Consider the following 259,012-nt stretch of genomic DNA (forward strand, 5'->3'; position numbering starts at 1 on the left):
GGCCAGTTGGTGTCAGGGCTGAATGTCATCTCAGGCTGAGCCCACCCCTCCTTCAGTGGGGGGGGGGGGGGGGGATTGGAACCTGGAAGCCACGGAAGTTAAAAACCAAAGGAAGGCCAGGAACCAAACAGAGCTGGGAACAGTGGGCAGGGCAAATTACCACGGGGCCAAGGAGGTGATGCAGCGGCTGCAAGAGTGGACCAGCGCTCAGACACGCCTGAGATGGGCAGTGGGGTGGCAGAAGTGTCCTAGCTGGCTCTGCCCTACTCCTGGCCCCCAAAAGGGCTCAGTGGGCTGTGCCCTTGGCACCAGTGGCCAACTGGCTGGCTTCACACTGGGAAGCCTGCTACTCAGAAACCTGCTGGCAGACTTAGGGCCCCAGCCCTCTGGAATGCAGCCGACGACGGGGCAGACTCAGGATGCCTGAACAAACGCCCGCTTGGTCCAGAACCCGCCACACTCAGGCTCGGCGCCAGGGCCCCTGAGACAGAGCTGTGGCCATCGCTGGAATTCCAAGGCCTTTAATAGGCAGCTGCTCCTCCCCTCACTCCGCCCACGTCTTCATGCCCCACCCCATGCCTGCTCCGCCCCAGCTCCCTTCCCAGTGTCAAGGCCCTTGCTCCTCCCTGGGCCTCACCTTCCACTGGGCTGTCCCAGGCGCCCCGAGTGTCCCCGGCCTCCTAGGTGGGAGCCGGCGGGGGAGCGGCCAGCGCCCCCGCCGCCGCGGCCCCCAGCATCAGCATGGCCAGGGCCTTGGGCCCGGTGGTGTGGATCTTCTCGTGCCGGTGCAGGTTGGAGCGCCGGCTGAAGCTCTTGCCGCACAGCGGGCAGGAGTAGGGCCGCACGCCGCGGTGCGTGCGCTGGTGGGCGGTGAGGTGCGAGCTGTGGCTGAAGCTCTTGCCGCAGTCGAGGCAGTGGTAGGGCTTCTCGCCCGTGTGCGTGCGGTTGTGCGCGATGAGGTTGGAGCGCTGGCTGAAGCACTTGCCACACTCGGGGCACGGGTAGGGCTTGACCCCGGTGTGGGTGCGCTGGTGGGTGACCAGCGCCGAGCTCTGCGTGAAGCACTTGCTGCAGATGGGGCACTTGTGCGGCTTGGCGCCCGTGTGGGTGCCCTGGTGGGTGACCAGGTCCGAGCGGCGCGTGAAGCGCTTGGCGCAGCGGTCGCACACGTAGGGCTTCTCGCCGGTGTGGATGCGCTGGTGCTGGATGAGGGTCGAGTGGTGGCTGAAGCTCTTCCAGCACGACGGGCAGGTGTAGGGCTTCTCGCCCGTGTGGATGATCTGGTGCTGGATGAGGTGCGAGCTGCGGCCGAAGCGCTTGCCGCAGTCCGTGCAGGCGTAGGGCTTCTCGCCGGTGTGCGTGCGCCGGTGCGTCACCAGGTGCGAGAGCCAGCTGAAGGCCTTGCCGCACTGCTCGCACTTGTAGGTCTTCCGGGCCGCGTCGCCGTCGGGGCCCAGGCCCTCCTCGCCGCTCTCGGGGGCGCCCTTCTCCTCCTCGCTGGGTTTCTCAGGGGCGCGGCCCTCCTGGGGCTTCGGGCCACGAGGGTCGGGCGGGACTGGCTTTGGCTGCGTCTCCTCCGGAGACCCCGTTTCCACTCGGACGGGCTCTGCGCCCTGGCCGCTGGCTGCTTGCTGCCTGCAGTGCAGGGCGTCCCCTGGAGCCCCCAGCCGGCTTCCGAAGGGCTTCGCATCCCCAGGGGCTGCCACCAAGGGGAATGGCGCCTCCTTCCCCGCCTCCAGCGATTCTGAAGGAAGAAAGGGTATCCAGCAGGACTGGAGGGGCCCCGGCGCGGGGTGGGGGCGCAGGGCTAAAAGAGGTCAGGACCCGGGGGGAAACCCTGGAACCAAGAGCCACCCTCCCTCTACAGAGAAGGGGTCTGGCCCCACCACAGGTAGGGCCAGGGATCTGCACCCACAGAACAAGGGGCACCCCGCCCCCGGAGCCCTCACCTGCGCATGCGCCTCGCTTCTCCTTCGCCTCTCCCGCGGGCCGGCCCGAACTCAAGGCCTCACCCTTCCCCGGCACGTGAGCGGCCCAGAAAGGCCTGCCGAAGGGAAAGCCTGTACAAGAGAGGCGGCGCTCAGACCGGCACTTCCAGGGCTGCCCGCAGGCAGACAGAAGGGTAAAAGCAGGTTGGCCCCAGGGGCCTGGGCCAAAGTAGAGTGGGCTGAGAAATCCCTCTGGGTCTGGGGTCTGTCCCTGGTCAGGGTCACCGCCCACTCCTGCTTGTGTCGCCCTGAACAGGCACCACGGCTAAGGGGGCAGGGGAGCTGGGCCAGGTGAGTGGGTGATAACCCTTCCAGCACCACTGCCCCCAGGTGGTAGCCCAGCAAGGGCAGGAACAGGGCAAGCAGGCAGAGCAGCCAAGTGGAAGGCCTGGACCAAGAGGCTGAAGGCACCCACTGAAAACTTCCTGGCAGGAAGGCCCATTTGCAGGTGGGGGCGGGGAAGAGTAGTGGTGAGGAGTCTGGGAACAGTGTTCAAGTCAGGAGAGGGCACGGAGGGGCGTGGCCTCTGGAGCCCACGGGAGCAGACGTCTGCCTTGGGCCAGCAGGGTGGCTTGGGGCACCCTGAGCCTGAACGTGGGTGCCAGGTCCCCGATCCCCCAGGACTGCCTGGACTTGCTCTGAGCCCTGAGGACCGTGAGCAACAGTGCTGAGCAAACCTAAGTCAGGGGTGAGTAGGGGCTGGGGCCACCACGGAGGTGCCGGGTGGAAGTGCCAAGCCCCTGAGCTCGGTGTGGACTCACAGGTGTGCAACAGCCAGATGCTGCCTGAATGCTGAATGAATGAATGAACACTGAGTCTTCCTAAAATTCTGACCAGAAAATGAGTCTGAAATGAACTCAGAAGCCGGCACTGTGGCTTAGTAGGTTAAGCCTCTGCCTCCAGCACCAGCATCCCATATGGGTGCTGGCTCAAGTCCCAGCTGCTCCACGTCCAGCTCCCTGCCTGGGAAAGCAGCAGCGGACAGCCCAAGTGCTTGGGCCCCTGCACCCACATGGGAGACCCAAAGGAAGCTTCCTGGCTCCTGGCTTCTGATCAGCCCAGCTCCAGCTGCCACAGCCACTTGGGGAGTGAACCAGCAGATGGACGACCTCTCTCTCTCTGCCTAACTCTGCTCTCAAATAAATCTTTTTTTTTTTTTTTTTTTTTTGACAGGCAGAGTGGATAGTGAGAGAGAGAGACAGAGAGAAAGGTCTTCCTTTTGCTGTTGGTTCACCCTCCAATGGCCGCCGCGGCCGGCGCACCGCGCTGATCCGATGGCAGGAGCCAGGTGCTTCTCCTGGTCTCCCATGGGGTGCAGGGCCCAAGCACTTGGGCCATCCTCCACTGCGCTCCCTGGCCACAGCAGAGAGCTGGCCTGGAAGAGGGGCAACCGGAACAAAATCCGGCGCCCCGACTGGGACTAGAACCCGGTGTGCCAGTGCCGCAAGGCGGAGGATTAGCCTAGTGAGCCGCGGCGCCGGCCAAATAAATAAATCTTTAAAAAAAAAAAATCCCTGGGACTGAAACACTTCCCTCAGAGAAACCCAGGGAGACATGGCCCCCAAGGACAGCACCCAGGCCTAGAGCCCAGCTTTCCGCTCACCACCCTGGAGAGGGGCTCCGAGCAGGAACACGCAGCATGGACGCTAGGCACCAGGAGAGGGCGAGCAGATACACACGGTCCGGGTCAGCGCTGTGCAACGTGGGAGCCACGTGTGGCTACTGCAGCACAAGCCGGAGCTGACAACTCTGAAAACTCAGCTGCTCTGGCCACATCTCAGGAGCTCCACAGGCTCGTGGCTCCCCTGCCCGCACAGATGCAGAACACAACTGTCCCCCTCACTGTAGAAGGTTCTGGAGAGCAGTGCAGGAGATGGGCAAGGAGGGGAGACACACCAGGCACAGGGCGGCCTCCCCATCGCAGGGCCCCAGGCGAGCCCTCACCCAGGGCCAGCCCGTTCCTCTTCGGCAGCACGTCCCTGTAGAAGTCCTGCTGTGTGTGGTCCAGCCGACCCCACTCCTCCCGGGACAGGTACAGAGCCACGTCCTCAAAGGTCACCGGCATCTGAAACACGAAGCGGCCATTCTCCAGGACACACTGTGCACGCGGTGGAGGGGCGCAGTGGTGCCCACACCTGCAGCGAGGCCCCCGGCCCCAACCCTGCCCCCTGGCTCTGCTGCTGGGGCGGGGGAGCCATCAGGCACAGCTGGCCTTCGGGGCTGGGAGTGGAGGACAAGAACAAAGTGGAACTTCAGGGACCACAGCCAAGCGCAGGCTCCCACACAGCTCCAGCCTCAGCTCAGACCCCCGAGGACGAGTCACAGCCAGAGGCTCTCACGGACTCTCCACCTGCGCATTTCCACGGGGCTTGCCGGGCCTGACGGTGGGCCCTGAGCCAGGACAAGGGCAGCCCGCTGGCCTTTCCAGCATGGACTCCAGCTCCAGGTGGGGAGGGGGCAGGGACCTGGCTTCAGGAATGCGGCTGGTGCTGCAGGAAGGACTGAGCACCACCTGGGGGCCGAGGTTAGGGCCCTGCCTGGTCCCCAGGGCAGGTGGGAGACAACGGGGCACTCACCTGGGACCAGGCCGTGAGAAGCGCTGCGGCCATCTGCCGGTCTCTGGTCCTCCCCTCGCGGGAAAGCACGGGGATCCGGGAGGAGGGCAGGGCTGCGGGAGGAGGGCGTCCTCAGAGCGGCTCCCTTGTCCTGCTGGGCCTTGCCCATACCCCCCTACCCTACCCCCCCGCCTCAAACTCCACTCTGACCCCACCCAAGAAGAGGCCAAAACCTGTGAGACCGCTGAGGGGCCTGAGAGTCAGGTGGGCAGACGTGGGGCCTCGGCTCAGCCTGCCCAGCCCCCAGCTCCTCCCCCTCCCCCAGGTAGGCACCTTCAACCCCACCTGGGCTCAGCCACAGCCGCCTCCCTGGGAGCACCTTCTCTGGAGCGCCTCCTACCTGCACCAGGCAGGAAGCACGCTTTCTCCCGAGAGCCAGGGCCCAGCGACGGCCAGCCCTGCACGCTCTCCTGCGGTGCCTCCTCTGGACGCGGCTCTTCCGGCTCCGTCTTAACGCATGCTGACCCCTGAGCAGCTCCCAGAGGCACCGTCTCCTCTGGCCCAGACTGCATTTCTCGACTTGGCTCCTAGGAATGAGAGCCCACATCAGCACCCAGATGGGGAGAGTGGGGGAAAGACCTAGAGCTGCGCACCTGAGGGCCCGCGGGAGCAGACACCTGGCTGGTAGGACGCACACCCAAAGGCAAGGTCGCGCCAGCAGCGGCCAGACCGCCACGGGCCAGTGGCAAGGTGCCCCCAGCAGGTGGCTCGCCTCACCTGCAGCCTCACACAGACCCCGCAGCACGGCCTGCTATTCTTTTTAAAAACTTTTTAAACAATATTTTTATTTTTTAAATATTTTTATTTTAAACTATTTTTTAAAGTTTTTTTTTAAAATATTTACTTTAAAGGCAGGCAGGGTTACAGAAACAGAGGCAGAGAGAGAGAGAGAGAGAGAGATCCATCTGCTGGTTCACTCCCCAAATGGCTGCAAGGTCCTGAAGTCACCCCACTCCTGAAGTCACCCTGGACTTAGGGTGGGCCCTAAATCCTGGTTTGTGTCCTTACACGAATAGGACACGGGGCAGGGTGGCACAGAGAGTTAAGCGGCAGCTTAGGACACTGCGTCCCGTGCTGGAGCGCCTGGTTCGAGCCTCAGCTACTTTGCACGTCCAATCCAGCTCCTTGCTAATGTGCTAGGGAAGCAGCGGAGGATGGGCCAAGCGCTTGGGCCCCTGCACCCACGTGGGAGACCCAGATGGAGTTCATGGCTTCCAGCTTCAGCCTGGCCCGCCCTGGCTGTTGTGGGCACTTGGGGAGTGAGCCAGGTGAGCAGATGGAAGACACTGCTTTCTCTCTCTGTCCCTCTCTCTCTCTCTCTGTCATGCTGCCTTTCAAATAATTAAATAAATCTTAAAAAGAGAAACTAGGACAGGGCGTAGAGCAGAGGCAGAGGCAGAGATGCAGTGGCACTCACACCAAGGAATGCCAGGAGCCCCCGGAAGCTGGAGGAGCAGAAAGGACCCTCCCCCGGGCCTGCGAGGGCAGTGTGGCCGTGCTGGCACCTTGGTTCTGCACCTGCGGCCTCCAGGCCTGAGAGGATGGACCCGGCTGCGCTAACTTGTTACAGCAGCCGCAGGAAACACCCAGGCCCAGACATCAGACTGCAGCCCCTTACGGAGCTGGCCCGGCTCCCGCAGGAAGCCAGCACCCACGCCCCTCCCCGTCTGCGTCTGGGGCTCAAAGGGAAAACCCTCAGGCCAGCTGTCAGAGTTGCACACTTAATGAGTGAGAACCAGCTGCTTGGGAGGCTCTGGGTAAACACAGGGCAACACTGGTAATTACGACCCTACCTGTGCGTCCTGACAGAACCAGACAGAACCAGCGTCAGCAGAGAAGGCCGACGGGCATTTCATGCACGCCTAAGAAGTCATTGTGTGATGACCTGGCGTGGAAGCGGCAGGACTGACCCTGACAGGGACTTTATACGCACTGCTGGTGATGCCAGCCGAGCGGGTGCGGGCTCTGGCCCTGTGGTGCTCCTGCAGTAACAACCTGTTACGGACAGGCTGCCGAGTCGCCCCCAGACTCCCGGACCCAGGGTTTCCTTGCAGCCCCCCAGCAGGCTGTGACCCACAGATGTTTCAGATGACACACCTGCCTGCAGCTAACTCGGACTCCTGCCTCCAGGACTGGACACCTGGGGACCCTGCAGGTGGTAATTACACACACACCAGTCCAGGAAGGACGGGCGACGTGGCCCCAGGCAGAAGGGAGTTAGCCGCAGGCCCTGTGCTGTCCTGTGTGCCCACTGACTGAACTTAACAGGCAGATCCCAGCCCCGCTACTTCCCATCCTGCCACCTCCGCAGTGACCCCCAACCCCAAGGAGTCTGCCCCTTCCCAGGGCCACGCCCTGCCCTGAATCTCCTCCATGGCGTGCCTCCCTCCCCGGGGCCCCCATCCATACCTCCCGGGCTCGCTCCCGGTCCTCAGCAGCCCGGCTGCCTCCGCCCTCCACAGACATTTCTGATTTCAGAGGCTAGAAGATCCGCCGAGTGTTTTCTCCCTTGTGTCTGCCCAGCCCCCTCCAGCTTGTGGCCAGGAGCCTGGAAGAGAGGAAGAAAGTCAGCCACCGCCGAGGGGCCCTGAAATCCCACGCCGGACCCGAGGCTGAGGTCCCACTGAGGCACAGGCTCCCATACCCAGCCTGAGGGCCCTGCTTTCTCCAAGGTCTTTGCGTCCATCTGTGGGAAGAACGCTGTGTTGTAGGATTCTCTCTGCCTCTGAACCAAGAACCCCATGTCTCAGTGCAGCCGGCAGGCAAAGACGGCACTGAATCGGAATCTGTAATTCCTGTCTTCGGGAGCAGACTTCTGCGGGAGACGCTCCCCAGCTGGGCGGGGGGCACCTGTCACAGGCACAGGAATTGGGGCCTGCCGTCCCCAGCCCCAGACACACAACCTATGCTCTCACGCGTGGGGCCCATAGATCAACCTGCCCTCGTCCAGCGACCCCCTCCCCCAGGGGCGTCCATCCCGCTGGCGGGCAGGCGGCAGTGTCCTGCCCAGTCCTAGCTCACGCCCTTCCCTCCTGCCCATCCGAAGCCTTCCTCCTTTGACCCTGTCCCCTCCTGCAAGCTGGCCACCCATGCCGATCTCAAGATCCAAGTGCCCTCCCCAGCACACCCTTCTCACCGGAGCGGAGGTGGAGGGGGCACCTCGGGCAGCGGGGCCCCCTCCCCTGGGAAGGGAGTCTCAGCCTGCACCGGCGGCTGGAGCAGCCGGGTGGAGACTGGGATTAGGGACAACAGGAAGTCCTCCCAGATCCCAGTCCCCGTATAGCTGCAGCCCTCCAGGGTTCCTGGCTTCGAAGGTTCCGGGTCTGGGGTCCCTAGTGCGGGCTGCACCTGCTCTTGGAGAGCTGACGCCTGGATCCGGAATGCCGGTTCCTGGGCACAGCAGAGCAGGGGCTCCGAAACAGAAAAACGAGAAAATGCATTCTGTGGGAAGCTTGTGTGATTTCACGTTTCCAGGAGCACTGTGGTCAGCCTCCCAGGAGAAGGCGCTCTGCTGGGCGCAGTGGGCAGGGGCAGGGTTTTTGAAGGTCGTTAGGCATTGCCGTGGGGAACCTGGATTCATCGGAGGGCCCTGCCAAGACGTGGGTCCCCTGAAGACTGACAGAGCTCTCTCTCCCTAAGGGCGGACTGAGGAAACAGAAGCCTGGGAACCTCCCCTCCCCATAGCCCACCCTGCCGCCCACCCCTCTGAAAGAGGAGGGACAGGGATCTGCCCGGGCTCCCCACGGGGCCTCAGATCCTTTGAGTCCCCTTCTCGGATTCTGTTCCCTTCAGACCCTGGGAACTGAGGCCCAACAAGGGGCAGGGGGTGCTCTGAGAAGAGCCATCGCCCCTGAGTGTGAGGAAGGGGGAGTCCTGAGGAGGCAGAGAACGCTGCCACGCCCACTGCTCTGGAAGCTGCCCAGCAGGACCGGCACCTGGCCCCAGGACCAGCTCACCCCGTGCTGTGTGGCCTTCACGGGTCTAATTTTTTTTTTTAAATAAACAGTCTCAAACATTCAAAATTTAGGGGAAAGTTCATAAAATCCGTGTGGTTTTTGTGTGGTTTTTGTGTGGACACGCGCCCTCCCCACTCAGGGCCTGCTGCCCAGGAGGCTACGGCCCCTGCTGGGCTCCTGCGGCATTTGCTTGTGCCTTAGTTCTGCTCGCTTCCTCCGACAATGTGAGGACAGGAAAGTGGCCGTGGGGGCTGACTCTGGTTGGGAGTTCCAGGCATTTTGATCTTCGGGGTGAAGAGGAAGGACGTTCACAAACACAGCAGAAGTCGATCCAGAGAGAGCTGCAAACCGAAACTGAGCGAGGGCCGCCCAGGAGAGCGGCAACTCCGGCACTCAGTCCGCCGTGCAGAACGCAGCCCAGGCGCAGGGCAGGGAAAGGCCCAGGAGCTCACGGAGGCCCCGGCAGTGGCTGTGTCCTGACTGCAGGGACACTGGGGGCGTCCGGAGGTGTGGGTCGCACTGCGGAGCCCCCGAAGCCTGAGCATCCACTTAACTGCCAGAGAACGTTTCCTGAGCCAGAAACCCCTCCCCGCTGGCTCTAGGATCCGCAGAGGTCAGAGCCGGGGTTGCCACAGCTGCTGAGACAGCGCCTGCCCAGGCGAGGCCATGTGGAAAGCAGACGCCCAGAGCTTCCAGCCGGAACAAGGGTTTGTCAGTGGTCAGACACCCAGGTCCCCTACCAGAGTGCCCAGTTCCAAGCCCGGCTCCCTCCCCATGCCCCCACCCCAGGGGAGTGAACCACCGGGTGACAGCTGGATGACAGGTCTCTCTACCTCCCAGATAAAAGTGAACAAACAACTTCAGTGCCCCCAGCCACCAGAGTACCATAAATGACCCGCTGCTGGGACGGGGGTGAGGGCAAAGAGACACCAGGCCCTCGAGAAGCCGCAGCCGGGGCCCAGCACCGCTAGACACGAATTTCTTCCAAGTGAAGGCAACAGGTGAAATCTGCAGAGCGCCGACGACCAACGAACTCCACGCAGGACCAGAGCACACCCCTGCCGGCCGCACCCCACCCAGGGCCCCCTGCCCACCCACCTACCTCAGGCGCCCGTCACAAGAACGCCCCCGGGCCGGGGCGCCCGGCCGAGCCGCGGGCGTGGGAGCCGCGGGCGTGGCAGCCGCCGCACCGCTGCGCCTCGGGGGTGCAGTAAGGAGTGGACGCCACCTTCAGCGAACGCAGCATCGTCCGCGCTCAGAGCACCCCGAAAACTGGCAGAAAGAATCCTCTGAGGGAAGCAACTAAAATAATAATAATAATAATAATAATAATAATTAAGGCAGGGCAGGGGCGCGGCTTCGGACGGAGGGAGACGGCGAAGGGAGAAATGAGGACAGACAGCAGACGAAACAGCCAACACTGCGAAAGCGGGAGACAGGAAACCTGCACGCGGTGAGGTGGGTGGGGACTCCGGGAATTAAAACAAAATCCACAGAGCGAAACAGGACTCCCAGGGCCGCCGGGCCCAAGCGGCCGCGGCCGCTCACCGGAAGACACGGAGGCGACCCCGCCGCCCGCTCCCCCGAAGCCCACGCGGCAGCAGGCGGCCGCGTTCCGCGCCGCGGCAGCCCCGGGGCCACCGCACCGCCCCGCAGCCCACGGACCTCCACGCCGGAGCACGTCGCCCCGGTAACGACGCGGCTCCGCCCGGTCCCGCCCACGCGCCCTCAGGAGACGCCGCTAATTGGCTGACTGTCCAGAGGCTCCGCCCCCACGTGCCACCGCCTTGACCGGAGCTTTCCAGACAGCGCCCCCGTGCGGCCGCCCCCAAAGCCGGAGAGGCTCCGGCACACCTCGGCCGGTGTCGCCGCCTTTACGGTCCGGCTGCGGGGGTAACTTCCGGTTGTCCGAGCTCTCGCGTGGCGGCTACCTGGCTCGCCTGGGGAGCGGGCCGCGGGGGCGGTGAGGACGATGGGGCGAGGGGACCCCACTCCTGGAGCCGGTTTCCACCCGTGGGGTCTCTGAGGCTGCCGGGGAGCGCCGGGGCCGCCTCCATGCCTGGGACATTCGCGGGAGAAGTGCATGAATAAAGCGCCATTGCCGGGCCGGCGTCCACCTCACACTCACCCGTAATGCGTGCGTGTTGTTTTATTTTGCTTCAAAACCGGGAGCCGACCTTCCTCTCCCGTGTATGTGTGACAGACATCTGTCAGAGACCGTTCAGTAATTACAGTTGCAGAGAAAAGTAGCAACAATCAAACGTGCAGTGTTGCCTTGCGTTTAACTTGGACCCGGCTTTTAAAACATTTATTTTCATTTTATTTGAAAGGTGGAGACAGAGAGATCTTGGTGCCCTGGATAACTCCCAAATGCCCGCCTTAGCCAGGGCTGAGCCAGGCAGAACCCAGGAGCCGGTTCAATCCCAGCCCCCCTGGTGGGTGTTGGGGACCCAAGTCCCTGAGGGGGTGCGTTAGCAGCAGGCTGGAGCTCTGACGGGGGATGTGGGTGTCTGAAGTGGGGGCCCCCGGCGAGCAGGGGCAGCATCCACGGTGACAGTGAGATGGGCGGCTCCCTGAGAGTGTGTGAGGCCCCGGCCCTTCCCCTCACACCCTTCCTCCCGTAACCCATAGCCCCAGTCCAGTGGGGAGTACAGCATCAGGCCCCCCCAATGGGACCGGGACTCCCTATCACTATGCAGGGCACCAGAGACACGGGGAGCGGGGGACGTGACAGTGAAGGTAACGTGAGCATGACTGAGCGGCTGAGCATCAAACAGAAAGAACACCGGGGCACCGAGGGTTTCCACGATCCATGAACTAAAGTCACTCACAGTACACATGAGGGGGCTTTAAAACTTTTTCTCGGGGCTGGCGCTGTGGTGTAGCGGGTAAAGCCACCGCTTGCAGTGCCAGCATCCCATGTGGGTGCTGGTTCGAGTCCTGGCTGCTCCACTTCCGATCCAGCTCTCTGCTGTGGCCTGGGAAAGCAGGAGAAGATGGCCCAAGTCCTTGGGCCCCTGCACCCGCGTGGGAGACCCAGAAGCTCCTGGCTCCTGGCTTCGGATTGGTGCAGCTCTGCTCATGGCGGCCATTTGGGGAGTGAACCACTGGATGGAAGACTCTCTCTCTCTCTCTCTCTCTCTCTCTCTCTCCTCTCTCCATGTAACTCTTTCAAGTAAATAAATAAATCTTTAAAAAAAGAAAAAAAAGCTTTTTCTAAGAGAAATGCAAGATCAAAAAGCTTTTACGGCCACTGCCTCTGAGCCTCAGCGTCTGTCCTTAATGGGGAAGATCGTTTAACGAGTGCGTTACCCACGCACTCCAGTGTCTCTCACACATCCAGTCACCCAGGGCTCCTGCCTGGGTCACACAGCTGGGTGTGGCGGAGGGCAGGGTCATTCCTTTGGTCAGTACTGCGTTGCGCTGACTTTTCAGGGACCTTTCTGGAACTGGAGCGTGAGAAGATCAGGAGAAAGCAGTCACAATTACTTTTGTTTCACCACCTGGAGGCTGGTAGACACGGATTGTTTAGAAATGAAAGCACGGCCAGCACCGCGGCTCATGGATCACTAGGCTAATCCTCCACCTGCAGCGCCAGCACCCCAGGTTCTAGTCCCAGTCGGGGTGCCAGATTCTGTCCCGGTTGCCCCTCTTCCAGGCCAGCTCTCTGCTGTGGCCAGGGAGTGCAGTGGAGGATTGCCCAAGTGCTTGGGCCCTGCACCCACATGGGAGACCAGGAGGAAGCACCTGGCTCCTGGCTTCAGATCAGCATAGCGCACCGGCTGTAGCAGCCATTTGGGGGTGAACCAATAGAAAACGAAGACCTTTCTCTCTGTCTCTCTCGCTGTTTAACTCTGCCTGTCAAAAAAGAAGAAGAAGAAAAAGAAGAAGAAGAGGAAGAGGAGGAGGAGGAGGAGGAGGAAGAAGAAGAGGAAGAGGAAGAAGAAGAAGAGGAAGAAGAAGAAGAGGAAGAAGAAGAAGAGGAAGAAGAAGAAGAAGAAGAAGAAGAAGAAGAAATGAAAACTGTAACTAAGCAGTTACAGTTAGTTAGCTGTAACTAAGCAGTTACAGTCCCGGGAAAAGCCACTCCAGGGAGGAACAGATTCTGCACTCTGCAGAGGGACCTGGCACAGGCAGCCACTGAGGACGGGGCAGCTGGCGTGCCCATGGCGGGGAGCAGAGGCAGGAGACGAGCTGACAAGACGGGAAGAGGACCACAGGAGCCCCGATGGCTGGACTTGATTCTAAGAGCAGCGGGCTGTGGGCGTGGTCCGGCCTGTGCAGTGGGAAGTGGAGCAGGACGGTGGGTATTGGTCATTACTTCCTCCATAGCAAACTGCCCCAAATCTCAACCCATTGAGGCTTACACTCTCTCTCACCGTGGGTCAAGAACTGAGGGCCCTGTGGTTAGAGATTCAGCTCTGGCTAAAGGGAAGTGGCCCAGGGACGGAGCTCTCTGCTGGAATCTAGAAAATGCAGATATCTCAAGGTCACCACAACCCCTCAAGCACCAGCAGGAATATCAACAGAGCTCCCAGACAGCATCCACCACCAGGAATATCAACAGAGCTCCGAGACAGAATCAGAGAGCAGGGGACGCCCCCTCCTCAGAGGGCAAATGGCCCTGGAAGACTAGCCGTGGCAGCCGTGGGCTCAAGGTCCCTTCTCCAGGCGCTTCAAGGTCCCTTCTCCAGGCGCTGCCCTGCCATCAAGGGTCAATCTTTGCAGCTAGAATGTGGCTCTGAGTGCTCGCCCTCAACTGACCCCAGTCCTCCGGTGGGCCTCGGCTGGCTTCTGGGCCATTATGATCATCTGGGGAGTAAACCAGTAGATGGAAGGTTTCTCTGTGTAACTCTGGCTTTCAAAATAAAGAAATCTTTTTTAAAAAAATGAAAAAAAGAAGAGGGACCCAGGATGGGACCCACCGTCTCTTTTCAGAAATAACACCTGTCACTGCTACTGCACAAACCTCCAGTTCCACATACCCTTGAGGGGAGCGGATGGCGCGGGGCAGGGGTGAGGGTGGGGAGGCAGAACTGCTCAGCCTGCTCAGGAAGCGGAAGACAGTGTCCAGAACACAGCCTGCAAAGGCAAAGGGGGGAGGATGCGATGGAGGTAGGCCGGCGCCAGGTGGGCTGCACCAGGACCAGCTGTGGGATCCTAAGTGCAGTGGGAAACCACGGAAGAGCTTTGAGCAGAACGAAAGGACTTGCTGATTTGCAGAGGTCACAGGACAGCAGCAACAGCAAGGCTGAGACTGCAACCGAATTGTGGGAGCCGAGGCTGGCTCCTGCCAACCAGACACCCGGGACGTCTGCAGAGCAGGAGACTGGCTGGGCGCAAGGCTGGCTCACCTTGCATTCCTGCAAAATCCTCAGCTTCCGTCCCGAGGCTGGCCCTCAGTGCAGGATGCTGGAGCTTCAGAAGCACGTGTGATTCCTCCTGCAAGACCCCGGCCGCCCAGAGAGGGATGAGAACAGCGCCAGCCCGGGGCACAGCGATGCCCGCATCCCAACAGCACCAGCCCGGGGCACAGCGATGCCCGCATCCCAACAGTGCCAGCCCGGGGCACAGCGATGCCTGCATCCTAACGGTGCCAGCCCGGGGCACGGCAATGCCCGCATCCCAACAGCGCCAGCCCGGGGCACAGCGATGCCCGCATCCCAACAGCGCCAGCCCGGGGCACAGCGATGCCTGCATCCTAACAGTGCCAGCCCGGGGCACGGCAATGCCCACATCCCAACAGCGCCAGCCCGGGGCACAGCGATGCCCGCATCCCAACAGTGCCAGCCCAGGGCACAGCGATGCCTGCATCCTAACAGTGCCAGCCCGGGGCACGGCGATGCCCGCATCCCAACAGTGCCAGCCCGGGGCACGGCGATGCCCGCATCCCAACAGTGCCAGCCCGGGGCACGGCGATGCCCGCATCCCAACAGTGCCAGCCCGGGGCACGGCGATGCCCGCATCCCAACAGTGCCAGCCCGGGGCACGGCGATGCCCGCATCCCAACAGTGCCAGCCCGGGGCACGGCGATGCCCGCATCCCAACAGCGCCAGCCCGGGGCACGGCAATGCCCATATCCCAGCCTGAGCGCCACTTCCTGTCCTGCTGCTCTGCTTCTGACCCAGCTCCCAGCTGCACCTGCGAAACAGCAGGAGAAGGCCCAAGTCCGTGGGCCCCTGCACCCACATGGGAGACCCAAATGGAGTTCCTGGCTCCTGGCCCAACCCTGACAGGCTTGGCCATTTGGGGAGTGAATCAGTGAATGGAAGATTCTGTCATTCTGCCTTTCAAATAAAAATAATAAATATTTTGTAAAAAAAAGATTCAGGGTCTGGTACTGTGGTGTATCAGGTAAAGCCTCTACCTGTAGTGCTGGCATCCTATATGGGCACTGGTTCGAGTCCCAGCTGCTCCACTTCCAATCCAGCTCTCTGCTGTGGCCTGGGAAAGCAGGAGAAGATGGCCCAAGTCCCTGGGCCCCTGCACCCGCATGGGAGACCTGGAAGAAGATTCTGGCTCCTGGTTTCAGATCGGCCCAGCTCCAGAGGATGGAAGACGTCTCTCTCTCCTGTCTGTAATTTTGCCTTTCAAATATATAAATATTTTTTAAAATTCAAAAAAAGAATGCAGAAAAAAAGTTCCTAGTGCTATTTAGTGACAGGCATCTAAAGGACAATAGAACTATTTATTTATTTATTTGAGAGACAGAGATCCCACTGTCTCACCACTTAATGTCCACAAGGGCCTTCCGAGTTAGGAGCCAGGAACTCCATCCAGGTCTCCCCTGGGGGTGGCATCCCCACTCTCTCCCGGGAAGCTGGAGGCAGAGCAGGAGCCAGGGGTGGAAGCCAGGCGCTGCCATACCGGGGTGCGGGCATCCCAACTGCGGAACCCCCAGACCAAATGCTTCCAACAGTAACGTGTTCCAGGACTCAGAGGAGGATTTCTGCCCTGGCCCTGAAGGACTCGGAATGGAAGAATCTGTGGAAACTGAAAATACAGGCAGAGTGGACAGTGAGAGAGAGAGACAGAGAGAAAGGTCTTCCTTTGCCGTTGGTTCATCCTCCAATGGCCACCGCGGCCGGCGCACTGCTGCTGGCGCATCACGCTGATCCGAAGCCAGGAGCCAGGTACTTATCCTGGTCTCCCATGGGGTGCAGGGCCCAAGCACTTGGGCCATCCTCCACTGCACTCCCTGGCCACAGCAGAGAGCTGGCCTGGAAGAGGGGCAACCGGGACAGAATCCGGCGCCCCGACCGGGACTAGAACCCGGGGTGCCGGTGCCACAAGGCGGAGGATTAGCCTAGTGAGCCGCGGCGCAGGCGCGACCCCAGGCTTTAACACTTTTCAGTGGTAGAACAAATGAAAAATGTTAAGTTGGTTTTTTGTTTTGTTTTGTTTTTTCTTTCAAGGTATTAAACTAGAACTGTCGAAGTGTGTATTTTCAAGAGAGCTTAGGTGGCATGGAGACGGCCACCCCCTCCCCCCATAACGCTCCAACCCCGCGGAGCGACCCCCGCTCGCCCGCCCGGTTCCTCCCGGACGTGTCAGCCAGCTGGGGGCAGCACCGGCCCGCTCCCCGGCCAGACACGCAGCCCAGGGGCAGGGCTCCCGGCCGCACGCCCCACCCGCCTTCCTCCCGCCCGGCCGCTCCTCCTGGGGCTCGGTGCAGCCGCTGTCCGCGCTCCCAGGAAAGGCCACGCGCGGGGCCGGAGAGCGTCGAGCCCGCGGTGGCAGCGGGCCTCGGGCCGTCCCGCCTCTCAGCTGCGGAGCCGCCAGGCCAGGGGCAGCACGACCACCTGGTCGGACCCTTACCCAGAGGCCACGTCACCTGGTTGGCCCGCATCACGTCCCGCACAGGGCCCGCGGCTCGCCGCCCCAGCTCCCGAGGGCTTAGGGACATGGCCACGCCCTCGAAGGCCACCGGCGTGGGGCCGCGGCTCCATTTCTGAGGGAGGGCAGGGGTCCGAACCAGGCCTGGGTGCAGCAGTGCGCATGTGCGGGGCCAGACTGGGGCAGGGTCCGCGGGAGCCAGGGGCGCGCGGGCCCAGCCCCATCCCACCCCTGCACAGACTCCTGCGCCCTCCCCTCTCACGGACACGCAGAGGGGCAGCCGGGCCCCTTCCCCACGGTGGTCGGCTCCGCGGAACACGCGGGGCGGGGCCGGGCGAGGGCCCCTACGACCCGCGGGCGCCCTTCGCGCTTCTCCAGCCCGCGCCTCCGGGCCACGCCCCGTCTGTAGGACCCACCCCCTGGGGGCGGGGCTCGCTGGGGGCGGGGCCCAGTGCCCGAAGCTGCCGTCTGGGCGCGTGCAGCAAACCCTGGACAGGCCGGGGCCGCGGTTCCTCTTCCAGTTTGTCCGTCCCGGCCGTGTCGGGCGCTGGGCCGGGAGCGCATGATGCAGGGAGGAGCAAGGGAACAGACCTCTGTCCCCAGATAGCGCTATTAAAATGGAGGAATGGGGTAGACCCAGGTGCGCTTACGTGCTCTAAGACGTTGGCCTCGCGGGCCGAGGCCGGCCAGTCCCGGTTCCCCAGGACAGGTGTGGCGGGCAGGGGCGTGCCCGGAGCTCTGGACTGGGTGGGGCTCCAGGTTGCAGCTGAGGACTCGAACCAAGAGGGGACATTAGTGCAGAGGGCAGAACTTGACTCTACATTTCATTTATTGATTTGGATGGAAGGAAGGCAGAACGACAGAAAGGGATCGAGATCTCCCACACCCCCACAAACATGCTGCAACAGGAGCAGCCGGGAGCTGCACTCCATCTGCACCTCTGTACGCGGCAGGGACCCACATGCTGTCCCCGGGTGTGCATCAGCAGCATGATGAACGGGAAGTGGAGGTGGGACTGCATCCTCGGCACTCGGACATGGGATGCGGGTGCCCCCGCGGTTGGTATGGTCAGGTCCCCTCCCAGGATCGAGCTGGGACCGAAGCCACTTCCTAGGATTCTTGGAAGGACTTCGGGTGCCGACGTCGTGGAGACCTGTCTTGCCACGGCCATCTTCCCGTTCCAGGCTCTGCACCGCTGTGCCCTGGAATGTCGGCCCCTGTGGGCAGGGCCTGCTTCCCCACCTTTAGCTCAGCACCTGACACAGGGCACGGCGGTCCCCTCCTGGGGAGGGGGCTAGTTCTAGCTCTAGACCCACAGGCAACACTGGGATTGGGATCCAGAACGGTCCCTTTGTTTCTCTCTGGCCCCACCCTCCCCGAGGCTGGGCAGTTAAGGGTTAACTCTAGGACGCCCTTCACCTGAATGGGACGGGGCAGGGAACTTCCTGTCCCACTTTCTCTGAGCCCTTCCCCAGGCTGCTGAGCTTGGCTCTGGCCCGGGAATCCTCGAGAACCCCTCAACACCTCTGCCTCCGCAGTGCGGGCCCTGGAGTGGTGAGTTGGAGGGCGGCCTGGCTCACAACAGCTAGGAGAGAGAAGGGAGGGGGCTTGAGGCCTTGGTGGTGGGCTGGGCGTTGGAAGAGTCTCGGGAGGCTGTGCGGGGTTGTGCTGGGAGGCCTGGTGCCAGCCAGCTCGCGGGACTCTGGCGTTGCCGGCATCAGGAGCGTCCCTGTGACTCTGGAGAAGGAGCCAGGCTCCACGTGCACCCAGGTAGACAGACCGGCCTCGTCCACCCCGTCCAGCGCCAGGAGGGGAGCCTGACCAACAGAGACGGGCCAATCTGGCACCTGCACCGGACGCAAGGAGAGAGAGGCATCCGCCTTTTGCCCCTTCCCCAACTTTGGCTAGGAGGGTCTCAGGGCAGCCCCTCCATCCCCCATCCCCCCCCCCCCATCCCCCGGCTGGTCCAGCCCTTGCCTCTGGGTTTCTCTGGGCTCGAAGTTAAGCTGGTCAAGTGTGGGATTGCGGCTGGCGTCTCCCCCGCCCCCAGCCATCCCACCCCCCGTGGAGGTGCATGTTAATAGGGCTTTTGTGCTGGCGGCCTGGGGGGAGGGACAGGCTCTCTGAGGCCGACCGCCCGAGTTCCACCTCATTAAAACCTTTTGGTGAGGCCTCACCTGGGGATTCCAGCCCCCGCTTGTGGCTAGGACTGAGAACTGGAATTTGGAATCCTCTTCTGGTTCCTGCTGTGGCGTTCTGGCAAAGGCCGGGGATGTCACCGACAGCAGCAGCCATTTGCACAGTGGTCCAGAATCACTTTCCTCCTTCAGCAAATGTTGGCTCCACCCAACCTTGATGAAGGCACCCATCACCTCTGAGCTTGGTCTTTGCACTTGAAAATAAAGCGATTACACTTCAGCACCCAGGCTGTTGCAAGACCATCAGGCCCCATTACAGTGCCTGGGCCGGTAAGCACCGGGTCCCTGCCATCCGCAAGGATGAGTGAGGGAGTCTGCTTTGCACTTAATACTAAAAGCTCAGACTTCTGCCTCAGACATTGCTGCCTGCATGCCTCCGTTCTTGCAACCTGGAGGCGGCCATTGCCATTTTGCAACATCTGCCTAACAAGCACTCAAGTGCTTGGTGAACAAGTGCTGAGCTAGACACAGTTCCCACCAGCAGGCCAGCGGAGGAAACCGGTCCAGGGTCCCTGCAAGTGCTCCCTGGTGGGAGAGGGAGTTGCTGTGCTGTGGGATCCAGGAGGGAGGCGCCGGAGACCAGATGCCAAACTGTGGGAAAGGCCCTGGTTGGACTTGGCTGTGCAGGGGGATGGGGACGGGGAAGGGGAGGGTGAGAGGCTGGAGAGACCAGGAAGCAGCTGTGGGCGGAAGGGAGGGCTGGGCAGGCAGGCAGCAGCTACACCTGAGTCAGGGTCGCCACATCACTCTGGGTTTTCTCCGCTAGTTACCCCCACCGGAGAAGAAAGGTGGCGCCTTCTCCTTTATAAAGGGCCCCACAAACTGTCCCGAGAGCGGGTTACCCTCTGGGGCCGGTGGCTGTGCCTTTCAGCATCGGAGCCACCGGCTGTAAAATGGCACAGATGCACCGACGCCGGGGCCTAGTCGCTGCTGTGGCCTCTGGCGGCACCGCCCGTGGGACCCGGCGTAACCAGCACGTAGAGGCGGTGGATATCCGGTGTGCCTGCGTGGTGAGGAGGGGTGGGCCAGGCCTTCCTCGACTCCTCTGCCTGGGAGGCCCGGGGTGGGGGTGGGGAGTGGTGTGAGCGACTGTTCCGAGGAGCCCCGCCCTGGGGATGAGTCTGCTGTGGGTGGGACTGAGCTTGGGGGCGTTCCCTGGGTGCCTCCGGCCGAGCCGACCGGGAGTTAGCGCCACCGTCGTGGGCCGGGAGGAGCCCTCCTGCAGAGCCGGCGCCCCCTGGTGGCCTTATTGGAGGCCCTCGACTCCCTTTATCGCTGGTCAGACTCTTGGAATGGGGAGCCCCCTCCCCGCCTGCCGCCCAGGGGTGACGGACTACACCAAGGAAAATCCAAATTGGAAACTACAGCAGGAAAGAAAGGGAAATGAGGCCCTCACGTGGCCACCCTCCCCCAGTCCCCTTGTCCGTCTTAGGGATTCGTTCCAGTTGTTCGTGCCAGAGAGCGTCTAGCTGGAACTTATTCCTGGCAATGCCCTGTAAACTGGGCACTGGCTCTGCACACCAGATCGGGTGGAGTTGGTCTTGATGGCCAGGGGCCACCTTGCACGTCTGTGTGCTCCCCAGGTGACTTCAGGGGAGGGAGGACAGGTCCCTCCCCTCTCAGGGATGCAGGCTCCAACCACTGGGCTAGGGGGACAGGAGGCTGTGGGAGCTGCAGGAGGGCCGAGCACACAGAACTCTCCGGGTTTGCTGCCCTTGGTGCTCAAGCTGACACCTGGTCTGTCCAGCCCGTGCGTGGACAGGCGCTGCCTCTGCCCCCTGGGTGCTCTTAGCACTGATGACACAGGCGGGGGCCGATGGCCCTGCAGCGGGATCTCACCCAGGGTCTTCAGCTCCACAGGCGTGGGGACCTGGCAGTAGGACCGGCCACAGGGAAGTCCGCCGCGGTGAAGGATGCTCGCAGAGCCAGTTCCAGCCGCCCAGGAGCAGGAGCAGCTGGGCGCCGTCAAGCTGGAGGAGGAAGAGGAGGTCGGGCAGGAGGATCCCCGGCGGACAGAGGCCAGGCCCCGGCCCGAGGTGGCCCACCAGCTGTTCAGATGCTTCCAGTACCAGGAGGACATGGGGCCGCGGGCGTCCCTGGGCCGGCTGCGGGAGCTGTGCCGCCACTGGCTGCGGCCAGCTCTGCACACCAAGAAGCAGATCCTGGAGCTGCTGGTGCTGGAGCAGTTCCTGAGCGTGCTGCCCCCGCACCTGCTGCACCGCCTGCAGGGCCAGCAGCTCCGCGACGGCGAGGAGGTGGTGCTGCTGCTGGAGGGCATCCCTGGGGAGGCCAGCCACGCGGGGCCTCTGGTAAGGGGCGTGGGGGCTCGGGGACGGCCCTGTGGCCCTGGGAGGGGCGTGGGAGCTCGGGGACGGCCCTGTGGCCCTGGGAGGGGCGTGGGAGCTCGGGGGACGGCCCTGTGGCCCTGGGAGGGGCGTGGGAGCTCGGGGACGGCCCTGTGGCCCTGGGAGGGGCGTGGGGGCTCGGGGACGGCCCTGTGGCCCTGGGAGGGGCGTGGGGGCTCGGGGACGGCCCTGTGGCCCTGGGAGGGACGGAGCTCGGGGACGGCCCTGTGGCCCTGGGAGGGACGGGAGCTCAGGGGACGGCCCTGTGGCCCTGGGAGGGACGGAGCTCGGGGACGGCCCTGTGGCCCTGGGAGGGGCGTGGGAGCTCGGGGACGGCCCTGTGGCCCTGGGAGGGGCGTGGGAGCTCGGGGACGGCCCTGTGGCCCTGGGAGGGACGGGAGCTCGGGGACGGCCCTGTGGCCCTGGGAGGGGCTCTCCACACCCCGCTTCCCCCGGCCTGCCAGTGCCTCCCCAGCCTCCTGACTCCTTCCCTGGGTGCCTCTCCCATCTCCTGTCCCACCCGGGGCAGCCCCCGAGGCCCTGTCTCACACCTAACACCCTGTGTTTCCAACAGGATTTCAGTTTCAGTGCTGGCAAAAATTGTCCCCGCGCAGACATCCCCTCGGGTGAACAGGGGGACCTCTCCCAGGCCCCCGGCCACAGCCCCAAAAAGGAAGTGCCCTCCGAAGAGCCCGCAGCCCTCGCTCCACCCAGTGAGCCGGCTCTGGCCCCGCCAGGGCCCACCAAGCCTTCCGACCTGGGAGAGTGGAGCCGGGTCACAAGTTCAAGGCAGCCATCCAGCCCGGCTCCCCAGTGGACACTCCAGGTCTCGCCCGACAGCTGTGAGGAGCCGGAGCTTGGCGAAGCCAGGGATCTGATGTGTGCGGGTGAGGCGGCTGGGGGTGGGGTGGGGCAGCAGCCCCCAGGTGTGGGGTGGGGGAGGAGCCAGTGATGTTTGTGCCAGGCTAAGAGCGTCTCCTTCCTTCCCCTCCGCTTCCAGAGCCCCAGGGCCCCGCACTGTGGTCGGAGCAGAATTCCCGGGATCAGGAGCTGGCAGCCGTGCTGGTGAGCAGGCCTCACCCCAGGGGCTTGAAAGCCTCGAACTTCCTCTGCCTCTGCAGTTTCGGCAGATGCCGGTTTTCCTCGCTCACCCAGCGTCTCGCTCTTGTTATAGGAGTCCTTGACCTTTGAGGATGTCCAGGAGAAAAAGACTGGACCTGCACACCCTCTGGGTAAGGGACCCCTCCTCGGGGGCAGGCCACCCATGGCTCTTCCTTACCTAAAGCTCAACCCACCTCACTGAATGGCCTCCCCCCATGCTGATGGTGTCTGAACTGTGTGAGAGGGAGGTCTTCCATCCTCAGGTTCACTCCCCAAATGGCTGTAAGGGCCGGGGCTGTGCCAGGCCAAAGCCAAGAACCTGGAAAACCATCTGCGTCTCCTCCATGGGTGGCAGGGGCCCAAGCACATGGACCACCCTCCGCTGCTTTCCCAGGCTCATCAGCAGGGAGCTGGATGGGAAGTGGAACAGCCGGGGCTCAAACTGACACCGGTGTGAGATGCTGGCCTCGAAGGCCCCTTTTGGGCTCTTTGATGGGCTGTCTTGAAGGCCCATTTGTCCAGTTGTAATCATCAACCTTTGACTGAACCCGTAAAATAGGTGGTGAAGGGAGGGCCAGCCCACGGATGTGGGTGATGGGGGGGACACTTTGCACGGTGCTGCAAGTGAATTTCACACTTTACAGTGGTTGTCGTGATAGATTCTGTATTTGGCTGAAATTAAGAAAAAATAAAACAGGCAGCTGAGGAAGGCATGCTCGCCGGAGCCCCGCCCCCAGCTCCACGGTCCCAAGCTTCTTTCAAACTTCCAGGGCTCAGATCCTGGCCCTTCCCTAGAGGCCTTGGAAGAGGCCTGGCCATCCCTGTCTTGCTTCTGTCCTAGGATTCGGAGGCACAACCACGGACAAGGATGAGTTTAAAAAGGAAGAACCCAGCGGGGCGGCCTGGCCCCCTGCCACCGAAGCAGATTCCAAGGCCCCAGAGCCGCCCGCACAGTCGCCGGGGCCAGGCCCGGAGGCGAGCTGCACGGGTGCAGGGGGCTCCCCTTCCAGCAGTGGCGAAGTTTTAGAGGCTACTGCGCCGGGGGCCGCCGCCTCCTCCGATGAACAGCTGCAGTTCCTATGCACCGAGTGCGGGGTAAGCTTCCGGCAGCTGTCCCGGCTGAAGGCGCACCAGCTCCGCTCTCACCCGCAGGCGCGCTCCTACGTGTGCCTGTGCTGCGGCAAGAGCTTTGGCCGAAGCTCCATCCTCAAGCTGCACATGCGCACTCACACGGACGAGCGGCCGCACGCCTGCCACCTCTGCACCCACCGCTTCCGCCAGAGCTCGCACCTGACCAAACACCTGCTAACGCACTCCTCCGAGCCCGCCTTCCTGTGTGCCGAGTGTGGCCAGGGCTTCCAGCGTCGCAGCAGCCTGGTGCAGCACCTGCTGGCGCACACCCAGGACCAGAAGCCCGCGTGCGCCCCGGAGGCCAAGACAGAGGTGCCGGAGCTGACCGTCATCCTGTGCACCCACTGTGGCCAGAGCTTCCAGCACCGCTCCAGCCTCAAGCGCCACCTGCGCATCCACGCCAGGGGCAAAGACCACCGGTGCTCCGAACCCTCTAGCAGCCCCAGCCCGAAAACCAAGAGCAGGCCCTACGTGTGCGGGGACTGCGGCAAAGCCTTCCGGCGCAGTGAGCACCTGGTGACCCACCGGCGCCTGCACACAGGGGAGCGGCCCTTCTCGTGTGAGGCCTGCGGCCGCAGCTTCACACAGAGCTCCCAGCTGGTCAGCCACCAGCGTGTGCACACCGGTGAGAAGCCCCACACTTGCGCGCAGTGCGGCAAAAGCTTCGTGCGGCGGGCCGGGCTCGCCCGCCACCTGCTGACGCACGGCGGCCTGCGGCCCCACCACTGCGCTCAGTGTGGCAAGAGCTTCATGCAGACGCAGGACCTGGCCCGCCACCTGCGCAGCCACACGGGCGAGAAGCCCTGCCGCTGCAGCCAGTGTGGCGAGGGCTTCAGCCAGAGCGCGCACCTAGCGCGCCACCAGCGCATCCACACCGGGGAGAAGCCGCATGCCTGCGACACGTGCGGCCACCGCTTCCGCAACAGCTCCAACCTGGCCCGCCACCGGCGCAGCCACACCGGGGAGCGGCCCTACAGCTGCCCAACGTGTGGCCGCAGCTTCCGGCGCAACGCCCATTTGCAGCGGCACCTGGCCACGCACGCGGGGTCGGGCCACGAGGCTGAGGCCCCCCAGGAGTGCCCGGAGTGTGGCAAGACCTTCAGCCGCAGCTGCAACCTGCTGCGCCACCTGCTCGTGCACACCGGCGCCAGGCCCTACCCCTGCTCCCAGTGTGGCCGCAGCTTCAGCCGCAACTCGCACCTGCTGCGCCACCTGCGGACCCACACCCGGGAGACGCTGTACTAGCCTCGCCACACGCACCCCTGCCTGGGAGACCCTGTACTAGCCTCGCCACACGCGCCCCTGCCTGCGGCACCGCCCCTGCCACGCACGCCTCTCTCTGGCTTCACGTTGGGCCTCTGTTTCTGTGACACCTCATGCCCCCACTAAAAAGGCCTTTAGAAAACAGTACCCCTGTTTCCTCCTAAAGCCACCACAAGGCCATGGCGAAGTCTTTCTCGTGTCCCCATCCCAGCCCTTCTCCAATGGGCTCCGTGGGAGCTGGGTGGGGAGGGGGCCAGCTGACCCCGGGCAGTTGCAGGGAGGCCCAAGGAATCTCACTCTGCAATTTTTTCTTGCCCAGTCTAACCCCTGAACCTGAGCAGTCTGATCCGGTAGCGGCCAGCCTTCCATGGGTCTTTACATTTAAATTAATTAAAGGCAAATGAGAGGCTGGCGCTGCGGCTCACTAGGCTAATCCTCTGCCTTGCGGCGCTGGCACACCGGGTTCTAGTCCCGGTCGGGCGCCGGATTCTGTCCCGGTTGCCCCTCTTCCAGGCCAGCTCTCTGCTGTGGCCAGGGAGTGCAGTGGAGGATGGCCCGAGTACTTGGGCCCTGCACCCCATGGGAGACCAGGATAAGTACCTGGCTCCTGCCATCGGATCAGTGTGGTGCGGCAGCCATTGGAGGGTGAACCAACGGCAAAGGAAGACCTTTCTCTCTGTCTCTCACTGTCCACTCTGCCTGTCAAAAACATAAAAAAAATAAAATAAAAAAAAGGCAAATGAGAAGTAAAATCCTGGATGGTAGATTATTGTGGAAAACCTCTTGTTCTGGAACCTTGCTAACTTTTCAAACTGAAGGAACATGAGCTGCCTGCAGCTCACGTCGGGCTGGGCTGACAGAACCTCCTCAGCCCTCGCTGGCTCCTGCACAGGCCCTGCCTCTGGGTGCCCGTAAATCAGGTGGTTTCCATGAAGCCACAAGAGAGTCAAAGCCCAGAGGCACCCACCCTTCCTGTTTGTGAGGTCTGATGGTTTTCAAGAAAAACAGCTCCATGTCTCGGTTATGTCCACACCTTCCTAACTCTTCCTTGAAAGGAACTGGACTTAGCCAAGGGAGAACTGATCCAGACTCCAGGAGGAAATCAAATGAACCTTGGACACGGCCATCAGAAACGTCCCAGGCCTGGGGAAGGTCCGGCTCTTTTGGGGTTGAGGGGAGGATCGGGCTTCACCGAGAGCCACTAGATGTCAGCAGCAGGGTCATCTCAGCCAGGACCGTGGGGGAGGGGATTTCAGAGGAAGAACCTGTCCAGTAAGGGACTGAGGAGTGAGGGCCCCCTTTCCTGGACACCTGCTGTGGGCTGGGTTATTGGGGGGGAGCGAGGCAGGAAGTGCACCTGAGGGGCAGTTTCCAAATTAAGGAGATGGCACCCCCGGCAGCCGGAGCAGCAGGTGGCTGGGTGAGCAGCTGGACAACATTTGTCCGGAAGAAAAGATGTACAATGTGTTTGGCCGGGCAGGAAGAGTAAGAGGCTGTTTACCGCGGAACGGTTGCTGAGGTTGGTGGGCAGGGGCTGATTTCCTTCTTTCTTTCTAGATTTATTTGAAAGAGTAACAGACAGGAATCTTCCATCTGCTGGTTCACTTCCCCAGTGACCACAGCAGCAAGGGCCAGGCCAGGCTGAAGCCAGGAACCCCATCCAGGTCTCCCATGTAGGTGACAGGTTCCCAAGTACTTGGGCCATCTTCACATTAGCAGGGAGCTGGACCAGAAGCGGGGCACACAGGAGCTGCTTGATACGGGATGCCGGCACTGCAGAGAGCAGCTGAACCCACTGAGCCACAGCATCAGCCCCCAGTCACTTCATTTTTCAAAATAAATCCTTTAGCTCTGGCTAATGGATGGAAATGCCTTGAAGGAGGCCAAGCCGGAGAGAGCAGCTAGGAGGCCATGAACTTGTCCAGGCTCCCAGTGAAGGAGCCTTCAATATGGCACGGGGTGAGCCGTGCGGTGGGAGAAGCCCTGTGGCAGGCAAAGGGGTGAGGGGAAGTGGAGGTTTGACATGGGGTCACTTGGGAAGTACAGGGGAGGGCTGTGACAAAATAGTGGCAGAGAGAAGTTCCCAGGTCATGGCCAAAGATAGGAAAACGCTGGGTCAGGACCTGCAGCTGGGCAGCACCTGGAGCTGAGGCCTCAGGCCAGAGGGAGGCCAGAGGGAGGCCAGAGGGATGTCTAGAAGGTGGGAGTGAAAGGTGGAGGCCTAAGGTCCGGCAGGGCTGTGCCCTTGGTTATTTCCCCAACCCCCCAGGAGTGGCTGGGCTGATGTCAGGTCCATTGTCCACCCGTTCCCCTGTTGGGATCCCAGCGTGGCCCCCATGGGGACAGTTCTAAAGCTCCAGAGTTCATTGCTGTTTTCCAAGAGTGTCAGAGGAAGTGGGTTCTGACCCACAAAGACAGTCAACACCCTCCCAGTGCTCCCCGGCCAATGCAGCCCAGCACTTGTCCCAGACGTGGGCCACCCTGCAGGTGCTTCCTCACCAGCCCCCGCCCATTTCCTCCTAGAACCCCAGGACTGATCAGGTCAGCCCTCCCATCCCATTGTCTCAGCAGCTGCTGGTCACTGGCTGAACGGGAAGAAGCTGATCTCTGTGTGTCCACCTGGCGGGGGGTGGGGGTTGGGGGGAAGGGGGAGCGTCTTCTAGGGCTCCTGAACTTGGCCTCAGAGACAGTGATAATATTCACTTCCTCTTGCTCCTCACTCTGCAATCTCTGTAGGCAGGGTCAGTCTCAGGCCCAGAGATTTGCCCTTGCCCTGTCCCTCCACTGCCTCCATCCTGGTCCAAAAGGCCCAATCCAGCCACGTGATCTTGGGGGGAGACAAGCCAGAAATGCTGTGGGGGGGTTGTTGTGACATGGTGGTAAAGCTGTCTCTTGTGAGGCCGGCATCGCATACTGGTGCCAGTTTGTGTCTCTCTGCTGCACTTCCAATGCAGCTCCCTGTGTTGGTCTGAGAAAAGCAGCAGAAGGTGGCCCAAGTGTTGGATCCCTGCCACCCATGTGGGAAACCCAGAGGGGGTTCTAGACGCCTGGGTCAGGCCTGGCCCAGCCCTGGCTGTCAGGTGCCTGGAGCCCAGGAAAGGGCAGCCAGTGGGCACCTGTGGTGCGCCGGGCACTGTGAGAACAATGCGCCAGGCTGCAGTTCTGGAGTCCGAGTTCATGGTGACCGGTGTCCCCAGTACAGAGGTCGGGTGGAGCCCTGGCCCCACTGTTTCTGGTTGGGACCATGTCGCCCAGGCCCAGTCCTGTTGTGCCTAACAGAGAGAGCTCCAGGCAGGCCGTGGGTTTCTTTCCAGCATCTTTTATTAAGGCAGTAGAGCGAGAGTAGCCGGTCAGCTCTGCAGGTCAGGCAGGAAGGGGCTGGGGGCGGGAGGTAATGATGGGCCCAGGGTGCGCAGGAAGGCGTAGACACTTCAAAGACTTTAAGAAGCGGGGAGCGCAGGGCTTTGAGCTCCCTAGACCCCAAGGGGCAGCCCAAGCCACTTCATCAGGGAGCAGCGGAAACGCTTCAGTGTGCGCCACACGAGCTCGACGGCGCTGCGCAAGGCCTGCACCCCGGCGGCCACCAGCTCCTGCAGCCAGGCCAACGCACGCTGCCAGCGCTGCTGCAGCCGGCCCAGCATTGCCCGGAACCACCGCCGCAGCGTTTCCCAGAAGCTCTGCCTGGACTGCTCGCCGCCTAACCGCTCGTATCTCTGCCCAGAGCCCGACGGCCTCTTGACCCGAGATCGCAACTCCAGTTGCATGTCAGAAGACAAAGGAATGGTCTCCTGTGGGGGACCAGTGCTGCTCAGGGTGCGGTTGGTGGGGGGTGCAGGCCCAGACCCCAAACCCGCCCCCCCCCGGCTGCTGCCTGGAATGGAGGGAGTCTGGGAGACAGAAGCCCGCAGAAACAAGCAGGCTCTCCCCAAGCCCTCGCCTTCAGCTGCCCTCTGTGGCAGAGACCATGAGGGCTGCAAGAGGAGGGGTCTTCACATCCATGGAGGGTGCCATGAAAAGATCAGCTTTTCATAGGCCCCCCAAAATTGAAGTCCAGGCATGGTTTTTGCATGAATGCATTTTCCATGAACTTTTTGAAGACCCCTCGTATGTGCTTGTCCATTGACGGCTCTGACCCCAGCTCCAGGCCCCCGTGGGCTCTAGCAGGCTCATTGTGTGCACATGGGGGGAGTCAGGGGTGGGTGCCAGCCAGGCAGCCACCTCCTGAGCCCACTAGCCCATCCCTGGGGAGCTATGCACACAGGGGACGGGGAGGTAGGGGCAGTAGTGAGGGCTGTGACAGGTGCCCCAACTCACCAGGTTGTTACGAAAGTGGCTCTCTACGTTGTCCAACAAGACCTCGTTGATGCTGTCCTGGGGAGACAGAGTGTGGGCAACACAGACACTCCTCCTACTGGGCCCCAGGGTGCTGCCCGCACATCCGGGTGAGCCCAGACCCCACAGCCTGGAGACCAGGACTACACCATAGGGAACAACAAAGCCAAAATTACCTCCAGTGACTCCAGACTGGACTCGTCCAGCTGTGGGGTGGGGGTGGGAGGAAATCACATGGTTCAAACCCGCAGCCTCTGTCACTCCACTCTTCTCCCGGAGCCCAGCCTGTTCTCAGCTCCACGCCCACCCTGGGAACCTACTCTGCCAGCAGTATGATGTGGCACGAAGACAGCCCTGAGTTCCCTCTGCGTCTCCCACCTGTGCCTCACCTGCCACAGGTGTGAACTGAGAAGCTAGTGGGCTGTAGTTTCTGTCCAAGGTAAGGGATGAGCAAGCCTGACGTAGCACCTTCATCATCATCACCATCCTCATCCTCACCCCCCACCCAATGTGGAGAGCCTGGGGGTGGGGACATGTGAGCATCGACCCACCTGTTCACCTCTTAAATGTTGGCCTTGGGCAACAGAAATGAATCTGTCCAGGTCCTTGTGCTGTAAAGAGGCACAGAGTTGGCCTGGATCCCAGGTGGGCAGGAGCCTCCTCAGGATGCCCACTCAGGCCCCCTGCCTATCGCCTTACCATCTTGTACGAGGCTGTGTCAATGTCATCACAGGGTAACTGTGGAAAGGAGAGAACACTCAGGCCTCGTGTGGCCTCAAGTCACACACACACCCCCGACACACAGGCATGGACACTGTGCCTGCTCAGCACGGCAGCCCACACCTCCGGGGCCCGGTGAGAGGCGGCCAAGGGTGGATTTGCTGGGCTGGGCTGGGGAAGGGCAGCACGGCCACTCCTCTCCGACACTGCCAGTGTCAGGCAGGGCCTTGTGGCATTCAGCTGCCCCTCAGACCTCTGACCCCGCCTTCCTCACCCCCCCAGGCTCTGGGCTGGCCCCACAGAGGCAGGGAGGACCCCACAGAGCACCATGGAGGACCTGGCCAGCCTCCCATTTGCAGGGGGAGAGTGGGGCACCCAGGTCTACTGGCCTGGGCCGTTCTTGGGCTGCCGCAGCCAGGCCAGCCCTCAAAGGGTCTTTGTCCAGTCCAGGGCTGTGCTACCCCACCCCAGGCCTGGCATCCCCCCTCATCCTTGTCTCCAGCTCCCCACACCCACAGAAGGTATAAGCCCTCCTGTGACAGACACCCACGCCCTGCCCTGCCCGGCGGGTGCCGCTCACGGCTCACAGAGCTGTTCCCACAGCCCCTCCCGGAAGGGAGTCTGTCCCGCAGCCACTTCCTGCTGAGCGATGTGCAGAGCAACGTGAAGCTGACAGCAAGCCCCATCAGCAAGAGCAGAGAGCCCAGCACTCAGCCCCCAGCACTGGGGCGAGCAGGGCACAGCCAGGGAGAGGCACCCTGTGGGGAGCTGGCTGGGGCCCAGCCACCACCTGCTGCACTCACCTGGGAGTAGCCCATGGCGCTTGGATGTCCAGGAGCCCAGCCCGCTGGAGAGGAGCTGGCGAGAAGAAAGGGTCTCAGAGAGGCAGTGCCGAGGCCTTGGGGACCCCTGACTCCCACCCCAGCTGTACTCCCCAGGGACACTCACCCGCTCATCCCTGTCCTCTTGGTACTAAGGCCAGCAGGGGACTGCCTGGGAGGACAGAGCAGAGGAGGCTCAAGAGCTGAGGAGGAGGGAGGAGCTGGCCCTGGGCGGAGCCTCCCTTAGCACGGCGGGGTGGGGGTGGGGGAGGGGAGCACACGGGGTGGGGGGCAGGGAGAAAAGAAAGAGAAAGAATGAGGAAAGGAAAGTGGGGTGGGGTGGCCGGCACTGTGAACAGCGGGTGAAGCCGCTGCCTGAGGTCCTGCAGCTCCTCTGAGCCCCATTCCCGTCCCTGCTGCTCCATTTCAGATCCAGCTCCCTGCTGTTGCTCCTGGAAGAGTAGAAGCTGGCCCAAGTACTTGGAGCCCCACTACCCAATGGGAGACCTCGATGGAGTCCCAGGCTCCCGGCTTCCCCTGGCCCAACCTGACCATTGCGCCCATTTGGGGAGTGAACCAGAGAATGACAGATTTGTGTGTGTGTATGTCGTGTGTGTGTGTGTGTGTGTGTGTGTAACTGCATTTTAAATAAATAAAACAAATCTTTAAAGGGACAGAGAGAGAGAGAGAGAGAAGAGAATGGAACAGAGTTAGAGAGACAGAGACATAAACTTGAGGTGCCTGAGTTGGGGGGGTCTCCCCCTGATCTCTGGACCTCTGGCCTTGACCCTGTGCTGAGCCAGCTCGAGAGGCAGGTGGGGTGCTGGTGGGGAAGGCCAGACTGAGCCCAGCAGGCGGGAATTCCCAGCGTGCAGGGGAGTGACGGGGTCTGCGGGGAAGGGTTGGCACTCTGCTGGGAGCTGCACGTTAAGTTCAGAGTTCTGACAAGACTGTGGCAGCCACTAAGCCTGAGGCCCTGGAGAGGGCAGGGGGTCTGCTGGGGGAGCCCAAGGCAGACACTGACTGGGTTCTCCTGACCCCTCCCAGTGCCAAGGGCGCTTGAGGGGAGTCTGGGTCCCCACCCTGAGGGCCTGCCGCATTCAGCCTGTCTCACCTCCCTCCTGAAACCACAGCCCCTCCCCGGCGGAGCACTGCCATCACGGAGGCTTCCCAGGGCCACCAGCTGGAAATGCCTTCTCTCCTGGGGGGCAGGAGCCCAGCCACCTCGTCTCCTGCCAGCATCCGGCCTCCCCACACTGGCCGTCTCCTCCGTGTGTCTGGGTCCGTTTTTTAAGTTACTTTTTTAATTAAAAATTATATATTTATTTCAAAGGCAGAGTTACACAGAAGGAGAGACAGAGAGCTCTTCTACCTGCTGGTTCACTCCCTAAAGGACTGCAACAGGCTGGGCTGGGCCAGGCCGAAGCCAGGAGCCTGGAACTTCATCCGGGCCTCCCATGCAGGTGCAGGGGCCCAAGCACTTGGGCTGCTTTCCCAGGCAATTAGAGGGAGCTGGATTGGAAGTGGAGCAGCCAGAACTTGAATTAGTGCTCATGTGGGATCATGTGGGATGCCAGCACTGTACTTGGTGGTTTAACCCCTGCACTACAACCTACAACACCAGCTCCAAAAGCCGCTTCTTTTCTTTCTTTCTTTTTTTTTCTTTTTCTTTTTCTTTTTTTTTTTTTTTTTTTTTTGAGACAGACAGAGACAGAGTGTTCTCACTGTTTGGTTCACTTCCAAAATGCTCAAAATGTCCAGTGCTGGGCCAGGCTGAAGCCAAAAGCTAGGAACTCGGGGCTGGTGCTGTGGCATAGCGGGTAAAGCTCTCGCCTGCAGTGCCAGCATCCCGTATGAGCCCTGGTTCTGATCCAGCTCTCTGCTGTGACCTGGGAAAGCATTGGAAGATGGCTCAAGTGCTTGGGCCCCTGTCCCTGCGTGGAAGACCCAAAAGAAGCTCCTGGGCTTCAGATCAGCACAGCTCCAGACGTTGTGGTCAATGGATAATGAAACAGTGTACGGAGGACTTCTCTCTCTCTCTCTCTCTCTCTCTCTCTCTCTCTCCTCTCCTTCTTCTTCTCTCTGTGTAACTCTGACTTTTAAATTAATTAATTAATTAATTAATTAAAATTAAAAAAAAAAAAAAGAGAGCTAGAACTGAATCCAGGCCTCCTCTGTGGATGGCAGGGACTCAATCATTTTAAGCTATCGCCTGCGGCCTCCCAGGGTCTGCTTTAGTGGAAAGCTGGAATTAAGAGCCAGAGGCGGGCCTTGAACCCTGGCCCTGGGATATAGGACAGGGTGTAAATCACTGGGCCAAACACCTGCTTCTCCCCCACTGTTGGATTAGGGCCCACACTAAAGACTTCCTTGTGCCTTGACAACCTATCTCCAAAGAAGGCCATGTTATGACATGCTGGGAAGGGGAGGGCTCTAACACACACATGTGGGGGGACACATGCACCCCGTGACACCCTATTCTTCTTTTTAAAAGATTTATTTATTTATTATTTTAAAGGCAGAGTTAGAGAGAGAGAGTTAGAGAGAGAGAGGTCTTCCATCCACTGGTTCACTCCCCAAATGGCTGCAATGGCCGGAGCTGAGCCAATCCCGAGCCAGGAGCCCCTTCCAGTCTCCTGCACGTGGGTGCAGGGGCCCAAGCACGTGGGCCGTCCTCTGCTGCTTTTCCCAGGCGCATTAGCAGGGAGCTGGATCAGAAGAGGAGCAGCCAGGACTGGAACCAGCTTTACCTGCTACGCCACAGCATCGGCCTCATCGTGGTCTTTCTTAGCCGTCCCTGTTCTGAGGTCTTAGAACGGGGCCTCCCCTGGGTCAGGGGTTGCAGACTCTCTGTGTCCAGGAGCCCGGGACCCTGAGCGTGCTGAGCTGGGACGGAGGAGCCACCAGCAGCCTCTCGAGCCTGGAGCTGCCAGGGAAGCCAACAGAGGGCTCTGGGGGGACTCAGGGGGACAGGGCTCCTGGAGGTGGAAAGGGCAGCAAGCAGAGGGACGCGCCCTTCCCAGGAGGATGCGGGCGGCTGCCGACAGTGTAGGTGCTCGGCAGCGGGGGCCAGGGTCTAACCAGGGGGTCCCCAGAAAAACCACTGCTCTTGGGAGTGGTGAGGTCAGTTGCCAGCAGCTCCTTTTTTAATTTTTATTTTTAAAAATTTATTGGAGCCGGCGCCGCTGCTCACTAGGCTAATCCTCCACCTAGCGGCGCCGGCACACTGGGTTCTAGTCCCGGTTGGGGCGCCGGATTCTGTCCCGGTTGCCCCTCTTCTAGACCAGCTCTCTGCTGTGGCCAGGGAGTGCAGTGGAGGATGGCCCAGGTGCTTGGGCCCTGCACCCCATGGGAGACCAGGAAAAAAAGCACCTGGCTCCTGGCTCCTGCCATTGGATCAGCGCGGTGCGCCGGCCGCAGCGCGCCGGCCGCGGCGGCCATTGGAGGGTGAACCAACGGCAAAGGAAGACCTTTCTCTCTGTCTCTCTCTCACTGTCCACTCTGCCTGTCAAAAAAAAAAAATTATTGGAAAGGCGGAGCAACACACAGATAGAGGAAGAGAGCAAGAGGGAGAGAGGCCTCCCCTCTGCTGGTTCACTCCCCAGATGGCCACAAGGGCCAGGGCTGGGCCGGGCCGAACCCAGGAGCCTGGAACTCCATCCAGGTCTCCCACATGGGTGCAGGGGCCCAAGCACCTGGGTCATCCTCTGCTGCTTTCCCAGGCCATTAACAGGGGGCCGGATCAGAAGTAACACAGCCAGGACTCCACTCAGCACCCATGCAGGATGCCGGCCTCTCAGGCAGCAGCGTAACTGCTGCGCCACAGCGCCAGCCCCCAGTAAGACCTCCTTAAGGGATTCAGCCATGACTGACACTTCCCTAGAGAAAGTCTCACTTGGCTTGGGCAGATGCCAGCTGTCACCCTCCGGTCACTCAGGAGCCCATTCGGATGTCCGATACCTCTCCCCTTCCACACCCAGGAAGTCCAGAACCTGAGTTCCAGAGTGCGAGAGAAGGGAGCTGCCCCGGCCTCAGCCGACACTGGGCACCCCCCAGCACTGGGCCCTCTCCAGGAGTTCCTCTGGGTGTTGTCCCGTGTTTCTGTGGCTTTATTGAGCTAGAATTCACATCGCAAAGCAGCCCACCCATTGAAGCGTACAACACAGTGCAAAGTTTGCTATCACTTCAGGAAGAAGTCCTGCCCCCAACACCCCCCATCCTCCTGGACACGTCATAGAAATGGAGTCACAGCGCATGTGGTCTCTGTGCCTGGCGTGGCCGCGCAGCCTTCCCTGTCCTGGCTAAATACAGTGGGCTGGGCCACGTGGTTTCCCGATGACGGTCACTGGGGTTGAAGCCACCTGGCGTTGCCCACGAGCAGATCTGCTGTGAACCCCTCCCCGGGAGCCACGGTGGGATCCTGGGCCACAGGCACTGTGGGTTTGGGCCTTGGAGCAGGTGCCTGCTGCGTTCCAGGGTCCCAGCCGCGCACTCTCCCCGCCCCCTCCAGCCCCAGTCCACTGTTGTAAAGGGTAGCCAGCCACTGGCTTATTTACAAATCCGTTCAGGTGCTCTTTGACCCCTTGTGCGTGTGTGCACAAGGAAGACGAACACGGAAACGGGCCCTGTCGTTGTTACGTTGCAAGAGGTTTTTATACACCCTGGGTGCAGGCCCCTTATCAGACGCCTGATTGCAATGAATTCCTTGGAGTCCTTGGGAGGATACAGGTTTCAGCTTTGACTGCGGCTGCGCCTGCCCTCACAGTGTCTCCCCAAAGCCCCTTCCCGGCAGCAGGCTCAGCAGTCCCTGCAACTCTGGAAAGCACCCGTTGCACAATCGGCAGCCTTCGCTGCCCCCCCCCCCCCCCCGCTCTCAGCTTCCTCATCCCAAGGGCCTGGATCCACCTTCTGCACAGCAGGGCCATCACTGCTGACCCTGCCGTGTCTTCTCAGCCAGGGCTGCACGTCTCTGGGGGACAGCTGTCCCGTCCTCCAACTTGGAAAGGCACTGAACAGAGGTCCACGAGGTTTCCTGGCACTGAGACCGTCAGGTCACCACTGGTCCTGACCCCTAGCTCTCACGCTCATATTGGCCCATTTGGTCATGAAAAGCTGGGGGCAGGTTTCCCCCTGGCCGTTGGGATGGCTGCCCACAGCCTCAGGGTCTGGGGGCCAGCCTGGAGGAGGCCCCCACGGGGCGGCCCCACCCATGGGGGCGGGCAGCTCTCAGACCATGGTCCTGTAGCTGGTCCCTAACAGGCCAAGGCAGAGACCTGATGGCGGAGGGCTAGCTCCGGCTCCCCAACCCCCTCCCCACAGCATGCGACAATGCGGACCCAGGCCCCCCCACAATGTGGACTCGGAGGATGGTATCCCCGTTTTGAAGTTCTCCATGCTCTTCGGACTCGGAAGATTCCAGAAGCACAGTTCCAGAGGCCATGGCCGAGGCTATGGATCTGTGGGTGTGGGAGTGAACAAGCTGGCCCAGGTTCCACTCACCCTCACCCTGAACTAGGGCCACCCTATTGCCAAGGGGGCAGTGACCCGGTTAAGAAAGGGCGCAGCCCCCACCTTCCCACCCACCCAGCCCGTTCTGCTGGAGGGAACTGGCACCGCCCCAGTGTGCAGCTGGGAGACCTTCGGATGAGAGGGGCTTCACTGGGCAGTGGGGTCACTTCTGGACCAGGGTGATCCAGGCTGTGTGACCAGGATAGAGGGGAGTGGAAACGGGATCGCTAGGCTGCTGACATCACCCAGGTGGTGTCCGTAGGTCCCTGGGGAGGGGTTTCCGGGCTGGAGCTGGGTCCCCAACACATGGCGGTGACTGGGACATCAGGAGAGCAGAAAGGGGTAGGGAGCCGCAGGTGGACAAGGCCTGTCCCCCAGACACGTACAGGCACTCCAGGTCAGGCCGGCTGTTCCGGATGGGGCAAGGGTGGAGGGGAGGGTCCCGCGGGGGCAGCATCCCCTTCCAGTGACCCTCGAGGGGGCGGGCAGAACACATCCGGGCCTCCAGCAGCCCAGCAGCCTTCTGTCCCTGGCTGCCTCGTCCAGTTGGATCCCCCCGAGGCTGGGCCAGGTCCGCACCGCCCCCTGGCGGCCGCTTGGAGCGGGAGCGGAGCGGGGTCGCTGCGCGCGGGCGCCCCCTGGCGGCGCGCCTCGGAGGCGGCTGTGGAGCGCCGTGGTCCCGGGAGGCCGAGCCCAGCGCCAGGGCGGTCAGGTCTCAGGTGGCGCCGCCCTCTGCGGAGAATCCCCCGGCTCGTCCTCGCGGGAGCCATCGTCCCTGGCAACAGGAAGGGGCCGGGCTGCGCCTCCCAAACCCCTACCACGTCCGGCCCCTTTCCAGGTAGGGAGTGCCCAGCTTAGGACGACCCCCCGCAGCGGGAGGCGAGGCCCCCTGCCAGCAGGGGCAGAAGGGACAGCAGGAAGGGCGTGGGCGGCCGGCCCGCCGCCTGGTTGAGCTCGCATTGGCAATCGCAGGCTCCGGACCTGGGGGTCGCTTTAGGGGGCTTGGGGGCGTGAGGGCCCGAGGTGGAGGCGGGGCAGTCCAGCCACTCTGGCCCCATGGGCTGAGGGGAGTCCGGCTCGGTCTTGACGCTGCCTTTGGGAAAGCGCCAGTATTGGGTGCCCTTGAAGAAGTAGGTGTCGCCTGCGGGGGGCGGGGGACGCGTCAGAGGCTGCGTCCCGGCTGCCCGCGGGCGCCCCGCGACCCCACCCCCGGGCCAGCCCCGGTACCTGCGTTGCTGACGGTGACGTCGTCAGGCGCTAGCGGCGCCCCCTCCCAGAGGCTCAGGTCGCGGGGGTAGCCGGGGTCGGCGCGCCGGGCCTCCTCGTCGAAGCGCCAGTAGCTCCGGCCCCGGACCAGGTAGGTCTTGCCGTTGGCCGGCCACGAGAACACGGCGTCCACCTCCAGCCCCGGCGGCAGCCCCAGCTCGGTGAGCGGCCGCGCCGGGCCGTCCAGCTGTCGGTCCCGGAACTCCCAGAACTGCGGGCCTGGAGGGCGCGGCCGGGTGTGAGTGACCCGCGCGGGCCCCGGCCGGCCGGCCCCGCCGCGCAGCCCCACTCACCGCTGAACAGGAGGATGCGGCCGTCGCGGTGCCGCGCGTAGGCGGCCTGGACCACCGTCACCTGGGCGGGCAGCCCCTCCCAGAAACGGTGCAGCCGCGCGGGCCGGGGCGACACCAGCTGCCCCGAAGGCTGCAGGCGCCAGAACCAGGGGCCTGTGTGGAGGGCGCAGGAGACGGGCAGAGACTTCTGGAAACCACGCGGCGAGCCTCGGGGGACCACCGTGCCCCCCCCCCCTTCTAGCGCTCAGGGTCCCACTTCCCAGAAACGTCCCCACCTAGCCCAGACGAGTGCCCCTGAGTGGGTAGAAAGCCAGACAGGGGAGGCCGAGGGCCATCCCAGGTCACGCACCCTTGAAGAAGAAGGTTTCGCCGCGGATGTTGGCAATAGCGTCGAAGTGGCCCTCACACCGGTCTGGGATGGGCCACGTAGGGCTAGGGAGGAAGGGACAGGTGAGCTCCTCCCACCCTAAATGAGGGCTCCACCGGGGAGCTGGCCAGCCGAGGCGGGGCCCTGGGACTCACCTGTCTGGGAGCGGGGTCGGGGGCAGAGGGGGAGGAGCCAGGGGTCTCCGAGTGGGCGTGCCCTGTGGGGTTTGGGGCACTTTCCCTGTGGGGAGAGAGGCAGGTGTGGGTCACCCAGCCCTGGGGCACAGGCCACAGGGGCCGCCTCCAGGCACCGTACCATACAGCTGCTGCAGGCCTTCGATGTCATCCTGGGACAGGCGGTACTTGTCGGGGTCGCCCACGGGGCCCTGGTAGAAGGGCCTCATGATGGAGTTGGGGGCGGAGGAGTGCCCCAGTCCCAGGGCGTGGCCGAACTCGTGGACAGCCACGGCGAACAGGTCTGTCCCTTCGCCATCTGGGGAGTGGGGAGAATGGGGCTGAAGGAGAGGCCACCCCCCCACCACCCCACCCCCCCACCCCCACTGGCTCACTCCTGGACCATTCAGCCCTGTTGGATGGTGCTAGGCTACAGGGCTGCAGAGGCCATGGGGGTTGGGCCACCTTTCGCTGATATGTGGAAGGCTTGGTCCCTACACTGGAGGCGAGCCCAAGGGGCCCTCCACGGGGGTCTCTCCAGGAAGCCCTGGCCCAGGAAACCCCCTCCTCCCCGCTCATCTCCCCCAACCCTGTCAGCACCCTACCTGCTAGGAGCCTAGGCTGATGGTGGCTTCAGCTCCCCACGCCTCCCCCCTGCCCCTCTCCCTGCTCCTTCACCCCCCCTCCCACTCCGTGCCCGCTCCAGCAGGCACTCTCAGGCCGCAGCCCACTGGCCCAGGGCCCGCCTCCTCCCAGCCTCTCCTGTGGGATCCAGCGCAAGAGCCAGGACACAGCCCCTTCTCGCTCCCCTGCTGGCCGAATCCCAGCTCCTCATCGATCCGCCGGCTGCCAGCCCTGCCAGCCGGCTCCTGCTGCAGGAGAGGCAGGCGGATGGGCTGGGGCCAGGTGACCCCACCCCAGGCGCTGCTCTGCTTCCCAGGAATCTCCTTAGGGCTGGCGACACTGGACACAGGTCTGCCCGACCTGAACTGGAAATCGAGTTTTCCTGCAGCCCAATAGGGAGCGTGAGAGCCTGAGGGTGAGACATCTGGGTGCATCCAGCGAGGACCAAAGCCCTGGCCTCCCGCCCATCCACAGAGCAGGGAACCGAGGCACAAGGGCAGGTGCCAGCCGCCCCGCCCTCCTGCAGCGGCCGGGGGTGGGTGTGGTCAGCCTGCACCGTGTCGGCGTGCACCGCTGGCTCTGTTGTTGCTCTCCTTTCTTTCTGAGAAACTGGAGGAAACTTGGTGTCTAAACCAGGTCTGGTTCTTCCCTCACCTTCCTTCCTCGCCTCGCCTCTGCTCCGGCTGCCCAGGGCTTCCGGGTCCTGCACCCCTGCTGCACACTTGTCACGCTATGCAGCTGGGGGAAATTGCACAACTGTGCAGCCCAGCCCAGCGGGACGCCCCGGGTGGTCACCAGGGCCCACCCCCAGCCCTGCTCGCAGCCTCCCCTCCAGACCCACAGCCCCTTGAGCTGCCGTGGGGCCCCGCCCCCTCCTCTGGGATGACAAAAGTGTTTCCTATTTCATCAGGACCGGCGGTGTAACCTACAACTTCCGGTCACCCAGGGCAGCCGGCTTGGTCTTCACACCTCCTGCCCCTGCCCTGCCCTGCCCTGCCCTGCCCTGCCCTGCCCTGCCCTGCCCTGGTGAGGATTCTGCCTCGCTCACCCCCTCCAGGACAAGCACAGCATCTCCCCCGTCCCTCCAGCCACCACTTCTTGGCTTCTGCACTGGACTTCCACATTCTCCACTGCCCTTCTGGAACCTTCCTGCCCCCCCACCCCCCACGGCCTGCTGCCAGTCAGCTCCAGCACGGAACCCAGGCCTGAGCCAAGAGCTATGGGCGAATTACTCCTAGCACCCACACACCTCACTGTCTATATTACCTCACTATCTATCCACATCACCTGTCTGTCTATACCACCTGTCTACCCCAGCTCACCGTCTACACCACCTCACAGTCTACACCACCTATCTACACCAGTTCACTGTCTACACCACCTTACTATCTATCTACATCACCTGTCTACACCACTTGTCAACCCCAGCTCACCATCTACACCACCTCACTACTACACCACCTCACAGTCTACACCACCTGTCCACTCCACTCACTGTCTACACCACCTTACTATCTGTTACAGCACCTTGTTATCTATACCAGCTGGCTGTCTATACCAGTTTACTGTCTACACCATCACATTGTCTGTCTACACTGCCTCACTGTGTGGATGCCATCTGTGCATTGCCCAAAGCCTCAGCAGGGCCCATGCACCGTCCCTGCTGCCCCCCAACCCTGCCTCTCCTCCCCACTCCAGCTCCCTGAGCAGCCCCCAGCTGGGAGCTGGGCCTCGTCCGGGCAGGACCACACCCCAGGCATCGCCTCTGCAGAGCCCTGGATGGGCACTCGTCCAGCCAGACCACATCCTGGCTCAGCTTCTCCTGCTTCCCTCCGCCCCATCCCCCCAGCATGCGCCCGGGGATGGCTCATGCATGAGTCCCCCTCGGGAGCTCCACTTCTGGGGAGCCTGTTCTGACGGAAGAGTGCCAGGCCCTGCATGCAGTGGGCAGAGCACCGCGAGCCGGCACCCAGACTGCACTCGGCGCCGCCCCCCACCAGCCAGACCCCAACCTGTGCCTGCCCTGACAATTCAGGTCCCTCCCCGCCCCATCACCCCCAACATCTTCGTGCTGGACCCCACAGCCACTCCCCGCATCCTGCCTCTGCCTCCCCAGGGATCTTTCTCCCATGAACCCACTGCCTTCAGAACCGCATCGTCCAGGTGCTCCCACTCCATCCCCAGACTGTGGGATGTGGGAGCTGCCCTCCTCGCGATCCGCCCACGTCACAGCCCTTCCTCCCTTCCGTGGCTCCTCCCGGCCCTGCTGGTGAGGCTGGTGCTGACTTCCTGCGTCTCCCCCAGCGCGTACACCGGGGGGTAGGACCAGGGGGCCTGGCCTTGTGGTATTTTGTGCTCCCAGTTGGGTGGGGGGGGCACCCTTCCAGGAAGCAGCCCCTCCCGTGAGCACCTGTGGCTCAGGGTTTCCGTGCTGTGTCTCTGTGCGGCTGTGTCACCGTGTGTGGTGTAACTCTTCTGACTCAGCTGCTGTGCAGAGCCCTGTTGGTGCCCCGGCCTCAGCCCCAGCTGGGAGCTGGGCCCCTGGCCGGCCTCCGCGGAGGTGGACTGTGGGCACCACTTTGGCCGGGTCATCGTGCCCGGCTCTTTGGTCAGACCAGAGCCCAGGCATTGCGACGAATGCTGTGTAGATGAACTGCCTGACACGTGCCAGGGGCTGGCCCCACGGGACAGTGGCCGCCATGCGGGAGACCCAGATGGAGTTCCTGGCTCCTGGCTTGGGCCTGGCCTAGTCCCAGCTGCTACAGGCATTTGGGGAGGAAACTGGCAGATGGGAGATGTCTCTGTCTACCTCTGTCTCTGTCTTTCAAATAGATTTTTAAAAATGAAAAAATTTCAGAAAAAATTTGTAAAGATATATGTCACACAAGTCTCTCTCTCTGTCTCTCTCTCTCTCTCTCTCTCTCACATACACACACACACACACATTCTGTAGCTGCGGTTTCCCTGGAGACCCTGAGCAATCCAGCTGCCATTACTCAGTGAAGGTAACCCCAACTCTTAGGGCTCCACACACCTGGGGAGAGGACCTCTCCAAAGACCGTTACCTTTCGACCCGAAAGTCCAGGTCTCCTCATCATCGAAGTGGGTGTCCCCGGAGATGGGGTGCTCCCCGGGGAAGAAGGCGTGGGCCAGGGTGCCCCCCAGCCCGTCGAAGGGGTAGCTGTCCTGGTGGTAGGCCCGGGCGAAGTCGATGTGGATGTCGGGTTCCTGGTGCCGGGCATCCACCTCGTGAAAGGTGAGGCCGGACTCGGCGCCCCACACGGCCAGTGCGTAGCTCAGGAGGGTCCGCACCGTCTCCTGGCTCAGCCGGGAGCTCCGGGGGAAGGAACGCACCCTGGAGGGAGAGGGGGGCAACAGGTCGGCCGCGGAGGGGAAGGGCCGCCGTGCAGACCCCAAGGAGGGCGGGCTCCAGCACCCACCTCCACGTCAGGGTCCGCTTCGGCCACACGCTGCCACTCAGGGCATAGCGGCGGCGGCGCCGGACCAGCCCGGCCGCCCCCAGCACGTCGGGCAGCGAGCAGCGGGGCTTGCGCATGGTGGCGAGGGTCTGCCGATCTGTGGGAGACAGACGGGGCGGGGGGGGGGTGCGTCAGCCGCAGGGCGGGGCTTGCGCTTGGCGGCCAGCTACTGCGGGTCTGCACAGTGCGAGGGGCATGGGCGGCAGGGTGCTCTGGCCCGGTTGTGGCGTCAGCAAACCGAGACCCCGCAGCCCGGAGTGGAAGCCAGGTCACACCAGACTCTCAGCGCTGCCCTTCCAGGCGGGGTCACCCAGCTCCAGCCAGGTGGTCCTCCTTCCCTGAGCGCCCGCGGCTGGTGCAGTGAGGACCCCTCCGTGTGAGGCTGAACGCCTGCGGGGGACCGCCCACACCCCACAGGGCCGTCCTCTGCGCTCCTGGCGGCCACACGGGGCCCAGACCTCAGCCCTTGCACAGAGGTGGCCCAGGGTTGAGAACCCGCTTGTGGGTGGCGCACGAGTGAGGGCACCACAGTAGAGTCCCGTGAGCCAGCCCAGCTCCCACAAGCCCCCTCTGCCTTTCCCATTTAACTGCAGAGGTACCCTGCAGATCTACCCCCCAGACACCTGCAATCCAACAGCCTCTGGCCACATCCATCCCCATTGCCGGCCATCACCCCCTGTCCATGTGCTACAGCCGCCTGCCCTCCGTTCTCTGTTCTCCGTTAGCAACCACAGGAAAGGAGTAGAACTGCAAACCCAACGGGGTCGCCTTCCGCCTTCACACCCTCCCGGCCGCTCACTGCCCCTGGACTCAAACCCAGCACCTTCCCCGGGCAGCTGGGCAGGCCCTGGCTGGGGGTGCTCTGGCCCCACAGCTCCCAGGGCTGGCGCCTCTTCGTGGGAAATTATGTTTAAATCCTTGACCTCTCCCCAGTCTCACTCCAGAACGGCCGCTCCCTGGGGCAGGGGCCTTGTCTCCCACCACACTGGTGGAGCCTGAGACCACTCAGCCTGTGACAGATTCTCCATCACTCTGGGTTTGGGCTGCCTGTGCTCAGGTGCACGCTGGCTGGCTGGATGCAGAGGCAGGGCCTGGGGCTGCACGGGCAGGGCGGGGTCCACCTACCCATGAGGCCGGTCTCAGGCAGCCCAGCGAACCTCTGCATGACCTTGACCGCATCACGAAGCTTCTCCAGGCTCTGCAGCTGGGCCTGCACTGGGTCAGGTGGCGGCAGGTAGCCATAGCGGGTCAGCCAGTCCTAGGCCGCCACGGAGCACAGGTGAGTCTCCGGGGTGGGGGTGGGGGGGTAAAAGGGATGGGTCCCTCCCTTGCCACCTCCATCCTGAAGAACCGCCCCTCCCCGGACCCCCAGCCCAACAGAGGCCCCCCTGCTCCTCTGCCCAAGTGCCCCACCCTCCAGCTCCTTTCCAGACCCTAAATCTGGGCCCCAAACCCTCGGACAGATCCAGGAATCCAGGTCCCCGCACCCCAATCCCAGTCACCCTTGGACTACTGGAAGCCACCCTCACCGTGCCTCCTCAGGGCTCAAGTGTCCGGCCCAAGCTTCCCTCGCCCAAACCTCCCTGCGGATCCCAGGGGCCCGCGAACTCCCGCGCTCACCACGCCCAGGCTCACGTCCTGCGCCGAGGTCTCAGCGCGCGCTGGCGGCGGCAGCGGCGGGAGCAGCAGGGCCAGGAGCCAGAACCGGGGCGGGAGCTCCCGCAGCCGCATGGCGCGCTCCAGCCGTGGGCAGCCCTGGGGTTCAGAGGGGTGCTGGCCCCGGCCGCTCTGGGGACCTGCAGGAGGACGTCAGGGACCAGGAGAGGGTCTCGGGGACCCCGTGCCGGGTAGAAGGGGCGGGCAGGAGCCTCGGGGTCCTCCCAGGGGTCCAGAGAGGCAGGGTAGGGGGCTGGGGGCGTACAGCAGTGTCGGCAGAAGATCCGGCGGGTCTGGGGTCGGGAGCGGGTCCGAGGGTGGGTGGATAACGGGCCTGTTGCGGCGGCCTCTCGGGTCCTGGGCTGGTCCTGCGCCGTGGGCCAGTGCTGCTACCGGCGCGAGTGGAGGGCCGGGCGGGGCGGGCGCACCCCGATACGAGAGGAGGGCGTGGCGGGGAAGTGGCCCAATCCTCCGCCGTGGAGCCGGGAGGTGCGAGCAGTGGGCTAGCCGTCCACTCCCCAGAGACCCTCTTCTGCGCGCTTCTAAGAGGAGCGGTCAGCCGAGCGCTGGGGTGGGGGCGGCGGCGCCCTCGAGTTTCTCTTCCCAGATCCCAGCTCGTCAGAGCGGGGCTCGCTTCTGCTTTCCCCGAATCGTGCAGCCCGTGCCTCCCCGCCCCCTCGCGCCGCCCTTGCCCGCGACCCCGCGCGGCAGGCAGTCCGAGCGCGGGGGGATTTCCGGGCAGCAGGAGGCCGGGAAGGAAGCGTCTCTTTCCCGTGGGGTCCCGGGCCGTCCCCCGCCGGCTCGGCCCCGGCCCGGCTGTGCGGCCCGAGCCCATCCCCCGGCCCTAGAGTGGCGGGCATCTCCAGATGCAGACGCACGCGCCACCCCGGGGACCGCGCATCCTGTCCCGAAAACTCCACCGAGGAACCCCAGCCCCGCAGAGCCATACGCTTCCCGCCCCGAGAGCCGAGGCTGGGAGGCCGGGCAGGTGCAGAAAGACCGGGAAGGCGGCTGGGGGGCGCTTCCTAGCAAGCGCTCGGGTAAAGAGGGAGTGGCGAGGCTGCAGCCGCTGGAGCCTCTGGGATGGCAACAGCGAGGGGATCCTGTTTCAGACAAAACAGGGAGCAGGACGTGCCGGCTGCAGCTGCAGGCCAACACACTGCCACCCTGGGCTCAGCAACACCGCCGTCCCTGCAGATCGCGGGTTCCAGTCCCAGCAGCTCCACTTCCGGTCCAGCCTCCTGCCAACGCTCTTGGGCCCCTGACACCCACGGGGGAGACCCGGATGGAGCTGCTGGTCACGCCTGGCTGTTGCCACTATTTAGAGTGGAGTGGGCCACGGAAGAGCTCTCTTCCCGCTCTCTGCCTTTCAAGTAAATAAAATCAAATCTTAAGAAAACATTGTCATCCTGTATTTGTCTGCCCCAGCTACTGTAACAAAATACCACCCACTGGGGGCTTAAAAGGCCATTTATCCTCTGGAAGCTGGAAGTCCAAGGTCCAGCGGTGAGGAGGGGCCCCTACTGCCTCCTCTCCGGGTTGTCCCTCTGCACACACAGCTGTCAGGACGCTGACCACTGGGCCGCCCGCAATGCCTCATTCCAGCACCCCCACCTCTTCATAGGCCTACCTCCAGACGCTGGGGGACCAGGGGCTCCGGCTCCAACAGGTGAATGTTGAGGGGCCGCAGTTCAGCCTGTGGTTAGGCCAACGTTGTGGTGCCGCAGATGAAGCTGCTTCCTGCGACTCTGACATCCCCTGATAGAGCAGAGGTTGGAGTCCTGGCTGCTGCACTTCCAATCCAGCTCCCTGCTAATGCACCTGGGAAAGCAGCGCAGGATGGCCCAGGTGCTCATGTGGGAGACCCAGAAGAAACTCCTGGCTCCTGGCTTTGGCCTGGACCAGCAGGCAGAGCAGATGGGACTCTAACTGGCACCACAAATAGCAGCCTAATAGGCTGTACCACGGTGCTGGCCCCTCAGAAACATTTTAGAAAACAAATGATGGGGCTGGCATTGTGGCATAAGGGGTGAAGCCACTGCTTGTAATCCCCTACAGGCACCAGCTGGAGCCCCAGGCATTCCACTTCCAGTGCAGCTTCATGCTAATGTCCCCCTCTCCCTCACTCTTCCTGGGAAAGCAGCAGAAGATGGCCCAAGCGCTTGGGCCCCTGCACCCACAGGATACCAGGATGAGGCTCCTGACTTCAGCCTAGACCAGCCCCAGCCATTGTGGCCATTTGGGAGAGTGAACCAGCAGATGGAAGACTGCTCTGTCTCCCTGTAACTTTGACTTTCAAATAAATAAATAAATAAATCTTGAGGGAGGGGTCAGTGCTGTGGTGTAGTAGGTAAAGCAGCTGCCTGCAGTGCCAGCATCCTATATAGGCGCCAGTTCGAGTCCTGGCTGCCCCTCTTCTGATCCAGCTCTCTGCTATGGGCTGGGAAAGCAGCAGAAGATACCCCAAGCCCTTGGGCCCCTGCACCTGCGTGGGAGACCTGGAGGAAGCTCCTGGCTCCTGGCTTTGGATCAGTGCAGCTCCAGCCGTTGTGGCCAATTGGGGAGTGAACCAGCAGATGGAAGAAGATAAATAAATAAAATCTTTAAAAAAATTTTTTTTTTACTTGAAAGAATTACAGAGATAGTTAGACAGAGAGAGAGGTCCTCCATCCGCTGGTTCACTCCCCAGATGGCTGCAATGGCTGGAGCTCAGCTGATCCAAAGCCAGAAGCCAGGAGCTTCCTCTAGGTCTCCCACACAGGCGCAGGGGCCCAAGCACTTGGGCCATTCTCCACTACCCTCCCAGGTCACAGCAGAGAGCTAGATTGGAAGAGAAGCAGCCGGGACCAGAACTAGCATCCACATAGGATGCCAGCGCCTCAGGCCAGGGCTTTAACCCACTGTGCCACAGCCCTGGCCCCTTAAAAAAAATCTTGAGAGAGAAAGAGAGACTAAAGAAAAGTGGCGGGGCTGGCACTGTGGCACAGCAGGTAAGGCCGCCGCCTGCAATGCCAGCATCCCACATGGGTGCTGGTTCGAGTCCCGGCTGCTCCACTTCTGATCCAGCTCTCTGGTGTGGCCTGGGAAAACAGCAAAAGATGGCCCAAGTGCTTGAGAGACCTGGAAGAAGCTCCTGGCTCTTGTCATCAGATCGATGCAGCTCTGGCCATTGCAGCCAACTGGGGAGTGAACCAGCTGTCGAGATGCTGCTGGAGACGCGTGCACCCACACAGGAGGACCGAGGGTTGCGTCCCTGCCGCTCTGCTCTGGCCTCAGCTTCCGGCTACTGTGCACGCTGGGAGGCGGCAGGGACCTGACTACCAGCACCTGCTGGCTGGCTTCCTCCTGGTCCAGCCTTGATGGTGGGGAGCTCTCCCACCTCTCCCCGTCTCCCTCACTCTGCCTTTCAGATAAGTGATTGAAAGGGCAGCACCCGGAGCCGGCTGGCCCCTTACAGTGAAGACGCCGCCCCGGAGTGTCAGGGTCCGGTTTCTGGCTCTGGCTCCTGACTCCAGCCTGGGAAACAAAGATGATGGCTCCATTTTATCAGTGCTGATTGTGTCAGAGGTCATCACGGCTCCTGGCCGAGTAGGAGGTGGACAACAATGTGTGCAGGCATGAGAAAGCGCAGGTGTACTGACAGGTGCCTAACTGGAGGACACTCCAGCACTGCCGCCGCGGGTTTCTTTGGCTTGGAAAGTTTCGAGTCTGCTGAGTCCACTAACGAAGCATATGGCTGCATCTCGGAAGCATGGTGCTGCCAAAGCAGCCAGACCTGGGAGGGCCCTGGGGGGCAGCGGATTAAGCCATGGCTTGGGTCGCCCGATCACACCACATCAGGGCGCCGCTTGGCATTCCGACTTCTCCGCTTCTCATCTGGCTTGCTGCACACATCCTGGGAAGGCAGCGGCAGACAGCCCAGGTACCTGGGCCTCTGCACCCACGTGGGAGACCCGGAAGAAGCTCCTGGCTCCTGGCTTAGGCCTGGCTGAGCCCAGGTTATGGGGGGCATTGGAGAGTGAAGCAGCGGATGGGAGCTCTCCCTCTCTGTATCTCTGCTCTGTGTGTCGCATTGCATTTCAAATAAATTTATTAATTAATTAATAAAACCTTTTTTAAAAAGAAAGAATGTGGAGGCAGATGGCCCGGGGCCATCACTAGAGGCCGGGAGAGACGCGGGAGGGGAGCCACCACGGCAGCACCCTGGTTTTGGGCTTGGGCCTGCAGACCCAGCGGATGACACAGAGCCTTTGTTTAAGGCACCCAATGTGGAGGTGGGGTTGTTGCTTCAGCTCCGGGAAACCAATATCTATCTCAACAAAATCAATTTTTAAAATTAAAAAAAATTTTTTTGACAGGCAGAGTTAGACAGTGAGAGCAAGAAACAGAGAGAAAGGTCTTCCTTCTGTTGGTTCACCCCCCAAATGGCTGCTACGGCCGGCGTGCTGTGGCTGCTGCACTGTGCTGAACCGAAGCCAGGAGCCAGGTGCTTCTTCCTGGTCTCCCATGTGGGTGCAGGGCCCAAGCACTTGGGCCATCCTCCACTGCACTCCCGGGCCACAACAGAGAGCTGGACTGGAAGAGGAGCAACCGGGACAAAATCTGGTGCCCCAACCAGGACTAGAACCTGGGGTGCCGGCGCCACAGGCAGAGGATTAGCCTAGTGAGCCATGGCACTGGCCTAAATTTTTTTTTTAATTTTAAAAAATTTAAAACTTTTGGGCAAAACTTGGACACTAAGGTTAAATAAAACAAGCAAGTTACAGAACAATGCAGTCAGGGGGGAAATATTTTATATACAGCTTTTTAGTGCGGCACACAATACTACTTATTGTTCACAGACTTCCCGTGTGTTGTAAAAGCCTGCGCACCCTGGTCCAGAACCAGCCGTTCTCGTTGGGCTGCTCTGTGGGCGGGGCAGGGCGGGCAGAGGGCTCTGCTGGCCAGGCTTCTCCAGGGCGGAGACCCTCCCCACCGCCCCCAGCCAAGCCGGGAACATGGGGGGCTGAGGCCACACCTGGCCTGTCTGGTGGCTCTGTCTGAAGCTTCTGCCTGGTTACCTGATGTCACCCAGCTTCCCCAGGGCTGCTCTGGGGCCCCTCTGAGCCTCCTGCCTGCCCGGCATCCTCCTGACCTGCAGGGGGCATTGCAGCACGAAGAGTGGAAGGGTTGGGAGGCTCTGGCTGCTGGGTCCAGAGGAGGCTGGGGCTGGGGGCCAGACGAGCTGGGGAGAGGGGTCTGCCACATAGCCACACACTCGTGCCCTCGTCTGTGGGTGGTGCAGCACATAGGGCTGACATACAGTGCAAGGTGCAGGGCACTTGCCGCTGGTGGCGCTGTGGGGGGGCAGTCGGGACCAGGTGCCGAGGGTGGCTGAGGGAATCAGCACTGGCACAGGCACACATCTGTGCCACAGGGCCAGCCTGGGATTTGGACTGGAGCCCTGTGGTGCCAGCAACGTGAGCCTATGGTTTGATGGGTTCACCTCCGGTTTGTAGGTGCAGCTGCTCCGGAGGCCCGGGCGGATGGTGGAGCCTCCTGGGAGGAGGGGCTTGTCCACTTCCTGCCCCTGGGAAGGGGCCCAGGGAAGGAGTGCTGAGCGTGGTGTGGGTGCCAGCGGGATTGGGGGTCTCTGGCATGAGGGGGGGATGCTGAGCTTTCATTTCCCAGGGGTCGGGGGGCAGCAGGAGGGGGCCTGAGATGTCTTCACCCCTCCAAAGTCCGCGGCTGCTCCCACGGCTGCGGTGGCCCTGCTCTGCCAGGCAGCGCTGAGAGGAGTCCTGGCCCCTCGTGCTGCCTGCTGGCAGGAAAGCTTGGCCCAGCCCCTAACAGGCCCTGCCGGGGGCCACTGCACTGTTTCCCAAGGACTCCTAGCTCCATCCTTCTACAGGGCTGGAATAACCAGGCCCCCCGCCTCCCATAGCTCCGGAGAGGCAGAGGTGCGGGGACCCAGCTAGAGCGGCCAGAGAAAGCTCCTCGTGCAGGCCCCCCCCCCCGCCCTGTCCTCGAAGTCCCAGCACCCGCTGCTCCCAGAGAGCCGCGTGAGGACTGGACTGGGCGGCACTGCCCCAGCCCCGCCTGGGCCCTGCTTTCCAGACCAGGGACCCCACCCCGGGGCCCAGGGGACTCAGGAAGCCTGCAGAGAGCATGCGGAGAGCCAGGCCCAGGCGGCACTGGGGCTGTCTCCACAGCATCGGTCCCACAGCCACTCCAGTCAGCCCGAGGGCCCCGTGGCAAGCTCGGTGGCTACACCGCACCTCTGCAGCTGTCACTCACTTTCTGTCCTTGGGACCCTGGAGCACCCGTTGCCTCGTGGGAGGAGATCGCACTTCCTGCTTCACTGGGATGTCATAAAGGCAAACAGTAAAACACTACGTCGAGGGGCTGGCACTGTAGCAAAGCGGATGTCAGCCTGCAGTGCTGACATCCCACATGGGTGCCGGTTCGAGTCCCGGCTGCTCCACCTCCGATCCAGCTCTCTACTATGGCCTGGGAAAGCAGCAGCAGATGACCCAAGTCCTTGGGGCCCTGTGCCAATGTGGGAGACCCGGAAGCAGCTCCTGGCTCCTGTTCCTAGTTCCTGGCTCCTGGCTTCGTATCGACCCAGCTCCGGCTGTTGTGGTCACCCAGGGAGTGAACCAGCTGATGGAAGACCTGTCTCTCCTCTGTAACTCTGCCTTTCAAATGAAAAAAAAATAAATATTTATAAAAATGTTTAAAAATTGACTATTAAAAAAATCACCTCGCTGAGCACAGCGGTTTGTAATCAATCCTCGTTAGTAACTCCCTGTCCCGCGGCGCGGGTTGTGAGGGGAAAGGAGCTGACTTGTATGCTTCGCTCAGAGTCTGCGCACAGCAGGTGCTCACGAAAGTTGCCGGGGTGGCCACTTCCCAGGGAGAATGGGCTGGCACCTCCGACCCTCTCGGCCCCCGCCTGGTCATTCCGACCACAAGGGGGCGCCCCGGCACCTCCCGCGGCCCCGCCCCCTCACCTGTGCCGGCCTCGCACCTGGCGCCGCCTCCGGAAGAGGGGACCTGGCACCGCGGGGACCTCGGAGGGAACCCAGCGGCGGCAGGTGAGAGCTTGGGGGTGCCGTGGGCGGGGCCCTCCAGGCTCTGGGCGGGAGTGGACCCAGGAGTCGGAAGGGAATATGGGAGCCCTGGGGCGGTCGGGCCGGACTCCTGGGGCTGCGTGGGGCCGGCAGGTAAGGCGGCGTCGGCTTCGGAACCCTTGGGCTGCGTGGGGCTCGGGGCGCCGACCCCTGGTGGTAGGAGCCCGGCGGCGAGAACGGGAGGGGACGGCCGGGCCCGCGACTCCGCGGCAGGGGCGGGGCCCCGGGGGCCTTGTCAGGGAGGATTAAGGGTCTGACTCGGACCCTGGGCTGGGCGACGCCAGCGTCCTGCGGGCCGGGCCGGGAACGGAGCCGAAGACAGGTGTGTGCGCGGGGGCGGGGGCCGGGGCCCCCTCCGGGGAGCTCAGTCGGCAGGCCTGCGCGCCCAGCCCTCGCTCCGAAGCCCCTGAATCCCAGGCCCGGGGCGGCCCTCGGGGAGCGCAGGGCTCCCATCCCCAGGGCGGGTCGGGAAGTAAACAGAACACTGGAGCGGCGGCCCCAGCGCGCGGGCCGGCACAACCTGTTACCTCGCCCGGCCTGGGCCTGGAGCCGAGGCCAGGGAAACTGGGGGCCTGGGGGCCTGGGTGGGCATCCGGGAGGGGTGAGCGCTGAGAGTGAGAACTTCCCAGAGTGAAAGGGTGGAGTCCAAACACCTGGGTCCTGGGGAAAGAGGGGGCAGCGGTGAGGAGCGGGGGACCTGCGCTCCCGGAGGCCCGGAGCTGGATTCCTGGGGGCAAAGGGGTCCCGGGCCCAGGTTCCCAAGGGTTGTGTCTTGAGAGGGGCAGTGGCTCAGTCCCCACCAACCCATCGCTTGGGAATCTTCTCCCAGATGGTGAGGGCGGGGAGTGGAACCGTTGGGTGGTGGGGAGAGGGGAGGCAGGGATGTCGGCCCCAGGAGGGGGTTTCCTTAGGCTCCCTGCCTCAGTTTACCCTGGAGACACTAACGGAGTCATTGGCAAAACATAGATCATTAACCCTTGGTGGCCCAGGGAGGCCAGGTGTTGGCCAGCAGGGGGCAGGAGGCAGCGCCCGCTCTTCACAGATGTTGCAGGGGCCATGAGCTCCCCAGATGGGCCGAGCTTCCCTTCGGGCCTGCTCTCCGGGGGCGCCTCCCCCAGCGGCGACGAGGGCTTCTTCCCCTTCGTGCTGGAGCGGCGGGACTCATTCCTGGGAGGGGGCCCAGCGCCAGAGGGGCCCGAGGACCTGGCCCTGCAGCTGCAGCAGAAGGAGAAGGACCTGCTGCTGGCCGCCGAGCTCGGCAAGATGCTCCTGGAACGCAACGAGGAGCTGCGGCGCCAGCTGGAGGCCCTGAGCGCGCAGCAGGCGGAGCGGGAGGAGGTGAGGGCCGGGCTGGGCCAGGCCGGGCGGGGGCCGGGCAGGGGCGGGACGCCCGCCCAGGGGGCTCTGGGCTAGCCCCGCCCTCACGGTGTGGCATAATCCCAGCCGCTGCCCCTACCCGGACCTGGGCTAAGCGCTCTCTACATCATCTGGGTACACTCTTGCCCTGCCTTGTGAGGCGGGAGCATCCGCCCAGGCCCTGTTGTCAGCTACACTCGCATTGGGGTGCCCCTCTGGCCCCCACATCCCCCTGTTCCTGTGTCGTCAGCCCCGAGCTGGCCTGGGCGGCCGCGCCTGCCGGGCACTAGTATGTCACAGTGGGCTCGGTGTCACCCTTCCCTGCTGGCCCCACGCTGGCCTCCCCTCAGGGCCGGAGACCGTGCATCCCGCTGGCCGTGTGCTTGCTCCCTTACGTCAGCAAGCCCTGCTGACTCTTCTGAACCAGGCTCAAATCCACGTCCCCGTAGCCCCCTGACCCGTGTCTCCTCAGGTGTCCCCCGCTTCCTCTCTAGCCTCCTGGAGCCCCTCCTGCCAGGGGCACCCGGATCTTCAGACACTGCAGACGGGGCCTGTCGGTCCTCACTCAGTCTCCCCTCACACAGCTCAGATGAACTCCGGCTTGTTCCCTCGGGGTCTTTGCACCTGCTGGTTCTTTCTGGTCCACTCTCGCCCCGCAGGAGTCAGCTGGAACATGGCCCCCTCCTTGGGGAGCCCCACCTGCACCCTGCGCCTCACTCATTGTCACTTCCCTGGGTTTCAGAGTTCCCATCCCCTGGCTCTCTCCCCACATGCCTGCCGTGGCCAGGGCTGGGACAGGGCCAGTGCCAAGCCAGGAGCCCAGAACTCAGTCCTGGTCTCCCACGCAAGCGGCAGAGGCCCGGGTACTTGAGTCATCGCCTGCTGCCTCCCAGAGCCTGCATTGGCAGGGGAACTAGATCAGAATCGGAGCTGAGAATCAAACGCCGGCACCCTGATGTGGGATGTGGGCATCTCAACCTTGTCTTCACTGCCAAGGTCAGACACCCTGCCCTGGGTTTGTCTGGAGCGCTTACTGTCCTTCCAAGCAAGCGTCCACGCGCCCAGGACCCCCTAGACTGCAGGTAGAGCACTCGGCCTCACTTACTGTTGAGAGCCGTGCCCCAGCGCAGGCGGGGCAGAAGATGCTGGACGCATGCCAGGGGCTGGGAGACATTGGGGGACTTGTCCATTCCCCTGTCAGCGACGGCAGGGCACTGGCCGGCACGGTGGGACCCTGAACCTGCCGGCTTATCCGGGGCTGTGCTGTCCTGTCCTGACAGGACTTGGTTAAAAGTCTGGCTGCCTGAGCCGTTTAACCCCTCTGAGTCTGTTTCCTGGACTGTAACATGAGAGGGAGGATCTCCCCCTAGTGGAGGAACCGAGACGATGCAGGTGGAGCACGTGCACGGGCGTGTCTGCTCCTAACTGGAGCCGCCGTGGCTGCACCTGCGTGGGCCGAGGCCCTTCTTCCTTTGAGGGCCTGGAGAGAGTGGGGCAAGAGGATGCCCTCCCCCTCGACTTGCCTGCTTCCCCAAGCTGGGCATCTGGGTGTGCCAGGCGCGTCGTCCCCGCTGGTCCGACAGGTTTTGGGGGAGGGCAGCAGAGGCGTGGGGCCAGGGTGAGGCTGCCCAGGGTTAATTAGAGGGAGCTGGGCTGGAGAAGCTGGGGAGAGGGGCTGGAGAGAGGCTGGGCCTGCTGAGCCTGGATCACCGCAGGAGTGGGAGGCCATGGGCCGGGGCTTCAATTCTGCCAGACTCAGGCGCCAAAAACGGCGCCTGCGACCTCGGGTCCAGAAATCCAGGCTGCAGCCGGAGGTGAGTGGGTGGCGGTCAGCCCCTCCCGCCTGGCCCAGGGCCTTCTCCGCCCTGCTCCCTCTGAGTCTCGGGGTTCACACTCTGTCCACTTCCTCCCTCTCTCCCCTCTCCTGCTTCAGTGCCTGTCTGTGAGGGACCCCGGGCGCCACTCTCTCTCCCTCTCCCTGTCTCTGACCCTCTGCCCGGCTCCCACAGCGGCTCCAGCAGGAGAACCATGAGCTGCGCCGGGGCCTGGCAGCCCGGGGTGCCGAGTGGGAGGCCAGAGCTGTGGAGCTGGAGGGGGACGTGGAGGCCCTGCGAGCCCAGCTGGGAGAGCAGCGCTCCGAGCAGCAGGACAGCGGGCGCGAGCGGGCGCGCGCTCTGAGCGAACTCAGCGAGCAGAACCTCCGGCTCAGCCAGCAGCTGGCCCAGGTGGGACGGCCCTGACCCCAGGCCCTTGGGAGAGATGAGGGCCAATGCCTGGGCGCCCTGACCCCAGGCCCTTGGGAGAGATGAGGGCCAACGCCTGGGTGCCCTGACCCCAGACCCTTGGGAGAGGTGAGGGCCAACGCCTGGGCGCCCTGACCCCAGGCCCTTGGGAGAGATGAGGGCCAACGCCTGGGCGCCCTGACCCCAGGCCCTTGGGAGAGATGAGGGCCAACGCCTGGGTGCCCTGACCCCAGACCCTTGGGAGAGGTGAGGGCCAACACCTGGGCGCCCTGACCCCAGGCCCTTGGGAGAGATGAGGGCCAATGCCTGGGCGCCCTGCTGCGGGGAGGGTTAGGCTGGGCTTCGCGTGAAGGCTGGGGCCGGCTGGGGACACCACTGCCACCCCTGCCCCAGGCCTCCCAGACTGAACAAGAGCTTCAGAGGGAGCTGGACAGCCTTCGAGGGCAGTGCCAGTCTCAGGCTCTGGCAGGGGCAGAGCTGAGGACTCGACTGGAGAGCTTGCAGGGGGAGGTGAGTGCCTGCTGGGGCTGGGGGCGGGGCAGGGGGCCTGGCTGAGCCAGCAACCCCGGGCGGGCCGGGTGCCATCGGGGCTGGCTCCCGGCCCGCACCTGCAGCTGTGAGCTCTTTCCAGAACCAGATGCTGCACAGCCGCAGGCAGGACCTGGAGGCCCAGATCCGGGGCCTCCGCGAGGAGGTGGAGAAGGGCCAGGGCAGGCTGCAGACCACCCACGAGGAGCTGCTGCTCCTGCGGAGAGAGAGGCGGGAGCACAGCTTGGAGGTGAGCGAGGGCGGCCTCTGGGCTTTCTGGGAGATGAGGCCAGAACTGGATCACTGGGGACCCGAGGGCCGTGCTGCAGGAGCGTGGGCAATGGTCTGAGGGCCGGGGGAGCCGTGGAAGGCTGCTGGGTAGGGGAGTGCATGCTTGGAATGCACCAGTGTGGCCGCTGGGGGACCATGGCCAGAGCTCAGACCAGAAACAACCCTGGGGAGACCGCGGGGAAAAGGGAGGGAGAGCGGGAACATGGCCGGATTCCTGGAGTTGCTCTCGGGGGTTAGAAGGCCTGGCCCTAGAGCCCTTCCTACCAGTGTGGGAAGCCCCTGCGTGAGATGGGACGTAATGGTACACGCCCCGCAGGGCAGAAGGCGGGAGGCCCCGAGGGGATCCCGAAGTGCTGGGTGAAAGCAGACAGTGAAGGGGTTGGGAGGCAAGCGGGGAGGGGCCGGGACGGCTGGGAGCTGGCTGACCAGACGGGGCGGGGCTGCGGGGCGAGCGAGGCCCAGCCGCGCCCTGCTGTCTGCGCGAGGAGATTGGTGTTCGCTGAGGGCAAGTGCGATGCGGGGGCGGCGCGCGGCGGGATGCGGGCGTCCTGCACGTGGGGCTCACCGCCTGCGCTTTGGCGCCCGCCACTCTGCAGCTGGAGCGGGCGCGCTCCGAGGCCGGGGAGGCGCTGAGCGCTCTGCGCAGGCTGCAGCGGCGCGTCTCGGAGCTGGAAGAGGAGTCGCGCCTCCAGGCCGCCGACGCCTCGTGCGCCTCGCTGCAGTCGGAGCTCGCCTGCACCCTCGAGACGGGCCAGGCCCAGGCCCCGGACGCCAGCGCGGGCCGAGACACCCAGGTGAGCCGGGGACGCAGGGGAGGGCACAGGCCCCGCCCCTACTGTCCTCACACCTGGCCAGCCACAGAGCCCTTCGGGCCCACCTTCAGCCCCATTCCTTTGTTCCACAGACCAGTGTGCTCCCGGAGACCCAAGAGGTGTCCAGCCTCCAGCCTGCCTCCCACGAGGAGAGCCTGGAGCCTCCCAAGAAGCGAGCAGCCCGCAGCCCCGCCGAGATCCTGGAGGAGAGCGAGGCGGAAGTGGCCAGGCTGCAGGACGAGGTGGGGAAGGGGGCGCCTAGGCGGCAGCAGCTCCTCGTCTCCACCTTCCGGCCTTTGCCTGCTAATCCCTAGACTTAGCTTCACCTCAGCAAACTTGAGGTCATGCTTCGAGAGCCAGTCTGGTGTCCCCTCCTCCGGGAAGCCTGCCTAGACAGCACCCCACCCCTGCGGGCTTACACCTCCCGGCCCCGACCAGAGCGGCCTGGGGTGCTCGGAGGGGGATCGCGGGGCCCCTGGGAGGCCCACGGCTCACCGGCCTCGCTGCCCGGCCCCTGCCCGCAGGTCACGCTGCAGCGGGAAGAGCTCCAGGCCCTGCGAGAGGAGCTGCAAAGGCAGAGGGAGCTGCAGGCACAGGACAACCCCGAGGCGGCCCTGAGCGGCGCCCTCGCCGACCGGGAGGAGGCCGTGAGCAAGTGAGTGCCCGCACCCACCAAGGCCGGGGGGCCGTGGCCCTGCCCACTCCTATCCAGGGGCCCCCTCCTGCCGGGCCCTGGCGCCCTCGGACCCGAGCTCTGCCCCGCGCGCCCGCAGGACCCGGGAGCTGTCCCTGGAGCTGAGCCGCGTCTCGCTCGAGCGAGACTCCCTGTCCCGGGAGTTGCTGCGCACCATCCGCCAGAAGGTGGCGCTGACGCAGGAGCTGGAGGCCTGGCAGGTGCGCGGGGGCCGGGGCCGGGGCGGGGCTGCGCGCTGGGGCGGGGCCTGGGCGGGGCCGCGCGCTGACCCGCCCCTCGGGCCGGCCGCCCCGCAGGACGACATGCAGGTGGTGATCGGGCAGCAGCTGCGCTCCCAGCGCCAGAAGGAACTGGACGCGGCCGCGGCGGCGCCCCCGCCACGCCGCGCCGCGCCGCGCTTCTCGCTGCGGGACGGCTTCCTCACCAACCTCTTCCGAAGGACCTGACGGCCGGGGCCCCCTTTCCTCCAACGGCAATGAACCGGGGGGGCCCAGGTGGCCGCCTCGCGCAGGAGCTGGGCTGGGGCTCTTGGGGAGCAGCTTTGGGGCCGGGGCCGGGCCCGGGAGGTGGCAGCAGCGGGTGGGGCAGAGCCGTCTATTTTTGGAATCTACAGAGGTCTATCTTTTCTAAGCTTCTAAGCTCCAAGATCCCTGCCCGGGCATGCCCCCCCCCTCGGGTACTTATGTTTTCAGCATCCCACAGAGTAATATATAAAAAACAAACTTTATTGTGAAAAAACAGAACAAGGTACAGGCTGCTGGGCGGGGGTGCAGGTGTCCGGCCGTCAAAAGGACAGGGAGAAGGCCCGGTAGCCCAAGTTGGTGAAGACGTCCACCCGGCAGCTGTTGCCGGCCGCAGTCAGAACCTGGCAGCAAGACGGGCATGACTGGCCTGCTCCGGCCCCGGGGCCTCCTAGGGCGCCTTGCCCCCCCAGCACCTGGGGGACCCACCTTGCACTCGGGGGCCGCTGGCTGCTGGTTCAAGCTGAGGCTGAGCAGCCCTGGGGAAGAGCCAGGCACTTGGGCCTTGAGCTCCCCGCTCAGCTGCCACTGGTTGACGCAGCGGCCCTGGCCTGCGGACAGAATCTGGGGGGCGGACGGGGAGAGAACTCAGGGGCCGCGGCTGCAGGGGGGGCCGGTGAGGGAGGCAGACGTGAGATGGGGGCCTCACCAGGTCCTGGTAGAAAGTCACGTGCTTCTGTGGTGCCCGCACGGGGAAGACGGTAGTGGGCGTGGAGGACCGCAGGTGCCACAGGGTGAGGGCTGGGCCCCCTCCGCACACCTGGGCAGGAAGACAGCAGCCCCAGCCACTCAGCAGACAGCCTGGAGCCTCCACCCCCCGCCCCCACACCCCCACGGCCTGAACCCCGCCCAGCTCACCATCCAGTCTGAGTCCGTGGCCAAGCATCCGATCCAGCGCCCATTGTGGGGCCTCGCACACTCCTGGGAGAGAGGAGGGGGAGACCTGAAGGTGCTGGGAGCCAGGAAGGGGGAGGGGAGGAGGCTGTGGCCCCGCCCTCACCTCATGCTTGTACACCTCCACCGTCTGCACCTCCTTGGCCGTGCGCAGGTCTGTGGGGAGGGAGCCATGAGGGGGGCGAGGGGCCAAAGGGCTCCCCCTCATCCGCCCCCCACCCGCCCAGCCACCGCCGTACCCCAAAGCCGCACAGCCCCATCCTCGCCGCCGGACAGCACCTCGGGGCTCCGCTCCCGCAGCGCCAGGCAGTGGACGTAGTCCGTGTGGCCCCGCAGGGCCCGCTGCAGGGAGAGCCGCAGGCTCAGGCCCGGACCCCGGGGTGCCCACCCCCCACGCTGGGACCCACCCGGATGCCAGGCCACGGCTCACGGTGAAGCTCCCGGTCTCCAGGTCCATGGTGTGCAGCTGACAGTCCCCTCCGGCCAGGATGAGGGCATTCTCCTGCAGAGAGGCAGGGGGCGCTGGGAGTGGCTGCGAAGCAGGGGCGGGGGGAGGGGGGCGCAGAGAAGCAGCAGAGCTCGTGCCAGGACAGAGGGCTCAGACCTTGGGCACCAGCAGCAGCGCGTTGATCTCCGGCACTTCCAGGCTGGTCCTGGGGGGGTGGGGGGAGGCAGGGTCAGTACCTGCACACCACCTCCCTGCCCCCACCCCCGCGGCCCTGGCTCACCTGTACGGGGGTTGACGGCGCCACAGCTCCTTGCAGCCCTGCACAGGGGGAACACTGGTGACCCCAAGGCCTCCTCGTCCCAGCCCCTCCTCCCGCTCCACACCCCTACCTTCTTGAGGATCTCTGCCCAGAGCCAGGCCTTCACCTCCCCATCCCCCGCACTGAGCAGCTGGCGATCGGTGGAGACCATGCTGTAGACGGGCCCCTCATGAGCTAGGGGGAGATGCAGAGCCTGAGCGGGCCCACCCGCACCCTCCCCCACCAGGGTCCCCTGGGCCGGATCCCACAGGCAGACCCACCTTGGAAGGTCAGCACCGGCTTCTTACTTTCTTCTTTGGCTTCTGAGCTCAAGGCGGCCGACAAGCTGGAAGCGGAGCGGGAGGGGGCGCTCAGGGGGCCGGAAGCAGAGGGCTGCGGTGCCCCCCGGGGGCAGGGGCAAGCTGAGTGCCAGGGCCTAGGCGCCGGGGGTACCTGAAGATGGCGATCTGGCCGTAGTTGTTGCCGGCCGCCAGGAACTTCCCACAGGGGGAGATGCTCTGGGAGAAGACGGTCATGTGCAGCCGCTGCAGGGCCTGGAACACCTCCATCTAGGGGGAGCGGCCGGATGAGACCCGCTTCCCTGCCCCCGCCCCCGAGTTCTCGGCCCTCTGGGGCGGCGGCCTCCAAGCAGGTACCTGCCCAGGCAGTCCCAGGGGGGCTGCAAGAGGACGGAGAGGGAGCCCCGGGCGAGCATCACGCCCCGCCCGCAAGCCTCCCCGTCAGGTGGAGCTCACGGGGCGCTGACACGGAGACGAGCTACTGCACGCAGGGCGCTGGGCACACGCGGACAGCACTTAAAAGGCGGCTCTTCCATCCCGTCCTCAGTCCCAGCCACTCCTCTGGATGTCATGTCAGCCCCACGGGGCACTCCTGGGCTCCTTTCCCGCCCTCAGCTACAGTCCGACTCCCACGCACAGCCACGCAACACAGGGCTCACGGCAGGCCCCTTTGCCGGCCCCGTCCGAGCCCGGCGTGGACTACAGAACCCCAGAAGGCAGCGCGCTCCGCGTCCGGCTCACCTGACCCAGAGGCACCGCGAGCGGCACAGCCCGCTCCATCGCCGGAACTACAAGACCCAGAGTGCCGTGCGCGCGACGCGGCCTCCCGGTTCCGGACGTGCGCGCGGGCCTCCCCTCTCTGAGCTGCCGCGCCGCCTCACCACTACCAGCCGGCCCGGCGCGAAGGCGGTCACCGCGAACCTGCCCGAACCCAGCAACAGAGGCTAGCGCCGCGGAGCCCCCCGATACCGAAGAGCGGTGCCCACGGCAGTCCGGTTACGCCCGGCCCCCTCCCCCACCCCGCGGAACCAGCCCTCCCTCCCGCCGCGTGCCGCCGCGTCTTTCGCGCCTGCGCAGAAGGCCGCCGCGGCGCGCTCCTAAAGCCACACCCCTCGCTTTAGGCCACGCCTTCGGAGACCCCGCCCCTTGCCGCCCGGCTCCCACCCCTCTGCCCGCACGACCCCGGACCCTAATGATCCTGCAAAAGCCGCTGGAGCGGGGCCCCCTGAGCCGGGCCTTGCGCGACCCCCGGGCCGTCTCGGGCACGAGTCGCGGCCTGGACGCCAGGTGAGTGCGGGGGCCCTGGGGTGGGCGTCAGCGTCGCAGGAGCTTGGGCCGGGGGCCCGGGGCTGGTGTTGCGGGAGGCCTGGGAGCAGGGTGGACCGGCGGCTCCTGGGCTGGAGCTCAGGGTCGGGACTTGGGCGGTGGGCCGCTGGTGGCCGAGGGGTCCGCTCCTGGCGAGTGCGCACTTGCTCGGGACCGGGCCACGGGGACGGGGTGCGCCTGGCCCTGCTGTTCTCTCAGCTCCGCTCTCCGCGCACAAGCGGCCAGCGGCGAGACCCACAAGGTCTCCGTCATCTGCGGCCCGCATCCGCCCGCCTTCCTCCCCATCTCCCCAGGGAGCCCGTGCGCAAGCACTCCCCGTCGGAGGAGAGCATGGCCACCCACTTCTCTCGGCTCAGCCTGCACAACGACCACCCCTACTGCAGCCCCCCCGGGGTCTCCCCCCCACCCAGGTAGGCAGGATCGCTCAAGGTCCTCGGGCCGCTCCGGGCCCTGCCTCATCGTGCTATTTTTAGCGTCCAGCCACTCTCCTCCGAGCGTGCCGTTTCCGGGTCTTGGCTCCCGAGCAGTGCCCTGGGGGCCTGGGCAGGGAGCGGGCCCCAAGTCCTCACTGAGGCTTCTTCTTCCAGCCGCCCTAGCTCGGAGGTGCTACTCTGGCGCTACCCGGGGAGCCTGATCCCCGAGGCGCTGCGGCTGCTGAGGCTGGGGGACCCCCCGACGCCCTCCCACCCTGCGACCCCAGCCGGCGACGGGATGGAGCTCTGAGTGCCCGCCTCCCCAGCTGCACCGCGGAGGGGCCAGACGCCTGCCCGGCCTTCTTGCCTCCGGACCTCGCAGCCCCACGGGGGCAGGAGCGTGGGAAGGGAGACTGTGTCCCCGGGGAGCAGAATAAAGATGCCGCGCAGGCGAAGGCTTCGTCCGGCCCCGGCTGCCGCTCAGGGCTTCCCTGGAAAACCGTGGGGGCCGGCCAGGTCCCGGCATTGAGAATGCGTGAGTCAGAGCCCCGCCCCCGCCCCCGCGCCACTGACTCACTCCCTCCCTCCAGCCCGCGGAGTCAAGCTGGGACCACGCCGCTCTCAAACCATTTAAAGTTAAAGATTTCTTTTATTAATAAATTCTCCCTCCCCTGAAAACTTTCTCCCCAAAATAAATATTCCCTCCCCCTTTGGGGGTTGGGGAGGTCTGAGTCTTAGGGCCAGCCCCGGTGGAGGGCCAGCCCCCTAGTGTTACCAGCAGGTTCCCTCGCCCCCAGGCTGGGACCCCCGCGGAAGAGTTTGAGGACACGGGCGTGGGTGGAGCCTAGCGGTGTGTCTGGCCCTCTTGTGCAAAACTGCAATTTCGTAGTGTCATGCGTTTAGGGTGAGCCACCAGGAGGCTGCTCCGCTGTCCGGGAGCCAGAGACGGGGCAACCAGACACCTTGGAAGCCTCTGAACCCCGGGCCGGGCTCCGAGGTGATTCACTCGGCCCCCCCTTGTGGCTGGAGGAGCCTGGCTCTGGAAGGAACGAATGAATGAATGGCGAGTGGGTGTGGCCCGGGCTGGCAGGGAGCACTCAGTCACTGGATCAGGGCCGCTCCGGGACAGCCCTCTCCGCCGGTCTCCTCTATGGGGGCTGCAAGATAAGAAGCGGCGTCGTGACTGGCCGGCGCGCCGCGGAGGGGGTGTTGGGGGCCGGGCCGGGCCTGGGCGCACTTACTGGTGAATTTCTCTCTCCTGCGGCACCGTCTCCAGACCAAGAAGGCAGAAAGCAGCCCCAGCACGAGGACCAGGCTCAGGGCGCCCCCCAGGATGGGCCAGAGCAGCCGGAAGGGGGCGGGAGGGGCCGCGGCGCCTGGAGACAGAGTCGCCCCTATCAGGACCAGCCCTGGCCCCACCCACCCACCAGAGCCCCTTCCCCACACCCGCCGTCCTCGGTTCCCCAGGTCCTCTGACAGCCCACCCCCCTACCTGGGGTCCACCCGCCGCGCCCGGCCCCTCACTCACAGCCCAGGCAGAAGTCGCTGTGTGGTCGCGCCGGGCACGACGCGCAGTCCATGCATTTGTCCAGGTCCGCGCTCCACGAGCTGCCTCGAGAGCAGGGGGCGGTGCCTGGGGAGGGGGCCGCGGGTCAGAGGCTGGGGGTGGGGCGCGGCTATTCTGGGGGCTGAGGTCAGGGTCAGCCAGCTCGAGTAACGCGAGTCATTGGCGCCTCCCCCCCCCCCCGCATTCCTCACAGGTGACCGCACGGCCGGCCGACCGGGCGGCGGCAACGCAGGAGGGGGCCGTACCCGCGACGCTGGGGGGGGGTGCGTTAGGTCCCCACACCACCACCATCCCCCCCTCCGCCTCGAGCGAGTGACTCACTCCTGGGCACCGGGCCGACCCCGGTCCCTCCCCCCCGCATATCTGGGCACTGAAGTCACCGGATGGAAGGGGGCACCCCACATGGTATAGAGGGCACAGACCCCCGTGTCTCCTGACACTCCCCCCGCGCTCGGAACCCTGGTCACCGCGGCTGGGCAGACCCCCGCACTGCCGAGGCTGGGGCGTGCCCCGCACCACACCAAACATTCACCCTCAAAAGAACGTTCTCTCCACGTCTAGTCCCGACTTTGGGGGCAGGACCCCACCCTCACCCTTACCCCCACCCCCACCCGGACAGGCCGAGCAGCTGCGGCCGGCGACCTGGGGTGAAGTTCGGAGACGGACGCGACCTCCGCTCTCAGGGCGCGCGGCGTCCGAAAACCATCTGACCTCACATCCCAGTTGTGCCAGACCCTGCGGACACCCCCGACCCCGCGTACCTGGCGCCCGCTCCCCCGACGCGGCGCGCAGCGGCGCCAGCCCGAGCCCCAGCACGAGGAGCCGCAGCCACGGGAGCAGCGAGTGCCGAGCCATGGTGCGCGTCCCGCGGCCGCCGCCGTCTGCGCCCGCCGCCCGCCGGCGGGGACCCAGGCCGCCGCCCGCCCCCGCCTTCCGGGGCGGGCCCGCGCCTCCGCCCGCCCCGCGGCCCGCCCCGAGGCGCCCCGCCCGCCCGGCCCGCTACTTTCGCTCATTCGCTCGACAAACGCCGCTCAGCGTTCTCGGCCCCGAGCCCCGGGCGTTCGAGTCCGAAGAGTGGCCCGGGGAAAGGCCACGGCTCAGCAGCTCCGCAGCTGCCGCAAAGACCCGAGAGGCAGCGTGAGGACGGCGTAATCATGCGCCCCTCAAGTTGTGCCCTGGGCACGGGTAACACGCTGAGGCGCCAGCGCCCCGTGTCCCCTCCGCAGAGTAGGAAAGCGGGTGGACGCCGAGGTCAGGGCGCAAGCGGTGGCGGAGCCGAGCCTCGAGCCCCGCGGGGCTCCGCGCCCCGCTCCGGCACCTGCAGCCCCTGTGAGCCCAGGCGGGCGCAGCAGTCCGCGTGTGGAGCGCCCCCCTCTGCCGAGGCCGCCGGGGTCGGGGTCTCTGCCCCTCCCCGGGGAGGTGGGCCAGTGACGTCACTACCCCTTTAAGACCCCCGCCTCCGCCCTATCTGCGCACTCGGCCTAGGAATCTCGCTGGCTCCTGTTGCAGGTGAGCCTAGAGGTGTGCGTGCCGAGGGGCAGAGGTCGCCTTTCGAGGCCGCGTGCTGGGGTTGGGGCGGCGTAGGTGAGGGTGCGCGGGCAGAGCCTGGGCTGCGCTCCTGGCGGCGCCCACCTGGGTCGGCGAGTCCCGGGGCGGGGGAGCTGCACTCGAGCCGCCACGGCCACCGAGTCCTGCGGCGGCTCCCGAGGGGTTAAACGCCCCTCCCCCTCCCCTGAGACAAAGGCACCGAAACCTCGGGCGCCCCTCCCCCACCTGCCTTGCCTCTCTAGGGCGGGGCTCCCCTCCCCCTCACCTGCTGGATACGACCCTGCTGCCCGCGCCGCCATTAACCCTCTCCCGGGTGCGCGGCTCGCAGCCTGGGGTGGGCCAGTGGCCGGGGGCGCCGTCGGACAGAAAAGAGCCTGCAGTGGGTGGAGGGCAGGGGCCGAGGGCAGGAGCGCGCTCAGAGAGGGCGACCCGGGCCCTAAGGCAGCGTGCTGGCTTGCCCGGCCGCTCACTGTGGAGGTCGTGAGCTGGACCTCCTGGAGAAGCGAGTGGAGACCCTGTCACCCCCCACCGTGTACCGGAAGGACTTTGGGTAATGGGGAGCCACTGCAGAACCCCGGGAGCACTAAGCCTCTGGCCGGCTCCAGCACCAAGGGGAATGTGAGGGGGCAGAGTTGCAGGCCAGGTTGGTGCAGGGGGAATGGCCTGGCGTGGCGTTTTGGTCTAGAGTACATGAGAAAATGCCGCACCGTGGAAGGTGTGCTCCCTGAGCCCTGCGGGAGGCAGAGGGAGAGTTAGCAGGTGGCCTTGGGGGAGGGACTGCTTCCTCCTGCCCCTCCCGGGCCGGCCGGCAGCCACCTGCTGGAAAGAGCCTGGGCGGCCCCCACCAAGCCGCGCTGGGAGACGGCTTTCTGGGACCTAAGAGTTTTAAAAGCAGGCTAGTGTCTGCCTGGAAACAGGTTGGGGTGAGGCCGGAAAGCTCCATGTTTTGTGTTGAAACTGACAACTTTTGACCCTGAAACTCAGGAATTGTGCTGTCTTCAAATCAAGCTTTGAGCCGGCGCCGTGGCTCAATAGGCTAATCCTCCACCTTGCGGCACCGGCACACCGGGTTCTAGTCCCGGTCGGGGCGCTGGATTCTGTCCCGGTTGCCCCTCTTCCAGGCCAGCTCTCTGCTATGGCCAGGGAGTGCAGTGGAGGATGGCCCAGGTGCTTGGGCCCTGCACCCCATGGGAGACCAGGAAAAGCACCTGGATCCTGGATCCTGGCTCCTGCCATCGGATCAGCGCGGTGCGCCGGCTGCAGCGGCGACCATTGGAGGGTGAACCAACGGCAAAGGAAGACCTTTCTCTCTGTCTCTCTCACTGTCCACTCTGCCTGTCAAAAAAAAAAAAAAAAATCAAGCTTTGGCTGCTTGATTTGCCTGTACTCAGGAGCCGTGCACCTGCCCTCCCCACTCAACACAGCCCAGACAGGGTGAGAAAGCGGGGCCCTGGAGTCTCTTGCCCACCCTCCAGTTGCTGGGTGGCTGGAGTGCATGCCCTTGGCGTCCTGTGTGGCCTGGGCCCCGGGCTGCTGCTCTCCAACGTTTCTCTGCTTCTCTGCCCGGGCAGTGCAGCTGCTTCGCCTCGCCATGGCCTCCGTCGGTCTGCAGATCCTGGGGATCGTCCTGACACTGCTGGGCTGGGTGAATGCCCTGGTGTCCTGCGCCCTGCCCATGTGGAAGGTGACCGCCTTCATCGGCAACAGCATCGTGGTGGCCCAGGTGGTGTGGGAGGGGCTGTGGATGTCCTGTGTGGTGCAGAGCACCGGCCAGATGCAGTGCAAGGTGTACGACTCGCTGCTGGCGCTGCCCCAGGACCTGCAGGCCGCCCGCGCCCTCTGCGTCGTCGCCCTCCTGCTGGCCCTGCTGGGTTTGCTGGTCTACCTTGCTGGGGCCAAGTGCACCACGTGTGTGGAGGACAAGGACTCCAAGGCCCGCCTGGTGCTCACCTCCGGGATCACCTTTATCATTTCGGGGATCCTGACCCTGATCCCCGTCTGCTGGACGGCCCACACCATCATCCAGGACTTCTACAACCCGCTGGTGGCCGAGGCGCAGAAGAGAGAGCTGGGGGCCTCGCTCTACCTGGGCTGGGCAGCCTCGGGCCTTTTGTTGCTGGGTGGGGGGCTGCTGTGCTGCACCTGCCCCTCTGGGGGGTCCCGGGGCTCCAGCCATTACATGGCCCGCTACTCAGCGTCTGGCCCGAATGCTGCCTCCCGAGGGCCCTCTGAGTACCCCACGAAGAATTACGTCTGACGGGCAGGGGAGTGAGGGCCCTGAGCCCGAGTAGTCCGCCCACGCTGTCGGACAGCTCTAGAGTCCCGCCTTTTTGTTTTCACGGTTCACTCTTTTCTTTGCAGGGGGGAGGGGGGTGTCTTTAACATCTGCCTGGTAACGAGCCCCCAGGAGCATGGCTCAGGCTCCCATCAGGGCCTTTCTCGCTTCTGGATCCTTCTGTACCCTGGACAGCCACACCTTGGAAGCCAACCTGGAGCTGTGGGACCAGTGTGAAAGCCGCTGCTGTTCTGGCTTTGTGACAAGGTGGCCTGGCCCAGAAATTCCTGCTGCCGTTGGGGCTGCGCCGCCGTGGACCAGCAGGGACGGCAGCACCCCCATGCCTCCCCGGGGCTCTGCTGTCACCCTGGAAGAAGAGCAGGGAATGTTACCAGAGGACTGTCCACCTCTACGTCTTACCCCGGCTCCTCCATCCTCACACGTCCCCTCCTGGAGTCGGGACCGGGCAGAGCTCTGGACACACACACCCCGCTCACCTCCAGCCTGCACGTTTCCCCCACACCCCGTCTCTCACACAAGTGTGGCTGAATAAAGGCAGTCTGGTTCGTTCATATGCCTTTGTCGCTGAGTGCCTGGCTGGGCCAGGGAGGAGGTGTGTACACGTCACACACCATGCTTTGCCCCATGCTTCTCGGCTCAGGTGCCATGGCCGGAGTCCCCATCTGGGCAGGACCCAACCTGGCAGCCACCAGGGAAGGCCACCAGATGTCCCTGCCCGGCTGGGGTACACAGATCAGAGGAAGGCCAGTTGCAAATGCTTTAAGATTGATTTATTGGAAAGGCAGTGTCACAGAGAGACCCACTCCCCAAATACCCACCACGACCAGGGCTGGGTCAGGCCAAAGCCAGGAGCCTGGAACAACATCCAGGTCTCCCAGGGACCCAAGTACTTGGCCACCACCTGCTGTCTCCCGGGGTGCACCTTGGCAGGAAGTTGGATCAGGAGAGCAGGGGCAGGGACTTAAACCCAAGGAACTCCCAAATGGGACGCAGCAGCTGAACCCACTGTGCCAGAAAGGCCACCACCTGCAAATGCTTTCGTGGTGGTGGAGGGTGAGGTGTGTGCAGGGCTTCCCTGGGGAGGAGGAGGGAGGCTGGGCCTTGCCTGCAGGTGGTGGCCAGGCCAGAATGGACAGGTGCAGGGCAAGGAGGACACAGTCTGCTCCTTGTTTTAGAATCCAAGGGGCCTGGGCAGGGGAGGGCCAGCCTGTGTCCTGGACAGCAGGAGGAAGTGGTTACTGCGAGAGCCAGTGCTGGGCCAGGGTACCCAGCAGAATGAAGAGTGGGTCTCCCACCACTGGGGAGGGCCCACTGGAGGCAGAGTCCAGCTTGAGCTTCTGGGAGTTGGGAGCGTGTGGCCAACGGTGGTGGCAGGCAAGGTATGGATCAGGGATGCGGTCAGCCTCCGCCTCACACGTAGTCCCTCTTGTCCAGCCCCGAAGCACCCGAGCGGGACGGAATGGAGTAGCCCAGCCGAGGGCCACGGGGCCGCTCCAGCTGGGGCGGGGGGCAGGTGCAGCAGAGGAGCCCCCCACCCAGCATAAGCAGAGCCGCCGCTGCCCAGCCCAGGTAGAGGGAGGCCCCCAGCTCTCGTTTGAGGGCCTCGGCCACCAGCGGGTTGTAGAAGTCCTGGATGACGGCGTGAGCTGTCCAGCAGACGGGGATGAGCACCAGGATGCCCGCCAGGAGGAGGATGACCCCCGCCGTGAGCACGATGCGGGCCTTGGCACCCTCATCCTCCACGCACGTGGTGCACTGGGCACCGGTGATGGCCACCAGCAGGCCGAGCAGGGCCAGCAGGAGGGCGACGACGCAGAGGGCGCGGGCGGCCTGCAGGTCCTGGGGCAGCGCCAGCAGCGAGTCGTACACCTTGCACTGCATCTGGCCAGTGCTCTGCACCACACAGGACATCCACAGCCCTTCCCACACCACCTGGGCCACCACGATGCTGTTGCCGATGAAGGCGGTCACTTTCCAGAGCGGCAGGGCGCAGGACACCAGGGTCCCCAGCCAGCCCAGTACGGCCAGGGTCATGCCCAAGAGCTCCAGGCCAGCGGACGCCATCCACCCCTCAGTTACGTGTCCTCGGCCCTCGGCGGCCTCCTTGGCTCAGAGTGGGTCGGAGGGGCAGGGTGGGAGCCTCAGGACCCAGCAGGAAGCGGGACCCCGCTGGCGCCTTCAGGTCAGGAGCTCACTCCCATCTGCAGCCTGTCAGGAAGGCGCTTCTCCCGGGGGGGTGTGACCCTCGCTGGACACAAGCCGGTCTCACCGTCCTGCTCAGCAGTGTGGTTTGCGTCCCCACCGGGGGCTGTTGTCCATCCGGTGCCCAGCAGCCAGGTCCAGGCCGAGCTTTCGGGGATGGGAAGAGCCGTTCTTTCTTGCCAGGCGCCGGTTCTTATGTGGTGGCGCAGGCTCTGCGGGTGCCACCGGGGACTCTGCCGACTCCCACTGCAGGCGGGGTTTTAAGGCTCAGGCAGGGGAGGAGCCCGGTGAGGCTGGGAGGCCGCCAGTCGGGAAACCTGAGCCACTGGGAGGCGGGGGCTGGAGTGCGTGGGCAGGGAGTGTGATGGGGGTGGGGGAGACCGTGACCCCGAGGGGACAGTGGAGGAAGAACTCCCCTGCCTGTGGGAACCCAGGGGCCAAGGAATTGGAAAGACCCAGGAGAAGCTGAGGAACAAGGACTCGGTGGCAGGGGGCAAAAAGGTGGTGAGCTCGGAACAGAGGAGTGGGCACAGGTTCTGCCCTCCTCCCTGACCTCCCGCCCCTGCCACGTTGCTCCCCGCTGCCTGGTTTCGTGATGCAAATGTGCCCCAGTATCGCACACCCCCGCCCCAGGCCCCCACGCTGGGAACTCCGGAATCCGATCCATCTCCAGTCTCAGCCCAGTGCCCTCGAAGCTCCCAGGGGAGGGCCCGGCCCACACAGTTCCCCTAGCAACAGGTGCCTGGCGCCCAGCTCAGGTGGCATCACCCTGACGACGGCCTAGAAACCCGCCCCCTCCCCCTACTCAGGTGTGCCCTCCCTACCTCCGCTGCTGACACTGGGGGGCTGAGTGCAGTGGCTGACAGTCTGCACAGACCGGGAGAGAAAGAGCCCATTGTGGAGGGGGGAGGGGCACCCTGGGGTCTGCAGGATGAGGCAGCAGGGGAGGGAGGCTACACCGCCCCCCCCCCCACGCAGGGTGCAGCTCAGACCCAGCTCCCGCTAGCTGCTCTGGCCTCCCCAGCCAAGACACCACCCAGAGGAGGTGGGCCCCCTGCCTTCCAGGCCACAGACAGCCCTCTCATGGAGGGTGGCCGGGAGTCACACAGACCAGATCAAACTTCAGTTCCTGATCCTAGTGGGGATAGATCACAGATGATCAAGGTCTCTAACTTCCTTGGGTCAAAAACCCACTTGGGACAGGCCAGCATTGTGGCACAGCAGGTTAAACTGCAGCTTTTGAAACTGGAATCCCATAATCAGAGTTCTGGTTTGAGCCCCAGGTATTTTCTTTCTTTCTTTCTTTTTTTTTTTTTTAAAGATGTATTCTATTTGAAAGCCAGAGTTGAGAGAGAGAGAGAATCTTCCCACCTCTAGTTTACTTCCCAAATGGCCGCAATGGCTGGCATTGGGCCAGGCAGAAGCCAGGAGCCTGGAACTCCATCTAGGTCTCCCACATGGGTGCAGGGGTCCAAGTACTGGGGCCATCTTCTACTGCCTTCCCAGGTGCATTAGCAGGGAGCTTGATTGGAAGTGGAGCAGCTGGGACTTGAACCAGTGTTTTACATAGGATTGCAGATGGCGGCTCAACCCGTTGAGGCACAGTGCCGGCCCCCCAGCTACTTCACTTCTGGTCCAGCTCCCTGCTAGTGTTCCTGGCAAGGCAGTGAACGGTGGCTTCTGCTACCCAAGTGGGAGACACGGGTAGAGCTCCTGGCTCCTGGCTCCAGCCTGACCCAGCCCTGGCTGAGGCAGGCACTGGGGGATCTTCCAGCAGATGGAAGATCTCTGTCTCTCCCTCTCTCTCTGTGCTGCCTTTCAAATGAATGAGTGTGTGTGTGTATATATATATGTATAATATATATTATATATATATATTTAAAGGGCCATTTGAGAAACTTCAGAAGCCACGCCCACAAATGCGTGTGCCTCGTTCCAGGTGGTCTGTGAACCCCCTCGAGCGAGCGCCTCCTGGAGCCAAGAGCTCCTGAGGGCCGGGCAAGGCCTCCTGAAGGGCTCTAAGTTCAGGGGCCTGGGATGCGAACGGTGGCTCTGGGCGCAGGCTGTAGCGGGTTTTGGAAGATTTCTGCTTTCATCAGATTTTCCAAGAGGTCTGAGACCCTAAAAAGCTTGAGGGCACCCCCACACACAGCAGAGAGACAGAGGCCAGCACCAGTCATCTGGTGGGCAAGGGAGCCTCAAGTTAGGGTCCCCCCCCAGCGCTTCCTGGCAGGAAGGGGCTCCTCCCATAGCAGAGGCTGAATGGAGGCCCCACAGAGGTGGGAGGGTGGTGGTGGGTCGTCAGTCCGGTGAGGGCAGGGGAGGCTTGGGGGCGGACCAGTCCAGCTGGCCCAGCCCCTGGGGGCTTGGATTTCACAGGGCGGGTGGGGGATATGGCCAACCAGAAGGGCAAATAGAAGCTCCCCCAGGAATCCGGCTGCACAGGTTTGGGCAGCTCAGGTCTCTGGGAGGGCCCACCGACCCCACCACACTCAGCAGCCCCAGGAAAAGCCCTCATCCCACCTGGGGCCTTGGGTGAGCCACGCAGCCCAGTGTGTCCGTGGCACTCGCAGCTTGCGTGTTGAGGACAGCGGGTCAGCCCGCTGCCTGGACCCTCAGCACGAAGGGGAGGGGGTCACACATCGGGGCCTGCGGCATCCCCAGCTGGACTTCCAGGGCCATCAGCTTGCAAACCGCGAGTTCTACAGTGGCCCTGCACCCCTGCACTCAGGCAAGGCGGGAGAGGCCACACTGCCGTCCAGTAGCTGGGCACCTCACCCCGTGATCCAGCCCTCACGGTGGCCCAGGCCACTCAGCTGCCGCCCACCCCGAGTCCACACTCCTGTTGTCTGAGACCAGACGAGAAAGCCCTTCCCAAGGCCCGGGGAGTCAGAGCACCAGGGGAGGTGCTGCCGGGGTGAGGGGTGGGGGGCGGGAGTGTCCTGGGATCCTCAGCCTTCCGGTGTGAGGCCCCTGCTCCCACTGCATTGAGCTGGATCCTGGGAACTGAAGGGTTAAAGCTGGGGCCTGATTTGGGGGGAGGGATCGTGAAGCCTCCGGAACTCCATTGATATGGAGGTGACACCCCTTGGCGCCATTACCATCTCAATGGCACTTAAACCTGCTGCCGGGCGTCCCCACTCAGCACTCTCCCTAGGAGGAAGTCTTGGGGGTAGGGGTCCTCCCAACTGGGATGCCCAGGGGAGGCTGGGGCCTCGCCCTCCACCAGCCCCTCGTGGGGTGACGCCACCGGACATGGTCCCTTTCCCTGGGGAGGACCGAGGCAGCAGAGCCTGGGGCTCAGCTTTGGGAGGATGGAAGGGGGTTAACCTGCTCCTCTAGGAAGGGAGATGGGAGGGGGCTGGCCTGGTGCTCCGAGAACCCCCAGGGCAGCTCACCCAGTGCCCTGCGGGAGCCCGAGGGCCTGTCCCGCAGGTGGAGAAGCCCCAGGGGCGGGCGGCACCTGGAGGTCTGTATCGCCGCAGCTGGTTCACTGCCTGGGTTCCCAGACCAGGGGGCCACACTTGGGCCTGGGGGAGGGACTTGACCACCTCCAACCACAGGAAAGAGGGCGAGCCTGAGGCCACCCCAGAGCCCGAATGTAAGGCTGGCTCCACAGCAGGTTAAGCAAGGCTCCAGCTGCCTCTGCCCAGCAGGCTGGGTGGGGGGAGACACTCTTGCACAGCCTGGCTGGGTGGGGGGAGACACTCTTGCACAGCCACCCCCTCCTTACTCTAAGCTCTGCCGGGTTCCCCAAGAGAACTGAGTCCGAATCTGATCAGAAGGGAAGTTCCCCCTCACTGCATCCGGGTCCTAGGCGCAGCAGGCAGCAGGCTGGATCCCCAGGGAGTCCCCACCGCCGCCTGAGCCTTGGGTGCCTCCTGCTGTGAAGACCGGAGGGCCTGCCCACCTCCAGGGTGGCCACTGGCCCTCTTCTGGGTGAGGGCCACACACACCTGAGGTTGCTGTAGGCGTGACCTAGGACAGGAGGATTCCGTTGAGTTTCATTCGCAGACCCGGACAGACGCCGTTCCTTGGGGAACACTTTATTGTCAGCCAGCACCGGTTGGGCTGCCAAGCTTTGGGGATGGGCCCACGGCTAGGGCTTCTGAGAGCACAGCCCTGGAGCTTGCTGGCCACTCCTGGCTTCTTAGTTGAGTGTGGACACAGCGCAGAGGCGGGCAGGGAGCGGCAGGCCCATCTGAGCGGGAGGGAAAGACCACATTCCGTCTCTTGCCAGCCCGGGGGGTGTGTTATCAGGGTCATACTGCCTGCCTGTGCAAGGACACAGGTCTGGGAAGACAGCTGGGGAGGTGGGCCAGCCCCAGAGACACTGCCTGGATGGACCGGATGCTGGCCCCCGAAAGACACAACCAAGCTGTAAGGTCAGGACCCCAGGAATGTAGCCTTATCTCATTAGAGTCTTTGCAGACACAAAGATCTCACGATAAGATCTATCCTGGACTTAGGGTGGGGCCTACACCCAGTGACAGGTGTGCTTATAGGAGAAAAACAGGCAGATGAGAGACAGAGAAGTTCGAGTGATGATGAGGCCACAAGCCAAGGCAGGCCTGGAGCCACCAGAGGTGGGGCAGGGAGAGAAGAACTTGCCCCTGGTCTCTGGGGAAAGCAAGGCCCTGCCCCTGGAGCCTCCTGGCCCCTGGAGCCGTGAGACATTTTTGCTGTCTTAGGCCACCCCGTTCGTCATCCGCTACCACAGTCCCAGGAAACCAACCCTGGCCCTTTTGCCGGTGGCTGGCAGGCTCTCAGAGGTCCCACAAGGTCACGGTTAGCTGCCCGGGGCCACTCCTGAGCTGCTGCAGAAGAGCCCATTGAGACAGGACGCCCGCCAGGTCACCTGAGCCCAGGCCACCTAAGAAACAAAGAACTCTATGAGTGATGTTCACGGCACAGAAACCGGACGGGGCAGGGTGGGGGCAGGGGGAGGGACAAGGGCAGGAGTTTCCGCTCAGGACTGTGTGGGAATCTTGTCAGCTGGGGACGCCCCCGCCACCCCCACCCCCCAGTATCGACTGTCCAGGCCCAGCACTGACTGCCCGACATCCCCACTGCTCTCCCCGGGGGCCTAGCCCGCAGGACACAGGTGTCCGTGTCAGCTGAAAGTCTGAACTAAGATAAGACTTGGAAGATGGGGGCAGGCGTCCCGCCCAGCGGTCAAGCGGTCAGCGGTCATCTTCAGGCTTGCTGCTTTCGCCCCCACACCTGACGCTTTGTCTCCCTTTCCCAGACAGGCGCGGAACCACGCCTCCTGAGCCCGCGCGCGGACAGATCCACTCACCGGTCCGCTGCCCCGCCTGGGCCGCGCGATCAGCAGGGTGGCGACAGGAAGAAGGGCGGCGGGGGCGGCGGCGACGGCGGCAGGGGAGGGGGGAAGGCGGGCAGCGACCAGGGGTCGCGGGGCACGGGCGGAGCCAGCAGGTTGAACGGCGAGGGCCGCGCTGGCAGCGGCGGCAGCGGCTGCGGGGGCAACTCGCCGACCAGGGGCGGGCGGCCGCGGGCGCCCACGGGCCCCGGGGTGGCGGCGACGGCGGCCTCGGGCAGCGGCGGCAGCGGCAGGTGCGCGGGCGGCGGCGCGGGCGCGGGCAGGCGCGGGAGGTCCTGCAGGGCCAGCGCGGCGGCGGGCGGCGCGGGCGCGCAGGCTTCAGGCGGCAGCTCCGGCAGCGTCAGGTGGGGGCCGGGGCCCCAGGGCGCCAGCGGCTCCGGCCGCAGCGGCAGCGCAGGCAGCGGCGGCAGCTCGGCCAGGGCGAGCGCCGAGGGCGGTGGCGGTGCGGGACTCAGGCCCGGCGGAAGGCCGGGCAGCGGTGGATGCGGTAGCGACGGCGTGGGCGGCGGGGTCAACCGCAGCGACGGGCGAGCCCGGCCCAGCCGCGAGTGGGCGCGGGCGAGCCGCGGGTGCGAGCGGGAGCGGGGCAGCCGCACCGCCAGCTTGGCCGTCGCTGCCGCCCCGGGGCCCGGCGCGCGCAGTCCGCCACCGCCGCCGAGTGCCCCCAGGGGCAGCCACGCACCGCCCTCCGAGCGGCCCAGCCAATAGGAGGCGCCCGCCGCCGCGCGCCAGCCAATCAGAGGTCAGTGCGCTTGCTGCCTGAGCTTCTCTCCCGCCCGCCGGCACGAGCTACCCTGGGCGGCCACTCAGCCGTCAGCGTTCACTGTCAAAGGCTTCTTCCCGCCCTCGCCCGGTCCCAGCCAATCACCGTGTCCCGCGGGGCCACGCCACGCCCCCTCCCTGAGCCAGCGCCGCGCGCGCAGGGGGCGCCCCCGCGTGGCCGGAGAGTCCGTGGTGCCGCTCTGTCAGCGCCGCCGCGACCTGGCTCTGTCTGTCGCTTTATCCCTGGTGACTCCGAGAGCTGCCCCCGAAGGGCGGGTTAAGGTCCAGGCAGAGGTCCGTTCAGGGGTCTTAGAGGAAAGCGGATATCGCGATTCAGAAGCAGGGTTTGGTGGCACCGTCTACACAGCATTCCTAAGAACCGACGGTAAACGCCGGGTGCGTGAGAATCAGGTAGCTCAGGAAGAAGGGAGAAGATAGCCGATTTGTGCAAAGTCGGGACAGTTCGAACAACCCCAGAGCGACGTTTCTAGGGGCAAAGGGCTGCGCCCCAGTCCTGGCCGAGAGATTCTGCCCGGAGGCCCTAAGCTGTTCCCCAGTAGAGGGAGACCGTGGGATGTGGCTTATTCCACGCACAAGACCACGTCAGCATTTAAGGAGAACCACGAGTTCCGTGGAAGAGCAAGGGAAATCCGGCTGGAATTCCAAGAATGCCCAAACGTTGGCCTACTGGGGGCCTTGCCGTGCTGTACGGAGGGTTTGTCCACCCCTGAACCCGGTGAGCTGCATCAGGCCATCAGGTGAGCTGCGTGTTGTGCAGCGGGGTACGCCCTGACATCCCAGACCCGAGCCCCGCTTTGTCCTGGCTCCTCTGCTGCCACGTCAGCTTCCTGCTGCTGTGCGTGGGGAAGGCAGCAGAGTATGGCCCTAGAGCTCGGACCCTGCCACCCACATGGGCCACCCACACATGCAGGCTTTTGAAGATGGAAGATCTGTTCTCTCCCTCTCTTTCACTCTGCGTTTCAAATTATAAATCTTTAAACAGGAAACAAAACAAAAACTTGCCAGGCTGCAAGAAGACAAGGCTTTGGAAACCGTCAGCTCAGATCCTAGGGGCTCCGGGAGACCAGCCCAGGGCCGGCCAGACTCAGAGCTCAGAACTGCGGGTCTTCCATTCTGCAGCCTGCCTGGGACAGGGGCTTGCTTCCTGAAGTCAAGCGGCGACCAGGAGAGGAGAGAGGAAGCTCCCAGCCGCCCTAGGACACAGGATTAGCAACCGACTTTTTTTTTTTTTTTTTTTTTTTTAAGGTTTGCTTATTTATTTGAAAGTCAGAGTTAGAGAGTGAGTTCTTCCATCCACTGGTTCACTCCCCAAGTGTCCACAATGGCCAGAGCTGAGTCAGCTTGAAAGCCAGGACCTGGGACTGGCACTGTGGTGCAGCAGGTTAAAGCCCTGGCCTTCAGTGCAGGCATCCCACATGGGCACTGGTTTGAGTCTCGGCTGCTCCACTTCCGATCCAGCTCTCTGCTATGGCCTAGGAAAGCAGTGGAAGATGGCCAAGTCTTTGGGCCCCTGCACCCAAGTGGGAGACCCAGAAGAAGCTCCTGGCTTTGGATCAGCACAGCTCTGGCTGTTGCGGCCATCTGGGGAGTGAATAGCAGATGGAAGACCTCTCTTTCTGTCTCTACCTCTTTCTGTAACTCTATCTTTCAAAAAAAAAAAAAAAAAGCCAAGACCCAGAAGCTTCATCCAGGCCTCCCACGTGGGAGGCAGGGCTCCAAGCACCTGGGCCGTCTTCTGCTGCTTTCCCCCAGGCCATTAGCACTGAGCTGGATCAGAAGTGGAGCAGCTGGGACAGGAACCAGCGACCATACTGATGCGAGCGTTGGCGGTGGTGGCTTCACCCACTGCGCCGCAAGTGGCTCTTAAAAGTGTCTGTAAGAGCTCTCACGTGTGGTGTAGTGAAGTCCAATTCATTCGTCTCCAAGATCAGGAGGATGTCGGTTGTGGGCTTTGTGCCCTTGCCCCGTCAGAGGACCGGGAGAACCAAGTGTGTTCCGTTTGTGATTGTTTAAGATGTCTGGGGGAATTCAATCAGGTTTGTAAGTCATTCTAAGGATTTAGGGGAAAGTTGAGCTATGAGGTCCATAATCTGACTGAGTGTTAATCAGAGAATGGGGGGCAGGTATTACGGTACAGTGGATGAAGCCCCTTCTTGGGTTGCCTGCGTCCTGTATCAGTGCCTAGGATGGAGCCCCCACCTCGACTTCCGATCCAGCTTCCTGCTAGAGCACCCCAGGGAGGCAGCAGGTGATGGCTCTCGTGCTGGGGTCCCTGCCACCCACACGGGAGACCCAGGGGAGCTCCTGGCTTCCACCCAGGCCGGCACTAGGTGTTGGGGGCATTTGGGAAGTGAACCAGAGAATGGAAGATATCACCCCCCCCGCCCCCATCTACCTTTTGAATAATAAAAAAATAAAAAGAAGGTAGGGCAGGCCTAGCAGAAAGGACTCCTGGGTCCCAATCCCAGCTCTTTCTCCTGGCTCCAGCTTGCTGTCAATGCAGCAGTGACGGCTAAGGCTGGTGACTTCCTGCCACCCCTGTGGAGACCTGGGCTGAGTGCCAGGCTCCTGGCTTCGGCCTGGGTTGGTCCTGGTCATTGCAGGCACTGGGGGAGTGAACCAGTGCATGGAACACTCTGTCTCTGCCTCATAATTAATTAAAAAAGAGTTTAAGTAAAAATGAGATTAATGTCCTGGCCGGTGCCACGGCTCACTAGGCTAATCCTCTGCCTGCAGCGCCGGCACCCTGGGTTCTAGTCCCAGTTGCTCCTCTTCCAGTCCAGCTCTCTGCTGTGGCCCGGGAAGGCAGTGGAGGATGGCCCAGGTCCTTGGGCCCTGCACCCGCATGGGAAACCAGGAGAGGCATCTGGCTCCTGGCTTCGGATCAGCACAGCGAACTGGCCGTGGCGGCCATTTGGGGGGGTGAACCAACGGAAGGAAGACCTTTCTCTCTCTCTCTCTCACTAACTTTGAAAAATAAAAATAAAAATAAAAAAACGAGATTAATATCCAAATTCTCAGCCAATTTAATGGCACCTGGAAAACCATAGTAAAGGCTTAAGGAGGAAGAGGTTTTTTGTCTAACAACCTTAATAAGCTGATTACCAATCAAAACACAAGTAATGAAGTGCTCCCGGCACAGGGCCTCTGACTCGGGCATGGCTCCCGCCCTGCTAGGGCGCTGCGGGGTCTGTTTAGTCCTGAGGGTCTCTGCCATCAGGAGCTTGGTTCCTGGCACACACCGCATCGGCACTTGTTGAATGAGTGAGTGAGAGGTTCTGGGTGGTGACTGCGGCCCACACTGCCCCCCACCCCGTCAGGGTGACACACAGAGACAGACAGGGAAACACATCGCCTTTATTGATACTTCTCGCCGGGGGAGCCCCAGGCCCGGCTCTGGACTCCCTGGGCCTCTGGCCAGCTGTGACACGGAGACTGGAGGTCAGGGGCCTGGGGAGAAGGAGGGCAAGGACTGGGGAGAGGCAGGGCCCCCGCGCAGATCCCGCTGCCCTGCCCTGCACCTCTTCCTCCTCTTGCCTTGGAGGTTGCTCAGCGGTCCCCTGCAGGTAACCGGGAGCCTGTTGTCCCTCCCCAGGGCTGGGGGCACCCCCTAGTGCAGCGGGAGGAGAGACAGCTGATGGCCCCGCCGGTAGCAGGTGCTGGGCCCCCTCCTCCCTCTCACCTCCATAATCGCTTCCTCACTGGCCACGGCTGCCTGTCTTCATGTCAGGGGCCCCTAGGCACAGGCAGACAAAACAGGGTCACTGGGGGACTAATGCCCCCCTAGCCCCCCGCCCTGGCACGGGAGACTGCCACTCACCCAGCGGCCCAGGGCCCAGCTCCGGCTTCAGCTGCCCGTAGAGCCCTGGGAAGCGTATAGGACTGAGCAGCCCTGGCTGCCGTACATACGGGCCCTCCCCTCCCCTCCCCATCTGGGTCCCTCAGCCCAAGGGCCGCCCCTGCAGTACCGGGCCGGCTCCTGAGCCCTGCGTAGGCATATCCTGGCTTCAGGCGGCTGCTCTTCCAGGGCTGGGCGGCAGGCCAGGGAGAGTCGAGAAGGGCTCCGGCCTCAGCTGCTGGAGAAGAGCTGCGGTGGGTACTCCGGCCCGGAGCAGGACGCCAGAGTGCCCGCCCACTCTGCCTGCCCCTTGGCCCTCCCGGTGTCCATTTCTCACCCTCTCCTCCAGGGGCTACTGCTGCCACTTCGGAGTACACAGGGGCCTCCTCGCCGTACCCTAGGAGAGACCCCCGTCACTTCTGCCCAGGCCCCTGTCCCTTCCCTCACCAGCTGCGGCTCGGACTCACCGTTCCCAAAGCCGTCGGTGTCCGGGAACCCTGGAGGAGGAAAGGACATGAGGGGCAGCTCCCCGCACCCGCGGCCCAGCGCTCTGTCCCCACCCCAGCCCCCAGGCACCTGGCTGCGGCCGGGCCTCGGGGAAGAGTCCAGCTCCCAGAATGCCATTCCTGTAACCAAAACCTGCAGGACAGAGATTGGAGGGGACGGGGATGAGGAGGGCGGGTGGCACGGGGACGCCAGGTGACCAGCTCCCGGACACAGAACTCAGCGGTCACCTCCAGACGGCCTGGCACTGCGTCCAGCTGTCTCCCCTCACCGCCCCGCGGTGCGGCCCCTGGAAGCCTTCCTCCACCGCTCTTCCCTTCCCACCTGGCTTCAGTCCAGCGCTCTGCCCTCACCTGAGACCACCACACCCGCTTCCACTACCGTGCAGCCCAGAGCACAGTCAGGACGTGCGGGGGGGGGGGGGGGGCGGGCAGGAGGGAGCGGCAGGAACTGAGGAGGGCTCTGCCTCCAGGGAGGGCTGGGGGACAGTGGGGGGGGGGCGGGGGGCTCACCGACTGTCTGCAGCTTGAGGCCACCACCAAAGCCTGGGGGAGGGGAGGAAACCGTAGGTCAGAGCCAGGGTCGGGAACAGAGTCTGCTCTGCTGCCCCCTTCCTGGAGAAGGGCGGGGTGGGGGGGGTGGAACAGAGGAGGGGGGAGAGGAAGGGAGTGCGGGGAGGGGAGGGACCGCAGCCGAGGGCCTGCTCACCCAGTTCTGTTCTTGGTCTGTAACCGTAACCACGAACAGGTTGGTATCCTGGGAGGAAGGTGGGGGTGAGGGAGGGCTCCCTGGGGCTAAGGGTGGCCTAAGGGACTCCCTACCCACAACCAGGAGGGAGCTCAGGAGACTGCAAGAGAGACCATGGGTAGACTCCGGGAGGGACTTCCTGGCCTTAGGGAACCGGAACAGCTGAGGCAGCAGCGGGGGCGGGGCACGGTGTGTGGGGGAATAAGGGTAATGGTGGAGCGACCCTCATGGGCCATGGCACAGGGGCTGTCCTGCTGGGCTGTGGGGCTTGGGGAAGGACAGACTCACACCTGCTTTGTGAGCCTTCGGTCCCCACTGGATGGCCTGGGTGGGTGCTGGGGAGGCAGAGCAGGGACTCAGGGCCTCTCCTCAGGACAGGCCCCTGCCCTTCCCGAGCGTGGAGCATGTGGGGACTATGCTGACCTGGGAACTCGCCATTCTGTGCGGGGGATGGGGGCTGGGGCTTCAGGCGCCAGCCTCCTGCTTGATCCGCAGGGACCCCTGGCGTGGGAGGCCTGCAGGGACCTAAGGGTGCAGGGGTGAGTCTGCAGCCCCTCAGCCCACGGTGACTCCAAGCTGGAGAAGGCCCAGCTCCCAAGGGCTGGGGGAAGGTGCCCCCACAGCATGGGGCCCCTGCTCGCCCACCACCCGCCCCTCCACCTCACAGCCATCGCTCCTTCCTGCGGGCCTGTGCCTGGCCGTGGCCTCACCTGGCTGAGCCAGCAGCCCGTTGCCATTGCGGTGCCCTGGAGAGGAAAGCACAGGTGAGAGCCGTGGTGCGTGGGGGAGGGGGGTGTTCCGGAAGGGCAGGCAGGAGGAGGGGCAGGGCAGCCGGGCTCTCACTTGCCTGCCTTTGGAGGTTTCACGCTTGCTCCCAGGCCTGGGGAGAGACAGAGGCCAGTTCAGCCTGGCCTGCCCAGGAGAGAAGGCCCTACTCCCCAGGCTGAGCCCTTGCTGCACTCACCTGGTGGGAGCCCCAGCCCATTCCCGGGCAGCAGGTGTCCTGGGAGGGAGAGCAGGCTGTGAGGCCAGGGGCGGGAGGGGACATCAGGCGCAGGAAGAGGGACCCAGATGGACTCACCTGGCTTTGGAGGTTTCCTGGCCCCGCCCAGGCCTGGGAGAGACAGACAGTGGCTGAGGGGCAGCAGGGCCACCCTGCCCCTCCTCAGGACTGCTCCGCTGCCCGGACCCCCTTCGCCTCTCCCCATCTTCCCAGAATCCCTGGCATGCCCCTGCTCCCTCACCTGGCTGGGCTCCCTCTCCTGGGAAGGCTCCAACTCCCAGTCCATTTGGGTACCCTGGGGAGGGGGGAAGGCTGGGTTGGGAGGGGGAGGGGGAGGGGCAGCAGGCGGTTTCTGGGGTGGAAAGAAAGGGCAGACCTGGCTTGGGAGGTTTTCCGCCTTCTCCGATGCCTGCAGAGAGACCGGGAGCAGGTGATGGCCCATGCTTCTCCTGACCCTGGCTTCTGGCCACCCCCACCCACCTCACTGGCCCCCCCTGGCCCACAGCCAGTGAACACCACAGAGCCGTGGGGGAGGGGTGGGTCAGGGGAGGTGGGAAGCTGGGTTCCCTTGCCCCTCCCTCTGCCTCATGCCACTCCCACTCAAGTGCCAGCCTGACCCTCTCTGAGTCTGACAGGAGCCCAGGAACCCGGAGAGGACCTCAGGCAGGGGGGTCAGGGACCCACCATCCCCCCAGCACCCCTCCCTGCTGTGCCCCCAGTTTTTCCCACCCCTAAAGTACCTGCTCCATAGCCGTTCTGAGCTGGGGGACCTGTAGGGGGGCAGGGGTGAGCAGTGGGGGAGGATGAGCAGGGGTTGGGACCCTGGCTGAGGTGAGGGGAATGCCTTTGGTCCCTGCTTCAGGGCCAAGCCAGGAACCAGGGTTCTGGGGACCCACCCTCAGCCTGCCTCACATAGGCCTTGGAGGGAGACAGGGAGAGGGCACCCCACCCCACACCACACCCCCTCACCTGGCTGGGTCCCCGCCTGACTCCAGACCCTGGAGGCTCTGACCAGGTAGGGTATAAATGAGGGGAGGGAGCTCAGGTTTTGGGGGACCGAGGGGCAGGCTGGGGGGGCTCACCTGTCTTCTGGGCCTTCAGGCCCCCTCCATAGCCTGGCAGAGAGGCAGAGAGCGGGTGAGGAAGCTGGTGGGGTTCCAAGGAGCCCCAGCCCTGCCCTTCCCTGGCCCGTGCCGTTTTGAGAGGATGACTGGAGCAATTGGAGTCCCTGAGGGCTCTCCTTCCCTGCCACGCAGCTGTGGTCCCTCTCCTGAGGCTGCCAGGACTGGTTAATGCCCTGGGTGTAAGGGCAGCAGGGGCAGAGCCAGGAGGGCCACGGGCCAGGGCGGGGAGGGTGTGTGGTGCCTGGCTTCACTCCTGCACCTGGGGAGATGGGGCGTGGCCGGCATGGGCTCCAGCCAGCCCTCCGACCCCAGCCTCTGTGCTCTGCCCCCACCCCCACAACCCCGCAGGACCCAGGCCCAGCGGCACTCACCTGGCTGGGCTCCCTGTCCATTCCCGTAGCCTGTGGGAATGAAGCTGTTAGGCTGGTGTGGAGGAGGCAGCACCCAGGCGCGGGGCGGATAGGGGGTGCTGTGGGCGCTCCACTCACCTGGCTGCGTGGTTTCATGGCCCCACCCAGACTCTGACCCCTGGGCGGCCCCACCCATCCGCCCCAGCAGCCACTAGCCCTCCTGGCCCTGCCCCTGGAAAAACCCCAGCTCCTAGGCCAAATCCTGGAGAGGCAGGAGAGGTGGGCGTGTGCGCTGCTTGTAGCTTTAGGGCTACCCAGCCAGAGTGAGAACAGATGGGACTTACCTGGCTTCTGAGGTTTCCTGCCCCCTCCAAAGCCTAGGGGCGATACAGGGAGCAGGTGAGCGACTCACAGGGCCCCCAGCCCAGGGTCCCCCTCCCCTCCCTGACCCTGCTCCTACCTGCTCCAAATCCGCCCTGGGCCAGGCCTGTACAGAGAGCAAGAAGTTAGTCGGGGCTGGGACCCTGCTGGGGTGCAGGTGAAGCCCACCTTCTTGGAAATCCTGTAGGCCCAGGGGCCCCTTCCCACCCTGTCCTCACTGCCAGGCTCCTAGCCTCCTGTTCCCCTCCCTGAATCCCAGGGGTCCACTCCACACGGGGAGAAGAGCGGGGAGAGGGGCTCCGGGCTCACAGCCTCAGGGGGTGTGGGGAACAGCCGCCTCAGAACCCCAGCTTCTCCCACCCCCCATACCTGCTCCGTAGCCATTCTGAGTTGGGGGTCCTGTGGGGTGGGAGGGATGAGCTGTTGGATTGGAGGCCTGGTGGGGGCCAAAGGCCCGTGGTGCCCCTTACAGGGCCGAGCCAGAAGCCAGGGATCCTGGGAGCCCCTCTGAGGCCTTGTGGGGAGAGGTGGCCCACCCCCAGATGGCTTTGCCTTCAAAGGGCGGGGGTTGTGAGTGCAAGTAGGGGAGCTCAGGTCTGGTGAGCAGAGGCATAGGCTGGGTCGGGCTCACCTGGCTTCTGGGGCTTCGCCACCCCTACATAGCCTGGTGGAGGGAAAGGGAGCAGGTGAGGAACCTACTTGGGCACCTACTGGGGCCCTGCCTCTGGGCTCTCCAGGTCCCCAGCCCCGCCCTACCTGCTCCATAGCCATTGGGAACGGCAGGGCCTGTTGGGGGAGAAGGTGCTCTGAGGCCCTGGCTCTCTGGACTGCCACCTGAGGCCGCCCCTCCAGCTGCAGGCCTGGGGAGGGGGACACTGGGCAGGGCAGTGGGCCCCTCTCTCTCTCCAGGGAGCCGTCCCAGGCCCCTTCTCACCGCAAGCTCGGTGGCCTGCGAGCGCCCGAGTCCCGCTGGTGCACGACACCACCGGCCACTGCCTCCCTGGGCCCCGCCATGCCCACACCTGTGGCTCCGCTGGCCACTCCCTTTTCGGCCTTGCCTCCTTCTCCTTCTGAAAGGGTTTTGTTGTCTTCATTTTGCTTTTAGCTTTTCTCCACCCACCCCATCCCCGCCTTCTCGTCTCTGCTGCTGCTTCTCAGACCCTCACAGGGCTGCTGTCTCCTGCTTGGGCCCTGGAAGCTGAGGGCCTCCTCCAGCTGCCCGGGTGCTGGGGAGTCGCTGTCACCGTCCCATCAGCCACAGAGGAGCCCCCCCCATCAAGCTCCTGCACCCTGGCCCCCCAGTGCCTTCACAGCCCACGCCCTCTCTCATCCTTTTGGCTGCACCCCACCCCCATCCGTTTGTCAGGAGACCCCAGGTAATTCTCTCTTCCTGGGCTGCCACTTGCTCTTGCCCTGAAAGTCCGGGGCCACTCTAGCGCGTGGCCTTGGCCACCAAGTTCAGTTCTGGTGTTTCCCAGCACTGGCTGACCCACAGCAGTGTGGTCCGTGGGACGTTTTGTTTGCTTGCTTTCTAAATGTTTTTTATTTTTTTATTTTATTTTTTTGACAGGCAGAGTGGACAGTGAGAGAGAGAGACAGAGAGAAAGGTCTTCCTTTGCCGTTGGTTCACCCTCCAACGGCCGCCGCAGCCGGCACGCTGCAGCCGGCGCACCGCGCTGATCCGATGGCAGGAGCCAGGAGCCAGGTGCTTTTCCTGGTCTCCCATGGGGTGCAGGGCCCAAGCACCTGGGCCATCCTCCACTGCACTCCCTGGCCACAGCAGAGAGCTGGCTGGAAGAGGGGCAACCGGGACAGAATCCGGCGCCCCAACCGGGACTAGAACCCGGTGTGCCGGCGCCGCTAGGCGGAGGATTAGCCTAGTGAGCCGCGGCGCCGGCCTGTTTGCTTGCTTTCTAATAAGGCCAAGTCGGGAGGCAAGAGCATGGCTGTCCCCTGGCTTCTGGGGGTTCCATCCTCCCCAAGGCCTGGGGAGGGGCTTCTGGGAGTCTGCCTGGCCCCTTCTTGTCTCAGAGCTAAGCCCCTATTAGCAACCTCCTTACACTCGCAAAGCTTCAAGGCCTCACCTGGCTGGGCTCCAGCTCCTGGGAAGGTCCTGGCTGCCAGTCCATTTCCATTCCCAAACCCTGGGGAGACAGCAAAGGGAATAAGGGCAGACCTGGGACTTGGGGGAGTACGGGCAGATAGCAAGAGTAGGGGCAGATGGAGGCTGGGTGAGCACCCCCCCCGGCTTCTGGGGTTTTCCAACAGGTGGGAGGCCCTCAGCCCTGGGCTCCCCTCTTTAGTTGGTCAAAGCCACTCTGAGCTGCAGGCGGATTTGGGACACAGGGATCCGGTGGCACTGAAGCAGGAGTTCAGCTGGCACCAGCCAGTGCCTGGCTCCCCCTACCCGGCCCCAGCCTGACCCTGACCTCGCTCCGCAGTTGGCCCTCTGGTTCTTAGCCTGCGGGCTGAACACGGTGGGCCTTAACCTCACAGTGTCTGTAGAACCCAGCCTGGCCAGGCTCAGCAGATGCGACAAGGGTTGAATGAGTGAACCCCTAAGAACCTGTTTGCTGAGGCCCGGGGCCCTAACCTCTCACTTGGCCGCCTCCACCTGGCTGGGCCCCCAGACCGTTTCCATTGCTGTATCCTGGAGAGGAAAGCAGGGTTGTGAGGGTGCATTTGGGGCAGGCAGAGCCGAGGCGAGGGTGGAGCAAGAAGGTGGGGCTCACCTGGTTTCTGAGGCTTCGCGCCCCCTGCCAAGCCTGGGGAAGAGCCAGAGAGGCTGAGCCAGATGCAGACCCCATGGGGCTCCTGTCTCCCAGAGAGTGGTTTCCTGCCACCTCCTCCCACATTCCCAGACCCCAGCTGGACCCTGGGATGCTCTCACCTGGCTGGGCTAGGCCTCCCGGGAAGGCTCCAGCTCCCATCTCATTGCCATTGCCAAACCCTGGGAGACAGAGCCCGCAGGAGTAAGGGGAGGTCCCACCAGGTGTGTGTGGGGCCAGGTGAGGCAGCCTGGAGCCCCGCTGAACCCCGACACCCAAGCACACGCCCAGCTCACCCCTTCCCGCCCTCTGGGTCCGTGACCATTCTGAGCCATGGGGCCTGTGGGGACAAAGTACGGGGGCCAGGCTGTGGTGCCCCCCACAGGCCTCCCAGGGAGCCTGGCCATGGAGCACATCTCAGGCCACAGGAGTGGCATCAGCAGGCCATTGGCAAAGGGGCCAGTCCCTGGGAGGGGACCACAAACTACAGCAGAGGTGGGGCTGGGGGACGGGAGGTCCGGGCAGGGAGGAAGGGGAGTTGACCCAAACCCACCCCACCCCACCCCTAGGAATGAGGGCCCTGAGCCCTCCTGGCCCACCCCTCCCTCAGCCCCTGCCCATCACCCTCACCCAGCAGGGGGCCGCTGTTGCTGCCCCCAAATCCTGGGAGACACAGGTGAGGACTGTCAACTGTGCGGTAGGCGTGTCGGGTGCAGAGGGGGCAGGAGCAGGAGGGCTCTGCACCCACCTGGCTTCAGGGTCCACAGCTCCTCCCAGGCCTGAGCCCCTGCCCTCCCTGCAGGACCCGACTCTCCCCTCCTGATTCCAACTCTACCCAGCCCCTAGGGTCCTGCCCCAGGTGTCCTCACCTGGCTGGGCCCCCAGCCCTGGGAAGGCTCCCGCTCCCATTCCATTTCCATATCCTGAGGAGACAGAAGCAGAGGAAGTCTAAGGGGATGGGGCAGGCACCCCCTCCAAAGTCAGGGCAGGGGGAGGTGTGGCCTCCTCCCTGCCCCAGAGCCACCTGTGCTGAGGTGGGGGTGAGTCAGGGTGCCCTCGTGCTCTCCTCCCCAGAGCAGACTCCAGGGACCGTCAGAATCCAGCGAGTCCCCAGTGTTGCCCCTGTGACGCGAGCCACTCTCGCCCCCCCAGAACCACAGACCTGGGGTCCCCTCCCTCTTCCCCCATCTTGCCTGGTGGGGCTGCAGCACCTGGGACAGCCCCTGCTCCCTCCCCGTTCCTGTTCCCAAGCCCTGGGGAGACAGAGCCCGCCAGAGTTGGGGGGTGGGGGACAGGGTCTGGGTGAGACACACCTGGCTTATGCGGTTTCATACCCCCTCCAATGCCTGAGAAAGAAAGGAGTCAGTGGAGGGTCTCAGGGGGCCCCTAGAATCCCAGCTCCCAGCCACTCCCAGCCCCACCTGTACCTGCCGCGTAGCCATTGGGAGCTGGAGGGCCTGCAGGGAGAGAGAGGAGCCGGGGTCCCAGCCTGGGGTGGGGCACAAGCCCCTTAGACCCCTCCCTTGGTTGAAGCCAAGCAGCCCTGGGAAGGTGCTCCACCCTACATCACCTTCGGTCACCTCAATCCTGTCCCCTCTGAGGTCTGGGAGGGGGACAGTGATGGACCCCTGACTGTGGAGCCCCCAGACTCTGCTTCTCACCTGGCTGGGCGCCCAGCCCATTTCCGTTCCCGAGTCCTGGGGGGAAGATGGGGAGACAGAGAGACATGGGGCCGGAGTGGGGCTCACCTGGCTTCTGAGGTTAGTGTTCTCTCCTGGGAGAGCCACGGGGAGCAGGTGAGGGACCCAGGACCCCTCCCGGAGGGTCTCCCTAGAACCCCTGGCCTGGCCTGCAGTGTCCTGAGCATCAGGCTGTGGGGCTCGTCTCCTGCCAAGGAGGGCAGTGAGCCCCCTCCTCAGCCGACGCCTAGCAGGCCCCGGATCACACAGGCCAGGGTTGGGGGTCAGCTCTGCCTTCACTCTCTCCCCCCACTTCCCTACTGATACCCTGCCTCCTCTGACCCCCAAGTCCCACTTGTTGGGGAGACCAGCCCTGCCCCTGCCCCTGCCCCTGCCCCTGCCCCGGGCCCAGCCTTACCTGCTCCCAGGCCACTGGGGGGGCCGTAGCCTGTGGGGGGATTGGGGAGCTGAGCCTGGGGCAGGGGCCAGCAGGTGGGGCGCTGCAGCCCTGTTTGCGGAACTCAGCAGCCCTGGCCCCCTCAGCTTCACCTGACCTGTAGCCATTTGGGCTCCCACATGTGAGGGTCAGAGAGGAGTAGGCAGCATCACCGCTGCCTCAGTTTCCCCACTGGTAGTGGAGCAGCAGGGACGGGGAAGACAGAAGGCGTCTGAGCTGTGGCCCTGGGGGTTGGGGGGCCAGAGCCCGCCCCACCCTGTTCCTCAGAGGTGCGGACCCCTCCCGTCCATTCTCAGCCTGAAACTCTTTGGGCTTCCCTCTTCCAGGACTCTCATGGATCCCCAACCCCCAGGTCTGGGGGGGGGGCCTCCTCCCACCCCTAGGCCCTGAGGGGAAGACCCTTGGTGGCACTGAGTCTCAGCCCAGCTCAGCTGGCTCCTGCCCTCCTGTCCTGTCCCCAGGCTGCCAGGGTGGGGGTCTCCTCCCTCACCTGCCACCGCCCAGGACCCAGCTCCATGCCTCCCCCTCCAGGGCCCCAAAGCCCCCCATCCAGGGTTGAGCCCCGCAGGCAGGGGATTATCTCTGTCCCCGCTCTGTGCTGACCATTGACAAGGGCCCCACACCAGAGTCTCGGAGCTGGGAAATGGGGGCTACCCCAGAGAGCTCCCAGACCCCCTCTCTGCTCACCCCAGTGCCCAAGCGGGCTGCTTACCTTTTCCCAGGCCAGGAGGCAATGGGGGCAGCCCTGGGGGAGCAAGGGCTGACTCAGCAACGGGACAGGACCAGGTGGTTACCCCCAGGGCCCACCAGACCTAACCCTCTCTCTGTGGAGCCCAGCCCCAGTCCTAGCTGTCCAGACCCTCCCCTCTGACCCCTGCTCCATACAGACCCCAGCCCCAGCTGCCTAGACCCTCCCCCTCTGACCCCCACTCCACACAGACCCCAGCCCCAGTCCCAGCTGCCTGCCTAGACCCTCTTCTCTGACCCCCGCTCCATACAGACCCCAGCCCCAGCTGCTTGCCTAGACCCTCCCCTCTGACCCCCGCTCCACACAGACCCCAGCCCCAGCTGCCCAGACCCTCCTGTCTGACCCCCACTCCACACGGACCCCAGCCCCAACTGCCCAGACCCTCCCCTCTGACCCCCGCTCCACACAGACCCCAGCCCCAATCTGACTGCTGGGAGCCCAGCCTCGCTGCTGGCCTCACCCCCTTGCAGGCTCCTCTCAGGGACCAAGAAGAGGAGGAAGAGAGCTGTGGGGAGTGCCCAGGAGCCCATGATGCCAGTGGAGTGAGGGGCCCCATCCACTTGGGCCTTTAAGCACCCCCGCTGGGTGGGGGCCCTCACCAGGGGCCCCCAGCTGTGAGTGGCAGAGGTGCAGAGGCTCTGTTTGCACACCCTGGGGGGCCAGTCCCCCCCACCCCCTGGGGTGGGAGTAGAGCTCTGTGCTCTCCAGGCCCTACCCCTCATCCATCACGGGGGCGCTGACAGCTGGGACAGTTCCCCACCTGGCCCCCAAGGCTCCACCCCTGTCAGCCACTTGGGCTCTGGCGCCAACCCGGGAGGGCTCAGATGTCCCCCAGCACTTGGTGGGCGGGACAGCTCAGACACAGCTGGAGAGAGAAAGGGAGGGGGAGAGGGCAAGGGCGGGGGCGGGAGCTAGGGCCAGAAAGTGGGCGTAGCTGGCAGGAGAGCCCCAGAAAGAGGCAGCAGTCCCCTGTGTGACCTGAGCTAGGCTGTCAAGCTGTGCAGGCCTCGGGCCACACAGGAGATGGACCCCCAGAATAGACTGGCCACAGAGGGCCCCAGCCCTACCCCCTTCTCCTTCAGAGAGGTGGTAACACCCAGGGACAGGTCACCTCGGACTCGCCAGGTGCGGGCCCCGCTCCGGCAGCAGCAGCTCTAACTTTAAGGGCCAGCCTTGGGGCCAGCGCTCGGGCCAGGGTGGGCAGCACTGCATGGGCTGCTGTGGAGGTGGCAGGGGCTGGGAGTGGCCATCAGCCTGGGGGGTGGGCAGAGGAGTCTGGAACGAGGCTCCATGGGGCGCCTGGCAGAGAGCGAGCGTGGTGGGCAGGGGAACACAGAACGGGCGTCTGGACCCCACCAAGCTGGCTAAGGATGGCCATGACTCAGCCCCCTGTCTGCTGGCCTGTCCCCTGCCTAGCCAGGCTGGCCCGAGCTCTGGAGCCCACCTCACCCACTGGGTCGGGGCCAGCGGCCAGCCCACTGCAGGCTATTCTGGGCACCCCGGCTCAGACTGCCCTGCGCGCCCCTTTGCTCTGCCTCCCCTCACGCCTGAACCCCTGTGCACACACCGGCTTGTCTGTGGACCCCAGGACCCAGACCCACCTTGGCATGACACCCGGCTGCTCCACACCTCCCTGTCCTGAACCCTGAAGCCTGGACCCGTCCCTGGCCCTGACCGCCCCGTGAGAGTGCAGGGCAGCTGGACAGCTCCCTCCACCTCCCTCTCTGCAGGCCGCTGAATGCCCCCGGGCCCCTGATGGAGGGCAGCTGAGTAGCCCATTGGCCAGCAGCTGGGTGCTGGGTTCAAGTGAGGCTGGGGACCTTGGGCAGGAAGCTGCTCGCTCTCTGCCAAAATCATGACCTCGAGCTGCTTCCTGACCCCTCATACAGAGGGGGAAGAGGCAGGAAGGGGAAGGGACCTGGCCCAGATGGTAACCTCCTGAGAGGTAGGGCTGGGGTCTGGACTCCCCAAGTCCACTCCTGTGTTCTCTACCTTTCCACATTTGGGGGTGGAGCTGTAGGCCCAGCTATGCCAGTCCGGGCCCAGGGTGTGGGGGAGCCGAGGGCCCCCTACACAGAGCCAGACACAGACTCATGGCCCACGGCAGGCACTGGGGAAGCCTGACTCAGGAGGTGGCAGCCGGGGGGACCCTGAGGGGCCCTGTGGGAGGCACAGGCAGGGCAACCATCCTGCACAGCCGCTGCCAGGCTCCCCGGGCGCTGGCACGGGCCTGTGGAAAATGGTCTTGGCCAGCTTGTGGCTGCTCAGTACCAGGGCTGGCCCAGCCCACCAGCCCACCCCTGCGATGCTACCCCCACCCCATACACAGCCTGTCCCCTCAGTTCACCCCACCCCACCCAGGCAGGGCCGTCCTGAGGGAACACGGACCCCTCGGAGGCAGGAAAGCCTGGGCTGCCTTTGCCCCCAGACACTGGGGTCCTGCTGTGAATGCAGGAATGGGGCTGGGGGCCCGGGGCAGGGCGACAGCTGGGGTGCTGGAGGTGCAGTGCACAGGCCCAGGAAGTGTTGCCTAAAATGGCACAGCCTGTCTGCCTCCAGAACCTCCCAGCTGCTGGAGCACACAGGCCTGCGAGGGCGGGAACTCGGGGGCGGGGGACAGCTGGAGGGGCAGCTAGACATCTTCCCCCAGCAGCTGTGCCCAAGGCCAGCCTCAGGGCATCCCCAGCGCCCTCGGCCCTGTTCAGGCTGCCCTGTGCCGTCCGTTAGCTCCTTCACCCCTGCCCCAACCGCCTGCACACAGAGAAATCAAACGGACAATGGAATAAACGCCTATTAAGCAAACGCCTCTGCAAGGAAAACTGAACGTGGCCGGTTCCCCAGGAGCGCCCGTCAGGAGCCCGCTCCGAGGGCCCTTTTCCAACTGAGCGGTCAGTTCCGTCTCCCAGGCGGGAGCCCGCGGCGCCTTTGCGGCGAAGGAACACACGGGGGCGCGCGGCCCTCGCCAGCGCTCGGGCCGGGAAGCCTGCGGGCCCTGGCCCCGCACGCGGACAGCTGCTTTGCAAAGCGTGCAGCCCCGTGCAGCGGAGGGTACTAACGCACCCCGCGCGCATCCTCTTGCCCGGGGCTCCTGTCCCGCGCGGGAGGCGCTGCTGCCATTGCGCGCCGGGTGTCGCGCCCCGTGGAAGCTGCCTCGGGGAGCAGAGTGGCAGCCCGGGTTCCCGGCGTCACCGTCCAGCCTTACATGCGGCCCCATACTTAGCCCCGTGTGCTCCACAGTGAACTACGCGCTGGAACTGGGATTTTAAACAACGCTTCTTTATTTTTTGGTCTTAAAATCGCTGTGAATCAGACCTGGAAGGGGGCCTGTGCAGGGGCGGGGCCTGGTGCGGTCCACAGGGACCCAGCCTGAGTCACAGGGCCCTGGCTGCCAGGGATGCTAATGTCGAGGGACGCAGACAGGCCGCGGGCCGAGGGCCTCCCCAGGCCGGCGGGGGCTCGGCGCCAGGGCCCCAGGAGGCCGGTGGTCCACAGACCTGGAGGTAAGCGCAGCAGGGGACAGGTGAGCCGGCTTCTGGCAGCCTGACCCCAGCCGCCCGGCTAAACGGATCAGAGCCAGGAGCAATCCACAGCCCGGCGGGCCCTGCTTAGCACTTTAAGGAGCTCATTCCAGGGTCATCGGCTCCATGTTTACTAATCCAAAGCTCGGAGAAGCCCAGCGCGTCCCCAAGGTCGCCCGGCCAGGACCTGGGGCGGAACTGACCCACGCATGACTCTCAAACTCGCGGGGAGAATGCGAGGCCGCGCCGGAGGGCTTCCTGGAAGGGCTGGCCTTCTCCGGCTCCCGGGGTCGCGCACCCGGCACAGGGCAGCTTGCTCCACTGGTCCCCGCCGCACCCCCGGCGTGAAGGGGGACCCCGCTGCCCCTGGCACTTCCTGTCCCGCCCCATACCGCCCCTCGGGGCCACGCCTCTGAGGTGCGTCGCGGGACGGACGCTTTCACAGACGTGACAGCTAAACCAGCCCAGCGAGGGCTGCGGGAGCCTGCACCGGGGCCGAGAGGCCGGCGGGCGGTCAGCGAGGCGGGCGACAGGAGCCTACGCCGCGCCTCAGCGTCAGCCTCGGGCAGCACCTCCAAGCAGCCACCGGAGACGCAGTGCGCCTGCGCAGTGGGAGCGCCCGGCTGGGGGCGGGGCAGCGGCGGCGCGCACGCAGAACGTGGGGGGCGGAGTCCGGCGTGCAGGGCGCCTCTGATGGGTGTAGGCGGGCAGGGGGCGGGGCAAGGGGCATTTCTGGGCGGAGCCTCGAGGCCGGTTTGGAATTTTTGGCGCGAGCCGGCTCCGCGCGCGTTCACGGGCCGTTCCCCGTCGGAGAGTCCTCCGCTCGGGCGTCCGGAGCCGTCGACGCGGACGCCTGAACGCCGGACAACCCCAGGGCCTCCCGAGGCCCCCGCCGACGCGGAATCTGGGACCTCGCTGAAGTCAGGTGAGCCCAGGTGAGCCCAGAGCCCGCCCTGCGGGTTCTTCCGGCTCCGGGCAGCTCCGGGCCCCTGACGAGACCTCTCGGTCGGCCTCACCCATTTTCCCTCAAGCCTGCTCCTCGGGGGCTGGCCGCACCCCTGCCTGGGCAGCCGGGCCCAGCCCTGCCCCTCCCATGACCCCCACCTCCTGGCCCCCTCCCCAGCCCCGCCCCGGTGACAGCCCGGTCCCCTCGGCTCGGCCAGGGCGCCCCGCGCCCGCGGAGCTCGTCCAGCCGTGCGCTGACCGGGGGCAGCTCGCGGGCTGGCGTGGACCGCGGCCAGCGGACGTGGCCGGCCCGGTGAGCCTGAGGCGAGCGCCACCCGCGCTGGGGCCTGAGTGACGCTGGGGTTCCTGGAGACCCCCAGGCTGTTCCTCCCCTGGCAGTGGGCGTGAACGGGGCTGGGGGCGCCCCGGGTACATTGTGGCCGCTACATTGTGGCCGCCCCGCCAGGCGGCTGCTCACCCTTGGGTTTCAGTGTTACCTTTGTAACGGCGCCCCTGCTGTGCTCCCGCGGGGCGGCGTGGGCCCGGGCCTGGCCGTGGCTGCGGCGTGAGTGGCCAGGGCCCCCGGCGGGCACGCAGAGCAGACTAGCAGCGCTCGTGGGGCTGGGCCGTCGCCCGTGTTTGTGTCAGGAACATCGCAGGGCTCTTTCGAAAATCAAGGCAAGGGCTGCGTCGCGGCCCAGAGCCCCTGTTCAGGGCCCGGCGCTGTGGCGCAGCGGGTTAAAGCCAAGGCCCGCAGTGCCAGCATCCCATATGGGCGCCGGTTCGAGTCCCGGCTGCTCCACTTCCGATCCAGCTCCCTTCTATGGCCTGGGAAAGCAGCGGAGGACAGCCCAGGTCCTTGGGCCCCTGCACCCACGTGGGAGACCCAGAGGAATCTCCTGGGTTTGGCTTGGCCCAGCCCTGGGTCGTTCTGGCCATTTGGGGAGTGAACCAGAAATGGAATTCGTATCTCTCTGTCTCTCCCCTCCTGTCACCTTGCCTTTCAAATAAAAAAAAAAAAATTTTTTTTTTCAAGTTAGATGAAAGAAAAAAGAAACATAGGAACATTTGCACTAATCAGGGAAAAATGAGTCATGTCAGATTCTGCTGCATTAGTTTTGCATGGGGATCTCCAGTTAACCTGGAACCATTATGAAGAAACTGTTATTTACTAATTTTTTTTTTTTAAAGTATTGTTTTGAAAGGCAGAGTTAGAAAGAGAGAGAGAAAGGTCTTCCATCCACTGGTTCATTCCCCAAATGGCTGCAATGGCCAGAACTGCACTGATCTGAAGCCTGGAGCTTCTTCCAGGTCTCCCATGTGTGTGCAGGGGCCCAAGCACTCAGGCCATAGCAGAGGGCTGGATTGGAGTGGAGCAGCCGGGACTCGAACCGCACCCATATGGGATGCCGGCACTGCAGGTGGTGGCTTTACCCATTACGCCACAGTGCCGGCCCCTGTTCTTTGCTGTTGAGTTATTTCAGCACTCTTTTTGAAGGTTGCTTGACCATGAGCATGAAGGTTCATTTCTGAACTCAGTTCTGTTGCCTTGACCCACGCTGCACATTTGTCCTGTGTGAGTACAACGCTGTTTTGATTACTGGAGACTTGTGGTTAAGTTTGTTGTTTTTTTGTTTTTGGTTGGTTTTTTTTTTGTTTTGTTTTTTGTTTTTTTTTTTTGACAGGCAGAGTGGACAGTGAGAGAGAGAGACAGAGAGAAAGGTCTTCCTTTGCCGTTGGTTCACCCTCCAATGGCCACCACGGCTGGCGTGCTGCAGCCAGCGCACCGCGCTGATCCGAAGGCAGGAGCCAGGTACTTATCCTGGTCTCCCATGGGGTGCAGGGCCCAAGCACTTGGGCCATCCTCCACTGCACTCCCTGGCCACAGCAGAGAGCTGGCCTGGAAGAGGGGCAACCGGGACAGAATCCGGTGCCCGGACTGGGACTAGAACCCTGTGTGCCGGCACCGCAAGGCGGAGGATTAACCTAGTGAGCCGCAACGCCGGCCTGTGGTTAAGTTTTGAAACTGGGAGGAATGAGTCCTCCATTTTCATTTTTTTCCTTGTTTTGCAGTTGTTGTGACAATTCTGAGTCGTTTGAATTTCCATTTAAATGTCAGGGTCAGCTCCTCAGTGCCTGTAATGAAGCCAGCTGGGATTCTCGCATGCATGTGGTGGGTCTCTAGATCAGTCGGAGAGAGTTGCCATGCTATCTACAGCAAGACTTTGGATGACAATGACAAAAGGTCTTTCTGTTAGGTCTTTGATCTCTTCCCTTCCCCTTCCCCTTCCCCTTCCCCTTCCCCTTCCCCTTCCTCTTCTCTTCTCTTTTCTGTCTTCTTTGTTTGCTTTTGGCTGATGCTGTGGCACAGCGGGTGAAGCCGCTGCCTGCAATGCCAGCATCCCATATGGGTGCTTGTTTGAGTCCCAGCTGCTCCACTTCCGATCCAGCTCTCTGCTAATGCACCTGGGAAGCAGTAGAAGACGGCCCAAGCCCTTGGGCCCCTACACCCACGTGGGAGACCTGGAAGAAGCTCCTGGCTCCTGGCTTTGGATCAGCACAGCTCCAGCCATTGCAGCCTTCTGGGGAGTGAACCAGTGGATGGAAGACTTTCTCTCTCTTTCGAATAAATAGATCTTTAAAAAATATTTATTTATTTGAAGGAGTTGCAGAATGAAAGGGAGAGACAGAGAGAATGATCTTCTATCTGCTGGCTCACTCCCCAGATGGGTGCAACAGCCAGGGCTAGGCCAGGCTGAAGCCAGGAGCTTCATCCGGTTTCCCATGTGGGTAGCAGAGGCCCAGACATCTTCCATTGCTTTTCCCAGGCCATTATCAGGGAGCTGGATCAGAAGTGGGACAGCCGGGACATGAACCAGCATCCATGTGGGATGCCAGTGTGGCAGACGGTGGCTTTACCTGCTGACAGTGGTCCTGCCTGCTACATTACGATACAAATTGCTATCTTTAGTTTCTTAAAGAAGCTGGGAGGGCCCAGTACTGTGGCTCAGGGCATTAAGCCATGGCCAGCATTCCATATGTGTGCCAGTTCCAGTCTAGCCTGCTCCCCCCCCCCCCTTTTTTTTTAAGATTTTATTTATTTTGAGAGATGGAATTACAGAGAGAGAGAGACAGAGAGGCAGAGAGAAATGTCTTCCATCTGCTGGTTCACTCCCCAAATGGCTACAATGGCCAGAGCTGGGCCAATCTGAAGCCAGGAGCCAGGAGCTAGGAGCTTCCCCCAGGCCTCACACATGGATGAAGGGGCCCAGGCACCCAGGCCATCTTCCATTGCTTTGCTAGGCCATAGCAGAGAGCCAGATTGGAAAAGGAGCAGCTGGGACACAAACCTGTGCCCATCTGGGGTACTGGTGCCACCGGCGGAGGCCTAGCCTACTACACCACAGGTGCTGGCCCTGCTGCTCCACTTCTCGTCCGGCCCCCTGCTAATGTGCCCGGGAGAGCAGCAGCAGATGGCTCAAGTGCTTGTATCCCTGCACTCACATGGGAGGCTCAGAAGAAACTCCTGGCTTCTGGCTTTGGCCTGGCCCAGTCTGCATCACTGTGGCTGTTTGGAGAGTGAACCAGCAGATGGGAAGTCTCTGTCTCTTCTCTTTCTGTAGCTCTTTCAAAGAAATAAATAAATCTTTAAAAAAAAAAAAAAAACGACGACGATGAAGAAGCTGGCATAAAGAAAGGGCGGGCCAGGGCCCACAGGCGTGCGTTTGCTCTACTGCTGACTTTTTTTGTTCCGTTTCTTCTCATTGGTCCCCGTGGTCTCAGGTGCCATCTGGTGTCATCTTCTAGTTCAGTACGGTTCCGCTCACACTCACCTCCTTTGTACTGTCATTTGCAAATATATTTCTATATGTTTTATGCCTGACAATATAGTTACATACATACAGTTTTATACAATAACTTTTTTTAAGGACTTATTTGAAAGAGAGAGAGAAAGAGATCTTCCAGGGGCCGGCACTGTGGTGTCGTGTGTTAAACACTACCTACAGTACCAGCATCCCATAGGATGCTCGTTTGTGTCCTGGCTGCTTCACTTCCAATCCAGCTCCCTGCTAACGCACTCGGGAAAGCAGCACCAGATGGCCTAGGTGCTTGGACCCCTGCACCCATGTGGGAGACCCAGATGAAACTCCTAGCTCTACCTCTTCCTGTCTCTCTGTAACTACCTTTCCAATAAATAAATCTTAAAAAAAAAATTTTGTTGTTGTTGTCTGCTGGCTCACTTCCCAGAGGGTTGCAAAGCTGGGGCTGGGCCAGGCCGATGCCAGGAGCAGGGAACTCCATCCAGGTCTTCCATGTAGGCTCTTGGCCCATCTTCTTTCCCAGGTGCATTATCAGGGAGCTGGGCTGGACACAGAGAAGCCAGGACTCGAAACAGCACTCCAGCTGGGAGGCCAGAGTAACAGGCCGTGGCTTAACCTGTTGTACCACAACACTGAGATCAGTTAAAAGAAGAAATATGCATCAGTTTTGTTTCATCATTACAGAATCGCCTGCACCTGCGTTCTTTGTTCACTGGGGGTTTATTTACTATTTGAGTTTATGTGCTTTCAGCCTGAAGAACTTACTTTAGAATTTCTTGTAAGTCACCCCTGCTAGCAGAGATTTCTTTGTGTTTTTGTGGCATTGTATTTCTTTTGCCTCTATTTCATTTTGTATGATTTATTCATTCGAAAGGCAAAGTGATGGGGAGGGACTAAGACACAGAGAAGCTGAAGCCGGGAGCCAGGAACTCCGTCTGGGTCTCCCAAGTGGGTGGCGGGGCCCCAGCACCAGGTGGTCTTTCTTGTCTTTCCCAGGCTCACTGGGGGAGCTGGACTGGAAGCAGAGCAGCGGGGACTTGAACCTGTGCTCGGGGTGGGCTGCTGCTGCTCCACCATGCCAGCCCCTCGCCTGTACTTTGGGAAGCTAGTGCTGCTGAATGTAGGGCTCTGGGATGACAGTCTCTGCCCCGGCACTCTGTCACCCTTTAGCCTTTCTGGCCTCCCTGCTTCTGACGCCAGGCCGTACTTCATTGCGCTGAGTAATCCTGTTGGGTGCTGATTCACCCTGTAAGGGAGGAGTCACTTTCCGTTGCCGCTTTCACGATTTTCTCGTGTTTGGTTTTGCACACTTTCCATACGGTGTTCCTGTGTGGATCTCTGTGTTCTTCCCACCTGAAGCTTCCTGGACTTTTTGGGTGTGTTGCTTAGCAGATTTTCAGGGTAAAATCTGGGGAGTGTTCAGCAGTGACTTTCTCAGACACTTTCCCCTGCTCCTTCTGCCTGTCCTTTCGGTGCCATGGGGAGCTTTTTGCTGTGCTTAATAATCACATGACCGCCGGCGCCGCGGCTCACTAGGCTAATCCTCCGCCTAGCGGCGCCGGCACACCGGGTTCTAGTCCCGGTTGGGGCGCCGGATTCTGTCCCGGTTGCCCCTCTTCTAGGCCAGCTCTCTGCTGTGGCCAGGGAGTGCAGTGGAGGATGGCCCAGGTGCTTGGGCCCTGCACCCCATGGGAGACCAGGAAAAGCACCTGGCTCCTGGCTCCTGCCATCGGATCAGCGCGATGCGCCGGCCACAGCGCGCCAGCTGCGGCGGCCATTAGAGGGTGAACCAACGGCAAAGGAAGACCTTTCTCTCTGTCTCTCTCTCTCACTGTCCACTCTGCCTGTCAAAAAAAAAAAAAAATCACATGACCTTTCTCATCTGCCGGTTCACTCTCCAGATGGCCGCAGCAGCCAGAGCTGGGCTGATCTAAGGCCAGGAGCCAGGAGCTTCTGGGTCTTCCCCATGCATGCAGGGGCCCAAGGACTTGGGCCATCTTCTACTGCTTTCCCAGGCCATAGCAGAGAGCTGGACAGGAAGTGAAGCAGCCGGGACTCACATGGGATGCTGGCGCTGCAGGCAGTGGCTTTACCTCTTACGCCACAGCACCAGCCCCACTGCTTTCAAATAAATAAATATGTAAATCTTAGAAAAAAGATACTATTTGAGGCCGGCGCCGCGGCTCACTAGGCTAATCCTCCGCCTAGCGGCGCCGGCACACCGGGTTCTAGTCCCGGTTGGGGCGCCGGATTCTGTCCCGGTTGCCCCTCTTCCAGGCCAGCCCTCTGCTGTGGCCCGGGAGTGCAGTGGAGGATGGCCCAGGTGCTTGGGCCCTGCACCCCATGGGAGACCAGGAAAAGCACCTGGCTCCTGGCTCCTGCCATCGGATCAGCGCGGTGCGCCGGCCGCAGCGCGCTGACCGCGGCGGCCATTGGAGGGTGAACCAACGGCAAAAGGAAGACCTTTCTGTCTGTCTCTCTCTCTCACTGTCCACTCTGCCTGTCCAAAAAAAAAAAAAAAAAAAAAAAAGATACTATTTGAGTGGCAGTGAGAGATACATTTAAATATATCTCTATATGTAATCTGTATCTTTCCCTCTCTATCTCTATCTCTATCTCTATCTTTCTCTCGCTCTCGCTCTCGCTCTCGCTCTAGCTCTAGCTCTAGCTCTAGCTCTCTATCCAGATAGTTCCCGTCTACTGTTTCACTTCCCAAATGCCTAAACCAGCCAGGGCTGGGCCAGACCAGAGCCTGGAGCTGAGAACTCAGTTTAGGTCTCCCACATGGGCGGCATGAACCGCCTGAACGCCGGACAACCCCAGGGCCTCCCGAGGCCCCCGCCGACGCGGAATCTGGGACCTCGCTGAAGTCAGGTGAGCCCAGGTGAGCCCAGAGCCCGCCCTGCGGGTTCTTCCGGCTCCGGGCAGCTCCGGGCCCCTGACGAGACCTCTCGGTCGGCCTCACCCATTTTCCCTCAAGCCTGCTCCTCGGGGGCTGGCCGCACCCCTGCCTGGGCAGCCGGGCCCAGCCCTGCCCCTCCCATGACCCCCACCTCCTGGCCCCCTCCCCAGCCCCGCCCCGGTGACAGCCCGGTCCCCTCGGCTCGGCCAGGGCGCCCCGCGCCCGCGGAGCTCGTCCAGCCGTGCGCTGACCGGGGGCAGCTCGCGGGCTGGCGTGGACCGCGGCCAGCGGACGTGGCCGGCCCGGTGAGCCTGAGGCGAGCGCCACCCGCGCTGGGGCCTGAGTGACGCTGGGGTTCCTGGAGACCCCCAGGCTGTTCCTCCCCTGGCAGTGGGCGTGAACGGGGCTGGGGGCGCCCCGGGTACATTGTGGCCGCTACATTGTGGCCGCCCCGCCAGGCGGCTGCTCACCCTTGGGTTTCAGTGTTACCTTTGTAACGGCGCCCCTGCTGTGCTCCCGCGGGGCGGCGTGGGCCCGGGCCTGGCCGTGGCTGCGGCGTGAGTGGCCAGGGCCCCCGGCGGGCACGCAGAGCAGACTAGCAGCGCTCGTGGGGCTGGGCCGTCGCCCGTGTTTGTGTCAGGAACATCGCAGGGCTCTTTCGAAAATCAAGGCAAGGGCTGCGTCGCGGCCCAGAGCCCCTGTTCAGGGCCCGGCGCTGTGGCGCAGCGGGTTAAAGCCAAGGCCCGCAGTGCCAGCATCCCATATGGGCGCCGGTTCGAGTCCCGGCTGCTCCACTTCCGATCCAGCTCCCTTCTATGGCCTGGGAAAGCAGCGGAGGACAGCCCAGGTCCTTGGGCCCCTGCACCCACGTGGGAGACCCAGAGGAATCTCCTGGGTTTGGCTTGGCCCAGCCCTGGGTCGTTCTGGCCATTTGGGGAGTGAACCAGAAATGGAATTCGTATCTCTCTGTCTCTCCCCTCCTGTCACCTTGCCTTTCAAATAAAAAAAAAAAAATTTTTTTTTTCAAGTTAGATGAAAGAAAAAAGAAACATAGGAACATTTGCACTAATCAGGGAAAAATGAGTCATGTCAGATTCTGCTGCATTAGTTTTGCATGGGGATCTCCAGTTAACCTGGAACCATTATGAAGAAACTGTTATTTACTAATTTTTTTTTTTTAAAGTATTGTTTTGAAAGGCAGAGTTAGAAAGAGAGAGAGAAAGGTCTTCCATCCACTGGTTCATTCCCCAAATGGCTGCAATGGCCAGAACTGCACTGATCTGAAGCCTGGAGCTTCTTCCAGGTCTCCCATGTGTGTGCAGGGGCCCAAGCACTCAGGCCATAGCAGAGGGCTGGATTGGAGTGGAGCAGCCGGGACTCGAACCGCACCCATATGGGATGCCGGCACTGCAGGTGGTGGCTTTACCCATTACGCCACAGTGCCGGCCCCTGTTCTTTGCTGTTGAGTTATTTCAGCACTCTTTTTGAAGGTTGCTTGACCATGAGCATGAAGGTTCATTTCTGAACTCAGTTCTGTTGCCTTGACCCACGCTGCACATTTGTCCTGTGTGAGTACAACGCTGTTTTGATTACTGGAGACTTGTGGTTAAGTTTGTTGTTTTTTTGTTTTTGGTTGGTTTTTTTTTTGTTTTGTTTTTTGTTTTTTTTTTTTGACAGGCAGAGTGGACAGTGAGAGAGAGAGACAGAGAGAAAGGTCTTCCTTTGCCGTTGGTTCACCCTCCAATGGCCACCACGGCTGGCGTGCTGCAGCCAGCGCACCGCGCTGATCCGAAGGCAGGAGCCAGGTACTTATCCTGGTCTCCCATGGGGTGCAGGGCCCAAGCACTTGGGCCATCCTCCACTGCACTCCCTGGCCACAGCAGAGAGCTGGCCTGGAAGAGGGGCAACCGGGACAGAATCCGGTGCCCGGACTGGGACTAGAACCCTGTGTGCCGGCACCGCAAGGCGGAGGATTAACCTAGTGAGCCGCAACGCCGGCCTGTGGTTAAGTTTTGAAACTGGGAGGAATGAGTCCTCCATTTTCATTTTTTTCCTTGTTTTGCAGTTGTTGTGACAATTCTGAGTCGTTTGAATTTCCATTTAAATGTCAGGGTCAGCTCCTCAGTGCCTGTAATGAAGCCAGCTGGGATTCTCGCATGCATGTGGTGGGTCTCTAGATCAGTCGGAGAGAGTTGCCATGCTATCTACAGCAAGACTTTGGATGACAATGACAAAAGGTCTTTCTGTTAGGTCTTTGATCTCTTCCCTTCCCCTTCCCCTTCCCCTTCCCCTTCCCCTTCCCCTTCCTCTTCTCTTCTCTTTTCTGTCTTCTTTGTTTGCTTTTGGCTGATGCTGTGGCACAGCGGGTGAAGCCGCTGCCTGCAATGCCAGCATCCCATATGGGTGCTTGTTTGAGTCCCAGCTGCTCCACTTCCGATCCAGCTCTCTGCTAATGCACCTGGGAAGCAGTAGAAGACGGCCCAAGCCCTTGGGCCCCTACACCCACGTGGGAGACCTGGAAGAAGCTCCTGGCTCCTGGCTTTGGATCAGCACAGCTCCAGCCATTGCAGCCTTCTGGGGAGTGAACCAGTGGATGGAAGACTTTCTCTCTCTTTCGAATAAATAGATCTTTAAAAAATATTTATTTATTTGAAGGAGTTGCAGAATGAAAGGGAGAGACAGAGAGAATGATCTTCTATCTGCTGGCTCACTCCCCAGATGGGTGCAACAGCCAGGGCTAGGCCAGGCTGAAGCCAGGAGCTTCATCCGGTTTCCCATGTGGGTAGCAGAGGCCCAGACATCTTCCATTGCTTTTCCCAGGCCATTATCAGGGAGCTGGATCAGAAGTGGGACAGCCGGGACATGAACCAGCATCCATGTGGGATGCCAGTGTGGCAGACGGTGGCTTTACCTGCTGACAGTGGTCCTGCCTGCTACATTACGATACAAATTGCTATCTTTAGTTTCTTAAAGAAGCTGGGAGGGCCCAGTACTGTGGCTCAGGGCATTAAGCCATGGCCAGCATTCCATATGTGTGCCAGTTCCAGTCTAGCCTGCTCCCCCCCCCCCCTTTTTTTTTAAGATTTTATTTATTTTGAGAGATGGAATTACAGAGAGAGAGAGACAGAGAGGCAGAGAGAAATGTCTTCCATCTGCTGGTTCACTCCCCAAATGGCTACAATGGCCAGAGCTGGGCCAATCTGAAGCCAGGAGCCAGGAGCTAGGAGCTTCCCCCAGGCCTCACACATGGATGAAGGGGCCCAGGCACCCAGGCCATCTTCCATTGCTTTGCTAGGCCATAGCAGAGAGCCAGATTGGAAAAGGAGCAGCTGGGACACAAACCTGTGCCCATCTGGGGTACTGGTGCCACCGGCGGAGGCCTAGCCTACTACACCACAGGTGCTGGCCCTGCTGCTCCACTTCTCGTCCGGCCCCCTGCTAATGTGCCCGGGAGAGCAGCAGCAGATGGCTCAAGTGCTTGTATCCCTGCACTCACATGGGAGGCTCAGAAGAAACTCCTGGCTTCTGGCTTTGGCCTGGCCCAGTCTGCATCACTGTGGCTGTTTGGAGAGTGAACCAGCAGATGGGAAGTCTCTGTCTCTTCTCTTTCTGTAGCTCTTTCAAAGAAATAAATAAATCTTTAAAAAAAAAAAAAAAACGACGACGATGAAGAAGCTGGCATAAAGAAAGGGCGGGCCAGGGCCCACAGGCGTGCGTTTGCTCTACTGCTGACTTTTTTTGTTCCGTTTCTTCTCATTGGTCCCCGTGGTCTCAGGTGCCATCTGGTGTCATCTTCTAGTTCAGTACGGTTCCGCTCACACTCACCTCCTTTGTACTGTCATTTGCAAATATATTTCTATATGTTTTATGCCTGACAATATAGTTACATACATACAGTTTTATACAATAACTTTTTTTAAGGACTTATTTGAAAGAGAGAGAGAAAGAGATCTTCCAGGGGCCGGCACTGTGGTGTCGTGTGTTAAACACTACCTACAGTACCAGCATCCCATAGGATGCTCGTTTGTGTCCTGGCTGCTTCACTTCCAATCCAGCTCCCTGCTAACGCACTCGGGAAAGCAGCACCAGATGGCCTAGGTGCTTGGACCCCTGCACCCATGTGGGAGACCCAGATGAAACTCCTAGCTCTACCTCTTCCTGTCTCTCTGTAACTACCTTTCCAATAAATAAATCTTAAAAAAAAAATTTTGTTGTTGTTGTCTGCTGGCTCACTTCCCAGAGGGTTGCAAAGCTGGGGCTGGGCCAGGCCGATGCCAGGAGCAGGGAACTCCATCCAGGTCTTCCATGTAGGCTCTTGGCCCATCTTCTTTCCCAGGTGCATTATCAGGGAGCTGGGCTGGACACAGAGAAGCCAGGACTCGAAACAGCACTCCAGCTGGGAGGCCAGAGTAACAGGCCGTGGCTTAACCTGTTGTACCACAACACTGAGATCAGTTAAAAGAAGAAATATGCATCAGTTTTGTTTCATCATTACAGAATCGCCTGCACCTGCGTTCTTTGTTCACTGGGGGTTTATTTACTATTTGAGTTTATGTGCTTTCAGCCTGAAGAACTTACTTTAGAATTTCTTGTAAGTCACCCCTGCTAGCAGAGATTTCTTTGTGTTTTTGTGGCATTGTATTTCTTTTGCCTCTATTTCATTTTGTATGATTTATTCATTCGAAAGGCAAAGTGATGGGGAGGGACTAAGACACAGAGAAGCTGAAGCCGGGAGCCAGGAACTCCGTCTGGGTCTCCCAAGTGGGTGGCGGGGCCCCAGCACCAGGTGGTCTTTCTTGTCTTTCCCAGGCTCACTGGGGGAGCTGGACTGGAAGCAGAGCAGCGGGGACTTGAACCTGTGCTCGGGGTGGGCTGCTGCTGCTCCACCATGCCAGCCCCTCGCCTGTACTTTGGGAAGCTAGTGCTGCTGAATGTAGGGCTCTGGGATGACAGTCTCTGCCCCGGCACTCTGTCACCCTTTAGCCTTTCTGGCCTCCCTGCTTCTGACGCCAGGCCGTACTTCATTGCGCTGAGTAATCCTGTTGGGTGCTGATTCACCCTGTAAGGGAGGAGTCACTTTCCGTTGCCGCTTTCACGATTTTCTCGTGTTTGGTTTTGCACACTTTCCATACGGTGTTCCTGTGTGGATCTCTGTGTTCTTCCCACCTGAAGCTTCCTGGACTTTTTGGGTGTGTTGCTTAGCAGATTTTCAGGGTAAAATCTGGGGAGTGTTCAGCAGTGACTTTCTCAGACACTTTCCCCTGCTCCTTCTGCCTGTCCTTTCGGTGCCATGGGGAGCTTTTTGCTGTGCTTAATAATCACATGACCGCCGGCGCCGCGGCTCACTAGGCTAATCCTCCGCCTAGCGGCGCCGGCACACCGGGTTCTAGTCCCGGTTGGGGCGCCGGATTCTGTCCCGGTTGCCCCTCTTCTAGGCCAGCTCTCTGCTGTGGCCAGGGAGTGCAGTGGAGGATGGCCCAGGTGCTTGGGCCCTGCACCCCATGGGAGACCAGGAAAAGCACCTGGCTCCTGGCTCCTGCCATCGGATCAGCGCGATGCGCCGGCCACAGCGCGCCAGCTGCGGCGGCCATTAGAGGGTGAACCAACGGCAAAGGAAGACCTTTCTCTCTGTCTCTCTCTCTCACTGTCCACTCTGCCTGTCAAAAAAAAAAAAAAATCACATGACCTTTCTCATCTGCCGGTTCACTCTCCAGATGGCCGCAGCAGCCAGAGCTGGGCTGATCTAAGGCCAGGAGCCAGGAGCTTCTGGGTCTTCCCCATGCATGCAGGGGCCCAAGGACTTGGGCCATCTTCTACTGCTTTCCCAGGCCATAGCAGAGAGCTGGACAGGAAGTGAAGCAGCCGGGACTCACATGGGATGCTGGCGCTGCAGGCAGTGGCTTTACCTCTTACGCCACAGCACCAGCCCCACTGCTTTCAAATAAATAAATATGTAAATCTTAGAAAAAAGATACTATTTGAGGCCGGCGCCGCGGCTCACTAGGCTAATCCTCCGCCTAGCGGCGCCGGCACACCGGGTTCTAGTCCCGGTTGGGGCGCCGGATTCTGTCCCGGTTGCCCCTCTTCCAGGCCAGCCCTCTGCTGTGGCCCGGGAGTGCAGTGGAGGATGGCCCAGGTGCTTGGGCCCTGCACCCCATGGGAGACCAGGAAAAGCACCTGGCTCCTGGCTCCTGCCATCGGATCAGCGCGGTGCGCCGGCCGCAGCGCGCTGACCGCGGCGGCCATTGGAGGGTGAACCAACGGCAAAAGGAAGACCTTTCTGTCTGTCTCTCTCTCTCACTGTCCACTCTGCCTGTCCAAAAAAAAAAAAAAAAAAAAAAAAGATACTATTTGAGTGGCAGTGAGAGATACATTTAAATATATCTCTATATGTAATCTGTATCTTTCCCTCTCTATCTCTATCTCTATCTCTATCTTTCTCTCGCTCTCGCTCTCGCTCTCGCTCTAGCTCTAGCTCTAGCTCTAGCTCTCTATCCAGATAGTTCCCGTCTACTGTTTCACTTCCCAAATGCCTAAACCAGCCAGGGCTGGGCCAGACCAGAGCCTGGAGCTGAGAACTCAGTTTAGGTCTCCCACATGGGCGGCAGGAAGCAAAGTACTTGGGCCATCACTGCTGCCTCCCAGGGTCTGCATTTGCGGGAAGCTGGAGCCAGGAGCTGGAGCTGGGACCGGAACTGACTGATATCTTAACTTGTAGAGGATAATGCCAGTCCCTAGTTTTTTGGGAAAAACTGGACATTTTGGACAACAGATTTTAGTGACTGGATGCTGGGTCCCCACCTCTTGGAGCTGTGGTTGTTGTGTGCTGCTTGTCTGGCAGCTGGCTGGACTACCGTGGTGAAGTCCATTTCCTCCACGGGGACACGGTGGGACACGGTGGCTTCACGAGGGCTCCTTCTGAATCTTTTCCCTGATAATACCCAGCTCTGAAGCTCTACCAGTTGCCAGTTCTTTGCTGTATTCTTTTCTTCTCATTTCTTTCTTTCTTTTTATTTTTATTTTGACAGGCAGCGTTAGACAGTGAGAGAGAGATAGAAAGAAAGGTTGGTTCACCCCCTAAATGGCCACCATGGCTGGCACTGCACCAATCCAAAGCCAAGAGCCAAGTACTTCCTCCTAGTCTCCCATGCGGGTGCAGGGCCCAAGCACTTGGGCCATCCTCCACTGCACTCCCGGGCCACGGCAGAGAGATGGACTGGAAGAGGAGCAACCAGGACTAGAACCCAGCGCCCATATGGGATGCTGGTGCCGTAGGCGGAGGATTAACCAAGTGAGCCGCGGCGCCAGCCCCATCTTCTCATTTCTTAAGATTTATCTATGGGTCCATCATTGTTGCATAGTGAGTAAAGCTTCCCTCTGTGATGCCAGCATCCCATATCGAGCTGGTTCAAGTCTCAGCTGTTCTGCCTCTGGTCCAGCTCCCTGCTAATGCACCTGGGAACGCGGTGGAAAATGGCCAAGTCCATGGACTCCTGCACCCATTCAAGAGACCTGGAAGAAGCTCATGGCTTTGGACTGACCCAGCTCTGCCCATTGCAGTTATTTGAGGAGTGAGCCAATGGATGGAAGATCTCTCTCTCCATGTCTCTCTCTCTCTCGCTGTCTCTGTAACTGTGATATATATATAGCCCTGCAGACCAGGGCTTTAACCCACTATGCCACAATGCTAGCCCCTCCTTTTATATTTTTTACTTATTTGAAAAGCACACTTAGAGAGAGAGACAGACAGACAGACAGACAGACTTCCATCTACTGGTTCACTCCCCAAATGGCTTCAACAGCCAGGGCTGAGCCAGGCCAAAGCCAGGATCCTGAACTCCGTCCAGACTTCCCACATGGGTACAGGGGCCCAAGCACTTGGATCATCTTCCACTGGTTTCCCAGGTGCATTAGCAGGGATCTGGATCAGAAGTGGAACAGCCAGGACATGAACTGGTGTCTCAGGGGGCAGCTTAATCACTTTGCCACAACGCTGGCCCCTGCCCTGGGTTCTTGATTCTCTGGGCTTACATTGTTCCACAGACTGATCCTGTTCACTTTGGGCTCCTTAACACAGCAGTGTTTGCGGGCAGTGTGTGGGGCTTATTCCTGCTGCAGGACGGCTGGTTATAGGTGCCCATCCCCCGTTTTTCCTGCACACCAGCCCTGTGCTTGCCTCCCACAAACCTCCACTGACTTCAGCGGCGCCTTTGAGCTTAAATTTCTCCTCGTTGTTTCACATAACGTCGTGTTGGGGTCAGGAGGACACGTCACAGCTCTGTCCTAGGACCTCCCTCCACCGTGCAGCTGGCAGCAAGGACGTGGTAACTTCTCCCTGAGAGGTGCTGCTGCCTCGGGGGCAGCTGCTGGGTGACAAAGTGGCCTCTGGCCTTCTCTGCTCGCTTCTCCCAGCACGGAACCTCCCTGCTGTGCACGGGCAGGGACTTGGGTGGTTGGGCTCCGTGTTCCCAGCAGATGAGCTCCACAGGCGGAGCCCTGCATGTGGGCTGTATGAGCGGGGCCTGGCCTTCCTGCCATGTGGAGCTGGAAGGCTGAGAAGTGCCCAGAGCCTGCCCTCCTGGGCAGATGCCCTGTCCTTTGACTGGGAGCTGGGGGAGCCCCACTGGCCACACCTGTCGATAGAGCTGAGGGCTGGGGAGGGATCAGGTGCCACACAGTCTCTGTTCTTAGCAAGATTTGGTTGATTTTCTTGCATACGTGTTTGCTCACCCACTGTGTGCCCTCAGTGCCATGTCCAGAGACTGCGATGCCTGCTTTTGGGTCGTCTCTACCGCTTGTGCCTCTTGTGCGGAGAGGCCCCCGGGGCTTGCACACCATTATGACAAAGCCCTCACTGGCTGGGCCTTGGCACCACACTGAAGAAGAAAGGAGGAATATTTGGGACTCCAGGCTGTTGTGCCAGAGGGCCGTGTTACCATTTCCATCTCTGGGTCCCGGACAGGCTGTGCAGCTGGCAGGCAGCAGCTGGCTGTGCCAAGCTGGGGCCCGTCTGTGCGGGCATCTGACTTGAGCCTGCCTGGTTCTGGGCTCCCTCCTGAACTGCGAGACCCTCAGGTCCATGGCTCTGAGGTAGAGATGGGAATGCCTGTCCCATGCCCTTACTGGCCACTGTGCAGGGCCCTCTCAGCCTTGGTGTTGAAAGCAGAACATGCGGGGAGTGGGGGCAGCTATAGGAGCAGCTCTCTCTGGGGCCACAGGCCAGGTGCAGTTTGAGTGGACCCACTGCTCCACACTCAGCCTCTGTCTCTGCCCCTGCAGGCTTCCTGCGCTGGCCATGCCTGTGCCCACAGAAGGCACCCCGCCGCCCCTGAGCGGCACCCCTGTCCCAGTCCCGGCCTACTTCCGCCACGCAGAACCTGGCTTCTCCCTCAAGAGGCCCGGGGGGCTCAGCCGGAGCCTCCCGCCCCGACCCCCTGCCAAGGGCAGCATCCCCATCAGTCGCATCTTCCCTCCTCGGACCCCGGGCTGGCACCAGCCCCAGCCCCGGAGGGTGTCATTTCGGAGCGAGACCTCAGAGACCCTGCAGAGCCCTGGGTACGACCCGAGCCGGCCAGAATCCTTCTTCCAGCAGAACTTCCAGAGGCTCGGCCGCCTGGGCCATGGCTCCTACGGGGAGGTCTTCAAGGTGAGTGAGGGGTGGCCCCACCTGGGGACCCTTTGCCACCCTCCGCTCCCTGGCCCCATGGAGTCCCGGGCAGCCTGCCCCTCCCCAGCAGCCCCTGCGGGGTCGACAGCCCCTCCTGTGGGTTTGAGTTGGCTGTGTTCCCATCCCCTGGGGCAGGCCTTCCAAGAGCTGCCTCGTGCACACTGGCCCCTTGTCCAGGGCCTGGCATGCCCTGTGGCCGCTGCCATCTCCCTAGCCCTGGAGCCAGTGTGCTGGGGTCCTTGGCAAGTCTGCCTGGCCCCCGGAGCTGGCCCTGAGTGCTGTGTACCCCTGGCCACAACTTTGTTTCTTAAAAGATATTTTCCAGTCATTTATATTTCCTTTAAATGAGTAGCTTTCCCTTGCTTTTCCCAAGTACTGTGTGAAGTTGACTTTGTTAAGAAGTACAAACAGCGCAAGCGCCTGGATCAGCCACGCCCCGGAGGAAAGCACTTTTCACCCACTGAGCACACTGCCCGCTGTGTCCCGTAGCCAGCTTTTCTCCTGAACAATGCGCCCTAGAGCTCAGCCTGCCGCTTGCATGCTGGGTCTCGGCTTCACTGTTGTAGCATGCAGGGGTTCTAGAACACTTGCCAGCTGGCTGTCCCTGTGCACGGTAGCGTCTCAGTAGACCCTGCCTGTTGTCCCTCCACGTGGCCACGCCCCTCGTGGACCACCCCTACCTCACCTGTGCTACCACTTTGCTTCCAGGTGCGCTCCAAGGAGGATGGCCGGCTCTATGCAGTCAAGCGCTCCATGTCGCCGTTCCGGGGCCCCAAGGACCGGGCCCGCAAGCTGGCCGAGGTGGGCGGCCACGAGAAGGTGGGGCGGCACCCACGTTGTGTGCGGCTGGAGCAGGCCTGGGAGGAGGGTGGCATCTTGTACCTGCAGACGGAGCTGTGTGGGCCCAGTCTGCAGCAGCACTGTGAGGCCTGGGGTGCCAGCCTGCCCGAAGCCCAGGTCTGGGGCTACCTGCGGGACACCCTGCTCGCCCTGGCGCACCTGCATGGCCAAGGCCTGGTCCACCTTGATGTCAAGCCTGCCAACATCTTCCTGGGGCCCCGGGGCCGCTGCAAGCTGGGTGACTTTGGGCTGCTGGTGGAGCTGGGTGCAGTCGGGGCTGGCGAGGCCCAGGAGGGAGACCCCCGCTACATGGCCCCCGAGCTGCTGCAGGGCTCCTGTGGAACAGCCGCTGATGTTTTCAGGTGAGGGCTGGGCTGTGGTGGGCTGGTGGGGGGGGGCCTTCCTGGAGGAGATCAGGAGAGAGAAGGCCTCTCTGGGAGGGATGCCGCCTCCTGGGCAAGGTCAGGATCAGCCTCCGCTGGGAGGTGCTGCCCCAGTTCCCAGTCGGGGCGGCTTCCCAGACCAGGCCGCTTCTAGCGCGACTGTGCCCAGATCAGCCTCGTCCTTGCTGCTGCACACCAGGCACCTTTGCCATTTGCCTGGAGGGAGGGGTGCACCGTGAGCTGAGGGCCATGCCCCAAGCTTGCAGTTGGCAGGTCCCATGGGGCGATGGTAGCAGTCATGGGGCAGCCAGGGTGCTGTCAGAGTAGGTGGGGCACAGGGTGAACCTACCCCAGCAGTGTGTGGGCTGTGTTGAGTATGGGGTTCACACTCCACAGTGGAGTTCCTGTGCTGCTGGGCCCTCCCCAGCTCTTTCCCCACCTCCCTGGCTGATGGTGGGAGTCAGCTATCCGCTCCCACCAAGCAGAGGCAGCCTGGGACTGGGTCTGTGACTCGGGGCCAACCCTGCTTGTTTCTGTCCCCTCTTGCCCCTCCCAGTCTGGGTCTCACCATCCTGGAAGTGGCATGCAACATGGAGCTGCCCCATGGTGGGGAGGGCTGGCAGCAGCTGCGCCAGGGCTACCTGCCCCCTGAGTTCACTGCCGGTGAGTGCGGGCAGGGGCAGGCTGCCATGGAGAGGATGGTGGGCTCAGAGCCATCAGTGCTCTGGGACGCTGATGTGGCCCCACCCCATGGCAGGTCTGTCCCCCGAGCTCCGTTCTGTCCTTGTCATGATGCTGGAGCCTGACCCCCAGTTGCGGGCCACTGCTGAGGCCCTGCTGGCCCTGCCCATGCTGAGGCCACCACGGCCCTGGAGCGTCCTGTGGTTCCTGGCTGCCGAGGCCCTGAGCCGTGGGTGGGCCCTGTGGCAGGTAAGCACCCTCTATAGCCAGGTGGCCGTGCCTGCCCCCTGACCAGGGCCAGCACCTTCTGAGGCTTCTCTCCCCACACAGGCTCTGCTTGCCCTGCTGTGCTGGCTCTGGCATGGGCTAGCCCACCCTGCCAGCTGGCTGCAGCCCCCAGGCCCGCCAGCCACCCCTCCCGGCTCACCGCCCTGCAGCCTGCTCCTGGACGGCAGCCTCTCCAGCAGCTGGGACGAGGACAGTCTACGGTAGGTGAGGGCAGGGCACAGTGACCACTCCACGACCATGCCCTAGGAGGAGTGGTGAATGGAGAGCTCAACCAAGGCAGGAGGGTGTGAGCAGGCCTGGCACTCAGTGCCGTCCCTCTGCTCCCGCCCTGGCAGAGGCTGCCAGGGCCCAGGGATAAAGCCTTGTCCCTCCCCTGGGTAGAGGGAGCCCCTAAGGCCCGGCGAGCCCCCGCCCCGGGAAGTCTTCCTTCATCCCGGGTGCCTGGTAAGCCAGCGCGAGGCGGGAACCTGGAAAGTCCCACAGCAACCCCACCCCTTCACAGCAGCCGTGAAGCACCGGAGTTCCTCACTCAGAAAGTCCACTCATGTCCGGCTCAGAGCCTGTGTGTTGTGCACAGGGACACAGCGGTCTCTGCGCGTGGCTGAGTGCAAGGACTTGCAGGCCGGCAGAGTGCACCATGTTTTATTTCCTGGTTGTGGCTTGCTGCCGCTCTGGACGGTGGGCTCCCAGGCCCTCCCTAGGGGCAGAGCTGCTCCGTCCGGCACTCCCCAGCCCTCACACTGTTTGTCTCTCCCCTTCCTGCAGGGCCACGCTCTCCTCAGAGGCCACCCTGGCCCGGGCTGCTGGCAGTACCTCCACTCCCCGGAGCAGATACCCACCCAGGTGAGCAGGCCCAGGGGCAGGGGGCTGGGCGGGGCTGGCTTGCGGGTCCCGAGTGTCATCTCTCTCTTCTCTCACCCAGGGATGCCCTGGACCTCAGTGACATCGACTCAGAGCCACCTCGGGGTTCCTTCCCCTCCTTTGAGCCTCGGAACCTCCTCAGCCTGTTTGAGGACTCACTAGACCCAACCTGGGCCTCGGGCCCCACATAGCTGCTTTTAACCTCCTGTTTCCTTTTCTCTCATTCCCTGGAAAGTGGGGTCCCTCTGGGGCCTCTGCCTGGCCATGTGTAATAAAAGGTATTTGAACCTTGGGAGCACCCAAGCTCACTGGCATGGCCACACAGCACCGCCTGTCCCTTTGCAGTTGACACCAGGGTCTCTGGCCCCTGGGAGGGGGTCTGAGGCTGACCCTGCTGCAGAACCCGGGGCCTCAGGCCTCCAGCCTGCAGACAGGAGTCACCCTGCAGGGGGGATAGATAGATGTCTTAGGTGGGCGTGTCCCCAGAAGGCAGGCTGTGCTGTCCGCATGGCACTCAGACAGAGGCAGATCCTTAACCACCTGGGGCCTGGCCCTGGCCACTCCATTCCACATGGGTGGCAGCTGCCTGAAAAGAGCAGCAGTGTTAACCCCTGAACCACCCTGCCTACTGGACAGAAGGCCAACGTACTGGTACTGGACAAAGGGGCTGGCCCTGCTGCCCCAGACCTTCACGCTGCAGCCTGGACAGAAGGGAGGTGGGGCCAGCCAGCTGCTGGCTGCCGGGAAGGCCCACATGCAGGGCAGACAGGTGGGAGTCAGGAAGCGTGGGCTGGAGGGGCGGCCTTGTGGGAGGGTCAGGGTGGGTGATGGCTGCAGGCTGGCAGGACTCCCCACTGTCAGAGCAAGACGTGCCCCAGAGTCCCTCTGGTCCAGCCCTCACAGGTCAGAGGGCAAACGGCCCAAAAGGGAAGTGGTTCTTTGCAGCTAACAGTAAACAGTACCGGGAGGAAGGCAGGGAGCGCAAGCTGGAGCTTAGGGCAGGGGGAGGGGACTCGGTCAGTCCACAGAGGAGACGGCTGCTCCCAGCAGGAAGTCTGTCCCTTGGCGACCAGCAGGAGGGGAGCAGGCCGCTCAGTCCGGTGGACAGGCGTGGCGGGCGGCCCAGAGCAGGTCGGGTACCACCCCAGCGTGCAGCTGGAGGATGGAGCCCACGCTGAGCAGGTGCATGATCTGGTGTGAGTTGCCCCAGTAGTCAAAGCGCCCAGGTCCCCAGCGCTCCGGCAGACGGGCGACGTTCACCAGCCCGCCGAGCAGCGCCAGTGCGTCCATGCGCAGGTAGCAGGGCAGGGAGCCCGGGGCTCCTGAGCCCAGCCCCAGTCCCCGGGCCCCAAACACCAGCAGGCGGGCACCCGCTTGCCAACCAAAGGCTCGGAGCCTGGCGGTGGTGGAGGGGGCAGTGAGGGCCCGCCAGCCAGCCACTCCTGAGAGCACGGTGTAGCCCACCAGGGCAGCTGGGCGCAGCCAGGGCCTGCAGGCCAGGGTGCAGTGGATGATGGGCAGGGCCCCTGTAGTGGGAGAGTGGGAAAGAGCACGTTAGTCTGGGAGGCTGCCCAGCCTCCCCTCCCCTTCCCAGGCCCCCCCTCCTTGGCTCCCACCCACCGGGGCCCCGGCTCACCAAGGGTGTTGACGAGGCAGACCCCACACATGTCGAGGGCCAGGAGCCGGGCGTACACTGGGCTGCCCCCTTGGTGGCACATGAAGAGGTGATAGAGCACAGAGCCCGCAGGGGGTGCCAGGCAGGCCACGCAGTGCGTGCCCCCCAGCCAGCCGTCCTTGCCCAGCTGTCCCCAGGGCATGGTCATCGGCACCAGCACCAGGAAGCCCAGCAGAGCCAGCCCTGGGGGAGGGACACAGGTGTCCATGAGTGTCAGCACCAAGTCAGACAACAGAAAGGGCGTCACGCTGCAGGAGGCGTCACTCACCGGGGCCTGCAGGAGGTGCTGGGAGGACCTGCCCCAGAGAACCTCGTAAGTCACATGGGGCCGGGGGTCTACTCCCACATCACCCTGGCCTGCCAGCTTCCAGAGTGGCTGCAGGAGCGCGGAAGCGGACACAGTGGCGACGCTACCAGCCCAGAGCTCCTGAGCTGCTCACACAGGGCCTCTCCAGAAGCGCCCAGAAAGGGAGGCTTTGGGCCTTGTACCAGAAAGGAGTGAGGCCTGGCAGTGGCCGGCACACCCGGGCGGAGAGAGGGGGCCGAATGGAGCCCAGCCCCTCTCCAAGCCAGCACCGGGCACTACCAAGCCTGGGCCGACCGGCGCAGGGCCCCTCGCGCGGCTGGGGCAGCTCAAGGGCGGGCAGGGCTGTGTCAGCAGAGCTCGGCCGGCCGCGGAGGAGGGGCCGCGCGCCCGCTGGGGGAGGAAGGAGCAGCCACCAGGCGGTGCCCCAAGGCAGAGCTGCTGGGAACAGGCCGGGGGTGGGGTGGGAGGTTCTGCTGCGCCCTGAACCCCTCCTCCACGCAGTCAGCACCCACCTCCGGGACGGGTGCTGGCGAGGAAGGGTGCCCAGGACGCTGGGGTCAGGAAGGGGCGGGACATCAGGCCTCGCAACCCCCGCACCGGGGGAGAGGGGGGATTAAGCGGGCTCGGGGGCCCTTCTCGGCTCCCCTCTCCTGCCCTGGAGCCCCGCTGAGAAGGCGGAAGCTGCAGGGCGATCCGGGACAATGGCAACTTTGTCACCGCGGCTCCTAGCCCTGCCAGGGCAGGGGCAGGCCGGAGCTTAGCGCCGGGGTGCTCCCTTGCCTTTGGCCTCCGGCGCGGCGCTGGCAGGACAGCCCCGGGTGCGGGTTGCGTGTTGGGGGCGCGGCTCACCGTGCGTGTAGATGTTGCCCAGCTCGTTGTGCAGATAGAAGAGGCTCCGCAGGCAGCCCGAGCCGCTGCTGGCCGGCCGGTAGCCGGTCAGCACGAACTTATTGAACTGCAGGTGCGGCGGCGAGCTGGCCCAGTCCAGCAGGCGAGGCCCGGCGAGGAACGCCATGGCCCAGCGCAGCACCGCCGGTCCGCGCTTCTGTCCCCGACCTCCTCCTCAGTGGGGTAGCGGCGCCTGGGGGCGCATCCCCGCCCGCTACCCCTCGCAGGATCCGCGAACGCTCTCGCTGGGGGTCCAGGCCCGCGCCCCTCCAGTCGTGCGCACGCGCGAGCCTGACGCCCCCGCTCCGGGGCGGAGGCTGGGGACGCGCTGGGTGTCCGGGCGCAGTGCGGTCGGCTCCACCGGGGCTGGCGCGCCGCAGCGATGGCTCCCGCCGGCGGAGGCGGCTGGTCGTCTCGCCGCAGCTCGGAGGACGGGCGCGGCCGGACGCTGGAGGGGACGCCAGGCTCCGCCCCGGCTGCTCGCCCCCGCCATCCTGCCCGGTTTCGCGCGCTGGGCTCCTGACGCAGGCGCTGCAAAGGCCAATGGGTGCGGCCGGCGGGAAGGCCCCGCCTCGAGGCCGCCTGGGCAGTCCCAGCATAATGTACGACTAAAGCCTCATTTGCACGAGGCGGCTGTGGGTTTGGGACCCGACTTTGTGGGTCTCACAGAGTCCGCTGGAGCGACCCTGGCCCCTCGCTCCCCGCCCAGTACTGCTCACCCGGGCTTCCCACTGACGCTCCGGGCACCCACTCTGGAGGGCGCAGCCCCATTGCCCAGCCCCACCCCTCGGCCCGGCCTCTGTCCAAGGTGCTGCTGACTCCGACCCGTTGGACTGGGTCCGGCTTCCAGCCGGCTCATCACCACGGTTGGGGGGGTCTCCCCACCTGCGCGACTTCTCCAGAGCGCAGCAAGACACGCGAGGCTGAGACGCGCGGAACCGTCGGGCGAGGCCCTGCTCTTGGGACCAGGCTGCTCGGAGGTTACACCCTTCCCGATCTGCCTCCTATATGGACCCCAGGGCGCACCCCGGGCCCCGCCCGGGACAGCAAACGGAGGGGACGGCTGGAGGCGGGGCACAGAGGTCAACTCCGGACCCGCCCACTCGGCCTTCCGCGTTCTCTGGGCCTTCTCCCTCTGCATCTCGGGCGGCTCCCCTGAGCTCTCGGCTCGGAACGCCCTTCATTTGCATGGACACGGGCACCCTCGATCCCGCGCAGATTACCATAGCCCCACCCACCACGCGAGAGCTTGTTGAGGCCTGTGCCCAAAGAGGCCCTCTATGCAAAGGTTGGAGCGCAGATCTCTTTTTTTTTCAAGGTTTATTTATTTGCCTATTTGAAAGGCAGAGTGACAGGGATCTTCCACCCTCTGATTCACTCCCAAGATGCCTGCAAACAGTGGGGTCTGAGCCAGGAACTCCATCGGAACCTCCCACGCGGGTAGCAGGACCCTGAGTACTCGGGCCACCATCCGCTGCCTCCTAGGGTGTGCGACAGAGGCGAGCTGGAGAGGAAGCTGACCCCAGGCCCTCCAACGTGGGATGTGGCAGGCACCCCGGTGGTGAGCCGGGCCCCCTTGCTTGAGCTCTGGTCCCTTTCCAGGGCAGGAGAGCAGAACCACCCGGAGGAGTCCAGAGACCTGTGACGTCAGGCACCCCCCCCCCCACATCAAGGCCCATGCAGGGGCCGGGCTCCCCTTGCCCTCTGGCCTCCACTATCAGGGCACCAGGGGCGGACCAAGTCCCTGACAGTAGCACGGATGCCCCCTGTCCAATTTCTGGTCTCCTCCAGATGACCAGAAGCCAAGCTGCCCTTCGAGGGGCAGAAGGCCGAGGTAGGGTTCGGGGCAGTGTCTCAGATGTCCATCTCGCTGGTGGACGGTCCACTGGACCCTGGGCATCCGGGTCAGAGAGCGGAGACGAGTGAGCGCAGGGAGCTCTGGCTGGAGGCACTCAGGGGCCGGTAGCCGGTGACAGGGCCCTCAGGCTGGGGGTCCCCTGAGGGGCAGGGCAGGGCCACCCCTCGGGGCCGGCGGTACCACACAGCCCAGCTTCTCCTGGGGCCCTGGGCAGCCCCCAACGCCAGGGGCTCCTTTCCCGGAGCCAGCAGGCAGGTCCTAGAGGGGGAGCAGACGTCAGCTGGACCCCAACCGAGTCCCACCGCCAGCATCCTCCTCTGCCCGTGGTCCACACACGATTCTCCGCGCGGACCCAAGGCCTCGCCCTCTCAGGAACCCCGCCTTGCTCCCCACCAGAGCCCCTGCACGCGGGCAACCCGGGCCCCTGCCCTCAGACCCTGCCCCGTCGCCCGCACCGTCGGCGCAGCAGACGCAGCAGCGCCAGGAGCAGCAGCAGCAGCACGGACGCGGCCGTCACCGTCGAGAGGACCCGGGCTGCAGGCACACGGGCGCGGTGAGCACAGGGTGCCGAGGGGCCGCTGCCCGACTCCCCACCCCGCCTGGCGCGCCCGCCTCACCCCCGGTCGCGGCCTGCGGAGCCCCGGGCCTGGGGCTGCAGCTCGCGTTGGCGCCTTCGGGGGACTCTGCGGCGGTCTGGGCCGAACCCCCGGGGGGCTCCCCGTCCTCGGCGGCGTCGGGCAGCCCTGCGGAGAAGGGTGTGAGGGCGGGCCGCGGCTGCGGGCGCCGGGCCGGGGCGGGCCGGGGCGGGGCTCACCGCGGTAGGTGAGCGCGAAGCCCTGCGCGTGGCCCCGCGCGTCGCTGCGGAAAGTGAGCAGCAGCGCGGCGGGGCGCAGGCGCAGCGGCCCGGGCTGCGGCGGGCGGGCGCCGTCGAAGGCGCGGAGCAGGCGGCCCGAGGCGGCGTCACGCAGCTCCAGCCGGTCGCGCGAGTCGGCCAGCTCGAAGAGGCGGAAGGTGAGCTCCAGCGCGGCGCCCGGGGGGCCCAGCACCCAGCTGCAGTTCCGGTCCGGTCCGTACTCGTCCGGGAAGTCCGGAGAGTAGATGACGCCCTGCGGCGCCGTCCAGTTCCCCTGGCAGGAGCCCACGGACACTGCGGACGGATCGGACGGTTAGGCCGGGACACACCTGGCTCTTCCGTCGCCGGGCAGTGTCCGAGCCGCGCCCTTTCCCCGGCTGGGCCCCGCCTCCCAGGCCGCCAGGGTCCCGCAAGGCCCCGCCCCCGGTTCAGCTAAGGCCCCCTCAGGCCCCGCCCAACCCTCCCGTAGGCCCCGCCTCCAGGCCCCACTTCGGCCACTAAATCCCGCCCCGCGTGCCCCTCCAAGAGCCCCGCCCCCTCACCATCGTAGATGCCCAGCCTCCCGTCGCCGCCGCACAGCTGGCCCGGGTGGCCGAAGCAAATCTGGTCGCAGTCGGTGGCGGGCACAGGGCGTCCCCGGGCCAGGTCGCTCTCAGAGCCGCAGAAGCAGGCGTAGCCGGCCTCCACGCCCGCCAGCTGAGAGCACAGGCTGGGTGACCTCCGGGGCAGGGGCTGGGGTAGGGGTGCAATGGGGGGGCTCCTGAGGTCAGGGTCAGGTGGTCCCCAAGGGTACCTGGTAGCCCCTCATGCGGCAGAAGCGGAGGCACACTTGGACCGTGAGCTTGGTGGAGGTGCCGCTGGGGCCGCTCAGGGCAGGAGGGGCCCCCGAGTCCACGAAGCAGCCCAGGTATCCGGGCACTGGGGGCGGGAGGCAGAGTCAGGCCCCTACCGGGAAAGGCGGCCCTCAGCCCCCGCACGGCCACTCTGTCCACTCACTGTGACACGTGGGGATGTCGCAGTAGCGCCAGTAGATGCCCTCCTCCGTCTCGGCCACGTAGCACCAGGGCTGCACGTCCCCGTCTGGGTTCCTGCCCACGGGAGGCAGGTGGTCAGGCCCCCGCGGCCCAGGTCTGTTCCCGCCCAGGTCCAGCGGAGCGAGAGGCGTTCGGCTCAGTGCTGGCGAAGCCCGGTTTTCTGCTCGGGGTCCGCGGGGCGTCGTTGAAAAGGCCTCGAGGGCTGCCTTCGGGCCTTCAGCTGTCGGCGGGACTGGACCTCGTACATGAGGACTTGAGCCGTCCGAGGTGGCCTCAGCCGCTGCTCCAATCGCTGAGCCCTGAGCGCTGGGGTCTGGACCCAATGCCCCCAACACCGACAGCAGACGCCCCCCGCCTTCCGGGCCCCCTGCCCGGGCCTGACCCGGCCCCGCAGGCTTCAACCAAGGCTCTGTGCCAGTGGGCACTCGAGGCCCACCCTGCCAAAAGGGTGCTGCGCCCCCTGCCCCTGCCCCAGCCGCGGACGAGACAGGCCCCTCACCGGCAGAAGTTGTGCGCGCCCAGCCCCCAGCGGCCCTGGGGGTCGCTGGCGCTGCTGTAGCTGTGCTGCTGCGTCTGGTCCCAGGAGAGACACGGGCGGCCGGCCCCGTGCGGGCCGGTGCGGTTCTGGCGGCCGCGGTAGTCGGCGCCGTTCACCTGGAAGCATTCCGACAGGCCTGCGCGGCAAGGGCGGGGCCTGCGGAGGGCTGGACGCTCGCCGGGCATCCTCGCCCCCGACGGCAGCTCTCGGGGTTCCCGGCCCGCGCCCCCCGCGCCTGTCCCGACGGGGGCCCCCGGGCTGCTCGGCAGCTCCAGCCACCTGCGCTGCGCCCGCCCCAGCCCCCCCGGGGGAGAACCCGGGAGTGGCCACACTGCCCAGACTCACCTGGACTGTGCAGGCTTCCCGCTGAGGCCCAACGCGGCGGCGGCAGCGAGAGGAAGAGGAGGAGGAAGAGGCCCTGTAGGGCCCGCGTCCCCATCGCCCCCAGTCAAGGAGAGGTCGTTCTGTCTCAGATGCCGCCCGGGGTCGCTCTGGGGTCTCCCGGGCGACCTGGGGGGCGTTGTCCTCCGACCGGTCCTCAGCGCACTCCGAATGGCCTCCTCGTCTGGGGCGGGGAAACAGCTGGGGGGGGGGTCCCAGGGTCTCTGCCGCCTGGAGGTCTCTGCGCCCCGGTTCCCACAGAGGGGGGTCTCTCTGCCTCTACCCCTCTGCTCCGGGCCGTGCCTCGGCTCCCACGCGCGTCCCCTCCCGCGGCGTCCTGCTCCCCTCGGCTCCTTCGCCCGGGTCTCCAACGCTCTGGTCCCTGCCCCTCCGCGGCCCCTCCCCCAGGATCCCTCCCTACCCCCGAGCGAGGGCGGGAAGCCCCGCCTGGGACCCGAGCAAAGGCAGCAGGTCCAGACGCCTCCCTCGCCCGCCCGCCCCCCGGGACCCCCGGCGTCCCAGCGCGCGCCTCCCTGCCTCCTCCTTTCCCTGGGTCGGTCGGTGCGGGTTCCAGGGGGCGGGCGTGGGAGGGAACGGCACAGGCCGACGCGGGGACGACGTCCCGGGTCAGCCCTGCATCGCTGCGTCGCGAGCACGCGCACCAGGTGCACACGCGCGCCTTCCTCGGACCCTCGCGACCCCCGCCCCGGCTCCCGGCGCCAGCGGCCTGAGGAAGAAAGCGCCGCTCGGCGTCCCGGCACGGGCGGGAGTGGTGGGCGCGCGATCCGGGACAGGCAGGGGCAGCTGGTGTCTGGGGACGAAGGCAGCTGCATCCCCGGCCCCCGCCCCCTCTCCCGGGACCCCCGGCCCAGGCTCTCCGGAGCCTCCGCCGTGCGGTGGAATTTCCCCGGCGGTGCCCCCCACCTGGTGAGGGAGGGGGAGGGGAGCAGGCCCGGGCAGGCGTGGGGGGAAATTCCCCACCCCCTCCCCCGGGCCCGACTCCTCCGAGTCCTCTGATCTCCTGCGCCGCCCGCCCGCTGCCCGCGGGGTTTGGGGGGAGGCCAGCGCAGGTGCGTGGGAGGGCGGAGGCGGGGGCCCGGGGAGGAGGTGCGGGAATGTCTGGGCCCCTGGTGGTGGCCTCGACCCGCCCAGATCCCTCGCCCCCGGTCCAACCTGCCTGCCTGTCGCCAGGCCCCCGCCCGGCTGTCGGGGCCGGGGAGGAGATGCGGGCGCGGGCAGGGCTCGCCGAGACCCTAGGTCAGCGCCCCGCCGCCCCTTCGGGGAGCTCTGCTGGCTCCCGCCTCGCGGAGCAGCGCGGGGTTGGGGTCCGCCCGCCGCTGGAGGGCTCCTCGACGAGGGAGTGGCCAGCGGCCACCTGTCCACCTAGGTCTCCCTCTCCCGGGTCTGCAAGGCCGGCTGGGTCCCAGGGGCAGGCTCCAACCGCGGCTGGATCGCAAAGTGTCACTCTGGCAGTCACAGCTGGCAGAGGCAGGGGACAGGGGACAGGTACAGCCAGGATCCCAGGCGCCAAGTTGGGCCAAGAGGACCCTCGGGTCTAGGGCGCTGAGACGCCCACCGAGTCCCCGCCCTGGACGGGTCTCCTGCAAAAGCAGCAGATGGGAGGCTGGGGCACTGAGATGGGGGGGGGGGGAGTCTCAGGTCCCACCTGAGGTTCTGGAACCTTCCAGAACCAAGACCTGCCTAGGCCCTCCTGCTTCCCAGCATTGCCACTCAGTGCCCAGCGAGCAGCTGCCTTTGGGGGCCTAGCACTGTGTGAGGCACCCAGGTAACCAGGGATTCAAATTCTGTTTGGTCAGAGCCAAGGGTAGATGCGCCTCCACCCATCCCATGCGGGGCGTCCCTCCCTCCACTGGGCCATCTGTGTAGGCGCCAGCTGCCCCCGGCCCTGAACCGACAGCCGCCCGTTTAACAGGGGAGGAGACAGGCCAGAGGAGACCAGGGCTCAGCCGCGGGGTAGCAGGGCCTGAGCGCCTCGCTCCAGCGGATGTCCCGGAGCCTTGGCTGTCCCTGCAGGGGAGCAGGTGCACGTGTGGGGCACCCAGGACTTGGGCGGGGATGGGAGACAGGGAGCCCCAGAGCTGGGGTCAGGCTGCCCTTCCCTGCTTCATGAGGAGGTGGGGGCCTGGGTGAGAGCAGACCCCCAGGAAGTGGTCTCCTACCCTGAGAACTGGGTCAGAGCTGGACCCCGGTGTGGCCTCAGGAGGCCTGGGCTCTACCCAGGAGCTGCTCAGTTGTCCCCCCCGCCCCCGGCAGGTGAAAAGAAACCTCTGTGTGCTGTCACCCTGACCCCCGCCAGAGGCCCCTGGCCAGGCCTGGGAGATGACCCAGGCTCCTCGCTTCCCAGCTTCCTGTGCCCCTGTCCTGGATTGGGGGGAGACTGGGGGGTTCTCCTGGGGCAGAAGCAGGGGCTTTCCTGGGGGTTCAGAGAAGGACCCCCTGCAGAGAGCCCTGACCCCTCGGCAGCAGGGCTCCCCCTCCTGAGCCGGGCTCCCTTCGCCTGCCCCCCGCTGCCCGACCTGCCTGCATGTACTGATCCTGGTTCCTCCACACACAGCCTCCTGATCCTGGTTGCTCCACACACAGCCTCCTCACGTCGGCTGAGGCTACGGCAGTGAGCACAGGGCAATGCTAGGCATGGCACCGCCCCCACCCCGGGGCTTGTTGGGAATGCTGGTTCTCAGGCCCCCCGCCCCACCCATGCTCCCTGGGTGTCGCAGCTGGGAACGCGTGGACGCCAGCCCCTGAGCAGCCTTGGGTTCGCTCTGCTCCATTCCCCAGGGAGTCCAGGGGCTGCCCAGGGCCTGGAGGGTGGGGGCTGTGGCACGCGCCCACCAGCTGGAAGTGCCGCCGGGGTCTGCCACGAGGTCCCTTGTCGCCGCAGCTGGCATCGCCCCAGCAGACACATCTCCCCAGCTCTGGGCTCTGGGGTGCCCTATGGGAGTGCCACAAGCCGGGGCGCCGCGGTGCCTCTCGGCCCAGGGTCCGGGGGTCTGCTGCGGCCTCTCCCTTTGCAAGCTGGCTCTCGCCTTGGCTGGGGAAGCCACACTCCAAACGCTGTCACCGTCATGCGGTCGGCACTCCACAGTCACTCTGCAGGGGACTCCCGACGCCCAAGCCTTGTCCCTTCAGGGGCCAAGGCTGGGACACACCTACTTTGCGTCTGCCCCCACCTCACCGGGCCTGTTGCCGGTTCCCTCGGTGGCCGGCCTTCCGCGATGCAGACACCAGGGCTGGTGGCCAGAGAACCGAGGGGCAGCCTCGGAGTAGGGGGCAGTGGGCTCCACCTGAGAGCCGATTCTGGCCACAGGCTGCTGTCCCTGGCCGGGCTGGGTGCGCCAAGCTCTTTGTCCCCATGCCGTCCTCTGAGCTTTTGAGCTTCGGTCTTGAGAGCGTGCTGGAGCCGACCAGGCCTTGGTGCTGCAGGGACGGCAGCCTCAGGGAGCCAGGGGAGATGGCGAGGAGCCAACGGCACCTGGCTCCATGTCGCCTGCTGCACTGGCCCGGCCTCCCAGCCCTGCGCCTGCCGCTCTGCATGCCTCTCCCAGCAGTAGGACACCGACGGGTCCCCATCGCCCTGGGAGCCCCGGCCTTGTCACCCTTCTGGCTTTGGCGTCTGCTCCCCGCTGGGGCAGAGGCTCGCTGTGGGCTGTGGGGTCCCCGCCCTGGAAGGGCTGAGGCTCCTGCCCGCCCCCAGGGACCCTGAGCTCTGGCTGGGAGTGGTGTCCCCACCACGGAGGCGGGGGAGGGGCGCTTGCCTGGCACCCTGCAGGGCAAACCCCTGCAAAGAGGGCAGTGCGGGTGCGGGGTGGCGTCTCTACCCCAGGGTCACGCACCAGGGTAGGAAGGAAGTGGCAAGAGAGTAGCCCCTACCGTGGCCTGCAGGGCTTTTTAATTAATTAATTTTTTAAAGATTTTTTTATTTATTTATTTGAGAGGTAGAGTTACAGACAGTGAGAGGGAGAGACAGAGAGAAAGGTCTTCCATCTGCTGGTTTACTCCCCAAATGGCCATAACGGCCGGAGCTGGGCTGATCCGAAGCCAGGAGCCAGGAGCTTCTAGGTCCCTCATGTGGTGCAGGGACACAAGGACTTGGGCCATCTTCCACTGCTTTCCCAGGCCACAGCAGAGAGCTGGACTGGAAGAGGAGCAGCAGGGACCAGAACCGGTGCCCACATGGGATGCCGGCGCCGCAGGTGGAGGATTAACCTACCACACCACAGCGCCGGCCCCTTTAATTAATTAATTTATTTGAGAGGTAGAGTTACAGGAAGAGACAGAAAGAGAGGTCTTCCATTCGCTGATTTATTCCTTAATGGCTGCAACAGCCAGAACCTGGCCAGTCCGAAGCCAGGAGCCAGGGACTCCTCTGGGTCTCCCATGCGAGTGCAGGGGCCCAAGCACTCGCGCCATCTTCTGCTGCTTTCCCAGGCCACAGCAGAGACGGATCGGAAGGGGAGTAGCTGGGCCTAGAACAGGCGCCCCTATTGCATGCAGGCCCCACAAACCGTGGTTTCACCGTCCCCTGGCCTGCAGTGTTGTGTCTTTTCTGGAAGCCCTCCCTGGTCTCAGGAGCTGTCACCCCGGCCCTGCCCTGCTCTCCCCTGGGGAATGGGGTGCCCCAAAGCCAGGCCAGGGGCTGCGGGCAGCAGTGGGCAGCACCTGCCCTCTGCCCTTGCGCAGTGCTGGTGAGGCCACCGAGGGCCAGGCACCAGGCAGATGGTCAGAGGCCTCACAGAACACAGCCAGGCCCTGCCCCGGAGCACGGGAGGAGCCCTGGGGCTGGACCCCAAGCCAGAACCTCCCTACCTGGGCCTTGGCAGCTGCCCTGGGACCCCCAGCCAGGGGTGCAGAGCCCCGCAGGGTCCTGGCAGGCTGGGGGCGGCTCTCACGCCCTGGCCCTCCCCACAGCCTGAGGCTGCCTGGCTCCTGAGGGTCAGCTGCCTGCCCTGGAGGGGCAGGGAGTACAGGGGTGAGTGTAGCCGAGCCGGCGTGGCAGGCAGGACACGGGGGTGGGGGGAGACTGTGTGCACGTCTGTGAACGGAGGCCCCTCCCGTGCCGAGGCTGGGTCTGCACGCGGGGAGCTGAGGGCTCTGACCTGCAGCTCTGAGGGCCTTCGGAGGGAGCCGCACCCGGTGCCGCCAGGAGCAGGTGCGGCAAGGGCAGCCCCGCGGCTGTGCTCAATGACCCTGCCCACCCCGCCCAAGAGCTGGGGGCTCCCGTGCAGCTGGGCCCCGCAGCCTCCAGCCTGGAGCTGGCTCAACCGGGCCCCGCGGCTTCTGACCTGGAGCTGGCTCAACCGGGCCCCGCAGCTCTGGCCTGGAGCTGGCTCAACCGGGCCCCGCGGCTTCTGACCTGGAGCTGGCTCAACCGGGCCCCGCAGCTCTGGCCTGGAGCAGCTCAGCCAGAACCCATCATTGCTCACCTACAACTGGATGAGCCGGGCCAGGCCCTGGTTCACCACAAGCCTGAGTTGAGTGCTGGGCTTTGTGCAGTGGTGGTGACCGGGAGGACGGAGCCTCGGGCTGGCCAGGGGGAGGGGGAAGGCGCCCTGAGGGCTACACAAAACCTTCTGAGTCTGGGCAGGTGTTGTGCGGTCAGGTGGGGGAGCCGGGCCTGGGACAGGCCCTTCCCTGGGACCTCAGAACGGGGACGGCAGGAGGAAGGCACTGGTGACAGGGGCTGGGGGCCTGAGGTGTGGGCTGCGAGGCCCTTGGCTGGTCTGGGGCCCCTGGGCACCTCTGGCCTCTGGTCATTGGATGAGGTTATCCTGCCTTCTAGAGAAACGAGAGGGGCTCCTGGGAGCCAGGGGGATGGGACCTGCAGGTTGGGGAGATGGCCCGGGGGCGCGAGCTGGTGGGGCGGCTGCGCTCTGGGGACTCAGGGCTGACGGAGGGGGTGACGGGAGGGGGGAGCAGGTGGCGGGGAGGGTGCAGATGGGTGCAGAGTTTGGGGCGTGCTCTGATGTTTTGGGTTAGAAGTAGTGATGGACACAGCTGTGCGAAGGCAGAGTTGTGTGCAGAACTCAATCCCGCAGCGCTGCCCTCGACAAACCAGGAGGTGGCGCTGTGGGCGCGTGGCTGAGGGCGGGCAGGGCCTCAAGGCCCCTCCAGGGTCCCACTGCTGCAGGGCTCTCAGAAGCGAGGCCAGGAGCCCCACCCTGAAGGTCCTGGGCACCCAGGCTGGGGTCGCAGACGGGGCCCCTGGACGTGAGCGAGCAGGAAAGGCTGCGGTCCAGCCCCCAGGACTCTAACCACAGCTCTGAGAGGGGGCCCCCCCCGACCTGGCTGCAGGGAGGCTGGGAAGGAGCCGCTGCCATCCCGAGGGTGTCCACCAGAGGGCGCGCTGAGGAGCAGGTGCTGCCCTTGGTGACCAGGAGCTCCCTGAGCAGCCTGGCCCGGCCCCTGTGGACAGTAGGTCTCTGAGAGGCAGTGACAGAGCGCGAGCTGGAGGCCTTCCATCCACTGGTTCACTGCCCGCATGGCTGAAACAGCGGGGACTGGGCCAGGGTGAAGCCAGGATCCCAGAACTCCATCTGGGTGTCCCGTGGGTGCAGGGCCCATGCACTGGGGCCTCCTCTGCTGCTGTCCCAGGCGCGCAGCAGGGAGCTGGATCGGCCTGGTTGCTGTGGCCATCTGGGGAGTGAACCAGGGATAGAACGTCTCTGTCTCTAACGCTGAACTTCCAACAAATAAAAAAATTCTGTATTTAAACCCAAAAGAGCAGGAATCTGGATCGGAGCAGAGCCACAGACTTGAATCAGCATTATTATGGGATGCTGGAAGCCACGCTGGGCTTAACCCTCTGGTGCGCAGTGCCAGCACTAGCAACTCAGTCTGCAACCTCCGGGTCGGGGACTGGGGTCCAGGGGCTCTGAGATCTGGCCGCTGCCCCTGGACTGTTCCGAGCAGACATGGAGGCTCCTGGGAGCTGGTTTCACAGGAGGCTTCGCGCTGTGGCCGGCACAGCCCCGCAGGGTTCAGAGGAGACCACAGGGTCAGTGGGGGAGCCGTGACCAGCTCGGGATGGGAGCAGGAAGTGGCCTCACGGGCCTGGCTCTGTGACAGGCACAGGATGGGCATCCTGGGGGACGCAGGCTGTGGAGGAAGTGGCTGTGTGAGGGAGGGGAGCACCACTGGGGGCCCTCTCACCGTGGGTGTCTGCTGGGGCCCTGTGGTGACAGCCATGGCGTCTGGGTCATGGGCAGCTGGTGAGGGGCAGTCACCTGTCCAGGATGGTGGCCAGGACCTCGGGGACCCTGTGCTTGGGCTGCCCTTCCTCTGCAGGGCATTCAGGGCCTTGGTGGAGGGCGGGGCCAGGCTGCACTGCACTGAGGGGTGGGGCCGGCCCCTCAGCACTGCTCCCATGGGGGCAGAGACACAGAGGCTCCCCTTCCCCAGTGACCCAGAGCTGACTCCTCGGGGCCTCTCCAGGGTCCAGGTCCCCTCAGCCGCTCACAGTCCAGGGGACATCTGGGCCAGGTGACCCCAGCATAGGGGACCTCCCCTGAGTGCTACCCAGCCAAACCCTGTGCTGAGCCACGTGGAGGCTGGGGCTTCGTGGGACCCGAGCTGTCGCCCAGGGAGTGTGGCCATGGCAGCTGCACACGGTGAGGTCATGTAGTCTTTATTGGGGGAGGGGACAGAGGGAGCGCGGGGGCACCAGCATCACTGCCCCCCCGCGGGCGGACAGCTCCACAGCCAGCTTGCCGGGGCGGAGCCTGCCACACACAGTGCCCGCTGCTCCCTCTCCCATGACAGGGTGGGCACGGGGACCCGCTGTCCAGGCAGGGCCCTGAGTGCCCGTGGTGCCAGCTTGGCCCCATGAAGGCTCCCTCGGCACCTGCCCCACCCAGCTCTCCCCTGGCTTCAGATGAACCTGGGCGTCCCAGGCAGCTGTGACTCGGCCATGGTGGGGTGTGCAGCGCCCGCGACCTGCCCACAGCTGCGCTCAGGCCCCTGCAGCGCCACCTGGCGGGGAACCCGGTCACAGGCAGAGTCCCGTCCACGGCTGCGCTCAGGCCCCCGCGGCAGCGCCACCTGGCGGGGAACCCGGTCACAGGCAGAGTCCTGTCCACGGCTGTGCTCAGGCCCCTGCAGCGCCACCTGGCGGGGGATGCGGTCACAGGCAGAGTCCTGTCCACGGCTGTGCTCAGGTCCCTGCAGCGCCACCTGGCGGGGATCCGATCACAGGCAGAGTCCCGTCCACGGCTGCGCTCAGGCCCCCGCGGCAGCGCCACCTGGCGGGGATGCGGTCACAGGCAGAGTCCTGTCCACGGCTGTGCTCAGGCCCCCGCGGCAGCGCCACCTGGCGGGGATCCGATCACAGGCAGAGTCCCGTCCACGGCTGTGCTCAGGCCCCGCGGCAGCGCCACCTGGCGGGGGATGCGGTCACAGGCAGAGCCAGGAGCAGGACGCAGGCAGGGCAGCACCCAGAGGGCGTGGTGGGGCCGCTGCTGACCGGGCTGGGCCATTATGGATGGGGATGGCTGCAGCCTGGCGCAGGAGCGTCGCCCGGGAGGCCCCTGGGCTCCTGTGGGGAGTCTGGTGCGGTGTGCAGGGGTCTGTAGTGCAGTGGAATGGTCTGTGGTGTGGTCGCCGTGTGGTGGGTGGTGGTCTCTGGCGAGCTGCGCAGGGGTCTGTAGCGCAGAATGGGATGGTCTGTGTCGTTCGAGTGCAGCGTGGCGGTCTCTGGCGTGGCGCGCACTGGGCTCTGGGGTGGCTCAGCGGCCTCTGCACCGAGTTGGCTGAGGGGAAGCAGGCCGCCCCTGCTGGGAGGACCCCGGGCGAGGCGTCTGCACACGGTGCTGCTTCGGAGCTGCCACTCGCTCAGGTGTGCAGGCCACCTGCCCCGCCCTGCCGAGAGCCCTGGCTGGCGGTGCGCAGGCTGCGGGTGCCGGGAGGGGCGGGGTCCCATGCAGCAGGTGGGGCCTCACTGGGACTCGCCGTCGGGCTGTGGGTCGCTGGTGCTCCTGGTTGGAAAGACACAGCGATCACTGGCCGGTTCAGCCAGGTGGGGTCCCCCGGCCTGGACACGAGCTCGGCCAGCCGCTGGCACGCGCGTCCCGGAGGCGCCCCCCGCAGGCGTGGAGCGCGCTCTGGGGAAACAGCCAGCCGTGAGATCCAGCTCTGGCGCGGGCTCCCCGGCTTCTGCTGTGCTGGGCTGGGCTGGGCTGGCAGCGACGCTGTGTCCTCACCGCAGGGGGCCCTGACGCTCCTGCCCCCACGGTGGCCTCGTGGGTGGCTGCCCGCTGACGGGCAGCGTGAGGAGGTGACCGCGGGGGGAACCAGTTAGAGTCACTGTGACTTTTTTTTTTTGCCATTTTCTCTCAAGCTCTTCTCTTTACCAAAACAGAGCGTTGAGGCCGGCGGTGGCGGGGCAGATTAAACTCCACCCGGGACCCCAGCCTCCATCTGGCCGCTCTGCGCCCCACGCAGCTCCCGGCTGTGGCTGTCACGGCAGCGGAGGACGGCGCCGGTGCTCAGGGCTCTGCACCCACCTGGGAGACCTGGATAAACCTCCTGCCTTCAGCCTGGCCCAGCCCTGGCCATGTGGCCATTTGGGGCGTGAACCAGCAGATAGAAGACTCTGTCTTTAAAATAAATAAAACAAATCTTTGAAAGAATCATTTGTCGGCTGGCGCCACGGCTCACTGGGCTAATCCTCCACCTTGCGGCACTGGCACCCTGGGTTCTAATCCCGGTCGGGGCGCCAGATTCTGTCCCGGTTGCCCCTCTTCCAGACAGCTCTCTGCTGTGGCCCGGGAGTGCAGTGGAGGATGGCCCAGGTGCTTGGGCCCTGCACCCCATGGGAGACCAGGAAAAGCACCTGGCTCCTGCCATCGGATCAGCGCGGTGCGCCGGTCACAGTGCACCGGCCGCGGCGGCCACTGGAGGGTGAACCAACGGCAAAGGAAGACCTTTCTCTCTCTCTCTCTCACTGTGCGCCGAGAGTCCCGGTCAGGTGGCGATGGGCAGGTGTCCTGTCTCAGGTCGCCCTTTTGGCCCCGATGGCGCAGGGCAAGTGTGGCGCCCCCTGTGACGAGGTCAGATTTCCCTCGGACTGGGGGCTTGTGCCGCCGGTGTCCTGTCCGAATCCCTGGCTGACTCAGGAGTGAAGATTTACTCCTGTCTTGAAAATGGGTTTCGGAACTCAAGCTCCCCGTGGTAGAGCAGAGGTGGCTGCTGTGTTCTGTGTGAGGAGGGCCCCGGGGGTTCCCTGTGCGGTGCACCCATCGCTCCTCCCTCCCCTTGTCCTGTCCATCAGGGGCGGAAGCACTCCGATTCCGGTGCATGCTGGTCCCTGGGCAGTACCATGCTGTCTAGTACTGACGCTTTATGGCGGTTTTTGTTTTGAAAGAAACATGTTTATTTGAAGGCAGAGTGATAGAGACGGAGAACGTCCATCCACTGGTTCACTCCGCAAATGGCCCTCGCAGCCACGTCAAAGCCAGGAGCTCCATCCGGGTCTCCCACGTGGGTGCAGCCCAAGTCCTCAGGCCGTCTTCCGCTGCTTTCCCAAGTGCACTCGCAGGGAGCTGGATGAGAAGTGGAGCAGCCGGGACTTGAACCGGCATCTGGATGGGATGTCCGGGTCACAGGCGGTGGCTTGACCTGCGACACCACAGCGCCAGCCGGTGGGAAGTTTTGACACCGAGTGTGAGTTGTCGACTTTGCTCTTGTTACGCTGTAGTTCTGACTGTTCAGGGCTCCTGGAGTTTGTACACAGATCCATGACCACGGGATGTGTTCCCACTGGCCTGTCGTGTCAGATTCTACCTGGTCGCGTGCGTTGGGGGGTGAGGTGTGCCTGTGTCACTGCCGTCCCCGGAGTGTCACTCACTGTCCCCCAGACTTCACTCCTGGGATTTTCATTGCGAATGAACCCAAGTGCAGCTGGTTTCGGTGCTTGATACTGTACCCCGCACCTGGATGAGGTTATTTATTTTTTAATATTTTGTTTGAGAGGTAGAGTTATATAGAGAGGGAGAGACAAGAAAGAGGTCTTCCATCCACTGGTTCACTCCCCAGAGGCCCAGAGCTGGGAGGTTTTCCGGGTGTCTCACGTGGGTGCAAGGCCCAACACCTGGCCATCTCCCAGTGCTCTCAGGCCTTAGCAGGGGGCTGGAACCGGCGTCCCTACGGGAGGCTGGCGCCACAGGCGGGTGCTTAGCCGCAGCGCCGGACCTGATTATTTTGTAAACTAGATTTTATTTACCTGTTTACTTGCTTCCTTATTTGAAAGGCACAGCGAGTGGGAAGGAGGGAGAAATCCGTCAGGGTCACTCCCCAGGGCCTACAGCAGTGTTGGCCTGGCAGGCAGGGGCCAGGCACCCATGCGGGTCCCACGTGCGTGGCAGGAGCCCAGGTCCCTTGTCAACATCGGCCGCCTCCCAGGCACTGCAGAGGAGCCGAGCCGGCAGTGCAGGGCGGCAGGACACAGGCCCCCCACGCCCAGCCTGGCCGCTGCACCCAGCAGCCACCCCGCTCTGGTGCTGGGAGGTCTGCAGTGGACTCCGTGGGTTGTTGAGCGTGACCACCCCGGCGTGTGAGAGGCCACCTGTGGGGACGGGCGCTTCCTCCTTTCCCGTCCCGGTGGCCCCAGCTCCTCCTCCTGGCCTGGCCTCTCACTGGCAGCTGTGACGGCAGTGCTGGGCTCAGGCGCTTCCTGCCGGTGCAGGAGCCCCTCCTTCCCCGGGCTCAGTGCATAGTGCGCCGGCTGCCAGCTGCGGCCTGTGCTGTGTCCACAGCGGTCGTGGGTTCTATGCTCCGCAGCCCCGATGTGCTGGCGTCCCCTGGTCCTCCCCTAGGCTGGAAGGAGTCTCAGCACGTAGCCCACGTTCACACCTATATCTCAGGTGCATCTCGGTGAAGACGAGAGCAGAGGCAGGAGGCGGTGGGCCAGGGCCTTACGGAAGCCAGTGTGGCCCCAGGGCCTTGGCCTGGCCAACAGTGCGGGTGCTGTCCTCCAGTACTGGCTGTTGGCCGGAGGAGCTGCTCCCGGGGACCCTGCCTGAGCTGGGGCGTCCAGGGCGGGCACTGGGGTGAGCGGCTGCAGTGGCTGAAACCCCAGACACCCAGGTGCTCAGCGCAGGTGAACAGGGCTGACGAGGGCGAGCGCTGGGTGTCCCCGTGGGGCAGTGTCGGAGTCCCCAGGCCGGGTGCTGGCAGGAGGTGCACCATGCTGCCAGGCCTGCTGGGTGCCAGGCTCTCTGCTGGGGTTCTGCTGAGGGTTCTGGCTTCTGTGGGCCTCGTACTGGCCGTGTGGAGTTGAGGGGGCAACCTCTGCCCTCCTCTCTGTGGGAGGCCTCTGCAGTGTCGGTGTTAATGTCTCCCAAACGTCTCGTAGAAGTCACTGCAGGCTGGCGTGGAGCTGGCCTCTTGGCTACTTTTAAGATGACTAAGTGGATCTCTAGTTCTCTGGGTCAATTTGGATTTTCTATTTTTTGAAAAATTACCTATATGAGGACCGGAGCTGTAGCACAGCAAGTAAAGCCACCACCTAAAGTGCCGGCACCCCATATGGATGCTGGTTCCAGTCCTGGCTGCCCCACTATTTTTTTTTTTTTTAAACAGGTAGAGTTACAGACAGAGAAAGGTCTTCCTTCCATTGGTTCACTCCCCAAATGGCCGCCATGGCAGGAGCCAGGTGCTTCCTCCTGATCTCCCATGTGGGTGCAGGGCCTAAGGACTTGGGCCATCCTCCACTGGCCTCCTGGGCCACAGCAGAGAGCTGGATTGGAAGAGGAGCTACCGGGACAGAATCCGGCGCCCATATGGGATGCCGGCACCGCAGGCAGAGGAGTAACCAAGTGAGCCACAGCGCTGCCCCACTTCTGATCCAGCTCTCTGCTATGGTCTGGAAAACAGCAGAAGACGGCCCCTGCACCCCCGTGGGAGACCCAGAGGAAGCCCCTGGTTTCAGATCAGTGCAGCTCTGGCCGTTACAGCCACCTGGGGAGTGAACCAGTGGATGATGCAAGACCTTTCTCTCTCTCTCTGCCTTCCAAATAAATACATAAATCTAGAAATAGAATTTTTTTAGAAAATTACCTATTTGAAAGGCAGAGTTAGAGAGACAGAGATCTTCATCTGCTGGTTCACTCTTCAAATTCCTCCAGGAGGCAGAGCTGGGTCAGGTGGGAGCAGCAGCCTGGAATCGATCCAGGTCTCCCACGTGGGTGCAGGGGCCCTCCTCCCTTATAGGGGCCTGAGTGGTGCAGCGCAGCTGGGACTCAAACCGGCACCCGCGTGGGGCTGGCGTCACAGGAGGTGGCTCAACTCCCTCGCTGCAGCACGGGCACTGCTGTTTTACCCCAGGCGCAGTGGCTTCTGTCTGGCCAGGCTCGCGTCTCCTCTGCTGCCTGCCAGTGCCCACGCCTCTGCGTGCCCGCCCCATCTTTCCCAGCGACCCCTGCGGCCCCTTACCTCTCTGGGAGTCTGCGGTGACTGACACATGTCCTTCATTCGTCTGCTCGGTGCTTGGGCTCGGTCAGTCTGTTCACCCTCCCCAAGGGCCTGCAGCTCGCTTTCTCCTTCCCTCTCCTTGCCTTAGGTGGGAGCTATTTCTGCGGGCGCCTCCCCTGGTCTGAGATCTGTCCCCTCCCTACATCCCGGATGTGGTCTCCATTTTCATTCATTTAAAAGGATTTCATTAGTTTGTTTGAAATTCATTTATTTTAAAGGCAGAATGACACAGCGGTCTTCTGACTCTGGTTCACTCCCCAAGTGCCTGCAACGTCCGGGCGGGGCCGGGCCAGAGCCACAAGGAAACACAGTCCGGCCTCCCCCGTGGGTGCTGGCACCCACGAACTTGGCCAGCACTACTGCCTCTTGGCTTCTTAGCAGGAAGCTGGGTCAGAAGCAGAGGGCGGGGGCCTGAGATAGCAGCATCCCACATGGGTGCCGGTTCGAGTCCCGGCTGCTCCACTTCCGACCCAGCTCTCTGCTGGGGCCTGGGAAAGCAGTGGAAGACGGCCAAGTCCTTGGGCCCTGCACCCGCCTGGGAGCCCCGGAGGAAGCTGCTGGCTCCTGGCTTTGGCCTGGCCCAGCCCTTCGGGGAGTGAACCAGCAGACGGAAGGTCTCTCTCCCTGAGAAATCTTCAGAGTGGAGGCGGGACTTGATGCCAGCTCTCAGGCCCCTGGGCGTGAGTCCCCCTTGTGCCCCCCGTCCCGCCACGGCCTCCGCTCCCTGTGTGCGGCGGCAGGCGGCAGCTGCCCTCTGCCCTGCTCTGGGGTCGCTCACCTCAGGGAAGGGAGATGCTCAGCGGCCTGCATCCACACAGTGAAAGGGCGTGCCACCCCACCCCACCCCACCCCACCCCACCCCAGCATTCGGCGACCCGACGCCTTCTCCGGAACCGCAGGAGGCGGCACAGAGAACCCGTCCGTTACCCGTCGCTCTGCTGGCCTTCGGCCGAGGCGGTCTCCAAGCACAGCTGGACGTCGGGCAGGAGCTGTGTCTTCTCTGAGGACGGGGAAGCACGCGTCAGCGTCGCTCTGCTTGAAGCGCGCGGCCCCTCACAGCAAGGAAGAACTCAGGGAACCAGGCCGCGAGGCTGGGAGCGAGCAGGGCTGGGATCGGGCTTCCCAACATCCACGGGCCCCTCCCCTGCCCACCCCAGCAGACAGCGGCTTTCTCACGGCCGGGAATAACCCTTTTGGAGCTGAAGTCGAGTTCCCCTGTGCCTGCAGGGCCTGGAGCCCACAGCGCCCCGGGTACCTGGCTCTCGCTGCGGGGCCCGGCCGGGCAGCCGCTCCCGCTGCCGCAGGGCCTCGAGGCCGGCCAGGTCGGGCGGGTGGCAGTGGCTGCGCATGACCATGACACGCTGGCCCTGGGTGATGGCGCGGCTGCGGCAGCCGGTGCGGCCTTGGTCCCGGCACATCCAGTACACCTTCCCGCCGGCCGCCTTCTCCTTCCTGTACAGGAACGACTCGTGCACCAGGAACCTGCCCCCGAGCGATGTCCGCAGGAACTCCAGGGGCTCCGTGGGCTCTGAGGGGGGAAGTGACCAGCGGGTGGGTGCCAGAGGCCGGGCCGGGGGAGCTGTGCCCCAGCAGGACCCACTCTGACCCCCGCGCCCCTGCAGCCCTGGCCAGCTCAGGCCTGAGGCCACGTGCGGGCTGCACGCCGTCCGGGGAGCCCGGCCCCTGCGGCCTCTCGAGCCCCATGCTCCTTGGAGGCCTCCCCTGGCCACTCCAGTGCTGGACTTGAGGGCCGGGCCCTCCTGTGAGGCCTGTGGCAGACCGGACCCACGCACTGGGGCCTCCTGGCTCCCTGCCCACCCCGATGCCAGCCGGCAACTAACTGGGCCCTCTGCTATCCCAGAGCAGAACTGGGGGGGGGGGGCGGTCAGCTCACCAACCGTCAGCCAGAGCTGGCACGGAGACACCGCCCTGAGGGAGACCCGGGGCACCGTCCCCTCCCGAGCCTGCGTGCAGGGAGCCAGGCACAGCGTGGACCAGAGCACCGCGGCGCGCGGCTGCCCTCACCTGGGCCTTCCCAGTGCGTCAGGTTGGGGAGATTCTCTCGCTGCCGCAGGGCCTCGAGGCCGGCCAGGTCGGGCGGGTGGCAGTGCCTGCGCATGACCATGACGCGCTGGCCCTGGGTGATGGCGCGGCTGCGGCAGCCCATGCGGGCCTGGTCCCGGCACGTCCAGTACACCTTCTCGCCGGCCGCCTTCTCCCGCCTGTAGAGGAACGAGTCGTGCACCAGGAAGCTGCCCCCCAGCGGGGTCCTCAGGAACTCGGGGCCTCCTGTGGACAGGGAGAGGGAGTGAGGAGGCCGGGGAGTGGGGCAGCGGCGTCCCTGCTCTGCTCAGAGTCCGGAGCGCGGCTCCAGGGAAGGCCCTCACTCCCTGGAGCCCCAGAACCCGCCCGCTGCCGGCAGGCCGGACAGCGCGACCTGGGAGCTAAAGAGGGGGCCGTGAGCAGCAAGCGACGTGGCCTTGGGGGCCCTCCGGGGGAAGGAGCTGGGACGGGCGTGGCCGTCTGCCCAGGGGACTCCAGTCCCTCCACGCAGAGGCCGTGCCTATGGGGGCAGAAGCCAGGGGAGCAAGGTCGCCCTGCACAGTGACAGCCTGGGGACAGGGGTGGGGACACCAGGCCAAGGGAAGTGAGCCCTGCGACCCTGGATGTTCCAGCGCCCTCACACCTGACCCAGACGGCCCTAAGGGACCACAGCAGCGCACGGGGCAGGGGGCACAGGTGCTCAGAGTGCGCGGCCAGCCCCGGGGAGGCCAAGCAAAGCCACCCCTGCTCAGCAAACAGCTCTGTGTCCAGGGTGTCTCGCAAGTGTCACCCCCCGGGACTGTGGCTTGGGGAAACCGGAGGCAGGGCTGCCCCCAGCACAAGCAGGCGTGGAGGGCCGGAGAGCAGGAAGGGGCTGCGCCAGGCCCTGCCGAGAGCAGGCTGGGGCAGGGAGCAGCTGCCCGGAGCTGACGAGCTGACGGACCTCGGGGCAGCAAGTGGCCTAGGCACCAGGGACACGGACGGGGGGCCTGGAGGATGAGACGGGTGCTGGTGCCAGCCAGAGGGAAGAGAAATCCAGAGAAAGCAGACCAGGGCGTGCCGGCACCTTGGGGGCTCAAAAACCCACAGGCCAGGCAGGGACTTGGTCAGGGGCCCCTGCGTGGCCAGGGCAGGGATCCGGGAGGGGGAAGGGCAGGCTGGCCCCAGGAGCTGCGCCCCCGGCTAACAGTCACCACTGTCCTCCTCTGCAAACGGGAGGGGGGCAGGGTTGACCCTGGCTGGGCTGAGCAGGGACCGGACTGTAACCCTTCTAGAACATTCACAGGAGGACGAGGTCAAGAGAGGAAGGTGGGGGTGGGGGTCTCCTGCCTGCCCCCCTGCCCCCAGCACCTGGGTTCTCCCGCTGCGCCGGGCCGGGTCGCTTCTCCCGCTGCCGCAGGGCCTCGAGGCCGGCCAGGTCGGGCGGGTGGCAGTGCCCACGCATGACCGTGACGCGCTGGCCCTGGGTGATGGCGCGGCTGCGGCAGCCCATGCGGGCCTGGTCCCGGCACGTCCAGTACACCTTCTCGCCGGCCGCCTTCTCCCGCCTGTAGAGGAACGAGTCGTGCACCAGGAAGCTGCCCCCCAGCGGGGTCCTCAGGAACTCGGGGCCTCCTGTGGACAGGGAGAGGGCATCAGGCCTGATCCTCCCAGCCCCGCACCTGCCCTGGGCCCGAGGGGCTGCAGGGGGCGGACTCACCGGGGTCAGCCTCCGGGTCCGGCGGGGCGTGGGGCTCCACGAGCTCCTGCTCGTCGGGCTTGGCTCGCTTCCTGGGCCGACGCCTGGAGAGCGCCAGAGGGCCCGGGCCCCTGCGGCACAGCGGACTGTCCACAGCTGGCAGCGGCTTGTCCTCGGGGGCCCCGAGGCCGTCGGGGCCCGCCTTCTCCTGCCGCCGCCGGGCCTCCAGGCCCTCCACGTCGGGCGGGTGGCAGTGGCTGCGCATGACCGTGACCCGCTGGCCCTGGGTGATGGCGCGGCTGCGGCAGCCGTGCAGCGTGTGGTCTCGGCACGTCCAGTACACCTTGTCCCCCACCGCCTTCTCCCGCTTGTAGAGAAAGGACTCGTGCACCAGGAAGCTGCCCCCATAGCAGGTCCTCAGGAACTCCAGGGGCCCGGCCTGCCCTGGAGGAGGGATCCGGGGCGGTCACCACACCCCTGGCCCCGGACACCGCTTCTCCGGGGAGACACTGACCGTGGCCACATCAACTCCCCCCACCCCACCCCACCCCACTCCCTGGCCATGGCCCGCAGTACCCTTGGCCGTCAGCGCCCTGTCACGGTGCTCCGAGGGCTGTCCGGGGCTCCGTGTGCAGCTGGAGTGGTTCCCGCACGCGGAAGCAGCACCACTCTGTGTAGTCTCCCTCCCAGCAGTGAGGGCCCAGCGTGGCTGCGGCTCTGCCCAGCCCCCCTCCCAGTGCCTGGGGGTAAGGACAACCCCACAGGCCCAGACCCACCCTTGGCCGGCTGGTCCCGAGTGCAGGCGGCTGTGGCCATCACCCCCACAGCCCCAAAACTGAGCCGGACTCCTCCAGCCCCAGGGGTCCTTTTCCAAGCTTAGAGGATGCCAGGGTCACCACAGCCCATTACAACTCAGACCTCTCAGTCTCGCTTCCTGCTGCCTCAGAACATTCTGGAAGGACCTGGGGCCCTCCCCCCACAGCTGGATTGGGAGCAGGGGCGCTGATTTTGCAAGCCGTCCTGAGGATCTGCGTGGGTCCCCACGTTTCCACCTGGGTGCAGCCAAGGCCCCCGGGGCTCACCTGCTCCAAACGGAGGCATGGGCGGCAGGTACTCGCCCAGCCCTAGTGTCGAGCGCTTCTTGGGGGGCAGAGACAGGGCCCGGGGCCCCTCTTCCTCCTCCAGGGCTGGCTTGCTCAGCACCTGCCCCAGCGTGGGCTCTGGCTCCTCGGGGCCCAGCCACGGGCCCACTCCCTCACACGGCTCCTCCACATGGCCTCCAGGGCCCTCGGGGGCCTGCGGATTCCCCAAGGCCTCGGGCAGGGCCGGGCTGGGCCGGGCCCGCAGGCCTTCCTCGTCCGGCAGGTGGCAGTGGTCCCGCATCACAGTGGCCCGGGCGCCGCGGGTGATGGCCCGGCCCCGGCAGCCCAGCCCGGCGTGCCGACGGCACTTCCAGTACACCTTGTCCCCGACGGCCTTCTCCTGCCTGTACAGGAACGACTCGTGCACCAGGAGGCGGCCCCCAAACGGGGTCCTCAGGAACTCCAGCGGCTCGGGGGCTGTGGGGGAGAGGGCGGGCAGGTGAGCCCCGCAGGGGGCGGGGTGGGAGTGTGGGGTGAAGGGGTGGGTGGGGGGCCTCCCCAAAACTCCTGACTGCGGCGGGGGTGGGCACTCTGCCCATCTCAGCGATTCCCTGGCTCCTGGACGGGGCTGCAGGCGCACGGAGGAGATCGCTGGCCGCCACACCCTGCAGGAGGCTCCCGGGGAGCGGGGTGGGCAGGCCGAGGTCTGCGTGCACACGGGCGGCTGGGCCCACTCCTCACCTGCGTCTAGCCTGCTGCGCTTCAGCTCGGGCGACGGCTCCGGGCCAGCGGTCCCACTCTCGGCCTCCTGCTCGCGGGGCTCAGGCAGGGGCATCCCGGGACCAGGGCCCGACGCTCAGGCCACGCTCAGGCCACGCTCAGCCCACGCACGGACTTCTGCCCAGCGCCCCTTCCATGACGGCGGAGTCCTCGGGCCGGGTCTCTACAAAGCAATGCGGGTCAGGGCGGAGGAGCCAGGGAGGGGCCCTGCTGGGGAGGACCTGGTCCCGCTCCCAACCCTCGCTCTGTGTAGAACGTGCACTGTCCCTGCACTCTGGGCCGTGGCTGTGCGGTCCTGGGCACGGGTCTCTGCGCGGTGAGCGCCATGGGCCTTTCCCACCGCTCAGCTTCCTCCCCGGCCAACCATCACCCCAACCCAAGTTCCCATGCACCCCCCACTCGTGCTGCAAAGTCCCCAGGCCTGGGACGCACACGCAGCTCCCTGCCCCGCCAGCCCAGGGCAGGACTGAGGGAATCTGCTAGGTAACAGCCAAGCATGGGGGCTCCCGGGCCCAGCCGCTCGGGACCCGCGGACCAGCCCCATGACACACAGCACCGCGCCCTGATTGGCCCTGGCGCGCGTCCCTCTGCTGGCAGCCCGCCCTCTGGCGCCCTGTGGCTGGGGACCAATGGGCAAGGCTGTTCCCTGTCCAGGCCTTGTGCCAGGCGATCCAGACAAGCCCACGATGCAGCTACCGTGCACCCACGCAGACTCCCACAGGATTCGGCAGGGGACGCCCCCACGCGGCGGACCCACCCCATGCTCTCCCGCACCAGGACCCAGCACCCCTCAGAGATGCACCCCAGGCCACAGTTGGGGTGCAGCGCGCAGTGTCCACCCCAAGGTTGTGTCCAAAAAGAAAGGGAAGCTACGACACAACCCAAGGCCGCCGCGGTCCCTGCAGGGATGCAGATGCTGGTCTGAGGCGCAGTCCCCCTGCGGCCCACCAGAGGGCTCAGGACGTGGACTGCACACCAGCCAGCCACAGGTCCTCCCTGACCCTGCTCAGGGCGTGGACTGCACACCAGCCAGCCACAGGTCCTCCCTGACCCCGCTCAGGGCGTGGACTGCACACCAGCCAGCCACAGGTCCTCCCTGACCCCGCTCAGGGCGTGGACTGCACACCAGCCAGCCACGGATCCTCCCTGACCCCGCTCAGGGAGTGGACTGCACACCAGCCAGCCACGGATCCTCCCTGACCCTGCTCAGGGTGTGGGCTGCACACCAGCCAGCCACGGATCCTCCCTGACCCCGCTCAGGGTGTGGACTGCACACCTGCCACAGGCCCTCCCTGACCCTGCTCAGGGCGTGGGCTGCACACCAGCCAGCCACAGATCCTCCCTGACCCTGCTCAGGGCGTGGGCTGCACACCAGCCAGCCACGGATCCTCCCTGACCCCGCTCAGGGTGTGGACTGCACACCTGCCACAGGTCCTCCCTGACCCTGCTCAGGGCGTGGGCTGCACACCAGCCAGCCACAGATCCTCCCTGACCCCGCTCAGGGCGTGGACTGCACACCAGCCAGCCACGGATCCTTCCTGACCCCGCTCAGGGTGTGGGCTGCACACCTGCCACAGGTCCTCCCTGACCCTGCTCAGGGCGTGGACTGCACACCAGCCAGCCACGGATCCTCCCTGACCCCGCTCAGGGCGTGGACTGCACACCTGCCACAGGTCCTCCCTGACCCTGCTCAGGGCGTGGACTGCACACCAGCCAGCCACGGATCCTCCCTGACCCCGCTCAGGGCGTGGACTGCACACCTGCCACAGGTCCTCCCTGACCCTGCTCAGGGCGTGGACTGCACACCAGCCAGCCACGGGTCCTCCCTGACCCCGCTCAGGGCGTGGACTGCACACCAGCCAGCCACGGATCCTCCCTGACCCCGCTCAGGGCGTGGACTGCACACCAGCCAGCCACGGATCCTCCCTGACCTGGCCAGCAGAGTGGCGGCTGTGGCAGTTCTGGAGCTGTGTCTTCCCTCGGGGCCAAGGAAGGTGAGGGAGCCCTGTCCCAGGAGTGGGCCAGCAGGGCGCCCAGGCAGCCAGCGGTGGAGGGGCCGGCCCCCCAGAACTGACCAGGGATAAGCGAGTGTCTCAGGCAGCAGGGTCAGGGGCGTGGCCGACCTCGCAGGCTCTGGGTTTCTGAGACAGGGACAGATACTGACCTGGTCAAACAGCCAGCGAGAGTGGCCACATGTAAAGGCCTGAGCATGTGGCGGGGAGCCCATGCTGAGTACAAGGGGCTGCTTCCTGCATGGAGACAGGAGGTAGAGCAGCCGGGGCTCAGGGACGGCCTGGGGACAGAGGCACAGCTGTGGAGATGAGGGTGGGGGTGCCTGCGTGCTTGCAAATGGCTGAAATGGGGCCGGTGCTGGCACAGCAGGTGAAGGCGCCGCCTGCAGTGCCGCCATCCCATATGGGCGCTGGTCCAAGTCCCGGCTGCGCCACCTCCGATCCAGCTCTCTGCTGTGCCCGGGGAAAGCAGTGGAAGATGGCCCAAGTCCTGGGGCTCCTGCACCCACGTGGGAGAACCAGGAGTCGCAGGCTCCTGGCTTCAGCCTGGCCCAGCCCTGGCTGTTGTGGACATTTGAGGAATCAACCAGTGGACTGAAGATCTGTCTCTCCTTCTCTCTGTCACTCTTTCTATAAACAAATCTTAAAAAAGAAAATGGCGAAAGTGACATGTGTTACGATGCCCGTTTTTCACCAGAGACCATAAGAACCAGCTGAACAAGCCACACACGGCCAGCGAGCCAGGCCGTCGACCACACAGGCTCCTAGGGACCCAGCTGCCCACCGGGAGGCCGGACTCCACAATGGCCGATCCACAGGCTCTGGTCGCCCTCGCCACTGTCCAGGTCAACACAGTGACGCTCAGGACCTCCGCCCTGATCCCTCCACACACAGCTGTCCTGGGCCTCACTCCACCCTCACACCCGCTCCTCACGGTCTCCACGCGCACAGCCATAGCACCTAGGTCCCCGTGTCCCGAGCCAAGAAACCTGTGCACCCCCAGGCGGCGCTGCAGGAACAGCTGCACCCCTGCTCTGTGGGACACGCCCTCCTCAGGCCCTGCGGGGGCCCAGAGACACCTGAGCCGGCCGGGCCCGCCCTTCAGGGAGAGCCCTCCGTGTGGGAGGGGCAGTGCCGAGGGTGCTGCTCCGCCAGGCAAGGAGGGTGGCGCGTGGGGAGCTGCGGCGACACGGACGAGCCCTGCGGACAGCACGCTCGGGGAGCGGGCCCGGCGGGAGGACCATGAGCTGTGTGGCTGCTTCCACACGAAACGTCTGCAACAGGGCCCCTCTCTAGGGCCCAAGACAGACGGGGCTGCCTCAGGCTGGAGGCCAGAGCGCGCGGGCTTCTCTGTGCTGTGGCTGCACACGGGGAGCTGCCTGGGGTGTGACCCACAGCTCAGTGAGGCCGCTAAGCCCCCTCTGTAGGGCCGGCGCCGTGGCAAAGCGGGTAAAACCGCCGCCTGCAGCGCCGGCATCCCATATGGGCACTGGTTCTAGCCCCGGCTGCCGCACTTCTGATCCAGCTCTGGGAGGCCAGAGGAAGATGCCCGAGTGCGTCCAGTGTGGGAGGCCCGGCAGAAGCTCCCGGCTCCCGACTTCAGATCGGCTCAGCCATCAGATGGCCAAATGCGGCCATTTGGGGAGTGAACAAGCAGATGGAGCACCTCTCTCTCTCTCTCTCTCTCTCTCTCTCTCTCCCTCTGCCTTTCAGATCAATAAATTAATCATAAATAAAAGCAACCAATGTAGCAATGGCTCCCCTCGAGTCACTGGAGGGACAAAAGCAGCTCCCTACACCACAGGCAGCTCGAGGACAGTGGGCGTCCCGCCCTGGGCTTCCTCACTGGAGGAGGCGGCGTGTGGACACCTCCTGCGCTCTAACACAGGGACCGCCTCACAGTCCTGCACTCTAACACAGGGACCGCCTCACAGTCCTGCCACACCGTCTCTCCTGCACCACTGCTGCAGCACCCACGTGGGCCTCGCCTTTAAGCAGGCAGGAAGCCACGGCAGACCTTGGGGGGACCAATCGGGGCCGCGGCTGCAATGCTGCCGACAGCCACAAGGGGGTGCCGCTGCTCCTCAGAACGTGGTGGCCTACTTTTTGGGTCACATTAAATGGGGACACTATTTATTTATCTATTTTAAAGATTTATGTATTTACTTGAAAGTCAGAATTACACAGAGAGAGGAGAGGCCTTCCATCCACTGGTTCACTCCCCAGTTGGTCGCAATGGCCGGAGCTGCACCTATCTGAAGCCAGGAACCAGGAGCTTCTTCCAGGCCTCTCTCACGGGTGTAGGGCCCCAAGGACTTGGGCCATCTTCTCCTGCTTTCCCGGGCCATAGCAGGGAGCTAGATCGAGGTGGAGCAGCCGGGACATGAATTTGTGCCCGTATGGGATGCTGGCACTGCAGACAGCGGCCTAACCAGCTATGCCACAGTGCCGGCCCCGACACTTTTCAAAACAAGAATTGGGGAGTTTTCCCATGGTGGGCGACATGGCACAGGGGGTGAAGCTGCTGCGTGGGACCCTGCATCCCTCATGGGAGGGCTGGTTCCCGGCTGCTCCACACTGCCAAGCCCCCGGGTCCTGGCCACCCACGTGGGAGACTCAGCTTCTGTAGTGGACCAGTGCATGGGAGACCTAGCTTCCTGTCTCTCCCTCCCGCTCTGTTGCTCTGCCTTTCAAGTAATCTTTTCTCTCTTTTTTATTTATTTATTTGAAAGCCAGAGTTACACAGAGAGAGGAGAGGCAGAAAGAGAGACAGAGAGAGAGAGAGACAGAGAGAGAGAGACAGAGAGAGAGAGAGGTCAGTCTTCCATTCTTTGGATCAGTCCCCAGTTGGCCGAGCTGCACCAATCTGAAGCCAGGAGCTTCTTCCAGGTCCCCCACGTGGGTGCAGGGCCCCAAGGACTTGGGCCATCTTCCACTGCTTCCCCAGGCCACAGCAGAGAGCCAGATCAGAAATGCAGAAACCGGGTCTCGAACCAGCAACCCTATGGGATGCCAGAGCTTCAGGCCAGGGTTTTAACTTGCTGTGCCCCAGTGCTGGCCCTCAAGTAATCTTTTTTTAAAAAAATCAAGAAGAGTTCCAAAGTTCTTGTATTTACAAAAAGTGTTTAAAATTCAGCAACTTTTTCTAAACTCAGCGAGTAGAGGCCAGCGTCATGGCACAGCAGGTTAAGCCGCCGCCTGGGACACCAGCACCCCATGAGGGTCAGTTTCTGTCCCAGCCGCTCATTTCTGATCCAGCTCCCAGTTACTGTGCCTGGGAAAGGAGCAGTGACGGCCCAAGTGCTTGTGTGCCTGCCCCCCCGCGTGCGACCTGGATGGAGCTCCAGGCCCGGACTTGCTCGCCAGCCCCAGCTCCTGCAGGCATTTGGGGAGTGAACCAGCAGATGGAAGAACTCGATCTCTCCTTCCCTCTCTCTCTAACTTTGTCTTTCAGATGAACAACTCTTACAAATAAATAAATTCAATGATCAAAGTTCTTTTAAAAATTTGTTTAGTTGAAAGGCGGAGTTAGCTAAAGAGAGTGGGAGAGCTGGAGAGAGATCTTCCATCTGCTGGCCCACCCACCAAAAGGCCACAACAGCTGGAGCTGAGTCAAGCCGGAGCCAGGAGCCAGGAGCCTCTTCCAGGTCTCCCACGTGGGTGCAGGGGCCCAGGGACTTGGGCCATCTTCTACTGCCTTCCCAGGCCACAGCAGAGAGCTGGATGGGAAGAGGAGCAGCTGGGACTTGAACTGGTGCCCATATGGGATGCCGGCACTGCAGGGGAGGCTTTACCCACGTCACAGCGCCAGCCCCAGAATTAAAAAAAAAAGGTGAAAAGCATGCACCTGTGATGAAGTTAATTATAATCTCCATGAAAAATTATAAATTTATTTTGATAATTTTTATATATTTCTAGGTTATATAAGAATTACCTGTGGCAGTTGACAAAAATTTTAAAAATAAAAAATTTCCTGGACTTCACATTCAAAATTCTGGCTGAGGCTTCAGAGAGGGCTCCAGGCAGCCCACGTGGCTCTGACGCAGCCGTGGACCCCTCTGAGCAACACCAGAGGAGCTCCCTGGAGACCAGGCGGTCTCGAGGCGAGCGCTGACTTAAGAACTGCTCTCTTCTGGTGCAGCCACTGTGGAAAACAGTATGGAGACCCTCAGAAATCTGAACACAGACCTACCACAGGACCAGCCGTCCCACTCCCGGGAACCTACCCAAGGCAATGGAATCAGTGAACAAAGGAGCTGTCTGCACCTCCGTGTTTACTGCAGCTCAATTCACAATGGCTAAGACATGCAGGCAACTAAGTGTCCATCAACTGAGGACTGGATGAAGAAACTGCGGGATATGTACACCATGGAATACTACACAGCAGCAAAAAAGAATGAAATCAGGTCATTTGCAATAAAATGGAGCAAGCTGGAAAAGCTCATACGTAGTGAAATAACCCAGTCCCAAAGAGACAAATACCATATGCTCTCCCTGACTTGGGGGAATAGTGCTCCTAAAATGGAAGTTATAGAAGGGAAATGGACACTTCTAGACTCAATGACTGGAATAGTCCTTGGCCCGACTGTCCAGGGGCAGTTTATCATTGCTACTTTTTATTTTTATATCCTTTTAGTTTTGTTTCTTCGCTCTTTTCTTCTTCATACTATATGCTGAACTCCCCATGTAACAGTTAACCAGATGTATTTTAAGTCAATTGGAAAAAGATCTCAGTTAAAAATGAGAGGGAAATAGGAGATGGAGGTGGCAGTTACAACCGTAAAGCTATATCGTTCTGCACACAGGCATAAAGACTACCTCTTCTGGGCCAGCGCCGCGGCTCAACAGGCTAATCCTCCGCCTAGCGGCGCCGGCACACCGGGTTCTAGTCCCGGTCAGGGCGCCGGATTCTGTCTCGGTTGCCCCTCTTCCAGGCCAGCTCTCTGCTGTGGCCTGGGAGTGCAGTGGAGGATGGCCGAAGTGCTTGGGTCCTGCACCCCATGGGAGACCAAGAGAAGTACCTGGCTCCTGCCATCGGATCAGCACAGCGCGCCAGCCGTAGCACGCTGGCCGTGGCAGCTATTGGAGGGTGAACCAACGGCAAAGGAAGACCTTTCTCTCTGTCTCTCTCACTATCCACTCTGCCTGTCCAAAAAAAAAAAAAAACAAACAAAAAAAAAAAAACAAACTACCTCTTCTCAAGGTACAGCCTAAAATCTTGTCATGGACTCCAGCCCCATAAAAATCGGAGGTTTAGGGCCGGCGCCGCGGCTCACTAGGCTAATCCTCCACCTAGCGGCGCCGGCACACCGGGTTCTAGTCCCGGTCGGGGCGCCGGATTCTGTCCCGGTTGCCCCTCTTCCAGGCCAGCTCTCTGCTGTGGCCAGGGAGTGCAGTGGAGGATGGCCCAGGTGCTTGGGCCCTGCACCCCATGGGAGACCAGGAGAAGTACCTGGCTCCTGGCTCCTGCCATCGGATCAGCGCGGTGCGCCGGCCGCAGCGCGCCGGCCGCGGCGGCCATTGGAGGGTGAACCAACGGCAAAGGAAGACCTTTCTCTCTGTCTCTCTCTCTCACTGTCCACTCTGCCTGTCAAAAAAAAAAAAAAAAAATCGAGGTTTAAATGCCATCTTAACTGTTAAAATGATCATATTAAATGTCAAGTCAACATATAGATGGGTTTAAGTGTAAAAGTGATCATACAAATAACATCAAGTGCCTGGTAATAACAACAGAATTAAAAAGGAAAGAAAGTCCAATATGGGAAGCAGTGCACAGAGCAGACTCCTAGAATGACATTCGCTGTAAATAGCACTCTGACCTCAGAATCAGCCCTTGAGGCTTTCTGTTCTGGCTGAAAGGCCCGTGAGAGCATTTCAGGCATGGAAAGCCAAGGCTCTGGCAAAAAATATCCTACAGGGAGGATCTCTGTGAGGCCTCAGTGGAAAGAAAGGTTCATCAAAGGAGGTATTCTTCTCTGAAGGGAGAGAACTTCCACTTTGCTTATAGCTATGTCCAAATACCGATGGAGTCTATGGTCACAGAAGGCTTCCACAGCCTTGGCAGCCCATGGCAAGAGCCTCAGGTGATCACTGACATCATAAATAAGGGTGTTAATTGTTAAAGGAACAACAGAAGTCACTGTGCACTTACTCCCCACGTAGGACCTCCGTCCCCAGTGAGCTGTACTATGAGAATCGACTGCAAATGTTGTTCCCAAACTGTACTCTGTATGTTGTGTGTGTGCGTGGGTGCAAACTGTTGAAGTCTATGCTTAGCATGGAGTTGGTGCTCTGTATATGAAGTCAAACTAAAAATGAACCATAATGAAGAAGGAGATGGGAGAGGGAGGTGGGATGGGAGTTGGGTGGAGGGAGGGTGGGTATCAGGGAAAGAACCAGTGTATTCCTAAAGTTGTATCTATGAAAAAATGCATTCATTAAATAAAAAAATAAATTTTTTTTAAAAAATTGAATAAAAAAAAAACCCATGTTTTCTTAAGTCAGGCACATGAAACATTTCGTGTAGGTTAGCTCATTCATGCTGTAACATTAATATGCTAAATACAGGGGATGACACTGTGGCCACACCAGGTTAAGCTGCCACTAGCATCCCATACCAGCACCAGTTCAAGTCCCGGCTGCTCCACTTCTGATCCAGCTCCCTGCTAATGGCCTGGGACAGTATCAGAAGATGGCCCACGTGCTTGGGCCCCCGCACACACATGGGAGACCCAGAAGAAGCTCCTGGCTCCTGACTGTTGTGGCCATCCAGGGAGTGAACCAGCGGATGGAAGACCACTCCTTAGGTCTCTCCCTCTGCTTTTCAAATAAATAAACAAATCTTTTAAAAATGTTAAATACAAATATTACAACTGCCTATGCTAGTGGGTCGTCCAAGTCCACTTTTTTTTCCTACGACATTTATCAAAAGGTAGTGACAGAAAGGGAGAGGCAGGATGAGATGTCATTCTCCCACTGGTTCACTTCCCAGATGCCTGCGACAGCTGGGGCTGGGCCAGCCAGGAGCCAGGAGCTTCATTCGGGTCTCCTTTGTGAATGGCAGGGCCCAAGTACCGTCCACTGCCTCCCAGGCACGTCCGCGGGGCTCTGGGATGGGTCACTCGGGTGCCCTGATCCCACCGTTTCTGAAATCACCCTTTCACAACGCAAACCATAAGGTATTTGGGGACCTCACGGTGGCACAGAGAGCTGAGCTGCCAACTGTGACGCCGGCATCCCATGTGAGCACCGGTTCCTGTCCCGGCTGCTCCACTTCCGACCCAGCTCCCCGCTGATGGCCGGGTGTTTGGGCCCCGCCCCCATGTGGGAGACCTGGATGAAGCCCCTGGCTTCTGCCTGGCTCAGCCCTGGTCGTCGCAGCCACTTGGGGGTGCACCAGTGGATGGAAGACTCTCTCTCTGTAACTCGTTCAAACAACAAATCATTTTTTAAAAAGAAGAAAGAAGAGATCTATGGGTCCTACTTGTGAAATCTGGTGGACAGAGCTTCTTGGGCTTGGCTTCCATGCCTCAAGATTTCGTAACGTACTTTAGCAACGTCTAAGGTTCTTCACGAAGAATCTAGCACAGCAGACCAAGTGGGCCTGTGTGGTAAGTCAACACTACTGAAATCCCACCCGGACGCTTCACCAGGCAAATCCAACGACACCAGCATCATTCCATGATGGGAAGAATCTTCGGTGTGAGGACCCTGGAGAGTCTGTGCTCAGTAGGAAAGCACACCCAGTTCACAACACACCCGGCCCTAGCCGCTCACCGATGTAGAGCTGGGTGGTTTTACTTTTTTAAAGATTTTGTTTATTTATTTATTTATTTATTTTATTTATTTATTTTTTTGACAGGCAGAGTGGACAGTGAGAGAGACAGAGAGAAAGGTCTTCCTTTGCCGTTGGTTCACCCTCCAATGGCCGCCGCAGCCGGCGCACCGCGCTGATCCGGTGGCAGGAGCCAGGAGCCAGGTGCTTTTCCTGGTCTCCCATGGGGTGCAGGGCCCAAGCACCTGGGCCATCCTCCACTGCACTCCCTGGCCACAGCAGAGAGCTGGCCTGGAAGAGGGGCAACCGGGACAGAATCCGGCGCCCCAACCGGGACTAGAACCCAGTGTGCCGGCGCCGCTAGGCGGAGGATTAGCCTAGTGAGCCGCGGCGCCGGCGATTTTGTTTATTTATTTATCTATCTATCTATCTATCTATCTGAAAGAGTTACACAGAGAGAGAAGGATAGGCAGAGAGAGGCCTTCCATCCACCGGTTCACTCCCCAGACGGCTGCAATGGCCGGAGCTGCGCCAACCTGAAGCCAGGAGCCAGGAGCTTCTTCCAGGTCTTCCATGCAAGTGCAGGGCTCAAGGACTTGGGCCATCTTCTGTTGCTTTCCCAGGCCACAGCAGAGAGCTGGATTGGAAGTGGAGCAGCCAGGACTCAAACCGGCACCCATATGGGATGCCGGCACTGAAGGCGGCTGCTTTACCCACTACGCCAAAGCCAGCGCCACCCCCCCCCCTTTAAAGCTGCATCGGGACCAGTGCTGTGGCACAGTGGGGGCCAGCGTTGTGGCATAGCGGGTGAGGCCTCCACCTGCAATGCTGGTATCCTATATGGGCACCGGTTCAAGAGCCAACTGCTACACTTCCGACCCAGCTCCATGAATGCGTCTAGAAAGACGGCCCAAGTCCTCGGGCTCCTGCACCCACGTGAGAGACCGGGAAGAAGCTCCATAATCTTGGCTTTGGCATGGCCCAGACTCGGCGGTCGTGGCCGTTTGGGGATTGAACCAGTGGGCAGAAGATCACACGCACTCTGTCTCCTTTCTCCCTGCGACTCTGCCTTTCAAACAAAATAATAAAAAAACGGCTGGCGTTGTGCATGGTGGGTTAAGCAGCCCCATGTGAGCAGTGGTTTGAGTTCTGCTCCCAGCTGATGCGCCTGGGAGAGCAGCAGTGATGGCCGGCCACCATGTGGGGTCCTGGATGGAGTTCTAGGCTCCTGGCTTCGTCCTGGCCCAGGTTTGGACGCTGCGGCCATCTGGGGAGTGAGCCAGCAGATGGAAGATCTCGCTCTCTCCCTCTCTGTAACTCTGCCTTCCTGTTTAGGACCGCGCAGCTGTGGTCCTCTGGTTGATACAGACGTACTGTCCACCTTGGTTCCCACTGCTCTCAGGTAAACTGCGGAGGGAGCCCTAGGGCGTTTCACACTCCGGAGTGTCCAGGGGAGGAGCTCAGGCCTCCAAGTCCATGTTTGTCCCCCTCTCGTGCTCTCTCAGGGCCAGAAAGGAAGGGCACGATCTGAGGGCGGCTCTCGGGGGACACTGGGACACTGCGCCCCCCAGGGCCCCGAGAACTGCACTGGGTGCAGACCCCATGGGGCGAGGTCTTGGCGGCCACAGGTGGGCCCACCAGCGCCCACTCAGCCTAGGTGCTGGCTTGCTGGGTGGGAGACCTGGGGGGAGGCGTTGACTCAGTCCGCACAAAGACCAGGGGTTCTTTGCCCAGGCCCTGGGGGCGCCCGGCGAGGGGGAAGGCCCTGCTGTTTTAACAAAGCCCCTGTCCCCGCGGCGGGATCCACGGGCTGGGCTGCGTGGGCACCGCGCGTCCTGGGAGAGGGTGCAGGTGCAGGGCTCCTCCCGACACTCCGTTTCTGCTTTCCTTTCCCGACCTCAGACTGCCGGCCATTTGGACCGGGTCCTGCCCAGCTGACACGCAGCACCAGGCCTCCGCTCCGAACTGGAAGGCCCGACCCTTCGCCCGGTGCGGCGCAACAGCTCAGAACCGCCGAGCGTAGCGTCCCCAGGCCTCCTCCAGTGCCTGCGCGTCCCGAAACTGCCTCCCGTGGCACCTGACCCCGCTCACCCGGCACCCCCTGTCCGACCCAGCCCCCACCCCGGACGTCCTTCCTGACCACCTGCGGGCCACCCAGGCCAAACTCCGGTGCCCCCGCAGCGCGCGCAAGCGTCGCTCTCCCCAGCGCTGAGTTTCACGGCCCTGCCCAGCGCACGCCATCCCTGACTCCGCGCCCGGGCGACGCGGGCAAAAGCAAGCCGCGAACCCGAGCGAACCGCACCAGCCCCGCCAGCCCCAGTCCCGAAGCGATCCGTGCTCCGAGAGGCAGAAACGGCGCCGCAGACCCGCGGGCCGGCCGCGCCGGGAAAGTTTGCCGCGGCGCCGAGGCGGGGCGGGGGCCCTGGGACCCCCGGACGCAGCCCCGGAGTGGGGCGCGGCGGAGCGGGCTGGGCCCGGCCAGCGGAGGGCGGGCGGGGGTGGGGCTGCCCGGCTCGGGGGCGGCGGGGCTCAGCCCGGGTCCGGGGCAGCGGGGCGAACGGCGAAGGGAGGCCGGCGAGGCGCGGCCTGGCGGCGGGACGCCGCGCCGGCGCCCCCTCCCCAGCGCCAGCAGCCCTGGGCACCCGCGGCAGGGCGGGGCGGGGACCCCGACCCCACCCCCACCCCCACCCCGGGGCGCGTCTCACCGTCGGCAGCGGCCCCTCCCGGTCCGAGCGCGGCCGCGACGGCTCCCTCAGTCTCCGCCGCTGCAGCCGCAGGCGTCGCCCTCGCGGCCCAGGCCCCTCAGGACACCGCGACCCCGGCGCCCGCTCGCCGCGCCGAGACGCCCTCCTAAGCAAGCCCCGTGCCCGCGCGCGCGACCCCGCGGGGGACCGGCCTCTCGGAACGCCGGGCGGGCGCCTCAGGAGCATGCGCCGCGGCGCCGCGGGGGTCCCACTCCCTCAGCAAATCCGTCTTCTCCGGGTCTTCCCGGCGCGGCGTCCGCTGGCAGCTCGGCCAATCGGCGTGCGGAGGCGGGCCCATGGCTCGCGCAGGGGGCTGGCCTAGCCCGGGATTGGGCGTCGCTTCCCGGGGGCGGGGCGCTCTACGCCGACGCCGGGACCCCCGCGGGACTTGACTGGCAGCACCTGTGGAGGGGCGGGCCTCCCACGCGGGAGAACCTGGTCTGGGAGGCAGCGGTGATGGCTCACGCAGCCGGGGCCCGGCCACGCACGTGGGGGCCTGGACGGGGTTCCCTGCCCTCAGCTCCGCAGACAGGAGCCCCCTCTCTCAAACACGCACAGCCGTAGAAGAATAAATGCATCCCGGGCCTGGCACTTTCCCACGGAGAGGAAGGAAGTTCTCACGGGCCTGGTTCAGGCTTGCCGCTCACCCAACCCAGGGCCACGCTCTGAGGTCACCATCAGCATCGACCGTAATGGAGCAGTCGCAGGGCCGGCTGTGGCGCGGGTCGAGCGGCTGCCTGCCAGGCGGCTCCCGGCTCCCATTCCCTTCCAGCTCCCCGCCCACGCGACGGGGACCGGGATGAGTTCCGGGCTCCTGACTTTGGCCTGGCCACTTGGAGAGTGATGCGGTGGATGAAGTCTCTCTCTCTCTCTCTCTCTCTCTCTCTCTGCTTTTCAGAGGGGAGCGGGAAGCCCTTGCAGCTGAGAGCCAAGTACAACATGCAGAAAACCACTGCTTTGCAACCCTTGGAGTAATAACTGATTCTGGCAAAAACCATCGGACAGGAAGGCGACAGTTTCCTAAGGACCAAGTACTGGGGCCAGAGTTGGGGCACAGCAGGTGCCATCTGCGGCGCCAGCATCCCATACAGGCACCGGTTCAAGTCCTGGCTGCTCCACTTCCAATCCAGCTCCCTGCTGATGCACTTGGGAAAGCAGCAGAAGATAACCCAAGTGCTTGGGCCCTGCACTCACATGGGAGACCCGGATGGAGTCCCAGGCTCCTGGCTTTGGCCAGGGCAGCAGCCACTTGAGGAGCGAACCAACAGATGGAAGATCCCCCATTCCCTGTCTTTCAAATCAATCAATGCATCTTAACAGCAGAAAAGGGAACAAGTTACACAATCCCAACGCATCTCCCTGGAAGAAGGGACTCGTTGCCCACAGCAGGGGAAATGCTGACTCACAGAACAGAGCTGGTACTCAGGCGGGCGCTGGGGACAGCTGCGTCCCGTCAGGACGTCTGGGATCGCGTTGGGGGTCTGCTCCTGCCGCCCACCTGAGAGCCCCCGATGGAGCCCAGCCCGGCTGCGCAGCCACCTGAGCCAAGAACCAGCAGGCAGACACCCCTCTCCCTCGCTCCGACACTTTCTCAAATAAATGAAAATTACTGAATAAACATTTTAAAAATGACTCCACGGTCTCAAGACAGCGCTGGGGAGGAGGCACAGCCTGGGGTCCCTGCTTGCTCTGCACTGCGTCCCTCATCAGGGTCCTTCGCTGCTCTCCACCTCTCTCCTGCGACTCCTATGCGCTTCAGTAAAGGCCAAAGTAAACAGAACGGGATTTTACCAGACCACGCGTGTGGGTGCCCCAACAGGATCACGGGGCCACACCCATCCCATCCCACAGCTCTGAACCCTGCGGCCTCCCAGGCATCAGGTCAGGGGCCTGGTGGCAGGGCTGGCCAGCCACCCTCTGACCCGTGCTTTTCTAAGGAGGCCCTGAGAGGCCGCACCTTGGTCCCCGCCTGCTTCTCCCGGCGGGGTGGCCCGAGGAAGGTCCCTCTGCCCGCCCCTGGCCCTCAGGCCACCGGGAAAGAACCTGCTGCTGGCTGAGCACCTGATGCACCCACACGCTGCAGGCCCTCCCCTCCTCGGCACAAGACTGGGGCCTGGAAGCTGTGAGTCCTGGAGGCTTCCTGGAAGAGGCAGTGGACCGGGCCAGAGAGGGTGGCGAGGTCCCTGCAGGAAGTACCAGGCAGCAGGGTCCAGCTTCCCACAGGCCAGGGCGGCAGACCCCGGGGGCGGCTCTTCAGGCCGAGGGTCCAGGACGGCAAGGCCTGGGGGGCTGGGCGAGGGCTGCTGGGACCCCGAGTTCGGAATGTTTGCGACCCCGCCAGGACCACAGCTAGCACGCAGCTGCTTTATTCTCTTTCAGAAATTTTTTTTTCTGCTTACAAAAGTATCTTATGCTTAATATAAAAAAAAGAAAGAAAAAAATGTCATGTTGAAAGACTGTCGACAGCCGGACCCCGGCCCTGTGGAGGAGAGGCCGCTGCTCCCAGGTCAGGTCTTGGTCAGGGTCCTGGGGACGCGCTGGGGGCCGCGGGGGCCTCCTCCCCACCCCCTGCAGGAGGGCCCCGTGCTAATCTGTCCGCTTCTTTTGTGTCTGTGTCTGGAAGAAAGGGGGGGGGGTGGTCAGGCTGGAACCAAAGGAAAAGCAAGGGCGCCCCCCACCCAACCAGGGGTTGACTGGCAAAGCTTAGGGAGCTAACAGCCACTCCAGGGACACTGTGCCCAAAGGCACCAGCCCGGCCACTGGGCTGTGCAAGTCACTTCCAGCCACATCTGGCTGAGCAACAGGAAGTGGTGCCGACCCCGTGGCCTGGCTGGGAATCCTGTGGCCAAGGCAGAGGCCCGGAGTGAGCCACGCTTTGCTCCAGTCCTCACTGGGCTGGGGGCAGTGGTTTCAGCCAGTCTGGAAGGGACCCTGAAGACAGCCCCGTCCCCCAGCTGAGTGGGAAGAACAGGCTCTGAGCTAGAGCTGGAACCAAGTCTTGCTCTACAGTGACCGCTGCTGGGCTCAGGGTGGTCTCGAGCCACTCAGCCCTGCCCCTCTAGGCTAGTGGGCGGAGCCAGGTGGGCCTTCCAGGAGGAGTGCCTGGGGAGTGCTCCCACTGAGGGTGGGGCTCATGGCTCTGGGGGTCAGGGTTCCTGACTTCCCCAGCACTGTTCCTTTCAGGCCTGGGACCGCCCGCTCCTCAGGTGCCCTAAAGTGTCCTCAGCTGGGGTCTCAGCCCAGGGGACGTGTTGGGGCTACCACATCCTATGACCTCAGGCCACTCACCCCCAAATTTCCATCCATGAGGTGAGATCCCCGGCACCGCCCAGCTACCTGAAGGAAACCCAAGAGTCCTGCTCATCGGCTGCCAGGTGAGCGGCCCGGCCACCAACTCAGAGGCGGCCAGCCGAGGCCAGACCCGACAGCTTTGGCGCCATGTCCTCAGGACACGACAGACCCCACGCCTTGGGAAAGCACCGCTGGGCACCCACCCCCGTGATCCCCGAAGCTTCCCACCCAAAAGGGGCGTCCAGGTCCCAACACAGGTGCCAAGCCTAGGGAGTCTCACAGCCTGTGGCGTGGAACACGGACACAGGAGACAGAAGACACGTGTGTAGACAGGTGCAGCAGTGGTGCCCGCACACAGCCAGGACACGCCCACCTCCCCACTGCCCCAGGCTGTGTAGGTGTCAGGGGACCCGCCACACCAGGGGTCCTGCCTCATGGCCCTCCCTGGGGGCTGATGGGTGGATCTCCCTGCCTCCCGCCTGTCCCAGTGCCTTGGATTCTGCAAGGAGGTCCCGCAGACCCCTCCGTGAGTACCCGAGCTGCTCACACTGCGCGCCCCAGGCTTGCCCCCGCCCCACTTCCTGGATGCTCAGAGGACACCACCAGCCTCGCCCATCCTGTCCCCTGCGGATTCCCGGAGCCCTGCCCAGGCGAGCCCAGAGGAGGGGCAGCCTCGGCCTTCAACCTCCCTGGACCTGCCTGCCAGGTCTGGCTCCGAGAAGGGGCCTCGCCCTGCGGCCTCCCTGGCCGGCGCCCCTCACCTGCGGGGCTCATCACAGGACGCGTGGCCGTGGGAGCCAGGGAGCTCTCTACTCTGTCCGTTCTAGAACCTTTGAAGAGGGACCCATGAAGTCCCAGGCCTAGAGATGGCCGTCTGCAGCTGGTGGGGGCCTGCACACAGTCCCAGTCCTTCCCCCCAGACACCCCTGTGAGGAGCGAGGCCGCAGGGGCCGACTCAGAGAGGGCAAGGCCACCTGGCAGGACAGAGGGGCCTCCGAGGGCCACATGCCTCCCACACCGGCAGCAGAAGTGGGGCAGTGAGGACAGGACAGAGGGGCCGGGGGACCGTCACACCGATGCAGCTGCCAGGGTCTGGCTTGCCAGGGAGGGGCCGGTCCTGGGGGGCCTCACCCGGAGCCAGCTTGTGGCGCTTCTGCTCGGGCTCCTGGGGGGCCGCCTCGATGGCCCGCTGGGCCTCAGGGTGGGTCTTGAGGAGGGCCCTGGCCAGGGTGGCGGGGCCGGGCGGCCCCAGGGACATGATGCAGTGCACGCCCCTGCGCTTGGCCCCGGCCGCCTTGGCGCTGTCCTTGGAGGCCGTCAGCAGGACCAGCTTGGAGAACTTCCTGGGCTTCCTGGGGGCCGTGGAGACAGCGTGCGTGCCTGGCCCCGGGGCCGGCTCCTGGCCAGCCGGCACGCTCTCACCCTCCTGTTCGCCAGGCTCGGGCAGGGGCATGGCGCCACCCAGCGCCCGGCCTCAGGCACACTCAGCCCCGGCAGGCGTCTTGTCCTCCGTGAGCTCCTCTTCCCTGGCCACGGTTCCGTCCTAGGGGAGAGAAATCCGTCAGTGGAGGCCGCCGCCGGTGGGGGGCTGTGCGGAGCCTGGTGGGGACCTGTGCAGCCTCACCTTGCCCAGGTGTAGATCGCCTGGTGACAGGTGTGCCGGCAGCCCGGGAGCCACACCCACCCTGTGGCACTGGGACACGCGGGGCCAGCTGATGATTCCCACACTTCCCATTTAGTGTCCGGTGCCTGTGGGGTAAAAGTCACCACCACCGCCATGGACCCAGGCTGTGGACAAGGCCAGGGAGCCCAGCACGGCCGGGGGTGGCAGAGCTCCCACGGGTGTCCAGTGTGCCTCACCCACACCACAGGTGCCCGAGAGACGTCCATCAGCAGTTGGATACTCCCAGAACGCCTCCCCTGAGCGCACCAGGGGCGGCCGCCGCAGACCACGGCACCCACAATCCTTGCTGATGGCATCCAACCCCACCCCTGAAGCCAGAGCTGAGCTCACTTGCCACGCTACAGCCCAGTGCCCAGGGCCTGGTCTGCGGGGGCTGCCCGGGAGTGCTGCCCATCAGGCAACCTGAAGAAAAAAACCACTTCCCCGCAGCTCCAGAGCTGCAAGTTCCCAACCGAGGTGTCGGCAGGACGCAGGACGGGTCCCTTCTGAGGCCTGGCTGTGCACGGCACCTTCTCCCTGCACCTACACATGGCCCTCCCCCGCGAGTGTCCAAGTGCCCGGGCCTCCACGTCACTGGCCCTCCCCCACGAGCATCCAAGTGCCCAGGCCTCCTCATCACTGGCCCTCCCCCATGAGTGTCCGAGCGCCTGAGTGCCCGGGGCCTCCTCGTCACTGGCCCTCCCCCGCGAGCGTCCAAGTGCCTGGGCCTCCTCGTCACTGGCCCTCCCCCGCGAGCATCCAAGTGCCCGGGCCTCGTCACTGGCCCTCCCCCATGAGTGTCCAAGCGTCTGAGTGCCCGGGGCCTCCTCGTCACTGGTCCTCCCCCGCGAACGTGCGAGTGCCCGGGCCTCCTCGTCACTGGCCCTCCCCCGCGAGCGTGCCAGTGCCTGGGCCTCCTCGTCACTGGCCCTCCCCCGCGAGCGTGCGAGTGCCCGGGCCTCCTCGTCACTGGCCCTCCCCCGCGAGCGTGCGAGTGCCCGGGCCTCCTCGTCACTGGCCCTCCCCCATGAGTGTCCAAGCGTCTGAGTGCCCGGGGCCTCCTCGTCACTGGCCCTCCCCCGTGAGCATCCGAGTGCCCGGGCCTCCTCGTCACTGGCCCTCCCCCATGAGTGTCCAAGCGTCTGAGTGCCCGGGGCCTCCACGTCACTGGCCCTCCCCCGTGAGCATCCGAGTGCCCGGGCCTCCTCATCACTGGCCCTCCCCCATGAGCGTCTGAGTGCCCGGGCCTCATCACTGGTCCTCCCCCGCGAGCGTGCGAGTGCCCGGGCCTCCTCGTCACTGGCCCTCCCCCGCGAGCGTGCGAGTGCCCGGGCCTCCTCGTCACTGGCCCTCCCCCGCGAGCGTGCGAGTGCCTGGGCCTCCTCGTCACTGGCCCTCCCCCATGAGCGTGCGAGTCCTCTGAGGGCCTCCAGTTGCCCCATCTCCAGACACAATCCCAGCCTAGTGCGGGGGCTGGGACTTCAGCCTAGAACACAAATACAGCCTGTGCTCACCACATCCTGCTCATGGTCTCTCCACAACTTTATTATTATCGCCTTTAGAATTAAAAGATAAGTTTAGGGGCTGGTGTCGTGGAGTAAGTAGTTAAGCTACAACACGGGCCTTCCATATCGGAGCACCGCCCGAGTCCCGGCGGCTCAGCTTCTGGTCCAGCTCCCTGCTATGGCCTGGAAGGCAGCCAAGGATGGCCCTGAGTCCTTGGCCCCTGCACCCGCGTGGGAGACCCGGATGGAGTTCCAGGATCCTGGCTTCATTCTGGCCCAGTCCCCAGCCATTACCTCTACTTGGGAGTGAACCAACGGATGGAAGATCTCTCGAGATTTATTTATTTTATTTGAAAGAGTTACACACACACACACACACACAGGTTTTCCATCTGCTGGTTCACTCCCCAACTGGCTGCAACGGCCAAAGCTGTGCCATCTGAAGCCAGGATTCAGGAGCTTTCTCCGGGTCTCCCACGCGGGTGCAGGGGCCCAAGGACTTGGACCATCTTCTACTGCCTTCCCAGGCCACAGCAGAGAACTGGATCGGAAGAGGAGCAGCAGGGACTGAAACCAGCACCCATATGGAGTGTTGGCACTGCAGGCAGCGGCTTTACCCGCTATGCCACAGCGCCGGCCCCAGTACATCAAATTTTAAAAGTAAATAGTTTATGGGGCCGATGCTGTGGCCTGAAGCACCGGCATCCTATATGGGCGCCGGTTCGAGATCCAGCTGCTCCACTTCCGATCCAGCTCTCTGCTACGGCCTGGGAAAACAGTAGAGGATGGCCCAAGTGCTTGGGCCCCTGCACCCGTGTGGGAGACCCGGAAGAAGCTCCTGGCTCCTGGCTTCCCATCAGCGCAGCTCCAGCCATTGCAGCAATTGGGGTGTGAACCAGCGGATGGAAGACCTCTCTCTCTCTCTCTCTCTCTCTCTCTCTCTCTCTCTGGCTCTCTTCTCTCTGTGTAACTCTGTCTTTCAAATAAATGATTCTTTAAAAAATAGTTTATTTTGGTGAAAAATTTTTTGTAATGCAAGTCCATGCACAACTTTTTTAATGTGCTTTTCCACAGACTTCTGGAAGACCCTTGATACATTTCTACCGAACAGCGCTGGCCTGGAGCGTGAGCCATAGAAACAGGTATTTTTGTCTGTTCACTGCCCACACAGGGACGGCACACATCCGCTCTCACAGGCAGCACCGATGGAGCACTGACCACACCCCGCGCCTGGATCAGGAAGCAGGTGAAGTGACCGGCTCTGCCCAATGGCAGCAGTGGGCAAACCTGGCACCCAGCTCCCACCCAAGCCCTCACATGCCCGCACCTCCTAGTGGCTGGGCAGCGGCCACCGCCTCTGGGGACCCAGGGATGGGGCCCCGACCCTTGCAGAGCCCTCCTCTCTCTAGCTCTGGACTTCACACGCGCTCGCCTCCGGCACTGCAAGCGCACATGGGGAGGGCAGGCAGCCCCCACTCACACTGGTCCTGGGGCTCTGCCTGCCCCACGGGGCTCCAGATCACACCTGGGGCCTCCTCTTCATGGTCCTCGTCTAAACAGTCCTGTAAACACTCTTCAGGGTCCTCGTCTAAACAGTCCTGTAAACACTCTTCAGGGTCCTCGTCTAAACAGTCCTGTAAACACTCTTCAGGGTCCTCGTCTAAACAGTCCTGTAAATAACGGAGTCTCCTTCTAGAAGTTGCTTTCACCCAGGCTGCCCTGGAACACGCAGTCCCGCACTGTGGACAGCCACGGGCCTGGCTGGGGTGCATGGTTGGCGAGTGGGGTGACGTGTGGAGTGATGTGGGGTGACATGTGGGTGATGTGTGGGGTGACACATGGAATGAAGCATGGGGTGACACGTGGGGTGACACGTGGAGTGATGTGAGGTGATGTGTGGAGTGACACGTGGGGTGGCGCATGGGGTGATGTGTGGGGTGACACATGGAATGAAGCATGGGGTGACACATGGAGTGACAAGTGGGGTGACGCGTGGAGTGATGTGGGGTGACATGTGGGGTGACACGTGGGGTGAGAATGAGCATCGCGGTGGACAGCAGGGAGGCCACCACAGCTCCCTCCAGCCCCGCCGCTCCCCACGCTGCCGTTTCCATGTCACCAACACATGCCGCGTGGTGACAAGCACGGCTTCCTGTCGCCCTGTAGAGCGGCAGCCGCGGAGAGCAGCTGCGAAGACCCTGGAGAGGCGGGAGGCAGCCCCTGACCACCTCGGCCTTGAAGCGCAGTGCTCTGGGCGGCCAGACGGAGGCGCTGTCCCCACAACAGCCACCTTTCAGGGAAAGAAAATAAACAAAGAAATAAGACTTTAAAATGTTTATATTTGGTTGATGAAAAAAGTATCAGTAAAACAGCCCAAGGACACATCCAGCACAGCCCGTCTTCTCTGCACTAAAGCGTTTTCCCAAGGAAGACAGAGGCGGGGCCCCGGCCCCTGCAGTCTCTGCCCACGCGCCCCTCCCAGCCTCTGCACCGCCTCACGCTCACCCCGCATCTACAGTCAGGCCGGAAGGTTAATGCCCTGGCCTGAAGTGCCGCCATCCCATATGGGTGCTGGTTCGTGACCCGCTGCTCCACTTCCGATCCAGCTCCCTGCTGTGGCCTGGGAGGGCAGTGGAGGATGGCCCAAGTGCTTGGGCCCCTGCACCCATCTGAGAGACCTGGAGGAAGCTCCTGGCTTCAGATAGGCCAGCTCTGGCCATTGCACCATCTAGGAAATGAACCAGCGGATGGAAGACCTCTCTCTCTCTCTCTCTCTCTCTCTGCCTCTGTAACTCTGCCTTTCAAACCAACAAGTCTTTTCTTTAAGAAGGCGTCCCCTTTCCTATGCTGCACAATGCCGCACGAGGAGACATAGATGAACACAAGCAAGCAGACGGAACCCTGGCTCTAGACTCAGACACAACACAAAGTGACAGGGAAAGGGGTGGGATGCGTGGCAGGGACGACACATCCGCCAGGCCCCGGCCCTCCTGCCCAGCCGGAGCCACCTGGCCGGTCCTTGACCTGAGGCCCAAGTCAGGAGCAGGTCCTGACCTGTTGGCTGCAGCCCGCAGCCTCCCTTCCAAGTGACCACCTGGGGAGGCGGAAGCCGTGGGGACCTCAGGGACGCACAGCTGAGAGCCAGCTCCTGCACCCTCCCCTGCCCCTGGGCCGATGCTTGAAGAGAGAAACGGCCTTTGCAGGGAACACGGTTCCACAGGGCCAGGCCCGCATCTGAGAACCCAAGGAGGCAATACACGCCCGCGAGTCCACGCCGACACACAGCTGAAAAGCCAGTGCTGGGCGAGGACACAGCTTCCCCAAGAAGCGGAACCAGGGCTGCAGATGCTCCCCCCTCCAGCAGGTGGCGCAGTCCCCGCCTTGATTCAGTGACTCATTCCCAGAGCAGGGACACCGGCAGGTGGCCAAGGCTCCGTCACAGTAGCCCTCCGCTCGGGGGAACCCCCGGAACCCCTCGCCACACGACAGTCATGGGAAACATCAGACGACGCTAAACACTGAGGGGCATCCCACAACATTCCTGGCCCGCGCTCTTCAAGATCATCAGACTCACAGAAATGAGGAAAAACCAAGGTCGAGTCACGCACCGTGCGGGGGCGCCTGGGAAAGCGGTGCCAAAATGCAGCCAGGACCTCAGATCAGCCCGGGACCGGAAGCCCACCAGGGCATGAAGTCCTGAGCCCATCCCATAGTGCGGGGCCAACAACAGGGTCACATGCAACACGTGACCTGCAAAAATCATCCCAAAACAAAAGTTTGCTGTTTCAAAACAGACCCGCTACTCTATCGATTATTTTATCAGAGGAAAATCAGCTGAACCACTGGCAGAGGCAGCTCTTGCTTCTTAAAGTTTTACCTAGTGTGTGTGTTTTTTTAAGATGGATTTATTTGTTCATTCATTCATCTGAAAGGCTCAGCAACGGGCAGGAGAGGAAGGAGAGAAACAGACATCTTCCATCTCCTGGTTCACTCCCCGAACGGCGCCCACAGCAGTCTGCACGGGAGCCACGTGGGCGCAGGCCGTCCTCTGCTGCCTCCCCAGGTGCACTCGCGGGGGCTGGAGCGGAAGTGCAGCAGGGACTCAGACCTGCTCGGACACAGGAGCCCGCTGCCCTGCGCTGCCGGCCCCCACCTGGCTCTTCTCAGCGCCTCTCCTTACAAGACGAGGACAGACTGAAAACGAACCTACACGCCGCCGGAGTCTGGACGGGGCCTTGGGGAAGGCCCTGTGGCAGACGCGTTACACGGTCATTGTTCACTTGTTCTGGAAAAACACAATAAACTTCTCTCAAGACCAAATGTCAGGAAACCGCACACCTTCACCTCCACTTTTCAAAACGACAAATGCTTCACAACTGTTCCCTTGCACGCTTTAGTGCAGTAGCACACTTGCCTAAGTGAGGCCTCCTGAACTTAGCTACTGCTGCTCTGGGCAGGCGTGTGGGGCAGTGGGCTCGTTAGTGGGTGAGCGGGATGCCCACACCTCACAGGGGGTGCGGCTCACGTCTGGCTGCTCTGCACTTCCGGCCCCGCTCCCTGTGCCTCTGGGAAGCAGCCGATGACGGATGGCTCAAGTTCCTGAGTTCCTGCCGCCCGCACGGGAGACCTGGATGGACTCCTGGCTCCTGGCTTCCGCCTGGCCCAGCCCCAGCTGTTGCAGGCATTGAGCAGCGGACCCGTGGATGAAAGATCTGTCTCCGCCTTTCAAATAAATAAGTAACTCTTAGAATCCCTGCTATCTGCTCCGTCACGGGGACGCGCAGGCAGCCAGTCCCACGGAATCCGCAGAGCCCCCCACTGCATTCGTAATGGCCGCGACTGGAGCACCTCTGGGCTTCCGGTCATCCAAGAAAACCCTGGTGGTGCTGAAGCACCATGGAAAGTTAAAGACCAAACTTAATGGCCTGCCCGTGGGCTGTCATCCTGCTGGTGACAAAACTCCTGAAGTCCATCCGCAGACTCAATGCATGCTCCCCCCTCCCCGGACCCTTCAGCGTGGTGCTTGGATATCGCTGTGGCTCTCTGCCCCCCCCACCCTTACCCTACCCCATGGCCACCACCACCGCAACACAAAGACCACGAAGACACCTGGCGCCAACCCAGAGCTCCAGGCCACAGGAACCACACACACCCAGGAGCCCAGGTGGTGGGGGCAGAACCAGCCCCCAGACATGTCCAAGGCTCCAGGCCACAGGAGCCACACACACCCAAGTGCCCAGGTGGTGGGGGCAGAACCAGCCCCCAGACATGTCCAAGGCTCCAGGCCACAGGAACCACACACACCCAGGAGCCCAGGTGGTGGGGGCAGAACCAGCCCCCAGACATGTCCAAGGCTCCAGGCCACAGAAGCCACACACACCCAGGTGCCCAGGTGGTGGGGGCAGAACCAGCCCCCAGACATGTCCAAGGCTCCAGGCCACAGGAACCACACACACCCAGGAGCCCAGGTGGTGGGGGCAGAACCAGCCCCCAGACATGTCCAAGGCTCCAGGCCACAGGAGCCACACACACCCAGGTGCCCAGGTGGTGGGGGCAGAACCAGCCCCCAGACATGTCCGGGGTCCTAGTCCTGGAACCAGTGAGTATGTGAGCTCATCTGGCAGAAGGGAACCCCAGTCGTCTCGGGGAGATTACCCCGGGCAGAGGGAGAGAGATGAACCGCCGGCTGGGACGGGTAAGGAAACACACCCTCCCCAGGGCCTCCGGGACAGAGCGCAGCCAGGCATGCCCAGGCGTCCCTGCCCGACCACCCCAGGCCTGGGCCCCAGACTCTAAGGCCTAGCCGAGGTGCCAGTCCTGCCTCCATGAGGTTCCCGCGGTGAGCAGCCCTTCCTGATGGTGGAACAGGTGGGAGAGACCCCAGCACCGCCCACACCCACGCACGAGGGGAGCAGCAGAGGACGCGCAGAGGCGCAGGGGTGAGGCCGGGCTCCGCACGCTTTCCGCTCATCGCTGGGACCCTCAGGGAGACCGGGCACCTCCCAGGCAGGGCGCCCCTGCTTCTTCCGCCCCTGACCAAGCCCCTAACCAGGCCCCAGCGCGTCGCCATCCTCATGGGGTCCTCCAGGGGACAAAGCTGGGGCCAGACAGGGCTGCCCGCAGGATGGGGGCAGCACCAGGCGGGGTGGAAACAGCCAGGAAAGGGCGGCCCAGCGTGGGGGTGTCAGGGGCCGGGGAGAGAGAAGCGAGGAGAAAGGAGGGGGTCGTTGACGGTGAGGCGCGCCTGAGAGCCGAAGACACAACCCCTCTCCCTGACACAGGCAGCCCCTGGGACGCCCCCCGGAGAGCCGGCCAGCGTGTGTCCGCCCCTCCCTGACACAGGCAGCCCCTGGGACGCCCCCCGGAGAGCCGGCCAGCGTGTGTCCGCCCCTCCCTGGCGCCGGAGCCCCCGGGACGCCCCCCGGAGAGCCGGCCAGCGTGTGTCCGCCCCTCCCTGGCGCCGGAGCCCCCGGGACGCCCCCCGGAGAGCCGGCCGAGGCCGTGTCCGCCCCTCCCTGGAGCCGGAGCCCCTAGGACGCCCCCCGGAGAGCCGGCCGGGGTGTCCGTCCCTCCCTGGAGCCGGAGCCCCCGGGACGCCCCCCGGAGAGCCAGCCGGGGCCGTGTCCGTCCCTCCCTGGCACCGGAACCCCTAGGACGCCCCCCGGAGAGCCGGCCGGGGTGTCCGTCCCTCCCTGGAGCCGGAGCCCCTAGGACGCCCCCCGGAGAGCCGGCCAGCGTGTGTCCGCCCCTCCCTGGCGCCGGAGCCCCCGGGACGCCCCCCGGAGAGCCGGCCGGGGCCGTGACCGCTCCGTGGGACGCAGAGCCTCCCCGTCGGTGGGGCCCGTCCTCACCGCAGGCGGCGGAGCCCTCCCTGTCCGGCGGCAGAGCAGTGGCCGGTCCCTCGGTCTCAGTGCTGGGGGGCCCCTCCTCGGCCCCGGCCGTCACCTCAAACTGGGGTCACGGCGCGAGCATGCGCAGCAGAGCCGCGAGGGCCCCATTCCTTGGGCGACACCGCTTTTCCGGGTCTTCCCCGTGCCGCGTCGCCTTTCCGCCCAGCCAATCAGCGTTTGGGGCCGGAGCTCCGCCTCGCGGAGGGGGCGTGGCCATGCCAGGATTGGACGGCGCGGTGCGGGGGCGGGGGCTCGGATCCCCGCCCGGGTCCTCACAGAACTCGCGGCGGGTCTATCCGGGAGCGCCCCAGATCTCCCCTAGGATTCGACTCCTGCTCCTGCGGAGAAGTGGAGCGTGTGTTGACAGGCTTGCCCGTCACCGTCGCTTTACCGACCGAGCGGAGGGAAGATGTCTTTCTGCTCAAAGTCGCCACTGGCTCTGCTCAGCCGAGCAGCCCTGACAGCGCAGCATCTAGCCGTGGGTCCCGCCTCGTCATCGGCCAAACTCTCTCCCATTGGTCCCGCCCGCGCCGTTGGGCCTGCCCCTCCCCGCCCATTGGTCCCGCCCGCGCCGCTGGGTCCGCCCCTCCCCGCCCATTGGTCCCGCCCGCGCCGTTGGGTCCGGCCCTGCCCGCAGCTCTCCGCGCCGGAACGTCGTGCGGGGAACCCGTGCGGTGGGAACCCGTTTGGCTCCAGGAGCCGCGGGCTGCGCGGTCCTGGGTACGGTTTTCCTGGGCCCCAAACGGTGCCCGCGGCCACAGCCTCGCTCCTCGCCCGACGCCGGCGGACGCCCGCCCGGTCCACGCGCTGGCGCGGCACCCGCAGCGCTGCCGGCCCTGGCTTCGCGGACTCCGGGCCCCGCGGCTCCCGCCACGCGCACACTGCCGGTTGTTAGTAGCTTGGTCGCCTTGTAAATCTCTTTGGCTGGGCCGGCGCCGCGGCTCACTAGGCTAATCCTCCGCCTAGCGGCGCCGGCACACTGGGTTCTAGTCCCGGTCGGGGCGCCGGATTCTGTCCCGGTTGCCCCTCTTCCAGGCCAGCCCTCTGCTGTGGCCCGGGAGTGCAGTGGAGGATGGCCCAAGTGCTTGGGCCCTGCACCCCATGGGAGACCAGGATAAGTACCTGGCTCCTGGCTCCTGCCATCGGATCAGCGCGGTGCGCCGGCCGCAGCGCGCCGGTCGCGGCGGCCATTGGAGGGTGAACCAACGGCAAAAGGAAGACCTTTCTCTCTGTCTCTCTCTCTCACTGTCCACTCTGCCTGTAAAAAAAAAAAAATCTCTTTGGCTGTACACCTTTAACCTCGAGGGTTTCTTAAAATTCCTAGCCGGGTCTCCCCCGGGAGAACAGCGTGGGGCCGGCCTCTCCCCCAGGAGCACAGCCTGGGGCCAAGGGTCTCCCCCGGGAGCACAGCCTGGGGCCCGCCTCTTCCCCCAGGGAACACCAGCTTGGGACAAGGCCGCTCCCTGGCCCGCGCACACAGCCCCAGCCCCAGCCCCTGGGCAGAGTCCGGAGCCCCGGGTTTCAGGCCCGCCTCCTGCCCAGCGCGGCCCAGGCCATGCACTCCCAGGACCGGCGAGGGCGGCCCGGATGGAGCTCGTCTCACCTTTCTTTGGGCTTCTCTTTGGGCCACGTTGGTCCACGGACACGGCAGGAGGCTGGCCGCTCAGACCCTGAGCTGTGCTGGTTACACAGTCAGCCACACAGCGTCTGCTGCTGTCACCCCGTCCTGTCACCGCGCCTGCACACGCACTCCACAACTAGTTTCTACTGAGAGCTGGACTTCGGTCACCGGCAAAAGCACTGTCCACTGTCTCCAACGAAGTACAAATTCATTTTTATGTATTTATTATTTGAAATTCAGAGTTAACAGAGAGAAGGAGAGGCAGAGAGAGACATACAGAGAGAGAGAAGAGAGAGAGAGAGAAAGAGAGGTCTTCCATCCCCTGGTTCACTCCCTAGTTGGCTGCAATGGCCGGAGCTGGGCCGAGACAAAGCCAGGAGCCAGGAGCTTCCTCCAGGTCTCCCATGAGGGTGCAGGGGCCCAGGGACCTGGGCCATCTTCCACTGCCCTCCCGGGCCACAGCAGAGAGCTGGATCAAAAGTGGAGCGACCAGGATTCAAACCGGTGTCCACATGGGATGGCAGCACTGCAGGCGGAGGCCTTACCCGCTACGCACAGCACCGGCCCCGTCTTCTTGATTTTTTAGAAAAAGGATTACTTGAAAGGCAGAGCAACAGAGCGGGAGGGAGAGACAGGAAGCTAGGTCTCCCATGCACTGGTCCACTACAGAAGCTGAGTCTCCCACGTGGGTGGCCAGGACCCGGGGGCTTGGCAGTGTGGAGCAGCCGGGAACCAGCCCTCCCGCTGGGATGCAGGGTCCCACGCAGCAGCTTCACCCCCTGTGCCATGTCGCCCACCATGGAAAACCCCCCCCAATTCTTGTTTTGAAAAGTGTCGGGGCCGGCACTGTGGCATAGCTGGTTAGGCCGCTGTCTGCAGTGCCAGCATCCCATACGGGCATGTCCCGGCTGCTCCAGCTTGATCCAGCTCCCTGCTATGGCCCGGGAAAGCAGGAGAAGATGGCCCAAGTCCTTGGGGCCCTGCACCTGTGAGAGAGGCCTGGAAGAAGCTCCTGGTTCCTGGCTTCAGATAGGCGCAGCTCCGGCCATTGCGACCAACTGGGGAGTGAACCAGTGGATGGAAGGCCTCTCCTCTCTCTGTGTAACTCTGACTTTCAAGTAAATACATAAATCTTTAAAATAGATAAATAAATAGTGTCCCCATTTAATGTGACCCAAAAAGTAGGCCACCACGTTCTGAGGAGCAGCGGCACCCCCTTGTGGCTGTCGGCAGCATTGCAGCCGCGGCCCCGATTGGTCCCCCCAAGGTCTGCAGGGGCTTCCTGCAGGCTTAAAGGCGAGGCCCACGCGGGTGCTGCAGCAGTGGTGCAGGAGAGACCGTGTGGCAGGACTGTGAAGCGGTCCCTGTGGACCTGCCTGTGGTGTAGGGAGCTGCTTTTGTCCCTCCAGTGACTCGAGGGGAGCCATTGCTACATTGGTTGCTTTTATTTATGATTAATTTATTGATCTGAAAGGCAGAGGCAGAGAGAGAGAGAGAGAGAGAGAGAGAGAGAGAGAGAGAGAGGTCCTCCATCTGCTTGTTCACTCCCCAAATGGCCGCATTTGGCCATCTGATGGCTGAGCCGATCTGAAGTCGGGAGCCGGGAGCTTCTGCCGGGCCTCCCACACTGGACGCACTCGGGCATCTTCCTCTGGCCTCCCAGAGCTGGATCAGAAGTGCAGCAGCCGGGACTAGAACCGGTGCCCATATGGGATGCCGGCGCTGCAGGCGGCGGTTTTACCCGCTTTGCCACGGCGCCGGCCCTACAGAGGGGGCTTAGCGGCCTCACTGAGCTGTGGGTCACACCCCAGGCGGCTCCCCGTGTGCAGCCACAGCACAGAGAAGCCCGCGCGCTCTGGCCTCCAGCCTGAGGCAGCCCCGTCTGTCTTGGGCCCTAGAGAGGGGCCCTGTTGCAGACGTTTCGTGTGGAAGCAGCCACACAGCTCATGGTCCTCCCGCCGGGCCCGCTCCCCGAGCGTGCTGTCCGCAGGGCTCGTCCGTGTCGCCGCAGCTCCCCACGCACCACCCTCCTTGCCTGGCGGAGCAGCACCCTCGGCACTGCCCCTCCCACACGGAGGGCTCTCCCTGAAGGGCAGGCCTGGCCGGCTCAGGTGTCTCTGGGCCCCGCAGGGCCTGAGGAGGGCGTGTCCCACAGAGCTGGGGTGGGCGGGATGTGGGTGCAGCTCTTCCTGCTGCGTCAGAAACAAATATTTTTTTTAAAAATATCTAAGAGGTCAGGGCCATCACTATGGCTTAGCGTAGGGGCTGGCAGCATGGCAAAGCAGGTAAAGCTGCCACCTGCAGTACCAGCATCCCATACAGGCGCCAGTTAAAGTCCCGGCTGCTCCACTTCCGATCCAGCTCTCTGCTATGGCCTGGGAAAGCAGTGGAAGATGACCCAAGTCCTTGGGCCCCTGCGCCCACGTGGGAGACCTGGAAGAAGCTCCCTGGCTCCTGGCTTTGGATCAGCACAGCTTTGGCCATTGTGGCTGATTGGAGGAGTGAACCAGTGGTTGGAAGACTTCTCTCTCTCTCTGCCTCTCCTTCTCTCTCTCTGTGTAACTCTGACTTTCAAATAAATTAATAAATCTTTTTTTAAAGATCTATTTTATTTATTTGAAAGAGTTACAGAAAGAGGTAGAGACAGAGAGGTCTTCCATCCACTGGTTCACTCCCCAATTGGCTGCAATGGCCGGAGCTGCGTGGATCCGAAGCCAGGAGCCAGGAGCTTCTTCCAGGTCTCCCACGTGGGTGCAGGGCCCCAAGGACTTGGGCCATCTTCTACTGCTTTCCCAGGCCACAGCAGAGAGCTGCATCAGAAGAGGAGCAGCCAGGACTAGAACTAGCACCCTTATGGGATGCCTGCACTTCAGGCCAGGGGTTTAACCTGCTGTGCCACAGCGCCAACCCCATCTTTTATTCATCTTTAAAATGCTTATATATGTGTTTTTATTTTATTTGAAAGGTAGAATGACAGCAAGAAAAAGATTTCTACCCCTGGTTCACTTCAAATGCCCACAGCAGCCGAGGTTGGGTCAGGCTGAAGCCCGTACCCCAGCTGAGGTCCCCATGTGCGTGGCAGGGACCCCAGCACCTCAGCCAACACCCACGGCCTCCACCAAGCACACTGGCAGGGAAGTGGAGTGGAGTGGACCAGGACTCTCGAACCCAGGCACTGTGATACTGGACTTGGGCATCGCAGGCGAGGGCTTCTCCCCTGTGCCCCAAACTAACTCTCTAAGATCTATGTTATTTATTTGAAAGGCAGAGTTACAGAGAGAGAGGAGCAACACAGAGAGAGAGAGGTCTTCCATCTGCTGGTTCACTCCCCAAGTAGCTGCAATGGCTGTGGCTGGGCCAGGCTGAAGCCAGGAGCTTCTTCTGGGTCTCCCATGGGGGCCCGAGCACTTGGGCCATCTTCCACTACCCTCCCACGCACACCAGCGGGAAGTTGGATCAGAAATGGGGCAGCCAGGACTCAAACCGGCACCCACATGGGATGCTGGCGTCGCGAACAGCAGCTTTCCCCGCTACGCCGCAGGCTGGCCCCCGAGCGTATCTCTTATCCCATTTGCATGGACTTTGGAAGTACCTTTGAAGCATTCCATGAAAGGGTGGCCGGTGATGTCACAGCTGAGGCGGTCCACACACCTGTCCCCTGAGACAGCTGGGTAGCACAAAGGTGCTTTCTGGGTTCCTTCCGTTTTCCCATGTCAGCTAACCAGAGGCCAGAGCTCAGGGGCCAAGACTGTAGTATCAGTAATTCTTATGGGGCCGGCGCTGTGGCGCAGTGGGTTAACGCTCTGGCCTGAAGTGCCGGCATCCCACATGGGCGCCGGTTCGAGTCCCGGCTGCTCCACTTCTGATCCAGCTCTCTGCTACGGCCTGGGATAGCAGTAGAGGATGGCCCAAGTCCTTGGGCCCCTGCACCCGTGTGGGAGACCCAGTAGAGGCTCCTGGCTCCTGGCTTCAGATTGGTGCAGCTCCAGCAGTTGTGGCCAATTGGAGAGTGAACGATCAGGTGGAAGACCTACCCCTCTCTCTCTCTTTCTGCCTCTCCTCTCTGTGTAACTCTGACTTTCAAATAAATAAAAATAAATCTTTAAAAAAAAAAAAAAGCCGGCGCCACGGCTCAATAGGCTAATCCTCCGCCTAGCGGCGCTGGCACACCAGGTTCTAGTCCCAATCGGGGCGCCGGATTCTGTCCCAGTTGCCCCTCTTCCAGGCCAGCTCTCTGCTGTGGCCCGGGAGTGCAGTGGAGGATGGCCCAAGTGCTTGGGCCCTGCACCCCATGGGAGACCAGGAGAAGCACCTGGCTCCTGGCTTTGGATCAGTGCGGTGCGCCGGCCGCGGCGGCCATTGGAGGGTGAACCAACGGCAAAGGAAGACCTTTCTCTCTGTCTCTCTCTCTCTCACTGTCCACTCTGCCTGTCAAAAAAAAAAAAAAAAAAAATCAGTAATTCTGCATTGCTTTATCACTTCTCTTATCTGGAGCGAGCCTCTGCCCCCTGCTGGTGTGTGCAGAGAACAGCCCCGCGGGGTCGCCGCCCTGATTCAGGTGAGAACAGGAGCGGGAGCCGCCTGGCCTCAGGAGTCTGGAGGAGCCGCCTGCCACCCGCCTGCCACACCCTGAGGACGGCCGCCCTCCTCTGTCCGTGTGAAGGGACAGGCTGGCACAGGTCTCAGCTGGAACAGAATAGCTCCGGCAGGCCGCCAGGCCCACGACCCAGGGCTGGCAGAGAGCGCCCTGTCCTCACAGGCCGGCCCGGCCCAGCTCGGCTTGCGAATACGCCGCCCTGGCGTGACGTTGCCACGGATGCCACTCGGGAGAGCGCTCGGGCCACAGCGGTCCTTTTCACTTCAAGTTGCTTCCTTTCTTTTATTTTTATTTTATTTATTTATTTTTTTTACCTACTTATGGAGGCCAGCTCTGCGTCGTAGGAGGTGAAACCTCTGCCTGCGGCGCCGGCATCCCATGTGGGCGCTGGCTCGAGTCCCGGCTGCTCCTCTTCCCATCCAGCCCTCTGCCGTGGCCTGGGAAAGCAGGAGAAGATGGCCAAGTCCTTGGGCCCCTGCACCCATGTGGGAGACCCGGAAGAAGCTCCTGGCTCCCGGATTCGGATCGGCGCAGCTCCGGCCATTGCAGCCAGTTGGGGAGTGAACCAGCGGTTGGAAGACCTCTCTCTCTCTCTCTCTCTCTCTCTCTCTCTCTGCCTCTCCTCTCTCTGTGTAACTCTTTCAAGTAAAATAAATAAATCTTTTAAAACAAATACGTATGTATGTACGTATGCATTTGAGAGTGTGACAGCGGGGGGGGGGGGTCCTCGCTGCTGGTCCACTCCCCAGAGGACCACGCTGGGCGTCCCACGCGGGCGCAGGGGCTTGGCTGCGGGGAAGCGGCCCCCGGCCCGCGGCGCCCCTGCCTCAGTTTCCCCCGCGGACCGTTCGCCTCGCCCTTCCTTTGGCTCTCCTGCCTTGCGGGGTTTGTTCATCCCACCCAGGCACCAGCACCGCGATGGGGCAGCTTCCGGGGAGCCAGGAGGGGACGCGGCCGACCTGAGGCGGGGACGCGGCTCACAGGCGCTCGCGAGCTGAGGCGGGGAGGCGGCGGAAGCCGGGGCGGCCGCGGGCGGCCCGCGAGGAGTGACTGAGTGGACATCGGGGCCGCCTGGTCCAGCTCCGACGCAGGCATCCGAATCCACCCCAGTCCTACCTCGGGAAGGCGGCCTCCGGGACGCGGGAGGCGCGCGGGACCGCAGGGCCCCGGGGACGCCGCAGGCACCGCCTCGCCCTCCTCCGACGCCTGAAAGACCCCCGACCCAGCCGGTGCTGGCGGCGAGCGGACGCGGACCACGCTCCCCGGCCCGCGGACTCCGGAGTCCGCGCGCGCCCCCTGCCGCCCGCCGCCAGCACCGGCGCCCTGAACCCCGCTGGCCGCGCGCAGGGGCGCCGCGTCTCCTTACCCACGCTCATCTCCCTCCCTCTCCCTTTAGATTATTTATTTTAAAGGCAGAGTTACAGAGACACACAGAGAGATCTCCCACTCCCCAGAGAGCCACAAGGGCCAGGGCTGGGCCAGGAGCTTCTTCCATTGGCACAGGCACATTGTGGCTTAACCTGCTATACCACTGTCAGCCACCACTACCCCCCACCCCCCACAGCCACTCGGGGCTCCGGGACTCCAGAACTGTGAGCAGATAAATTCTGTGGTTTAAAGCCACCGAGTTTTGGGGACTTGGGTTCGGCAGCCACAGGAAACTCACACGCTGGCTTTGAATGCTCTCTGCACCCAAGCAGTGTGATTTGCCATTTGCCACCTAAAGGTTGTGCCATTGATAAGGGTTCATTTGTGGGGCTAGCACTATGGCATACTGGGTAAAGCTGCTGCCTGGGGTGCCGGCATCCCATATGGGCGCTCGTTTGAGGCCTGGCTGCTCCACTTCTGATCCAGCTCTCTGCGATGGCCTAGGAAAGCAGCAGAAGACGGCCCAAGTCCTTGGGCCCCTGTGCCCATGAAGGAAGCCCTGAAGAACCTCCTGGCTCCTGGCTTCAGACAGGCCCAGCTCCGGCCACTGCAGCCATGTGGGAGTGAACCAGAGGATGGAAGACCTCTCTCTCTCTCTCTCGCTCTGCCTTTCAAATAAATAAATACATCTTAAAAAAAAAAAAAAAGCACCACAGGCATCCCTCACATCCTCCAGCGGGGGCAGCCACCAGGAGGTTGAGGTCTGGGACCCTCAGCATGAAAGCACCCCCCCCCCAGGAACCCAGCAGCCATCAGTCCCGGGATCCTAGGGGCCGGGGAGACGGGCAGTGCGAGGGGCCTCCTGGCAGGACCCCACCCTCACCCCTCAGCAAAGCCAGGGAGGACCCCCCCAGGTCAGGGGCCGCAGACACTGCCACCACGCCGACTGCAGGTGGGTGGGCCTCCTCACTCAGGCTCTGCCCACCCAGGCTCCAGAGACCGAGCCCCCGCTGGGGGAGGGAGCGCCTCCCGGCACCTGCTCGGTCTGCCTGGGGGGTTGGGGGGGAAGTGGCCACTGCGGGGAGGGACAGGAAACAAGGCCCGGGCATCCTGGGCGGCTCCCTTCTCTCTCAGCTCATTGTTTTTTCCTCATTTGAAAGGCGCGTGCCAGAGAGAGACCTGCCGTCCACGGGTTCCCTGCAGCGGCCAGGGCTGGGCCAGGAGCCAGGGACTCCGTCCTGGTCTCCCACGCGAGCCCAGGGGCAGCCGGGATCAGACCAGCACTCTGATGAGGGACGTGGGTGCCCTCAACCCGCTGTGCTCCGGGCTCACCCTCGAGAACCTGTGTGTGTGAGGCTGGCCGCTGGCACGAGGGGCTCCGGGCAGGTCCGGGGCAGCAGGAGAGGAGACCTCAAGGCTCCCACCTTGGTGTTGTGGGTGGGGGTTGGGGAGGGTGCCAGGAGGGTGGAGCTGGAGTCGGGCTTGCAATTCCAGAATCACGCCACAAGGGGTACTCAGTCATTCTGCTTTTAATGCCTGTTTCAAAAATCTGGCTTGTTTGCCAGGAGCTGCCCTCCAGGGTGGGCGGGGTCCCGTTACTCCATTTTGTGGTGGAGTTTTTTATACTGGAAGAGAGGAAAGGGGCAGTCAGCAGCAGCCCCGGGAGGGCAGGGAGGCAGCCGGCCAAGGACCTCCACCCAGGCTCGCCCCAGGCCCGCCTCCTGCCCAGTCCCCACAGCTGCCCCCCCTGCCCAGACCCGCCTCCTGCCCAGGTCCCCACAGCTGCCCCCCCTGCCCAGACCCGCCTCCTGCCCAGTCCCCACAGCTGCCCCCCCTGCCCAGACCCGCCTCCTGCCCAGGTCCCCACAGCTGCCCCCCCTGCCCAGACCCGCCTCCTGCCCAGGTCCCCACAGCTGCCCCCCCCACCCAGGCCCGCCTCCTGCCCAGGTCCCCACAGCTGCCTGCCCCTGCCCAGGCCCGCCTCCTGCCCAGGTCCCCACAGCTGCCCGCCCCCCGCCCAGGCCCGCCTCCTGCCCAGGTCCCCACAGCTGCCCCCCCCACCCAGGCCCGCCTCCTGCCAAGGTCCCCACACTTGCCCCCCCCCCCTGCCTCTGCCCAGACCCCCCTCCTGCTCAGGTCCCCACAGCTGCCCCCGCCCAGGCCCTTGGGCCACAGCAGCCTGCTCCTCACCTCCCTCATCAGAATGACAACAGCGACCACCTCCCACATCAGAATGACACCAGCGACCACGCCAGTGATGAGCCAGGCCACGGGGCCAGAAAAGCTGATGCTCCCAAATCCCTGGAAGGGGGAGACGGGTCAGGGACACCCAGGACTGGAGGTCAGAGGGGCCTCGGAGCCCTGCCTCCCACAGGCCCGGGGCCCGCCCTCCTCCTCTGCACTGGGGAGGAGCCCTCAGAGCACGTCTGACTGAGCGGCGCTCCCGGGGAGGGGCTTGAAGCTCCTGGGGGACAGGGTCCCACTGACAGGCCTGGGCCCCCACCAGGGCAGGAAGGCCAAGGGGAACCTTGTGAAGGGGGTGTTGGACTCACCAAGAAGATCTGGACCATGGGGATCGCTCCAGCAACCATCTTGCTCAAACTTCGCAGGGCTGTTGGAGGAAAGCCTGCTTGGTCTCCCTCCCCTCACGCCCCTTCCCCAGAGCCCCAAAACCAACACAGGCGCCACTGGAACCTGAGGCAAGAGTGGCCTGCCCCCACGTCTGTGGGCCTGCAGTAGAAGGAAGCGCCCAGGTGCCCCTGCCTGCCAGGGCCGCCCTCCAGCCCCCACGGTGCACCAGGGCTCCCTGACAGCTCTCCCAGCTGCCCCAGCTGGGGGCTTCCCAAGGGAGCCCAGCTTCTCCCGGTTGCCCTTTCCCCCGGCCGCCTCACCGCAGAGCTGGCTCTGGCCTCACGGCCCTGGCCGCTCCTCCAGAGTCCCGGCAGCCTGTGGGATGGCGAGCCCTGCCCGGTGCCAGCCATGGTGCCGCCTCTTCCCTCGCAGCTGCCCATGCCCCGACCCACCTAGGACAGCGGCCTGTGCCCACCAGAACGCGCCCGGCATGCCTGGCCCTGCCCTGCCCGCCCTCGCCCCGGGGCTCTGCTGCAGTCTGGTTCTCACCTGCACGAGGAGTGCCCGCCTCTCCTAACCTGTGCCCGCTCGGCTGCAAACCCAGAGACCCCTTCCTCTCCCCGAGACTGACCCCTACCCCACAGCTCGGCCGAGCCAAGTGTCCCCGTGCTCACCTCAGGAAAATGGTGACCGCTGCTTCCGCGACCCGGGGTTTTCTTCCTGGGGTGGGGCCAGGCCCCAGAAATGGAACTTGATTGGCGGTTTCCTTTCCCCACCCATTGGTCTGTTTCATTTCCTAGAAGAAGCAGTGATTTCCTCTGAAAATCATCACATGAACCAGGTCCAAACTTTTTTTTTTTTTTTTTTTTTTTTTAAAGGCAGAGGAACAGAGCGAGCAAGAGAGCCTCCATTTGCTGGTTCCCTCCCCAGACGGCCACAACAGCCAGGGCCGGGCCAAGGCCAGGAGCCTGGAACTCCATCCTGGTCTCCCATGCAGGTGGCAGTGGTCCAAGCACTTGGGCCATCGTGCACTGCTTTCCCAGGAGCATTAACGGGGACCTGGATTGGAAGCGGGGAAGCCGGGACTTGAACCAGCGCTCACATGGGATACTGGAGTCGCAAGCAGCAGCTTAACCTCTGGGCCGCCGGGCCGGTCCCTCGGAACTTCCTTCTGCGGTTAGCATCGCAGTTCATTTCTTCTCCACCTGCTCTGCAACGAGAGCGCTGATGTTCCTGGGTTCCGAAACAGCCGAGGGACAGGAGAGGCCTCTGGGGGCTTCCCCGTGGCACAGTGAAGCCCCACGTGGAAGAGGGGGCAGGGAGGGGAGCAAAGGCTCCTGGGACGCCACACACACACCACGGCGGTTTTTAAGAAGCCCCGGACCTTGCCGTGTGTGTAAACGCAGTTTCAGACTCTGCCCTCGCATCCAATCCCACCCCACAGTCCCCATAATCCTGCAGCTGTCACTGTGGGAGCCACCAGGGAGAGGGAGAGGCCAGGGTCGCCCAGGGCCAGCAGGAGGGGACCTCAGGGGCTGTGCCTGGTGTCTGGGCAGCAGCCAGGTTTCTAGGCTGAGGGGCCTGCAGGCTCGGGCGTGGCCCAGGCCACGCAGCTCTGGGGAAAGGCACTGAGAGCCGGTGGGGGCGGGGAGCCCCTGGGAGGGTGGCGCTGGGGCGGGGCCTGGAAGGATTCCGAATCCTGGGATTCGCACTTCATTATGGAGCAGTCAGGAGTGCTCAGTGTTTGGTGAGTTTTTAAAAACTTTGCTCAGGGTTTGCTTTGCTCATCTCCAAAGCTGAAAATGCAAGCCGCGTGGAAACGGTGAGAATCTGCGTCTATCCCCGCCCGGGGAATGAAGACCTCTGAGGCCGTGGTGCACTGTGGCTGGGCGTTCCGGGCCACACGGCTTCCTCCCAGAGGAGCAGCAGGGCGCAGGGCGGAACCTGCAACAGCAGGTGCACCTACTCCAGAGAAAGGAGAGCCGGGTGCACCGTTCCACGGTAGAGTCGGTCTCGGAAGTAAGCCACAGGCTCCCCTGAAGGGGAAGACTGCGGCTTGGCAATCTTAGGGGGGCAGGGCACTGGGGGCTCAGGCCCCAGCAGAAGCCAGGGAAGGACCTGCCAGCCAGCGGGGGCAGGCGGGGGCTGAGCCCCTGGCAGGATGAGGACGAGGCCTCTGCTGTTTGCTGGGAGGAAGGAAGTGCTTGACCCGGAGGGAACAGCTCAAGTTCCCGGCTCTTTCCCAGGCTCTGGGGACACTGTGGGGACTGGTCATCCGGGCAGCGCTTCCTGGCTCTGGCAACACACCTGCAAGGCCCTGGAAAATGGGTGCTGCCCAGGCACACCCCGCAGCTACACCCCCTTGGCCAGGGCACCCAAAACCCAGGACACTGCAGGTGCCTCCTGGAGAATGTGTGCCTGCTGGGCAGAGGGGAGCTCAGGCAGCACACAGAACTGAGGTGCTGGGGTGGGGGAGGTGCCCTGGCTCACCCGGGTGGCCCAGTGTAACCACAGGGTCAGGTGGCACACAGAACTGAGGTGCTGGGGTGGGGGAGGGAGGCACCCTGGCTCACCCGGGTGGGCCCAGTGTAACCACAGGGTCAGGCGGCACACAGAACTGAGGTGCTGGGGTGGGGGAGGGAGGCGCCCTGGCTCACCCGGGTGGGCCCAGTGTAACCACAGGGTCAGGCGGCACACAGAACTGAGGTGCTGGGGTGGGGGAGGCGCCCTGGCTCACCCGGATGGGCCCAGTGTAACCACAGGGTCAGGCGGCACACAGAACTGAGGTGCTGGGGTGGGGGAGGCGCCCTGACTCACCCGGATGGGCCCAGTGTAACCACAGGGTCCTAACTGCCAGAAGCAGGCAGAGCCCATCAGCCACTGTTGCCGGTGAGGATGGAAACGGCGAGGCAGTGTGCTCTCATCAGAGCCTCCAGGAGGCAGACTTCCCCTCACCCAGGTCATGGGAGGGAAAGGGCCAGTCCAGCGGAGCAGCCTGGGGTGGGCTTTCTCAGTGCTCAGGCAGATGGGCCATTTTGCAAGGAGCCCAAAACCCTGTGGCCACAAGGAGGTGGGAGAAGCTCTGGCGGGATGCCTCCCCGGCCCCCACCTTGTCCCAAGCCACAGCCCCTACTGCATGAAGATGCGCCACCTGAAGGATCTTCCCGCAACGTGGGAGCCTGAGGTGCAGAAGGCTTGTTGGGGTCCCTGGTTCTGGGCGGTCTCAGCGAGTGTGCTGGGGACCCCGGGAGCTGGGAGGCCTGAGGTCCCCAGCCAGCCCTTGGTCCTGCGAGGTCCGGGGAGGACAGGGTCTCCTGGGGTGCCTTGGCGGCTCCCACCCCTGTTCTCCCCCCAGGGGGCGCCTGGCCCGGCCAGAGCGGGAGGAAGCGGAGGGGGCGCCCAGGTGCAGAGCAGCCATGGGCGCGGGGGCTAGGACGCTGCTGCTGGCGCTGCTGCTGGCGCGGGGCGCACCCCAGGAGCCGGGTGAGCTGGGGTCGCCGCGGGGGGACCCGAGGGCATGGGGGGAGGCCGGGGAGCGTGGACGCCAGGGAGCTCACCTGCTCTTCTCCGCGCAGAATCGCGGATTTGGGACCCGCTGGCAGGTAGGGCGCGCAGGACGCGCTGCGCGGAGCCGCCGGGCCGGGTGCGGGGGTGCGGGGGTGCGGGTGCGCGGGACGCCTCACCCTCCTCTCCTCCGCTGCAGGTCCCATGAACACCAGGCTGTTCTCAAGTAACCGACGGGCCCGGGGGCGGGGCGGGCTGTGCGGGGAGGGTCCGGTGGCACCTCCTTCCCCAGCGGGGCGACCCTGGGGCGCGCGCTTCTACCGGGATCCCGGGTCTTCACACACCCGGGGCGAGGGTGGGCGGGCTGGGCTGTGGCTGCCCTCAGTGCGCGTCGCTCTCTCCATCCCAGAGCCCTGCGGAGAGCGGGAAAATAAGCCGCTGATCGTGGGCGGGGTGGAGTCGGCCCGCGGGCGCTGGCCCTGGATGGTCAGCCTGATTAGGGAGAAGAAACAAGTCTGTGGCGGGTCCTTGCTGAACCGCCGCTGGGTGATGTCAGCCGCGCACTGCTTCGCAAAGTGAGTGGGGGGCGCGCTGGGGGCGGGGCGAGGAAGTGCTCAGGCTGGGGCCCCCGCAGCTGGCCTCTCCTCTGGCGCCAGGGCCATGGAGACCTGGAGTTCCCCACAGCCTCAAGGAGGGCCTGCACGCTCACACCCACAAGAGATTCCCTGGAGGGAACCCCGGGCATGTTGTTCCAGAATGTTCTTTCAGAACAATCCCATGCACCTTGGGGGCATCGTCCTTTTGCCTTACAAACCGCAAGGTGGGCTTCCACCCCGATTCCCCCTCAGCAGGTGTGGACCAAGGTGGGGGAGGCATGAGCTGAGGTGGGCTGGGGGCTGGGCACCCAGCTGCCTCCACCCTGCCCAGTGCCCACCCTGGTGGCCTCCTCTGCCAGCTCCTTTTTGGCTGCACAGAGGCTCACTGGAGGGCTGGGCGCAGTGTCCCTGTCCTAGGACAGCTCTGTGCGGTGACGAGATGAGGGGGAGGGGAGGAAGCCCCGTCCCCTCCGGGTCCCCAGGCTCTGGACGTGGTGGTGGCAGTCTGTGAGCTGGACTTGCTGGTGGCTTGTGGGAAGGCCGGTGTGGCAACCCCCAGTCAGTGTCACCTCCCTGCATGGCCCCATGTGCCCAGGGGGTGGCGCTGCTGCGCAGGCCTGAGAGCGCTCTCCTCTGCCAGGTACGCAGATGTGGACAGCTGGCGGGTCCAGGTGGGTCAGCTGAGGAGTGGGTCGTTTCCAGAGCGCTTCAGGACATACATAGGCGTCTCATACAGAGTGAAGAAGATCATCATTCACCCCCGAAGCACTCGCCTGCGGCACGACATCGCCCTGCTGCAGCTGGCCTCCCGCGTGTACTACACCCCAAACACCCGGCCCGTCTGCGTGCTCTCCTCCACTGCCATGTTCCAGCACCGGCACGACTGCTGGGCCACTGGCTGGGGCTTCATCTCAGACAACGGCAGTGAGCCCGGCACAACATGGGGGGGAGGGGGCGCTGTCCTGGACACCCTGTTCCCGCCACAGCTGGCCCAGCAGCCCCTTGGTGCCCTCTGGGGCCCGGGAGCTCTTTGCACCTGCTTTCCTCGGGCCCCCACCTGCAGGGCAGGATCCCACATGGGCCTCGCCAGGGACCGTGGGCACCAAAAGCCAGGGTTGGGGGAAATTGCATGGCCAGTCCAGGCACCCTCAGGCAGGGGCCATCATCTTTGTGCCAATGGGGAACTGAGTGTCGGGGGACCCTCGCTCTCCCCTGCCCTGGATGGCACAGGACAGGCGAAGGGTGCTCTTTGTTCCACCTCCAGCCGAGATACCCCCTCCATACAACCTCCGGGAAGTGCAGCTCGCCATCATCAACAACACCTGGTGCAACCACCTCTACTCACTGCCCGCTGTACGCTATTTTGTCTGGGATGACATGATCTGTGCTGGCCGAGAAGGCGGCGGGGCAGACACCTGTGGTGTGAGTAAACCCCACTCCCTGCCGTCCCAGCCCCCTCCCCGCCCCCAGCTGCAGTGCCTGCATGAGAGCAGTGGCAGGGGCAAACCACCTCCTTCCACAGTCCTCTCCTCCTCCTCACGCCAGGCCCGGGTGCTGCTGGCCCACTTTGCAGATGCAGAAGCTGAGGCGTGCCCGCTGCATGGGAGGGGAACTTGCACCTCCTGCTCTCCCGCCCCCCCTCCCTGCCCCAGGCCATGCTCACCACGTTGCTCCCCAGGGCGACTCAGGGGGACCCTTGGTCTGTGACATCGATGGAATCTGGTACCAGGTCGGAATCGTGAGCTGGGGAGAGGGCTGTGGGCTACGCACCCGGCCCGGTGTCTATACCAATGTCAGCCAGCACTTCAAGTGGATAAAGTTGGTGGCTGGTGTGCCCAAGCCGGACCCCTCCCCTACTCTGCTGCTGCTGGCTCTGCGCTGTGCTTCCTGGGTTCTGTGGGCAGCATGAGCCGCCCACCCCACCCCCCACACCTATTAGGGTGTGCTGGGTGCCCCAGCGCCAGCCCCTTCCCCGGGGCTGTAGGCACCCAGGGCTGGGGTGGGGACTGCCTGTGGACCTGGCTCCTATCCTCTGTGTCTCATTTGCTAATAAACCTGTGTGGGCACCCCAGCTGTCACTCTAAGGTTTGTGCAGAGCCAGCGTCTTCATGAGCAACTCCCTCTGTTCAGCCAAGTCCATCCAGCCCAAGACAGTCCCCCCACTCCCAAACCTCTGTCCCCCGACAGTCACGCTCTGGTTGAACCAGGAGAGCCCCCTCCAGTGCGTGCAGGCAGGAAGATAAAGATGGCAGCGCAGGCCTGGCTCCAGGTGGCTGGGGGCGGGGGCACATGCTCCCGAGGCCCCATTCCCCTGTCCCCACCACAGAAGCCCCGGACACCGCTGCTCCTGCCATGGGCCCCAGAGGCTGGCCTGGCTCAGGACGGGGTGCAGGTGTGCAGTGGGAGGTGGTTCCCGGGAATCACGGGGAGGAAGAGGCAGGGGAGGCAGCAATGCTGATGCGTTTGCAGGGACGAGGAGGTCCCCCCGTGGGCGACTGAGTTGCCGTCCTGCTGGGCCCTCGGCCTTGGCTCCCCCAGGACAGAGCAGGTGGGGCGGTTGGCTCTCTCTGGAATCCCGCCCTGCTCGTGCTGAGGGTGGTCCCAGGGCCCGGGAAGGTGCAGAGCTGGAGCAGACGGCAGGGGAGGCTGTGGGAGCCTGGGAGCCGCTCGGCGCCACTTGGGGGCGGCAGGTCTGTGTCCTCCCTGCCTGGCTCCCCGTGAGGGTCCTGGGCTGCAGGCTCCTTCTGGGCAGGACCCGTCCAGCGGGGTGGAGTCACCAGTTCCTCTCAGCTGTACAGGATGTCCATGCCTCTGCCCTGTGTGTGGTCTGTTGGCGGCCAGGGCATCCTGTCTGGCGAGACTGGGCCGGTTCACACAGGGCCAGCTTGAGGCCAGGGGCTGGGGCGTCCGAGGCATGACTGAGTCCACGTGATTTTGGAACAGAGTGCGTTCAGGGGCCCTGGCAACGTCTGAGGTTCGTGATGCCGATGTAATTGGACGGGTGGAGGAGAGCGAGCGGGGCCAGTGTGACAGCCCCTGGGGAGCAGTGGGGGCTGGGGTCGCAGGGGTTCTGTGTCTGCAAAGACAGAAATGAACAAGGAACAGACAATCCGAGCATGGCAGTGGCTCCGGGTGTCAGTGGGGACAGGGCAGACTGGGGGTGGGGCTGTGCTCCTGGCGCAGGACAGCGAGCTCAGAGCTGTGCCTCCCTCTCACTTGCCTTCAGCCTCGGCCCTGCCTGCTGCCTGTGCAGCCCAGTTCACTCACTCCCAAGTCCTCAGGGCCAGCTCTGCCCACTGGTGACTGTCAGATCTGAACACTAAGTCCCCTCCAAAAACTCAGGTGTGAAGCCTGAGCGCCCCCCACCTGCAGCCCGGGGCTGACCGAGTGCAGATTCTCCTGCCGATGCCCTGGAGCCGCGGAGCTTCTAAGGGAGAAGAGGGAAGGCGCAGCCTCTTTTTCCCCCTGCCTAGGAAGGGAATCCACTTTACTGGCCCCTTGATCTGTTCCAGGTAAGGAAACAGGTAGGGGCCAGAAAGAGCTGGAGGAAGTCACCACACCCTTTCCCGAGCTGCCTCTAAGACCCCCGCTCCCCCACCCCGGGCCTGCAGCCTCAAGTCGGCACTGCCCAGACTGGCGCCAGCTGAAAACCTCCAACATGGCTGCTGACTGCGTCTCCACCAGGCCCTGGGCCCCGCTGACACGCCCACTCCCAGCATGAACCCGACACCTGTCCCGGTGTCAGGCAGCCCTCAAACCCCTGGAGATCCCGCCTTCCCTTCTGGAAAACTGCCCTGAGATCTCTGCACACACCCTGCGTGTGTAATTTCACCTGGCGGATCAATCTTACTCCTCGCGAACCCTTAGCTGCATCTCAGCTCCCGATTGCCAGTCTTTTCTTGGGTTGGGCCCCTCGGGCCCCAACAGAACCACGAGAAATGAATTCTGTTGTTTAAGCCTCCTCCGGGCATGGACCCGGCTCCAGTCTCGTGAGGGTCATCAACAGACATCAATCTCAAGTCCAGGGCCCAGGCAGGGAGGCCCCCAGAGAGCAAGTGAGAGGGGGTGATTGGTCAGAGAAAGTTCTGGGTAGTTGGGGGAACCGGAGGGCACTTGCCAGCCCCGGGCTCCATCCTGGCTCCAGCTCTCCCACGGCTCGGCAGTCCCTGTCCCCTGTCCCTGGCTGCTCAGCCTAGCTCTGTCCTGGCCACCCCAAAACAGAGGGTGGATTGTTTCTCAAGGTCATATCTGCTCCTGTCCTTGGTCAAGTCCACAATCTGTCCACTGTGAACCACTGTGAGCCCTGGCCAGCCTGGGGTCTCTGTGCCAGTTGGGCTGGCCAGGCTCAGCCCCAGAGCCCAACCCTGCCGGGAGCGGGAGCAGGAGCAGGAGCAGGTTCAGAGACCAGCCAGACCACAGTCCCCGCCCCCTTCTCAGTGCCTTGTCCCAAGGGAGGCTTCCTTCAGACACCCGGGGGTCCGTCCTGTAGCACTGTTCAAAGACTCTTTGTTTGAGGCTGGTCAGGTGAAGCCGCAGCCCCGCCCCGGCAATGACCCCCTGGCTGGGCCTCCGCCCTCCTGCCCTTTAAGCCCCCAAGCCTCCCCCCAGGCCCAGTAAGCACAGAGGGCGCCAGGCTGTCCAGGGCTGCCAGCTGGACAAGGGCAAGTATCAGCAGCCGAAACGGGAGAGGCCTTTGCCCCATGTCCAAGTATGGGGGCAGGGGCTGCACACGCAGAGGTGGTCCCCAGGCAGAGGAAAGGGTCTGGAGCCTGGGTCACAGGCACAGTCCAGGACCAATCAGGAACTGAGAGCGGGCTGGGGGTGGGGTGGGGGCGGGGGTGGGGAGAGGTGAGGGGCTTGTGTCCCAATGTAAGGGCACTCCCGCCTTCTTCCTGAGGCTCCAGCCCACAGCCCAAGGTCTGGGCATCCCTGTCCTTTCCCAGCTCCGAAGGCAGAATGGAGGGGGCTTCGCACCTGTGGGTTCTGCTCCTGGTGGTGCTAGGTGAGCAGGGGCCGGGTGGAGGGACGGTGGGGTGTGGCTGGCTCAGAGCCTTGGTTCCAGGACAGCACCCTTGGGCCTTCCGGTCGACTCCAAGGGCTCCCGTCTTGGCAGCCACTGACCTGGTGCTCTCCGAACCCTTGTGTGCTGCTCTGTGCCGTGGGTTTAAGCCCACGGCACCCGCAGTGCTCTGGGCGAGTTAACTCACATCTCTGCACAAAGCCTGGCACTAGGTCAGCCCTCCGTAATCTCTGACCTGCCGCGGAAACCTTAATCCACAACCTTTCCTGCTTCCCTCCAGGAGCTGCCGAGTCGCCAGGGCGGGCAGGTAAGGAGGGGGGCTCCCCCTCCCACCGCACTGCCCCAGGCCTCAGTCCTCGGGCCACCCTCACTGCCCCTCATCTCCTCGCAGCCTGCGGCCAGCCTCGCATACCCAATCGGATCGTGGGGGGCCGAGACGCCCGGGAAGGGGAGTGGCCCTGGCAGGCGAGCATCCAGCGCCGGGGGGCGCACGTGTGCGGGGCTGCGCTCATCGCCCTGCAGTGGGTGCTGACGGCGGCGCACTGCTTCCCCAGGTCTGCGGCCAGCGCGCGGGCCCAGTGGGCGCGTGGAGGTGTGAGGCGGGGCTGATCCCAGGGAGCGGGTGGGGTCGCGGCGTTGCTGCTGAGCAGTTCTGCTCCTGCAGGCGGGTGCTGCCGTCCGAGTACCGTGTGCGCCTGGGGGCGCTGCGCCTGGCCCCCACCTCGCCCCGCGCGCTCTCCGCTCCTGTGCTGCGGGTGCTGCTGGCCCCCGACTACTCCGAGGACGCGGCCCGTGGAGACCTGGCGCTGCTGCAGCTGCGGCGCCCGGTGCCCGTGAGTGCCCGCGTCCAGCCTGTCTGCCTGCCCGAGCCCGGCGCCCGCCTGCCCATCGGCTTCCCGTGCTGGGTCACCGGCTGGGGCAGCCTCCACCCAGGAGGTGAGACCTGGGGGCGTTGGGGGAGCCTCCCACTCCTCCACCGGACTGGAAATCCCAGCCCCAATCTGGGACCCCACGCGACTTCTGGACACTGAGCCTTCCTAGCTGGAACCGGGAGACCCGCCTGGCAGGCCGGCCTCTCAGGCTCAGCTTCTGCCACGGACCCCAGCCTCATACCTTGGCCTATGGCTCTCAGAAGGCCCCCCTCTGCCCCTAGTGCCGCTCCCTGCGTGGCGGCCCCTGCAGGGAGTGAGGGTGCCGCTGCTGGACGCGCAGGACTGTGACCGCCTCTACCACCTGGGCACTGGGGTGCCCCAGGCCGAGCGCATCGTGCTGCCCGGGACCCTGTGCGCCGGCTACCAGGAAGGCCACAAGGATGCCTGCCAGGTGTGCGCTCGCCTCTGAGCCTCTGGAGTCCACACCCCTGTACTCAGCACCCCACCTCCTAGAACCCAGGTCCCAGGTGTCACCTCTACACTCTGTCCCAGTCACCCGCCCAGGGGCTTGGGGTCAGGAAAACTCCCAAGTCGGGGGAGGACTGGGACCTAGGCTGGTCCTTCTTCTCTCGCAGGGGGACTCTGGAGGACCCCTGACCTGCGTGCAGTCTGGGCACTGGGTCCTGGTGGGCGTGGTGAGCTGGGGCAAGGGCTGCGCCCTGCCCAACCGTCCCGGCGTCTACACCAACGTGGCCGCATACAGCCCCTGGATTCGGGCGCACCTCAGTCTCTGATGCTGGTGGGTGATGCTGGCCCTTCAGCCTCCTGGCCCCAAAGGGGATCTGCACACAGCCCTACCCTTCCGACTTGAGGCAGAGGTGTCCGCCCCTCCTCCTCGGCTCTGGGCAGGGCTGGGTGTGGGGCACACAGATGGGCCAACACTCTGGGCCCTGTCCACCTGTTTTCCTGGAGGTCAGGCAAGTGTGAGGCATGAACGTCTCCTCCGCTGGCTTTGGTAGAGCCGTGGGCAGCCGCAGGAGACGGGAGCCTCAGACCCCTCGCCAATACCCTGAGGGGGCTTGGGAACGTTCCTCCCCCGCCTCCAGGTAACAGCCCTGCCCTGCCGTGCCTGTATCTCAGCCTGGTGAGTGCGCAAGAACACGAGAACTGCCCAGCCTTCGGAGCCACCGAGCTGTGGGCTAATAAATTTGTGCTTTTCTAAGCTGCTACCTTTGCGGCAGTTTCTTTTTTTAAAAGATTTATTTATTTATGTGACAGTCAGAGTTACACAGAGGAGGAGAGGGAGAGAGAGAGGTCTTCCATCCGCTGGTTCATTCCCCATTTGGCCGCAACAGCTAGAGCTGCACCGATCCAAAGCCAGGAGCCTGCAGCTTCTTCCAGGTCTCCCAGGTGGGTGCAGGGGCCCAAGGACTTGGGCCATCTCCTGCTGCTTTCCCAGGCCACAGCAGAGAGCTGGGTCGGAATTGGAGCAGCTGGGTCTCAAGCTAGCGCCCATATGGGATGCCGGCACTGCAGGTGGCGGCTTTACCTACTGTACCACAGCCCCGGGCCCTGTGGCAATTTCTTGAATGACAGACACACCAGCACACCAGCATTTTGGCACAGTTAAGCTCCTGCCTGTGACGCCAGCATCCCTATGAGCACCATTGGGGTCCCAGCTGCTCCACTTTGATCCTGTTCCTTCCTACTGCGCCTGGAAAGCAGAAGATGGCCAAGTCTCTCATGTGGGAGACCCAGATGGACTTCTAGGTTCCTGGTTTTGGCCTGGCCTTGCCCTGGCCATTGCAGCCATCTGGGGAGTGAACGGGCACATGGAAGTGTGCTTGCTTTCTCTCTCCTTGTCACTCTGCCTTTCAAATAAATAAATAAATCTTTAATTAAAAACAAACAAACAAACAGGGGCAGGCACTGTGGCACAGCAGAAAAGCCACCGCCTGCAGTGCTGACATCCCATGTGGGCGCCGGTTCGAGTCCCGGCTGTTCTACTTCCGATCCAGCTCTCTGCTGTGGCCTGGGAAAGCAGCGGAGGATGGCCCAGGTCCATGTGCCTCTGCACTTACGTGGGAGACCAGGAAGAAGCTCCTGACTCCTAGCTCTGGATCTGTGCAGCCATCTGGGGAGTGAACCAGTGGATGGAAGACCACTCCCTCTCTGCCTCTGCCTTTCAAATAAATGAATGAATCTTAAAACAAACAAAACAAGAACCTAACACAGTGTGCCCTGCTGTGGCGGAGGTGTCCCGGGCAGTGGGCTGGCCTTCCACACACTTCCCGAGTTCCTCGACGCAGGGAGGTCAGGAGCTCCAGGCGGGCCCAGCCGAGTCCTTTCTGTTGCCACCGTTCACTCCCAGGGTAAGCCTGGGCACATCCTCGCCACCGCACACTTCCCTGGCAGCCTGGGACATGGCCTCTTGTCCCCTCCTTGCCATGCCCAGGCCCAGGCCCACTATTCCGGCCACTAAACAGGCCAGATCTGCAGAAGGAACACAAACAACAAAACATGAACGAATCAAAATCCACCAATGGGGAGCGAACCCCACCCACAGCCGCCCAGGCCTGAGCTCAGCTCGTGCTGTTGTTCTCCAAGGGAGCCAGGGCAGTACCGTGTTGGGCGGTCAGGGTGGGCCTGTGGACCGTAGTCCACTGCAGGCAGAGCCAGGCTGGCCCCAGGAGGGCAGCAGGACCTGATGGGCCCTACAGGGAGCCAGCAGCTGTCCATCACGTCATTCACCAGTCCACCCCATGGCCCTCCCCCAGGAGCCTCCCTGGGGGCAGCACACCAGGCCACATGGGCCCAGGTCTGCCACACTGCATCGTGGGTCCCCTCCCCGCGAGCCCAGCTTCTGGAGCACAACTGGGCAGCAAACCAGGGGCTTTCCCGAAGTGGGAGTGGAGGGGGCTGGGCAGGAAGGGGAACAATTGAGGAGGAGGAACCAAAACTCCTTGTCAAGGCTCCCCTGCGACACTCCAGGCCCTGGGAGGTGCACCGGCTCCTCTGTCAGGCCCAAAGTCACACAGACGCAGAAGACGGGCGCCCACTCCCAGGCCTGATGGGTGGGGGCGGGGCTTCGCCTCTGCTCCCTCCTCTCAGCCCAGGCCTGGGCGGCAGCTTGTGGACTGTGGCTGGCAGGTCACCGCTCTTGTGACACCTGTCACCGACTACACTAGCCGCATTCTTACCCCTTCCCTGTGGGCCCCACCTGCCAGCTGACAGGCTGCAAGACCGCGCTCAGGAAGGGAGCCATCTTGCGACGGTGGCCAGGGAAACTCCAGAAAAGACACAAACACGGGGAGCCCACCCAACACGCTCCTGAACCAACGGTGAGTCACCAAGAAGTCACAACACCCTGAGAAACGAGTACAGACGACAACACAGCACATTAACTGTGGGACACAGCAACAGCAGGCTGAGGAGCCGTGTTCACAGCGATCAGTGCCTACATCAAGAAGCTAGACCGGCCTCAGGTGAGGGACCCAAGGCTGCGGGGAAAAAGGCACTTCCCAGCTGCCCCACTGCCGCCGCCATCAGAGGGCGCAGCCTCTCAGGGAAGCACCGACAACCTCCATCTCTCCACGGACGATCTGAACAGACGAAACCTGCGGCGTGGCTGTGGGCGTGAGAAGATGGAGCCCCAACACTCATCGCATCTCGCAGACAGGGACTCAGGCCCAGAGGTCTGAGTCCACAGCTTCTAAGTAGTGGAGTCGGATTTGAACCTGGGCAACTGACACCAAGCAGCGCTTTAAAAAGAAAAAATTTATTTATTGAAAAGCCAGAGTGACAGAGAGGGACAGGCCGGCGCCGTGGCTCACTAGGCTAATCCTCTGCCTTGCAGCGCCAGCACACCGGGTTCTAGTCCCAGTCAGGGCGCCGGATTCTGTCCCGGTTGCCCCTCTTCCAGGCCAGCTCTCTGCTGTGGCCCGGGAGTGCAGTGGAGGATGGCCCAAGTGCTTGGGCCCTGCACCCCATGGGAGACCAGGAGAAGCACCTGGCTCCTGCCATCGGATCAGCGCGGTGTGCCAGCCACAGCACGCCAGCGTGGCGGCCACTGGAGGGTGAACCAACTGCAAAGGAAGACCTTTCTCTCTCTCTCTCTCACTGTCCACTCTGCCTGTCAAAAAAAAAAAAAAAGAGAGGGATAGATAGCAAGCCATCTTCCATCCACTGGCTCACACCCCCCCCCCCCCCCAAAGACAACAGCCAGGCCTGGGCCAGGCGGAAGTCAAGGCCCACCTCACACATGGGTGGAAGGGCCGGAGTGCTGCGGGGATCAAGGGCCCTTGGAAAGAGCTGCAGCTGGGCCCAGTCCTGGTTCTCATCTCTGCACAAGTCAGAACACAACCGGACAGGATTTACGGAAGGCAGAAAGACAGCACAGGCTCCTGGGTGCAGCAACTGGAGAACCGCCCCGCCCAGGGCATCTGGAGCCTGATGGGAAGTGGAGCTCAGCCTCCCAGGCGCACTTTAACCCTCTCTGGGACGCTTGCTTCTACAAGGCAGCCTCAAGGCCGGCCCTGCGGTGCAGCAGGTAAAGCCGCCGCCTGCACCACCAGCATCCCGTACGGGCACCAGGCTGAATCCCAGCTGCTCCGCTTCCAGGCCAGCTCCCTGCTGCGGCCTGGGAGAGCAGCAGAGCCCGGCCCCAGTGCTTGGGCCCCTGCACACGTGGGAGACCCGCATGGAGCGGCTGGCTCCGGCCTAAGCTGGGGAGTGAACCAGTGGGTGGAAGACCTTTCAACCCCTCTCTCTGTAACTCCCTCGAATAAACCAGTCTTTAAAAAACGAAAGGAAGGAAGGAAACCTTCGGCCTAGACAGTACTCCTCTCCGCTGCCTCCTACCCCACCAGGGAGCAGGGGCAGCCCGCAGGACCGCGCGAGGGCCTGGGAGCAGGCGGCGGCGGCTCTGGGCTGCCCTCGCGGACTTCGGACCCGAGAGAGTCGGGCAGCTTTAACGAGGAGAACACAAAACCGGAGCTCTTCTGGCTGCAGGCCCACCACGTCTCCCCCGCGCCCCTTGTTCCGGGACCCGGCTGTGCAGAGGGCTGTCACTCGTGGGATTTCTCCCCAAACAGCACCGCGGTGCAAGGCGGTGATCCCCGAGGTGTCGCTCACGGGGGATGGGAGGGCAGGATCCGCCTGCAAGGTCATGGACGGGTCCTCCTCAGCCGCACAGCCTGCCCGCACACGGGCCGGGACACTGCGCGCCCGCCATCCTGACGGGCGGCAGCGGGGCAAGGCGGCGTCCCGAGGCCCGCTGCCCACTCCCCGGGCCTCCACGGCGGCCGGCAGGCCTCGGACGCCCCCGGCACCGACCCGGGCAGGGGCAGCGCCGGGGTCCGGCCGACGCAGGCCCGCGCCCTGAGGCCCCCGGAGGGCCCCGCTGGCTGGCGGAAGGGGCGTGGCCAGCCAGGGATCCAGGCCGCAGGCCCCTCCGGCGCCCTCGCGCCCAGCCTCGGCCCGCTTCTCCCTGGGGCCACCCCGGGGCTCAGGAGCTTCACCTCACCCTGAGGGGTGCAAAAACCCTTACACTCCAGGCCCGGACGCGGCGATGGGAACGTGGCCCCAGTACGGTGGCTGGGCGGTCCAAAATATAGAACCTTCCCCAAATGACCGCCAAAGTCAGAGCCCTCAACATGGCAGCCCAGGCCTCACTGAAGCTTGCCGTCCCGTGACCGAGACTCACATCACTCATCACATTCCCCGACAGGCGAGTGCTCCGCGCTCGTAGCGAGCCCCAGAAACCCCCGGAAGAGCGCCATGCCTGGGGCCAAGGCCCCGCTCCCACCCACGGGCGGCCTGGTTTTTGCCACTCCCAAGATGGCGCCATCAGCCGTCTCCCTCTCTCTCGCGCGCGCGCGCCCGCTCCCGGTCCCCGCCCACCGCTTCCGTCTCCCCGGCATCGAGATGGCGGCCGCACGCGACTGGCACATACCCGCTTCCGGCTCGCTCAAAATGGCGGCGGCGGGGCCGCGCGGCGGGGGCGGGGCCGCGCGCGGGGCATGCCGGGCCGCGCACAGGCTGCCGGGAACGGGGCGGAGCGCGGCCGCGCCGGCGCGTCGAGGGGAGAAGCAGCCGCCGCGATGGTGAGCGGGCGCGGGGGGAGGGGCGGCCGGGCCGGGCCGGGGGCGCCGGGGGCGGCGGGCCGCGCGGGGGGGCCCGGGCTCTGTGCTCACGCCGGCCTGCCGCCCCCAGGACGTGTTCCTCATGATCCGGCGTCACAAAACCACCATCTTCACGGACGCCAAGGAGTCGAGCACCGTCTTCGAACTGAAGCGCATCGTCGAGGGCATCCTCAAGCGGCCGCCCGACGAGCAGCGGCTGTACAAGGTGCGCCCGCGGCCCGGCCGGGCGGCGGCCGAGTCATCGCTGTGGGCAGGGGCCGGCCGCCGCCTCGGTCCCGCCGCGGGGGTGGGACATCCGTTGTGCGGGTGAAGCGCGAGCGGCGCTCGGGGCGCCGGGCGGGCCTGTGCGGGGGCACTGATGAGTCGCGTGCGAGGCCCGGGCCCCTGCGCTCTGGGCAGCGCTGGCTTCCGTTTGAGGACGCTGAGGCTTGGCGCCGGGGTCCCGGAGCCGGGGCTTGCGGCGGTCACACGGCCGGGGGTAGGGCCGAGGGCCGGAGAGAGGGGGTCACGAGGTCAGCTGCCCCGGCTGCTGCCCGTGCGCCCCGCAGGGGCGGCCCTGGCCGTGGCGGGTCGGTAAGGAGGGCCTGCGGTTCTGTCTCGGGTCATCGGAGGCGGCGTCCGGCCTCAGAGCCTCCCTCCTCCACGCTGAGCTCTCGGGGGCTCCCTGCTGGAAACTCCTGGTTGCCCTGTGACTTGGGAATTCTGGCAATTCTCGTTTGCCGCACGAGGAAGCTGTGCCTTGTCCAGGGTGGCAGAGCGGGGCCCGAACCCAGGCATGCCTAGCTCCAGACTGGGTCACTGGCTTCCAACTTGAGATCCGCCCGAGGGCGGAGGACATTCCAGAGCCGCACTCTGGGAGGTCTGATTTGGGGATTCTTGGGTCCGGAGGCGCCTCTGGCCTTTCCCAAGCAAGGCCCTGCCTTTCTCCCCAGGACGACCAGCTTCTGGATGACGGCAAGACCCTGGGCGAATGCGGCTTCACCAGTCAGACGGCACGGCCACAGGCTCCAGCCACAGTGGGACTGGCCTTCCGGGCAGGTGAGACGGCCTGGTGGCAGCCAGGCAGGCTGGTGGCAGCCAGCGGAGAGGGTCCTGCACATGGGCGGGACTCGCAGGCTGAGAGCAAGGCGGTCTCCTCTCACACGCTTTCTTCATAAAAGAAGGCGCGAACGAGAGGCTTGCAGACATGCAAGCCTGTTTCCCAGAGAATTCTCAGCTCCCCGGTCCCACATGCAGCCCCAGGTTAGCACTGCCCTCGTCTTGCGCTCTGGGCAGTGCCTTGCCGAAAGCCTCAGCTTTTGTGTGGCTGAGACCTGGAGCGTGCCAGTCTGCCAACTCCAGGATTCAAGGCAGAGCCTGCCCAGCGGAACCTCTGCAGCTCTGCAGGCTCCCACCCCTTCCCAATAAAGGGGTGCCACAGAAGCGGCCTCCACCACAAGGCCGCGTGAACGCGTGCACCCAGCCTGACCTGCTGCAGGGGGTCCAGAGCTGGGTGGCTTAGGGGCCTCTCTGTGGGTTCCTCCTGCTCGTGGTCCTGCTTAGGTGGGTGCAGAGCTAGCAGAGATGGGCAGGACCACGTTCTCCCAGCAGCAGCACCCCCTAATAGTTCTGAGAGGCACCCTAGATGTTAGGGTGATGGAGACCCACTTTGGAGAGTGGGAAGACGAAGGCCTAGGGAAGTGACTTGTTTTCCCCTCCAGCCCTCATTATGGCACTGAGTATGGTGGGGTCCGGACGCTGGATGGTGTCCTCCCAGACAGGTGCCGGGTGGGCTGCCTGCTCTCCTTCCCCAGATGGCTGCACTTGTGTCAGTGTGCTTCTCGGTGGAGAGGCATTTGTCAGCATTAGGCTCCTTTCTTGGTTTGATGTGCCACCCTGTCATTTACTGCCCATACCCCTTTCTGACCCTGAACGCTGTGGTTCACTGTTAGAGATTAGTCTGGCCGATGCCAGCTAACACTGAAGTGAGAGAGGTGGTAATGGCAGCACTTGTCACTGGGGATTTGTGGCTCGAAAGGGATTAGGCTGGGTCAGGTTTCTTAGCCTGAGCAATACTGGCGTTTAGGGCTGTGCCACACAATCCAAGAGGTTTCCGTGTACGGGCCTCTACCCTATATCTCCAGTTGCATGACAACTCCTTTGCGAATCCAGAGCCAAGTGATTCGAATCTGAGGTGGGAAGTACAGGAGAAAAGGTGTGAGGTTTATCTGCTGGTTTAACAGGAAAGCAGCCAGGCCACAGAAACAGCAGTTTGAGACTGGGATGCTGTGACTGTTCATGGAAGGGACTGGGATGGTTTCTGTCCAAGGACGGCCTTCTGCCCCAGCCATGCAGAGTGCCAAGACCTTGGTGTGGGAACATAGTGATCAGTTGTCCAAAAGCCCGAGACTGATAGGAAGCCCTGCCCTCCGGAGGAGTTATGTGGAGAGGAATTGTTTCATTTTAAAATCACTGATTAGGTGTAAATGGAACAGATGGGGTGAGAGTGGATGTAGGGAGACAGTGGCTAGGCTTTAACTGTTGGGAAACAGGTGCACACCAGCATGGAGCAGCCCTTCCAGCTCTGTCCCCTTCCCCACCCAGATGACGCTTTCGAAGCTCTGCGCATCGAGCCCTTCTCCAGCCCCCCGGAGCTGCCTGATGTCATGAAGCCCCAGGACTCAGGGAGCAGCGCCAACGAACAGGCTGTGCAGTGAGGGCCTCGCGCCCACCCCTCCAGAGGCCCACTCCCCACCCCCAATAAAAGAGATTTGGGTGTCTGCCTGGTTGCTGCCTCTTTCTCCCCACCGTCCTCCAGACTCCAGGCACTCCCTGCGCTGTCCTGCCAGCACCGGGGACCTGGCTGCCCTGCAAGCTGGACCACTCTCCTCAGCCAACATGGGGAGAGGATCAGTTTGGGAGGGAACAGTGGATGCTCCGAGGCCTGGCAGCAGGATCTGTGAGGGAATCCCAACCTAGAACAGCTACCACAGCCTGCCACGCCTTCCAGATCCTGACAGCGACAGCACACGTGGTTCCTCCTTCACTGTACCTAATAAAGCAGGCTACAGACCCAATCCCTGCATTTCTCATTTTTATTTGACAGAAAAAGTTGCTCTTGCTGTACAGATTTTAAAAAACCAAAATGCCTTTTAAGAAACATGAAAAGTTGGGGGGAGGGGACCACAACCTCATGGGGGGCAGTCGGGGCCAGCTAATTTCAACTCCTGCCCCTTCCAAGAATACCTCACACAGCTTACCAAATCCAAATCCTAAACCAGCACAGCCCCAGGGATACTCGGGATCCACAGAGGGTGTGCCTCCCAGGCCCTTTCTGACTCCAGCCCAGGGTGTCCTGAACTACATACGTCCCTCCCCCAACTCCCATCTGCTTTCCCTCCCACCCCAAACCCCCCAAAACACGTGAACCAGGAAAAACTCACAGAGATTAACATTTCACAGGAACAAAGGAAAGGAAAAAAAAAAGTGAGGGGACTCTCCCCCCAAGACGTTGCCAGGGCTCAAGGGGGCAGACAAGAAACCCTCCCACGGCTGTTCGGGAAAAGAGCACGCCCTGTGGCTCCACGGCATGGGTATGGTGGAATCCCCCTAAGATTTACGGAGACCTGCAAGAGAGGAGATGTGGGATCAGAACAGGGCCTGGCCCTCAGCTCTCCCCCCAACCCCCACTGCCAGGAAAGAGCCTTCCCTCAGCCCTTCTCAAGAACACACCTGGAGGAGCGGTGTCGCACGGGCCGGGGGCTGGGTGTCTCCCTCCTGCGCTTGTGGCCAGGGGAGCGGCCGTCCCCATGCTGGCCTCTGCGGGAACCCCGCTCACCACTGCTGCAACACCAAACTCATGTCAGAGCCCAAGCACCTGACCGTGAACGCTCCATCTTCCAGTTAGCTGGCGGCACCCAGAGCGAGGGTGCAGCCGCTGCTGCTTGCTGTGCAGCGGGCCTTACCTCTGCTGGTCCCGCGGTGAGGGCTGGGGTGAGGGACAGTGACGCTCCACAGGTGAATAGCTGAGGGACCGGGAGTCCCGAAGAGAGTCTATTGGCTTCCGGGGGCTGCGAGACCTGAGAAGCAGAGGAGACCTCTATAGCACCACTCTCTTCCAAACCCACCAGCCAGCACTCAGGACCACCCACCCAGGTCCTGACCACCAAACCTCACACCACACGGGGCCAGCCTCAGACCCACCTTTGTCCGCACTCACCCATCCGCCCGCACACCATCCACCGAGTGTCCCCAGTGGGCAGGCCACAGGGGGCAGCGGGGGATGCAAAGATAAAGACAGTCCCTGCACTTGGAGGAACTCAGTCTGGTGGTGGACGGAGGCCAACAGGTCAGGCACACATGGCCCCCTGTGTAGGAAGCAGGCCCAGGGTAGTGGATGTGCACACATCTGGGGGCCCAGGGGAGGGGCCCAGGGGTGGGGTGGGGCAGGGGCAGGGCAGTCTTCTCGGAGGTGCTGTTTGAGCGGAGTCTTGCAGAACGAGGAGTTCACCAGGCGGACAAGGAATTCCAGGCAGAAGGAACAGCATGTCCAAAGGTATGGGGCTCTCCTTAGACTGCAAGGCGCTGAGTATGCTGGAGCACAGGGCATGTGTGGGGGCGGGCAGGAGGAGCACACAGGGCGGGCAAGGCCAGCTGGTGAAGAGCCTCACACGCCATTCCTGCAGAGGCGGGGCTTTGTCCTGCAGGCCACAGGGCGTCCCGGAAGGATTTGTGGAGTGGAGGGAAGTAACCAGATGTGCGTTTTAGAAAGATCCCTCTGGCTACGTGTGGAAGAGAATGGCGTGGAGGCAGGGAGACAGGGAGGAGGCTGTGGACAGAGTCGGGAGATGACGACGGTGGCCAGACCAGAGCCCTGGCAGTAACAATGGGGAGACTTAAAGCTAGAATCCCTGGGAGCAGGCTGCATGGTGGGGGAAGGAAAGGAAGAGACTTAGGACTCCCCGGCTCTGGCCTGAGGATGTACTCTGATCCTGCAGCCTTTGCCAGACCAGGGGTTACACAGAGCAGGTGGGGCAGGAAGAGTGCCCCAACTCCTCAGATATGACCAAACACCAACATCCACATGAGACACCCAGCAGGGACCTCACCCCAGGGTCCCTTCTCTGGATAAGTCACCCCCCACCCCTTCTATTTCAGGCAAGGCAGTACTCACCTCCGCTCGCCAGGGGGTGGCTTCTTGGGGCTTGCAGGTTTGGGCAAGGCCTGAGGGCCAGGCTTAGCAGGGGAGGAGGAGGAGGAAGAGGAGGAAGAAGATGAGGAGGAAGAGGAGGAAGAGGAGGAGGAGGAGGAGGAGGAAGAGGAGGAGGAGGAGGAAGATGACGAGGAGGAGCTAGAACTGGAACTGCTAGAACGCCTCTTCCGTTTGGCTGGGGTTGGCTCTTGGGGACGTCCCTCTCGAACAGCCTCCTTTGGGGCCGGGGTGGGGCTGGGGACCCTGCAGGAGAAGAGGAGTGTCACAAGGAGACAAGCTGCCCCAGCCCCCACCCTACCCTCCTTGGTCTGGAGGAATGGCAGTGGGGGAGGGGTGCCTGAAGAAGGCCCTGGGAGCTCTCCCAGCCTTGAGGACACGAGCCAGTGAGCACGTTCTCTGGAGAGCAGTGGCCAGAGCTAGCCCAACCTCTGCTAACACAAGCAACAGGCTGGGGCCCGCAGCACTAGGGAGTCAAGGCTAAACCTCAAGAATGTCCCTGATGCAGGAATAAGGCCCTGGGTTCGCGTGCGGCAGCTGAAGCTAGGTGGTCTCCTTCCTGGGAGAGCCGCAGCTTGGGGAGGCCCCTGTGAGTGCAGGGTGGCTTGGGAGGGGCCGTCCTGCCTGGAGGCAGGGAGAGGGATGGGATGACCTCTGAAGATCCTTCCAGCCCAGGGAGTTCCTCTTGAGGTCTAACTGCCATCCCTCCTGCTGTAAAATTAAGTCCATTTCCTCTAGTTCTGTCCTCTGTAGAGACGGAAAACTTATCATTATCCTCTAGAGAATCAACCTTCGGAGACTTTCATCTGTCCCATTCCTCCCCCCTCAGCCCCCACCCAAACATTTTCTTCTACCCCAAGCTTCAAAGTCAAGGTCCCCCATACCTCCTCAAAGAGCCAAGAACCTCTGTGACACGGTTATCTCCCTCCCCACTCCCCCACCCAACCCCAACACCTTCCCCTAGAAAATTTCTTAGTCAAGTCCCCTCACCTCTTTAGTGCCACCTCAGGTTGAGGGGGAAGGCTAGAGCCCTCCGAGTCGCTAGAACTGGAGCCAGAAGAGGATGATGACGACGATGACGAGGAGGAGGAAGAGGAGGAGCTGGAGGAGGAGGAGGAGGAGGAGGAGCTCCGCCGCTCCTTTGCTGGCTGCAGGGCGGCCAATGCAGACTGCTGGGACCCAGGAGGTGATTCCCCACCCTCGGGGTGCGACACCCCTGGGGCAGGGCCAGAGAGCATGCCATTGTGGTCACCAGCGGAGGACATGGTCTTTGCCACTGCCCCAGAGGAAAGGGGCTGAGGGCCTGCTACAGAGGTGGTCTGGGCCATCAAAGAACGAGACTGGTCTGAAAAAGCAGACGGCACAGGGGACCTAGGCCTATCCTGCGCTGGAGGGAGAAGAGACTGTGAGGAGGTCTGGACCATTCTCGAGACAGGGGACGGGGCCCGCTCAGAGGTCATTCTAGATTGGCTAGGGACAGATGGCGGTGTTCTGGACCTAGCTCGGTCGAGGAGCTGTGGTGAGGTTCGCCCACTGACTCGCTCATAAGCAGAAAGAGGCACCCTGGGACTGGTGAGGTTTGCACCGGACAATGCTGGAGCCATCCTAGCACTGGTAAGACCTCCAGGAGCCAAGGCTGCAGGGGTCCTGGAGCTGGCAATATTCACAGGAGCCGCACTATGTGCAGACCGGGGACCCACCAGATTTGCAGGGGCTGGAGCCTGGGGTGTTCTGGAGCTGGAGGGGTAATTTGCAGCAGCTGGGGGCGTGCCCGAGCCTGTGAGGCTCAAAGCTGCCAAGGCTGCGGGGGTTCTGGCTCCTGCTAGGTTCACCGCTGAGGCTGCAGGGGTGCGAGGATCAGCAAGGTTCACAGCTGATGGTGCCACCGCCGTTCTGGGACTGGCCAAGTTCATAGCTGCTGCGGCAGCTGGTGTTCGTGAGTCAGCCAGGTTCACTGCTGTTGGAATGGCAGGTGTCCTGGCACTGGCCAGGTTCATGGCTGCTGCAGAGGCTGCAGGAATCCTGCTCGCAAGGTTGGCAGCTGGGGCCGTTCTGAGACTCATGAGAGGCACTGGAGCTGGAACCTGGGACATTCTTGCAGCAAGGCCAGCAGCAGACATGGACGGAGGTGGTCGGGCAGTGCCAAGACTGATGGCTGTCAGGGCAAGTGCAATCCTAGACTGGGCATGATTTTCTGGCACAGATGCTCTGGGATGATCAGGTATCCGCGGGCCGGGACCGTCCATCATGGAGCCACCCGCCTGCTGCAGGACAGACATGGGTGTTCTAGAGCTGCCGAGGGGTTCAAGCATTCCAGGTGACCGACAGCGGTCGAGAGGAGTTGGTGACATGCTAGGGCGACTGAAGCAGCTCATTCTGGAGCTGTTGAGTGCTACTGGAGGTGTCCGAGAACCAGAATGATTTCTCGTTGCCGGAGGAGTAGCAGAACGTGAACGATCTGAACTACTTCCAGACGCCGAGCGCCTGCGAATGGCTGGAGGAGACCGTGTTAAGGAACGCTTGCCTCGAGTTGTTCGTGGAGTACGGGACCTAGAACGGCGGCGGATAGCAAGTGGTGAGCGACTGCGGGACCGCTTGCGAGGCAGCAGCGGTGTGCGAGACCTAGAACGGCGCCGGATAGCTGGAGGTGTCCGAGACCTCGAGCGGCGGCGTGTCACGGGGGAGGTTCGGGAGCGAGACCTCCTCCGAGTGACTGGAGATGTGCGAGACCGAGACCTCCTGCGAGTGACGGGGGAGGTTCTGGATCTTGATCTTCTGCGAGTAATGGGCGAGGTTCTGCTCCGAGACCGCCTCCGGGTTACCGGGGGAGTCCTTGATCTGGATCTCCGGCGAGTCACTGGTGGAGTTCTGGACCGGGAGCGCCGGCGTGTTGTCGGTGTCCTGGACCTTGAACGGCGGCGGGTCACTGGTGGTGTTCTGGACCGGGACCGCCTTCGACTCACTGGAGATGCTCTTGACCGAGATCTTCGCCGAGTCACGGATGTCCTGGACCTCGACCGTCTCCGACTAACTGGTGAGGTCCGAGATCTGGACCTCCGCCGGCTGATCAGGGGTGTTCTGGACCTGGATCGCCGGTGAGTCGCTGGAGAGGCTCGAGATCTGGAGCGTTTCCACAAGGCTGGTGACGTGCGTGAGCGAGAACGCTTCCGGCTAGTTGGGGGTGTCCGAGAACGACCTCTTCGACGCCGGGAGGAGGTTCGAGAACTCTCCTGCCTGGCAGGTGACCTGGAGTGGTAACCAGAGCCTCCCCTCCGACGACGAGTAACCCGAGACCTCGACCGGCTGCGCTGCCTTCTCCGCGAGGTTGACTGAGACGAGCCAGACCTGTCTCGACGGCGGGCTGTTCTTGTCTTCTCCCTCCTCGAGCGGGAACGGGACCTCTGGAGTCCACGAGGCTTTGGTGAAGGAGAGCGGCCTCTCCTTGACGTTGTCTTGGTGCGTGGAGATGAAGCCGACCGCCGCCGGCGTGAAGACCTTGACTTCTCAGCCGGCTCTGGCGAAGACACTGAGGGACTTCTTCGGCGTCTCGGGGTCCTGGAGCGGGTTTCTGGTGAGGATGAGGCAGAGCGGCTTCTACGAGAGAGTCTGGCCTTCCTGGTCACCTCGGGCGATGATCGAGAACCGCGCCGTCGAGGTGGTGTGCGAGATTTGGTCTTGGGTTCTGGTGAGGACCTGGAGCCTCTTCGAGTAGCTCTTGATTTGGGCAGGTGCTCAGGAGAGGACTCCGAACTGCTGCTGCCTTCAGCAGAGGGACCTCTGTCTTTGCTCGAGGAAGCGGACCTGCTTCGTCTGGGCGGAGCCCGAGGGGCAGGAGTCTTGGGTTCTGGAGAAGAATCGGAACCACTCTGTGCCCTGGGCACCACTCTCGCCTTTTCCTTCACTTCGGGGGACGAAGCAGACCTACTGCGCCGAGAAGGCTGGGATTTGTCGTCCATCTCTGGAGACGATCCCGAGCGGCTCCTCTGCCTAAGTGGGACTCTTGTCTGGGCTTTAGAGTCCGGAGAAGAATCGGACTCACTTCTTTCCTGTGGGGATGTGCTGGGTTTCCCGTCAGGCTCCTGAGAAGATCCTGATCGACTTCTCTGTCCAAGGGGAGTTCTGGCCACAGTTTTCTGTTCGACGGATGATTCTGACCCACTTCTTTCTCTCTGAGGGGTAAGACACTTGTTGTTGAGCTCTGGGGATGATGGAGAACGACTCCTTGCTCTAGGAGTCTGAGGCAAAGCCTTGGGTTCTGGCGAGGAGTCACATTCGCTCCTCCCCCTGGAGGGTGTTCTAGGTGCATCCTTCATTCCAGGGGAGGAGCCAGACAGGCTGTGCCTTGAAGGAGTCCCAGACCTATCTCTAAGCCCTGGAGAAGACCCAGACCTGCTTCTCCTTGACGGAGTTCTGGGTAAGCCATCTTTTGGTTCGGAAGATGCAGAACTACTTCGTTCTCTTGAGGGTGTCCTAGGTACAGCATCCAGAACAGGCGAAGAGACACTCTGGTTTGAAGACATTCCTGCCTTTTCCATTGCGTCTGGGGACAACTCAGAACTGCTACGTCTAGAGGATCTTGTTGATTGTTCTTTCACATCCAGAGACGGTTCTGTCTCCAGCGGATTAAGGAAAGGTCCACTCAAATCTTCTTTAACATCAGGAGAAAACCCAGCATTCATTTCTGTAACAGGGCCTGAATTCCTAAATTCTAAAGGTGATCCAAAGCTATTTTCCCTGCCAGGTGAGTTAGACGGTTCTTTATGTTCTGGAGAAAACTGCGGTCCACCCCAAGATGAGGCCACTGCAGGGATTTCTACTGTTTCCAAAGCAGCCTGTGACTGGCTGTGGTCAAGAGCCAAAGATGCAGGCCTTTCTTCTACTTCAGGCGACAATCCAAAATTACTCCCGGCCACTTCTTTACGTTCTGGAGACAAATGGGGTAGGACTTGGATGGAAGGCTCTTCAGATTTCTCTGTCACTTCCATTAATTCCTCATCTTGAGTTGACTTAGTTAACAGACTATTTTGGTCTTTCACATCTGAAGGTGATCCACTGCCACTCCCTGGTGGAGTTCTTGGTGTGTCTTTAAGGACTGGTGAGGCCTCGGACCCGTCTTGCACCAGAGGACTAAATTTGTCTCTTGGCCTAGGAGATGATGCAGTAACATCCTCCTGAGAGGGTAAGGCTACTTTCTCTTTTGATTCAAAAAAGGGTTCTGATCTATTATTCTGCCCCAAAAGGGGCTTAGAGTCCACTGCAGGATATAAGAAAGAGTCCGACTGCGGCCTGCTCTGTTCAGGAGACATTCCTGCTTTCAGCCTAGGACTTAACAATTCACTTCTGTCGTGTCTTCCTGGAGACCTGGATGCCAGCTCACTGACCGGAGATGAGGACCTAGATCGGCAACCTTTAGGAGGCGTTTGAGATTTGCTCGGCAGAGATGGTGATTCTGAGTGAGTCTGCCTCACTTCTGGACTTGAAGTACCAGATCTGAGATCTGGTGAAATTTGAGATTGTCCTTTCTGTTGCAGAGCTGAGTCAAAATCACTCTCTTCTGGTGGTGTGCTAGATTTTACTCCTGGACAGAGAGAAAAGGACCCAGAGCAACTCTGTGCTGGTGTGTCTTTAGACTTCTCTTGGGGACCTGGTGACTTTGATCCAGTAAGACTTTGCCCTGGTGGAGTTTGGGGCTTTACTTTGGGATATGGAGAAGTACACCCTGAGTGGCTTTGTCTTGACGGCGTTCCAGGTTTCGCTTTGGCATCTGGTGACGAGGACCTAGAACGGCTGTGTCTTGGCAACAACCTAGATTCCACCTTGGAGCAAGGAGACACCGATCGGCCTTGCCTTGGAGGTGTTCTAGATGCCACCCTACTAGGACTCGGAGAAGAGGAGCCAGAACGGCTTCCCTGTCTGGGAGAGGATACAGTCAATACAGCCTTCACTTTTGGTTGTGGAGAGGACGACCTAGATGGGCTCCGTCCTGGAGGCGTGCTAGCCTTTATCTGAGGAGAAGACCCAGAGCAACTAGGTCTCAAAGGAGTCCCGGATTTCACCTCAGCATCAGGGGATGACTCTGAATGGCTCCGTCTCAGCGGTGTTGCAGACTGTTCGTTGGCCTGGGGACTTGTTACAGACCCTGGCCTGGGTGGTGTTCCGGACTTCACCTGAGGCTGAGGTGATAAACTAGAATGACTTTGTCTTGATGGCGTCTTAGACTTCTGTTTAGGCGGCGGTGGAGAACCAGAGCAACTCTGCCTTGTTGGGGTTACAGATTTCTCTTTAGGTTGCGATGATCCAGAGCGACTGCGCCTGGGTGGCGTCTGTGACTTCTGCTTAGGACACAGAGAGGACCCTGAAAGGCTTCGCCTCACAGACAAGCGAGATTTTGCTTTGGATCGGGGTGAAGAAACAGATCTGCTCCGCCGTGAGGAAATGCGAGACTTCTTCATTTCTGTGCTTGAGTTGGACCTGCTCCTCTGAGATGTTCTGGATTTGTTCTTCCTCTCTGAGGATGAGCCAGACCTGCCTCTTCTTTGCGGTGTTCTGGAGTGGGATCTCCCCCGTCTAGCCAGACTTCGACTGTGGGACCTGCCTCGCCTTGCTGGTGTTCTAGATCGAGACCGTCCTCTCCTGGCTGGGGTTCTGGATCGTGAGCGCCCACCACGTCTAGCTGGGGTTCTGGATCGTGAACGCCCACCACGTCTAGCTGGGGTTCTCGAGCGTGAGCGAGCACGCCTGGCTGGGGTTCTCGAGCGTGATCGGGCGCTTCTCCTTGCCGGCGATCTACTGCGAGACCGCCGCCGCACTGGAGATCGGGTTCTAGATCTGCGCCTGGCAGGCGTTCGAGAGCGAGACCTGCCCCTCCGGGCGGGTGTTCTGGATCTAGACCGGCGCCTGGCAGGTGTTCTAGATCTAGACCGGCGCCGGGCGGGTGTTCTGGAGCGGGACCTGCCCCGCCGGGCGGGTGTTCTAGAACGGGATCTGCCTCTAGTGGCTGGGGATCTAGAGTGGGACCTGCCTCGCCTTGCTGACCTTGACCTGCCTCTTCTCTGGGTATTTCTGCTCCTGGACCAGCCTGGTCGCTGAGGAGACCTAGAGCGGCCACGCCGCTGTGGACTCCTTGACCTTCCCCACCTCTGTGCAGACCGGGACCTCCGCCACTGAGGGGACCGGGACCGAGAATGACCTCTCTTGGCAGGGGTTCGAGACCGAGATCGCCCCCTCTTAGTAGCAGGGCTGCGGGACCTCGCTGCTCTCCGGGAAGGGGTATGAGAATGTGACTTCTCCCTCTTTGCTCGGCCATGGGAGCGATTCTTAGATGTAGGAGAGGAAGAAAGCTCTCGGCGGGCCCCAGGAGCTGGTGTAGGCTTAGGACTCTCAGGAGAAGAGCTGGCGTGCCGAGAGACTTTGGCAGGTTGAGGGGACGGTGGAGAGCTCTCGGAGGAAGATGGGGGAGGTTTTTCAGGAGACTTAGGTGGTGAACGGCCCCGGGTTGGGGAGGCCTCAGATGGGGGATTCACTGGCTCCTGACTCAAGGGGGTTGTTGCAAGAGGTTGTGGGGAGCTGCCATGTTGCTCAGCAAGGAGCGGAGTAGGAGCAGGTGGTTCTGGGCCTGTGCTGCTCCTTTCCGGAGAAGGGCTAGGTCGAGCTGCAGATTTCTGAGAGTGGAAGAGAGAGTAGGGATAGGGATATGTTAAGCACCAAAACTTCATACCACCTGTAGATCCAATACCCCTTCCAATGAACTTTTCTTCCATACACCCCGTTATATGAACTGATGAGTTTCCTCACAACAGGCTCACATGCATTCAACAACAGGATCATACAATAAAGCACAATGAAAAAACATGCACAGTCTGTGACCTCAAGAGTCTTATACTGTAGTGTCAAGCACAATGAAAAAATTTACACACTTCATTTAACAAATATCATTACAACAAGTTCTGAGAACATGAATAAGTGTTTTGAATGATAAAGCAGTTTCTCAAAATGCCAACTAACCTCACCCTTAAATAATAGCTATATTAAATTAAATGAAATAGCATGAACAAAGACAAAAGTCTGAGAAGTTGCTTTGTGTGAAAAATAAAAAACAAGACCAAATGGCCCCGGAGTACAGGAAAAGACAAAACTCTTAATACAACTCAAAAGCAATGCAAAGTAGATCAACATCCTGACGTGATCGAACAAATAATTGGAAAGCTTAACTCTAGGAGATGACAGCTAGATAACAAAGGTTAACAACTCACACTGTTATAACTGAAGCAAGAAGAAATGACTGGGGCTTGAATTACAACAGGGTGTATGAAACAATAGGCAGCAAAGACCAGGTCATAGTGTTTCAAACAGCTGGCAGCAACCCAGTGGGCTGAGAATTTGTAGTGAGCCCAACCAGTGTTTAATGAAATAGAGCAATCATCATTAAGCAGTAAACCTAAACAGTTTAAAGAAACTTGTGTTGCAGATCTTATATACACGTGTAAACAGAACAGTGACGTAAAACCTATTAACAGCCAGTGAGGTTTGAGTCTAAAGGATTTAACTCAGTCCCAATACTAAAGGACACGCAGGCACACAATACAACCTGGTAACTGAGAGGAAGGCAGCAAGAACGGGACCACACTTCTCAATAAGCTAAAGCCTTCTAGCAAACCAACAAACACCAATTAACTAAGGAACATACCTCCTTCTTGTCTTTGTCTTCCAAAGGACTACTAGGCTGCTTCGTGGAGGGCTCTGGGCTGCTAGGCCGTTGTACACTGGTGGTACCTGGCTCACTGGAAGGTGCATCTCCCTCCCCTTGATGCCCTGAAGCAGGGGAAGGACTTCGCCCAGTCAAGGCAGTTGTATGAGTTTTAGCTGCACCACTTCGAGACCTGAGGGAGTTAATTGAGGATGGGCGGAGGGAAAGAAAATCAGCTCAAGGGAGAACAGAAAACCCCCTCCCCAGCTCCCACCCATCTTTCCTAGCTAAGCAACCCTCTTTAAAACAAACACACCTTCTTAATCGTGGGATTTAAATCACTCAATGAAATCCAAGTTCAGTTAGCTTGAGTCGTTCTCTTCCCAACACAATCCCAAAGGAAGTTCTCCCTCTACCCCTTTATTCACCTCCCCCAAACATCCCCAATCCCTCCACCCAGCCCATTCCCTACCCACTTCATCCACAACTCACCTCTGAGCCCACCTCCTTCAGGAAGCCTTCCCCGATTAAGGAAGCCAGGGCAAGGATTCCTTCCTCCCCCAGACACCACGAACAAACCACCACCCCCCCTATTCTGGCAGTCCATATACATCAGAAAGAAACAAAAAAATAACAAACAAACAAAAGGAAAAAAAAAAAAAAAAAAAGAGAAGGGGAAATGTATATGTCTGTCCATCCTGTTGCTTTAGCCTGTCAGCTCCTAGAGGGCAGGGACCGTGTCTTCCGAATGGTCTGTGCAGCGCCTAGCACACCGTGGGCGCTCAATAAATATTAAATTGATTAACCCAGCAATTCCCTCTCCCCCCTTCCTCCTGGACTACCCCTTACCGACTACGGGAAGTATCAGAAGAAGAAGCAGAATCAGCAGAGGTTGACCGGTGGGCCCGGCGACTCTTGGGGGCTGGTGTTGTACTTCGAGACCTGAATGAAGACCAAGCACAGCTCAGGAAGCTGTCACACCTGCACTGGACTCTCCCTGCCCATCGCTCACCCCTCCCCAGTGCGGGACATGTTTCCCTATGCCCTCTCCCCATAAAGGAGCATGACACACTCACTAAGCAAGTTCTCTCAAGGTCACTTACCGCTTCCGTTTCTTGTCCTTAGATTTACGTTTGCTCTTTGGAGTGGGAGACCTGGGAAATAAGGCAAAGTTGTTAAAAGTACTTCCTAAAAAAGAAATAAAGTAAAGAATCAGAAGTATGGCTGACATCATAAAGGTTAAGGACTAAGCTTTACTCTCAGAAAAATAAGCCTCCCCAAGGCCAAACAAAGAACAAGCAAAACCATCAAGCAAAGGCTCACCACTCCCAATTGCCTCAATGTCCCTTGGAGTCAAAAAGCTCTTACCTATGCTTCCGTTTCTTTGATTCAGATTCTGATCTAATGGGAAAGGGGGGAGGGGAGAAAAAACATGAACCAACACCTACGCCTGCTCTCTGCCAACTCCTCCCAATCACTCGAAGGAATGCCACCTCATACCTGTGCTTCTTCTTCTTCGAGCTCTTCTTTCTCTCCCGTCGTGGAGAGCTGCTCTCTGACCTGCTGGAGTGAGTTCAGAAGCAAGGTCATTCGGCTTGACTTCTTTCCTGACAGCCCCACTGACAATCTACCCCAAGAAGGTTTCAAAAGCATCTGAGTAACCCCAACATCTACCTATGCCCCAGATATAAGCCCACCTTTTTTTTTTTTTTTTTTTTTTGACAGGCAGAGTAGACAGTGAGAGAGAGAGAGAGAGAGAAAGGTCTTCCTTTTCTGTTGGTTCACCCTCCAATGGCTGCCACGGCTGGCGCACTGCGGCCGGCGCACGGCGCTGATCTGAAGGCAGGAACCAGGTGCTTCTCCTGGTCTCCCATGGGGTGCAGGGCCCAAGCACTTGGGCCATCCTCCACTGCACTCCCTGGCCACAGCAGAGAGCTGGCCTGGAAGAGGGGCAACCGGGACAGAATCCGGCGCCCGACCGGGACTAGAACCCGGTGTGCCAGCGCCATAGGCGGAAGATTAGCCTATTGAGCCACGGCGCTAGCCAGCCCACCACTTATTTCTAAAAAATGTTAACTCATTAAACCAACAAACCAAAAAATGAAAAGAACATTTCAGAAATCAAAAATGCTTCAAGCCAGTTCCTAATTGGCACAGCTGCAGACTCAACCCATCCCCACAGAGGCCACCTGCATTTCTCCTGCTAGCGGAGATCTGAATGGTTCATTCCCTTCTCTGAATTTCTTGACAGCTGTCTCCTGCTTACTGGAAGCAAGATTTCTCAACTCCCAGAGAAAAAGTAACATCACAGGAACAGGCCTACGGCTACTGGAGTAACTTCCCAAGTAACTTACCGTCCTCTGTCTTTCTTCTTTTTCTTCTTCTTTTGCTTTGGAGTGGGGGAGCGAGAACTGCTAGACTCTCGCACAAGGCTGGGGTGAGGTGGAAAGAAACAGAGCTGGATGTTAAAAAGCTTTTCTTAAACGTTTTAACTCAAGAGGAACAATATTTTTAGAATGTGGAAAGAAACAGTCCACAAAGGGAGAGGAAGTCTAGAAATCAGGGAGAGAGCTAATACTGCTAGCGTGGCCTCGAGTACCTGTAAGGTTTAGGAGGCTCAGGGGCTGCTTGTTTAGCCTCTCGAGCACGACGCTGAGGATCAAAAGAGCTGCCATCCACGTAGGAATCACTGATGCCAAAGGCAGCACGAAGTCGCTCATTCTTCTTCTCATTCAATTCTGCCAACTGGTGAGTCTCAGTTACCCTAGAGAGGAAAAGGGCAGAAGTATAAAGCGACAGAAAGCGAAATGCAGAACGAAATTGAGAACACAACAAGCAGGAGCCACACAGGCACTGGAAAAGGCAGACAAAGGCAGGGCAGAAGTCCCAGGGAAGGAGAGGACGACAGCAGCAGCATGGAGTCCAGAGGAATCAAGGGGAGTGTAACACTCACGCTGGCCTTTGCCCTGGGGTCTCCTCCTTGCCCCCGGGGTTCACATCCTTCTCGAGCAACATGAGTCGAAAGGTCGCCACTTTTTCCTGAATTTGTTGTTCCTCGTACCTGAAGGACAAATCCCTTCAGGGTTAGAGCCTGCCAGGACGCTTCACCCAGTCCCGGGTCTCCATTTCCCTCTTTCCCCACAGGGCCCCTTCCTTCTCCATGCACACAGAACTTTTCACTCTCTGTCACCCTAAACTCCCTTCTCTTAAGTCCTTCTGATCCTTTCTCTCATCTTTCTCCTCTATTTCTACGCCCTCTAGAACAGTGGATTTTAAACATACTAGACTTCAGGGGCCAAGAGAGGAAAGTTAAGCAGGCAGAGTTTCAAGTGCTCATCTACAACTTCAACAAAGTGGAACAAAGTCTTCCATTTCCTAGGATTCCAAAGTAAGATATATCATATAAAAGGAGCGCCACTGCTGAAGTTTGAAAACCACTGCTCTAAAAGGTTTTCTGCCTAAGTATGCTTCTTTTCCAAAATGCCACTTCCCTACTTAGCCCATAATTCTCTCATTCATAATTCTTAAGTATTCTTCCAATTTGTGTCTTACTGGCTTTGACTCTTTCCAAGGCCTCAATCCTTAAAGCGTTTACCTTCCTCTCTTCTATCAATGACACCTCGATCAGTTCAGCGAGCCCTTCTGCCTGGTCTCTGCTTTCTGGACTCTCCCTCAAAGCGTATTTTGTTCCTCGACGGCCCCCATTGCCCCGTGTACCTTGATCTAAATCCAGACTCGCTCAGGTTCCTAATTATGCCCAATTCCTCATTTCCCACTTCGCACTGTCCCTTAACTCCTCAATCTCTAGCTCATTCATCGCCTCCCCTACGAGTGCTCTCCAGGCCTCTACTCCCTACATCCCACCTAGCATCCAGCTCTGCACTCATTCAGTGCTTGGCTCTCCCCCAGGCCTCCCCTCACCCCTGCTCTTCCATCATCTCCTCCAGCTCGAGGCATCGCAGCTCCACGCGCCGCTTGCGCTCGTGGTCCAGGATGTCAGGATTAGGCCGCTTCACCAGGGCAGCCTCCAGGCGCCGCAGTTCCTCCTCTCCCTTGTAGTCAGGCCGCTCACCCCGGCGGCCCCGCACCAGGGACAGGTTGCGCTGGACGTAGCCGTTGGTGCCGCTGCCCCGGGGCGTCGGCAGCCCGATCCCGTTGTACATGGCCCTGTGCCCGGGGGGCACCACCGCTCCTGGGGGGGAGCGGGGAGATACGGGTCAGGCCCCTGGCCCCAAACTAACCACCTACCACCACCCACATCCCTGCTCTCCTGCACCCCTAGTTCAACACCTGTCCTCTCACACTGTATCTCTTACTGCATGTTGCTTCTTCATCCTCCTGGTCTAAGAAACTCCTCCTCATCCTGCCCACACTGCTTCCTCTCCATAAAAATCGTAGCCCAGTTCTCACGGCCTTTTCCCACTAATGCTCTTCCACAGACTACTACACCATTCTTCCTTGCACCTAGATTTTCTTTTCTCCACCCTACACAAAGGATTGATTCTATTGTCTTTCAAATCTCCCCACATTCTCCCTTTGCTCTCCTTCCACACAGATAATCCAAGTGACACTTTCAACTACTCGACATCCTAACTCTGGTAACTGGGCCTCCAATCCACATCCAAAGCCTCGTGAACCTGCCTAAGGATTTCAGACTACCCCGTATGAATACAAGATGGAATAAACAACCCCTAGGTAACCGAAAAGGGGGCTAGTTAGTTAAATCCAAAGTGGTAGGTACAGCCTCACACTCAGACTAACAGCTAGCATGCACATAAGAAACAAATACGAACTTTGGATACATCATCTTACTCCACTTCACCTCCCAGGGAAAGAGCCATTTTCTTGATTCCAAATATTTATAGCTCCCATCAACTATCTTCTTAGTTTACTTCTTCAATTTCCTTCCTGATAGTATTTACCACATGCTTTGCAGCTCCTCCAAGGCTCACTAGCTCCTGTTACATGTTATGTCTTTAACTCAATGCTCTATTTAAACACATCAGCGTCTTTTATTTCTACTGTCTCCATAATTTCTCTAGATTCCTTGTTCTGAACTTAAAAAATCTTCTCGCTCCATATCTCACTTTTATTAAAGCCCAACTGCTGGCTTTCCCTATCCAATCTCCTGTACTGAACTTCTGTTTTCTCTCGCAAGCCCTTCTCATGTGCTAACAACCCCACACCTCTCACCACATTCCATTCTCTCAACTTATCTAAACCCCAGCACGACTGAAGAACCCACAAGTCCCAGTTTTTCCAGTTAACAGTTCTTGGCTATACATACTCTGATTCTTTCTCCTGCAATACAAGGGTACTTCCAAATGTTCACAAAAAATAAAATTAAAACTTAGGGACATATTTTTGACACCTGCATCCCGTATGGGAATGCCTAGTTCCAGTCTCAGCAATTCCTGTTTCCAGTTCCAGCTCCCTGCTAATGCGCACCCTGGAGCCAGCAGGTGATGGCTCAAGCACTTGGGTCCCTGAAACCCATCCGGGAGGCTTGGATTTAGTTTCATGCCCATGGCTTTGGCCTGGCCCTGCCCCAGCTGTTGCTGTCCTTTGGGGAACAAACCAGCAAATGCAACATCTGTCTGTCAGGAAGCTCTGTCTCTCAAGTAGTTTTTTGAAAACTTTTGCGCAAAACAATTGAAATCCATGCAAGTTTTTCATCATCTATGTTTTCCATGAACTTCTGCAGACCTCTCAAACACAAAGCTTCCCCAACCCATTCTCTCCAAGATAGTGGGAAAACTAACCTCAGGAAAAACCCTAGAAAAAGGCAACATGGAGAAGTTAATCAACGCGGAGGGAAATGAGAGGCACTGCATGGAAGGCTGCATTTAGAAAACTCTGAAATAAAGAAGCAGAACACAAATGCCTACAGAAACCCAAGACGCTGTATGGGAAGGAAGCCCAGCAGCCTGCACACCGCGCAGCCACAGACCAGGTCCCTTCCCAAAGGCAGCAGTCCTACGAACCGAAAGCAAAAAAAGATGACAAAACCAGAGTCAACGGATGACACGAGGCTCAATCTATGAAAGGCAAGGAGACACGCAGAACAGAACAGTGATCTACTTCTCTGCAGCCCAAGAAAGCAACCCTCGCGTTCACCTTCCAGCACCAATTCGCCCCACTCTAAAAGCCCCTCTTTGCACCTGCACAGCCCACTGAATTTTTGCTTCCCTTGCAGAATGCTTCTGACCTGCAACTAATTCCTCAGCCTCAGAAAAGCACCCACACTTCTCTGCCACCTCACACAAAAACCCTCCCACTCCCTAAGGAGGGAAAACCAGTAGCTGCTAAGCCAAAGATACTGTCACATTGTTCGAAAGATGTAGAGAATCAACAATAAAAAAAGAAAAAGAAAGAAAGAAAGAAAACCTCCACGGCATCCAAAGCAGAGCTATAGACACTTCAGTGAGGAGGAACCATGTCAACGCAAACCACTAAAACCGATAAAATAATTATTCTTAAAATGAGGTCCACAGAGGGCTTACAAAGTTACTTTGCCAAGGAAGACTAAGAGAACTACCTGTGCTGGACAGTGATCAGAACGCCAAAACAATGAGATCAGAGAGTATCGCACAATATTCAGACATTCAGTTAAAAAATGGACCGAACTGCGGGAGGCGGCAGAGAAGCAGAAGCAGAAGCAGCTCCACGCCGGCGCACTGCAGTGCCTGGGGACACGCGAGGGAACCCAGAAAGCTCGGCAGCCGACGGAGCCCATCGTCCGAAGAGCGAAGCCGACAGAACCGACAGCTGGGATGTGCGAGCCGCAATCACAGCGAGAGCAGGCGGACACGGAGGCCGCCCAGAGTCGTGTGCCACGGGGGGGCCTGAAACGCGCAGCCGCAACTCCAAACAGTCCGGCATTTTCCTCCCAACCACGGGCTCCAAAAGCAGCCTCCGTAGTTTTAACGCAACTTCTGGGGAAATGTGGAAAAGCCACAAGGGAAAAAAACAAACCAACCCACCACGTTGTCTACCTTACTCACGTAGACTCAATTTTTTTCCTTCTCCCTTTCCTTTCCACGCTCTGCGGCTTTTTTCTCCCCTACCGACCGCAGGGCTGATACTAGCGAGTCCAAACGCTCTAAATCCGGGCCACCGAGGTCAAGGCCCTCCCCGCGCCGCCGGGGCCAGGAAGGCCTATTTTCGGCCCGGAGGGATGGGGGAGGGGGCTGCGCGGCGCCCCGCAGTCTGGAAGGCTCCACACCGGTCCACCGGGCCCCGGGCGCGACCGGAACGAGCCACAGGGGACACGGTCCGAGAGCGGGCTCCCGTCGCCGCCGCCGAAAGGGGCAGCCGCAGCCAAGAGGCCGGCTCGGCCGCCCATGTGGGGGGAGCCGAGGAGCCGAGCGGCGCGCGCTCCCCGGTCGCCGAGGACGCGCGCGAACCCGAGCGCGGGCGGCGGCGCGCGCCGTTGCTATGGGGGAGGGGCGGGGAGAGGCGCGCCGGAGCCCGCGCGCGACGGGCACCGCGCGAGGGGGAGGGGAGCCCAGCGAGCCAGGGCGTCCGCGCGAGCTGAGGGCGGCGAGCGCGCGCGCGCGTGCGCGTGCGGCGGCCGGGGCCGTTCTCCGCGCGCCGCGGCCTCGCGCCGCGGCCGCCGCCCCTCCCCCACCCGGCTCGCGCGCTCCCTCGCCCTCTCACCCGCCGCCGCCGCCGCCTCCGCCCGCCGCCTCCGAGGGGGAGAGGTCTTGCCGCTGCCCGAGCGCCCGAGTCCCTCGGGGCCTGGAGCCGCCGCCTCGCCGCGCCTCGCCGGTCCGCCCGCCTCACCCGACGCCGACGCCTCCTCGCTTCCTCAGGGGCCGCAGCGGGCTCCGACTGCGCCACTCGCACCCCGCCTGGGCCGCGCTGCACGTCAGCACGACCGACCAAGTGCGTCAGCACGCCGCCGCGCCGCAGGGCCCGCTGGGAACCGTAGTACGCTCTGCGACCTTGTGCGCAGGCGCCGGGCTCGCTTCGGGAAGTAGAGTTTCTAGAGGCGTAAGAGAGAGTCAGTTTCATTGCCGGGAGACTACGAGTCCCGTCGGCCAACGCGAGTAAGGGGTGGGAGCAGGACCGAAATGACAGTCTCCGAGGCTCACCGCCCGGGCGGGGGCGGGGCACAAGGCCTGGCGACGTCTTAGCGCCTCTCGGCCTCCCGCCTTCGGCCAGAGCTTTCTGGAAGTTGTAGTTCAGGCATGCGGCGGGACCCGTATGTAGCTTCGTCCAGGGGCGCGGTCGCCATTTTGTTTCCTCAGGTTGGGAGCCGAGCGCGGGAGCCTTGTGAGGGTTGCTGCCTCCAGGTGACCGTAGCCTCCCGGGCGAGCCCGCGGCCCCACAGCACGTAGCCTTTCGTGCTCAGACCCCAGATATCGGGTACGCCTGGCGCCCCCGAGCCCGACACAAGGTCCAGGCCGGGAAGCAAAGGCCGAACACCCACCGCGTTGGGTTCTGGCGGCCCTCACCCGCCGTGAGCAGCTGCGGCGTTTGAGGTGCCCTGAGGAAGAGTTTTCTGGAACCAGAGGGCACCAGCCAGGAAGGCGGTTGTTTGATACAGAACCCAGATGTATCATACCTCGTGGAAACGCCCTTAATCATTCACTGTGCCATTGCCGGGTCCTTTTTACAGGTCCATCTTTGCGGCCGTCGTGGCGTGGCGGGTAACCCGTGCCGGCGGCTCCACTTTCCATCAGCCCCTGCCGGTGGGCCTGGGAAAGCAGCCGCGGCGGGTGCGCCCCTGCACCCACGCTGGAGACCCAGATGAGGCTCCTGGCTCCGGCCTGGGCCGCGGGCAGTGACCCAGCAGACGGAAAGCTGGCGTTCTCTCTAACTGCCTTTCAAGTAAAAAAAAAAAAAAAAAAAAAAAAGTCCATTTTTCTGAGCCCGAGAATCGGCAAGCCCCCTCAGAGCAGAGCTGTAAGGCTGGGCTTTTCGGGCTCGGGTTTACCTCTGGCCGGGCCAAGGGACAGTGACCTTGGACTGGTCATCTCCGGAAGCCCAGCCGCTAATGGCATGAAGCGCCATTACGCATCTGCCGCCCCTCTGTGTGTGAGGAATTTTCTTGAAAAAAAGATTTGAGTTCCAGAGGAAGAGTCGGAGGTCTTCCATCCCCTAATCCCCAAGTGACCGCAATGGCCAGGCCAAAGCACGGAGCCAGGAACTCCCTCTGGGTCTCCAACGTGAGCGGCCGGGGCTGAGTGCTTGGGCCACTTTCTGTTGCTTTTCCAGGCACATCAGCAGGGAGCTGGATGGGACGCAGAGCAGTGCGACTGGAACTGGTTCTCTGGGATGATGGCAGTGCGGCCAGCAGCTCAACGCCTGCGCCACATGCCAGCTCGGAATTTTGAATTTTTAACTTAGCCCGCAAGGGAAATCAGCGCTAGGACCACACAGGGAGAGTCCGGGCTTGCTGATGTGAGCCCTAGCGCCGCACGCCAGCGCCCTGGAGCACCACTTGAACTCCTCCACAACTCCGGAACACAGCAGAGGGGCAAGGCCTTGGTCTCGCTAGGCCTGAAGTGGTGTTTCTGGACTGGAGAATGAGGGACAGTAGTTTCTTTAAAGCCCCGACCACCTTCAGGGAGACCCTTCCTGTAAACAAGTTACCAATATTTATGGAATTATCATTCTGTAGAGTCAGCACATTCACAACCCCAAGGGGTAGGTGTTCTCTAAGAACAATGAATTTCATCACATAGCCACAGTACAAATTTCAGAATTGGGAAAGTAACTTGAAACAATACCATAATCTACAGACTTCATTAAGATAGCGTCAGTTGTTCCAATAACATTATTTATAGCCAAAGAAAACTTCAAAATCACAGGTGCATTGCATTCAATTCTCATGTCTTTCTAGATTCCTCTAATGTGGAAGAGCTCTCTGTAGTTCCTGACAGAGACACTTTGAAGAATACAGGCCATTTATTTTGCAAAATAACACTAACTTGATAGGTTTTTAAAAGATTTATTTATTTGAAAGAGGGACAGAGAAATCTTCTATCTGCTGGTTTGCTCTCCAAAAGGCCGCAACGGCTGCACCTGGGCCAGGCTGAAGCAGGAGCCAGGAACAGAACCCAGGTTGCCCAGGGACCCAAGTACTTGGGCCATCACCTGCTGGCTCCCAGCAGAAAGCTGTAATCAGTCCTGGAGCTGGGACTCAAAGCCAGGCCCTCCAACCTAGGATGTAGGGGTGCGAAGCAGGGAGGGGGCTGGGAAGGCAGGGAGATGCCATTAGGGAGGGAGCGGGGTTACTCACACCACAGGTGTCTACACCGCCTTCCTTTCTGCCAGCACAAAGCATGTTATCATGGATTGATGTGCGTACAGCAGGCAGCGTGTAAAGTTGATTACAAATAAATATTAAAAAATCAAGCCTGAGTAGTCTACGTTAATGGTTTTTGCCATGCATTCACATGTCAGTTGTGGGGCCAGCACTGTGACATCGCGGCAAAAGCAGCTGCCTGCGGTGCCAGCATCACATATGGGCACTGGTTCGAATCCCTGTTGCTCCATTTCCAATCCAGCTCTGGCCTGGGAAAGCAGTAGAAGATGGCCCAAGTGCTTGGGCCCCTGCACCCACATGGGAGACCCAGAGGAAGCTCCTGTCCCCTAGCTTTGGGTCAGCCCAGCTCCAGCCGTTGAGGCTATTTGGTGAGTGAAATAGCAGAAAAAGGGCCTTTCTCTCTCTCCGCTTCTGCCTCTGCCTCTCTGTAACTCTTTCAAGAAAATAAATAAATCTATAAAAATAAAAGACGTGGGGCTGGTGCCGTGGCTCACTTGGTTAATCTTCCACCTGCGGTGCTGGCATCCCATATGGGTGCCAGATTCTGTCCCGGTTGCTCCTCTTCCAGTCCAGCTCTCTGCTGTGGCCCGGGAAGCCAGTGGAAAATGGCCCAAGTGCTTGGGCCCTGCACCCACGTGGGAGACCAGGAGGAAGCACCTGGCTCCTGGCTTCGGATCGGCACAGCACGCCAGCCGTAGTGGCCATTTGGGGGGTGAACCAACAGAAGGAAGACCTTTCTCTCTAACTCTGCCTGTCAAATTAAAAAAAAAAAAAAAAAAAAAAAAGACGTGAGTTGTGGGGCAGAAACACACAGTGGAGGGTGCAGCTCTAGGGCACGGAGCACGCGTGTGCTGCTGGGGAGGACCCGGAACCATCTCCAAGTGGACGGCGCACGGCTGGGGGGGGGGTTGGAGGGCCTGGGTGATCCTGCTCTTCTTCCAGGCCCACGTCCTGCTAAGGCACCCTGGGAGCCAGAGCTGAGGGTGCCAGCGCCTGGACGCAGCTCTGGGACCCTGGTTTGAGCCCAGCCCAGCCCGGGGTGCTGTGGGCATTTGAGGAGAGAATCCGCAGACTGAAGACCTCCCTTGGTCTACCATCCTGTCTCTGTCATGCAAAGAAGAAAAACGAATAAGTACTTTTTAAAGGGCCACTTGGGGTTTTGAACAAAAGCCAAGCAAGGAAGCAGAGGGCAATGGCAGGACGACGGCAACAGTGATCTGGGGGCAGTCGGAGCCGCTCTGTTGTAACTCCTCTGTGACCCTGCACAACGCACTCAGAGCGAGAGCAGAATCCGTCCAGGTGATTTCACACTGCATGAGGATTCAAACTGGGACCCTGCGACGGACGGAGACCGGGGCTGTCCAGGAGCAAAGATTTGTGTCCTCTTGAGGCTGAGGAGGTATTACTTCTAAATACATTCAAGAAATTAATGACGTGGCCAGCGCTGTGGCACAGTGGGCTAAGCCACTGCCGGTGACTCTGGTATCTTGCATGGACTCCAGCAGGAGTCCTGGCTGCTTCACTTCCAGCCGAGCTCCCTGCTAATGCACCGGGAAAGCCCCTGCCATCCATGGGGGAGGCCTGGGTGGAGTTCCAGGCTGCTGGTTTTGGCCTCATTCCTGGTTGGGGATGAACTTGTAGACAGGAATTCTCGCTCTCCTCTGTCTCCACCTCTGTCTTTCAAATTATCAAATAATTCTTTTCTTCAAAAAAAAGCAAACCATAATCCACAGAGCTATTACTAAGATAATATAAAAGATATTACAAAGGAAAATGAAAAGGCAATTAATATTTTACAATAATTATCATTGATACACAAATTTAGGAAATAGAAATGGTGTAGGACACAGGTATCAAGAGGCCTTCAAGGTGCTGGCGCTGTGCCGTAGTGGGTTAGGATGCTGCCTGCAGTGCTGGCATCCCATATGGGCACCGGTTCAAGTTCCAGCTGCTCCGCTTCCAACCCACGTCCCTGCTAATGCACCTGGAAAAGCAGTGGAGGACAGCCCAAGTCCCTGTGCCCTCCATTGCTTTCCCAGGTGCATTAGCAGGAAGCTGGGTTGGAAGTGGAGTATCCAGGACTCAAACCGGCACCCATATGGGATGCCGGTGCAGCAGGTTGGGGCTTTAACCCACTGTACCACAGCACGGACCCCTCTGCTTCTTTTTAAATTGAATTTTATTTATTTGAAAGGCAGAGTTACAGAGAGAGAGAAGAGAGAGAGAGAGAGACAGAGAGATGGATATTCCATCGGCTAGTCCCTCCCCCACCCAAATTGCCACAACAGCTGGAGCCGGAACCAGACAAAGCCAGGAGCCCAGAATTCCATCCAGGTCTCCCACATGGGTGGCAGGGGCACCAGCACTTGGGCCATCTTCTGCTGCTTTCCACGGAACATTAGCAGGAAGCTGGATCAGAAGTGAAGCAGCAGAGACTTGAACCACTGTCCACGTGGGATGCCGGCATTGATGGCAGTGGCTTACCCGGCTGTATCACAACACCCAGCCCTCTCCGATGCTGACCTGCTGGTGTGGTCACCTGGGGAGAGAACGCGCAGATGGAAGCTCTCTCGCTCCTCTCACTGTCTCCTTCTCATTCTTTCTCTCTCAGACCCGTCTGCCACTATACCAATCAGGTGCATGAATCTTTAAACAAATTCAACACTCTTTCAGACAAAGACTCTACAAACTAGGACTAGAAGGAAACTAATCCAATAAATTAAAGTCTGTGTAAAAAAGCCCACAGCTAAAACCATGCTCATGGGAGAAGTCGCAGAGCCTCCTGTGTCGTCAGGAGAGAGCGGGGGGCGCTTGCCCTGGCCCCTGTGTTCAGCACAGACTGAAGGTTCACTCTGCATCTGCTGGAGGAGGATCAGCTGTGCACACGACAAGAGCGCGTCAGGAGGGACCCGCAGAGGCCTCGGAACCCTGCTGGACTCCTCAGCGAACGCAGCAAGTGCACGGCGCGGGATCGGTCTCCACAGAGCCGTTTCTGGGCAGAATGAACACTCCAAGAAGGAAAGAGAGACGATGCCAGGATAAAGTGGACTAAGTTCCATTGTGGCGGCGGAGCAAGGTTTGTGCACACAGACAGCCACAGACGTCGCCGGCACGCTCGCTCGCTATCCAGCCGAGCTGGGTGAAGGCAGCACCGCCCCGCCTGCATCGGCGCTCTGTGCCGCCTGCCTCGGCAACTCTGCAGTTTGTGTGGAGCACGCACGGCCCGACGCGGAGCCCGCCCGAGAGTGTTGGGGAGGAGAACCAGGTGGGAGGTCTCAGGATCGCTGAGGCGGAACACACTGCTTAGCTCCCGGAATCCGACCGTGTGGCGCTGGCGCGAGTGGGAAGCAGAGACCCACGAGTGGAGCGTGCATCTAGAAACCGCCCCGCAGCCCCGCGGCCAGTCCATCCTCGGCCAGGCTGGAGGGGTCAGAGTGGGGGAGGCAGGCTCCCGGTGCCGGCACAACTGGGGATTTGCACTCTCGAGGGCAGGTGGGAGGGGACCTCACGACAGGCAGGGCTCAGCTCACAGCTCCTAGTCCTGGAGGTCAGCACCAGAACTACCCGACTCTTCCCAATGACATAGGGGTCCTCTCCACGGCCCTGCCTGGCAGCCGGGTCTCAGCCATTGGGCGCCTTCCTAGAGAGTCGCCGCCCACGTCCTCCTCCGGATGCGAGACCCTCACCCCTCTGGGACTCTCCCACTGTCTCTGTCCTTTGCTCTTTCTTCTCGTTTATGTGGCGGATCCTAGGACGTGCAGGTTTTGATTCTGTGTTCCCTGCGTGTGCTGAGGTTCTGATCCCTGCTGCACCACGAGAGCCAGACTTCCTCCCTGGCCACTCGGCTCGGGACGGCAGGCCTGGCCAGGCTGCCCTCCACCCTGGCTTCAGGTGCCATGGTCTGCAGAGGGCAGTGGGAGCCCCAGGCAGGACCTGCCTGCAGGTGGGGGCCGGAGGAGGAAAGCAGGTGCAGAGAGAGCTGAGCAGGCAGGCAGAGGGCTCCACGGGCCCCCAGAGACCACAGAGGGGCTGCTGGGCCAGCTGTGGCGGGAACAGGGTGTTCAGGAAGTGCCTGCCCCTCCCCACCACGTGTGCCCCCGGCTCACTCAGATTTTAAACATGTAGCCCCCGCCGGCAGTCAGCAGTCGGGTTCCACGAAGGTGGAGGAGAACAGGCAGTCGGGCTGTAGGTCATGCGGGAGGCCAGCTCCACCACAGCGACGTCATTGGCCGTGCCCAGGTGGAGAGGGAATGGAAGAGTTTTGTTCACTCGGATCACCTCGTCCAGGCTCCAAGTTGCAGAAAGGAGGCCTGTCCTCAGCTGACCCACCTGGACCCGCCAGCTGTCCACATCTGCGTACCTGGCAGAGGAGAGCGCTCTCAGGCCTGCGCAGCAGCGCCACCCCCTGGGCACAGCGGGGCTATGCAGGGACGTGACACTGACTGGGGGTTGCCACACCGGCCTTCCCACAAGCCACCAGCAAGTCCAGCTCACACACTGCCACCACCACGTCCAGAGCCTGGGGACCCGGAGGGGACAGGGCTTCCTCCCCTCCCCCTCATCTCGTCACCGCACAGAGCTGTCCTAGGACAGGGACACTGCGCCCAGCCCTCCAGTGAGCCTCTGTGCAGCCAAAAAGGAGCTGGCAGAGGAGGCCACCAGGGTGGGCACTGGGCAGGGTGGAGGCAGCTGGGTGCCCAGCCCCCAGCCCACCTCAGCTCATGCCTCCCCCACCTTGGTCCACACCTGTTGAGGGGGAATCGGGGTGGAAGCCCACCTTGCGTTGGTAAGGCAAAAGGACGATGCCCCCAAGGTGCATGGGATTGTTCTGAAAGAACATTCTGGAACAACATGCCCGGGGTTCCCTCCAGGGAATCTCTTGTGGGTGTGAGCGTGCAGGCCCTCCTTGAGGCTGTGGGGAACTCCAGGTCTCCATGGCCCTGGTGCCAGAGGAGAGGCCAGCTGCGGGGGCCCCAGCCTGAGCACTTCCTCGCCCCGCCCCCAGCGCGCCCCCCACTCACTTTGCGAAGCAGTGCGCGGCTGACATCACCCAGCGGCGGTTCAGCAAGGACCCGCCACAGACTTGTTTCTTCTCCCTAATCAGGCTGACCATCCAGGGCCAGCGCCCGCGGACCGACTCCACCCCGCCCACGATCAGCGGCTTATTTTCCCGCTCTCCGCAGGGCTCTGGGATGGAGAGAGCGACGCGCACTGAGGGCAGCCACAGCCCAGCCCGCCCACCCTCGCCCCGGGTGTGTGGAGACCCGGGATCCCGGTAGAAGCGCGCGGCCCCGGGTCGTCCCGCTGGGGAAGGAGGTGCCACCGGACCCTCCCCGCACAGCCCGCCCCGCCCCCGGGCCCGTCGGTTACTTGAGAACAGCCTGGTGTTCATGGGACCTGCAGCGGAGGAGAGGAGGGTGAGGCGTCCCGCGCACCCGCACCCCCGCACCCCCGCACCCGGCCCGGCGGCTCCGCGCAGCGCGTCCTGCGCGCCCTACCTGCCAGCGGGTCCCAAATCCGCGATTCTGCGCGGAGAAGAGCAGGTGAGCTCCCTGGCGTCCACGCTCCCCGGCCTCCCCCCATGCCCTCGGGTCCCCCCGCGGCGACCCCAGCTCACCCGGCTCCTGGGGTGCGCCCCGCGCCAGCAGCAGCGCCAGCAGCAGCGTCCCAGCCCCCGCGCCCATGGCTGCTCTGCACCTGGGCGCCCCCTCCGCTTCCTCCCGCTCTGGCCGGGCCAGGCGCCCCCTGGGGGGAGAACAGGGGTGGGAGCCGCCAAGGCACCCCAGGAGACCCTGTCCTCCCTGGACCTCGCAGGACCAAGGGCTGGCTGGGGACCTCAGGCCTCCCAGCTCCCGGGGTCCCCAGCACACTCCCTGACACCGCCCAGAACCGGGGGACCCCAACAAGCCCCTTATCACCTGCACCCCAGCGTGCTGTCCTGAGCCCCAGGAGGAAGCTGGCCTCACTTTGTCAACTGGAGGGCTCTCAGCCTCCACAGCTGCCCTCATGGGGCCCACAGGTCACGCCGCCTTCCTGGGGGGTCTAGGGGCACCCACACACCCAAGGCGGCCCCTGAAGCCAGGCTGGGAATGCACAGGTGAGTCGGGCCCACCACACGGCCCAGACCTCAGAGGCTGTGGCTCAGGGTCACGGTCGCCCAGTGTAAGGACGCACGTGCTCGTCAGAGGACAGGGGGCCAGTAGAGTCCGGGAGCCCCGGCGGGGCTGTGGCTGCACACAGAGGTCCACGCTCTCGGGGTGTGGGGAGCAGTCGGCCCCCAGCACGGTGCTCAAAGGAAAGTTGTCCCTGCGCAGGCAACGGCGACCGTGGGAGGGGTCGTTCGATCCCAGGAAGCTGCTGGGCTTGAAGCAGGGTGCAGGGTTCCAGACCAGGGTGAGGGCAGTGTCCAGGGTGTAGGGAGAGGGGAAGGCGCCTCCTGCTGGCCGTGGAAGCCCAGGCATGGCCGCAGGGGCATGGGCAGAGAATGGCCGCCATCGCTGACGTGCGCCCCTGAGAAGCAGCTGAGGGCACCGGCGGCAGGAGGCAGGAAGCGCCCGCAGAGAGGCGGGAAGGAGGCGGGTGTCGCTCACACACAATCCTGTGGTTGGAATAAATCACTGTGGTGCAGGGGCTGAACAGTAAGATGGACAGAGCTGGGGGCTGGGCTGGTGACCGGGGACGAAGGAGGAGACGTGATCACGGGCAGTGCAAGTGAAGGGGCCGAGAACACGGCGGAGGCTCGCCGTGGAGGGCGGGCAGACAGGCCGGGGCCGTCGCTGCTGGCGCTGGGGGCAGGCGGGGGAGCTCTGTCCCTGTCCACACCTGAGGGACTCACGGACGTTTCTGCATGATGAAACGTGCTTTCGTGAAAGAAACGGAGAGCAACCCGGCTCTGGGATTCCCCCGACAGAGCAGGGGCCCTGGGACAGGACCCCAGGGAGCCCGGGTGCCCCGGGGCCAGTGCACACCTGCACCCCGTCCTGAGCCAGGCCAGCCTCTGGGGCCCATGGCAGGAGCAGCGGTGTCCGGGGCTTCTGTGGTGGGGACAGGGGAATGGGGCCTCGGGAGCATGTGCCCCTGCCCCCAGCCACCTGGAGCCAGGCCTGCGCTGCCATCTTTATCTTCCTGCCTGCACGCACTGGAGGGGGCTCTCCTGTTTCAACCAGAGCGTGGAACGTGTGGGCTGTGAAAGGGACTGGCGCTTAGTTCGGGAGTTGGTGGCGGGGTGGGGCCTCTAGGGGGAGATGAGGCTGTCAGGACAGCTCCCTGCCAAAGGAATGCTTTGCCAGGCCCTGACTTAAGGCATTTATTAGGAAATGGGATGGGTGGGGGAGCTCCTGACTCCACAGCTGGCCCAGGGTCCCATGGGCTACTGGATTCCCAGAGCACACAGCAGGGCCAGGAGCAGCAGCGAGGAGCAGTGGCCGGGCCTGGGCGTGTGGTTTTGGTTCATCACGTGCTGGATCCAGTGGAAGTGGGGAGTGACGTTGGTGTAGACGCCGGGCCGGTTGGGCCGACCACAGCCTATTCCCCAGCTCACAACTCCAATCTGATACCACAGGCCGTCCGTGTCACACACCAGGGGTCCGCCCGAGTCACCCTGGGGAGCACGGTGGGTGAGCCCAGCCTGGGGCCAGCAGAGTGACTGGGAGATGAGGCGGGGCGTAGAGTGGGGTGGGCCGGGTCAAATCCTGCCTCTCCCCCTACAGCAGCCAAGCCTCGGCTTCCACATCCGCCTCGGCCTCTCCGGGGATGGAGTGAGGGTCTGCAGGGACTCAGCGCCAGGAGCCCTGGGGGGCCGAGGGAGGGCAGGGGGCGGGTGACACTTACAAAACAGGCGTCCTTGCCCCCTTGGGGATCGCCAGCGCAGACCATGTCTCCCCAGATGGTCCAGCGGAAGTCAGTCCTCTGGTACAGGTGATTACACATGGAGGTGTTGATGATGGCGACCTGCACTTCCTGGAGGGTGTAGGGATACGGCAGGACTGTCGGAGGGTGGGAGACAGCGGGAGATGCAACCTTACCCTTCTCTGAGCCGTGATGCCAGCACCTGTCGGGCTGGGGGGTCCCAGGGCATGCTGTTGCCCACTCCTCCTCTCAGGGGCCACATCACAGGGGCTCAGCAGTGTCACGGGGGGACCGGGGTGGGGGAGCTACGAGAGCTCCCTGAGACAGGCTCTACCTGGGACCCCTCAGTGGCAGCAGAAGCTGGCAGACCAGAGCGGCACCTGTTGGGCTGTCTCCCAAGCAGCCCCTGGGTGTGGAGCCAGCAGCCTCAGGACCCACTCCCAAGTAAGAAAGGAGCGCACGAGGCACCAGGCAGTGTCAGAGCCTGCCGGGGACCCACACCTGTGCAACCCCTCAGTGTGGCTCTCTAGCACCACCCGACCCCCAAGGACCACAGGGCACCAGGAGCTGCTCTGGGGAGAGCGCTCTGGACACCAGGCAGAGGTGGGCGCAGCACTCCTGGGGGTCGGCGGAGCCAGGGCAGACGCAGAGGTTAGGAGGAGCCGCAGTGGGGGGAGGGGGGCAGAGTGGAAGATGTGTGAAAGGAACCCCACCCGAGCTGCCCCCCTTCCCCAGCCCACCGCTCCCAGGCTGGGCAACGGATCCAGGCCGCGGCAGACGCCGAGGTTAGGAGGAGCCGCAGTGGGGGGAGGGGGGCAGAGTGGAAGATGCCCCTCCTCCCCAGCCCACCGCCCCCCAGGCTGGGCAACGGAGCCAGGCCAGGTCGGCCCCTCTCCCTTCCACGGCTTTGGCCCACACGGTGTCTGGAAGGCAGGTGTGAGCTTCCTGCCAGCAGGCGGGCAGAGGCCCCGGTGACACCCGACCAAGGAGGTGTTGCCGGGCCTTCTGCGGCTGGACCGTGCCCACCCTGCCCTGCCCGTGCCCGGCCTCACTCTCTTCCTCTTCCACATCGCCCCAGCCGGTCACCCAGCAGTCGGTCCGGTTCACGAACTGCGCCGAGGAGGGCAGCAGGCAGACGGGCTGGATGTTGTCGGTATAGCCCACGGAACTAGACAGCTTCAGCAAGGCGATGTCATAGGGGGACTCGCCCTTGAAGCCAGGGCTCAGGAAGATGCTGTCCACCCCGTAACGGTTGTAGTAGGCCTGCAGGTTCCAGAAGGACGGCCTGGCAGACAGCTCGCCAAACTGGACTGTGAACTCGAAGGCATCGTTGGACCTGCCAGGGGAGGAGCCCGCAGTCAGGCGCTGCACGGGAGGGCACGGCGGGGCCGCTCCTGGACATAAGACTGACTGCGGGGGCGCAGAAGCCCCCAGCAAGCCCTGCGGGCCCACTGTCACCCACTGCCACAGCCTGGGGCTGCCCCCAGTGGTCCTGCACCTCTGAGCCCAGCCTTCGAGAGGGCTTGCACTGAGGTGGGCACCAGCACACACCAGCCCTCCACACCTGGGAGCCACACTGCTGAGAGGCAGAATCAGGGTGGCAGCAGGTGAAGCTGTTTTCATCGGCAAACAAAAAGGACAATGTACCCAAAGGTGTATGGGGGTGGTCTGGGAGAACATTCTGGAAGAACGTGAACAGGGTTCCCTCTAGGGACAGCCGCAGCCTGGAGCAAGCCCCAGGCACGGGCAGGCCCGGGTCCAGCCCTGCGGGTGCGCCCCACCCTCCCGCGCCCCGGCGCCCCACTCACGACTGAAAGCAGTGGGCCGCGGTGAGCGCCCAGCGGCGGCTGAGCAGGCTCGCTCCACAGATGTGCGTGCCCCACAGGCGCAGGCTCCCTTGCCAGGGCCAGCGACCCAGCACCGCGTCTTCTCCGCCCACTATGCGCGTGGGGATGGTCTGGTGGCCACACGGCCCTGGGACGGCCAGAGACCCACGGATGAGCTGCACGAGGGCTCACCCCACCTCGGCTCGTCCCCGGGGGCGGAGGGGGGGTCCCGCGCGTCCCCACGGGGTCCGACGGCGCCCGCCCCTTCCCCCAGGGCGAGTCACTTTGGGCGAATGCCGGCCCTGGGGCGAGGGAGAGCAAAGGGCGAGGCGCCCCCGTGCCCCTCACGCGAGCGCCTTACCTGACAACAGGTTCGCTTCCGGCGGCTCTGGGTGGGGGCGAGAAGGAAGAGTGTCCTTGGCGTCTAGCCCCCACCCTCCCCTCACCACCTCGGGTCCAGCTGGCGGCGACCCCCGAGCTCACCAGGCTGCTTGGGGCCCACGCTCGCCAACAGCAGCGCCAGCGCCAGCAGCAGCGTCCGGCCTCGCGCGCCCATGGCCACCTCCGCCGCCACCTCCTCCGCACCGTGGCGCCCCCTCTGCTTCCTCCCGCCCCGGGCGCGGGCAGGCGCCCCCTGGGGGCGAGGGCGCAGGATGAGCGCCCGAAGGCCTCCCCGGCCACGCTCTCGTCTGCACCCTGGGGTCTTGGCCGTCCCGCCGGGGGCCGCTCTGCCTCCATCCAGGACCAAAGACCTGATGTTCAACCAGGAGGCGCCCATTAAAGCACATTAGGAAACCTCCCCTGTGTGGCGCCCGGGGCCTGGCGCTGCCGGGCGCAAACTCCCTCGCAGGACTTCACGGGAGGGGCGCTGGGCGCCGACTGCCCCCTGGCGGCAGGCGCCGGTACTGCGCGCATCGCCCGGCTCAGGATCTTTTTTTTCCTATCAAGGGCGCATACAGGTACCATTAGATGACCTTTTACTTAATCAATATTCATTGTACGTGTTTAAGAAATACAGCACGAGGGGCCGGCGCTGTGGCTCAGCGGGTTAACGCCCTGGCCTGAAGCGCCTGCATCCCATATGGGTGCCGGTTCGAGTCCTGGATGCTCCACTTCTGATCCAGCTCTCTGCTGTGGCCTGGGGAAGCAGTAGAAGATGGCGCAAGTCCTTGGGCCCCTGCACCCATGTGGGAGACCCAGAGGAAGCTCCTGGCTTTGGTCTGGCCTTTCCTCTCTCTGTGCAACTCTGACTTTCAAATAAATAAATCTTTTAAAAAATGCTATATTCCTTTTTAAAAAATATTTATTTATTTGAAAGTCAGAGTTACACACAGAAAGAGAAGGAGAGGCAGAGAGAGAGAGAGGGAGAGAGAGAGAGGGAGGGAGAAAGAGGCCTTCCATCCATTGGTTCACTCCCCAAATAGCTGCAACAGCTGGAGCTGCGCCGATCCAAAGCCAGGAGCCAGGAGCTTCCTCTGGGCCTCCCACATGGGTGCAGGGGCTCAAGTACTTGGGCCATCTTCTGCTGCTTTCCCAGGCCATAGCAGGGGGCTGGATCAGAAGTGGAGCAGCTGGGACTCGAATCAGCACCCATATGGGATGCCAGCGCTTCAGGCCAGGGTGTTAATCTGCTGAGCCACAGCACTGGTCCCAGCATGATATTTCAATACATAGGTATAATGACTGGATCAGGTATTGGAAATTCTGTCCTCTCATTTATTTCTTTGTATTGGGAATACTCAAAATTCTCTTTATTGCCTATTTTGAAATATACAATTAGTTGTCCAATGCAGTTAGCCTACTGTGCTGTGACTATTAACAGTTATTCCCTGGGGCTGGTGCTGTGGCAGACCGGCATCCCAGTGGGTGCTAGATGGAGTCCCGGCTGCTCCACCTCTGATCCAGCTCCCTGCCAATGGCCTAAGAAAGCAGCAGAGGATGACCTAAGTGTGTGGGCCCCTGCACCCGCATGGGAGACCCGGATGAAGCTCCTGGTTCCTGCCTTTGGTCTGACCCAGCCACAGACATTGCAGCCATTTTGGGAGCGGACCAGTGAACAGACACTCTCTAGCTCTCTCCCTCTCTCTGTAACTTTGCCTGTCAACTAAATCAATCTTGGGTCCAGCACTGTGGCACAGAGGGTTAACGCCCTGGCCTGCAGCACCGACATCCCATATGAACACCAGTTCGAGTCCCAGCTGCTCCACTTCTGACCCAGCTCTCTGCTGTGGCCTGGGAAAGCAGCAGAAGAGGGCCCAAGTGCTTGGGCCGCTGGACCCGCATGGGAGACCCAGAAGAGGCTCCTGGCCCCTGATCAGCTCAGGTCTGGTCTTTGTAGCCATTTGGTGAGTGAATAAGCAGATGGAAGACTTCTCTCTCTGGCTCTACATCTCTCTGTAACTGTCTTTCAAATAAATAAAATAAATCTTAAAAAAAAAGAAGAGGCCGGCGCCGCGGCTCACTAGGCTAATCCTCCGCCTAGCGGCGCCGGCACACTGAGTTCTAGTCCCGGTCGGGGCGCCGGATTCTGTCCCGGTTGCCCCTCTTCCAGGCCAGCTCTCTGCTGTAGCCAGGGAGTGCAGTGGAGGATGGCCCAGGTGCTTGGGCCCTGCACCCCATGGGAGACCAGGAAAAGCACCTGGCTCCTGGCTCCTGCCATCGGATCAGCGCGGTGCGCCGGCCTCAGCGCACCGGCCGTGGCGGCCATTGGAGGGTGAACCAACGGCAAAAGGAAGACCTTTCTCTCTGTCTCTCTCTCTCACTGTCCACTCTGCCTGTCAAAAAAATAATAATAATAAAATAAAAAAATAAAAAAAAAAGAAGAAAGAAAGGAACTATTCCTCAGGCCAGACACCGTAACACAGTGGTTAAGCCGCTGCTTGGGACGCCTGCACCGCCTATCAGAGTGCCTGGGGTCAAGTCCACCCCACTTCCAGCTTCCCGGACTGCACACCCAGGAGGCAGCGAGTGAGGGCTCAGTAGTGGCATCGCTACTGCCCACACGGGAGACCTGGACTCACTTCCTGGCTGCTGGCTGTGGTCTGGCCCAGACCTGGGTATTGCAGGATACTGGGGAAGTGCCCTGTGGATGGAATTCCCCTATCTCTAACTTTGAAATAAGAATGATGTTTTTGGAAAAGGACATTGTCCTCACATCCAACCTCACCCGGTGCCCACTGACCCTCCCCCACCTTTCCCAGCCCCGGGGAGGGAACCCCTGTGCTACTGTTTCTGTGACAGCAACTCCCTGACGGTCCCCATGCTCTGTCATTCTGTGCCTGCCTTCCCCTGGCCCAACCATGCCCCTGCGGCCAAGCCTGGGCTTCCACGGCCAGCAGGAGGCGCCTTCCCCTCTCCCTACACCCTGGACACTGCCCTCACCCTGGTCTGGAACCCTGCACCCTGCTTCGGGGCCGGCAGCTTCCTGGGATCGAACGACCCCTCCCACGGTCGCCGTTGCCTGCGCAGGGACAACTTTCCTTTGAGCACCGTGCTGGGGGCCGACTGCTCCCCACACCCCGAGAGCGTGGACCTCTGTGTGCAGCCACAGCCCCGCCGGGGCTCCCGGACTCTACCGGCCCCCTGTCCTCTGACGAGCACGTGCGTCCTTACACTGGGCGACCATGACCCTGAGCCACAGCCTCTGAGGTCTGGGCCGTGTGGTGGGCCCGACTCACCTGTGCATTCCCAGCCTGGCTTCAGGGGCCGCCTTGGGTGTGTGGGTGCCCCTAGACCCCCCAGGAAGGCGGCGTGACCTGTGGGCCCCATGAGGGCAGCTGTGGAGGCTGAGAGCCCTCCAGTTGACAAAGTGAGGCCAGCTTTCTCCTGGGGCTCTGGACAGCAGGCTGGGGGGCAGGTGATAAGGGGCTTGTTGGGGTCCCCCGGTTCTGGGCGGTGTCAGGGAGTGTGCTGGGGACCCCGGGAGCTGGGAGGCCTGAGGTCCCCAGCCAGCCCTTGGTCCTGCTAGGTCCAGGGAGGACAGGGTCTCCTGGGGTGCCTTGGCGGCTCCCACCCCTGTTCTCCCCCCAGGGGGCGCCTGGCCCGGCCAGAGCGGGAGGAAGCGGAGGGGGCGCCCAGGTGCAGAGCAGCCATGGGCGCGGGGGCTGGGACGCTGCTGCTGGCGCTGCTGCTGGCGCGGGGCGCGCCCCAGGAGCCGGGTGAGCTGGGGTCGCCGCGGGGGGACCCGAGGGCATGGGGGGAGGCCGGGGAGCGTGGACGCCAGGGAGCTCACCTGCTCTTCTCCGCGCAGAATCGGGGGCAGAGGACTTCCTGCCAGGTAGGGCGCGCAGGACGCGCTGCGCGGAGCCGCCGGGCCGGGTGCGGGGGTGCGGGTGTGCGGGTGTGCGGGTGCGCGGGACGCCTCACCCTCCTCTCCTCCGCTGCAGGTCCCATGAACACCGAACTGTTCTCAAGTAACCGACGGGCCCGGGGGCGGGGCGGGCTGTGCGGGGAGGGTCCGGTGGCACCTCCTTCCCCAGCGGGGCGACCCGGGGGCGCGCGCTTCTACCGGGATCCCGGGTCTCCACAACCCGGGGCGAGGGTGGGCGGGCTGGGCTGTGGCTGCCCTCAGTGCGCGTCTCTCTCTCCATCCCAGAGCCCTGCGGAGAGCGGGAAAATAAGCCGCTGATCGTGGGCGGGGTGGAGTCGGCCCGTGGGCGCTGGCCCTGGATGGCCCACTTGTCGCTGCCGAATAGTCACTTCTGTGGGGGTACCCTGCTGAACCGCCGCTGGGTGCTGTCGGCCGCCCACTGCTTCGGAACGTGAGTCTGGGGGCAGAGGGCAGGAGGAGGCCCGTGCTCTGCCGCTGGATCTGGGCCCCTTGCATCACTGCTGCCCCTGGAGGGAACCCCGGGCATGTTGTTCCAGAATGTTCCTTCAGAACAATCCCATGCACCTTGGGGGCATCGTCCTTTTGCCTTACCAACGCAAGGTGGGCTTCCACCCCGATTCCCCCTCAGCAGGTGTGGACCAAGGTGGGGGAGGCATGAGCTGAGGTGGGCTGGGGGCTGGGCACCCAGCTGCCTCCACCCTGCCCAGTGCCCACCCTGGTGGCCTCCTCTGCCAGCTCCTTTTTGGCTGCACAGAGGCTCACTGGAGGGCTGGGCGCAGTGTCCCTGTCCTAGGACAGCTCTGTGCGGTGACGAGATGAGGGGGAGTGGAGGAAGCCCCGTCCCCTCCGGGTCCCCAGGCTCTGGACGTGGTGGTGGCAGTCTGTGAGCTGGACTTGCTGGTGGCTTGTGGGAAGGGTGGTGTGGCAACCCCGAGTCAGTGTCACCTCCCTGCATGGCCCCATGTGCCCAGGGGGTGGCGCTGCTGCCCAGCACAACGACTGCCCTCATTGGGCAGGAACCCGGATCCCTCCCGGTGGCAGGTGCAGCTGGGCGAGCTGAGCAGCAGGCCTGATCAGTGGAGCATCAGCGCTTACCTGAGCCGCTACCGAGTGAGCAGAATCATTGTGAACCCCAGGGCACACCACATGCACCACGACGTGGCCCTGGTGGAGCTGGCCTCCCCCGTGACCTACAGCGCCTACGTCCAGCCCATCTGCGTGCTCTCCTCCACCTTCATGTTCCAGCACCGGCCTGACTGCTGGACAACTGGCTGGGGCTTCATCCTACAAAACCAGAGTGAGCCGGGGGCACACGTGGTGGGGAGGGGCAGGCACTTCCTGAACACCCTGTTCCTGCCACAGCCGGCCCAGCAGCCCCTCTGTGGTCTCGGGGCCGTGGAGCCCTCTGCCCGCCTGCTCAGCTCTCTGTGCTGCAGTTGTGCCGGCACCGGGAGCCTGCCTCCCCCACTCTGACCCCTCCAGCCTGGCCGAGGATGGACTGACTGGCCGCGGGGCTGCGGGGCGGTTTCTAGATGCACGCTCCACTCGTGGGTCTCTGCTTCCCACTCGCGCCAGCGCCACACGGTCGGATTCCGGGAGCTAAGCAGTGTGTTCCGCCTCAGCGATCCTGAGACCTCCCACCTGGTTCTCCTCCCCAACACTCTCGGGCGGGCTCCGCGTCGGGCCGTGCGTGCTCCACACAAACTGCAGAGTCGGCTGGGCTGTGCGTTGCCGAGGCAGGCGGCACAGAGCGCCGATGCAGGCGGGGCGGTGCTGCCTTCACCCAGCTCGGCTGGATAGCGAGCGAGCGTGCCGGCGACGTCTGTGGCTGTCTGTGTGCACAAACCTTGCTCCGCCACAATGGAACTTAGTCCACTTTATCCTGGCATCGTCTCTATTTCCTTCTTGGAGTGTTCATTCTGCCCAGAAACGGCTCTGTGGAGACCGATCCTGCGCCGTGCACTTGCTGGGTTCGCTGAGGAGTCCAGCAGGGTTCCGAGGCCTCTGCGGGTCCCTCCTGACGCGCGCTTGTCGTGTGCACAGCTGATCCTCCTCCAGCAGATGCGGCGTGAACCTTCAGTCTGTGCTGAACACAGGGGCCAGGGCAAGCGCCCCCCGCTCTCTCCTGACGACACAGGGAGGCTCTGCGACTTCTCCCATGAGCATGGTTTTAGGTCCTTCTGTGGTATTGCTGGGCGGCCAGGAGGGGCAAACCAGAGGACACCGCCCCCGGCACTGCAGTGTGGCCCTCGCACTCCCCAGCCCCTGGTGGCAGAGCACAGGCTAAGGTCGTGTCCTCTGTCTTCTACCCCAGGCATCCCCGCTCCATTCAACCTCCGGGAAGTGCAGGTCACCATTCTGAACACCACCTGGTGCAATCACCTCTTCAGCCTGCCCTCTGAGCGCCACCTAGTGGAGGAGTACATGGTCTGCGCCGCCAGACAGGAAGGCGGGGTGGTCTGCAGTGTGAGTGACCCTACCCGACTGGGGCAGAACCCCTGCCGTCCCAGCCCCCTCCCCACCCCCACCTGCAGTGCCTGCGTGAGAGCAGTGGCAGGGGGCAAACCACCTCCTTCCACAGTTCCGCTCCCCCTCCTCACGCCAGCCCCGGGTGCTGCTGGCCCACTTTGCAGATGCAGAAGCTGAGGCGTGCCCGCTGCATGGGAGGGGAACTTGCACCTCCTGCTCTCCCGCCCCCCCTCCCTGCCCCAGGCCATGCTCACCACGTTGCTCCCCAGGGCGACTCAGGGGGACCCTTGGTCTGCGACATCGATGGAATCTGGTACCAGGTTGCAATTATCAGCTGGGCAATTGGCTGTGGGCTGCCCAACCGCCCCTCTGGCTACGCCAACGTCAGCCAGTACTTCAAGTGGATAAAGCTGGTGGCTGGTGCGCCCAAGCCGGACCCCTCCCCTACTCTGCTGCTGCTGGCTCTGCGCTGTGCTTCCTGGGTTCTGTGGGCAGCATGAGCCGCCCACCCCACCCCCCACACCTATGAGGGTGTGCTGGGTGCCCCAGCGCCAGCCCCTTCCCCGGGGCTGTAGGCACCCAGGGCTGGGGTGGGGACTGCCTGTGGACCTGGCTCCTATCCTCTGTGTCTCATTTGCTAATAAACCTGTGTGGGCGCCTCAGCTGTCACTCTAAGGTTTGTGCAGAGCCAGCGTCTTCATGAGCAGCTCCCTCTGTTCAGCCAGGTCCATCCAGCCCAAGACAGTCCCCCCACTCCCAAACCTCTGTGCCCCGACAGTCACGCTCTGGTTGAAACAGGAGAGCCCCCTCCAGTGCGTGCAGGCAGGAAGATAAAGATGGCAGCGCAGGCCTGGCTCCAGGTGGCTGGGGGCGGGGGCACATGCTCCCAAGGCCCCATTCCACTGTCCCCACCACACAAGCCCCGGACACCGCTGCTCCTGCCATGGGCCCCAGAGGCTGGCCTGGCTCAGGACGGGGTGCAGGTGTGCACTGGCCCCGGGGCACCCGGGCTCCCTGGGGTCCTGTCCCAGGGCCCCTGCTCTGTCGGGGGAATCCCAGAGCCGGGTTGTTCTCTGTTTCTTTCACGAGAGCACGTTTCATCATGCAGAAACGTCCGTGAGTCCCTCAGGTGTGGACAGGGACAGAGCTCCCCCGCCTGCCCCCAGCGCCAGCAGCGGCGGCCCCGGCCCCTCTGCCCGCCCTCCACGGCGAGCCTCCGCCGTGTTCTCGGCCCCTTCACTTGCACTGCCCGTGAGCACGTCTCCTCCTTCGTCCCCGGTCACCAGCCCAGCCCCCAGCTCTGTCCATCTTACTGTTCAGCCCCTGCACCACAGTGATTTATTCCAACCACAGGATTGTGTGTGAGCGACACCCGCCTCGTTCCCCGCTCTCTGCGGGCGCTTCCTGCCTCCTGCCGCCAGCGCCATCAGCTGCTTCTCAGGGGCGCGCGTCAGCGATGGCGGCCATTCTCTGCCCATGCCCCTGCGGCCAAGCCTGGGCTTCCACGGCCAGCAGGAGGCGCCTTCCCCTCACCCTGGTCTGGAACCCTGCACCCTGCTTCAAGCCCAGCAGCTTCCTGGGATGGAACGACCCCTCCCACGGTCGCCGTTGCCTGCGCAGGGACAACTTTCCTTTGAGCACCGTGCTGGGGGCCGACTGCTCCCCACACCCCGAGAGCGTGGACCTCTGTGTGCAGCCACAGCCCCGCCGGGGCTCCCGGACTCTACTGGCCCCCTGTCCTCTGACGAGCACGTGAGTCCTTACACTGGGCGACCGTGACCCTGAGCCACAGCCTCTGAGGTCTGGGCCGTGTGGTGGGCCCGACTCACCTGTGCATTCCCAGCCTGGCTTCAGGGGCCGCCTTGGGTGTGTGGGTGCCCCTAGACCCCCCCAGGAAGGCGGCGTGACCTGTGGGCCCCATGAGGGCAGCTGTGGAGGCTGAGAGCCCTCCAGTTGACAAAGTGAGGCCAGCTTCCTCCTGGGGCTCAGGACAGCACGCTGGGGTGCAGGTGATAAGGGGCTTGTTGGGGTCCCCCGGTTCTGGGCGGTCTCAGGGAGTGTGGCTGGGGACCCCGGGAGCTGGGAGGCCTGAGGTCCCCAGCCAGCCCTTGGTCCTGCTAGGTCCAGGGAGGACAGGGTCTCCTGGGGTGCCTTGGCGGCTCCCACCCCTGTTCTCCCCCCAGGGGGCGCCTGGCCCGGCCAGAGCGGGAGGAAGCGGAGGGGGCGCCCAGGTGCAGAGCAGCCATGGGCGCGGGGGCTGGGACGCTGCTGCTGGCGCTGCTGCTGGCGCGGGGCGCGCCCCAGGAGCCGGGTGAGCTGGGGTCGCCGCGGGGGGACCCGAGGGCATGGGGGGAGGCCGGGGAGCGTGGACGCCAGGGAGCTCACCTGCTCTTCTCCGCGCAGAATCGCGGATTTGGGACCCGCTGGCCGGTAGGGCGCGCAGGACGCGCTGCGCGGAGCCGCCGGGCCGGGTGCGGGGGTGCGGGTGTGCGGGTGCGCGGGACGCCTCACCCTCCTCTCCTCCGCTGCAGGTCCCATGAACACCGAGCTGTTCTCAAGTAACCGACGGGCCCGGGGGCGGGGCGGGCTGTGCGGGGAGGGTCCGGTGGCACCTCCTTCCCCAGCGGGGCGACCCGGGGGCGCGCGCTTCTACCGGGATCCCGGGTCTCCACAACCCGGGGCGAGGGTGGGCGGGCTGGGCTGTGGCTGCCCTCAGTGCGCGTCTCTCTCTCCATCCAGAGCCCTGTGGCCACCAGGATATTAAACCGCTGATCGTGGGCGGGGGAGAGTCGGTCCGTGGGCGCTGGCCGTGGATGGCCAGTATGCGCAGGGATAGCATCCCTGTGTGTGGGGGCACCTTGCTGAACCACCGCTGGGTGCTCACAGCCGCGCACTGCTTCAGAAAGTGAGTGGGGGCTCTGGTGGAGGGGGGCGTTGAATTTTCATCTCCACCGCAGAGGTGGTGCAGGCCAGGCATACTGAATCGTCATGGGGGTGCACTCTAACGCCCACTCAAGGTCCTGTTGCTGCCCCTGGAGGGAACCCCGGGCATGTTGTTCCAGAATGTTCTTTCAGAACAATCCCATGCACCTTGGGGGCATCGTCCTTTTGCCTTACCAACGCAAGGTGGGCTTCCACCCCGATTCCCCCTCAGCAGGTGTGGACCAAGGTGGGGGAGGCATGAGCTGAGGTGGGCTGGGGGCTGGGCACCCAGCTGCCTCCACCCTGCCCAGTGCCCACCCTGGTGGCCTCCTCTGCCAGCTCCTTTTTGGCTGCACAGAGGCTCACTGGAGGGCTGGGCGCAGTGTCCCTGTCCTAGGACAGCTCTGTGCGGTGACGAGATGAGGGGGAGTGGAGGAAGCCCCGTCCCCTCCGGGTCCCCAGGCTCTGGACGTGGTGGTGGCAGTGTGTGAGCTGGACTTGCTGGTGGCTTGTGGGAAGGCCGGTGTGGCAACCCCCAGTCAGTGTCACCTCCCTGCATGGCCCCATGTGCCCAGGGGGTGGTGCTGCTGCCCAGGCCCTGACTGCTGTGTTTGGCACCAGGACCCAGAATGTGAAGCGGTGGCGAGTCCAGCTGGGTGAGCTGAGTAACAGGCCGCCGTTCTACAACATCCGTGCCTGGATGACACGATTCCGAGTGAACAAAATCGTCATCTTCCCTCTCCACCTGGGCACGTCCAACGACGTGGCCCTGGTGGAGCTGGCCTCCCACGTGACCTACAGCACCTACATCCGGCCCATCTGCGTGCTCTCCTCCACCTTCATGTTCCTGAACCAGCCCAACTGCTGGGCCACTGGCTGGGGCTTCATCGCAGACAACGGCAGTGAGCCGGGGACAGCCGTGGGGGGGAGGGGCGGGCACTGTCCTGGACACCCTGTTCCCGCCGCACACGGCCAGCAGCCCCTCTGTGGCTCTGGGGCCGTGGAGCCCTCTGCCCCCCTGCTGCGTCTCTCCACTGGTCCCACACACGTGGCTCCCACACACGTGGCTGCCGCTGCCCTCCAGACACAGCGCTGGCTGGAAGCCTGCGTGGGCAGCACGGGACCGTGGCGCGGCCTGGTTGATCAGCTCTGGCAGGTTTTGTTGCATCCCAGGGTTTGCTCGGTGGGATCCTGTCATCCGCCAGCAGTCGGGGTTTTCCTGTTTCTTGTCCGCCAGTCCTGGCTGGCACCTCGGTTCCGTGTTGAATAACGGGACGAGACCAAGCGCCACGGCCTGCTCCTGAGGGCAGACAGAGAGCTCTCGGGCTCACGCGTGAGCGTGATCTGGCTGTGGGCTTTTCCTACGTGGGCTTGAAGATGCTCAGTTGGGATCCCTCCAGTCCTGGTTTGTTGCGTCTTCCTCTGGAGAAATGCTGAGTTTTTGTAAAAGGTTGTTCACCTACGGGAAAGGCACAGTGACAGAGAGAGCTTCCCGGCTCACTCCCCGTGTGTAGGAACACAGGCCCAGGCAGCTGCTCCACGACGCCTGAGCCCCGAGCTGCCCTTAGCCGGGAGGCGCTCGGAGCACTGATTCCACGTCTCCCCCACCGTGGGCTCCTGCAGAGCCTGTGCTTCTGCGCAGGCCGTGGCCGTCCGTGGCCATCCGTGGCCATCCGTGGCCGTCCGTGGGTCTGTGTGGCATTTCCTTTTCCTCTGTGCTCGTCACTTGTGGGTGTACAGTCATTCTGAAGGTCCCCTCCCACTGCCCTGTGTCTGCCGGGTCACCGTAATCTGTACTCTGGCCGTGGGTTCCGGCCCACCTGCCCTCCTTTCTGCCAGTGCCAGGCCCCCCGCTGTTGCTCCCCGGTTCCCTGGGACGTGACGGGCGATTCCCTCCTCAGGCGTGGCGCCCTGCACGGCTGCGGGTTTCCTTCTGAGACAGCCACGGCTGCCCTCGGCGGCTCCTTTTCCTTCATCTCCACGGATTTTCCAGTTGTGCCAGGGAACTCTTTGCGAGGCATCGGCCATTTAAGAGTGTGCTCTCTGCACGGTGACTCTGACCAGATTTTGTGACGCAGGCCTGTTGTGTACCCAGGTATTTCTAGGTGCTCCGTCTGCGCAGGGAGTCGCCTCCACGTAAGGTGCCCTTCTTTGGTGTTTGTTACAAGCACTGATTTAAAGTCGATCGGCGTGGAGTCATTTCAGCAACCTGGGCCTCTGTGGGTCCTGCCCGCGTGGACCCTTTCCCACTCGGTCCCTTTCGGCCTCTGGTGCCTTGGGATCAAAGTGTCTCTTGCTGGTGGCAGATGGCGAGAGCCTGTGTTTTAAGCCATTTTGCCAATCTCTGCCTGTTTTGAGTAGCATTTAATCCACTTATGTTAGAAGCATTACCAGCTAGCAAAAATTATACTATCTTGTGACTTGTTTCTTATTTTTTTGTAGCATCAAGGGTAGTACAAAAAGTGCATCGAAAACGGAATTAAAAGATAGCTATATTTTTGTGCAAAACATTGAAATCCATAGTTTTTTTTCAAAAAGATGTATTTATTTATTTGAATGTCAGAGTTACATAGAGAGAGGAGAGGCACAAAGAGAGAGAGAGAGAGGTCTTCCATCCGCTGGTTCACTCCCCAGTTGAACCAAAGTCAGGAGCCAGGAGCTTCTGCTGGGTCTCCCACGAACCAGCGCCCATATGGGATGCCGGCACTGCAGGCCAGGGTGTTGACACACTGTGCCACAGCGCCAGTCCCTCCATACATAGCTTCTTTCTTAACGTTTTCCATGGGCTTCTTGGAGACCCATGATGTCTTGTCTTAGACTTTTTTTTTTTATTTTTTTGACAGGCAGAGTAGACAGTGAGAGAGAGAGACAGAGAGAAAGGTCTTCCTTTTGCCGTTGGTTCACCCTCCAATGGCTGCCATGACTGGCGCGCTGCGGCCGGCACACCGCGCTGATCCGATGGCAGGAGCCAGGAGCCAGGTGCTTCTCCTGGTCTCCCATGGGCTGCAGGGCCCAAGCACCTGGGCCATCCTCCACTGCCTTCCCGGGCCACAGCAGAGAGCTGGCCTGGGAGAGGGGCAACCGGGACAGAATCCGGCGCCCCAACCGGGACTAGAACCCGGTGTGCCGGCGCCGCTAGGCGGAGGATTAGCCTAGTGAGCCGTGGCGCCGGCTTGTCTTAGACTTTTTAAAATTTTTGAATATTTATTTATTTATTTGAAAGTCAGAGTTAGAGAGAGGAGAGGTCTTCCAACCTCGGGTTCACTCCCCAGATGGCTCCAATAGCGGGGCTGGGCCAGGCTGAAGCCAGGAGCTTTATCCAGGTCTTTACTTATTTTCTTAGTTGCTGTTCTGTGGATTTCAGTTAGCTTCTTTTCTTTTTAAACTGTTAATTATTTGGGACCAGCATGTAGCGCAGCAGGTTAACGCCCTGGCCTGAAGCACTGGCATCCCACATGGGCTCTGGTTCTAGTCCCGGCTGCTCCTCTTCTGACCCAGCTCTCTGCTATGGCCTGGGAAAGCAGTAGAAGATGGCCCAAGCCCTTGGGCCCCTGCACCCAAATGGGAGACCTGGAAGAAGCTTCAGACTCCTGGCTTTGGATCAGCACAGCTCCGGCTGTTGCGGCCATCTGGGGAGTAAACCAGTGGATGGAAGACCTCTCTCTCTCTACCTCTCTCTCTCTCTGTTAACTCTGCCTTTCAAATAAATAAAAATTTTCAAATAAATAAGAATTCAAAAATCTTTTAAAAAATGTTTATTATTTGAAAGAGTTACAGAGGAAAAAGGTAGAAACAGACAGACAGAGATCTTCCCTCCGCTGGTTCTCTCTGCAGATGGCCAGGACCACAGGGCTGGGTCGGGCTCAGGCCAGGAGCCTGAGCTGCCTCTGGGCCTGCAGCACGGGCGCAGGGCCATAACAGAGCCGCACTCCGCTGCTCTCCCGCGCACTAGCAGGGAGCTGCACTGGAAAGAGGGCGGCCGGGAACTGGCGCCCCTCCGGGATGGCTGCTTAGCCCACTGCGCCACAGCGCTGGCCCCTTACACGTCGCCTTCTGCATGTTCTACAATCCATTTTAAATCAAATACCTCCTCAGCCTCAAGAGGACACAAATCTTTGCTCCTGGACAGCCCCGGTCTCCGTCCGTCGCAGGGTCCCAGTTTGAATCCTCATGCAGTGTGAAATCACCTGGACGGATTCTGCTCTCGCTCTGAGTGCGTTGTGCAGGGTCATAGAGGAGTCACAACAGAGCGGCTTTGACTGCCTCCAGATCACTGTTGCCGTCTTCCTGCCATTGCCCTCTGCTTCCTTGCTTGGCTTTTGTTCAAAACCCCAACAAGTGGCCCTTTAAAAAGTACTTATTCGGCTGGCGCCGTAGCTCACTAGGCTAATCTTGCGGCGCCGGCACACCGGGTTCTAGTCCCGGTCAGGGCGCCGGATTCTGTCCCAGTTGTCCCTCTTCCAGCTCTCTGCTGTGGCCAGGGAGTGCAGTGGAGGATGGCCCAGGTGCTTGGGCCCTGCACCCCATGGGAGACCAGGAGAAGTACCTGGCTCCTGCCATCGGATCAGCACGGTGCGCTGGCTGCAGTGCGCCAGCTGCGGCGGCCATTGGAGGGTGAACCAACGGCAAAGGAAGACCTTTCTCTCTGTCTCTCTCTCTCTCACTGTCCACTCTGCCTGTCAAAAAAAAATTACTTATTCGTTTTTCTTCTTTGTATGACAGAGACAGGACGGTAGACCAAGGGAGGTCTTCAGTCTGCGGATTCTCTCCTCAAATGCCCACAGCACCCCGGGCTGGGCTGGGCTCAAACCAGGGGCCCAGAGCTGCGTCCAGGCGCTGGCACCCTCAGCTCTGGCTCCCAGGGTGCCTTAGCAGGACGTGGGCCTGGAAGAAGAGCAGGATCACCCAGGCCCTCCAACCCCCCTCCAGCCATGCGCCGTCCACTTGGAGATGGTTCCGGGTCCTCCCCAGCAGCACACGTGTGCTCCGTGCCCTAGAGCTGCACCCTCCACTGTGTGTTTCTGCCCCACAACTCACGTCTTTTATTTTTATAGATTTATTTATTTTCTTGAACGTCAGAGTTACAGAGAGGCAGAGGCAGCAGCAGCAGAGAGAGAGAGAGAGAGAGAGAGAGAGAGAGGCCTTCCACCTGCTGGTTCACTCACCAAATAACCTCAACGGCCAGATCCAAAGCCAGGGGCCAGGAGCTTCCTCTGGGTCTCCCACGTGGGTACAGGGGCCCAAGGACTTGGGCCGTCTTCTGCCTTCTGAACAGGGTGTTCAGAACAGTGCCACCCCCTCCCCTCCACGTGTGCCCCTGGCTCACTCTGGTTTTGTACGATGTAGCCCCAGGCAGTTGTCCGGCAGTCGGGCTGGTGCTGGAACATGGCAGCTGCTTTACCCGCTATGCCACAGCACTGGCCCCACAGCTGACATCACAACGCATGGCAAAAACCATGCGTTAATGTAGACTACTCAGGCTTGATTTTTAAAAAATACTTATTTGGGGCTGGCACTGTGGTGTAGCAGGTAAAGCCGCCACCTGCAGTGCCAGTATCCTATATGGGCTCAGGTTCAAGTCCCAGCTGCTCCACTTCCGATCCAGCTCTCTGCTATGGCCTGGGAAAGCAGTAGAAGATGGCCCAAGTCCTTGGGCCCTGCACCTGGCTAGGAGACCAGGAAGAGGCTCCTGGCCCCAGGCTTTGGATGGGCACAGCTCTGGCTGTTGTGGCCTTTGGGGAGTGAACCAGAAGATGGAAGACCTCTCTCTCTCTCTCTCTCTCTGCCTCTTTCTGTGTAACTCTGACTTTCAAATAAATAAATAAATCTTTAAAAAACATTTATTTATTATGAGTTACAGAGAGAGGGAGCTAGGCAGACATCTTCCATCCACCGACTCACTCCCCAAATGGCTGCAACAGCTAGCACAAGGCAAGCCCGGGAGCCAGGAGCTGCTTCTGGAGTCCCATGTGGGTGGCAGAGGTCCAATACTTGGGCCCTCTTTTGCTGCCTTCCCGGGCCAGTCAGCAGGGAGCTGGATCCTAAGTGGAGCAGCTGGGACCAGAGCCAGGGCTTGCACAGGGCGGTGGTGGGTTAACTTGCTGCACCACAACGCTGGCCTGCTGCTTGCTTTCTGTGTCTCGTGTAACTCACGGAGGACAAAGAGAGCAGTTACAGACCGAGAGGCGAGCCAGACTGCTCTTCTGCCTATCTGGACGGTTTCCTTTACCACTTCTCTTTCTTTACACACTATGCTTCTCCTTGCCACCTGCAAGACTCCATTTTCCACTTCAGCGGGGCAGTGGGAGCCCCTCAGCCGGGGTCTGTGCAGACCCCCGAGGCTCCTGCTCTTAGCGCAGTCCTCCCTGGCCACTCCCCCGACTGCCGGCGGCCCCCGTGGTCTCTGCCAGAAATCAGCTGCTGCTGGCCCGGTTCTGGCCGGCTGCAGGCATTTGCGGAGTGAGCCAGTGCATGGGAGACCCTCCCCGTCTCTTCCTCCGTCTGTAACTCTAACTGTCAGATAATAAATAAATAAATTTAAAGCATTGCTTTCTGTGATCGTCCAGTCAAATACGCGTAATTCAAAGCCCAAGGGGAAGGATTCCAAAAGATAACTCACCTGTAATTTTTCCAATGGATGGTGGCGCGTACCAGCTCGGGAAGTCTGAGGCAATGTCCCAGGCTGCCGGGAGGGGGAGACGTGACGGGGGAGCACCCAGTGCGGTTCCGCACTGTGGTGTTGTTTTCTGACGTGAGTGGGGCATCTGGCAACATTTAGACGGCTCTGAGGATGAGGGGGAGGGCTTCCCGTTGTTGATTTCCTGTCCTGCTGTACAGGACAACTCTGCCTTCAGAAAATGCGTAATGAGGGAGAGGAACCGCTGCTGCTCTCGCTCAAGTCCCCGTGCGCGTGAGCAGACGCCTCCCTCCGCTGTGTGCAAGGTCCTCTGTGTCTCGGGTTATGGGTTACGCTGCGTCCCCTCGTCCTCTCGTATTCCTGTTTGATCCGCCTCTGGCTTCTGGGAATTCATGTCTTTCATCACATTCTGGAAGATCCGTCCTGGATTCCACAGCTGTGTTGGAGTTCTGATCTTTTCTTTCTTTCATTTGATTTGAAAGGCACACAGAGTCTGAGAAAAAGAGAGAAACAGAGACAGAGAGACAGACGCCCCAACCCACTGGTTCACTCAGAAATGCTCACAACAGCTGGGCTGGGCCAGGACAAAGGCGAGAGCCCAGAACCCGATCCGGGTTTCCCACTGAGTGGCAGGGACTCCAGGGCTTGCGCCGTCCGTGTGCACATTCGCAGGAAGCTGCAACGGAAGCAGAGACGAGACCCAGACCTAGGCACCCTCAGGCAGGGCCATCATCATCGTGTCAATGGGGAACGGAGACGGGGGGGCCCAGCAGCAGGTCCACCCATCGGGCCCTTCTGTGCTGCTGATGGTCAGCCTCGCGGGAATCCCCGAGGACCGCACTGTGGCTCCCGCGCTCCCCTGCCCCTGATGGCACAGGACAGGCTAAGGGTGCTGTCCTCTGTCTTCCCCCAGCTGGAATACCCCCTCCATACAACCTCCGGGAAGTGAAGCTCGCCGTCATCAACAACACCTGGTGCAACCACCTCTACACACTGCCCGCCGAGCGCACAGACAAGGGCGCTATCCACGACAGCTGGATCTGTGCCGGCAGGGAAGAGGGCGGTGCAGACGCCTGCGGTGTGAGTAAACCCCACTCCCTGCCGTCCCAGCCCCCTCCTCACCCCCAGCTGCAGTGCCTGCGTGAGAGCAGTGGCAGGGGCAAACCACCTCCTTCCACAGTTCCGCTCCCCCTCCTCACGCCAGCCCCGGGTGCTGCTGGCCCACTTTGCAGATGCAGAAGCTGAGGCGTGCCCGCTGCATGGGAGGGGAACTTGCACCTTCCTGCTCTCCCGCCCTCCTCCCTGCCCCAGGCCATGCTCACCACATTGCTCCCCAGGGCGACTCAGGGGGACCCTTGGTCTGTGACAGCGATGGAATCTGGTACCAGCTCGGAATCGTGAACTGGGGAGTGGGCTGTGGGCTACGCACCCGGCCCGGTGTCTATACCAATGTCAGCCAGTACTTCAAGTGGATAAAGTTGGTGGCTGGTGCACCCAAGCCGGACCCCTCCCCTACTCTGCTGCTGCTGGCTCTGCGCTGTGCTTCCTGGGTTCTGTGGGCAGCATGAGCCGCCCACACACCCCCCCCAACACACCTATGAGGGTGTGCTGGGTGCCCCAGCACCAGCCCCTTCCCCGGGGCTGTAGGCACCCAGGGCTGGGGTGGGGACTGCCTGTGGACCTGGCTCCTATCCTCTGTGTCTCATTTGCTAATAAACCTGTGTGGGCGCCCCAGCTGTCACTCTAAGGTTTGTGCAGAGCCAGCGTCTTCATGAGCAACTCCCTCTGTTCAGCCGAGTCCATCCAGCCCAAGATAGTCCCCCACTCCCAAACCTCTGTGCCCCGACAGTCACGCTCTGGTTGAACCAGGAGAGCCCCCTCCAGTGCGTGCAGGCAGGAAGATAAAGATGGCAGCGCAGGCCTGGCTCCAGGTGGCTGGGGGCGGGGGCACATGCTCCCGAGGCCCCATTCCCCTGTCCCCACCACACAAGCCCCGGACACCGCTGCTCCTGCCATGGGCCCCAGAGGCTGGCCTGGCTCAGGACGGGGTGCAGGTGTGCACTGGGAGGTGGTTCCCGGGAATCACGGGGAGGAAGAGGCAGGGGAGGAAGCAATGCTGATGCGTTTGCAGGGACGAGGAGGTCCCCCCGTGGGCGACTGAGTTGCCGTCCTGCTGGGCCCTCGGCCTTGGCTCCCCCAGGACAGAGCAGGTGGGGCGGTTGGCTCTCTCTGGAATCCCGCCCTGCTCATGCTGAGGGTGGTCCCAGGGCCCGGGAAGGTGCAGAGCTGGAGCAGATGGCAGGGGAGGCTGTGGGAGCCTGGGAGCCGCTCGGCGCCACTTGGGGGCGGCAGGTCTGTGTCCTCCCTGCCTGGCTCCCCGTGAGGGTCCTGGGCTGCAGGCTCCTTCTGGGCAGGACCCGTCCAGCGGGGCCTGAGGCAGTGGACATTCTTGCCAGGAGCGTGTTCTGCTCTGGCCACAAGGTGGGGGCAGCTCTGGTGGGAATGCCTCCCCCTACCCCCTTTCCCCCCCAGCCACAGCCCCTGCTGCATGGAAAATGCAACTGGCCAAAGACCCTCCAGCTACCCTGGGGGTCTGGGGAGACGTGGGAGGGGGTTGGCTCCAAGGCTGGGGTTGCCGCTCCCTTGGGCAGCGCCCCCTGCCATCCTGTTTCCTGCATGACTGTCACTCCGGGGTGGGCTCCCCCAGGGTAGTGCGATCCCCAGTGCAAGCCGGTGGGGGGGGGAGGTGGGGGGTACCAGGAGCTGTGAGAACCTGCAGGGGTGAGGCAGGAGGCCCCTGGGGGTTCCTGGGGTTGAGGGGGAACAGCTCTGACTCCTTCACCGTCGGCTTCTGGCTTCCAGAATTATGAGTGGGAAAATTTCTGTGCTGAAGACTTTTATTCATTTATTTGAACTGTGGAGCCGGAGAGACAGAGAGAGAGAGAGAGAGAGAGAGAGAGAGAGAGATCTTCCATCCGCTGGTTTACTCCCCAAATGGCAAAAACAGCCAGGGCTGGGCCAGGCTGAGGCCAGGGCCTGGAACTCCATCCGGGTCTCCCACACGGGTGCAGGACGCAGGCACTTGGCCCATCTTCCACTGCTTTCCCAGGCGCATTAGCAGGGAGCTGCGGCCGCTGGGACTTGCACCAGTGCGCATAGGGGATGCCAGCAGGGCAGGTGTCAGCTTAACCTGTTGCGCCATACCAGCCCCCCAGCACAGACACGTTCTGTATTTAAACAGTCTCGGGGCCGGCGCCGTGGCTCACTTGGGTAATCATCCGCCTGCGGTGCCGGCACCCCATACGGGCGCCAGGTTCCTGGTTGCCCCTCTTCCAGTCCAGCTCTCTGCTGTGGCCTGGGAGTGCAGTGGAGGATGGCCCAGGTCCTTGGGCCCTGCACCCGCATGGGAGACCAGGAGGAAGCACCTGGCTCCTGGCTTAGGATCAGTGCAGCGCCAGCCATGGTGGCCATTTGGGGGGTGATCCAACGGAAGGGAGACCTTTCTCTCTGTCTCTCTCTCTCACTGTCTAACTCTGCCTGTCAAATAAATAAATAAATAAATAAATAAATAAACAAACAGTCTCATTCTCCCATGCAGGGGCTTTATTTTGACTCTCTTCTGGGTGGGATTAATTTCATGATCCACTTCCGCTCAAGGGGTTTCTGGTTATTACACATCTTTCACCACCCCAGGGTTCAGTGCAGCCCGACTGGTGCTGTGGTGCAGTGGGTGAAGTCACCTCTTATGACACTGGCGTCCCGTATGGGTGCTGGTTCGAGTCCCAGCTGCTCCACTTCCAATCTACCTCCTGGCTAATGGCCTGGGAAAGCAGTGGAGGATGGCCTGGTCCTTGGGCCCTGCACCCGGGTGGGAGACCTGGATGAAGCTCCTGGCTCCTGGCATCAGACCTGCCCACCTTGGGGCACCTGGGGAGTGAGCCAGCCGAAGGAAGATCCCTCCCTCCCTCCCTTTCTCTCTCCCTCTCTCTTTCTCTCCCTCTCTCTTTGAAGTAAATAAATACATTAAAAAAAAAAAAAAGACTGTCCACCAGGAGCAGGGCAGCTGGCAGGCGGGGACTGGGCGGGAGGCAGGTGGGGACAGCTTTCCCCAGCTGCAAGTTGTGCTCCTGTTGTGAAAGGAGTTGGGGTCCCATGGGTGCAGGCACTGGTCCCGCCCGGGAAGCCCGTGGTGCCCACTCCCTGCTCCTGTGATGCGGCACTGGAAGTTCTAGGCAGAGTACTGAGTCAAGAAAAATAGAGGCACTCAAATTGCAAGAGAAGAAGTACAATTATCTCTGTTCCCCAATGATACACTTTTGTGTAGAAAACCCTTAACATTCCACACACAAAGAACTGTTAGGGCCCGGTGCTGTGGCACAGCAGGGGAACCCACTGCCTGCAGGACCGGCACCCCACATGTTTGATTCCCGGCTGCTGCACTGCCGATCCAGCTCCCTGCTAATGTTCCTGGGAAAGCAGCGGAGGACAGCCCGAGTACCCAGGTCCCTGCACCCAGGTGGAAGACCCGGATGGATTTCCTGGCTCCTGGCTTCGGACTGGCTCAGCCACAGCCAGTGCAGCCCTCTGGGAAGTGATCCAGCAGATGTGCAATCTCTCTGTCTCTCTCTCTGTAACTCTGAGTTTCAAATACATAAGTAAATCTTAAAAATATATATATATATATAGATGAAAACATCTGTTAGAATAAGGACTGAATCCCGTCCAGGCCACTGACTGCCTGTGAAGACGGCTGGGATTCCGTGACGAGGGAGTTCCACCGGGGCGGCACGGCACAAACACCTCACTTAGGCAGCACCCTGCCAGGGAGGTGAAAGACTGGACGATGCTGGGCATAAAACTTGGCTGCATAGAATGAAAGACATAGGCCGGCGCCGCGGCTCACTAGGCTAATCCTCTGCCTTGCGGTGCTGGCACACCAGGTTCTAGTCCCGGTCGGGGCGCCGGATTCTGTCCCGGTTGCCCCTCTTCCAGGCCAGCTCTCTGCTGTGGCCAGGGAGTGCAGTGGAGGATGGCCCAAGTGCTTGGGCCCTGCACCCCATGGGAGACCAGGAGAAGCACCTGGCTCCTGCCATCGGATCAGCGCGGTGTGCCGGCAGCAGCGCGCTGGCCGCAGCGGCCATTGGAGGGTGAACCAACGGCAAAGGAAGACCTTTCTCTCTGTCTCTCTCTCTCACTGTCCACTCTGCCTGTAAAAAAAAAAAAAAAAAGAATGAAAGACATAAAGAGGCAGGAAGACGCCTCACGTTTGTGGTGCTGGTACTGCTCAAAGCAACCTACAGTTTCGATGAGAAGCCCGTCCGGAACTTCATCTGCAATCTCGAGGGACCCCAAACATCCAGAACCACCCTGGAGGGCCAACAATTCCTGCCTCCGAAACATACTGCAAAGCTACAGTCATCAAACGGTGTGGCGCCGGCGGGAGACACACAGACCAACGGAATCGTGCAGGGCCCAGGAACGCCCTCACGAGACCAAGGCCCCTCGGTGGGGAAGGGGTGCATTTTCCACACATGCTGCTGAGCAAACCAGAAATCCACACGCAAAACAACGAAACCGCACGCGCCGCACACTCCACACACACAGATTAGCTCAAATGGACCAAAGGGGCAGAACCGTGGTCCACTGCGTAAGGCGCTGGTTTGGGACACCCAAGTCTGAGATGGAAGGGCCTGGGTTTGAGTCCCGGCTCCATTCCCAGCTCCAGCTCCCTGCTGATGTGCCCCCTGGGAGCAGCAAGTGATGGCTCGAGTAGTCGGTCCCTCCCACTCGCGTGGGAGACCTGGGTTGAGTTCCCAGCTCCTGCGTGGTCTGGCCCAGCCCCGGCCACTGTGGTCATCTGAGGAGCGGATCAGTAGATTGGAGGGCACTTGCTTTCTCTCTCTCTCCCGCTCTCTTTCTCTCTCCATCTCAAATAAATTCTAAAATGGGCCACACATAAATGTAAGACCCAAACGTATAAAACTCTTAGAGGAAAATATATGGTAAAAGCTTCACAAATTGGATTTAGCAATGATTTATTTTTTAAATGTATTTATTGGGGCTGCTGCCATGGCTTAGTAGGCTGAGCCTCCGCCTGCAGGCTGGCATCCTATATGGGCGCCGCTTTGAGACTTGGCTGCTCCACTTCTGATCCAGCTGCCTGCTGATCATCTGGGAAAGCCATGGAAGATGGCCCAAGCGCTCGGGCTCCTGCATCTGTGGGAGACCCCGAGGAAGCTCCCGGCTCCCGGCTCCAGATCAGCCCAGCTCTGGCCACTGTGGCCATTTGTGGGGAATAAACCAGCGGATGGAAGACCTCTCTCTCTCCCTGTCTCTGTAACACTGCCTCTCAGATAAACAAATAAAATCATTTTAAAAATCATTTATTTATTTGAAAAGAGAGGAGAGAGAGGAAGCCCTGCCACCGACTGGTTTGCTCCTAGCAGCCGGGGCTGGGCTGGGCAGCAGCCGGGGGCTGGTAGCCCAAGCCCCGGTCTGCCACGTGGGTGATGGGCGCGCAGCAGCAGAGGCCGGTTGGTACCCAGCCCAGGCACCGCTGTGTGGGGCGCCAGCGTCTTAGCCACCAGGTCAAGCAAAAGAGAAGTCTGGCAAACTGGACTTCTTAACGAGCTTAAAATTTGTCCAATAGAAGACACTCCGCTGAGTGACAATGGCAGCCCAGCCTTGCCAGTCATCGAGCTGAGGAGGACTAGCTAGAACAACTCGACGGGAGCTTATTCCAAACCAGGGAAAGCTGCACACCGATGGCCAGTGAGCTCATGAGAGCCATGGGAAAGAGCACAAAGCTAGCGCGAGGCGCGCCTCACGCCCTCAGCATGGTCACTACACACCATGGCTTCGACAGCGAGCAGCAGGCGGCGGCGGGCACGTGCGGGAGCTGAGCCCGCGTGAGCTTGGACAGGTGGGCGCGGCAGTGGACGGCACCCTGCTCGCTTCGCGGTGCGGGGGGTTCCGGAGCTGGGCAGAGTCAGGTGGACGCGGCAGTGGACGGCGCCCTGCTCGCTTCGCGGGGGTGGAGGTGGGGGTGGGGGGTTCTGGAGCTGGGCAGAGTCAGGTGGACGCGGGAGTGGATGACGCCCTGCTTGCTTCGCGGTGGGCGGGGGGTTCCGGAGCTGGGTAGAGCGCTGCTGGGTGTCCTAACGCTGTTCATGCCTTGAAACCAAGAAACACGGTGACGCCTGCCGGGCGTGTTTCACCACGGGTCGACATAATAATAAAATAATAATAATAAAATAAAACAGAACACAAAGGCCATGATACATACAATTACCTCCAGATCTGTGCTTTTATCGCAGGCAAATTCGACTTCAAAATGTGGAACCATCGAGCTGAGGGCACGTGTGTAGCTGAGGGCTGGCGTGCTGGGCTGTTTGAGGGGAAAGGCAGCAAAGGGCTGGGGTTGTGGGACGGTGGGACAAGCCACCACGTGTGAGGCCAGCGTCTCCCACCCGCAGTGCCTGGTTCCGGGTCCCGGCTGCTCCACTTCCAATCCAGCTCCCTGCTTAGGCACCTGGGAAGGCAGCAGAAGGTGTCCCAAGTGCTTGGGTCCCTGCACCCACGTGGGAGACCTGGATGGAGCGCCTGGATTCTGCCTTGTGCGGGCACGTAGAATTTCCCAAGATCTCTCTCTCTCTCTCCCTGGCTCTGCCTTTCCAATAAATAAATCATTTAAAAGTTTATTTAAATGGACCGAAGACAAGGAATGGCTGGGAACACGGATGGACGCGCAGTACAGCACGCAGGGGCAACGCCGGGTTTGGCAACCTCTCAGCTTCGCTGCTGGAAGATTTAATAGCACGTTCTCTGACCCTACTTGGAAGACAGCTCCGCCGAGCCCAGCCCCCACTGCCACCCTTGTGGACCGTCTCGTCCCTCTGTCCCTGAGTCCAGCCCCCACCGCCACCCTTGTGGTCTGTCTCGTCCCTCTGTGCCCGAGCCCAGCCCCCACTGCCACCCTTGTGGACTGTCTCGTCCCTCTGTCCCTGAGCCCAGCCCCCACCACCACCCTGTGGTCCATCTTGTCCCTCTGTGCCCAAGCCCAGCCCCCACCGCCACCCTTGTGGTCCGTCTCGTCCCTTTGTGCCCTGCCGTGGCGCTGTGGTCTGCAAACTTCCAGGCCCCCAGCACAGCTCGCAGTGGGGTCAACAGCTGGCCTCCCAGCCCGAGGCCGCCCCCATGGGGCTCTGCAACCACACAGCAGGGCTCGGCCATGCTGCTGCCACACCTGCCTGGGGCCGGTGCTCGGCGCCCCACCCCCCACACCGCTTCCCTCCTCAGCGCACAGATAGGGGGTGGTTCGGGTTCCAGGCTCCAGCTGGGCCCAGCCCTGCCTGTCCTGGACATTTGTGAACCAGTGGATGGCGGGGGGGGGGGGGGGGGGGGGGCGGGGGGGGCGGGGGGGAGCTCGCACCCTCTCTCTGCTTTTGAAACAAATTTTAGAATTTACAAAAGAAAAATAAAAGGAGGCCTGGGGCAGAGTCTCAGGCTGAGGTTTCCACGTGCAGGGCTCCATTCAGCAGGCCAGGGGCTGAGCAGGGCATTCTGCCCCATCGGGGAGGGGGGTTCCTGGCCCCCAGGAGAGCGCGGGGAGGGGCGCGGGGAGGGGCCACGTTCAGAACGCTTGTGTCCCCAGATCTCGAGTGGAAGTGCAGCCCAGTCTTTACGTTACTGATGTATTCATTCATTCACTGGGGAAGGGGGGAGAGGGAGAGGGAGAGGGAGACAGAGACAGAGAGAGACAGAGAGAGACAGAGAGACAGAGAGAACACGAGTCTCCACTGTCACTCCTCAAATGCCTGCAACAGCCAGGACTGGGCCAGGAGCCAAGCACTCCATCCGGGTCTCGCACGTGAGTGGCCGGGATCCAGTGCTTGCGCCACCCCCCGCTGCCCCCGGGTGCGTTAGCGGGAAGCTGGAATCGGGACCGCGGCCAGGCCTGGAAGCCAGCCCCTCCCCTACCGGACACTGGCTCTTGGGCAGCTCCTGCCCAGGTTCCTGGATTTCAGCGGCGTGGGCCCTGCGCCCTCCACATGCTGACGCCTGACCCAGAATGCCATCTGCCCACACCCGATCCTGGTTGTCCACCGCCTGTGGTGCAGCCTAGGGTGTGGGAGGAGGGTTCTGTCGGAGCGGCCAGAGCCCACCGGGACGCTGTCACAAACACCCGGTCGGAGCAGCCTGGGGAGCCCAGAGCCCGAGAATCCCCCCCCCCCCCAGAAACACCACCTTAACTTCGTGGCCCGGGGCCCTGCCACGGCCCTGCACGCGGCTCCCAGGTCACCACCAAGAACTTCTGGGAGAAGCAGGAAGTGGTGGAGGAGATGGGGAGCAGCAGGTGGACAAACAGGTGGAGGAGGCAGAGGCAGAGGCGGGCGGGCGGCTGAACCTGACGGACGTGATAATGTCGAGAGGACAGGTGAGGATGGCTGAGCTGCAGGAAAGGTAAAGCGAACCTTAAAAAATAAAATAGAAAAGGCTGCCGCGACCCGGTCCCTCCACGGGGAACGGAGCATGGTCGCCCCGGAGAGGCCGGCTGTCCCCGCCGGCGCCCCGCGCTCCCTCCACCGCTGCCAGAATCAAGGGCAATTAGCAACAGGCGAGGACATAGGAACCAAGGCTCCCAGGCCCTGCTAATTTTCTCCAAGGAGGAAGCAGGCGCAGCACGGAGCGGCCCGGCCCCCAGCGCTGCAGCGGCGGTTGGTCTGCAGGAGCTGCTGAGCCGCCGCCGGCACAATTCTCCTCTCCCTTTTGTTGCCGCTCTCTATTTTTTGGCCTGTGTGAAGTGTGTGAAGTGCTATCACGTTGTCCAGCAATAAACGGAATTTTATTTCACCGACTTGCTCTGACCAAAACAAAATTGGGTGCCGGTAACCTTCAACACTGGCGCTGATGAAATTTTAACTACATAAAAGGTCAGGCGGAATGTGAGGCTGAGTGCCCTGGTTCTCTTTTTTGAATATTTGTTTTGTTAGAGTTGGATTGCTCTTGCCACCCCAAAAACGCTCCAAGAGACCTTCTCTCATGCAATTAACAAAGGGTAAGGTTTATTGATGATCCAACATGTCGGGGCCCCCGTCCCAGTACAGGCGAGCGGCCCCAAATAGTCTTGGGTTGGGGTTTTTATACACATTTAAACAAAGAAAATCAATCATTGCATAGATCAGACAGAGGTATAGCGTAAACAATTGACACAAGTTAAGTGATTTTACAACCAGTTGATTTATGAATACAGGGAGTACAGGATATCGAGTAAGGGCCTGATTAGACCTCAGAGAACCAGATGGCCTATACAGGGAGGATCAAAAAGCCTCCTATTGCCAAAAGGGAGGGCCAGACAACAAACACAACAAGGTTGCAGGAACTGCCTTGATGATACCTAGGAATGCAGCCGAATGGCGATAAGGGACACATGGTGGGGTCAGGGTTCCAGGAGGCAAAGAGATATACGGTGACTTCTTCTATCTTACTTAGGTGAAACTAAGGTTACACTCACATTGGGGTAATTTACTGACTAATTAGCTTTATAGAGAATGGCTATGCAGAGCAAGTCTAACGAGGTCAGGAAAGTTTACCAGAGGAGGTTGAGGGGGGGGGAGTGGCTTTTAACTTTTTAACCCTTCAGTTTGCAGGGCTGAGTTACAGAGAAAGAGAGAGAGAGAGAGAGACAGAGAGAGAGAATCTTCCTTCTGCTGATTCAATCCCCAAATGGCTGCAACCGCCGGAGCTGGGCCAAGGCAAAGCCAGGAGCCAGGAGTGTCTTCCCAGTCTCCCATGTGGGTACAGAGGCCCAAGCACTTGGGTCATCCTCTGCTGCTTTCCCAGGCTACCGCAGAGAGCTAGATCGGAAGTGGAGCAGCCGGGACTTGAACCGGCACTCACATCGGATGCCAGCGTCTCAGTTGGCAGCTTAACAGCGGCGCCCCCAAGCGCCCTGGTTCTCTGATGAAAGCACGAATCCTCTCCGGGGAAAATGGAGACAACGCTTACACAGTAAGGGGAGAGCTGCCTCCCGCCACCACGGGGCTCCCCTGGGGCTCCCCCCCGGCAGCAGCCACCCATGGACCTTGGGCAAGCCAGCCTGTGGCCCCTTCACTTCTGGCCGCCCCCCTCCCCTTGGGCAGCCTCTTGCCACTGACCCCTGAGGTCCCCAGCGTCCGCAGGGGCCACCAGCAGGAGGCACCTCCCTCTCCACCCGTGAGCCTCAGCTCCTGCCTCCAGATGAGGCTGGGGCAGCCTGGCACTCGGGCTGCAGGGGGGCCTCCGCCAGCCACAAGAGGCTAAGACACAGGCTTCCCAAGCCTCACATCTGGAAGGCGGGCACAGCAGGGCGTGGGCCACCGCTGCCAGGAGGAAAGGCGGCCTTGTTTGGCCTCCTGGCAGCGGGCGCTGGGGCGCAGCCCGGCAGGGAACAAAGGCTGACCCGGCCTCTTGGGGAGCTCTGTTCCTGGGAGACAAAGGGCCTGTGTCGAGCCTCCTGGATCGTGGGCTCCGGGCCAGCTCTCGGGACTTCCCCCAGCTGTGCAGCTGACAGGTGCCGTGCAGGTGTGCGTGAGTGTAAGCGTGCTGCCGTGTGGAGCAGCAGCTGGCCAATGTGGGGACATGCGTGTGTGTGCACACCTGTTCACACGTTCATGTGTGTGAACGTGCACCCACTGTCACCGCACACGTGTGCTCTGTGGACACACGCCTCACGTGCGCATCCTGGCCGGGCCACCGTCGCCTCTGGCCAGGCTGGCAACTGTCTCCCAGCTGCCCGCCCACACCAGGTGCTGCTGCTTCCTGGAGTCCCAGCCCAGACAGACCCTCCTCCTTTTGGGCCCCAAACCTTGCCAGCCTCGAGTTAGAAAACACCCAGGACAGGGCCCTCAGGCTGAGCAGGCGCGGGAACAGAAGCCCCCTTTGTGTAGCCACAGGGCCAAGGGCACAGCTGGGCTCCACCTTCTGGAAGGAGCTTCCTCCTGGGGCCCAGGAAGGCTCTGCTGCCCGCCCATCTGCCTCGTCCTCCCGGGCCGGAGAGTGGCTGGGACAGGGAGCAGAGCTGGGAGGAGGGCTGAGGTGGGGGCGCAAGTTGGCCCACGAGCCTGTGGGTGCCTGAGCCTGGGCCAGCCTGTCCTCCAGCCTCTGAATGCCCTCCCTGCCCACAATGCCTTTCGCCAGCACCTTGGGCAGGGCTGCCTCTGTGGGAGGGGGGGTGGGGGGGTGGTGTCCCCAGGGGTCTGGGTAGTACAATTTCAGGCCCGAGGGCTACTGGGTCTCAGCACGGCCATTACAGGAGACACGCACATGAGTGGGCAAGCTGGACACCCGTGGCACTTGGTGTGTGGACGATAGCATTGGGATTTCATAGCATTTTCATGTGCCACCAAAAAATGGTTCTTTTCTGTAATGTTTCCCGACACTGCAACAGGACAGAGCACTCTGCGCGGCCCACACTGCCGCCCGGTGGGGCCGCGTCGCCCTGCTCTGCCACACACGAGGCCGCTCTCGCGAAGCAGGGGCTGACTGCTTGCCCTGGGCCTGTGACTGCCAGCTCCTGGGCTCCCGCTGCATGGCCGCGAGGTGCCCACTGCAGCCACAACTCTGCCGCCAGGGTCCTCCGCCCCTCCACACACACAAGGCTGGCACCTCTCAGCTTCCAGGCTTCCCCGAGCGTCACCTTAGCCATCTGTGGGAAGACCCTCACAGCAGCCCCACGGCTCTGTGGCTCCCACGATTCTCCACGGGTGACAGGGAAGCCACTGGAGCCCTGAGTGGTGACACAGGCGGCCCCAGATCACACCCGGAGGCTGAGTGAGGTCCTGAGCCCAGCTCCGCCAAGGTTCCCACGGAGCTCCTGCAGCTCTGACCGTCTCCTGGGCTGGGCAAGGGCTCTGAGCAAACCTCCCCTGACCTCTAGAGTCAAAGTCGGCCCAGGCGCTGACGAGCAGACCTGGAGGTGATGGTGAGGTGCCTGTCACCGGCCCAGATGCAGGGCCAAGACAGCAAACACAGCGTGTCCGGGAGCCTCCCCCAGGATGGCTCTGGGGATTCCCCCAGAAGAGCCCCCACCACCCAGCTCCTTCCTGTTCCCTGGTGGCCCCTTGTTCCTTCCTTCTGGACGAGGGCCAGGAGCCCGGGGGGGCGGTATAAAGGGGCAGGCGGAGGGCACACAGGCTGAGGAAGCACTCCTGGCCAGGTGAGGCGCGCAGTGCGCACGGGCAGGCCGGCGAGAGGGGCTGGGCCACGCGCTGGACTCAGGTGGCTTCTCTTCTCCCCAGAGCCTTGTGCCGTGCCGGCTGGGACACCTGGACGCCATGCTACTGCTGCTGCTGGCCCTCGCTCTCCTGGGGACCCCTGCCTCCTGGGCCGAGAGTGAGTGTGGCCGGTCTGCCTCCTCTGGCCCGTCCTCCTGGTGGGCACCCTCCCATCTGTCCATCTGGGATGCCCAGTGACCACATGGTCGCAGGACCACCCCCGCCTGCAGAGCCAGCGTCCATGGCCCCAGGGCAGTGAGAGCCCCCAGGTGACCTGGTGGGCTCCCTGGTTCTTGTCCTCGTAGCCATGTATGGACTCCAAGGAGAGAAGTTTTTCAGCACCTATGTGGACGAAGACTATGACATCAGGGCGGTTCGGATAACCACGAATCTTCTGGGCCAGATTCAGAGGTGAGCGGGATCGGGGCCACTCTTTGACGGCAGCTCCCGCGGGCTCTGGGCAGCTGCCGGGCGCCATGGGGTCACCGAGCTTCCACTCCCCGGCCTTGCAGACGCCCCTTGAAAGCCCCGCTGTTTCCTGGGCGGCCAGCGGGTGGGATGAGCAGAATTCTCCCCATCGCCTTCCAACCCAAACTCAGCACCAAAGTTGGCCAAAGGCCCACTGGGGAAGTCGGGGTGGGGGGTGGCGGTCTGTCCAGTTAGGGTCAAGAAGGAAGGCAGGTGACAGGGTGGACTGTCAAGTGAAGACGAGTCGCCACAAGTGTTCTGTTGCCCTCGGATGGGGGTGTCCCGGCTCGAGGCCAGGCCTGGGTCTTTGCTCTGCACTTAGGAGACACTGGGGGCCGGGGGAGGGAGGACAGAGTGTGTTGGGGTGAGCTGAGGACGGCCCCAAGGTGAGGCGAAGGACACAGCCAACCAGAGCTGTGCCCCGGGAGACACCTGTTTCTCAGGCCTGTGACCTGCTCCTGCGACTCAGGCTGAGGAGGTCAGGCTTCGCCAGGGGCAGCGGCCCTGGGCCACAACCGCGGCGCTGGCTCCCGAAGGTCGCGGTGACCAGGCACCGCCTGGAGCTCCCGGCACAATGCCCTCTTCGCAGATGGGGAAGCTGAGCCCCGAGAGGCTGGGCCCTGTGCTGCTCGCCCTGCCCCGGGCCCGGCCCTGGGAGACTTCTTCTCTCCCAGTATCCAGGTGAAGGTCGGCTGGGTCTGGGACGCTGTGTACGGAACCACCGGCTGGAAGACCCAGGAGCTCATCCTGCAGCCGGAAGAGCACATCACGTCCGTGCAAGGCCAGTACCTCCTCAAAATCTGGAGACTGACCCTGTGCACCAACCACAGCCGCTGCGTGGAGTTCGGGAAGGCGGCCGGCAAGCCCTTCTCTGCCCTCCCCACCGAGGACGGGCAGGTGCTCAAGGGCATCTTCGGCTTCCTGGCGTCCCCCGGCTTCAGGAGCATTGGCTTTCGATGGGGCCCTCTGCTGGCAGAGTCGCTCCCTGGCCCAGCCTGTAACAGCACCCAGTGAGCATCGCAGAGCCACGGCATGGGGACGCAGGGGCGGCTGGTCCTGGGGTAACTGGACCCCACCAGGCAATAAAGCTTTTGCAGGAACAGCATATGCAGGTGTGGTCCTTGGGTCTGGGCAGGACGCAACCCCCGGGCTGGGAACTCAGTGACCTGAGCTGGGAAGTGGGCAGAAGAGGGTCTGCGGACGACCCAGGACCGGTCCCACGACCTTCGACCTTCGAGGAGTCAGGCTCCACGGCTAATGGCCACCACTCCCGTCCCCAGCCCCAGGCCCGTCCACCGGCCTCCCTGGCCAGGCTCCATTCCAGAGGTCTCTGAGGGTGCTGGGGGTCTCGGGGAAGCCACTCATTCATTCACTCACCTAGCCAAGGCCTTGTCCACACCCAGCTCCCTGGGGCCCTGGGGTTAGAGAGTAGAGGTCAGCCATGCAGCAGAGGAGGGGAGAGATCCGTGGGACAGATGCAGAAGCAGAGGGTGGCCGCTCACTGTGACGCGACGTTGGCAGGCACGGGCTCAGTTCACTGCGTGTGGGCACCTGCTCGGGGGTGCAGCCGTGGAGGAAGCGAAGTGACACCCAGCTAAGTCTTGAAGGACGAGGGAGAGTTGGCTAAGTGGAGGCCACGGAATGAGTGCACTCCGGGGCAAGGGGTCGACACGGGCAAGAGCCAGAGGTGGCTGAGGTGGGGGCTGCTCGCAATGGCCTAGGGCCGGGACCCCCATGGTCCCCACCGGCAGGATGAGAAGCCTGAGGCACTGAGGCGAAGTGACCGGTCCCGGGGCCTGCACTTGCTGAGTGGCAGTGCTGGGTCCAAGCCGAAGGGGCCCAGCTGCAAAATGTGGCCGCGAACCCCAGGTCTCACAGCCGGCCCCTGGCGCTCTGCCTCAGACGCACCGGGCAGCCCTCATCCCCACTGTCATTTTAGCTTAGTTTACTTTCACAAACAAAAAAAGATTATTTACTTGAAAGAGATTATTTACAGAGAGAGAGAAACCCTCCCTCCACTGGTTCACTCCCCAGATAGCTGCATCAGCCAGCGCTGGGCCAGGCTGAAGCCAGGAGCCAGGAGCTCCCTCCAGGTCTCCCACACGGGTGCAGGGGCCCAGCCACTTTCCCAGACTACTAGCAGGGAGCTGGATGGGAAGTGGAGCAGTTGGGACTTGAACCATATGGGATGCTGGCTTTGCAGGCGGCTTTACCTGCTACACCACAGCGCCAGCCATGCCACAGCGCCCGCCCCTTGGTTTTCTTTTCTTTTTTTAAAAAAGATTTATTTTATTTATTTGAAAGAATTACTGAGTGAGGTAGAGACAGAGAACGAGGTCTCCACCCGCTGGTTCACTCCCCAGATGGCAGCAATGGCAGGAGCTGAGCTGATCCGAAGCCAGGAGCCAGGAGCTTCTTCTGGGTCTCCCACGTGGGTGCAGGGGCCCAAGGACTTGGGCCATCTTCTGCTGCTTTCCCAGGCCATAGCAGAGAGCTGGATCAGAAGAAGAGCAGCCGGGACAAGAACCGGTGCCCATATGGGATGCCGGCGCTTCAGGCCAGGGCTTTAACCTGCTGTGCCACAGCGCCGGCCCCGGGTTTGCTTTTCAAAGCTGAGAGTCACTTAACATGGGGTCTGTGCACAAAATTCCAGGACCTGCACAGACTGGGGTGGGGAAATGCATCTCTTCGCCTCTGTTGTTCTGTACCAGAAACCGCGACCTCACACACCTGCCAACACCCTGCGAATCTGACACAGACAGGCTGCGTTTAGGGCTCGTCACACACTTCAGAGTGCGGGCCGTCCTCACACCCACCCTTCACTGTGTTGACAATCGAAGCACAAGTGCAGGGAGAGAGCCCTTCTATCCCCTGTAGGGAGGGGCGAGGACCTCGGGCCTGGTCCCAGTGCTCCTGAGGGGATGGAGGAGAGCAAGGGGAGGGAGAGGGCGGCCCACACCGGCTCAGGACTGGCGTCTGAGTCCCCAGGGTCCCTGGAATCCCTCCCTTGTTCCCCCCGGCAAGCCTGGAGGGCACCCTCTGTGACCAGCCCCGCGCTGGACGGGAGGCAGTGCTCCTGAGGCACCTGAGTCAGACGGCACAGCCCCGCGCCTTTTGGGAGCGGTGGGGGGTAACCGCCCAAAGAGGAGACCTGGAGCCCACGCCCCTTGCTGACAAGCACCACGCACGCCAGATTGGATGCAGACGCTTTATTCAATGTGGGGATCGCAGCCTCCTGCCCATGGTCGCCCAGGCTCCCAGATCCGCCGGAGCAGGCCGGGCTGCACATAGTGGCCCCAGGTGGAGGGCCGACTGGAGTGTCTGTTCTCAGGGTGCGCCCAGGGACCCAGTCGGCAGCTCTCTGGGTGGGTGCCCGGGTGGGCACTGGAATGGGCAATTCAGTGGAAGACCAGATGGGACTGGCACAGGGTTGGGGGCCAGGTTGGGTGGCAGGGTGGCAGCCGAAGTGGGGGACAGGTTGGACAAGGTGGACGACGGGGTGGGCACTGGGTCGAGGGCCATGGTGGACGGCAGAGTGGATGCCGAGGTGGGGGCTGGGTTGGGGGCCGCAGTGGACCACAGGGTGGATGCCGAGGTGGGAGCCAGGGTGGACACCAAGGTAGGGGCCAGGGTGGACTGCAGGGTGGACGCTGAGGTGGGGGCCACGGTGGACTGCAGGGTGGATGCCGAGGTGGGAGCCACAGTGGATAGCAGGGTGGATGCCGAGGTGGGGGCCACAGTGGACAGCAGGGTGGATGCCGAGGTGGGGGCCACAGTAGATGCAGGGATAGATGCTGAGGTGGGGGCCGGGGTGGACAACGTGGTGGGGGCCACGGTGGACAAGGTGGACACCTGGGTGAAGGCCACAGTGGACGCAGGGGTGGACGCCCTCTCCGGGGCGAATCCCCACTTGAAGCCGATTCCCGAAAGGCACAGGAGCCGGTGCTGGCCGTTGGTGGTCAGCAGCTGCTGCCCCGGGGCGGGAGCGCGGGAGCTGAAGCGCCTGCCAGCCGGCCTCCCAAAGGTAGCCTCACGCCCCCTGCTGGTTGTCCAGCGCAGGTGTCGAATGCAGGCGAGCGCGCTGCCGTCCACCGCAGTCACGTGCTCGCCCGCCTGCAGCAGGAACTCGCGCGCGTGGCCGCCGGGCGCTCCGTAGCGCGCGCTCCAGTGGGTGCCGAACCGCA

At 62.5% G+C, this 259,012-nt stretch overlaps 25 protein-coding genes and 2 long non-coding RNA genes across 96 annotated transcripts in view; 11 read left to right on the plus strand and 16 right to left on the minus strand.

Moving 5' to 3' along the window:
• Nucleotides 1-505: 505 nt before the first annotated feature.
• Nucleotides 506-10,235, minus strand: ZNF205 (zinc finger protein 205). Of its 4 annotated transcripts, XM_070064036.1 has the most exons (8): nt 10,108-10,235; nt 9,662-9,861; nt 7,013-7,151; nt 4,944-5,130; nt 4,565-4,656; nt 3,885-4,053; nt 1,950-2,060; nt 506-1,744 (listed from the first exon to the last, which is right to left on the minus strand). In XM_070064036.1, exons 3-8 carry the CDS (start codon nt 7,067-7,069, stop codon nt 681-683), a joined length of 1,680 nt encoding a protein of 559 aa, XP_069920137.1. In that variant the 5' UTR covers nt 7,070-7,151; nt 9,662-9,861; nt 10,108-10,235; the 3' UTR covers nt 506-680. The 4 variants fall into 4 exon arrangements, with proteins under 4 accessions (XP_069920137.1, XP_017194208.3, XP_008248856.3 ...); XM_017338719.3 differs by lacking the exons at nt 9,662-9,861; nt 10,108-10,235 and adding an exon at nt 7,740-7,885 and having other exon boundaries at nt 3,933-4,053; XM_008250634.4 differs by lacking the exons at nt 9,662-9,861; nt 10,108-10,235 and adding an exon at nt 7,740-7,885.
• Nucleotides 10,236-12,518: 2,283 nt separating this feature from the next.
• LOC138846931 (uncharacterized) lies at nt 12,519-16,757 on the minus strand. Its single transcript, XR_011384456.1, has 3 exons — nt 16,394-16,757; nt 13,914-14,001; nt 12,519-13,371 (listed from the first exon to the last, which is right to left on the minus strand). It is a non-coding gene; the product is annotated as an uncharacterized lncRNA (long non-coding RNA).
• Nucleotides 16,758-20,255: 3,498 nt separating this feature from the next.
• ZSCAN10 (zinc finger and SCAN domain containing 10) lies at nt 20,256-25,530 on the plus strand. Of its 2 annotated transcripts, XM_008250633.4 has the most exons (5): nt 20,256-20,902; nt 21,513-21,825; nt 21,939-22,003; nt 22,113-22,170; nt 22,881-25,530. In XM_008250633.4, exons 1-5 carry the CDS (start codon nt 20,507-20,509, stop codon nt 24,413-24,415), a joined length of 2,367 nt encoding a protein of 788 aa, XP_008248855.3. In that variant the 5' UTR covers nt 20,256-20,506; the 3' UTR covers nt 24,416-25,530. The 2 variants fall into 2 exon arrangements, with proteins under 2 accessions (XP_008248855.3, XP_069919887.1); XM_070063786.1 differs by lacking the exon at nt 21,513-21,825.
• A 2,206-nt stretch (nt 25,531-27,736) lies between these two features.
• Nucleotides 27,737-30,538, minus strand: IL32 (interleukin 32). Its single transcript, XM_008250632.4, has 7 exons — nt 30,434-30,538; nt 30,289-30,343; nt 29,465-29,503; nt 29,317-29,376; nt 28,942-28,971; nt 28,748-28,804; nt 27,737-28,221 (listed from the first exon to the last, which is right to left on the minus strand). The coding sequence occupies exons 1-7, from the start codon at nt 30,439-30,441 to the stop codon at nt 27,907-27,909; spliced, it is 564 nt and encodes a 187-aa protein (XP_008248854.2). The 5' UTR covers nt 30,442-30,538; the 3' UTR covers nt 27,737-27,906.
• A 3,276-nt stretch (nt 30,539-33,814) lies between these two features.
• MMP25 (matrix metallopeptidase 25) lies at nt 33,815-45,063 on the minus strand. Of its 2 annotated transcripts, XM_051836224.2 has the most exons (11): nt 43,938-45,063; nt 43,637-43,812; nt 43,142-43,274; nt 41,978-42,113; nt 41,603-41,892; nt 38,056-38,232; nt 37,896-37,980; nt 37,723-37,805; nt 37,374-37,526; nt 37,042-37,299; nt 33,815-36,955 (listed from the first exon to the last, which is right to left on the minus strand). In XM_051836224.2, exons 2-11 carry the CDS (start codon nt 43,745-43,747, stop codon nt 36,669-36,671), a joined length of 1,713 nt encoding a protein of 570 aa, XP_051692184.2. In that variant the 5' UTR covers nt 43,748-43,812; nt 43,938-45,063; the 3' UTR covers nt 33,815-36,668. The 2 variants fall into 2 exon arrangements, with proteins under 2 accessions (XP_051692184.2, XP_069920425.1); XM_070064324.1 differs by having other exon boundaries at nt 43,637-45,063.
• Nucleotides 45,064-50,658: 5,595 nt separating this feature from the next.
• On the plus strand, nt 50,659-57,433 carry BICDL2 (BICD family like cargo adaptor 2). 5 transcript variants are annotated; one of them, XM_051836313.2, is made up of 10 exons: nt 50,659-50,748; nt 51,827-52,122; nt 54,150-54,365; nt 54,777-54,893; nt 55,015-55,161; nt 55,799-55,996; nt 56,107-56,256; nt 56,539-56,669; nt 56,788-56,908; nt 57,005-57,433. In XM_051836313.2, exons 2-10 carry the CDS (start codon nt 51,841-51,843, stop codon nt 57,152-57,154), a joined length of 1,512 nt encoding a protein of 503 aa, XP_051692273.2. In that variant the 5' UTR covers nt 50,659-50,748; nt 51,827-51,840; the 3' UTR covers nt 57,155-57,433. The 5 variants fall into 5 exon arrangements, with proteins under 5 accessions (XP_051692273.2, XP_051692272.2, XP_069919891.1 ...); XM_051836312.2 differs by having other exon boundaries at nt 50,662-50,748; nt 51,774-52,122; XM_070063790.1 differs by having other exon boundaries at nt 50,675-50,748; nt 51,751-52,122.
• On the minus strand, nt 57,413-60,044 carry THOC6 (THO complex subunit 6). Of its 2 annotated transcripts, none has more exons than XM_051836316.2 (13): nt 59,910-60,044; nt 59,323-59,438; nt 59,151-59,215; nt 58,961-59,064; nt 58,852-58,889; nt 58,728-58,776; nt 58,554-58,625; nt 58,363-58,465; nt 58,230-58,279; nt 58,088-58,150; nt 57,879-57,989; nt 57,659-57,793; nt 57,413-57,573 (listed from the first exon to the last, which is right to left on the minus strand). In XM_051836316.2, exons 1-13 carry the CDS (start codon nt 59,946-59,948, stop codon nt 57,493-57,495), a joined length of 1,026 nt encoding a protein of 341 aa, XP_051692276.1. In that variant the 5' UTR covers nt 59,949-60,044; the 3' UTR covers nt 57,413-57,492. The 2 variants fall into 2 exon arrangements, with proteins under 2 accessions (XP_051692276.1, XP_051692277.1); XM_051836317.2 differs by lacking the exon at nt 59,910-60,044 and adding an exon at nt 59,526-59,900.
• A 277-nt stretch (nt 60,045-60,321) lies between these two features.
• Nucleotides 60,322-61,585, plus strand: HCFC1R1 (host cell factor C1 regulator 1). Its single transcript, XM_002722767.5, has 3 exons — nt 60,322-60,455; nt 60,788-60,904; nt 61,082-61,585. The coding sequence occupies exons 1-3, from the start codon at nt 60,361-60,363 to the stop codon at nt 61,215-61,217; spliced, it is 348 nt and encodes a 115-aa protein (XP_002722813.2). The 5' UTR covers nt 60,322-60,360; the 3' UTR covers nt 61,218-61,585.
• On the minus strand, nt 61,537-63,393 carry TNFRSF12A (TNF receptor superfamily member 12A). Its single transcript, XM_051836319.2, has 4 exons — nt 63,236-63,393; nt 62,436-62,540; nt 62,149-62,283; nt 61,537-62,064 (listed from the first exon to the last, which is right to left on the minus strand). The coding sequence occupies exons 1-4, from the start codon at nt 63,327-63,329 to the stop codon at nt 62,009-62,011; spliced, it is 390 nt and encodes a 129-aa protein (XP_051692279.1). The 5' UTR covers nt 63,330-63,393; the 3' UTR covers nt 61,537-62,008.
• Nucleotides 63,394-63,460: 67 nt separating this feature from the next.
• On the plus strand, nt 63,461-66,869 carry CLDN6 (claudin 6). Its single transcript, XM_002722780.5, has 2 exons — nt 63,461-63,983; nt 65,594-66,869. Exon 2 carries the CDS (start codon nt 65,614-65,616, stop codon nt 66,277-66,279), a length of 666 nt encoding a protein of 221 aa, XP_002722826.2. The 5' UTR covers nt 63,461-63,983; nt 65,594-65,613; the 3' UTR covers nt 66,280-66,869.
• A 204-nt stretch (nt 66,870-67,073) lies between these two features.
• CLDN9 (claudin 9) lies at nt 67,074-73,853 on the minus strand. Of its 2 annotated transcripts, XM_070063791.1 has the most exons (3): nt 73,820-73,829; nt 73,256-73,393; nt 67,074-72,721 (listed from the first exon to the last, which is right to left on the minus strand). In XM_070063791.1, the coding sequence occupies exon 3, from the start codon at nt 68,380-68,382 to the stop codon at nt 67,729-67,731; it is 654 nt and encodes a 217-aa protein (XP_069919892.1). In that variant the 5' UTR covers nt 68,383-72,721; nt 73,256-73,393; nt 73,820-73,829; the 3' UTR covers nt 67,074-67,728. The 2 variants fall into 2 exon arrangements, with proteins under 2 accessions (XP_069919892.1, XP_051692140.2); XM_051836180.2 differs by having other exon boundaries at nt 67,074-73,393; nt 73,820-73,853.
• Nucleotides 73,854-77,984: 4,131 nt separating this feature from the next.
• On the minus strand, nt 77,985-87,605 carry GREP1 (glycine rich extracellular protein 1). The gene is made up of 34 exons (XM_070063901.1): nt 87,596-87,605; nt 87,460-87,489; nt 87,024-87,059; nt 86,232-86,285; nt 85,993-86,025; nt 85,485-85,544; nt 85,327-85,359; nt 85,188-85,244; nt 84,679-84,891; nt 83,351-83,380; nt 83,226-83,258; nt 82,964-82,993; nt 82,674-82,700; nt 82,558-82,590; nt 82,235-82,264; nt 81,822-81,854; nt 81,480-81,509; nt 81,116-81,148; nt 80,981-81,034; nt 80,818-80,850; nt 80,701-80,739; nt 80,584-80,616; nt 80,447-80,482; nt 80,160-80,261; nt 80,027-80,071; nt 79,698-79,745; nt 79,502-79,534; nt 79,062-79,124; nt 78,953-78,982; nt 78,823-78,882; nt 78,616-78,720; nt 78,468-78,512; nt 78,330-78,383; nt 77,985-78,097 (listed from the first exon to the last, which is right to left on the minus strand). Exons 1-33 carry the CDS (start codon nt 87,603-87,605, stop codon nt 78,346-78,348), a joined length of 1,569 nt encoding a protein of 522 aa, XP_069920002.1. The 3' UTR covers nt 77,985-78,097; nt 78,330-78,345.
• Nucleotides 87,606-91,606: 4,001 nt separating this feature from the next.
• On the plus strand, nt 91,607-112,444 carry PKMYT1 (protein kinase, membrane associated tyrosine/threonine 1). 6 transcript variants are annotated; one of them, XM_017338743.3, is made up of 8 exons: nt 91,607-91,746; nt 108,712-109,078; nt 109,808-110,301; nt 110,879-110,985; nt 111,080-111,252; nt 111,334-111,491; nt 112,057-112,134; nt 112,214-112,444. In XM_017338743.3, exons 2-8 carry the CDS (start codon nt 108,728-108,730, stop codon nt 112,341-112,343), a joined length of 1,491 nt encoding a protein of 496 aa, XP_017194232.2. In that variant the 5' UTR covers nt 91,607-91,746; nt 108,712-108,727; the 3' UTR covers nt 112,344-112,444. The 6 variants fall into 6 exon arrangements, with proteins under 6 accessions (XP_017194232.2, XP_008248847.2, XP_069920143.1 ...); XM_008250625.3 differs by lacking the exon at nt 91,607-91,746 and adding an exon at nt 92,494-92,689; XM_070064042.1 differs by lacking the exon at nt 91,607-91,746 and adding an exon at nt 99,326-99,404.
• PAQR4 (progestin and adipoQ receptor family member 4) lies at nt 111,918-115,537 on the minus strand. Of its 3 annotated transcripts, none has more exons than XM_051836295.2 (3): nt 114,984-115,537; nt 113,789-114,010; nt 111,918-113,678 (listed from the first exon to the last, which is right to left on the minus strand). In XM_051836295.2, exons 1-3 carry the CDS (start codon nt 115,147-115,149, stop codon nt 113,245-113,247), a joined length of 822 nt encoding a protein of 273 aa, XP_051692255.1. In that variant the 5' UTR covers nt 115,150-115,537; the 3' UTR covers nt 111,918-113,244. The 3 variants fall into 3 exon arrangements, with proteins under 3 accessions (XP_051692255.1, XP_069920147.1, XP_069920148.1); XM_070064046.1 differs by lacking the exon at nt 114,984-115,537 and adding an exon at nt 114,647-114,942; XM_070064047.1 differs by lacking the exon at nt 114,984-115,537 and adding an exon at nt 114,096-114,638.
• Nucleotides 115,538-116,342: 805 nt separating this feature from the next.
• On the minus strand, nt 116,343-120,553 carry KREMEN2 (kringle containing transmembrane protein 2). 2 transcript variants are annotated; one of them, XM_070064044.1, is made up of 9 exons: nt 119,651-120,548; nt 119,267-119,441; nt 118,730-118,821; nt 118,527-118,651; nt 118,276-118,429; nt 117,695-118,027; nt 117,498-117,623; nt 117,336-117,414; nt 116,343-117,138 (listed from the first exon to the last, which is right to left on the minus strand). In XM_070064044.1, the coding sequence occupies exons 1-9, from the start codon at nt 119,742-119,744 to the stop codon at nt 116,928-116,930; spliced, it is 1,389 nt and encodes a 462-aa protein (XP_069920145.1). In that variant the 5' UTR covers nt 119,745-120,548; the 3' UTR covers nt 116,343-116,927. The 2 variants fall into 2 exon arrangements, with proteins under 2 accessions (XP_069920145.1, XP_069920146.1); XM_070064045.1 differs by lacking the exon at nt 117,336-117,414 and having other exon boundaries at nt 119,651-120,553.
• A 6,762-nt stretch (nt 120,554-127,315) lies between these two features.
• Nucleotides 127,316-151,385, minus strand: FLYWCH1 (FLYWCH-type zinc finger 1). 5 transcript variants are annotated; one of them, XR_011384458.1, is made up of 10 exons: nt 151,246-151,385; nt 138,716-138,917; nt 137,975-138,451; nt 136,914-137,336; nt 136,565-136,761; nt 135,197-135,393; nt 134,427-134,699; nt 134,099-134,171; nt 128,013-128,676; nt 127,316-127,675 (listed from the first exon to the last, which is right to left on the minus strand). XR_011384458.1 is itself a non-coding variant. In XM_070064049.1 (9 exons), the coding sequence occupies exons 2-9, from the start codon at nt 138,807-138,809 to the stop codon at nt 128,637-128,639; spliced, it is 1,908 nt and encodes a 635-aa protein (XP_069920150.1). In that variant the 5' UTR covers nt 138,810-138,917; nt 151,246-151,385; the 3' UTR covers nt 128,536-128,636. The 5 variants fall into 5 exon arrangements, 3 of the variants coding, with proteins under 3 accessions (XP_069920150.1, XP_069920152.1, XP_069920149.1); XR_011384457.1 differs by having other exon boundaries at nt 127,877-128,676; XM_070064049.1 differs by lacking the exon at nt 127,316-127,675 and having other exon boundaries at nt 128,536-128,676; nt 135,197-135,460; nt 136,565-136,828.
• LOC138846932 (uncharacterized) lies at nt 127,520-130,917 on the plus strand. The gene is made up of 2 exons (XR_011384459.1): nt 127,520-127,659; nt 127,726-130,917. It is a non-coding gene; the product is annotated as an uncharacterized lncRNA (long non-coding RNA).
• A 2,249-nt stretch (nt 151,386-153,634) lies between the features above and the next one.
• Nucleotides 153,635-164,798, minus strand: FLYWCH2 (FLYWCH family member 2). Of its 3 annotated transcripts, none has more exons than XM_008250619.4 (4): nt 164,595-164,798; nt 155,707-156,118; nt 154,573-154,620; nt 153,635-153,900 (listed from the first exon to the last, which is right to left on the minus strand). In XM_008250619.4, the coding sequence occupies exons 2-4, from the start codon at nt 156,026-156,028 to the stop codon at nt 153,803-153,805; spliced, it is 468 nt and encodes a 155-aa protein (XP_008248841.1). In that variant the 5' UTR covers nt 156,029-156,118; nt 164,595-164,798; the 3' UTR covers nt 153,635-153,802. The 3 variants fall into 3 exon arrangements, with proteins under 3 accessions (XP_008248841.1, XP_017194226.1, XP_008248843.1); XM_017338737.3 differs by having other exon boundaries at nt 154,573-154,616; nt 164,595-164,797; XM_008250621.4 differs by lacking the exon at nt 154,573-154,620 and having other exon boundaries at nt 164,595-164,792.
• An 8,932-nt stretch (nt 164,799-173,730) lies between these two features.
• Nucleotides 173,731-212,693, minus strand: SRRM2 (serine/arginine repetitive matrix 2). 28 transcript variants are annotated; one of them, XM_070064069.1, is made up of 22 exons: nt 212,459-212,676; nt 208,721-208,991; nt 207,753-207,860; nt 207,399-207,563; nt 207,154-207,231; nt 206,300-206,362; nt 206,168-206,200; nt 205,903-205,953; nt 205,649-205,741; nt 204,800-204,992; nt 197,104-203,774; nt 196,078-196,359; nt 194,870-194,983; nt 194,637-194,747; nt 190,487-194,530; nt 189,037-189,124; nt 178,348-188,910; nt 175,893-175,995; nt 175,428-175,586; nt 174,772-174,830; nt 174,410-174,520; nt 173,731-173,844 (listed from the first exon to the last, which is right to left on the minus strand). In XM_070064069.1, the coding sequence occupies exons 2-15, from the start codon at nt 208,960-208,962 to the stop codon at nt 194,521-194,523; spliced, it is 8,214 nt and encodes a 2,737-aa protein (XP_069920170.1). In that variant the 5' UTR covers nt 208,963-208,991; nt 212,459-212,676; the 3' UTR covers nt 173,731-173,844; nt 174,410-174,520; nt 174,772-174,830; nt 175,428-175,586; nt 175,893-175,995; nt 178,348-188,910; nt 189,037-189,124; nt 190,487-194,520. The 28 variants fall into 28 exon arrangements, with proteins under 28 accessions (XP_069920170.1, XP_069920166.1, XP_069920168.1 ...); XM_070064065.1 differs by having other exon boundaries at nt 178,348-188,914; XM_070064067.1 differs by having other exon boundaries at nt 190,307-194,530.
• LOC138846933 (serine protease 41-like) lies at nt 175,646-180,961 on the plus strand. Of its 12 annotated transcripts, XM_070064093.1 has the most exons (8): nt 175,646-176,537; nt 178,146-178,273; nt 178,366-178,392; nt 178,494-178,520; nt 178,704-178,869; nt 179,531-179,814; nt 180,155-180,312; nt 180,569-180,961. In XM_070064093.1, the coding sequence occupies exons 1-8, from the start codon at nt 176,509-176,511 to the stop codon at nt 180,797-180,799; spliced, it is 1,050 nt and encodes a 349-aa protein (XP_069920194.1). In that variant the 5' UTR covers nt 175,646-176,508; the 3' UTR covers nt 180,800-180,961. The 12 variants fall into 12 exon arrangements, with proteins under 12 accessions (XP_069920194.1, XP_069920190.1, XP_069920186.1 ...); XM_070064089.1 differs by having other exon boundaries at nt 178,494-178,869; nt 180,436-180,961; XM_070064085.1 differs by having other exon boundaries at nt 178,494-178,869.
• PRSS33 (serine protease 33) lies at nt 183,754-186,009 on the plus strand. 3 transcript variants are annotated; one of them, XM_070064097.1, is made up of 6 exons: nt 183,754-183,892; nt 184,191-184,464; nt 184,575-184,846; nt 185,064-185,233; nt 185,418-185,581; nt 185,889-186,009. In XM_070064097.1, exons 1-5 carry the CDS (start codon nt 183,847-183,849, stop codon nt 185,574-185,576), a joined length of 921 nt encoding a protein of 306 aa, XP_069920198.1. In that variant the 5' UTR covers nt 183,754-183,846; the 3' UTR covers nt 185,577-185,581; nt 185,889-186,009. The 3 variants fall into 3 exon arrangements, with proteins under 3 accessions (XP_069920198.1, XP_069920199.1, XP_069920197.1); XM_070064098.1 differs by having other exon boundaries at nt 184,191-184,217; nt 184,302-184,464; nt 185,418-186,009; XM_070064096.1 differs by having other exon boundaries at nt 185,418-186,009.
• ELOB (elongin B) lies at nt 190,765-193,981 on the plus strand. The gene is made up of 4 exons (XM_008250612.4): nt 190,765-190,886; nt 190,996-191,130; nt 191,858-191,963; nt 193,509-193,981. The coding sequence occupies exons 1-4, from the start codon at nt 190,803-190,805 to the stop codon at nt 193,619-193,621; spliced, it is 438 nt and encodes a 145-aa protein (XP_008248834.2). The 5' UTR covers nt 190,765-190,802; the 3' UTR covers nt 193,622-193,981.
• A 1,672-nt stretch (nt 212,694-214,365) lies between the features above and the next one.
• LOC103345664 (serine protease 41) lies at nt 214,366-222,203 on the minus strand. Of its 3 annotated transcripts, XM_017338733.3 has the most exons (5): nt 220,693-222,203; nt 220,574-220,600; nt 220,446-220,472; nt 220,097-220,262; nt 214,366-219,435 (listed from the first exon to the last, which is right to left on the minus strand). In XM_017338733.3, exons 1-5 carry the CDS (start codon nt 221,081-221,083, stop codon nt 219,189-219,191), a joined length of 858 nt encoding a protein of 285 aa, XP_017194222.2. In that variant the 5' UTR covers nt 221,084-222,203; the 3' UTR covers nt 214,366-219,188. The 3 variants fall into 3 exon arrangements, with proteins under 3 accessions (XP_017194222.2, XP_051692243.2, XP_051692244.2); XM_051836283.2 differs by having other exon boundaries at nt 220,097-220,472; XM_051836284.2 differs by having other exon boundaries at nt 219,318-220,015; nt 220,097-220,472.
• A 150-nt stretch (nt 222,204-222,353) lies between these two features.
• LOC100340360 (testisin) lies at nt 222,354-225,617 on the minus strand. 2 transcript variants are annotated; one of them, XM_008250617.4, is made up of 6 exons: nt 225,233-225,612; nt 225,111-225,137; nt 224,732-224,897; nt 223,976-224,259; nt 222,906-223,060; nt 222,354-222,675 (listed from the first exon to the last, which is right to left on the minus strand). In XM_008250617.4, exons 1-6 carry the CDS (start codon nt 225,525-225,527, stop codon nt 222,445-222,447), a joined length of 1,158 nt encoding a protein of 385 aa, XP_008248839.2. In that variant the 5' UTR covers nt 225,528-225,612; the 3' UTR covers nt 222,354-222,444. The 2 variants fall into 2 exon arrangements, 1 of the variants encoding a protein (XP_008248839.2); XR_007915721.2 differs by having other exon boundaries at nt 222,536-222,675; nt 222,906-223,034; nt 225,233-225,617.
• A 3,131-nt stretch (nt 225,618-228,748) lies between these two features.
• LOC100340108 (serine protease 41) lies at nt 228,749-242,688 on the plus strand. 2 transcript variants are annotated; one of them, XM_017338732.3, is made up of 7 exons: nt 228,749-228,906; nt 228,999-229,025; nt 234,080-234,106; nt 234,288-234,453; nt 235,092-235,372; nt 242,021-242,187; nt 242,445-242,688. In XM_017338732.3, the coding sequence occupies exons 1-7, from the start codon at nt 228,840-228,842 to the stop codon at nt 242,673-242,675; spliced, it is 966 nt and encodes a 321-aa protein (XP_017194221.3). In that variant the 5' UTR covers nt 228,749-228,839; the 3' UTR covers nt 242,676-242,688. The 2 variants fall into 2 exon arrangements, with proteins under 2 accessions (XP_017194221.3, XP_069920196.1); XM_070064095.1 differs by lacking the exons at nt 234,080-234,106; nt 234,288-234,453; nt 235,092-235,372; nt 242,021-242,187; nt 242,445-242,688 and adding exons at nt 229,135-229,161; nt 229,344-229,509; nt 230,096-230,376; nt 231,394-231,545; nt 231,818-232,308 and having other exon boundaries at nt 228,762-228,906.
• Nucleotides 242,689-254,292: 11,604 nt separating this feature from the next.
• ZG16B (zymogen granule protein 16B) lies at nt 254,293-255,933 on the plus strand. Its single transcript, XM_002722772.5, has 3 exons — nt 254,293-254,478; nt 254,666-254,771; nt 255,503-255,933. Exons 1-3 carry the CDS (start codon nt 254,421-254,423, stop codon nt 255,840-255,842), a joined length of 504 nt encoding a protein of 167 aa, XP_002722818.3. The 5' UTR covers nt 254,293-254,420; the 3' UTR covers nt 255,843-255,933.
• Nucleotides 255,934-258,031: 2,098 nt separating this feature from the next.
• The window catches only part of LOC103345676 (uncharacterized), a 2,605-nt gene continuing 1,624 nt past the window's right edge, over nt 258,032-259,012 (minus strand). The window contains exon 2 of the mRNA XM_070063940.1: nt 258,032-259,012. This exon is cut by the window's right edge and continues 8 nt beyond it. Within this exon, the coding sequence (XP_069920041.1) occupies nt 258,156-259,012 (857 nt within the window). The 3' untranslated portion in view covers nt 258,032-258,155.

The sequence above is a fragment of the Oryctolagus cuniculus genome, chromosome 19 (genome assembly GCF_964237555.1).
Source record: "Oryctolagus cuniculus chromosome 19, mOryCun1.1, whole genome shotgun sequence".
In the NCBI taxonomy this organism is placed as follows: domain Eukaryota; kingdom Metazoa; phylum Chordata; class Mammalia; order Lagomorpha; family Leporidae; genus Oryctolagus; species Oryctolagus cuniculus.

Excerpts from the sequence above, each read along its gene's own strand:
- ZNF205 (XM_070064036.1), bottom strand. The coding sequence starts at position 7,069 with ATGTCTGTGGAGGGCGGAGGCAGCCGGGCTGCTGAGGACCGGGAGCGA. Across the intron at positions 4,657-4,943 it reads GTGCTTCCTGCCTGGTGCAG|CCCTGCCCTCCTCCCGGATC; the intron begins GTAGGAGGCGCT and ends CTCCTCCCGCAG. Across the intron at positions 4,054-4,564 it reads TTCTCACGGCCTGGTCCCAG|ATGCCGGTGACCTTTGAGGA; the intron begins GTGAGTGCCCCG and ends TTCGTGTTTCAG.
- ZSCAN10 (XM_008250633.4), top strand. The coding sequence starts at position 20,507 with ATGCTCGCAGAGCCAGTTCCAGCCGCCCAGGAGCAGGAGCAGCTGGGC. Across the intron at positions 21,826-21,938 it reads CAGGGATCTGATGTGTGCGG|AGCCCCAGGGCCCCGCACTG; the intron begins GTGAGGCGGCTG and ends CTCCGCTTCCAG. Across the intron at positions 22,171-22,880 it reads TGGACCTGCACACCCTCTGG|GATTCGGAGGCACAACCACG; the intron begins GTAAGGGACCCC and ends CTTCTGTCCTAG.
- IL32 (XM_008250632.4), bottom strand. Across the intron at positions 29,377-29,464 it reads ACACAGCCTCGTACAAGATG|CACAAGGACCTGGACAGATT; the intron begins GTAAGGCGATAG and ends GCCTCTTTACAG. Across the intron at positions 28,972-29,316 it reads AACATTTAAGAGGTGAACAG|CTGGACGAGTCCAGTCTGGA; the intron begins GTGGGTCGATGC and ends CCCACCCCACAG.
- MMP25 (XM_051836224.2), bottom strand. The coding sequence starts at position 43,747 with ATGCGGCTGCGGGAGCTCCCGCCCCGGTTCTGGCTCCTGGCCCTGCTG. Across the intron at positions 41,893-41,977 it reads AAGCGGACCCTGACGTGGAG|GGTGCGTTCCTTCCCCCGGA; the intron begins GTGGGTGCTGGA and ends CTCTCCCTCCAG. Across the intron at positions 37,806-37,895 it reads CCGACCCCGCTCCCAGACAG|CCCTACGTGGCCCATCCCAG; the intron begins GTGAGTCCCAGG and ends CTTCCTCCCTAG.
- BICDL2 (XM_051836313.2), top strand. The coding sequence starts at position 51,841 with ATGAGCTCCCCAGATGGGCCGAGCTTCCCTTCGGGCCTGCTCTCCGGG. Across the intron at positions 56,257-56,538 it reads TGGCCAGGCTGCAGGACGAG|GTCACGCTGCAGCGGGAAGA; the intron begins GTGGGGAAGGGG and ends CCCTGCCCGCAG. Across the intron at positions 56,909-57,004 it reads AGGAGCTGGAGGCCTGGCAG|GACGACATGCAGGTGGTGAT; the intron begins GTGCGCGGGGGC and ends GCCGCCCCGCAG.
- THOC6 (XM_051836316.2), bottom strand. The coding sequence starts at position 59,948 with ATGGAGCGGGCTGTGCCGCTCGCGGTGCCTCTGGGTCAG. Across the intron at positions 59,065-59,150 it reads GCCGGTGCTGACCTTCCAAG|CTCATGAGGGGCCCGTCTAC; the intron begins GTGGGTCTGCCT and ends ATCTCCCCCTAG. Across the intron at positions 57,574-57,658 it reads CAGCGGCCCCCGAGTGCAAG|GTTCTGACTGCGGCCGGCAA; the intron begins GTGGGTCCCCCA and ends TCTTGCTGCCAG.
- HCFC1R1 (XM_002722767.5), top strand. The coding sequence starts at position 60,361 with ATGATCCTGCAAAAGCCGCTGGAGCGGGGCCCCCTGAGCCGGGCCTTG. Across the intron at positions 60,456-60,787 it reads AGTCGCGGCCTGGACGCCAG|GGAGCCCGTGCGCAAGCACT; the intron begins GTGAGTGCGGGG and ends CCATCTCCCCAG. Across the intron at positions 60,905-61,081 it reads GGGGTCTCCCCCCCACCCAG|CCGCCCTAGCTCGGAGGTGC; the intron begins GTAGGCAGGATC and ends TTCTTCTTCCAG.
- TNFRSF12A (XM_051836319.2), bottom strand. The coding sequence starts at position 63,329 with ATGGCTCGGCACTCGCTGCTCCCGTGGCTGCGGCTCCTCGTGCTGGGG. Across the intron at positions 62,541-63,235 it reads GTCGGGGGAGCGGGCGCCAG|GCACCGCCCCCTGCTCTCGA; the intron begins GTACGCGGGGTC and ends CCCCCTCCCCAG. Across the intron at positions 62,065-62,148 it reads CAGGAGAGAGAAATTCACCA|CCCCCATAGAGGAGACCGGC; the intron begins GTAAGTGCGCCC and ends CTTATCTTGCAG.
- CLDN6 (XM_002722780.5), top strand. The coding sequence starts at position 65,614 with ATGGCCTCCGTCGGTCTGCAGATCCTGGGGATCGTCCTGACACTGCTG.
- CLDN9 (XM_051836180.2), bottom strand. The coding sequence starts at position 68,382 with ATGGCGTCCGCTGGCCTGGAGCTCTTGGGCATGACCCTGGCCGTACTG.
- GREP1 (XM_070063901.1), bottom strand. Across the intron at positions 80,851-80,980 it reads AGGAGAGGGAGCCCAGCCAG|GCCTGGGCGGGGCCAGGAAA; the intron begins GTGAGGGAGCAG and ends TGTCTCTCCCAG. Across the intron at positions 78,983-79,061 it reads CGAGGCCCGGCCGCAGCCAG|GGTTCCCGGACACCGACGGC; the intron begins GTGCCTGGGGGC and ends TTCCTCCTCCAG.
- PKMYT1 (XM_051836292.2), top strand. Across the intron at positions 111,492-112,056 it reads TGGGACGAGGACAGTCTACG|GGCCACGCTCTCCTCAGAGG; the intron begins GTAGGTGAGGGC and ends CCCTTCCTGCAG. Across the intron at positions 112,135-112,213 it reads CGGAGCAGATACCCACCCAG|GGATGCCCTGGACCTCAGTG; the intron begins GTGAGCAGGCCC and ends TCTCTCACCCAG.
- PAQR4 (XM_051836295.2), bottom strand. The coding sequence starts at position 115,149 with ATGGCGTTCCTCGCCGGGCCTCGCCTGCTGGACTGGGCCAGCTCGCCG. Across the intron at positions 114,011-114,983 it reads GGGCAACATCTACACGCACG|GGCTGGCTCTGCTGGGCTTC; the intron begins GTGAGCCGCGCC and ends TCCCTCCCCCAG. Across the intron at positions 113,679-113,788 it reads CTGCCTCGTCAACACCCTTG|GGGCCCTGCCCATCATCCAC; the intron begins GTGAGCCGGGGC and ends CTCCCACTACAG.
- KREMEN2 (XM_070064044.1), bottom strand. The coding sequence starts at position 119,744 with ATGGGGACGCGGGCCCTACAGGGCCTCTTCCTCCTCCTCTTCCTCTCG. Across the intron at positions 119,442-119,650 it reads GGGAAGCCTGCACAGTCCAG|GCCTGTCGGAATGCTTCCAG; the intron begins GTGAGTCTGGGC and ends CTTGCCGCGCAG. Across the intron at positions 117,139-117,335 it reads CTGCGTCTGCTGCGCCGACG|GACCTGCCTGCTGGCTCCGG; the intron begins GTGCGGGCGACG and ends CTCCCCCTCTAG.
- FLYWCH1 (XM_070064048.1), bottom strand. The coding sequence starts at position 138,809 with ATGCCCCTGCCTGAGCCCCGCGAGCAGGAGGCCGAGAGTGGGACCGCT. Across the intron at positions 137,337-137,974 it reads CATGCCTCCGTTTGGAGCAG|GGCAGGCCGGGCCCCTGGAG; the intron begins GTGAGCCCCGGG and ends TCCCTCCTCCAG. Across the intron at positions 136,829-136,913 it reads GGACCCGGAGGCTGACCCCG|GAGGCCCCGAGTTCCTGAGG; the intron begins GTGAGTCCGCCC and ends CCCTGTCCACAG.
- FLYWCH2 (XM_008250619.4), bottom strand. The coding sequence starts at position 156,028 with ATGCCCCTGCCCGAGCCTGGCGAACAGGAGGGTGAGAGCGTGCCGGCT. Across the intron at positions 154,621-155,706 it reads GCGCCACAAGCTGGCTCCGG|GTAGCTGGGCGGTGCCGGGG; the intron begins GTGAGGCCCCCC and ends GGTTTCCTTCAG. Across the intron at positions 153,901-154,572 it reads TCATGGATGGAAATTTGGGG|ACACAGACACAAAAGAAGCG; the intron begins GTGAGTGGCCTG and ends CCTTTCTTCCAG.
- LOC138846933 (XM_070064083.1), top strand. The coding sequence starts at position 176,509 with ATGGAGCAGTCAGGAGTGCTCAGTGTTTG. Across the intron at positions 176,538-178,145 it reads TCAGGAGTGCTCAGTGTTTG|GGGGCGCCTGGCCCGGCCAG; the intron begins GTGAGTTTTTAA and ends TTCTCCCCCCAG. Across the intron at positions 178,870-179,530 it reads GCCGCGCACTGCTTCGCAAA|GTACGCAGATGTGGACAGCT; the intron begins GTGAGTGGGGGG and ends CTCCTCTGCCAG.
- PRSS33 (XM_070064096.1), top strand. The coding sequence starts at position 183,847 with ATGGAGGGGGCTTCGCACCTGTGGGTTCTGCTCCTGGTGGTGCTAG. Across the intron at positions 183,893-184,190 it reads TCTGCTCCTGGTGGTGCTAG|GAGCTGCCGAGTCGCCAGGG; the intron begins GTGAGCAGGGGC and ends GCTTCCCTCCAG. Across the intron at positions 185,234-185,417 it reads GCCACAAGGATGCCTGCCAG|GGGGACTCTGGAGGACCCCT; the intron begins GTGTGCGCTCGC and ends CTTCTCTCGCAG.
- ELOB (XM_008250612.4), top strand. The coding sequence starts at position 190,803 with ATGCCGGGCCGCGCACAGGCTGCCGGGAACGGGGCGGAGCGCGGCCGC. Across the intron at positions 190,887-190,995 it reads GAGAAGCAGCCGCCGCGATG|GACGTGTTCCTCATGATCCG; the intron begins GTGAGCGGGCGC and ends TGCCGCCCCCAG. Across the intron at positions 191,131-191,857 it reads ACGAGCAGCGGCTGTACAAG|GACGACCAGCTTCTGGATGA; the intron begins GTGCGCCCGCGG and ends CTTTCTCCCCAG.
- SRRM2 (XM_070064059.1), bottom strand. The coding sequence starts at position 208,962 with ATGTACAACGGGATCGGGCTGCCGACGCCCCGGGGCAGCGGCACCAAC. Across the intron at positions 206,201-206,299 it reads TCGAAGAAGAAGAAGCACAG|ATCAGAATCTGAATCAAAGA; the intron begins GTATGAGGTGGC and ends CTTTCCCATTAG. Across the intron at positions 203,775-204,799 it reads AAGACAAAGACAAGAAGGAG|AAATCTGCAGCTCGACCTAG; the intron begins GTATGTTCCTTA and ends TTCCACTCTCAG.
- LOC103345664 (XM_051836283.2), bottom strand. The coding sequence starts at position 221,083 with ATGAGGGCAGCTGTGGAGGCTGAGAGCCCTCCAGTTGACAAAGTGAGG. Across the intron at positions 220,473-220,573 it reads GATTTGGGACCCGCTGGCAG|GTCCCATGAACACCAGGCTG; the intron begins GTAGGGCGCGCA and ends CCTCCGCTGCAG. Across the intron at positions 219,436-220,096 it reads GCCGCGCACTGCTTCGCAAA|GTACGCAGATGTGGACAGCT; the intron begins GTGAGTGGGGGG and ends CTCCTCTGCCAG.
- LOC100340360 (XM_008250617.4), bottom strand. The coding sequence starts at position 225,527 with ATGGGCGCCTCCTGGTTGAACATCAGGTCTTTGGTCCTGGATGGAGGC. Across the intron at positions 225,138-225,232 it reads CGTGGGCCCCAAGCAGCCTG|AGCCGCCGGAAGCGAACCTG; the intron begins GTGAGCTCGGGG and ends GCCCCCACCCAG. Across the intron at positions 224,260-224,731 it reads GCGGCCCACTGCTTTCAGTC|GTCCAACGATGCCTTCGAGT; the intron begins GTGAGTGGGGCG and ends CTCCCCTGGCAG.
- LOC100340108 (XM_017338732.3), top strand. The coding sequence starts at position 228,840 with ATGGGCGCGGGGGCTGGGACGCTGCTGCTGGCGCTGCTGCTGGCGCGG. Across the intron at positions 229,026-234,079 it reads GGCAGAGGACTTCCTGCCAG|GTCCCATGAACACCGAGCTG; the intron begins GTAGGGCGCGCA and ends CCTCCGCTGCAG. Across the intron at positions 234,107-234,287 it reads GAACACCGAGCTGTTCTCAA|AGCCCTGTGGCCACCAGGAT; the intron begins GTAACCGACGGG and ends CTCTCCATCCAG.
- ZG16B (XM_002722772.5), top strand. The coding sequence starts at position 254,421 with ATGCTACTGCTGCTGCTGGCCCTCGCTCTCCTGGGGACCCCTGCCTCC. Across the intron at positions 254,479-254,665 it reads CCCTGCCTCCTGGGCCGAGA|CCATGTATGGACTCCAAGGA; the intron begins GTGAGTGTGGCC and ends TTGTCCTCGTAG. Across the intron at positions 254,772-255,502 it reads CTTCTGGGCCAGATTCAGAG|TATCCAGGTGAAGGTCGGCT; the intron begins GTGAGCGGGATC and ends CTTCTCTCCCAG.